The 212,633-nt window shown below is 40.3% G+C and overlaps 8 protein-coding genes and 1 long non-coding RNA gene across 25 annotated transcripts; 5 read left to right on the top strand and 4 right to left on the bottom strand.

Annotated features, from left to right (window-relative positions):
* Positions 1-363: 363 nt before the first annotated feature.
* Positions 364-65,694, top strand: LOC139770942 (uncharacterized). 3 transcript variants are annotated; one of them, XM_071703255.1, is made up of 9 exons: positions 364-567; positions 1,448-2,112; positions 10,010-10,316; positions 15,605-15,784; positions 51,966-52,142; positions 57,135-57,285; positions 58,245-58,795; positions 59,102-59,369; positions 60,002-65,694. In XM_071703255.1, exons 2-9 carry the CDS (start codon positions 2,022-2,024, stop codon positions 60,107-60,109), a joined length of 1,833 nt encoding a protein of 610 aa, XP_071559356.1. In that variant the 5' UTR covers positions 364-567; positions 1,448-2,021; the 3' UTR covers positions 60,110-65,694. The 3 variants fall into 3 exon arrangements, with proteins under 3 accessions (XP_071559356.1, XP_071559357.1, XP_071559355.1); XM_071703256.1 differs by lacking the exon at positions 364-567 and having other exon boundaries at positions 1,430-2,112; positions 58,266-58,795; XM_071703254.1 differs by lacking the exon at positions 364-567 and having other exon boundaries at positions 1,434-2,112.
* A 1,076-nt stretch (positions 65,695-66,770) lies between these two features.
* On the top strand, positions 66,771-74,013 carry LOC139770937 (hemocyte protein-glutamine gamma-glutamyltransferase). The gene is made up of 8 exons (XM_071703240.1): positions 66,771-66,930; positions 68,715-69,189; positions 69,355-69,581; positions 69,872-70,473; positions 71,595-71,692; positions 71,927-72,217; positions 72,807-72,967; positions 73,111-74,013. Exons 2-8 carry the CDS (start codon positions 68,715-68,717, stop codon positions 73,393-73,395), a joined length of 2,139 nt encoding a protein of 712 aa, XP_071559341.1. The 5' UTR covers positions 66,771-66,930; the 3' UTR covers positions 73,396-74,013.
* On the bottom strand, positions 73,802-78,701 carry LOC139770935 (uncharacterized). Of its 3 annotated transcripts, XM_071703235.1 has the most exons (5): positions 78,601-78,701; positions 78,127-78,399; positions 76,618-77,728; positions 76,166-76,282; positions 73,802-76,091 (listed from the first exon to the last, which is right to left on the bottom strand). In XM_071703235.1, the coding sequence occupies exons 3-5, from the start codon at positions 77,718-77,720 to the stop codon at positions 74,123-74,125; spliced, it is 3,189 nt and encodes a 1,062-aa protein (XP_071559336.1). In that variant the 5' UTR covers positions 77,721-77,728; positions 78,127-78,399; positions 78,601-78,701; the 3' UTR covers positions 73,802-74,122. The 3 variants fall into 3 exon arrangements, with proteins under 3 accessions (XP_071559336.1, XP_071559335.1, XP_071559334.1); XM_071703234.1 differs by lacking the exon at positions 78,127-78,399 and having other exon boundaries at positions 78,443-78,701; XM_071703233.1 differs by lacking the exon at positions 78,127-78,399 and having other exon boundaries at positions 76,618-77,724; positions 78,443-78,701.
* A 436-nt stretch (positions 78,702-79,137) lies between these two features.
* Rps6 (ribosomal protein S6) lies at positions 79,138-81,312 on the bottom strand. Its single transcript, XM_071703253.1, has 5 exons — positions 81,163-81,312; positions 80,556-80,760; positions 80,185-80,330; positions 79,577-79,777; positions 79,138-79,396 (listed from the first exon to the last, which is right to left on the bottom strand). Exons 1-5 carry the CDS (start codon positions 81,166-81,168, stop codon positions 79,190-79,192), a joined length of 765 nt encoding a protein of 254 aa, XP_071559354.1. The 5' UTR covers positions 81,169-81,312; the 3' UTR covers positions 79,138-79,189.
* An 839-nt stretch (positions 81,313-82,151) lies between these two features.
* Impbeta11 (importin beta11) lies at positions 82,152-87,915 on the top strand. 4 transcript variants are annotated; one of them, XM_071703239.1, is made up of 18 exons: positions 82,152-82,432; positions 83,018-83,149; positions 83,373-83,473; positions 83,562-83,675; positions 83,774-84,180; positions 84,271-84,543; positions 84,619-84,780; positions 84,901-84,941; positions 85,031-85,213; positions 85,357-85,468; positions 85,550-85,770; positions 85,846-86,010; positions 86,081-86,273; positions 86,363-86,600; positions 86,686-86,767; positions 86,845-87,104; positions 87,428-87,569; positions 87,645-87,915. In XM_071703239.1, exons 2-18 carry the CDS (start codon positions 83,027-83,029, stop codon positions 87,747-87,749), a joined length of 2,922 nt encoding a protein of 973 aa, XP_071559340.1. In that variant the 5' UTR covers positions 82,152-82,432; positions 83,018-83,026; the 3' UTR covers positions 87,750-87,915. The 4 variants fall into 4 exon arrangements, with proteins under 4 accessions (XP_071559340.1, XP_071559337.1, XP_071559338.1 ...); XM_071703236.1 differs by having other exon boundaries at positions 82,153-82,432; positions 86,671-86,767; XM_071703238.1 differs by lacking the exon at positions 82,152-82,432 and adding an exon at positions 82,474-82,605 and having other exon boundaries at positions 86,671-86,767.
* Positions 87,797-123,062, top strand: Endoa (SH3 domain containing GRB2 like, endophilin-A). Of its 9 annotated transcripts, none has more exons than XM_071703246.1 (13): positions 87,797-87,839; positions 100,678-100,776; positions 109,474-109,542; positions 110,489-110,705; positions 111,155-111,288; positions 111,400-111,466; positions 113,282-113,353; positions 113,863-113,963; positions 114,038-114,141; positions 114,544-114,662; positions 115,293-115,382; positions 116,362-116,480; positions 116,813-123,062. In XM_071703246.1, the coding sequence occupies exons 2-13, from the start codon at positions 100,726-100,728 to the stop codon at positions 116,930-116,932; spliced, it is 1,263 nt and encodes a 420-aa protein (XP_071559347.1). In that variant the 5' UTR covers positions 87,797-87,839; positions 100,678-100,725; the 3' UTR covers positions 116,933-123,062. The 9 variants fall into 9 exon arrangements, with proteins under 9 accessions (XP_071559347.1, XP_071559348.1, XP_071559344.1 ...); XM_071703247.1 differs by lacking the exon at positions 87,797-87,839 and adding an exon at positions 88,478-88,803 and having other exon boundaries at positions 113,878-113,963; XM_071703243.1 differs by lacking the exon at positions 87,797-87,839 and adding an exon at positions 88,479-88,803.
* A 3,667-nt stretch (positions 123,063-126,729) lies between these two features.
* Positions 126,730-155,030, bottom strand: Fuss (SKI family transcriptional corepressor fussel). 2 transcript variants are annotated; one of them, XM_071703241.1, is made up of 7 exons: positions 154,336-155,030; positions 147,180-147,276; positions 146,495-146,796; positions 145,610-146,214; positions 144,878-145,203; positions 130,879-131,008; positions 126,730-128,616 (listed from the first exon to the last, which is right to left on the bottom strand). In XM_071703241.1, exons 2-7 carry the CDS (start codon positions 147,273-147,275, stop codon positions 128,510-128,512), a joined length of 1,566 nt encoding a protein of 521 aa, XP_071559342.1. In that variant the 5' UTR covers position 147,276; positions 154,336-155,030; the 3' UTR covers positions 126,730-128,509. The 2 variants fall into 2 exon arrangements, with proteins under 2 accessions (XP_071559342.1, XP_071559343.1); XM_071703242.1 differs by lacking the exon at positions 154,336-155,030 and having other exon boundaries at positions 146,495-146,787; positions 147,180-147,275.
* Positions 155,031-170,210: 15,180 nt separating this feature from the next.
* On the bottom strand, positions 170,211-179,567 carry LOC139771125 (uncharacterized). The gene is made up of 4 exons (XR_011717873.1): positions 179,061-179,567; positions 177,002-177,051; positions 170,475-170,623; positions 170,211-170,402 (listed from the first exon to the last, which is right to left on the bottom strand). It is a non-coding gene; the product is annotated as an uncharacterized lncRNA (long non-coding RNA).
* A 151-nt stretch (positions 179,568-179,718) lies between these two features.
* Fd102c (forkhead domain 102C) lies at positions 179,719-183,693 on the top strand. The gene has a single exon (XM_071703231.1). It carries the CDS (start codon positions 180,074-180,076, stop codon positions 181,337-181,339), a length of 1,266 nt encoding a protein of 421 aa, XP_071559332.1. The 5' UTR covers positions 179,719-180,073; the 3' UTR covers positions 181,340-183,693.
* The last annotated feature ends 28,940 nt before the right edge of the window (positions 183,694-212,633 follow it).

Below are 212,633 nucleotides of genomic sequence, written 5' to 3'. Positions count from 1 at the left end.
CGCGCGATGAACACGCGGAGAAAAACTAATTTCCCGCGCGCACACATCACATTTCACGCGCTTAATTAATTCTGCTAGGTGGGTAGCGTATCGCGAAGTATCGGCATTTCGTTCTTCGGCACGACACGCGATGCGGAAATAAACCGTCGAGCCTTAACTCGGTCTTACAGTCGCGACCGAACGCTCGTTATGTGCGGCCAATCATACGCTTATCAACGGCGCGCTTATCGCCATGTTGTACCTTCGCCGAACGTCCTGTTCGATTAGACCTCGCCGCTCCGTCAACGGGACCGAATATTCGCGCCTGAATTCGCGATAGCGATTCCCGACGTAATAAAAAGAACCGGCCTGCCGGCCGATTTCTACGAGATCTCACAAATTCCTGGAAGCTGACGCGCGCGTCGACACGTAAACTCGCGAATTGCAAACAGGCAGCGGTCGGCTCTTCGGTGTATACGCGAGAAGTGATACTTCTGGCAGTATGACGTCGACCACACTTCGCGCGAGGTGTTGCTGGAGTGACTTTCCTGTCGGATCGCGATCGATCTCGTTTTACCGCACTTGAAGGTATATTTAAGCGAACGACATAGACTGACTTTTGATTACGAATGTCGTAATTGATTCAACTTTGGTGGCATATGCGCCATGTTTCGATATTGCAGGTTACACCTGCATCTGTGAATGATCAATATATTGAAGAATACAATCAAAAACGTGTATTGCTTATGATAAAGTCAAGAGTTACACCTGAAATGGTAATTATAGTCGGGAAATGTTGTAATACTTCATGGAATAAGGGAAATGTACCAATGCCTGGACATTTTTATCATTTTAGTCCTTAAATAAATTATAACGCGAATTAAAATCAAAGAATAAAAAATAAAAGTATTTTTCTCGTATTTATATTTTTATCTTTGATTTTAATTCGCGTTATACTTATTTAAGAACTGAAATGATAAAGGTGTCCAAACATAGATCTTGAGTGTCCCAGCATTGGTACTTTATTTAGCAATGTTTTTAGCAAACTTTTTCTTTAAAAGTCTCAGTTTCATCATACATTTATTCTTCAGGCGTTAATTATAAATTTTTAAATGTCACTGAATCTGTGAAGAGTATTTTGCATATAAACTCAATAAACTGAAACTCACTAAAAGTCTAGAAAATGCTATAAAGATGTCTGAAAGAATATCATCTTTCGTATGTCTTGGGCTTGCTTCAAAAGAGAAGTTTGATGAAAGTGTATCTAAACTTTTTGTCCTGAACTCCAGTTCACTTTATATGATAATGAAATAATATATTTAGACATGTTCTCTAGTAATATCAATACAATTACGAATAATAGAAATAATGTATTGATTTTAATTAAACGTAAATATTTAATTGCAGTTCTGATATAATATTTGTCAAAATTTCATCACGCTGATCATTCACTAATCATCTGTTCTAGCATTCCAAAATTCAATAAATCGTTCGGCAGTTATCGGATCGTCTCTTCGAGTGATTCAGAATCCGGGCAAGGGACCTAGCAAGTGCGGGAAAGAAGACCAGTTTCCTCGCGTGGGAAACGAATAAACGGACGGAAGGAAAGAGAGCGACGTTCTCGCGGTAGATAATTTACACGCAATGCACCCGTGAATGAATATCAAACAGTGCGACTCGCGACGATGGTGAGTGGCGACTGGCGGTACCGATCGGCGTCCGGAATGCTCGCGTTTATAAAAGAGTCACAGAGGTATACGTTGCTCGAGTTGCACTGCATTGACGGATCATCGAGGACACACTGTCGAAAGCGGTCGCACGTGACTGTCCCTATCACTACCATTGGCCGATCCGCGCGATAGGCGAATAGCCGGTCGATAGGCATCCTCGGGAATTCCTCGCTTGTCTGAGGAATAGACGCGGTTGACCAGTGTCAACTTAGTTTGACCGAGTTTTGTCGCGATACCACGTACGCGACTATTGTTTCTCTCTTCCCATCCTTCCTTTTCCTTACGACCTGGCGGGATTGATGAACGATCGGAATGCTGGAACCGAAAGTGGAAGCGGAAGTGGTCGTCAGTCTGCGAAGGGGCACGAGTTGGAGGATACCGTCAACTTCTCCTGCCGAGGAAGGTAGGATGAACAAGTAGGATTTACCGAAAAGACCTGTGAAGCTTAATTTCATCAACGGTTTTTCTAATCGACGTTAGAGGTGTCCAAGACTAGACTTATCGCATTCGTGTTGACCTAATTTTCTACCTGTGTATCATAGATAAGATCGTAATCCATAATTTCTAATTTCCTTCAGCGTGCTTATAGAAGAGACAAATTATCTTATGTTTATTTATGATACTGTGATTTTCAAAGCTAATCAGGTCTTGCATTATAATATCGCATTTTCCGTCTCTCTTGCTAAACTGCACTTACTAACTATAATAAATATGTAACGTTGAGTAAGTGTTTTCGGTGATAAATATAGATTGGCGATTGTGTGTTGAAACTGATCCGATATTTAACACGCGTTGAGAAATATCATTGCAATTGATATCGTGTATATGACCGTTATATGAGAAACGAAATATTCTCTTACTCGTAATATGCGATACAACGTTCTGTGCTTTCATCGCGATCGATATCCTTTAGGTTCCGGTACCAAAGAGCTCTCGCATGTGCATGTAGGTATATTTGCCTTTGCTATACTAAGCGTTTGAAACTCCGCTTCAAAAGTAATCATTAGAATTCCATTACAATGATACATAGACAAGACTTTGTTACGATAAAATTTCAACACAAAATTAATACACGAAATATTCTCAAGTTATCTCTTTCCGGTCGTAAATTTTTTGACGATTTCGGAATATATTTTTCTTTGTGTTACATTATTTTTATCCATTTCTGCAATTTTTTATCAGTTGAATTATTTAAATCAGCAACTTTTACTTGGCCAGATTAACGATAAGTATTTTTATTCGACCTATAACTGTGGTTACCTTTATTAATTATAATCATCACGAAGTTTCGACCATTGGTTTTGGCCTTCATAATCGTCATGACATTTCGACCATCATGGGTTTTGGTTCTTTTCCATCGATGTAACCTTGAATATCGTGACGATTATAATGACCAGAACCAATAGTCGAAACGTCGTGATGATTGTAATTAATAAAGGTAGCCACTTAGGTCGAATAAAAATCCGTATTGAAGAATTATTTCTTTGTAATATGTTATATATAAAATCGACTTCTTAGAATGCAAATTTTTTTATCAAAGGTACACTTCGAGTTTATCAAAGAATCTGTGATTGAAAAGAAAATCGAGGATATTTTATTGATTCTGTGTATTGAATAACTCATATTTTCTTTCATTTATATTTGTGTATTAGAGACATTTGCATATTTAACCCAAGTAACACATCGCAGTCAAAATGACATCATTTTGACATCATATTGACCAAAAAATGACGTAATATTGGGTAAATATGACGTTAAAATGATGTCATTTTGACTGCGATGTGTTACTTGGGAATAAGATGGAAACGTAAGGAGCCTGTGCGAAAATATAGGCAGCTAATGCAAAAATAAAAAAATATATAATGGTCTTTGCAACACAACAAAGACGATTTTTTATTACTTCTTCTTCTTCTATTAAAAATTCTTATTAATTTTGCTTGCCAGTATTTCTAACGGTACAAAGAAACGTTCTTCCAGAACAATGTATCTTTATTCACGGAACACAAATTCCGGCATTAAGTAATTAGTGCCTAATCGCCGGCCTCGTTCTGACTCATCTTCCTAGCAAAACACGAGCTCGAAAGAACGCGTCAAGTGAAACATGTGTAACGTTACGTACGTCGACATACGATCAGAGACACATGTAACGTATGACACAAGCAACACGTTACGTTTTTTCGCGTGAGCCGTTTGTTATCACGCACATCATAAGATTATTAATAGCGAGAAGTATAAGCATTCGGCGTCGGTGAGGGCGTGTATTTGTGATTCATGTGCTTATATATGTACGTCACGTGAACTCCGTGCCTTCGGAGGAAGATCAAGTTTATTCAGTCGTGATTTTATTTAAATAGATTTAAATAGATTTATTTAATCGTATACACTGTTCTATGCACTGACTGTATTCCACGGTAGAACGTTCACAAATCAACGTGCGAACGTACGTTAACAGATTATTCTGAGAAAAGTTTATGGCCAACAATTGGCAACGGTTGCTTTGGCGTAGAGACGTATACACGCGTTTGAAATTAATATTAATTAGCGCCTTTAGACGTTTTCAAAACTTACGAAACTTGAATAAAAACGTATACTTGGTCCATATCAACTTTAACTTTGTCGGCGGCCAATATTTTCACGCCCAAGTGCTCGTTACGCTCCTTTAATCTTTGGCCGGATGTCACGTATAGGTCGAAACCGCGATATGCACTTTTATCCTGAATCATTCGTCTCAAGGTCTTCCGCGGCAGGTTTCGTAAATCCACTTTTATCGGCTTTGCTCGAAGTTTCCCTGACGGAATTTACGTTTGATCGTAACGACGAAAACAATTTTCTGAAGTCCCAACGGCATTCTCTCGAAACCCGCGGGATAACGACCGCTGGCGGCTTTTTCCCCGGTGCAATCTCACACCACGCTCCGACGTTCGATATATATAGTTTTATCTTTGAACATTCCGAGTATCTGTTTACATTTGTGTGTCGCGAATTTCCGAAATTAAATCCGGCATTGCGACGCGACTTTGTCTGGCAGCCGTCTGATAACTGACGTCACGCTGACCGAATTATTGCAAACAGACCGCGGCGCTCGAAGTCACCGTAAACCTGTCGAGTTTCAACTGCGGTCAAGTGCAGTCGGCGACATTGCTCAGGTATTAAAAATAATTCGGGAAATACACGAAAGAGTAACATATTAACAATTTTAGTTTGATTTATCACTTTTGTCATATTATTTTTAAATAAATTCGCTTAGTTGAAAATAAAGTGATTTTCTTATGTAATATTTTTTTATATTAAACCTCGTCGTTAAAGAATCGTTTCTTGCTACTTAATGACGCGTTAGCTAATTGTTTATATTTCCGGAAAATTATCCGAATATACATTTTTATTACGCTGCTTGTAGTAAAATCTCAATTGTATAATATATTATATGTACGTATATGTATCTTATGTATTAAATTATTTTATAATATATCTTACAATACGTATAATATATAATTATTCATTATTTTATATGTTTTTATTTGATACTAATTGCAATCTAGTTGCGCGTTAACGCGTCATACAGTAGCGGAAAGGTGAGAATCGTGTGAAACTCGTGGAAAATTAATACGCATTAATTCTGGTTTCATTTGAATACGCAATCGGCAAATTGAGGTCGCTGAATCCTACACTGACGGCTGACGGATCGTATCTATTTGCATTGAATCGAAATTGTGTATGGCGTGCATATTGCCGATACCATCTCGCTATAAGACATTATTACCGTCGTGCAAACTTTGAACTTTATCTAAGCCTTTATCTAAACGATGTGTGATTTGCGTCATAGGAAAAACTGCATGTTTGCCTGCCTATCTTTTTGAGAAAACTGGCACCTGGAGGAAAACATGAAATTTCCCACTAAATGTTTTTTTTTGTATACATATCACACGGAACAAATAAAAACAGTTTTCACACAGTTTTGGATATTCGTGTAGATCGTTCACGGAATATTATTTCAAATATAAACAAAAAAAAAAGTAAAACAACATCATTTATTTGTTATTTTTTACACTCTTATTTATTTATTAATTTATGTTATTCTGGATAAAACATCCCAAAAATATGTGCGATATAATTATTATTTTATCAGACCTGTACATTACGTAATACAATAACGGTTTAAAAGGAAAGTTAAAAATAAATCAACTGAGATAAGATGTTAAAAGATAATGTTACTCACTGATACACACACGTAGTAGCGAGACACGCTGCATGACTGCGTTGAAACTCTCAGGTCTCTCCTCCTCTTCGCAGATTCGCTCAGTTCACTCGCAAAAATATGGTTAATTACGATCGCGCGTATTAATCATCATGATGGAATAATTGCATTTTACACGGCACTCCTGATATTAGTTGCACGCGACGCGTACTTTGTTACTTTACATTGCAGTGAATACCCATCCAAATGCGAAAACAATGCGAAAAAGAAATAAATGATTCACGTGACACCAAGTTTTTTGCATTAAATATATTTTTTAAATACATAACAGCTTATTCCATACATTTATTCCTATTTGGAGCCATTTTCTGATATAAAATTTTTGTATAGATTTTAAAATATGCGCCGTCTTTGAAGAGGCCACGTGCTATTAAACAACACCAAGGACGTTCACTAGATAATTATAACTAAATATTTAATGTTATTCGTAGAAATAACGTCGAATATTTTTATTAAGAAGGTGACAAATAATTATTGAATTTATATATGAAAAGACCATATAGAAATGCTTTTAAAAATGATTACATTTTATATTAGATATCCTTAAATTCTTTTTTATTTTTCAAAACGATATGAAGTAGTTATATTATTCTTCCACACTGTAGTTCGATGTCTATCTACTTAATGTTCATTGCAACACTCTCTGAGTGAAATAATTTCAACATATCTATGACGAAATCGCGGACAGTTATCGCTCCTCTCAAAGCAGCAGCTGCATCTAACAGCAGCAATTAAACATAATTACGCAAACGAGCCACTTTCGTTATAATATCGATGATAAATTGTTTAGTTGTTATAAACGACCATTCTTGCCTAGAACACGATCGATGTTTACCGTGGACAGATTAATTGTAATGGATAGTGTGAGATAATGGCAGAGCATTTATATCAGCATTCTGGACAAAAGGGAAAATAGATTAATAAGAGCGTCTGTAAATTTCGTGTTTGTTAGGTACAAAATATCTTTTAACTATATCTCTTTCAGAATTTTGTCTCATAATCAGAGAAAATTATGATAGATATAATACGGTTATTTAAGATTTTAAGATCAAATATATTTAAATAATAAAAGATAGCAGAATGTTTAAAGACGAATGAAAATAATGATTAGTAAATTTTGAATAGTAGAAGATTAAAATTATATTAACGCAAATCATTATCCATCGAGGTTTTATTCCAAATTATCGGTTATCAAAAATCTATATTTTTTGTAGACATTTGAATCCTCGGTATTTTTTTCATTTAGTTTCTCATAAATTTTTTTATTTAATCGAATATAATATAAATTCGATGAACATGCAGCTAAGAAAATTGATTTAAATTTCTGTCAATAAATTTCTCGTGTGCAGTAATTTCGATGGAGCGGGCTGAGTTAACGATGCAAAGAACTTTATTTTAAAAAATACAAATAGTATGGTGTATACTTATCGCGAATCGCACCGGCTGATCAGACTTGTCCGAAATCTTACGAGAGGAACTGTCCTACAACGTTCTCATACCCGCTATTATTCATTTGCGAAGTCAAGGGCTTTTCTCGTCAACATTCTAACGTCGGCAACTCGAGGGTCGCTTGTCAAAATAATCATCAGAACGAATAAAACACGCCAAGTAATGAAATGGCAATATGACTCCTGTGACCCTACAACTGTGTTGAATTTTTTTTTTGCGATGTCCATAAATCCATAAATCGTCGTTTATATATCTTATTTATATTTCGTTTATATTTCGCATTTTGTTTTTTTCGCTCTGGTGTCGTAAAGCCGAGTTCCGTGAAGCACGTCGTTCCTCTTCGACCCACGATTTCCAGAGTCTGAAAATGGAAGGGAATTCCGGGACGTTGCGGTTTTCCGGGAACCGCCTACTGCTCCACTGTCATGCCGTGCTGTGCTGCAAATAATTCGCGAATCGCCCTTCGACCCGCCCGGCGCGATTGTCGAATCTTCCGTGAGATGTGGCGTTTTTCCCGCATGACACGGGACGATGCGCGGCACTTTGCCAGAAACGTGGCGGATCCCGGTGTACACGCGCGCCTCCATCGCACTCTTGAATTTTCAGTTGTTGAACGGAAGGCTACGAAGTCGTATAACGTTCGTTAACCATTCGTGAAATACCTCTCGAGTGAGAAAAGAATAGATCTATCTGTTCCACTTTCGTTTCATTCTGTGATTCGCGTCGTCTTGAATTAGCATTGATACGGAATTAGAGATTAAAATCGGTATAATTTTGGTGACCTCGATTTTATGTATTTTTGACACCTTTATATACTTACAAAGGTAATGAAAGACTATTTTATTCGTGATGGGACAAGCTTGCATTAAATAAAAAGTAATTTTTGGACTATTTAGTGCCTATGATAATAATTAATAAATATCTAATACAATTTTTATGTTTCTACATAAAAAATATATCCTAAAATCATTCTGAACGTTTACGTCTATTTCTATCGTCAAAATTTTGAAGTTAATTAAAATAAAAGTAAAGGATGAATCATTCGTTTTTCTCACTAAATAAATAATAAATTGCATAGTCATGTTAAAATAATGTACAAAATCCGTTATTCATCTACAATTTTGACAATTCAAATAAAATTTTCATCTTTCGATTCTTACAGAAACATCAATATTCATTTCAATGATGTATCGATTCTTATAAACCCATCAAAGTTGTACCGTTTCAATTTTTACTTTGAGTTTTCTTAATTTCGAATTTCTCATAGATTGACTTCTCGTAGGCATAGCTGAAATACGTGCGCTAAAAACTCGATCTGATCGCGTTTTTCGAAAAACTCGCGATATTTAGAGGGTATACCTATAGCTCGATCGTCGGGGATGACCGGTCGACAGCGAACTGTCGATCTTCACTAACATGGCTCTGCGGGTGTTCCAGCTCCAGGGTAAGTCGGCGCGTTCGACACGAGGTTTAAGTCACTTAAGCTAAAGGCACCCTGTGTTCGTAATGCGTTCACGTAATGCAGGTAGTATATCGGAGACGCGGCGCGTCGTTAATATACAGGTTGACGTAACGCACGACCGGAGGTTTTAAACGAATTAAAGCCGTCGACGACGGGAACGACTAAGCGCGACACCGGACGGCGAGTGCGTCGCTGGCGCGTGTATCGTTTTCATCGCTCAACTCCTTTTCTAGTTCCGGTTGTCCCGCGACCGATAGATCGTAGACAATTTGTTGCGTTCGTCGAAGTAACTTCGCCCGAAGGAGTTGCACGCGAAGGAGAAAGTTGTCGCAGGAATGTTCGGTAGTTTTGCGAAGGCGGCATCGTGAAAGTTCTACGACCGAGTGAAGAACACATGAGTGAAGAACAGATTTTCGTTATCTTTGTTTCGAAGTATGATATAAAAGTATATCTGCACCTTAAAGGTAAAGAATCGTATTTCCGTTATTAGAAATTTAGAGAAAACGGGATTTAAAGTTTATTATTTCTATGAAAATTTCCAGTACGATTTTTTCTAAACATTGTATCTTAGGAACTAGTAATAATGGACCTAAAACCCTTTACCATTATACAATTTAAACTCCTGGTATATATTAGAAAAAGTATCAACTCTTTCGACAAAAACTGGAGATACGATTCTTTACCTCTAAGGTGCAGATATACTTGATGGTATAAAAATATATATGCTTTGCCTAGATAGTTATTTAAGTGTCACGATTTTTCGATTTTGATTGGAATATATTGGAAGAGTGACTTAAATTTGGAATTTAACCGCTAAGTTCCATTTAACGCTGCACATTAAAAATAAAAATCAAGAGGCAATCGCAAATAATGTTCCCGGAAAAGATATCGATGTTAAATTTATTCATCAGTTATAAAAATAAAAATTAAGGACACTAGGACACCTAGTTCTATAGTCTAAAAAGAGAGTGTGAAAGGAAGATTTTTATAACTTCAACTATAATAACTTCGACGTTCCCTAGATTTCTCAATCGTTCTTCGCGGATTGCTTTCACTTTTGTGATTGACACGATAACAGCGGCCCACGTCAATCATCGGCGCAAGTAATGACTAATCGTGAATATAAAATTTCAGAGAGCGAGCTAGGCCTGCGTCGCGGCGGTTCCCTGAGGATTCCACGAACGAGCGACGATCAGGTCGCGCGAGAACGTGCGCGTCTGACGAGCACAAGATCGTCGCCATCGTCGACGTTGTCGTTGTCGGCATCGACCTCCACGTCGTCCTCGTCGGCGTCGGACAGATGCGCGGGTGGCGGCGAAAACAGCAGATCGTCCCGGTCCGCCAGGCGATACGCACCTGAAGCTGCGAGCGACGCACCTGCGCCGGAGTACCTCGCCAGGAGCCTCCTGCAGCTTGGATGTCCTGCCGTGTCGATGCCCACGTAAGTCACACAGCCACGTTTCCGGCACTTTCCATCCTTTCTCCTCGGAGTCGGGGAGATCGCGGCCACACGAATATAATCCTCGCCGAGTTCAGCTTTCCGCGCGTGAGGTGTGCTGGGAAGAGCAGACTTCCCGCGTCTCGCGAGGTCACGTCAATCATCTCTCGTTTCCGTCGTCATGAATAAGTACAAAGGTGATCTTAATACGCGCGATGAGCACATCGGAATCTGAACTCATCGGAATTATATCGGCCCCGATCTTCTCCGAGACGTGACTCTCGTTGGCGTGATTGTTTACTCGGTCAAGGCGACGTCGTCGCGTCGCGAGGAGGAATCTTACCGACCGAACTGGGATGCTGGGCGGACCGGCTCGAGGGTTGGTCTCGATTGCGCAACCCAGGTATGACGTAACGCAAGGAGACGTGAAAAAAGTTTCCGACCACACGTCGGGGACGTTTTCCGCCCACGTTTAGTCCAGAATAAGGCGAGAAGAATAACTCGATTATCTTTCCCTCTCCCGTGACATTCTGACGCATCTGTTGGAAATAATTGTCCCTCGATAAAGTCTCGTTCACACAAGATCCGCAACGTCGAGAGGCCATTGTGTCGTAACTGACAATAAGATACGAATACCAATTTTTTTACGGGAGGGTAACGATTATAATGGCGCTTGATTGTTGTGTGAACGACACTTGGAGCTACCCCTCGCAACGAACGCTTCATATTCCCTGCCTCGGTCGACCCTCCTTTGTCGGAACGATGCATGTTGGCGGACTTCCGCGATCGCGTTTGGGAACGAACGAGCGTAGGAGAGAGCTGCGAACGCGGCCCCTTCCTCAACGAGGAAGTTATTTTCGCGTCGCGAATCTCATGAAGCAATTAAATGTAGTACGGTACGGTGTTGATGCGCTTATCGCGAAATCAAGGGACGATAAGGAGAGAGGAGGTGATTGGGGTAACAGCGACGCAAAGTTAAATTCGATGAAAATATATTGGTTTCAATTCTCTGAAATTTAGATACTGGACGCTAAGATAAAGACTGGTCTCTCAGGATGCTATGTATAGGTATATATCATACAAATATATCTGTAGGAGTTATACCGAACAAAAATATACGGACATAACATAATAAGAAAAAAACAGACGGACGTTGGAAAATATTGACGTAACAGGCGGATGAGTGTCCCGTGAAAAAGAAAAACAGCAAAGACAAAATGATGACAGGTCGACAAGAAACTAGACAGAGGGAAAAACAGAAAAGGGCTTTGCGGCCTTTCGCTGAAAGATTGATCGAGCAGCTCGTAGGGGTAAAAGGTGGAAGGTGAAGACGTTGTCGAGTTCCCGAAATCGTGCAGCTACTTTCGACACGGAATGATAAAATCTGACGGAAGGGAGGTTCACGTGGGACGCCGGATTATGAGAAAACGAGAGAAAAACGGACAAATTTGTCGATCTCGAGACAGACAAGCAGCCGCGATCAGCTGGACGGCCATCGCGGTTATCGCAGCCGCTCGATGAGAAGGCGAGAGAGCGAGAGCGAGCCTCAGGATTCACCTCGAAGCAACGCTCTCCCGCGAGCAGCCCGTCGTTCTCGTTGCTGGTGTGTGCACCATTATTCGCAGCTATAAGCTATATAGCTATCGCGATGATATTCGGTCAATAGGTGAGCCGCGCGGCGCAGACGCGGCGGTACCAGCCTGTCCGCTCCCGCCCCGTCTGTGTGCGTGTGCCCACATCAGCGGCACCGTGCCACACGTACAATCCGCGAAAGCGTTCCCGAGAACGTCGCTGCGGAGAGTAGAGCACGAGCGCGGACACGCTTCGCGCCGCATTGCCGTATTCCACCTCTCGTCGTCGGAGTACATCCGGGATATCGAGGTGATAAGCGGCGGGGCGTCGTTCTCCTCTGCCATCGTCGTCGTCCTCGTCGTCCGGATCTTCTCTCTCTTTCTCTCTCTCTCGAGGGGAGCGGCTAACATCTGCGGGAAGGTTCCCGGTTCTTCGGTGACAGTCGAAAGGACCAAGAGGGAGGAGGAGCTCGAGAGAGCCGAGGGGAACATCGGGAATCTCGAGGAAGGAGAACGTCGACGGGCGTCGATGTTCTGAGAGGGATTTTTCTCGGAGGATATTAGTGGGAGGAGAGGTGTTATCAGCTGATAAGGGAGAGTGCGTCTCGTCCGGGGCCGCGCGGGCTCAGATTCCGCCGCGGTCCTCGCAGTTCGTCGTTGGCTCGCCGTGTCGGCGAGGCGAGATGCGGAAGGAGGATGCGGGAAGATTGGCATAATTGAAGCTTGCCGCTTCGCGTGGGGCTAGGCCCGGTTCCAGCCTCAGGAAGGAGGCTTTGCATGTGTCTGCCGTTGTGAGCAGCGATAACGCGGGACAGTGGCGCCTCTCTACTGGACTGCCAGCTACGATAGCACTCACCGCAGGTGCGATCGAAGGCCGCGTGTACGCCGAAAGTGCCCAACGTAGAACGAGTTCTCGTTTTCAATGAATTGACCTAGACCGGTCGTTAAAACGCGATCGTTATATGTCGATAGAATTATGTAATTATAATTATATAATTATAGATATACTTGTATAATTATAATTTGTCGCAATTGGCCCGAATTTAGCGTAAATCGTAGCTTCAATTTGTCCTTTAATTAAATGCGCTCTGGCATCCTGAGAAAAAAAATACTGAGGAGAATACTTTGCACAACTGAAACATTCGTTGCGGAGATGCGATTTAATTGCTCTCTTGAAAATTTAAGGGAAGATCGATCTCAAAACTAGAAGCACTGAATTTAGATTAACATCCCGATGGTCTTAAAGAGGCATTTTTGTTTTTAAAGAAGCGAGCTATTGGATCGAACTCTTCAATCATCTTGAACGCTATTGTCGTCTGTTGTCATTGTGCGGCGATCATTTGCGTGTGCAGACATTGTATCACAATGCTTGGCTTTTACAATGTGTATCATATCACAATGGCTTGCTCGGTTTTCCTCGCAGCCATTTCAACATTTATTGCGTATTTATGCATGCGGCTTTTATCGCGGGCGATCAGTATATCGAGAACACCGCGAGGTTCCTTACCAGGATCGCGGGTCAGAGATCACGTCCTTGTTAGTAAGCTAGATACGTTACAAAAAAGGAGAGCCAATAAAGGCGAACGAGAACGAGCACGAGTAAATATAAATATCAAGTGTTACTCGACCGCCACGTTTGTCGGCTGACAGACGTAGATGCACAGTTGCATGGCTTCTACGTAGCGCAAATGAATTCATTCTGGATGTCATAGACTATCGCGAATAAAAAGAAGCTCGTAAATAATCCTGTTCGATGTAAATTTGTAGCACAGTTGGCGACTGCTAAATGTACTCTTCCAGCGCTTCGTGATTTATCGCGATGAAGAGAGTCCCGTGAGTAAAAAACGGTTCGAGTTTAGCGTGAACAATGCGCATCGCGCGAATGCGAACGTTCGCGAGACGTAAAATTGGAGAAATCGTTGCGTTCGCTTCTAAAACGCGGGGCGAAAGGGCCAGTTTTTTGTTCCGGACGTGACGAATGCCTCGCAATTGTGCGACAAACACATCTGCTCTGTCACGGACATTCTCGCCCGACGTGATGGCTATGAGAGAAACATGGCAGAGCAGTCGGGATTCGCGGAACGTCTTTTTCCTCTTTCGCTTATCGTTATCTCGCGTATATATTGCTATTCTGGAAATATCCTTTCGCATTAATGCGCCTGCACTGGCGAAATGCCAGCACGAGTTCAGGACGATCGATCCTCGTGCTCCGTGAGATAGGTGACGTAAGGATCCGGTAAATTAAAGTAGAAGAGAAAGGAAAATACAGGGCAGAATTGTTAAATATAGATTGGAATGAAGACGTTGCAAAAAATATCATTGGGATACCTGCCAACGTTCAATTATTCTCGAAGCTTGCCCACCATAGAATTGCTTGCAGAAATAATTTCTTTTCTAGAAAGAATTCCGTGCTAAGAAAACTTAATTTCGAGAAAAGAATTACGTTACTTTTTAATTTATAAAGTTTATTATGACTTTGTTAATGAATTAACATTTATTTTACTCGTCTCGTAAAAAATTATATCGTGAAAATCTTAAGTTTCTCTGATTAATCTTGCATTTAAATTAAAACTTGATTTTATCACGAAACTGTTACTCTATTATCGCTATTAAAATATTATTTCGACGCCACGTTTGTTCGTTTTTCAAGTTTTGCTTTCACAATTTATTCAAGATTTTCACGAATGGCGGTAAGTGTTCTGAGCGGGACTCGGATAATAAAAGAAGCCGAGCGATCTGATTTACAAGCAGCAATTGCTTTGGTAACGTGCGCAAAGAGCATGCCTCACGGGAGATAGGAATCTTTCCGCGCTGCTCTCGTTGAAGCACACAATTGTGCTCCCTGTCCGTGCGTGAGATAGAGTCGATTAACTCGCGGTTAACTCGACCAGTTAATTTCCCGATCCGCATCGTGACGAGATTCGTCACGCTTCTGGCGACAGCTGATCGTGACGTTTGCCTATCGTCACTTTTCGAGTATTTCCGATCTAATTCCAAACTTAGAAATCTATGCAGCCTATTGTGTGCCTGATAAAATTATCCATTTCTATTTTCGACATTGTTGTTATTCGTATGTTCTATATTCAGATTTCATATACGAAAAAAATTGGATCCATCAATATAGGCCTTTATTGTTTTTCGATAAAAATTATTTTGCAGCTTAATTTCTATAATAATATTTTTCAAGTTGCGTGTTAAACACGTTACAGATACGTACGAGATATATTCTAGAAAAGAAACTATTATGTAAACCGGATGTATGGATGTAAACCAGAGATGCTCTGTACCTATATAACTTTCATCTTTAACCGGATCAATACACATCTGTTGGCTGTTATATACGGCTACGTCGTATAATGCGACGGTAATTCAGCGATTTAAAGTCCACGCGTTCGCGTTACAAACGACCGCCACGAAGCTTGGAAAATCGAGTTGAAACCTCGACCTCCGTCTCGGCGAAACGCGAGAGAACGGAGTAGTTTAACCGGCCTGGCTGATATTCGTTTGGAAAGGCGCGTTTCACAGTTCGAGCGCGCGGTGTTGCGCGCGTTATATCCGCGTATACATTCTCGACGACATGGTGCAAATTTCGGGGAGCAGAAAGTCGAAGCAAGACCACGCGAGACACGTGCGACCGCGCTTCTCGGCGTGGCGTAACAAGATCTATCGCGGTTCCTCGTCCATCTGCTCGTCAATACCCGGTGGCTCGTTTTATTGCAGACCTCGTGGCGGTGTCGGGTCGGAGCAACCGCCGAGCAGCGACAGCGATGACTACACCACCGCTCACCAGCAAGGTCACGTCGCGGGCGGTTATGGACAGAACCAGGACGGTTACACCGTGCCCAAAGTCCAGGTGTCGGGCCCACCAAACGTCGATGAATCCGCTTCCATCATCAATGGGTGAGTGCCAGAAACGATATCAGCGATACAACTGATATGTAAATTATTCTCTGCTCTTCCTTCTAATCCTTTAATAAATTTAATTTATTAAAAGATTAGAAAGAGAAGAAGAGAATAATTTACATCTCGGTTGACTTTAATTAACGTTGGGAACGGTCCAGTCAGATGTAAATGACCAGAGATACTATTATTAACGTAATCGTAGTGCAAATGCATTAAGTTATTAGAATCGAGATGGTTTTGATGAGTAGATATCTGAGATTAGATCAACCAATTAGGCATTCAAAGAATATTTTGCGTATCTATTGACGATTCATTCTCTCCTGGCGAACGAATGACTTTATGAGTGAATTGCATTTAGTGCGATTGTACAATCGGATAAAGATTCTAATCAATATTGAGCGACACAGAGGTCAGTATAAGTGTCTAGCAAATCTCTTAAGTTGCTGATTCTTATGCAACATCATTCAGTTTTCCGTTGAGTAACATTTTAACAGTAATACTGTTTTTCTAAAGCGCCAAAATGAATTTAAAATAATATAAATAACATTAAAATATAAATATATAAAATATAAAATAACATAAATAACATACAAATAACATAATGATAAAAAATAATATTTAAATGCCGAGAAATATTAACAATCTTTCAGAAATATACAGTTCAGAAGTAATACAATTAAATCTAATAATTTTCGAAAGATATCACTAATTTTTACTTGGAATATAACATAAAAAAAATTATATTAGCATTCTGAGTATTTCTAAATAAATAATGCATAGTAATAAATTTATAAGACTCGATTATCAAAATATATCATATCACTGTTTACAATTTTCTCATAAAAAAAATAATGATTTACCATCTTATCCGTTTTAATAAGAATACAAAAATTTTAATCGAAACTGTAATTGCACCAAGTATTTTATTACAAGTCTACGTAATTCATAAATTCGGTTTAACGCGTTATATCCGCGTATGCACTCTCAGGATACGATATATCAAGAGTATATCACGAGACTATCTACCTGTCGTAATAAGCACACGAGACGATAACTTTTCCTTCTTGTGCGTAGCAACGTAACTCACGCGTAACGACACACAAACACTCACCCCCGTCATCCCCGTAGAGTAATGACCAGAGGTACGCGACGAGTGATAAACAAACAGTTGCGTCGCGCCTGATAAGCGCTGCGTTGGCACCTCCGCGCGGCATTGTTAACAAAATCATTCTCGTTCCTGTACTGTCGTATCGTTCGGCGTTGCCATTACGTGTTTATAATAGGATCGTGCAATGTCTTATCGCGCCGTAATGATACGCCTCCTCGATCCGGTGACTGTCGCGTTGCCAGAAATAGTATAGATCATACCTCGTCGACTCGTCGCCGGGCGAAAACGTTAAGTTAGCGAGAAGAATTCTCGCCGCGTGAATTTTCCTCGATGAGACTTCGGATCGCGGCCGAGAGAGTAAAAGCGGAAGGAAGTGTCTCCCCGCAAGATGTTTTCTACGCCGCTCGTGAATCGCATCGGTGATTGAGTGGCGCTCAAATGAAAGATGACTTCAAGGACTCGCGATACGAAGTCCGAGTCGTCGCCGTCGTTGCGAGTCCGACGACTCGGACTTCTTATTAATAGAAAGGAGAATATCTCGGCGGCATTGAGAATTTCTCGGACCTGCAAGGATTCCTTTTTGGCCAACTACGAGATCGTGTTGCATCGATTAAGAATTAAGAAATCCGTGATATGCGACGAGCGAATATCGTGTGTGTATGAAGAGGAGACGCATATGCGAGTACGCGAGAGCACGTCGACTTGGTGAGTACGTCATACGTCACGATTCGTTTCGATTTATGATGCGATGCTTACAGTCGTTAATTATGAAGGAACTATTATGTTCGCAAGTTTAACCGTGTTGCGCGAGATAAAATAGAAAACCAAAAATCTATCACATATAAACTTATAATAAGATGTATAAATATACACACACACACACACAAGAAATTCAGAATCTCATTTAAACATGTAAAATTACTTATTAAAATGTATTTAATTGATAAAATACTGTTAATTATCAGTGATATTATGTCACTACCGAAAATAATTTTGAATTTAGGAGAAATTGTTGAATTACAGATTATTTCGCTTATCAAAAAGATTGACAAATACATGAATATTATTCGAATCTTTGATCAATCGAATGATGGAATGTGTTTAATATATCTTTACGGCCTTGTAGCACTTTTATAATTATCTTATTCTCTTTCTAGATAGAATTTTTATAAGCTAGACTAGGTACGAAAATAACATAAAAAAATATATAGATTTTTAGAGACTGTTTAATATAATATTACATTCTTCAAAAATTATAATGGAAAATCTGTATTGTCTTGAACAGGTGATACAAGAAGTCAATAAAATGCGCAGTTTAGTAGATTAAAATCAATGATTAAATCTAAGTGATTTTTGCGCGTTCTTTGCGACGTCTATTTCTGCAGAAAGCTTATCAACTTAACTGTTGATGATCGACTTATTGATGTCATGGATGACAGATGTAGTCAAGTAACATCGAGATATCTTTTCGATGGACTAACCACTAAGAAAAAAGGCGATTTATGTTATCTCTCAATAAGTTCGATACTGCGTTTGTTTTTTTGTCGAGAAATTGAATAAATAAATTGAAGTATTGAATATTGACATATATTGATAATCTGACGTGAAAGATAAAAATGGAATCCGTATTTATAGCTTGATTTGAAGTGTGGGAAATAAAACTTTTACGCAAAATTAACGTCGTCGTTGCTTCAAATCGATAACCGATATTTGAATGTTATTATACAATAAAAGTTAAATTAGAGATAGATGTAATTCTATGTGACAAAAATAATATCGTTATCGAAAATTTTCAGTTATCTACTGACATTATCGGATTGTTCACACTGCATTTATCTTATTTCGTCGTTCTCGAGAATTTTTTTCAACGTTTGTCAATGCGAATTGACAATTTTTATAGACACGAAGATACGTTCGCAATTTACCATAATGACTGTACTAATCATTACGATAGGATAGCGTCGGTTGATTCGATTGAAAATACACGGCACGGTGTGTGTATTAAAAATCGCTCTGACAATCGGCTCTAATATCGCGAATTCTATGCGCTGTATAAATACAGCCTGGCGATAGGTGCGATAAGCCATTACACGCTGATCAATACGTTTCACGGCCCGTAAACAAAACTCCCGCGTTCGCCTACGTATTTTTAGAGCAACTTTTTTTTCCATCGTTCCAAGGGCGAGGTCCGAAAATAAATCGTTAAAGAATTCCTCCGTACGCGCTCTTAAGCTTATTTGCACGTCTGACAGTTCTCTTTGCACTGTTCCGGCAAATAGAATGCAGACGATGTGTGGGTTTAATAATTCTCTTCGATCCATTGACAAACTTAACAGATAACGTATCATCTCTTGATCCGTATTTATACCTGCGTTTCTGCTGAAGAATTCTTAAGAAAACAAATCGTAAAAAAAAACGAAAGGAAAGTTACTTTTTTAGCGATATAATTCTATTAATTATCGTATTTAAATATAATTTATTTAATCACTATTTTGCGCTTGATAACGCGGGATGATATGCGAATCGCCGAGTCGAGTTTGAGTTTCGATAGTGAGAAACTCCGTTACGTCGATCGTGTATTGATACAATTAATTTAAAAAGAAAGAAATGGAATTAACGCTCATAATTATTTTAATACTTTTAAATTTCCCAGAGGCGAGGCGGGTGGCGCGCGGCCTTGATGTCTGTTTTGTTTTGACCTCGTACACAAGGCCACCGCATTGTCATTCACGCAGTACTACTCGAGCGAGCAGGTAGCGGAGAGCACAACTCACTCTCCGCCTGTCTCCGTATTATCCATTGAAACTCGATTACCTTTTACGAATAATTAGTAGCTGTCGGCCCGCGCGCTTTAATTAACTTAACGAATGTAAATCTATTGGCTGTTTGTCGAATTAGTATCTCGCGTGATTCCATTCGCTTAAAACTGTAAAATGTAAAACTGTAAAATTGTTTTATTCATACGAGCGATAATTTCTTCAGAGGATAGCTCAATTCGGATGTATTTCAAATTAATTATCAATACACGATCGATATGTAACGGAGTTTCCCGCTATCGGAACTTTTGAACTCGACTCGGCGATTCGCATATCATCCCGCGTTATCAATTGCAAAATAGTGATAAAATAAATTATATTTAAATGAGATAATTAATCGAATTATATCGCTAAAAAAGTAACTTTTCTTTCGTTCCTTACGATTTGTTTTTTAAAGAATTCTTTAGCAAAAACTCATGTAACATGTCACGCTTTGAATACTTCGCCAATTTAAATGAAATCTGCTCATCACTTTTCCCGCTTGACAGCGCGGGATATACGAATAGTCGGATCGAGTGATTTAAATAATGAAAATCATGATATATCGATCAATCACATTTATTAACTCGCGTATTTTGTCTGGTTTTGGGATTTGAAATACATCGTGCGTGTGCAGCACGAAATTTGGATTTCATATTTTCGGACGATTGAAGTTCTTCGAGTAATAACACGATTCATCATCGTCCTTTTTTCGCGTGACCACGTATTTCTCCGTAAGAACGTACGATAGTAAAGTGCGTGTTGCGTGCGATTAACGGGCGTGCCGTTGTGATTATCCTGTTCTGGTGATTAGTACGCGCGATCGTTATTAGTAGTGTTTTCGTGAGTGTTGCGCTGCGAGTGCAATGAACAAATCTCGGAGAGAGGAGGACATAATCGCACTTCCGTCGCGGCGCGTCGTATTGGTGATATATTATTTTTTACCTTAACCCTTTCGTTAGGTCTGATCGAAAAGTGACGATGTGCTACGGACTACCGTAAGCAATATGCATTTATGCAATAAAACTTCAACACGTTTTTAAGTTACACGTTATCGTTACTACCCACTTTATTATTGTAATTTTTCGAATATAAAGAACAAAATGGAATTTACATAAAAAATTCATTTCCACAAATTATAACGCTTAACAATATACATGAAGAACGACTGTAGTCGGCGGTAATACCTATATCAATATCATTTCGCAGAAGGCGATTATAATCGGTAGTAGTAGCGAAAGGCTTAAGGTAAGGGATTAACGTAAAAATGTGCTATATGAGATATAATAGGTATATAAATGTATGTGTATGAAATTAAGAGCACAAGAGATAAAAAACGTCTTATAGAGATCTATTACTTTAAAATAGGTGAGTTAGAGTAGATTAACGCAAATATTTAATCTTAGGATTATAATAATTAATCTATAGAATATTTTATGTACGAATTGTCAAACAAGTGTTTTTTTTTTAGAAAAATCGTAATTGAGAATACCATGAGAAAAATGCATTAGTAATTTGCTACAAGGAAGTAATATTTTGAGATCTGTTTCGATATGCATTTCATATTTCGAGCGGTTTTATTTTAATTTTTCACGAGCCATCCACCCTTTTTATGGGTAATTCAATTTTTCACTTGAAACCAAAGATATTTAATAACGTTATTCAATAACTTCTCGTCTCATATGCGAATATTATGAAGTGTTCCATAACAGTTGTACAATACTTCAATTAAGTTTTACGAGAATTTATCGTTCGTTTCTCGCAATCAGCTGAGTACGCGGGATGTAGATTTTTAATGCAAATATGGCTATTGTACCACCTGTGTCTCGAAATATAAAACTTTATTCCGAGTATCTCACTTGATACGCTTTTCGAATTTATATAACAATCATGAATACGGATCCTGAAAAATAACTAGCATTCATTAACCCGATAATTAATGCCGGTATATAACAAGTAGTAATACGAGAATTGAATGGTAATTATGAAAGTACACTAAAATTACATCATCGCGTTATACGACATTATTATATTTATAAATATTAAAAAACGTGAAAAAGACGTGAACGTTAAAAATATTTTTTAATGCTCACTACCGACATTATTCACCAAACAATTTTATGTGCGTAAACTCGTATTTTTATCAATAATGCCGGTTATCATATCAGTAGAACAATATTTTACGACGCGAATAATTTACGACATATTATATGGATTTGCACAATTACCATAACTACATAGTGTCATAAGCGTATTCTAATAAAAATGAAAATTTTGCAATCCCTTGAGAGCTGAAATTTCTTTGTTGTTTATCGTGTCATGTAGATAACGCGTGACAGCGCGTCATAATTTATGATAGGCAGGTAGATAACGGGTGTTTTTACTTGTAATCCGCGAGACACATCAGGAATCAAATGTGAGAATTAGCTGTGCTAGCGCCAGCCGCGAGATCGTTAGAGCAACAATAGAACAACAAATGTGAATGTCGGATATATCCACCTCCTTTGTATAGAGTCGCATTACTCATACCCGGCGTGCTAATGACTTTCAACGAAATACACATCACTCGACTCGTTTTCAGCTCTTGAACATTTATAGCGTCATTACTCACTATATTCTTCCAGCAAAAGTTCCAAGTCCTGTTAAGTTCTGTTAGTTCTACAGTGTTGTCACAATATTTAAAATAACAAGGAACATAGAGATACTTGAAAAATAAAAGCGAATTAAAGTTAAAAATCAATCGTAGATAAAATTCGTTTTCCAATGTTATTAAAATTATAAATCAGTAAAACGTACTGGCATTAATATTATTGGAAAATATTGTAATATCATGCTTGTTCGTCAATATGCAATTGTGATGATTCCGTAGAAAGTGTAAAATTGAATGTCTGTCATTAGTATAACTGTAATTAAATAAAATTAGTATAACAAAAAAAATTCCCTACGTATCCGCACTCAAGGTTCAAGAAAAGAAGTCTATCAACTAATCAACTAATAACAAGTCTATCAACATTGTGCTTCCGTCATTACAGTTTTACTTTCTAAATTGCGTCTTTAAACTCGAGAAAGTCAGATACCGGGTAGCTTCGGCCTCTAAATTTGACGGGCAATAACGAAGGATGAGCTTCGCGTACAGCGATATATACACTCGATTTAGAACCGACGCATCAACGATTCGGGCGGGCCAAGGCGACGTCAACGCCTAAATGAGTTTGCATTTAAACTCATCGTACAGCCAAAGTGCATTGTCGTTGGGACGAACTCATTGCTGTTAATTTGTCGCGACGTCTTCTCTCTACAGTTCGGTCTCCGAGTCAGACTTTTAATAGAATTCGTGCTGGATATCTAACAGTGCGATCGATACAACGAATTACGCCAAGATTGGCACGGGCGAGATTTTAAGTACGACGCGATTTGACGACGGAAATATTCTCTTATTTACACATTTTATCCAGTAAAATGTAAACTTTATTACAAAATTATATCGGCGATATTAAGGCGAAGGGCTCTCGTTTTCCACGACAAGCCGTTTAAACTTTTGCGACGGTAATCTGAAATATTTAAATTGAACGCTATTTAAATATCTCGATCTACGTGAAAGATAAATGTAAGTTAAAAATGCAAACGAGAATTTTTCTCTCGCCTTCATATTTTATTACTGTCTATTATTACATCTAGAAAGATGTAAGTAGAAAAGGGATGGTGATAATAAACACCACGTGTAATCCTAAAATTTACTCATTTTTTATGCAGTTGAAACGAAATTATTAACGCGCTGTACCATCGTTCGAGACTCCTAGAAATTCAATTAATACGCCTGTGCATCAGACATCGCAGCTTCTCATACGTCTATATATAGCAACGGATAATTATAACGGCAATCAACAACACACGACTTTACATATACGAGGATAGACGAGCATCCTGCCAAGTCATATACGCAATTAAACGCACGATAGAGCCGTGTATTCCGTTTTGCGCCGCAATTGCATCCTTTTTTGTATAAAATTTTCCAACGCACTGTCGGCGAGAGGAGCTGCAGTCTTCCATCGTCGCTGGTGTATCGATTAATTGTCATTTAACGGGGCGGGCAACGCTGGAAAACGCGCACACGCGATGTGACAGATTCCCGATCACGCCAGTGTGGGCAATACGGTTTATGTTTCCTCTTCCGCGTTGCACGCCACCAATAAATTAGCGTTATTTGCGGACTGTCACAATTCCGGGCGAAAAGCACTGTCGACACGTGAATTACGCGTGCACAATGGAAAACTGTTACGCGGTGCTTTATAGCTAACGCGATGCACCGCTAGGCATGTGTGTGAAGATAAAAAGGTGCACGAACGTGGAGAAGTGCGCTCGATAATAAGAGATCCGTGCTAGTTTAATGATAATGCAGTCTTGTGCGAGGCTGGCGCGCGATCGGCCGTTACTTTCGAAACGACTCGATAGAAAGTAGATAGCTTTTTACCGGAAATTCGCTTCATCTCGAGAGAAGAGAGAGATACTGGGAATATTATTTACATATACTGGGAATATATTTTGCTCGATATCCGTAAACTTTCGAACCGAATCGGGAAGATCGAAAGGGATCGCGACGAATTAGGGCAACCGCGCAGGTTTTTGCGCGGGGATTCCCCGAGTGCGCTTCCCCCGAGTTTGTTTTCCTCTCCCACGAAATGGCATCCTAAGGTTTCGCTCGAGCCTTTGATATTAAGGTTAATCTTCTTGATCTAGTTTTCTCTCGGGTTTTGCACCAGGCATTTGGTTCTCTCACGATGGCACATTAACTGCGGTTAATGTCTCACACGCTGGAAAGTGAGCTTTCTACGTTTTTGATCGCGGAACTAACGAGCGAGCGAGCGAGCGAGCGATCTCGATAATCTGCTGTTGCGACTCGTTCCTGACGTACATAATTAAATCTGAATTTCATTTTGCATATGTAATTTTAATCATTTGTCTGCAAATTTAACTTTTACGATATTATTTAACGGATTATGATTTTGAAGCTGATTTGAACCCTTCATCTCGCGACGAAATCATTTTTTGTTTCTCTCCTCTATTCTTCGAGAAGTGATTCTTCTTCTTTGTTTCAATAAGAGCGGAATTATCGTGTTCTTTATTACGATATCTTTTTTTACTTTTAATATCGTCGGAATGCTTCGGTCATGAATCTAAGATTACGTCTGCTACGTTTTACTGTTCATCAGTATCATTACAAAAATGCATCGTCTGCGGACATTAATAATTTATTAGATAACCTCTATTTTTTCGTAAAAATAACATAATATTGTATAACACGTGTCGTTTTGATTTAATGTTATGAAATGATGATATGACTGCGCAAACGGCGTAATGGAATCTTTCTTCATCCAAGCAGTTTCGTGGGCATTTTAGCGGGACAAAATATAATGGCGTGAAACTATGATGAATGAACAGGATGCGGGATCGTCTTCTCAATTAAAGTACCTCTTCGAGCACCCGTATTATCGTCTCGATAAAAGTGACTTCCGCGTTATTTATCGAGGAACAACGTTTCTTTTTAATGTATCATAACCATAACACTACAAAACTTGCGTTTATGGAGCACACAATTTATATAATACATTCTATATAATCCCAACAAGATTTACAGTCTATTTAAACTTACATCTAACTTACGTTAACTTGTGCGTTTAAGATCTATATAAGTTTATATCTTTCAATATTTTCTCCGAGGGTAGCACACAAGCAAGTAAAGTTAATATTAATAAGCGACGTTTATTTACGCTCGCGTGTCGCACGTGTAGTTGTTGACCATAAGGTAAAAAATCGCATCATATATTTTTATATTTAACGTCGTAACGTCCTTCGAGGATTTAATTAAGGTCTTGGACACGAAGCGTTTTTGTCTCCGTTGATTTAGCTCTTTTCAACTCTCGATGCAGATACATTCGTAAACGATATCAATATTCTACGGATCGTGAAATATTTGTCTGGCGTTTATCACGTCCATTCTTTCATGCATATTTATTTAATTATATGTCCAAACTTCAAGCGGTATGTAGATAAACTTCCTCTGATATTTAATTTCTATCTAACTTCCAAAATTTATATTTATCTTAATCCTAGCTAGCTACAGCTTATTTTCGAGTCCTTAATTCGCCACACTCCGGTTCGTGAGATCGCTCGACTTTGTCGCATTGTCATTTTTATTCTAATTAATATTTTCAAGCTTTTATACTGTAGAAATTGGAAATACAGGCTTTGAATAAGATGTTTATGATAATATCAAGAACCAAGAAAATGATTTGAATTGAAACTGAATTTATTATAAGAAAACTCTAGAAAATTGTGTTACTATGTGAAAACTAGAAAACTGGAAAACGTTCAGCCATCTACTGGAGCGGAATATGGCGAACTAGGGTTAAAATTATCATTTCCAATCTTCAACAAAACTGAAGAAATATGTTATCAAATTAATATAGTGTGAACCATTCGATCATTAAATTGAAACATGCCGCCCAGTCAGTGAAATTAATTTTATAAACTGTTATTTTATTTTGAATTATTTTTTATTGTTTTAAATGAAAACTGAAATTGGAGATGAAACTAGATATAAATTCTAATTTTTACGTTTGCTTTTAATTTTAATATTTATATCTCCGGTTTGAATTATGCGCAAAAGATTGGACCGTGTCATTCGGGGGGCGTAGGTAATGACCTGTTAATTTTTATGTCAGCAATAACCGCTTACCAGGGTTGAGATCTATGGGAAGAATGTGTGATTTATCCGCGACGCCGAGCTGACGTCCGGCGGACCGGCTTTAACCAGAAACATTTTACCATAATAACCTCCGGTTTAGCCGCGCGGCATTACTTGGTGGACTCCGTAGCCCGATAATCGCCCTAGAAAGAGGACTCGTTCTTCCATCTCGCTATTAATACCGTTTCGTGCCCGTAGCCCTCTTCTATTCGCGTTCGCGTTGATCTTTACGAGACTGCTCGCGTTCGCGTTCGATTTTACGACCAGTAGAGAGACCGGCTTGAGGAAGGAACAAGCCAGTTAATGCCCCGGCTAAATATACGTCGTCGAGAAATTTTCAGGGAAGCTTCTGTGTATATGAGGACGAGTGACCGTTCGCGTTCGTGTTTCTGTTGGCATCAAATGAGAATATTTCATTACTGATAATTATGCGCAAAGAACTGCGTGTCATGATTTATTGTCGATGAAAACTAGTCCGTATAGTATCTGCAACGCTATCATTTATTTTTTTTACGTTGTATAAAACGCAATTATACAGTGGCGTATGGCAATGCGGTCAAACCGCAATGTACGACTGACTTATCGCGCTACGATAAATTCCCGATTTTTCGCAATTGCTCGATATCTTTTCGGGAATTATTATTCTCGCTATCGCGCGCGACGATAACGACGTTCTGAGGGCAAGAGATCGAGAAAAAGGCACTGTTTGTAGATTTTATTGCTGGATGCCGGAGAGGGATGGACGCGAATGACAGGAAAAAAAGAAATGCGGTGCAATGAACTGTCGTCCGTGCCACTGGCCGGCCTTGCGCGCAGCACTTATCGTGTACTATCAAAAGGCATTAACAAGCGCATACGGTTGATGGAACGAGCGAATTACAATTGCGCGCCGTTGGAGCAACGGTGCATTTTGCGGTCGAAACCGTCGATCTTAAACTGCATTGAATACAATATACCGTGTTAACGAGAGGCAAATAAAACGGGTATCTGAGCTTGGCAAGTCACGCACTCAAATGAATCTCAGTTTAGGAATAAAAAAAAATACAAAGTTGAGAGTAAGAATAAAAAATGGATAGATAAAAGTACAGAAAGCATATATTAACAAAAAGGATACGAAACTTGATTGATCAAATTATCTAAATACGTATAATCTAAATTACATACGAAATAAATTCATAATTCATAATATTATTAAATTATGAAATTCCGCAGTTAATTTCGACTAATTTACATTGATAAAAATTTAAAACTTTATTTTAGAATATGACCATCAACGTATACTGCTAAATGTTGAAGGATGAAATTTAATATGACAAACTCAATACCTTGAGTTAAATAATATTTTGTTATTTTTAACTGTGATGTGTGTCGAAATTTATTATCTTAACACAAAATAGTATTATTTTAACTTTATTGGTATAATTAAATTAACATTGTTTTAGTTAAATTTACGACATATTGAGTAGGAGCAATGGTGATTTATAGGAATGGTTAAAAATGACTCAAATTGAGTATAATTTAACACTACGAATTTAACAGTGTAAATAAGAAAATGTTTAATAATGAGTTTAACGGCAAACGATAGGTTTTTACTAGATTTTTGAGATTAGAATTAAGAGAAAGTAAAAATGAAAAATTAAACAATAATTGTAGTTGTACCTCGTACATTAAAAATATGCGTAGTAGTTGTGAGGACGAGAATTAATGATAGCGTGCGTGAGTGTTAATTGGAGGACACCGGTGAATGAAATTTTTACGAAAAAAAAAAAAATACGTAGATAATAATTCGGCAGAGAAACAACTCGGACGTGTCGTAATGTCGGTTATCGTTACCGCTTAATTCTCGCCGATTGTATAACGCGTAACGATAGGAAGTGCGAAGAATGATACGAAGCCAGTTGAATATGACGTAAATCCAGCGTCGATGTCGCGTGAGGGGTTTCATGGGGTCGCATTATCTGTCGGATTAATTAAACGTCTGATGCCGGTCCCCTTAGGTTTTAATTTCTGGCTGCGTTAGTGGATAGTACCGTTTGTACTCGGCTTGTAACGTTATTATATCACGATCTGTGGATTACAGTATATCGTGACACAACGCATAACTGTGAGCGTATATTTCCACCGTAAGCCATATCGCATACAGTATGAGAAAAACACGATGACCATCGAGATATCAAAAAACATAAACTTGGTTTCTCGAGAATCACGTGTCATTATTATTTGTCGCATAATTATCTTGATAGCGCAAGGGACAATTTCCTGATTAGTTCGAGCGAAGAAATATAATTCGGTCGAATCATTTCGAACGAAATATGTATTCTCTTTCTTAAGAAATTTTTTTATCTTTAAATCTAATTTTACATGAAGTAAGAGAAAGGAATAAAAATAATATTTTTTTTATTGAAGAAACTATTGTTACACAAATAATACATAAACATAGGACGTAATATATGAAATAATAAATTTTAATAATAAATTGTTGTTTAAATAACTTTTGTCATACTGAAGATATGGCCTAATGACAGAACAAAACGTTTGAAAATTATAATTTAATAAATTACAGCGACATTCTGTTGTGGCACTGACATTTATTAATCGTTTGAGTTTCCTGGTACTTATTTATAATAAACTTTATTATTTTCTATTAATTTCTAAAGTTATTAAATCCGAGTCTATTTTTAACTGCGACAGTTTATCAATTTTTTTCAGCCAGGTACGATAATATTTGTACGTCACAATATTTAACTGTCTGACGGTTAATCCCCTAGTAACAACATAATAATCGATCCGCGGTGGGATTTAAATTTGCACAAGTGGTTAACACGCTCGAATTAATATATCCGCGAATTAATACGCGTAATGACCGTCCATTTAAACGCACGCAGAAGTTATTTAAATCACATACAGTTCCCTATCGGCGGTCGGGGCGCGTCTTTAAAAAGGCGTCCGGGTAAATGGTCGATTGAACTTTATTGATTATAGACAGTTTTTATCGCGATATACACGTCGAACTTCGATCCACGATTCCTTTTCCCGGCGAGGCGGAAGATTATCAGACTCCGCGCGCGCAGATGTTGCAGCGCTGCAACGCCGCGAGAGGCGACGAGAGGCGACGAGAGGCGACGAGAGGCGATGACGACGGCGACGGCGACAGAGGCGTCTTTGGTATCATTGTCGTCGCCTCTCGTCGCAGATAACCCGTGCCGCAGATAACGGCTGCGACCCGGTAATTTTCCCGTACACATCGCGCTTATTCCGTCGGCAAGGGAAACAAACGCGACGCTGCGAGTCTGCGATACCAGTCGCTGCCATCAGAAGGGTCGCAGATCCCACCCCGGAATGGCGCGTTTCCGTCGTGAGTGACAGTGAATGCATCCGGATAACGTGGTAAAGAGCCGGACAAGAATTACCATCTTAGAAACAGGTAACTCGTGTGTAGACGTGAGAAATGTTGTTAGATGGGTTCGAGAGGAAGCGAAAAAGAATATTAATTCGTTATTTAATATCTCGTTATAAGTCTTCCTTCATAAATTGTAAATTATGTAACTTAATTTTCATTGTATAGTTGATAATAATTTGCTTTGTATTTTTATTTACTCTGTCTTCTGAGAGAAAAATGACGAATCAGTTAATTTTAATTAGTCCTTGTGACGAAGGTTTTAATGCTTTTAGTCTTGACGGAAACTTAAATGTCACGAGTATTGTGCGGGCAAAGACGAGAATACATGCAAGAAAAATTCTTAAAATCATATGCAAATTACATGTGCAATAAATTTCAACCTTTTATCCACTTGTCGATGTTAACAAATTAAAAAAAAAAAACAATAAGTCGATGAAAAATAATCACAATAATAAAATGCATAAAATTAATATAAAAATTCTCTAGTGTTTTTTTACTGATTACAAATAATAATGTAGAGATTATAATTCAGTGTCAATCTCATAGTTTTTCATATTGGGGCAGTGACTATATATGCTATAACTTGCTAAAGATGTATTCATGATTTCGAAACAGTTAGTCATTGCATATTTTGCTACAAGCGAAGATAATGGACTCCTAAAATGGAACGCGTATATCTAATCGCGGGTCTACTTGTTCTCGTATGTTTGTGCAAATATTATAAGACACATGGTTTAAAGTGGGTCGTCTAAGTATAATTTGCTGTTTGCCAAAGATGTTTTGCGGATATTGACGTTCGGAGTCAAGCTGCATCTGTTTCTCCGGTCTTGCTTACGTAACACGCGGATTCCCAATTTCGGTAAAAATGTTAAACATCGTTACTATGAATAAATGTGACCTCGCTAGTAATTTATTTTTCTTTTTTTTTCAATCAGCCACTTATTTTATTCAATATTAATCTTTTTCTTTCGCGTTTCACAAAAATTATCCAGTACCACGAGATATATATTGATTTTTATTTTTGCAAGAATATGAGTATGTAAATCTCCGAAGGATAAACAAGAATGTAAAATTTATTTTTATCCGTTACAATAAATTTATTAAGATTCATCTGAAATAACAAGATTCGCTTAAAATGTTATAGACGTAAACAGTTTACACCTTTACATATTTAAATGTGCTCGATGAATAAGTTGCATAGAAATGTCTTATTACTGACATTTTTAACACTGCGCGGACACCGTGGGCCTTTTAAGGCACAGTCGACTTTTCACCTTTAGGGGAGAGTTGGCAATTACCGAGCCCCTAAGAACCGAAGAGTATATCTAAGCTCAGAAATGCTTCAAAAAAACAAACTGTGCAGTTTTAGATAGGTCATTTATTTAGCTATCCATATGTAAATCTTTCACTTTAGCCTATTAAATCCGTCAAATTTATTTCTCTAATGTAAATATTATATTACTCACCTCTTATCGAAACTACCAGCAAAATTGCAACGAGCAAGCAGAGAAGCTTCCAGAGCGCACTGTGTTTACATGAACGGCCGGAACGCATTGACGGCGCATGCGGGTGGGGTATTTCGTGTTACTCTATGATATTAACATCATTGTAGGCGCGTAATACAAATAGTTATTGAGATAAACAATGGCGCGGAATTGTCAACCGCGCGGTAATTGCCAACTCTCCCCTATGACTCCCACGGGAATGGAAAAAAAATTGCAACAGTTTCGGTCTATGTAAGTATAGAAATCACTCTTTGAAATCTTAAAGATGGTACATGAATTTTTATAGATTTTTTTGTAACACAGAAACGCTTTCAAAAACCCTTTGGACTTAAAAGTCCCAGGGTGTCCGAATGACTGCTTAAAGAACACGGTGTTCGCGCAGTGTTAAAGATTAATAGTAAAGACTTTTTAATCGACCCTACTATCATTTTTTTTAATCGTCATGACAATACGACCATTGGTTTTGATCAATTAATCGTCAAAATACTGTTAATTATTCACTGGCGAAGTAAATGTTAGTTACTATTCAATCTTAAAGATATTGATCGAGTTCCGTTTTAATCCTTGATACATAAGATTACGCTGCACCTGCTACACGAGTAACAAGATCGATCGTTATATCACGCACGGCTTTTAAAGTCAGAAAATTCAATCGTATCAGAAAGTTAAGGCAAGATGGATAACTGTCAGGGAAAATTCTCGTGGAAAATCTCGCCTCATGCAATATGCAATCACTGGATAACGCACGCGGTGCATAATGGAGGGAAAAATGCCGGTAATACGGTAAACTACCGTGTTTATTGCCTCTTAACTGTGGCTCGCTTTCGAAGTTAGTTCTAAGCGCATAGAAAGTGCGACGCATACAATATTGGTTTAGCGACCAGACACACGGCACCTACTACACGTGTCGCAAGACGTTTGCCGCGGCGCTGCGAAAGTAGAAGAAAAAAAGAGTCGAGTCCATTGCGAGGCTTGCAATAATTTAGTAATCGGATCTGAGGCACTCGCATTTAAACTACTTGATGTGTCGCAATCGACTCACAAGCGGAACTTTATACTACCTGATACTACCGTTACAACAAAACCGCGGTATCGCGAATATTGCGCCAAATATCACTTGATTTAATAACGTAAAAAGACAACTTTTCCGTAAGCTTGACTTTTGCAGATTTTATCATAATATTCTGTAAAGAGACATACCTAGAAACATTTAATTCTTGTAAATAATAACGCAATTAGTTAGATTGTTTTAGACAGGAAATTACTTCTTCTATATAGACGGGGAATATTGACGGAAATTACTTCAGAGTGCCTGCTTTTCAGAAAGCAGAAACATTCGGTAGCAATTAGTATAATTGTATAAAAGCATTCCGTTTTATTGCCTTTGCTTCCCTATTGCTCGTATTAACGATAACGAACGAAGCGTTTTCAATACGTAAAATGTGTATTGATCTGAGAATTAATAATGCCACGTGCGATGTATATAAAAACAATTCAATTAGAAACAAATAATGGCTCTATTCTAATTTTTACCGGCCACATGAAGGACACAAAACCTTTTAGTATGGAAAACATTCTTTCCTACTCTAAACACATATGTATAATACCTACACTGTTAAATTCGTAGTGTCAATAAATTATACTCAATTTAAGTCGTTTTTAACTAAACCATTGAAGTTAGAATAATACTGTTTCGTGTTAAAATAATAAATTTCGATACACACATGGTAGTTAAAAATAACAAAATGTTATTTAACTCCAGGTATTGGTTTCATCCTTTAACAGTGTATAATCTTTGAAACGCAAAAATTAACGATGTGATTATTTACGATGTTATCGCACGTACAATCACCTCTCTCTGAAAAGTGCCGACTTTTTTTTTTTTATCGCGCGGTGGTGTATCGGCACCGGTTCCAACTTCTCAACCACCTGCTCCGACGGCGCGTGTAAAAAGACGGTGCGTGTATGCAGGTGCGTGTCAGGAGACAACGCGCACGTGAGGCTCGTAGAACATACATACATACAAGCATCGGCGTCGCTTCGCGAGTTAGGACGAAGACGGTATAGAGGAGACGTATCGAGCGACGGACGGCGGCGGCGGCGGTGGCGGCGGTGGCGGTGGCTGTGGAGAGAGGAACGCGCGCGCTGATCGGTGTGGCGGTTGGCGGTGGTGTTTCGCCGCCGCCGCCAGTGTCGGATGGAGATACGGCTTGTTCGTATCGTCCCGTCCCTCACGTTTAAAGTCGCGCCGCGTGTGTCAGCGATTCTTTCTCACCGGCGAGCGAAGGAGGGCCCCGCCGCTGCCTCATCTCGAGTCCGTGTGTGCCATCCGAGCGACTGCCATCGGTGCCGAGCTCTCCCTTTTCCTCTATCCGGCTTGCCGGAGAGATAACCGACCTGGGGTGCGTTAACCCCCGATAACCCCGAGGCGCAGGATACCGCCGACCCGCGCGGGATTCGATCGATCGGTGATTTTGGACCATATCTCTTCGGTCGCGATTTAAATCGCGCCTCCGATTTCGCGGATTCCTCGCGAGACGACGCCGACGCGAGTGGCATGGAGAGGTTTAAATATTTCTGATACTATGTCGCGATACGAACAGAGATAATCCTGATAACGCGAGCCGAATGCGCCTTTCGATTGGGATCGTTTATGAATGAATTTTTATAGACGGTGCAGGGTAACGAGAGTTGGACGCTTCCATTGAGAACGAAGCGATTCAGAGATCGCTATTGTTCTTGTTGTTGATCAATAAATAAATCGGGTTTGTGTACGACGGAACGTGGTGGATTATCAACGAACGGATCAACGAGAATGCGTGCCTCGATAAGAGCGGGAGGTTTTAATTACGCTCATTAGCCACACGCAGGATATGCACGCGTCATTAAATCTGTGTGAAGCTCGGCCGAGCAAATTTTGCGAACGAATATAACGCCGTGGTGAGGCTGGAGTGAGGCATTATCCGAAAACGAATGGAACAATCTCGCGTCCATCGGTGGAAATGGAAGGACTTGGACGTCCTCGAACGTTGTTCGTACAACCCGTAGAGATCAGACTTGTCGAATTTTCTTTCGCCACCACTTGTATTTTATAATAATTGTCCTCGAATGAGACTCTCTAACGGACGGATACATTTTAAGTATCCTTTAACGCTTATTTTATCAAGGGACTCCTGTGTAATTGACTGGAAAATAAAAATAGACCTACGACGAAGTATCGATGCCTCCTCTTCCTCCGCCTCCAGCATCCGCAGGTAAAATATCGAACGTATTTAAAAAAAAAAAATAAAGCACAATTGACCGCAGCAAACGAGAGATCTGCACATCTGCGATGCCATGAGAAACCTCTCGATGGACGTTCGATCGGTTTCTAATCGCTGAAAATACTCAGTCAACGACACTCTGTTGATCTTCGCCTAACGACCAGCCAGGAGAGAGTAGAGCGAGAGAAGAGGAAGAGAGAAGAGAATCAATAGAGTGCACGGGCTTCGTGCCTTCTTGTCGTTAGTACGCAGTTCGTCGAGTGCTTCGCCCTTTCCTGGTTGTTGGCCTGGCAACCGCGTGGCGATACCTTAAGGGTGCCGACATACTCGCCCCCGCAACCCCCGCGACGACGGGGTATACAGGATTGCGTTCCTCGCGTCGTTCCTCGTCTCTTAAGAGACAATCGATTCGCGGAGGACACTCGCCGAGGGAGAAGTTGCAAAATCGTCAGCTGATCGAAGCCCTTCGTTCTCGGCCGATCGATTCATAAATCGCGCGAAACCCCGGATCGCAGTCGAGTGCGCGATCTCGAAGTCATAAATTTCATCAATCTGGATCTTCGCGCCGTCACTCTGGATATTCTACGGAAACGAAAGTGCCCTGGAAGATCGGAGTCGCTGATCTTGGAAACATTGGACTCGAGGGAAAGGGACGTAATTCGCGATCTACGAAAAAGTCTGATTAGTGAGAAAAGACGGAAATCTGGGAGTTTTGAGACTCCTCGTGCGGATCTTGCAATTAGAGAGACATCGGAAGAGAGTGCACGAACGAGGGTGCATGGAAGAGGTGCAGCTCAAAGAACCCATAATGCTTTGCTTCGTTCAGGGGTTCTACACGAAGGATGACTCGAAGTCGCGACGCAACAAAAGGTAAAAATTAGCAGCGTAATCTACACGAGATAATTCCACGGAGAATCGCTGGACGTCTTTCTGACTGCGGATTCTGAAAATGTCTTCAATTCAAAATAATTAAATTCGCCGCTTAATTTTACATAACGAAATAACTTATCATTTTATTTTTCTAAATATATTTCTCGATATTTGGAAGGCACGAATAAATAATAAGTTTATATGTAAATATTTGGTACACTATATTGTAGCATATGCGGGCAGATTGCTTGTTAATTATTATTACAAATAACTATTAACTTTGCATTTAGAATTAGCGTAGCAACGGATAATCAATCAGATAGCCAATTAGTTAGGAGGATCACTAAACTGACAATTTGTACAATATGATAATACCGCTAATCGTATATAATTCGATATTATTAAATATCTCGTAATTTATATAACTGGTTGCAGTGATTGCTTCATGCAATTATTGCTGTTTACATACCTTATTTATATTCTCGGGATATTTTATATGGTAAAATATTTAAGTTCCTCTTACGTGCATCGATTTCGATGCACGCAATTCCCGATGAATGGCGTCGCGATATTAATTCCGAATTCCGTTGTTGAAAACGGAATGTCATTGCGATTTAACCGAATCCATTATTGCGCATTACAAATTAAGTGACGGACAGTTTTAATTGGGTGCAACGGTTACCAAAAATATCGGAAACACCGCGAAAGCGAGATAACGAATTTATCCTTTCTCGTGCGCGGAATAAAACGCAGAATCAGATTCTTCACATTCTTTCGATGTTTCGATATTTGCGAAAATCACGCTTCTTTTTTTCTATTACGCTAATGTTTTCATTTTTCGAATTCGCGTTACTGCAATGGACAAAGAAAGACACGGCGCCTCTCGGTATAGCTTCTTCTGGGCTAAATACGGACGCGAGAAAAGGATTACCGAAGGAGGAACGCGTTCGAGTGCACGCCTTATCGCGCTAGGGTTAATATAGATTCGAGAGAACGTGTTTTTTTTCTCTTTCTCTCTTCTTTTTCCCTAGCACCGCGTACCGTCGTCCTATTTGGGTCACTGACGTCGCAAGCGTGTAACAACTGGCACAGGTTGTGTACGAAGAAGATGAGAGGAGAGGCCAACGATGCTCAAAGTGACGAGAGACGAGAGACCGACCGCGATTCCGGCCTTACACGTCTCGCGTTTCTCTCTCTTTCGTTTTCTACGTCTCTCGACTATAAAATATATTAGAGTTTTGCGCGATGCACGACCGGAGATTATTCTCCCGACAGAGAAATTCTCTCAAGGAGAAATTATCCATCTCGCCGTCAATATATGTGCATGTGTGTGTTGTGTGTGTGTGTGTATGTGTGTGTGTGTGTGTGCGCGCTCAAGAAAATTCTAAAGATATTAAGATATCGATTGAAACACATTACTGTTGATATCAGTATGCGTATAATGTACGTAATGATGTAGCGTGGAAGCTAATATAAATTTAATGACATTACTCTGAATTAGATTGGAATCGATTTTTCTTTAATTAAAATTTTTCAATTTGCAAGTAATGGAAAATGTTTGCCTTCTCGAAAGAGATGGACTGGTATTACATAACGAACTCGTCTTGTTTGTTTATGAAGGGAGTTTTAGCCTCTCCCCCAGAGTTTTTAATTCCCGCTTGAAATATCAAGGTTTCGAGAAATGATGATCGGTCCAAAAATTTTATACAAATTGAAATTATTTCCCAAAAGATTCTGTTTTTTTTTTCTAATTTGTAAACGCCGACAAGTTTGATTTATATATCCGAATTTTTCTTAAATGTGCAATAGGATTAAATGTCATATTGGATATTTTTCATACGACGCTATTGTTAATTTCTGTATAATGGCCTCGGGAACTCGAATGACATTTATGGATGCAAATAAGACATTTAAAAATGATACGAGGATTCACGACGAAAACGAATAACGTACGTATATATGCGTGTCGACGATTGGCAAAAAATCTCGCGTGACGCATATTGCGACGTTACATGATCGTGAGTAAAAACATTCGCGAGTTTCTAAGTAATTAATCGCAGGAAACGAGGAAAAATAACAGCGTTACGGTCGGTGTTTTAGTGAAAAGCGGACTCATCGGCGTATTTTCGCTGTGCGCTAACACGAAGAAATGAACGTTTCTCATTTCGACGTGACCCCGTAAGGAAGGACAGTTGATCGCTGCTGTGTGTCGAACCATCGACATGTCGTCGAATAATGATACGACGATCTAGCGTTGCAACAATTTTCTAATCTTCTAATTGATACAATTGATCCAATCGTGAGTAGTTATAAATGTCGGTCCTTTCATCGAGCCGCGAGAAATTAATTTTACATATATATATCTTCCGTTTATCTATATAATATTTCTGTTAAACGCTGCGACAAACTAGCGATTATTGTACCGGCGCGATTTCTTTAATTCCTTCAACTTTCCATGTTAGAGATCGCTTCCGGGGTGATTAAATTTCAAGTTTAAAATTACACCCCGCTTGAAAAACAACGTGATTTTCTATTTACTACTTTTAAATCAAATACTAATTATTTCTATAATATTTAACATTAGGCCTGTTCTTTTTTGCTGAACTTCTTGCACGGTTCATCTTTCCTCTCTTTCTTTTCACGTTGGAGAGAAAAAGAGAAAAGATAAACTGTGTAAGAAGTTCAGCTAAAAAGAACAGGCCTATTACTTGTTAGATATTAAAAGTTATCGATTCTATTTTGGGCGGTTTTTACCCGACACATGTGTCCACGATATGGGAATACGGTTTTTATCTCGCTCAACTTCGGAACACGTTTTATCCCGAATTGTGCTGGATACCGTCGACGATCGGGACATTCGTTTTACGAACGATCGAATCTCGCGCCGCGCGTAACCCAAAATAGCGAATACCATGCGGCCTTATACCCGGCGTGGAACGGTTTCGTCGTGACTGGACCGTTATGATGCCGCAGTCGGCGATACCAGTTTGAGTGTGGTATCTTCATTAACGATTATCTGAAATATAATGCGACGATACTTTTATTCAACCGAATATCGTCACTACAAACTCAGGAAAATATCAGTTCTGAAATATTGATACATATATTATTGTTATAGAAGTCGATGACGATCAGAAATTGAAATTACAAACCTGTTTTTAAAGTTATTTATTACGTGCACAGAAATAAAGGAAAGGGCAATTGTTAATTAACATTTTATTTCAGAAAAGAAAATTATCTAAATAAATCCCCTTACGCAAGATATAGCCTCTGTATGTTTCTAATGTGTTAAATTAAATTATTGGTACAATTATTGAAGCCATTTACTTTTATTAGTTTTATTATATTTTGGCTTATGATCCGTCCACTTTTGCGTTGAATAATGTCGACGTCTAGCGTTTTTCTCTTTAAATGTATCTTTCTCGTAATTTAAATTCCCACGATCTTCTTTCTTTATGTTCCCCTATCTCTTTTGGGACATGGTATCAGTCTCTTTTATTCTCTCTCTTTCTTTATCTTCTTCTCCTTTTATTCTATTTCAATCTCCGGGGAGCTAGATTCACGAAGCTCGTGCCGCAATGCTCGTAATCACGAATTTTTCATCGGGGTCATCATACGCGATGCTGCGCACCCGTGGGTTTCTAGGGTCAATCAGCAGCCAACGGCGGTGGCGGCGGCGGCAGCGCGGCGGTCCCGGGGACGTACGGAAGAGAGAGGAATACCGCTAAGCTCCTCGGCTCGTAGAACGACGACCTCGCGGAACCGGCGCGGTGTCTCGGGGCTCGCTCGCTCGTTCGCGGGCGCGGTAGCAGCTGCCGTCGCCGGCTCGTTTTCACAGCGCGTTCACGTGGTCTCTCGCTCTGCTATTCAGCCGGCCATCGTGCTATATACCGCGATCGCCGTAACTTCCGCAGTCCAGATCGCTTCATTCACAACGCGCGTCGGCGGCGGCGGATCAGCGCCCGGTCCCTCGGAATTAAGAGGTCGTCGTAGGAAAAGACGTTGAGAGATTCTCTGTTAGAGATCTATTAAAATCGCGCGCTTATTTTCCTTGCGATTGTATTACTTTATTTTTTTGTATGTATGATTTAAATTAAAACTATAGACGATTTAAATATTAAATGAGTGGATTTGTATAAAGAGGCCTCCGTCAGTAGAACTTTCTTGAAGATCTGTTTTAAAATTTGATATACATATTTTGTTATTTATTGGAAAGAAGGAAGTCGTGAGATTTATACTGTAATATTATACTGTAATATTAGTAATAGTTCTATAGCTTGTTCTATAATATTAGTTATTGTTCTACAATTTGTTACATAAAATGGTATAGTACCAAGCGCGCAGACAGCTAAAGTTTCGTAGAACGCTTTGCGTCAAAGAGCAAAATTTCTTCATTAAAGAAATGTCGATATCTCTGCATTTGACATGTGGATTTAAATTTATCTCAAACTTTATCCGGGAAAGTTAATTTAAAGCAGTCTTAACTCATCTGTGATGCGAGAGGTAATTGAAAGTAAACTTTAAACTATTATCGAAGGCTTTCGCTTAACTAATTGTAAGTTGTAACAGCTCAATTCTGACACTTGTATCATTCGTGGCTTTGTCGTTAACAGATGGGAATTAAGTCTCGTAGTATGCTAAACGAACGGATAGCCGCGAAATCGTAACGACAAAATTAAATATGGCGACTCGGAGATCGATCTCTCCGCAGTAATATTACACAATAATGACGTGGCATTGAGGAACCAGATTCGGTTTGACCCAATAATATATTTCCAACAAATTCTGATCTACATTCGCGTGATCTACATTTGCGTCCATAATTTAATCATTGTTTTATCACTCATTACGACTGAACGATTATTTTAACCCGTTGATTAAAATCGCAAATTGCATTATTGAAATGCAAATGGTTGTAGCATGAAAAAGTCTCTCTCTCCTCTCCTCTCTTCTCTCTTTTATAGAAATTTGTTTAATTAAAATTAAATTTAAAAAAGTTTGCGCAGAGCGTGTGCACGCTTAAATTTCAGTAATATATTTTATACGTTTATATCTTTTTTCTTAGGCATATAATAAGGAAAAGTTGAACTATATTTATTTCTACAAAATTTATTGAAATATAGAAAAAATAATAATGTAGAATAGCAGTATCTCTTTTTATTGGTTAGACATTAAATCTTGAAAAGAAACGCATTTTTTAGAATCTTCCAAATTTCAATTGTTTATTTCTAATTTTATAGTAATAATACGTTATGTTTATTTATATCTTATAAAAATTTAATTTGCTGTTCTCTTGGTTCCATATGCTATCAAAGACAAAGACTCGCACTCGATCGTGACAAATTTAATTTGACTTTAAAACACATATCGCACATATTTTCTATATAAAATAATATTCCTTTTGATTCGAAATTAATTAGAGATCCAAAATTAATTAAATCGCATTTTATTTTATTACATATTTCATTGGGATAGTAATAATCATTAATTAAGAATTTGGAATATTTGTTTGTATTGGAATTTGAATTATATTGATTGTACTTGATTGATTTGGAAAAATTGGATTGCCATTGCATTTGGTAATATCTGTTTCTCTAAAACAGACATTTGTTATAAAAAGACACGCGACATACCGTTATGTCTAAATTGCGGGAATGACATGGCTTGCGGAAATTACGGAGTTTTAGGTAAAATTAGCATGATGTGGCTAAATGTAAATTAGTGACTGAAATAGAATTCAATTATTTGTCCGTATATAGTTTATAGATCGCAGGAAGATATAGAGATTCGAAAATGATACCGCGGAATACCGAGCAAATATACATCTTATATATGTATAATCATTTGGAAAATAATTTGTAATAAAAAGCCAAGCTATCTTGATTTTATTTTTAAAATTTTATTTAACTTAAAATTTAATAATTTGATAATAAACTAATAACTCTAATAAAAAATAGACTATGTATTCGGGAAACAAATTATCACGTGTGGCATGTAATTTCGATCGAGCTTGACAACGCACTATCATTACTACGTCATCGACATGTGCGTCTGTAATCGTCTAATGACAGATGTGATAAAAAATATTCGAGGTTGAAATAGTTCCACTCATTATAGGAGACGTAAAATAATAGAGACAAGTCTGCAGAACTTAGCACACTAATTTTTCTACTTATTTGTTAACATTATGCGAGATGTTATTTAATAACGAGTGAATTTTTATATTTAGCGAACAATGTCTTTTAAAAATTTGAACAGGATTTTTTGACATAAATTCTGTGAGGAATAAAAAAATAAAAAAAATAAAGTTGATCGTAAAAGATTTTAAAAAATTATCTTTTAAATTTATAAATACATAGTAAAATGGCGTTTAGCTATTACATTTGAAAAATCTTGGTTTGACGTATGCACCTTTTTTACAAGGCTGCCTGACGAACGTAATATTAGTCTAACTAACAATCTAATTTGCGACGACGGATTTAATAACGCGTTTTCTGCATCATCCATCGCGAAAATATTTTCTGCCTCGTGGCAACCTTGATTGTGCCATGACCTCTTTATTTAATGCACTTCTCTGTCGAACGTCACGATGTTTCGCGATCCCTTCATCTCCCGATTACCTTTCCGTTTATTTTTCCTCGTTTGACAAGTTTGCCGAGAGCTCTGCCAAGATTTTACGCACAGTCCGAGAACGATCATGATTTTATTAGCACTTCAAGGTTCTGCGAAATGAATGAGAATAACCTACAATATTAAATAATATTGTAAATTAAAAATATCATTTTATCTTTATTATTGCATCTTTTGAAAAAAAAGTAATGAAGCGATGATAAGAAATTAGCTTTCTTGAGATTACTTGTCTTAAAATAGAATGCGATAATTACTTTTATCAAATGAGACTTAATTCTAAAGATTTATAATTTGCATATAAATTTATTTACATTACTAAATTCAATAAATTTATTGAAATTAATTATTATTTAAATAAATGGTTATTTAACAAAGTTTTCCCTTAGTCCACTTCTTAATTATTGCTTATACTGTTAGAGCTTTCTGTGCAGAAAATCGTAAATATAATTAAATTAAAAAATTTTGGGGACTAAACCTGTCTTTATAATATGAGACTATTAATATCGATTGTAGTTTTTTGACAAGATGCATTCAAGAGTTGATCAAACGAGAGCTAATTGGGGTAAAAGGCGAAGAAATGAATAGTGCAAAGTAATGAAAAAAAGTGAAGACGTCGAGAGCACGTGTAAGGACACTCGTTGTTTAAAATTTCAAGTTGGAGTATCGAACGGTTTATGGAGGTCGAGTACAGACGCGCTTTACACGTGTAACTTTTATCGCCGTATGAAACAGTTTTCAATTGTTAGTGATCAATTATCGATATAATTTTATAAAATAGTAAAAATAGTATACGAAATAATAAAAATCATCTGATGATATAATAATACTCGAATGTGTTAATATATGCCATATACATATTATAAGTTTTTACATCTTTTTATTAAAATTATTATCTTTCCATTAAACAGAAAAATATTTTCTTGAGTCAGTTGTCATTTTCTATAATTATCTTAGATATTAGTTTATGTTGTTATGTAGATATTGTTTTATTAATTTCCTGTGCATTAAATATTTTATAAAATTCATTATATATATATTATATTGCACATCTATATAGACGTTAATAATTTTTGCCGAGGCGGAAATCATAGTTGCGTTCGAGAATTGACGGGAGAGGTCAATGAGGGACCTTTAGTGTACCTCTGGTTTTTATCCTTTAATGACGTGCGTAGGACTGACCTGTAAAACTAACATTTCTATTACTGTTCTTTGAGAATTTCCCGACGGCGACGTAAGGGTGGCTACCCTGCTCTCCGGAGTATTACACGCTTTATTGGAAATACCTACCGTCATGAAATCGGGAGCTACGATATATATTCCACTCCAAATATTGAATGGCAGATTATAATTTGTGTGTGACCACAAGTACGTTTCCTTTGTCATCTTTTAATTTAGCTTTTTCATTGTTCGATTTTTTTATACATTGGATTTGTTCAGGTTTATTGGTACACCGCAAGATCGAAGCAGGAGAGGAAGAGAGAAAGAGAGAGAGAGAAACTAAATTTTATATCATAATTTTTATAATTTTCAATTTTCAATATTATATAAAATATAAAAGTCGTATATTTTCGTGTGTTATAGAAAAACTGGATTACTAATTGTGAAGTTATGAAATATTTTTAAATCACTTTGTCATATATATTATCATTATTACTCCATAAATCATATCGCTATAAATTGATTGTTTTATCATTAACTTATCACGATTTTATGATCAGTGAGAGATTAGATCGAAATCTAAATTATACAAGATTATACACAATTTCAACCTCTACTTAACAAATTGCAGAGAAAATTCTTTTTGCAAGGATTCATTCGCGTGTCAACGAGATATTTGTCCGCAATAGCGATGTAGCAGTCTTTTCTAATCTATTTTTGAAGGCCAGTCGATTCTATATTACCTTCTTACATCCATTAGATAGTGCCTCGCATTTATAAGCGAGTGTATCAAATATACGTATGTAAGTACAATGTACATCTGCGATCGCACCATCCAGCGTTTCTCACACAGATAAAAACGCCCACGAGATCAGATTCGAGAGACTGGTCGAATATTCAAGAATCATCAATAGATAAATCATTCTGCGCAGACTGATTCGCCGAGCTTCCTTGAAGGTGTATCCCTCCGATCGATACACATGTACGTACTATTAATAGGGAGACTTTCGCAATATCTAGTTTATCGCGTACTTTGCGTGTATGCTGTAAACGCCGCGCTAAAGACCTGTGTTCCGCGCAAATGCGTTACGGTGGCAGTTTCTTTCTTGAGCCTGCATTAGCATTGATGCACGCGATATTATTTACGTAAATCGAAATGATACCGCAAGCAGCCACGTTAAATGGATCTTATGAATTCGTTGGCGCGGGCAACGAGTGAATATTCGCGTGTTCAATAAATGTAATGTACGTCCGAGATGGAATACGGTTGAAGTCCAATGTAATAATGTTTCAGCCATGTCATCACGAGATATACGATAAAAGGACGTTACGATAAATCGAAAGATATAATCTTTCTATAATGTTTCTTTTAACAATTTCCTAAATGGAGTTTGATCGTTGAAGTTTACATATTTTTCTCATTACTTTTCTCGAACGAAGATATGATTATATATGATTCATTAATTTATTTAAGCATTTCGATTTCAATTAAGTGGATAGTGGATGAGAAGTATGCGTTTATTTTTTCATGAATCGTGTCTGATTAAATATTTAATAAAATAAGCTATCATTAGGGCAATTGACTTTATCTCATTATTATGTTATGTTAAATTAGAATTATTAGAGTATTCAATGATGACAATAAAGTCTAGAAGTTGCACTAATATCCAAAATACTCATTAGGAACATACAAGTATCAGTAATGAGGCTTTTTTGACTATAATTTGCAATCTTTATTAATAAGGCAACACCATTGTGTTGACTTATTAATAAAGATTGCCAGTTACAGTCAAAAAAAGCCTCATTACTGTTATTTATCCACTGACGAAGAACCTCACTGTTTAACATACAAGTATGTTCAACATACATAAAAGTATATCAAAATAGTTAAATTAAGATTTTATCTCTTTATTTTTTTCCAGAATAGGTAAATTTGAGATATAATTTTAAGGAAACAAAAAAATAGCGAAACCAACGATTTAACTTTAATTCAAATTTAATTTTCATCAAACGTTTGACGATAGCGATTTGTATTCGAAAACATTTGCTAAGAAAGAGTCGGTATCAAATTTATCTATGGAAATGTTTCTTTTGTTTTTTTGCTTAGCGTATAAAATTTCTTGCGAGAATCTTATCGAGTCATGGATTCTGGATTACTTGGTAATTCCAAGCGAGGGTAAAACCTTGACTTTTTAATGCAAATTACTTGACCGGGAGAATATTCTGTGACACATCGGGAGTGTTTTTTTCGATGTGATTTTTTTTCTTCCTCTCGGGAGAAGATAATACTGCCAATGCTCGCATAATCGGCCGATCCATTGCTTCCATAATGTCTGAATGTGAACGCGACGATGAAATCTCGTTTATCCGTTGCTTACAGTTGGAACATGTATAAATGTATAAAATGAATAAAACATTCTTTGAGATTTTTAGGTACGTAATGTTTTATACTTTCTACTTTTGGAAAAGATTTAAGATTGAATTGGATTAAACTTTCAAGCGAAATTGGATGTTTAAAAATGAAATGGACCAGAACAAGGGGAGTTATTTCTTAAACTTTATACAGAATTTGTCTCTTTAATAGGATTATTTTCTTATCATTTTGTTTGACACAAGATCCTGATTTCATTTGTAGCTGAATGTAAATTATAATATAAATACTATAAATTAGAAATAGAGAATTATTGATAAGATGAAGGAATTGGAAACTTTTTTGGAAACTTTCATGCACTTAATATTTTTCATACAGGCAACGATTATATTTTATTTCAATATATGAATAATATTTTAAAACCTATGTAAAAAGTGTCATATATATAATATTTACACATTAATCTAATATAATATATTTAATAATTAAATTAATGATTTCATGGAGGCTTGAATTTCTCAATTAATGTCAGTTTCTACGAAAATGTTATAATTTTATTATTATATAGTAAGTTATTAAAACCCTAACGTGAAACTCGATATCGATCGATATCATTATCATTTTAACAAGTTCCCTGAAACAAGGAAATATGATGCTAATAAATGGGGAAACATACGATATCCCTCGATCATCAGTGACGACCGGATAATATTCTGAAGCCCTCTAGTAAGAATGCGAGCATGCGTGGTTCACTCGACGAAAGTAGAGGCCAGACATACATTTTTGCGAACTCTTGACAATGACTAATCGCCTCGCACCACGCGATCGTATTCATTACATAAATTGAGTTCTTTTTCAGATAGTTTGTATACGAAAAATTATACTTGCGCAAACGCTGCACGGAGTTTGTTATTCTAATGATTTTAAACAGAAGAAGTTTAAATTAAACTTTCCCAAGCAAAAAAATTTCAAGAAATGATCAAATTTTTAATATTGAATTTGATATTATATAGCAAACGACGAAGGCACGAATATCGGAGATTGATATCTTTTATAAATAGATTTGGAGGATATTAATATTGATATTGCAGTGTTGTACTTTTCGAAAGTTAGATACAAAAGTAAAGTCAAATACTGCGGTTAAATACTCGCTCATCTCTGGTGATATTTATTCAACTGTACGCTTGTACGATGTGCTTGTAAGAGATAAATCGATTATCGGTAACGTTTCTTTCGAGTAGGCTTGTTATTCTAATGAAGTGCAAATAGCTCGCTGACGTTCGAAATCGAGTAATTTTGGAGTAAAATTCTCTAATACACGTATTTCGATTAGATACGTGTATAAACGAGTTTTCGTTTAAGTGTCAAAAGTCTCATTACTTTAAGTCATACTTACTTCGTCAAATCAAGCTATATTTACTCATGGAAAATTTTGCAAATTTTTAGAAATTATCTGTTCAATTTGCTATATATACATTTTTTAATATGTGGAAAATCTACGAAAAATCTTTTGAATTTTTTGTTACACACAAAGATCACTTTTATAATTTTTATATATACCCATATAGATATATATATATATATATCAAATATATATGATAAATGAAAATTTTCTCACATAAGTATTTCCCAATAATATAAATTGCGCTATCGTAAATAAATTGGCGTTGCATTCGTCTCTATTAGAAAACGCGTTCTGAACGATGTGCCACGTGTGCATAATTTTCTGTACAATAGGCGTTAAAGCTCGTACCTATCTCTGAGAAATCGGCCGACAGTTCGGTGGCGTTGAAACGCATAAATATGCAAACGCATTCGTCGTCAAGGAAATGTATGCAGCAGCATCTACGTATTTGCTGCATTCCCGACAACTCGCGTGATGTCGAAATGAAGTGTCTTTCTCTGTCTCATTATCTCGACTCATCACGATCATTTATCTGACGCCGAAGATTATTTTAAAGATTATGCGAATACGAAAAAACGTTTATCAATGTTTACTCGATCTTTAATAATACGACCAAATCCAAAGTATCATCTATGTTGTTGGCAACAATCCGGTAAATTGATTGAATTATTGATGACCATTATTAATTATTTATTCCATATCATTTAAATATGATTCGAATATTTTTATCACTTATTTAAAGTAAAAATTATAGGTTTGTACGTAATTATATGGTTTCAAAGAGTTCCTCAATTTAAATGTTTATCCTTATTTACTCTGTTTCTACTAACAGTATTATTTAATTGGATATCATTATCGTGATATGTTTGCGTCCGTGTTGGATTGCTCCGTAAATCGATTTTCTAGAAACATTTCTATTTGTCGCATCGAGTTACGCAGTGTCCTGGCACAGGACGTAACTTTTGGACACTTCTTCCGGAGTCTACGGCAGAACTTTGTACAAGTGTCATGTTCGCGTGACGTCTTTTTACGGCCTTCAAGAAAGAACTTTGCGCAATCGGAGAACACCTGGCGCATCTCAATAATGCAGGACACCACGACACTAGGCGTTGTTGAGCATCGCTTTATTGATATCGCGAATCAAAGGGAGAGAGAGAGTGAGCCTCTAATCAAATTCCGTGTTATGTCCGTGACTGCGTGGTATAAGATAATAATAGTCAGAACTGCATGCACTTCCCGGAGACCGGCACGTCGTCGACATCACGCATGTATTTTATGCCATTACACTAAAGTAGCCGGCGATCAATCGCGCATCTCATCGCGACTTGAGAGATTAATAAGTCAATTAATTTCGTGGATGTTTGCGCAGTTTGCTTTCGATTGGAGTAGGTATAGGCGAGCTCCTATGTGTACAGCTGGTTTAACGCTATTATTCCTGCAGCGTAAAATTTATCTGTAATTTTAATACTAATTGCTTTAATCTGTATCTCTGTATTTTTGTATACTTTTTACATTTTTACTTTTATCTTTCTATGTTTATATACATATATATACATAAACAGTAAAGATGTAAAAATATAAATATATAAAAAAATTATAGATATGATTTTTCTATTGAAAATTATATGTATAAAAAATATATATATTTTTCAACGTGTACATTTACTTCACTGTATTCAAGTGATCATTATTATAGCACGGTTTAACGAGAGCAATGGCCTTCATCGGCTTCGCTATTGCTGGTATTCGATTTTAGACTGTAGAGACTTGAAAACGCATCAATAACGTTACGATTCTCCTTCCTCTCGCTGCCTCTTATTGATGTGCAGCACAGAGAGAAAGAGCGTTTCGACCTTTTGGGAGATTGCCAGAGAATGTCGACCTGACGACGAGAGCGCATATATTCTTTTCCAGTCCGGAGGCACCAGCGCTTAATGACGAAATATTTTGCGCTTCCTCTCGGTTCAGCGAAGTGTTGCGTTGCTCGGGAAACTCGAGCGTGTGTTTCCGCATGCATCAATTTGCCGGGATAATGATATTTATTTAAACATCCGAAGTGACGCAAACTGGTGTGAAGTTTCATCCTTTTTTTTCGCTTTACGTAATCGTGATTATAATATTTTTTTGCTACTTCCTCATTACGCATATAAAGGATAATACGTTTCATACATAGATCATTTTTCTATGTATATTGCACAACAGCGTATAATTTACATATGTACTTGCATAATTTACAAATATTGTACAGAACAGTTTTGATTTTTTTTTAAATAATTACTTCATTTCATTAACTTTGATATCGTTTAAATGCAACGTCATAAAATGCTCTCTCGATATTATATAAATTAATTTCTTCCAACATTTTATACACAATATTACTGATATAATAATGATATTTATATACACACAAATTTTTAAGGTAGCAGTGGGCTTTTAACTGTTTTATAATTGCGCATCGTCTAGCTTAACGCTATACCATTAATAATAATCGTGAGCGATTCGTCATCGTTGAATTTCGATCTATTTTAGCGTCAATTTCCGTCCTCGCGTACTCATTAACATACGCGATATTCGATCCATGCGGTGCGCCTTCGTAGACCTCGTATATAACTCAAGTACAAGTAACTCTAGAGCGCGAACTATAGATCCCGTATTACGTAGCCAGGTGTACATCGCGGATTTGTCAATTATGAAGAAGGTCGTGGGGGTCGGCCGCGACGGGTAAGAAACTACAAACGTGTCCAACCGCGATCAGTCTGATATCCCGGCTGGCCCGTGGAGTACCGGACTCGCGCTCGTTCCCCGTCAACTCCTCTGAACTCTCATCACTTCTCGTACTCGGCATCGCAATCTTTCCGTCCATCCTCATCGACTTCCCGACTCCTAAACTCTCTCCTTCACGACGAGAGAATCGGACCGCTGGATCGGTACCGATCGCTCTCGCGAGGCGCGGATACACGAGTTCTTCTCTCTCCACGAGGAAAATCGCCGCTTCGAGATGGGCATCATCTTCCTCGCGAGGCTGGCCGTGCGATCGATGGGCGCTAAGTGGCGGCATTCGAAGAGAGGGATCTTCAGGAAGTACCGATACCAACGCGGTTTCTACTGAACGGTGTCTCCGCGTGTTGCATTGCTCCCGCTCGCGGTCGTTCCGTTTCGCGGCGTGAGGGCCGGGGCCCCTCATTTTCCGCGCTCGCGCTCGGTTCGCGCTTCTCGCCTCATTGTGCATCGGCCGCGGTCACGGCGAGCCGCCGCGCTTGTTAAAGGCAACCGGGCTCGTTGAACCCGTGCGGTGACTGGTGAGGTGTGGTTATTCTCGCGGCGGCGAACTGCGAAGAGCGGACCGAAACTGGTTCGTTAGTCACCGCGCCACGTCTTTTCGCCCCGTTTGGCTTCATCCCGTCCCGGCGACTTCCCTTTTTTTCCTTTTCTCTTCGATTTTCTCGCGCCCGATCTCGTTTCTGCCCGGTGTCTTCGTCCTCTTCCCGTCTCACGTCCGTCGAACTTGGCGAGCGACCAACTCGTCTAAACTCGACTCGCGGTAATATTAGTCGCTACTGTTTCCCTTCCGTTTTCACGTATTAATCGCTACCCACCACTCGGGCTATTTCCACGCTCTGTCCATTACCCAACTCGAGCGATAAGCCAGATAAAAGCTGCAGATAAAATTGACCCACTATCACGTCGCGCGAGCAGGCCTTGTGTGATGGCGGGTTATAAGCTACCGTCCGTTCGAAGGAAATTCGCCAACCGTGTAACTAAATACATCGATGAATCATCCTATCGACGTCCGTGTGACTTTCGATAACAATTTTTACCGGGAATCACTTTGACATCTGCCGATGTCTGTCTGATAAACCACGCAGATCGATCGCAGAGCTCACGTCGATTGCCGATCGACTGGTAACCGGCGTTGAAGCTTAGGTATTTTTAAACACAAGGCGCGATAGCTTTTTGTCGGACAGGGAATCTGCCTCACAGATATTATCCCGGTGATAATATAACAATAACATTTCGTAACGATGTATTCACGATGATGGAGCTCGAAACCCGAGCGCTAATCAACCTTTGCCTCTCGTCTCGCCCACTCACCAGGGCAAGGTACGTGATTTGTGACACTGAAAGTGATAAGCTCTTGAGTAAATAATGTTATCTGTTTTATTCAAATTGAAGATGAAGATGATACGGAGACTCTTGAATTTTTTAATTTAAGAAAAGGTTACTCGAAACCGATTGCGGACGAATATTAGAAGAAACCCCATTTAGGATTAATGTAAATGTCATTGTTGACACTATATTACTGTATAGTCGTAGTAACAAAATTGATATATCTTTATCAGCGAACACGTGTGATTTTTGATTAAATAATTCCTCGATATCAGTATTGATTTATTAATCTTTCTCTGGTGGATTTGACGCACACAATACATTTTTATTTTATATTTTTAGCAAAATCAAGCTAACGAAGCTAATGAAGCTAATAAATACGTAAAAGCAATATTATTTTTTGATTTTCAGATCATCTGTATTAAATACTATATTTATTTCGGAAATAACGTTATTATAAATTGTGTAAATTATTGTATAAATTATGTAAATTATTTCGATAAAATATTAGTTGCACTTATTATTTTACAAAACTGATTCACTGAGCAACTGATATATTTCCACTCTAACTTTTCAGGAAGAAAAAAAATGAACAATTAACAATTAACTCTCCGGGAAAGTTACAATTTTGCAGTTATAATATTTTTCATATAAGTGTTATCGACATAGTGTTATTTCTGTAGATTTATGAACGATCAAGGGTAAAAAAACGAGCACAGGCAGATATAAAATAGGGAATGAAAGGTTTCACAAATTGCAGCGCAGCCCTCCCTCTTCCAAGTCTCATTTTTCTCAAATCCTATCTTTCGTCTTGTTCGCAGGTCTGCGGGGTCCATAGGCGCGCGCTCAGCACCCAGCACGCCCTCGCAAGCTGCTCCCGATGCACCGCAAGCCGGGGGCCAACAATCGATCAGCGGGTCCCAACTCACCGTGGCCGGCGCTAGCTATCCTCCGCCTCCGAGGAGCCCCAGTCACGCGGCCTTGAAATGTAACGACAGGTGAGGCTCCCCGCTCTGTCGTAAAGATCGCTCGGCACTGCTGTGCTTGCTATAACACGGATTTATGGCCGTGAACCTGATGCGAGCCGCGTTTCTTGTTCATATTGTCTTAAGATTGGCGTGTATGCGCGTTATATATAACTCGTTATAAACAAATCGGAAACTAAAAAATAGGGAGAAAGGTTAGTCAAAATTATAGATATTTATTTTAGGCGAAAAGATTGTAAATACGACATATAAATTATGTATTATAGGTTTCAATATTTAATTTATTTATAAATATTAAAATATCTCATTAAAAATTTTTTTTTCAAAAAGAGCGACAACTTACTTTGTAATTATGCCCTCGGAGGGCGGCATGCAAAAAACCGCTTTTCTTTTGCCATTGATGCTCGAGTAATATTCTGCTCGCGACACGTGATAATAATGAACGATGAATAATTTTGCATATATCTGCATGAGCATTTTATTAACGTTATTGATATCGTTATTATTTTCAACTTTGCTTCCGCAAGTCAGATGATTTCGCGCGTGAAATCGTTATCGGTTCTTGGAAATTATCAACGGGCAAAACGACGATGATAACGTCACACCTGCACAGAAATTGCAAAGAAACGCAGACGGGAGGGAGGAAGGAAGAGGGGGATTGTGATAAAAAGCAAGACTTTATACGCTTTCGTGATAAGACGATCTAATTAATTTATCTGTCTGTATGTGTTGGGAAATACGTTTCTACGAGATAGCTGACACATCATAATTATCGAACGCCGCTATTAACTACATTTATTTATGATCTCCAAATATTATTACGGTACACTTGCCATAATAATGTTGGCGAAGTCAGACTACTTTTTTGTCGGCGTAACTTAAACAGAAGACTCGTAAAGGAAGTAATTTTAGAAATACATGCAATTAATCAACGTTCTTTTTTTATTACTTGTTTATTATTTTATTATTTATTTGTTATTAAGCTTTTAAATTTCGAATGCACCCGAGCGAATTATTCTATTACAGAGTAAATAATTTATTAAAGAGTAATACACGCGAGGAAATTGACGATTGCAAAAAGTTCTTTTTTCCTCACACACGAGAAGTAATCTTCAATTAGAGTAGATTGCGTATTAATGAGACAAATCATATTTAGAAAAGAATAACAAGTTCAAGTGTGTTTTGAATCATACGTTATTTTGAGCGTTCAATTACGTAACGTATTTTGCTTTTTTACGATACATATGGACTGATAAAATATATTAATTCTAGTAGATAAGCTGAGACTTGCAAAACTAGACTTCCGTCCTTCAAGGGTTAAAAAACCGAGCGGACTTGCGAGGCAGGGCGCCGATATAGGTCGATATATTTTCATCGCATGCTTAACGCTAAATGCCGCGGAAATAGACAGCACTTGTGGCGTTAAATCACATCGAGAATAGAATTGTGTTTTGAAACAGTTCAATCGTACGGGAATGTTTTGCGGCCATTCTTACAATAGCCGCTCCATGCGTGCCGTCCGTAAACGGTTATTACGGCACAAAGCGTGACGTCGCGCGTATTATCTGGGCGAAATTGCCTTTTGTGTGACTAAACCGTCTCGATACAAGATGTAAGTATCTCGTTGTTCGATCGTCGACAACACTTTTGCAGCCCTTCCCGAAACAAAATTAAAAGAATCTTTCTTTGCGACGACAATAACAAGGTCTTCACTCGGTCTTCTTAGTGGAAAATGTTTCTTCGTAAAATCTTCCCCTCCCTCTCGCTGTCAGAAAATTGTTGTATACAAGCGTGATATTTTTTTGTACAGCCTTTACACCATTAAAAGTGATTTATACGGTTTCTTTGAGTGTTTATCAAGTCCAGCTCGACTCGAAACTTTTTAATTAAAGAGATCTGCGCATCCACTTTTTTTTCTAGAGATATCTTAACTCTGGCGAGAGGCATGGAGAGAGAGGCAGATATTACACGATAAATATGTTTACGATCCTTTTTTACGTCAAGTCCTTATTAATATTCATCTATCCAACGCACTATATATAAACCATGTTCTTATAAAAACTAAATGTATATTCTTCATGTACATATATCCTGTGGAAGTAATCGTTTCACTAATAAAAAAAAGGGATTAACAGAGGTCAGTTCTGACAGCTGCCCGATGGAGATTAGAATCGTTCTGTATACAATGACAACATATGGACTGTATCGCGAAAGATAATCCCAAGCAAAAAAGCGTACGCGTACAGTGACAAGAAGAAGACTCGTGATATACGTCACGAGCCTTATCGAACGGACGTAGATGTGCAATATCGGAAGAAAAAAATTTTTTACGTTCCTTTCCTGCCCCGCCTCGTGAACGCTTTCGCGGAATTATATACCGAATCGCGAGACTCGTGCCTGGTGCCACTGTCGATATTACGGCCTTCCATTAGGCTTTCGCGAATTTTATCGCACTCGAAATTTTTATCTGTCATTTTTATCTTGTCGCTCATTATCATCGAACCCGCTTATTGCATCCGTCAGTTATCGTCAGGCGATTTTTTTTTTCATTTCGATTCCGGCGAGCCTCTTAATCGAGCGAGATGGCACAACGGCCGCTCCAGACAGTCTCCCACGTGTTATCATCGTCGCCGGCAGCGGATTGTTAAGCCACGGATCGTACACCAGTTACGCGTTACCCCGCACGTCGGCCGGACGTCTTCACGTGCGAAAATCGCGGCGATACGCGACGCGATCGCCGAGATGAGTATCGGCGCGGTCGGTGAATCATATCGGGTCATTCGATTTTTTTCTTCAAATTTTTACAATGCGGTACTTTAACGAAATGAAATAAAAATCTGATCGATTATAACTAATTTTTATCGTAATAAAGAAAAGTTAGAGGAAGAATAATTAGTTGTTTTATATTCTCTATATCTTTAATATTATCTGAACTCGAGTGCTTGAGTTCAGGAATAATATGTGATTTTAGGCAGGTATTACGAAGGTATAAATTTTTAATTATTAACTTTATTTTGAATATTATTTTAATTATTAATTTCAAATATTTTTATTGATTAAATTGGCGGAAGGTAAATTGAGTTTTTGAATTTCAAGTCTATTTTTCACAGCAAGAAATGTAGATTTTGATGACAGTAAACAATATATTTAACATTTAGTATATTAATTAATTAATTAAATTAATATGATTTAATATTTAATATTTTATATATTTAATATTTTCTTCAACGTTTGGAAGAAACAATAATTTGAACAGAAAATAATCTTCGTTTATCTAATAAAAAGTTGTTTTTTTTTTATGGAACAGCTGTACAAAGTTTCACGTATTTATTTTATCTAAATTATTTTATCTATTTCGCTTGTGTTGGAACTCTTCAGAGGTGAAGGCTTTCGTATTTTTCTGCGATACGTGAGTTTTGTCACCGTTCAGCATGAAACTGTGATCGAGAGCGATCCGTTGTACGAACTGTAGACCGGCAAAAGCGTGCGCATGAGATTGTTTCAATTTTTGAAACGTGAAAAACGAGGAAATTCGACAAAAAATTCCACGATGGGGACTCGGGTGGAGATGTGGGGCAACGATTTGTGGAGTATCTCCGTTATGGGGAAAAGAAACAGGACGACCTCCGAAAGGACCAAATCCAACAAGTTAGCAATGTTTATTTTTTTTCCGTTTGTGTGTGTGTGTGTGTGTGTGTGTGTGTGTGTGTGTGTGTGTGTGTGTGTGTGTGTGTGTGTGTGTGTGTGTGTGTGTGCGCGCGCGCTTATTTGTTCGTAATACAGACTTCAATAAAATCAGAGATAAGACGTAGAAGTACTACAATTTTACTTCTTAAGTCTGAATAAAGTTGAGGATAAGATATAATATAAGTGACAAAAGAATTACACGAATAATCTCTTATTTCCTTGAGCGGAAATCCAAATCGAAAAACTTCCCTTCGTTTTAATTTATAATTCAGGGCGCTAAATGTCTCGACGGTTCTGAAGCGTCAAATTAAATTGGAGATAAAGTTAATTGCAGATTAATCTGAAAGCGAAGTGTCTTAAGCCTCCAAAGTTCGTCGCAATTAATTATCGCATTTAATTATCGTCGAGGAAAGACTTTTAATCTCTCAAAACGTTCTGCGTGTTACACGGCCATGCTGGCGATATACAAAAAACGAGTTATGCAACACGTTAAAATGATGCAAACAGCATCGTCGGTCCGGCTATGTTTCGATAATACATTAAAAAGATAACCCTTGCAACGTACCGTTCACACACAGGTTATCGTCTTGTCCCCTAGAAGATCAGCGACCGTTCAAACGCTTGATATCCTTTTCCGGACTTGCATCCGGAATGTCGCAGGAAATAATAATATCTAATTATCGTTTGCAACGTGCATATTAAATTCGGATACGTAAGCGAGACACCAACGCACAGTCTCCTCTTACCTGATAGTATATCTTTGAAATAGTAAGGTAATTCAACGACGTAAAACGAAATACAATAGCGTCGGCAAAAAGGGAAATGTTTCAATTGACCTTTTAAAGCCGCAGAAATTTCACGCGCGAACAAATTGTCTAATTTTATTTTATAAAAATGTATGTCAGAGAAACGTATCTGGATTATGGATATTATATTACTGTTTCTCTGCGATAATTATTATCTTTATGATTATAAATACCATCACATTTATAATGGTAATTATTATTACATATACAATTTTTATTTTTATGATTCTGCTCAGTATATTCAATTATATTATTTTTTTTACAACTAAGTAATTATCATAATATTATTATTCAATGAGGTGTTCTTGGTGCAATTTTGATCTCAACGATTATTTTGTATTTAAAAAAATGCCTCAAATGTCTTTTTAGATGGTCTCAATTTTAATTACTTAAGTATCTTAAGTGATTGGACTTTTTCCTTTACACATATAAAAATTAAATGCATTCTCGCGTAATATTTAATATGTATGAATAAAGGTCTTCTTACGTTTCTGTTTTCTTCTTTTCTCAGTCACCTTTCGAAGCCATTGAGTAGGAGTACACCATCGATGGCAGCTGGCGGCGCGCAAACTCCAGCAAAGGTTAGCAGATCTTCGTCGAGGTCATCGCCGACGTCTACCAGCAGCGCGAGGCAGAAGAAGTTCCACAGGCACTTCACTCAGGTAGAGATATGTTTAAATGGTACATCCATTTTCTCAGAGCCCACGATAATAATCGCTTACGAGAGGGTACGATAAGTAAGAGCTAAAAAAAAAAAAAAACGGCCCGCAGATGTTGCGGGGGCTGTTCTCTTCCCAACGCAGCAACGCGACTTGCTTAACCCGGATCCATTATCGTATTGCGATACTTACCTCGTCTTCATCCGGCGGACAGTTTGTTTAAACTTCTCCGGACGTAGGACATAAACGCGTAGGATATGAACGTCAATGCATGCCTCGTCTACGTGCAGTATAAAAATACTTTCCCTCATCTCGCCGATGAACTTCAGAAAGGGTTAAAAGACCTAGGGTTGATGAGGAGGAATGTATAAATTGCGAAAATATATATCAGATTCGCAGCTTCGCTAATTGATATTGATCGACGTTATTGTCGAATATATATGTTTACGTAGTAATAGTGTCGCGTCGTGAGCGGAATTATTAATATGAATGCAAGCGTGGCGCAATAATGACACCCTCTTATGTTTGATAAACAAGGTATCGCATGTCAACTTGAACAGAGTCCGTCTTCAGGGCGAAATTGTCACACGCTCAAGGTCCGTTAAGCGAGGAGTATATATATACAGTAACTCGAGTCGAGCTGTCCCGAGCGTGGCAAATAAAGCGCGTTCCTGGAATGGGATCTGGATACTAGGATACTAGGATACTTTGCGAAGAAAATGAAGCCTAGCTTCATTTTAACACACTAATCTTTACGACTATTTTGCGTTGCGTTTTCTGTTTATGAATCGATGGTTCGTCGCATTCGAGCTCGTTTTACTATCAGGCAGTATCTTACAAAGATTAGCGAGACTCACGTGAATGGACAAGGTTGAAGACGACCCCTCCCCCCCTTGAACGGAACTCCTTGAGGAAGGAGTTTCGTCGCGTCGGCGAAAGGGCAGTACCGACCTAATGCGTAGTCTTCGAAATTTCGCTATCAGGTGGCGGAGGACGAGCGCGTGCTGAATTACTACAGCTGCGCGCTGGTGGGCGACATCCTGCTTCAGGGCCACCTGTACATCACGGCCAACTACTTCGCCTTCTACAGCAACGTGTTCGGCTACGTGACGAAGCTGCTGATACCGACGGTGTCGGTGCTGAAGATCAGCAAGGAGAAGACGGCGCGGATCATACCGAACGCGGTGGCGGTGGCCACTGAGGAGGAGCGTCACGTCTTCTGCTCGCTGCTCTCGCGCGACTCCACGTACAAGCTGATGAAGCAGGTCTGGGACGCGGCGATGGAGCCGCGGGCGACGGCGGACGAGTTGCCGGCGCTCGACACCGATACCAAGCTCCTCACGCCGGAGACGCTGCTGGTCGACGACTCCGAGGAGGTGAACGCCGAGGAGGACGAGTCGAGCATGTCCGAGAGCGGTACCGATCTTACGGCGGTCACCAGATCGCCGACCGTCTGCACCGAGACCGACGGCACTTCCCCGATTATCAACAGGCCGAGTTTGCCACCCGCCAGGTGAGTCTTCCTCGAGTCCGACGTATATAGATCAAATGAGAAAAAGGAAGTTCGATTAATTGAATTAATTGCCGCAAAATTATTTTACACGAAGCTATTGAAAGCCAGCAAAAATGAGATAAAGTTATGTAACAATGAAGGATGATAAAATAAGATCTTATTTGCTTTCGTAAAATCGCAATAACGAAAAGGTCTAGATAATTTTATCAAGTCTCTGTTTTCTCTTAGTTCATAATTGCGAAATGTGATACGTTGAAGTTATTTTCGTAATTGTCGCTTATTCCGCTTATTTTTACTTTCTTCAAGGCTGGAAACAGTGATGTTAACGAAGACGCTGACACCGAGCAAATCCGACAGGCTGGGATCTCTGTTTACCAACGGGTTGAAGCCTGGCATGGTGATAGCGATACTGGTGGCTCTCTTGGCAGTTCTTTACGTATCGGCGGCTCTAATGATGATGCGTATTGACAGGCTGCACACCGCTTATTTAAACCACCCCCTCGTCTCGCCGGAACGCTTCACGCAGGATCGGCTGTTGCACTATCTTAACACGAATCTGGATCAAATAGTAAAGGTAAATTGCCCCAGGAAGTGATGGTTTGTGATCACGATGGATTTGATCACCGACACACATCGTACTATCCGAATAACGAAGTGCAAATTCGAATAACACTGTTGCAGTGAAGTCTGTTCGAACTTAATAAATAAATTGTTTTTTAAATGTAATGTCTGCAAATTAAATTAACTAAGTTTATTCAATTAAATTAAATAAGTTTTATTCCTTTAAAAAATAATTACGAACTGGAAATGACTATGTAATAATATTCGGCCTCATTAAATAGTGTTTTTAATTTATTCTTAAATTAAGTGACTTTATTGAGTTTATTGAGTTTTTATTTATTGATGGTTTAAATAAATTTTTTTTATTACTTTAAAAAGTACAAGCTGGAAACACACACACAATAACTTGTATATTTTCTCTTACATTTCTTACATCATTTTACTTTCTTCTAAAATTAAGATAGATAAATTTATGAGTAATTCTGATTGCGTAATAGGTGTCAGGTGTTTGGATTTTATCGATACTTGAAAATCAAAGATAGTCGGGAAAGACCAGGTGTGGTTGATGGCGGTGTCTAATCAAATAGTTTAAGTGACTAACTGTGTCATATTCTTTTAATACGAGAAAAATATGTTTGTTTGTAGGTGCGGCAGAGTCTGCAGACGCTATCGCAGCAGTTTGTAGCGATGAGCCAGGGTGGTGGCCAGGGGCCGGCCGGCGGCGTGGTGGAACCGGAAGATGCGCCGAGTTAGCCCTCGACGATGGAACGCGATTTAATTCAGCTAAAAAATAACACGGGGCCCCGTCGCCCCGCCGGCGCGCGTAGCATCGCCTCGTGAACGACGACCGTATTCGTCGTCGTCATCATTGTCTTCGTCGTCGCCGCGCTAGTTCGTCGGCGACCCGCGAGGGTCGATCCCACGCATAGTCATCGCGCGATCGTCCCTCCGAATAGGAGTTATTGTCGTTCTAGTACCTAGACTTCCGCGGGAGTTTAGAGAGGCAGCCGCGTCTCGTGAAACGAGAGAGATCCGCGCATCCCGAGCGCGGGAATGAATATCCCTTTTCGAGCGAACCTTGAAGCGAACCTGGAGCGGCCGCGCGAATTAGAACTGATTGTGAGCGCTTGCAGATTATAGGCTGTTCTGACAGAAACATACATATATGCATAAAAAAAGATACCTCAGTCACACATATACGAACACACATATAGAGAGAAAATCGAAGGTGAGTGCGCGGCGGGCGAAGGAATTTCTGCTTTTTTTTTCCTTTTCTTTTTTGAACTACTAGTCACGTGTGTACCTAAGTCCCGGGGTACGACAAGAGAAACAGAATGAACAAAATGGTATATGTATATATACATACATATAGTATATATAAACAGTTATATACATATAAAGTATCTATACATACAAATATAGATTAACAACGCATACTTCGCGATTACTTGTTCGTTAATTATGTATTTCGAGCTAGTCGGGCACTACTCAATCACCGCTGCTATATATATGATATATTAAAAAAGATCGACACAATGTTATATAGCATCACAAATGGGTAATCTTATCTCGATGTAGCGCGCGATACACGGCGCCGTGCGACGATACTTCACCGAGAGACGATGAAGTATCTACCGAGATATAATAGAGGAGCTCGCTTTCCTTATCCGCCATTAGCTCTTTCAGTACCTGCCTTAAACCTGCATTTAATAATGATACAAAAATTGAAGAAAAACAAACTCCACGATGTATCCCTTGGCCCCGCCACGTTCTCGTCGTCTCGCGATCTCGATGAGACTATTTCAAGTTTCTGTCACTCAACAAAATTTCGATGAAACGCTATTTGGGAGATAATTCGTGGCGTTCTATGTTAATTAAGCAACGAAACTACAACCGTAAGCGTTGAATATTATTGAAGGAAAGGGTAACGACACCTCTCTATAGTTTGAAGCTTGACGGCCAGGTTCTTAAAAAATATACCCGATTCTCTTCTGTTATCGCAAAGTAGATTCTTCAATTAACAAAGCTTTTGGTTTTTTAAAAACTTTTCTAATTGAAGAAAAGTGTGATTTTGTAGTTATTTGCTGACATCATTCAATGTGACATTATTTACGTAAATCTCAATGTTTACAGACTTTACAGACCGTAGCGTAAACTAAACTATAATACATTACAAATAGAAAAAGGGATTTTTAACAAATTCAAATGAGAGTTGAAATGGACGAAGACTCTTGCTTAAATATTAGCATTTGCATATTTGTATCCCCACGACGAGCGTAAGGGAATATTTACTTAATGACAGTTAAAGTTAAGCGAACACACTGATGAACACCGGCTGTAAAATTGCGTTGATTTAACAAGAGGAAGGTGCTAATGTCCCTATATTTAGTTCGGTACTGAAAGGGTTAAGTTGCGCAGCTCGAATGGACCCGGAGATACGAGAGAGAGAGAGAGTGAGAGTGAGAGAGAGAAAGAGAGAGAATCCGTATTTTCTCTTGCGTGACTGTTCCTATTGCATGCTCTCGATTGTTTCTGGAAGTAAAGACGACGTATATCTTCTGGATTCGATCACGCAAGTCGTTTATGTCGAAAGTGACTCTATTTCGACAAACTATTTAGACAAACTTTGAGAATCTTGAAACGTACAAGAGCATCGATTTGTTGTGTCTCACTTAATTCATTTATGCTTAACTGATCGTTAATAATTTATTTGATACAAAATATGTGACTAAATTAATTTTAATTTTATTTATTTCTTATAGTGATTTTATTTTTAATGATTATTTTTAACACACATCTAATGCTTATAAGATATTAAAGATCTGAAAAACATAACGGGATCTATGTTAAATATTTTTTATAATTTTATAATTATTTATTCGAAACCTTGAGAAGGTTTTTTTTAGGAAAATGTTAAAAATTATTTCCACTTGGGTGAATTTTTATTCTCTAAATTATATTGATAAGAAAATTACGTTTATCGAAATTTCTCGGCATATATAGATTTGATTAAATTCTGGACAGAGGAGCAATTTCGGGCATAAATGAATTAAGTTTGTCGCGTTTCAAAGCTTGCTGCCGTACTTTCGAGATGAACGACTCGCGCGCGAAAGTGCTGGCGAAATATTTCATCATTTACTCGAACAAATTCCGAAATCGTTGCACTTTCCGACGGAACGAGGAATGTTAAAAAAGAAAGAAACGTTATTATATTTGCGATTATAATATGGGAGACGAGAGGGTGGAGGTTTGACTGTGATAATAGGATCGTGAATGAGCGCTCGCAGAGGCACGACCGCGCTTAACTCTTTACCGCGCGAATCTTCGTTTCCGCAAAATAGAGAGAAGAACGTTAAGAAGAAAAAAAAGGAAAATACAGGAAATATGCGGTTTGTGTAATATATTATATACGGCGCAGTAAGGAGATCGTTTTTATGGTTTCCTTTTTGCTCGGAAACGAAGGAAGGAGGCAATTGATAAGCGCGATCGTTCTCCCTTCGAGCTCAATATGGGATCTAAGAGAAGTGCTGTTATATTAATTAACTATATTTATAAGAGTGTAAAGAGAGAGAGAGAGAGAGAGAGAGAGAAAGAGGAAAATCCCTTAAATGTTATTTTCTACGTTGGTACATTGTTTAATAATTAATTATACTGATGGGATATACAAACGGTATTGCGGTATTACTTTAAGTTTCGACCTTTTTATTGGACATTACCATTACTGTTACCAATTTTTCTGTTATCGCTTGACTACGTTAAATACGTTAATTATTACTCGCGCAGAGAGATGAAGCGAGTACAACGCGACACGATCAAACGCGACTTGACAACTTATTTATTCTCTTCCGATTTCCTCTCGAAAACATCGTGAAAACGTGGGACGGGGCAAGCAGTATTCCTTTCGCGTGTCCGGATTCGAAATGTGCGACTCGACTTCGCGCGCGATGAATATTCCGTCGGCGCGAAAACATATGCGAAAACAGTTTGGCCGTAAATAGAAGCGTATCGACCGACACGTGTCGTTGCTGACGACTCATTAAGAAGCGGAAGCGTATTCCGATACACGCGCCAGAAAACTCGAGCACACGCACGAGAAGCAGAATTGTAAATCGCTTTGCCGGAAAACCTTCAAACGAGATTTTACAAGCCCGATCTGTTGTACATTGTCACACATGATGAACCCTTGGAACTTATAAACACGATCTTTCGATCCACATCGCATACGTGGAGAGATCAGTTTTAAGACTCGTTTTGTCATCCGAGTAATAAAGTAGATTACCAATTAGCCGATGTCTCAGCAAGAACTGAACCGTAGATAAACTATCTGCAAGAAGTGGGGGATTAAAATGAGTCAACAGCAATGTATTTAGCAAAATTAAAATCTCATCTTTTCGTAAATCGAAATTAGATTTTCAACTAAGGAAAATGAATTTTTGTTGGCTGTTTTTAATTTATATTGCGGACATATTGCTGGAATGAGATTGCTCCCTTCCAAGCATAGATAATTATAATTGAATAATGCTATAAACATATATTTCAGGACATTATTTGAAACTTAGTAAAAAAATAAATATATAAGAAGATTATTATTCAAGTTTTGACAAATTTGATAGACAAATAGCACAATGTTTAACATTTGACATCCAACAAAGAATAAGAAAGATAATAAGGTTCTTATTATTCTTATTACTTTTTATTAGTTTCTTTTTATATAGTGATAAATTGAATCTGACGGAGCAATCTCATAACGGAAATCAACGACGATCGGTTATGAGAGAAATTAGGAAAGGACGTCGAGACGTTTTGCGAGGATCGTATAGCCAATAAACGCGACAGCCAAGTCCTGTGCCAAATTTGGTAAAAATTGAGTGAAATGTCTTTAACGAAGACACGATTGTTCCTGTCGATTGTCGTGCGCTCGTACAGCTTTTCCGCCACATTAGGGAGTCGATGTTAAAAAAACCTGCTACCTAGAGGAAAGTTATGTCGAATATCGAGAATCGTTTCAAATAATGGAGCGGCAGTTATTGGTCACCGATTTGTGATCATCCACAGGAAATTGAATTTTCGACGAAACAATTATCTGTTGTATAATAATTGTTTCCCGATACGGATAATTTCTAATTGAAAAGATTGTTTGCCGTATATTTCAGTATTCATAACAAACCTAGATTTTTTTAAAGAATTGTTAAATTTGAAAAATTGACAAAATTTATACAGGAAATTTACTCTGGCAAAATTATGATTCAGATTTTAACTTGAATAGGCATATAATTTTAAAAAGTTTCTTTCAACTTGTTTTTATGATCTCTTGTTTTATATAAAGAATATATATATTAAGTATTTTGTTATTGGTAATTTTGTCAGTTTTCTGTGAGTGATAGCAGATTAATGATCATCATCGTATGAATCTGCGACACGAAGGGCATTTTTCCCGCGTGAACAACGCAACCCTTAGAGACCGCGATGAAGCGTGAGAGATGATGATTGAGAGAGAAAATGCGAAGCACACAAGACGATGAAATCCCCGATCCGGAAATTACCTGAAGCGAATGTTGGGTTAGTTAATTGTATTACGTAGTCGATAGTAATCTATTCCTCGTTCTTGTTTACATATGACTGCTACTTGCCTTATCATAATGTTTTTAGACATTTTAGATGGGTGCTCAACACACACGGTCCGTTTATTTAAGGATATATACGAGTGTGTATGTGTTGCGAGATTGATGTCGAAGGAGTGCGTTTCGCGTATCGCCGAACGTGATTAAAGGTCTCTGTATATACTCGATTGGACATCTGAGATAGAAATTTTCAAATTCTGAGTAATATTCATGATGGGCAGCTAAAGCAGGGATTATTTTCTCTGTGCAATATAATATATAATTTACATCCTCAAAATTTTATATAAATTTCTATTATTGAATTTTCTTATTGCTTTTTTGTATGTTTTTAAAAATAAATTTGTTTTTTTTTTGTATAAAAATGTCAAATTACTTATTTTATGAAACAGAAAGTAAAAAAAAATCAGATAGAAAGTGTTACATTTTCCTTAAAATCTTTCGTCTGTGGAGCTTAATTGCGAAAGATATTGGGCGAGAGACCTTTAAACGCGATACTCAAAATGCACAATTGAAGGGCATATTTGTTAACGATGAAATTACACGATCGCAAAGAGGGAAAGAGATTCGTGCCCGCAATTATCGGATCTCGCAATTATTGAGCGCACGCGAGGAATCGCGTGGCGGGAGAGAATCCAAAAACAACTACAGACCAATAATTTACTACGTAATTTGTGTAGCTCGATACACAGGATGCAAATAAATTTGTGAAAACATCAAGCCGTCGTACAAACATTCACCTCACCCCCGGGTTACGTTCCGTTTCCTTCTACGCAGGCATTTCCCATTTCAGCGATTAATTTGCAGACTGACCGCAACGTCCACCACCCACGAGAGCCTGCGGTTTATCGAGTTAATTACCGCTGCATCGCAAGTCGATAAGATACGTCCGTCTAATTAGAGATTTTATTTCGAACGAATAATTTCAAATTAACTTTTTAGGATCAGAAGAACTGTATTTGTTGGCATTTTAAATGACGATTGCCATTCTACATATGTCGCACCCCTAGAAGAATACTGTCACAACTCAACAATTCACAATTCTCAGGAGAAAGAAAAAAATTTAATTCAATTTTTTTGAATTGTGAAATAACTATAATGCAATTACGATGACGTTTGTTTTGTTATAATGAAACTTGTACTGTTTCTTGAAGAGGTCTGCCATGATTCACTTCTCAATTCACTTATGACTTATGACACTTTCATCCAGGAAACCACAATATAACCGGTTTAAAAGAATAATGACGGTGTCCCGTGCAACGAATTTCGCATGTATAAACTTGTGATACTATTATAGCATATAAATAACATTTTAGACATACTTTTTATAGACTTAACTCAAAATCGAATTTGAGTTGATAGTAGGGGTGCGATGTCTTAAAATGTGAAGTAATAACTATTTTTTTTTTTCAGATTTGAATAATATGTACAGACGCCAAAAAAAGGATAGTCGAAAAATTAAATTAATCATTAAAAAAAATCTGTTTAAGTAATTTTTATAATATTCGTAAATATAATTAAAGACATGCATTAAAAACACAAAGTTAATCCTATTTTTATCTCGTAATAGAAAGATGTTCTCTGCAGTTTTGATGGAAATCGAAATATTTTCCATCTCTCGAAAGTTATATTTGATAAATCATTTCATTTTGAGTCATAAATAAATATTTAAGCGGTAAAATTTATCAATTTTTCATTTCCGTTCATAAACATAAAGTCGCGCGTTTTGAGTTCATATCGACTCGTTCACTCAGAGATCTAAATGCTACACGCGATTATTGCTGTAGTGGGGACTTTGCGGTTACTCCGTAGAGGAAGCTGTATCTCATATAAGACGTGGGACGCGTTTACGAACGTCAGTGCGTTTGCGGTGTAACTTGTAAATTGATTGTCGTTCGTGGTTGTTCTGTTTCGCGGTTTCTTCAGCCGTTGATTTGTAACATAAGTGATTTTAAGGTAAGTTCAAATTTTATGTCTTTCATATAATAAGCCGACTAAGAGAGATTGGAAGCAAGAAACGATGATATGGCTTAACGATAAAATTAATTAAACATATATAATAAAATTGATTGCTGCAACAGCATTAAAAGATGGCAAGCACATTTACGACCAATAAAATATGTACTTATTAAATCTTAATTGTATATTACAAATCGTTATATTTTATATTGAAATTAATTTGTATAAACGATGTTGTCCAATGGAATTATTACCGATCTAAATTTTTTTACATCAATTTTTTGATTCCGTTCCCTATTAGTTTTATCTATTTTATTAATTAACATAAAAAAATTAGTCACGTATTTATATAATCATATATATATACAAAGAATAATATATAAAGCAAACTATATTATTTATTATACGTTTCAAGTTAATTTCGTGCTAAACTGATTTACTTGAATTATTTAAATTTATTCACTTTCTATGGAAAAATATGAAAGATTAACCAGAGATTTAGTTTTTTTTTATCTCCATTCTCCGAATATCACTCGCATTTTAAAATCTTGTTTATCTATTCGTCCCGTTTTAATTATTTATAGCATTATTGGTGACAGTGCTGTTTATTATCAAACTGAGGTCCACTCATAAAAAGACCAAGACATCTTATTCGATTACGATATCACGAAATACAACTCGCTTTCAAAACAAGACGAAGAAACGTTGTGGCTTGCGCAACACAATTTATTCAAATAAGGGGGGGGGGGAATCGTCTCGAAATACCGGTTCCATTTCTACAACCGATATAATAATAATGTACGAGTGGTTTTCACGGTAATTCACCGGATGGTCGAGAATGTGTGAGCCACGCGCGGCATGTATACCGCGATACAGGTGGAATCCCGCATTTCACCTGCGCGGTGATCCGATCCGCGGGTGAATCAGCGATCGAGGATCGAGGTCGCTTGACGCCGCCGCTCGATCGATCGCCCCTTTACGGGACACGGATTACGCGGATTACGCACTCGGAATTTTTCCCGAACTTTTATGCAATGCCACCGGGTGAATCAACGACGGATATGGACCACTCATGCGATCCGACAATGAGGACACATCCCGGTTACAGCCTCGCTGTAGCCAATACCTGGGAATGAGGTTGCAGAATTGCGATCGATGCACCGAATCATACCTCACTTCCGTACATAATCAATATCTTTAACATGACTGTTGATTTCTAACAAGAAGATTCATATCTCTCTCAACACATATATACTATACAATCTTGCGTGGACATTTTATTAAACTTTAAAATAATTATAATATCACTGATAATTAAAAAAATTTAGGGATTAGAGTTTTCAGAGGAAGGACTAGTTCTCAAAATTTCCAAAACACATTCTGTTTTAAGAAAATAAATTTTTATAAGTTAAGGTGATCCTAAAGCCGTCTGTAATACCGGTTTTTTTCTTAACACATATCTTTATATTGGCTTTATGGATTTAAAAATCCTTCTCCAAAGTTAAAGTACGCATCAAAATCTAGGTCATGGTGGTCGAATTTATATCGAAAACGAAAAAAAAATTAATATTTTTTGGTATTAATTTTTTTTCGTTTTCGATATAAATTCGACCACCATGACCTAGATTTTGATGCGTACTTTAACTTTGGAGAAGGATTTTTAAATCCATAAAGCCAATAAAAATATATGCGTTAAGAAAAAAAACCGATATTATAGACGGCTTTAGAATCACCTTAATATAATCTCGTAAGACATTTGATAATTTATCTGATCTCTTCAGATGTCATTCGAGGAGCCGCTGATAGTTGAAGCGGTGTACTTGTACGAGAAGGAGAATGCCGAGACCCATCGCACCTTCAATTTTGAAATGGTCCACCAGGATCCCGCGATTCCCGTCCTCCGACGAGGACAGGCCTTCCACATGGCTCTGAGATTCAACCGCGAGTACGTGGACGAAACCGACATCGTCCGGCTGCTCTTCAGCTTCGGCCCGAACCCCAACGTGCTACGGGGCACCAGGGGAGTGAACACGGTCACCAGCAGGGAGACTTACCTGACCGATTTGGAGGCTTGGGGCGTTCGCATGATCGGCGCTCAAGACGGCGATCTGTCCGTCGAGGTCAGAAGTCCGATCGACAGTCCCGTCGGCGTGTGGCAATTGAACGTGGAGACCAACACCCTCGGTAGAAGACAAGCGCCGAATACTTACAGCTATGATAAAGATATCTATTTACTCTTCAATCCGTGGCTGAAAGGTACGCAAGCTCAATCAACAACAAACAGGACGTTTAAAGATATCGCGGAATTTAAATCTGATAATCTCAGCGATATATCTGATAATCTTCTAAATGATTGTTCTCATTTTTAAATAATTATGAAATATTTAAAAAATGTAATTAAATATATTAAATGTAATGTAGAGGATTTGGTGTATATGGAGGACGACCAACTGCTCGACGAGTACATTCTCAATGACGTCGGGAAGATATGGGTGGGTCCATGGGGTAGCTCCCGTGGCAGAGAATGGGTATTTGGGCAATTCGACGCGTGTGTGCTACCGGCTTGTCAGTTGTTGCTCGAGAGATCCGGTATCAAGGCGATTTCCAGGGGCGACCCGGTCAGAATGGCTCGGGCGATCTCGAGAATCGTAATATATCCTTACTTTATTTCAAACTTATTTTAGGATTGGCAATGGCATTCGAATTATTACGAATTTGCTCAGAATTACAAGTAATCTAATAATTCGGTTTTATGATTATTAATTAAATCAGGATGTATCGCATGATTAGTTATTCTTATTCCAACTGAAATAATTAGAAACGAAAATATCACGACGTTTAGTTTATTTTCAAACTCGGCTATATATAGCACTTCTTTTTTCACTTAAATTATCTTTAAATCGAAATCAAGTACAATTTCCTTTTCCACTGTTTTTAGATAAACTCTAACGACGATAAGGGTGTGATAACCGGCCGCTGGGACGGCGATTACAGCGACGGCACCGCGCCGTCCGGCTGGACCGGAAGCGTGCCCATCCTCGAGCAGTTCTGGGAGACCGGCAATGAGGTAAAATACGGTCAATGCTGGGTCTTCGCCGGGGTCGTCACCACGGTGTGTCGCGCCCTGGGGATCCCGTCGAGAGTGGTGTCCAATCTGGTATCGGCCCACGACGCCAATGCCTCGCTATCGGTGGATCGTTACTACGATCTAAATAACGAGGAACTCGAGTACGACCCGAACAACCCCATGGGCGAGGACTCCATCTGGAATTACCACGTGTGGAACGACGTGTGGATGGCGAGACCGGATCTCCCCAAGGGTTACGGAGGCTGGCAGGCCATCGATGCCACTCCTCAGGAACAATCAAGCGACTTTTATCAATGTGGGCCGGCGTCAGTGGAGGCCATCAAGGAGGGTGCCGTCGGTTACAATTACGACGTGACCTTTATGGTAGCGTCCGTGAACGCGGATCTAATGAGATGGAAGGAGGACCCGGAGAGCGACCTGGGATATTCCAAGATCGACTGCAACAAGTATCAGTAAGTACACATCAGTAGTTTTCCGTTCGTTGAAAATAACGTTGTATTCTTTGAGGAAAATCCTCTTGGGATATAATTTTATTAAAGTTGTCATTAAATTATATTCAAAATTTAATATATTCATTAATGTAAAAAAGAGAAAATTGAGGGAAATCGTGAAGCGGATAATAGATTCTTTGCCAATATTTGTTAAAATATTATACTGAAAATTTGTATTGACAAATTACTGTAAAATATACTGTATTATAGAGAAAATCACATTCATTTATCAAAATTTGATAGGATTATATTTTATCTGAATTTAAATTGCAAATTTAAATTTATGAGTTTGTCAAACTAAATTTCTCGCACCGTTGAATATTACCGTGACAAATAAGCAATTATTTAATCAGCACTCTCGCGCGGAATCGTAGAATAATTAATGCCCCTCGAGAGCCTGTCCCAAAGAACATCTCTCTACGTTTCATTCGATATTTTTTTGTGATGATTTCATTCGCTGATCATTCATGCGGTACAAGCAAATTCGTCGCGGACGGAAATAGCTATGACAGCTACATATGAAGCGTGAAATACATAAAAGCGAGTCGGACGAGTGAACGACGGGTGTACCAGCGACGAAAACGGAAAAGCGCCGAGCCTTTTGCGCTATTTGCCGATCCTGCGATTCGCAATTACATCGTCCTTCGACGCGTCATAAAGCATGAATAATTGTGTACTCGCGATTTCCATAATTTCCGCGACGCCGAGGCATATCTACGCCGGCGAACATAGATAATGCAAAGCGCAAGCATAAATATGACAGACTTGACGGTCGATTCGTTTAAGTTGCAAACGATGAACGTCTCCGCGTAATGGATTATATCTATTATTCCGTACATTATTGTTTCTCACGCCTATCTCGTCATGGGAGTTTCCAGAAACTCCACTTATATATTCTTTCTCTATGATTTTTAGTACTAATTAATAATCCATGTTATGTATTAATTATCAAGTCATTCCATATTTCTCACTTTTCTTCTCATCGTAAAAAGCAATAATTGCTGATCCTGAATAATAAAAAGGACCTCGGCACGTTTTGCGCATGCTGAAAATCAAATGCAAAAATCAAATTATCTTCGCAGCATCGGCCGAATGATTCTAACAAAGGCGCCATGGATCTTCGATCCTAATGGAGACAAGGATAGACAGGACATAACGTCGGTTTACAAAGCCAAGGAAGGTAAACGATGCAAGCAAATTGCCTTCACTCCGACGATCCATATTCTATTATAAATTTACCCCTAACACGACCAGTGAAAGTATTTGGAAATTTTCAGTAAAATTTGGATTATATTTCCATTATTTGCAATATTAATTCATAATTCATGTTACGTTAATTCGAGTCACTCCATATTTTTCGTCCTCTTCTTACACGGCTGACTGTAAGCTCGATTTATCTTTGACCGACTTTTAGGCACCGAGGTCGAGAGGTTGACCCTGTACAGGGCGGTGCGCAGCACCGAGATGGCGAAGAGATTCTACTCGCTGCCATCGCCGGGTAAAGAGGACGTCGAGTTTGATCTTATCGAGCTCGAACGCGTCAATATCGGCGAGCCGTTCGCCGTGACCGTGAACATCAAGAACAAGTCCGACGAGACGCGCACCATTCAGGCCATCCTGTCAGCCGGCAGCGTTTATTATAACGGAGTTAAGGCGAATCTGGTGAAGAGAGCGTCCGGCGATTTTGTGCTTCAACCGAACGCCGGTGAGAATTGTTTATTTTTTTTTTCTCAAACGCGCTCGCGGCAAGAGTCATTTAATGCCGCTGGAAATAAATGCTGCATTAATGTTAGAAGTAGATAGACAAAACGGTCATTTGTCAAAGCGCCGATAATTCTTGAATCGTAATTAAGTAATCGAAGCTGAAGGATTATGAGTTTAAGCAAGGCCGCAAGTAGACAAATGATTTTTTAATTATAATGTTGTAATGGGATTTTAATCTATAAGGGGACTCGACGTTTACAAATTATTTAATATTGAAAATGGACAAAGTCGGTAAATTTGGCACATAAAGCATTAAATTCGCAACGTTCAATTCGTTTTATTTCCAGAACTAATGCTAATGTTCTATCATCAACGAGAAAAGCGACTGATTAGCTTGGTTAATTTTGTCTTCGGAATTCCTAGGTGATGATATAATTTAATGGGTAATCAGCGAATAAGAAAAAATCGTGTAACTTTTTACTGCGTCGTTATCTAACTTCTTTGCTAATTGCCGCAAAAATAAACTACGCCATCTGTAATGTGTAATTTTTATGTTTAGATCATAATATTCTCAATTTAATCCATTACAGTGGAACAATTAAGGCTCAGTGTGACGGTGGACGATTACCTAGACAAGCTGGTGGAGTATTGCATTATGAAGTTATATTGTATTGCCACGGTCAAGGAAACCCGGCAAACTTGGGCAGACGAGGATGACTTTCAGGTTTTAAAGCCGAATATCGATGTCAAGGTATTGTATAAGAAAAACCAATCAAACTGGGATTTTTTCAAAATATAGACTTCACGTTATTTATCCAGTTTTTACACGTAAAAATATCTGAAGATTTTTCTCTCGCTAAAGAAACTATCTCCGAACTATTTCTGACGTTGTAGATCGAAGGTGAACCAGCAGTTGGAAAACCATCGACCATCACGTTGAGTTTTAAGAACCCTTTGAAGAGGATTCTGACCAATTGCCAGTTCAACTATGCCGGGCCCGGTCTCTCCAGGAACAAGACCTTGGCCTTCAGGGACGTCGGGCCCGAGGAGGACGTTTACGTGGAGCATCAGCTCGTGCCGCAAAAGTCCGGAGAGCAGAAGATAATCGCCACTTTCACTTCGAAAGAATTGGTCGACATCACTGGTTGCGCAACCGTTGACGTCCTTGATGCCGAATGAATGGCTACGTGATGATTCGAGTTTATTTTCAAATGTAACATATCGCTAAGAACGCCAGGTGCATCTGGTTGAATCATATCTGATCCGCGTGATAACGTAGATAAGAATTTCAGCTTTATCTGGATATTATACTACGTGAATAATGTTTAAGCAACGATTTTTACAAATTTGTCTCTCATAAACAATTTATCAATTTCGAATATTATTTGTAGTAGATATTAATCACGGTGCGGTCTCGCTTCGCGTATACTTGGCGTAAGACACTACTGTGTCTCTTGATTTCAATAATATATGTAATAATGAGACTTTATTGAAAATAGTACGTGTATGAAATTGATGAGAAGTTAGCATTTTTAACATGCAGGATATATTATCGAACTAGCGTGCCGAAATAAATAGTTCAACCTTTTTTTTCCTTCCAGTATTAACCTTTTTATTGTTACACAGACGTTTTACAGAGTTTCTTTGTTACTTTGCGGGAGAAACTTTTCGACAATGCATTTTTTTTTAAGTTTTCGTAAGTTTATACTTTTATATAACGCAAAATGTCCAATAAATGGATATATCTATAAAATAAAATAAAATGCCTACAAATACAATAAAAAAATATAACATGTACAGGGAATATATTTATTGAAACCAAAGGGAACACAACTTAAACGAATATCAACGAAATCAATATTATACTATGCAGAGTCAAAAACATATAATGTAGATTACAGAGAGATTACTTTGTTGAGTCACATCGGAACGAAAATTGTAAAAAGCAAAACACTACAGTGCAGACGATGCAATAAATAAGAGGCAACAGATTTTCACGCGATATAAGGCAAGTTTCTTTAATCGCCACAGGAAGTGCCAAAGTATTATTAGTCGCTCCTTTCGTTCCAAAATTTTCGTTACTTCTATTTCTCCTCGATTGTATTTCTGTCAATATTTGTATTAGATACTCCGTGTCTTCGGAATCAGAACTTTCGTTTAAAGTCGACCTCGCTCGTTTATTTTCTGGAAGAACGTTATTTTCTTCTTCCTGGTCTATTCCGAAATAATCCTCTTTCGATGATCTCGAAAAACTTTCGAATTCGCATATTCGATCGGAACTACTGCCGCGCGACGAGTACGTTGAGAATCCGTCGAAATCTTCACCGTTGTTCGCGAGGTGACACATCCCTTCGTATTCCAATTTTATCTTATCTTCATTTTCGCGACTTGTGAAATCTTGTGTATGTATCCCGGGACAATGCCGATCATCTCGGAACTCTGACGTTTCGTAATCTTCGACCGTTTCCTCATTTCGTTTCCCAGATTCCTTCGACGTTAAATTTCTATGATATATAATGACTGCCTCGTGAAGATTGCGCGCGCGCTCTGCCGCGAGCTCAAAAGCAGCCATTACGTCGCTTGGTATACCGTCAACTTTCAATTCCGACGTGACCGTATCTTCGTACTGGACGTCGTTTTCGGGATATTTCGTGATATCCTCGGAAGAGTGAGACACATTACAATCGTCGATCATTAGTGATGGAGATCTTGTTAAAGATAGATTATTTACTGAAGTACTACTTGCGCCGTGATTATTGGAGCATTTTGTGGATTCCTGTTTATCGTTGTCAGTGTCTGTTTTATCGTCAGAATTTTCAAGCAACTTTAAAGAAATTTGGTAAGCTTCCTCTTGTATAATCTTTTCTACTTTTCTAACAGTATTATTTGTCGTTTTTGCTGCAATTTCCATGCTCTCATAATTTTCTAATTTTACGCTCATCTGTGTATTTAATGTCTCTTTGCAGCCGCTGAGCGGAAGTTCCCTGTTTTCATTAGTATCTTCACTTTCAACATTAATTTCAATATGTTTAACAGGCGAATACTCCGTATGAATTAGACCATCTAAAGTTGATTTATCTTCAATTGTACCTGGATCAATCTCTGTTACCGAATTTGTCAAGTCTATCAGATCGCAGGAAGGCTCCGTATGAATTGGACCATCTAAAGTTGATTTATCCTCAATCGTGGCTGGATCAACTTCTGTTTTCGAATTTATAAAGTCCATCAGATCGCAGGAAACTTCCACATCATTATAAACGACATTAGAAGTATTGCATCCAATTTCAACTACATTTCTGTTACAACTTGGCGATGTTTGCGTCGCGACGATTCGAGTCAATTTCAAAATTTCCTTCAGATCTTGGTCCTCTTCAGCGTCAATTTCTTGATCAGAAGGGAGATGTAATTCCGTCTGCGTGCAGATTGATCTTCGAGAAGGTTGATCAACTTCATCCAAGTTTACATCTTTCGTAAACATATGTGGTTCGTTATTTTTCAAGGAAATGTCGTGATTTGGCGACGTTTCGATCTCATTGTCGTCTTTCTCGTGATCGAAGTTATTCACAGCGTTTTCCTCCGCGTCTTCGTCTTCTCTTGCGCTATCGTTGATGATCTTTCTCAATGTGTGGATTACTTCCAAAGTTCTTGCTCTCTTGCCACGAGTCAGGGTGGACGCAGTATGCTGCTCAACATTCGAATTCGAGGATCCTTTCAGCATAATTGGTCGCGTTTGACAATGTCGCGATTTCGATTTCGATAGAATTGGGTTTACGTCGTCGCGTTTATCTACAACTTTTGTGCCGATCTTCGTTCTCGACCATCTCTTCTTCGGCAACGTTCCTCCGCTTTGCAGCCTCTGCCGCTGTTTCGTTTCCCTATAATAAAATTACCATTTATAAACGTTGTTATCTTAATGGAATTATATATGTCGAGGATAAACATCTCTTACGCGAGATGTTCGCAGATTTTCATCATGCGATTTGCGCGAGGGTCTCTGTTCTCTTTCATTGACATCTTGGACTGATTTGCTGATGTCGAGCTGCTCGTAGACTCGCTATTAGAGGCTCTAAAATTATAAATACAGAATGCATTAAATGCATAGAATACGAAATTGTTCGGAGTAGAAGTCATTTTACATATTTGTAAATATTTTTTAACCTATGATATTATTTTAAATGTCACCTTTTAAAAAAACATTTAATAATAATTATATACATAGATGGAAACAGTAAAAACATAAAAATTTAGAAATAAAGATAAAAACTATTCAGAAATTATACAGAATGTCACTAAGAAAGTTCGCTAGCTTCAGAATAGTTTGCACATATAGGATGATAGATACTTGAAAAGCAACTTCGTAAACATGTAAGATAGAAAATAGTAAAAAAAGCTATATATTACTCGACATGTTCAGACGACGAATGTTTGTTCCTCGACGAAGCGGTGGATTTTTCGGTTGACTGAAACGACTTCTGTGATATCGGTTGTAAAGACGTGGCGCTTTCCGTAGCCCAAGTTTTCGAGATGCCGGGTGGTTTCCAGGCTCGCTGATTAGAAGGGACATTCCTTTGAAGAGCACCCCTCTTCCGGGCAATCACATTGCCGTTCATAGCTAGCTTATTATTCGCTGACGAATTATCCTGCGGATTATTAATGTGTTTCGTGCTTTTAGAATTTTGTAAATCGGTACGACGCGCGCGGTCGACATCAACGTGTTCGTTCCCGGCTCTTCTGTTCGTCCAAAATTTCCGCGTACGTTTGCGATTCGTCGCGGCGTTTGGATTTTGCAGATGTACTTGCGTCTTGATCTCGGAGCAATCCTCGTTCGGAAAGTCGTCAGGTTTTTCTCCAGATTCTGTTCTGCGATGGTGAACTTCGACTTCGCAACGCGAGTCCGCAGGCTCCTCCTCGTCGCTCAAATGTAATTGGAGCTTATACGCGACGTCTACGATTGTACGATCTTCGGAAGAGACGCTAATACTTTCCGAATTGTCTCTCCCTGTACAGGTCGTTTCACCCTGAGAAGCATGTGAATTATCTGCGTGCTTTTCGGACTCGTCAATGACTTTTGTCAGTTCGCCGCGAAGAGTTCGGTTCGCCAGTTTAGCTGGACTGCCGGCGCATTTTTTGAGATCGTGGGAGACGTCTTTGATCAAATCGCTTCGAAGAGAAATGAAAGGATTCTCCAATCGACAATTTTTGATTAGTTCACTATCAGTAAGAAAAACGGTCGCACGACGGTCCCGCTGTTGCTTGAGGATCATTATCATCATCTGCATGCTTCTGCTCTGCTTCACGATGTTATTTCGTTTCTTGTGAATTCCGCTCGATCTGTGAACGACGTTTCCTTGCGGTCTCTTCAACCCACTCACATCTTTCATCGACGACGACGAATTCTGCTTCGATTTCATCGGCGTCCGTCTTTTCATCAAGGAAGACTGTGTGTGGCTGGCGAAATGTGGTCGGGTGTGCGTTTCGCTCGTGGCTATCCCGAGTTTCGGCATCTTTCTGTCTTGAAAAAAAAAAAAAAATTAGATGTAGAACAAAGAGATTGTCAGTTTCATATTTTTTCTCCTTAGTCGCATTTTTTAACCTTTTCTGCATTTACTTAAATTAAAACAAGTTCTTAGATATTGCTTCTTGCAGTTTTGATGTATAATTTTTTGTTCTCTTTTCTCTCTCTTTTCAAATTCTAAGAACATAGAAGAAAAGTTTTTATAGATATTTTCCATATTACGTACAGACACTGATGGATACAACTTAAAAAATTTTTGAAGAAATAGATATTATTAGAAGATTAAGATATCGATAAAGAGAGAGATATAAGTTGCTTTCCATTTATACTCAAGTGATCTGAGTCACTCAGTTATGTATTTTATACTCAGGTAAGATATGTCATTTTGTATTTACCTGCTTATTTTGATGACGAAGCTATCGCATAATAATACAGGTCCATAGCCTCACTTTTAATGTAAGTTTATTAGATTCATTAAAGCACATGGTCTCGATTGTGGATAAAAACTCAGTTGAATCTCAATGCCAGCATGCAAAAAGAACGTGTATTTAACTGAGTTATGACGTCACAAGTGAGAATTATCTGAGTTTTGATGTAAATGGAAAGCAACTTGTACAACAAATATCACCAAGACAGTACAAGATACTTTTGCAGTGTACATTGACTATCTGAAAAAAAGAGAGGAAAACAAGTACAATAGGGTTTACGTACGTATTTGAGTTCACTGTTACATAGGTTTTGATCTCCTAGAACAGAAGAATTCGCGCGATCGTGTGTAGATGCTCGTGGAAAGATTTACGCACGGGAAACGAATAAATCTGCACGGACACCTTGAAAATAACGAGTCAACTCATGACTACGTTACGCACTGTGATCCGTGATCCCGTAATTTGACATAAGCAAGCGGATTTGGAGACGCCTAACCGGCCTAACGTTAGGCAGATCGAAGCAGACTGTCGTTTGTTTTGGTATTGTTATGTTGATCTTCATGGACGTTGTTTGGGATCATTCGATACGCTGAATACGTATCGTCCTTTACCGAGATTAACCAATTGGCAGAAAGCAAGATAAAAATAGAGCCGGTTTACAATAATAAAACATTTATTTAGGTATGTAAAAAAAATTATCATTTACATTTAAATTATTGTAAATGGAATCATTTATTTTAATTTTTTTTAAATTAAATTAAATTTAATTTAAAGCGAACAGTGTAATAAATTGATAAATTATTGAAAAATGTTATTTATATAAAACTTGATAAAAAAAATTTGCATTTATTATTTGTCGTTATGCAGGATAGTTTAACCCTTTAAGGACGGGTATTTTTTAAGTATACTGTGGCTCATTTGCCACGTCCGTCCTTAAAAGATTAAGGATATTGACATGATAAACGAGAAAACTACAGATAGTTGAAACCTTGTTTATTGACGTGTAAATACATTTCAGGATTCAGCCGATTTACTGAACTTGCGCACCCCCCGCTGGTGCCGTCTGGGTCGAAGATTTGGATTCGCGCAATGAGGCGCTGCGCCTTCGCTTGAGTTCCTCTTGGCGCCTGTTCTTCGCCTCCTTCTGCCTTTGCGCCAGCAGCTTGGCGTACTCTGCCGCTTGCTCCTTGCGAGCCAGACAGCGTTTCTTCTTCAACGCCAATCTATGTCTTTTTCTCTGTAAGTATTTTTTCACGTTTAAGAATATATTAGAGTCGAAAAAGAATGAATTTTAATGTAACGATTGCATAATACTTTGATTCCCCTTTACTTAACTTGACAAATAATCTAATTTAATTTTCAATTTCAATATTTTCAGGATATATTTATCGGTGTGAATTCTTCTAAGGTTACGTACCTGAAGAACAATTGGCGTGATCAAACGCTGAATCTTCGGCGCCTTAAACCGTTCCTTCTTTCCTTCTTTTTGGACCGGTCGTTTTACAACAAACTGCCGTACATCATCCTTCTTCGAGAGATTAAAGAGTTTGCGAATTTTGCTCGCTCTCTTTGGTCCCAGACGACGCGGTACATTCATGTCAGTCAATCCCGGGATTTCCTGCAATTGATTCATACATTATTGTAGAAAACTATTATAAACCAGTAAAACCAACTAAGTCTTAGAAATTAGTCTTACATTAGTTCAGAATAAATCTTAATCTATATTTAAAACTCAATTCATTTTTTACTTAAAAAAATTTAGAACCATATAACAAAATTTTGTTTCTGCTAAAAATTCAGGTTGAACTGACAATAATGAAAAAAAAAAAAAAAAAAAAAAATGTTTCGTTCGTACACTGAGAAAAAGCACAAATAACATAGCAGTTTCCCAAATCAAAAAACGAATTTTATATCCCATGCGTACGATAGTATCTCAAGAAAATTGAACATCTCGAATACACCCTGAACAGCATGGGTCTCTAGCGTTTAAACATCTCAAAAGATACATCGCGATCGATCATTCACCTGTTTGCCCTTCCTGATGATGACAAGCGCCAGCACAGACAAATTGGAGTCTACGATGCAACCGCGAACTGATTTTCGCTTGCGCTCACCATCTCGTCGTGGTCTGTAGCAAGAGTGTCCCTTGGAAAGCAACAAACGCACACGACCTACGCAAACAAATAATATTGCGTTAAAAGATAGTCTCTCGATGCATTAATCATGACGTAGATATGAAAAGTTGCAGAAGTGTTCCCGGTCTCTTTTACAGACTCAAGAGAACAGTGCCAAGATGACAATAGATCAAGAATAAACGAAAAGTTTAGTGAATTATCTCTCGGGGTAACTTTTTATACATGTTAATTGTATCGATGTAAAATGTATCAGGAACCCACCGTTTGTCAGGATACCCTGCTTCATGGGGAAACCTTGCTTGTCGTTACCCCCAGAGATGCGCACCACGTAGCCTTTCCATTCGTCTCCCAGGGCGTCAGCCTCGACCTCGGCGCCCATGCGCCTCTCGTAGAAGATTCTGAGCTTGTGCTCGTCCGAAATTTCGAACAGCTTCTGACATCCTGTCGCGGGATACGACACGTTCAGCTGCAACAACCAAATGCACATTAGTGAAGGTCGCATACGAATACGTTCGAGACTTCTGAGTTGGGCTGAAGTTAAATTAGGTTAGAGTTTCTTCTACGGAGTACAGCAGCCGGGAAAAGGAACACTTTCTCGGAACGATGTCAGTCCAGCGAGTTGTTAGTTAAAACAATGAGGAGACGCGTCGTAGTCGCGTTATACGGCAATTAACGCGGTGAAACGTCCGCACGCTTCACCCGCCGTCACCCGACGTCGACGCTTATTTACGGTCGGTGCTGCGCGCGGATAAACGCGGTCTTGACAGATATACGAACATCGCCGTGTCCGCGGTGCTTCTTCGAATCGAAGGGGATCGGTATCTCGCGCGAAGGACGCGCGATTCCTACGATTTTCGCAGATTCTTACCTTCATCGTGACGCGATTTAAACGGTGCCACGAGCCATGAACGAAGAAGAGAACGGGAGCGGGGAGCGCGCTCTGCCGCCGGTGCTGCCGCCGAGTTGACGAGCGACTCTCGCGCGTGCGCGAAGCGCGGCGCGCCACCGGATGTCCGCCGCGCACCGGTGAAACGCCACGAGGATTCGAATTGAACGGAAACGAGGTATACGCTCCGGGGAAACGAATATGCGAATTCGGCGAATCGCTGGAAACGCACTCTCTCCAACTCTCTCGACGTAAATTCGTGTCTAATCCTCTCTCCGTTTCCTCATCCCGCATTTCTGCCCGTGTCTAACGTATTTTTAACGTTGCTCGATAATATACAGCAGGGGCGATTTATAGGTCGAATAATAATAATAGTAATAGTAACAGTAATATAACAATAGCAATAGTAATAGCAATAGTAATAGTAATAGGAATACGTAAAATATAATATAGGGGAGGATCGTTAGGAACTAGGGGTCCGTTCCGTTTCACGCATATGCGCGCATTTATCTATAGCATACGCAACGTTTACTATAGAAAATGCGCGCATATGCGTGAAACGGAACGGACCCAACATACATTCGTCGATTAATCACACCGGCGCGATTGGCGAAAATTTCAGCAACGTGATTCACGTTTCCCGTTTTTTTTTCTCTCCACGTGTGAAATAATAGGGAACGACGCAACGGTCCACTAATCGCATTAACGAGCAACCGCGCGGGTGTCGGTCGCCAAGTTAATAGTCGATTAAGCTAATCGGAGTTTGATCGTTCTTTATTTCTCCGCATGACGCATGGGGACTTGGGGACATACATACATACACGCACGCGCCCGACAACTGTCACTTAATCGCGGGCGGAGAAAGGGAAAGAAAAAAGGGAGAAAAACGAGAGGAGCCGACGCGCAGCGCAAGTCGAAGAAGCGGTGCGGCGCGGCGCGGTGACCGGCGGGTTAGGTGGCGCGGGGCGGGGGCGGGGGCGGGGAGGGAAAAGGGAAACGTTGCGCGCCGCCGAAGGTGCCGACCGACCACGTAGTAGTCGTACACGTACGTACGACGTCGCGGCGCGGAGCGTGTGTGTGCGCGCGGCACTCTTCGGTGGAGTGTGGACACGAGGAGAGACAGAAGGGAGGGATCTCGCCGGAGGATTTTCGTTATGTATCGATTTACTACGTAAATACTCTCCCTCGCGCGCAAACGGAGCGGCAAATGGAGCACGCGGAATGAGAGGCTGCGGCACCGGTTGCGAGACAGGTAGACGTTTCGTTCTCCCCCTCTCCCCCTCGCCCACGCGCGCGCGGCGCCGATCGCGCGCGTCTCTCTCGTCTCTCGTCGCCCCCCCCCGGGTACCTTCGTCGGTGTTCGTCGTTCGTCCCCCGCCCGGTCCGGTGTTCCGTCGTCGCCGCCGCCGCGAACGTCCCGTATAGGTTAGAGGGCACCTCGCTCACCGGAACGACCGAGACGACGACGGTGATCGGGTGATGACGACGTTGATTCGCGAGCGAACGTGAAATGATGTAACGAGACTCGCGTGATCGCCTTATCGTTTTCCGTCGGGGTACGCGCGTCCCCCTTTTTCGTTTACGTGGACCCGCGCGACGGCTCGTCCCGCGACCACATGCTCGGCGATTCCCCCCGGAGCGCTTCTTCTCGGCAACCTGCGTCACGGACGACGGTCGACCGCAATCGGGGTCTTCGCCGTTTTTCCTGTTCGAGCCGAAACGACGGCATTGCAACGTCGCAATTGCGACGTTATAGATAATATCGCGCCGGGAAACGGGGATATTCGTCAGGGCGAGAGGACCCGGGGCATGTAATATCCGCTGATATTGTGTACAGTAAGAAGACATGGAAGCCGCGGTGATAGAAGTTCTACGACAGGCGGTCAGTCAAGATCCCAATGTTCTGAAGTCTGCGGAGGAAACGCTGAAGCAATGGGAGACTCAGCAAGGATTTTATATAGCGTTATATGTAAGTCTCCTCTGCTGGGAACGACAGCATTATTATTTTCTTTTACAGGTCTATATTTTCTATATTTCCCATGTACGTATTGGATTTATGGAACGTCACGTGGGACAATGATGTATTTATGCAGTGGATATTATTTTCTTTTAAGGAATATCTTACATATTGTTACATATTTCTTAGCGTCGATCTGAAAACTTATGACTAATCACGCAAAAATTATTTTTAGAATGTTCTTTCGAATCATTCCTTGGCTATTGAAGTTAGATGGATGGCTGTAGTGTATTTGAAGATCGGGGTTGAGAGATACTGGAGGAAAAATGCGCCAAAGTAAGAAGCAGGGAGTTGTGTTGTACGGAAATGAGATATTATTGTATTTACAGCAGTGTACGCTTAATAATGCATACTGTTATTCTAGCGCGATCGAAGAAAATGAGAAGGAATTTCTGCGACAGCATCTGCTCGTAAATTTTGAAGAACCTATGAGTCCATTAGCTATACAATTAGCAGTTCTTATTGCCAAGATAGCAAGGTAACATATATAACGTATAATATATGTAATATACGTTGAAATACTTATCTCTTTATCTCTACTGTACTAATCTCTTTATTTTGCAATTTATTTTGCAGGTTTGATTGCCCCAGAGAATGGGGTACGCTGGTACCAACATTGCTGGAAGTCATAAGGCAAGAAAATCCTTTGGCGCAGCGTCAGGCGTTATTAACGCTGCATCATGTTGTCAAGGCTCTGGCGTCCCGACGCTTAGCCGACGGGCAGAGGCTCTTCCGAGAATTGACTGCGACTATGTTCAATTTTATTCTAAACCTATGGAATACTTATACCGAGTCCTTCCTGATTATGGCGTCTAATGGGGCCGACGTCAATCAGACACAAGAAACCTTAGAAAAAGCACTTCTACTATTAAGAATACTTAGGCAACTGATCGTAAATGGTTTCTCTAAACCATCCGAATCTCAAGATGCCATGTTGTTTCTGAAAGTCGTTTTCGAGCGTGCAAAGACCTGCCTTGAGTGTCGTTAGTACTCTACTTACTGTTCGTTTAAAGTTTAAAACAAACGTCTACTCACATGTGTATTATGTCATATACTGTTTCTTTTTTTCTTAGGAAAAACTTTAGCCTCTAGAGGCGTGCAAGTGGATGTGTGCGAAAAGTTTATAATACATTTGACCAAAGTTTTATTAGGAGTCTTAGAGACTCATCCGTTTTGCTATGTGGAACTCATACCGACTTCTCTAGAGTTCTCCGTTTTTTACTGCTTCACAGAAGCTGGCCAAGCGTTAGCATTTGAAAGATTTATTATTCAGTGTCTAAATTTAGTAAAAACCATTTTATTATCGACGTATTACAGAAGACCAGCTAAAGTTATGTTATTGGAAAGTATGTGAGCTTTTTTTCTTGTTCGTTTACGTGATGCATTTCATATTAATGACCATTCTTTCTTCATCGAAACAGAGACGAAAGATAAAGATCCATTGGTTTTGAGGGCATGCCAATTAAGGCAAGAGTTTTTCACACCGGAAATGTTAACGGAGATTTGCTCCAGGCTTGTCACGCATTACTTCCTTTTAACACCTGCGGATCTTGAAATGTGGGATACCCATCCAGAAAATTTCGGTAAGCATGGAATTATATAATAATATGTATTTCAAATTGTATTCAGAATAATATCATATAAGATGAAAACGTAATTAAAATACAGAAAAAATAGGATATGAAAGGTATTGGTTGTTTCAGCTATTGACGATGGCGGAGAATCATGGAAATATAGTTTGAGGGTGAGTAATCGAAGATATTGTAAAAATTACTGAAATAAGTAAGTATTCTATAAATGTATTGTGTAATGTAAATGTATGTTATATTGTAGCCTTGCACAGAATCCTTATTTTTGGCAATCTTCCATCACTTTAGAGATGTTCTCGCTTCGGTTTTGGTTGACTTGATGCGGCAGCATCACCAACCTGTCGATCCTAACAATTTACACGCAATTCTAGTGAAAGACGCGGTCTATCGCGCAGTTGGTCTAGCCGCATTCGATTTGTATGACGAGGTAAGAGAATAGTATTTCAAGAATTTTATATAAACGTTTAATTGATCTAGGGGTACATTCCGTTTCACGCATGATGCGCATAATGCATCTTGTATCCTTGTTGTTCATCGAATGTTAATTGTTATTGTGTCTTTATGCGACAGGTAAACTTTGATCAGTGGTTTTCGACGACTTTAAAAGAGGAATTGAAGGTTCGAAATAACAATTATAGGATTATTAGAAGACGCGTGTGTTGGTTGATTGGTCAATGGACGAGTACGTTGAAAATTTCACTGAAGAATACTCAAGACAATTGATTGTTCACTATTTGTTATTTGCGAATTTTACTTCTTGCAGACATCAAATTAAGTGTGGAATTAAGGCCGGAGTTGTACAAGCTCATGATAGAAGCATTGAATCCCGAGGAGGACTTAGGGGTTCGTTTAGCAGCGAGCAACGCCTTGAAACGGGCAATCGATGATTTTCAGTTTAATCCGGAGGAGTTTACTCCTTTCTTGGAACCAGCCTTTTCTTTACTTTTCGCACTTCTTAAAGAAGTAAACGAATGCGATACAAAGGTACGCGTGAAGAGCTGGCATTTATTTTCTCTTAATATTCTTGAGTTGTTTCTTACAAGTTTTTCTATTTCTTAGATGCATGTGTTGTTTGTGCTATCGTTCATTATCGAGCGTGTTGGCAGTGGAATCAAGCCGCATGTCGGTGCACTCAGCTCGTATCTACCTGAACTTTGGCAGCAATCTGAGGTATACAATATGCTGAGGTGTGCCATAGTATCGACTCTGATACACTTGGAAAAGGTAAATGTGCGATTTATTAGACCAGTAGATGGATGCTGTCGATCTTTTTCTAATGCTGTTGTATTGACAGGCTCTAGGTTCTGAAAGCGTTATTCTGGAGCCATTGGTGGTAAGCGTCGTGGCTCTGAGTGTCGATGTTAATCAAGAGGGACACATTTATTTATTAGAGGAAGGATTGGAACTGTGGATAGCTTTATTGGAAAATACACCTACACCGACGCCAGCTATAATGGATCTCTTCAGAAATATGCCAGCGTTATTGGGTTAGTGATACGAGTTTTCGTTGTTAATAATTTGTTAACGGGTCGTAATGATTTACGACGATGTCAGCTTTCCTCTCTGTCGTTTTCAGATCAAACCACGGAGAATCTGCGTTTATGTTTGTACATAATTCAAATGTACGTATTATTGAGTCCACAAGATTTCTTTACTCAGAGGGGTTCGGTGGTCATCGAGTCGTTGAAAACGCTGCTCAGTGACTTGCGGTCGGAGGGTAGGGTGATGATGCTGAGATTATTTGAGATTTGTCTCAGAACTTCTCCTCAACAGGGTGCGGAACTGATAAAGCCCGTTTTGCTAAAAATATTCGAGTAAGTAAATGTTTCTGAAAAATATCCTTGTCACACGGATATTTAGATACGTGATGCGATATGTTAACAGGAGTGTTTACAATAGCGATGAATATCCATTGGTCATGACCATGAATCTGTCTATCGTCGCGAGAGTTTTACTAGGTTCCCGTGATATTTTTGTACAGGTAAAAAAAACATTTTATCTTGACCACGATTTTCTTATATGTACATGTTCGTCCAGTAATGAAGAATATTGTCGCAGGTAATCAGCGATCTAGCGCAGAGTATAGGAACTGAAACCAGAGAAGATGTTGTACTCGGAAAACTGGTACACAGTTGGGTTACCGCAATGCCGCTGGTGGCTCAAACCGAAAGGCGCAAGTTACTAGCCCTCGCGCTGTGTTCGCTCCTCGGGGCAAACAGTCCACCCACAGTTTTCGAATATTTCCCGCAGATAATATCGAACATTGTCGAGACGCTTAACGACATCACGAAGTTTGACGATTCGGGATATCCTGTCGAGTAAGATTCTTTTTTGTGCGCATATTAGTTGGAGCAAAGGCGCGAGTCATGACGCGAGATCTTTTCCAGTAATGCAATATAACCGCTAGTCATAATGTCTCAATCTTATAACATTAATTAACAAACTTGGATAATCGTTATTACTTAATTTTTAAAAAAATTCCATAATTGCGAATCTTTTTTATAAGGGTTTATTGAAAAATATTTCAGTATTATATTTACTTCGGTATCGTAATTACTTTAATTGATCATATAAGATTTTTATAAAGAAAGTGGAATAAGTGGACTTTAAAGTGCATACAACAGAGTGAAAATTGTTCTAGCTCCTTAATGATCGCCGATCAGACCAGCCCTTCGCAGTACGAGGATGTGGATTATGAAACCGAGCATGCTCAACGCCAGAAGAGACTCGTCTTCAATGATCCCGTACACAGTATATCTTTGAAGGATACGCTCCAAAGTCAGGTGAGGATCATGAACGTATTCTAGACTTTTTGGGACAGTCGTCCAAAGACTCAAAGTCTTTTTCGAAATTGTTAGCTGATCACGCTGCGAGGTATAGTTGGTGATCATCAGTTTGACCAATTGATGCTCACTCTCAACTCCGAGATCGACGAACAACTCAAGGACTACATATCGCTGTGAGGAAGAAACAAGATCAAAACCGCAAATGCAGGATGTTTCGACAAATGCTACATAAACGTACGAAGCTTTATGGCGCTCTTCTGTAAAACGGTACTATTTTATTGTATAATACTACCATCTGTTTCATTGTATTAATAACGATAATAAAAGTAATCTTGGCCTTGTTTGTTTCTGAAGCTTATAATCTCTTGACTCCTCGAGATAGTGACACAGTGATATAATATTTTCTCACTTAAATACACGCGATTGCAGACTCGTGAATTAAACTCAGATTTTGGCTTCACAGACAATTGTTCTACCGTCAGTGTTTATTTCTACCAACATAGAGCAACTTTAATCTCACGTTTAACTTACTTTTTATCGTCCAATTTTCAGAATTAAGAAAAGATAAAAGGTAAGTTGAACCGAGATTAAAGTTAATCTGCATTGATAAAAATGGACATTAGTTATTCATCGTCCCAAGTTTATTTTTAAACGCCTGATGACATATAATTTTATTTTTTAATTGAGAGTTGTCGAAATTAGAGGGAAAGAAAGTTACTTTTGACGAGGTATTTTCAAGATACAAGCTATAATGTTTACAGGCTCATTATTATATCGTCTCCCACGTGCTCCCCTCCCCTCTCCCACAGTGAATCAACATACAATTATTTCGTTCAATAATCTTCCGCAAAATTCAAGCGTCTTATTGCCTTATATGGCTTATATCGATCAATTGTCGCCTCGTCGATGTACATATCGATTTTCTCGCGCGTATCGATGCCCCTACTCCGGGCTCCGGGACGACGGCGGCCCCCGATCGGTTTTTAATCTCCCCCGCCCAGCGGGATGACTCATTGCCGCGCCGGACGCGACCCTCGCGCTGTCTGGCGGTCCGTGCGCGAAGTCGCGAACAGCTGTCGTCCGTGTGTGTGGCCCGTGGGCCGTGTGTCAAATCTTGGCAGGGGGTTAGCTCCGCGAGAGGTGTCGGTGGAGCGCGCGTCGTGGGCCTGCTGCGGATTGCGTTAACTGGGGCCGTTTGCTGTGCCGTCCGGCGAAGGCTGTCCCCTCGGCGGTGAGTGAAACCGACGTACGACACGTCACTTATATCCGCATACGTTCCTCGTCATCTCTCCGCCCCGGAGCGGCCGGGGCGTGTAACGCGCGCGTGTAACGAACCGCCGCGTATACCAGGCAGCCTTGCTCCCGATTACGCGTGCACGAACGCTCGGCGCGCGCTCGATCGATTCGCGCACGACGACGCCGAAGTCGCCGAACGCGTGCTTTCACGAGCCGAGAGAGAGAGAGAGAGAGAGAGAGCCGTCTTGGTCGCGCGCGCCGGCGACGACGACGACGACGACGACGACGTCGTCGTCGTTTCGATCGAGCCGGCCCTGCCGACCGACCGGCTGACATTTCGCGTCCGCCGCCGGGGCGGCCCGGCGGATTTTTGAATGATCGTGAATGAGCGTGGGCGTATCACGTGACGCGATCGTAGCGTACTTGTAGTCCGCCCTCGCGCGCATCCCGGGGGTACGGACCATTGATGATTGCGGTCCGTGTGGCGTCCGCAGCTGCGAGCCTGTAACCGGAGTCGAGAGATCCGGCGTTCTCCGCGGTATTTGCTTCTCGTCCCCCTCCTAGATTGTAGCCCTATCTACGAAAACCGACGCTACGATAGGCGAACACGCTCGATTGTGGTAACGTCGATTGGTCTCTTTAACGCTTGAACCCTGTAACACCGTCCGAATTAATTTTCGAAACTTTTAATCTTCTACCTAACGCGTTTATGTGCACTTTTTGGTGTTTTTGATTACCACGTGTGTCGAAATTTATTATTTTAACTTCATTGGTTTGGTTAAATTAACGACGTATTGAGTAGGAGCAGTGACGACCTATGATGACTAAAAAATGACTCAGTACTTGAGTATAAATTGACACCTACACGAATTTGACCTACGAATTTAACAGTGTATTATTACTGCAAAGACTTGATAAAAAAAAGTGAAACTTCCGCATGATTTTTCAATACTGAAATTAATTAGCGAAATTTTAATATTCCGGCATCGAGAAGCATTAATAAATTCTGCTTTTTCTCTCGGATTATGATACATTAAACCGTGGCAGAGGCGACGCGTAATCGACGATCACAATCAACCGATATCGATAGAATTAACTCTGGATAACAAGCAATTAGCGATTAACTCTAATTGGTATCGGAGTATCTTTATTTAACAAGTCCGCCGATTTTCGTCTCGCGTTTCTTTCTTTTTCTGCGCGCCGTGGAAAATCGATACGGCTCGCTCGTGCCGCTTAATATGGGCTTAATGACAAATAATTTAATATTCGTCGCAGGTCGTTCTAATAGTTCAGACGGCGAGTGCCGAAGGGGTATCGATGCCGCCGGGCGCGGCCGGCAGAAAAAGGAAAAAACCGCCTCTCGCACATTCGCGATCCTCCGCTTTCAATTCCTTTTTATTACATCCAGCAGCGCCATCCGCTTTGACCTCCGACTTTTAACCGCGTGTCGCGTGTCGCAGCTGCCCGGCTAGCGCATATCGCGAAAATTCATGGCAGGGGATGAGACTTGACCCCCGTCAAGCGTCTTTTCGCCGCGTGGAATAAAGAAGGCGTCCTTTTTCTTGGATTCGAAACCCCCGACGAATAAATTACTCCCCCGAGCACCTCCCGAGTAACGCGAGAGACTCGAAATTCAGCCTTGTATGCAAATTCGAGCGAGTTTGTGAATAATAAGGAGTTGAATTAAGAGAAATGGAGAAGAATTGATAGAGATTTGCTCGCCGCTTATAGGCTGCGACTTTTCCGGGGAGAATATAGGCGAGTTAAAGGAGATTAATGCGTATTGCGTCAGCGAAGTTATGGGTGGCTAATCTTGCAGTTCGCGATAGGAAACTTTTTAGCTTCCTACATTTTCTTTTTATTTAATTTTTTAGGTAAATATTATGACCAGCTGTCGATGAGTAGCCGTTGATGAGTTTTATTACCGCGCTTAGCGATATATGCGAGATAAGATAATGATAATTCAGAAAGAAAGAAAATAATTTTATACGGTAAAAATTCGAGGAAAAATAAATAAATATATACACTAAATATGGAGGGTACACATTAAATTTTCGAAAGAGTGAAGCTCGAAGGCGTTAAAGAAAAATTCATGTAGATAGATATTTATTTCGTGCCTTTCGGCTTTGAAAGGGTTTACATATCCGGCAGTACAATATAACATTATTTACCGATAACGTATCATAAGTTTAGCAAAAGAAATAACAATATCATTTTAAATTGTATAATTTTAATTAGCATATTTTTTTACATTTTCTATTACTACGCTTATCTCATACCGTTACTCTATTGTTATTATTTATATCCTAAAGCTAAAGAGATCTTTTATTAAGCAAAAATTTACGAAAATCCAAATTTTATTTCTATGCAGATAAAAGTTGAGAATACTTTACTGTAATACGCAGCTGCAGAATGAGCCATTGGAACGAGATATGATTGTGGATTATAATGTCTACATCAGTATGTACGCAATGCAACGTAATGAAATGTCGTTGTTAATTAATATTTCGATGCGCCAGATTCTATGTAACGAGTGGGCAGAATTTAACGTAACCCGATTTTCCTACACCTCGCCAATAATTTGTGGTATATATTTCCACGCGCGCGTCCCGCTCCGCATCCTGAATTTTCATTGACAGTATTCCTTATTTATATTTTAATGCGTCCGTTTTAAAGTCTCCATGGTGATTGCGGGTGCGTGTGCGTCAGAAGCGATAATCTACAAATATCGTAAATAATGTACAGCGGATAAAACTGCACGAAATGCACGTGTAGTTTATAACGAGTTCAGATACGGCGTCCGTGTAAAATTATATAATTGCGTCACGAGTGTCGAATGGTTTCTCCGAAAATACGGTACAGCGATCGCGCAGGAAAATCTCGCCGCTGAACGCGCGATGATTCCGGTATCATTGGGTTATCGATTACCGCCGATATTGTAAGAAACGATTTCACCGTAATCGCGTTGCGCGACGGATTAGGATCGCAAATGAAAATAAACCATATGCCACCGAATGCAAATTACGAAGTTTCCGACGTTTTACATGCTAATTTAATGCATGCACGTTCTAAATGGCGCTGTCAAGTCTATACCGTACGATTGACAGCGTTATTTAAAACGTCACGGCGAATTGAATTAGCATGCGATATCGTTACGAGAATTATATCGCGACAATTTGTCCGAATTAGTTGCAGATAATGCACGGGTGTTGGTGATTTATTTACTTTCAGCAAAAGAGACAAACGTATAATTGTGAGCACGGCAGAGATATCGGCGTGACAAGTAACGTTAATTCTTTCGCACTATCGTCGTAATTAATCTTGGCGTAAAATCGATACCAGGATGTATTAATCGACTCTTATCGATATGAGAGAGAGAGAGAGAGAGAGAGAGCGCGGAATGAGCTGGCACATATTTATTGCTAACATTTGCGAAAATACGAAGTTATCCTCCGTACTATAAATAGCGAATATCGCAGATGTATTATTATAATTCGATAAATGACCCCGCGTGAATCCATTTTTCACTCGTTATTAGCTACGCTTCGATTACTCTCTTATTAATTAAGTTCTTAATTTTTAACATAGCAATCAATTCACCTTAATGATGCATCGCGCGTCGACCGCGCCGATGCCCAGCGTAATCAGTTATTTAATTGAGATAGGTATATCTTTTTTTTTCCGCGCGTTCTCAACGGATATAGATTCCTCGGGAAATGACTGCGGCGCCTTATTACCGGTATTAGCGCATCAGACGCCGATTTCCACTTCGCGACTCTAACGAATAACGATTTAGCTATACTGCTGAAGATTCGTTATAGCGAATGCTCGCGGAATCGTTGCAATTGTTCGTGGTGAATCCTGGGGCTCGATTCTTGAATTTATTCGCAAAAAGAAACGTATGCGCAAATTTTGCTCTTACAGAAAAGTTACAAGTCGATTGGCTATCGCATGGCTTTTAACCAATGCAACGTTTCTGTAAGAACAAAATTTGCGAGTACGTTTCTCTTGCGAATAAATTCAAGAATCGAGCCCCTGTCGCGATGCTCGCAATACGCGTAACGCGCGAAATTTTCGCGATCGATAGGATTCAGTTTTTGATGGAGATTTGAGACTTGAGATGAAGACAGTATACATTTCTACAATATACAAAGAATATAATAATCAAATGAATTATATGTATGAATATATAAGTCGTCGCACGTATATTTTATAATTATTGAGCGGGTCCGTTCCATAAACTCATTTTTATGTTTATATTGCATTTGAAACAGCCAACAAGTTTGATATCAATATGTATAGAGAATTTCATTATTTATTCTCATTAGAATCATCTTATGCAGTTGCCCGAGATAAATTATTCAAATTCCATGTTTGTGAATCTCTTTGAGATAATTTGAGAGATTCTTTTCTTTAAAGTGTCCACATAAATAATTTAGTAATTTATAACATCAATTATAAATGAACCAATTAATGAGATTGTTGTAATATCCACTTTTTTTTTAAATGAAAAGGACAAACGATAATTTTTTCATAATAATGAAGGAATTTTGTTATATAGAAACTTGTAAATAGGCGTTGGATGGAAATTTATTGCGAAACAAATAAAATACGTGAGTCTGAAGTATTGAGGTATTGAGCGTATCAAAGTGTACACTGTTAAATATCAAAGGGTGAAATTTAAACCAATACCCTGAGTCAAATAACATTTTGTTATTTTAAATAAAAATAAACACAACTACCACGTGTGTCGGCATTTTTTATTTAAACAAAACAGTATTATTTCAACTCGACTGGTTTGGTTAAAGTCTAACATTGTTATCAACAATATGTTGAGTGGGAGCAGTGGCGATCTATAAGAATGGTTAAAAATGACTGAAACTCTCTGAATATAATTTGACCCTACGAATTTAACGGTGTATAAAGCAAGTTGATTTAGCTGATAAAAAATTTTGTATGAGACTACATTAACTGGAATTGTAACGGAGAGATGAAAAATTTAGACGTAACGGGCACGTTCAAAGTTTATTTTTTCAGGATCCACATATGAAAGACAATGGGAATCTGTTGTTGCTACAAGTTTCACGAAATGTCGGGTATTACTGTTATCAATTTTCGTATATCTCAAACAGCCGAAGCTACGCGCGCCCGGCTGATTAAACGAGAAAGAGCATATACATGCGACGATAAGGCTCGTAACGCGACAAAAAGGATGCGAGTCGCGAGGCATTGCAATCGCCGCCGGCCGTCTCCTGCTGCGTACGATGCGTATTTTTAGAAATATTTCGCCGGCGGGGGTGGTTCGCATGACGGATACAGCGAACTTCGATACTATGACGACGGGGAGGGGAAGGATTTTATCGAGTGATACCGGCACCATGACCCAGTCGTACGTGCTCGTCGGGATGAAGGTTTCTTAGCAACGGCCCCGTCGCGTCAAGTTTCGCCAATTCGCAGAAAGTTTTCGCGTCCCGAACAAATCAGCGCTCGACTCCGCGGAGAAAATTCCATTCCATTTCACTGATCTATACGAGATACGGAAACTAAAGGGAACTGTTCTTTACCGGTCTGATGAGCTTAAAGTAGTTGAGGATGGGGGACACGTATTTCTCTCCGCGAGCATAGAAAAAGAATTATCTGCTATAAAATTGGTAAAAATAAAGGTATATGTCACGTATTTTTAAAAAAGCATAAAGTATAAAAGAATTTTTAACACAGTTCGTTAGTTATATGTGGAAGATAATTAAATAATGCAATTACGTCACATGTAATAAAATTGCACAAAATTACACATACATCAATATAGTGTTTATTTTCTGTGCAATATAACTATAACTAATGAATTATATTTAATCTTTTACGTGTGGAAATGTTAAATTATACGTTACTGTTTACGTTATCTTATTATATAATTTAGAAAATATAAATATAGGTAATATATCTGCATAATATAAATATAGATAATGCGTCTGTATATATATAATATATTTAAAACACCTACACATCAAAACTGGGAATTAGTGGTTGCTCGTAGGGTTGATTGCGCGTTTTAATGAGAGGATATATTTAGTTGACGGAATAATTTAATCATTGAATATATGCATTCGTTATCCGTAGTAGGACTTAATAGTTTTGATCATTTCTGGGAATAACATGATACTGAGAATAACGTGATCTGAAAAATGTTAAATTATTACAGCGTATTAAATCTTGAACGTGGATGGAAAAGCAGCTTTTACACCCGTGGCCGTGTTGTGTTGACGATGTTCACATGTACCGTGTACCAAACATTTAAATGTCCAAAAATCATTTTTCTCCCAATTCATCGTGTGTCAACGTCGATAAACTTTCGCCAAAGAGAAAACATTTCCGTCATATTTTTTTTTATTTTATAATTCGAGTCCAATCGAGTTGAAGCAATATTATATAGTTAATATAGTTCAGCGATTCATTGGGCAAACAGAAATTCACCTGCCTTTAAATTATATTAATTACACAATTTTATATCATTTTATATACTTAATTGTATTGCACATTTTTAATCGCTATATCACGTTGATTACAAAACCATAAGTGAGTGAAACTTCCTGTAACACGCAAATCGCTTATAATGTATGCGATTTATTGACGGTGTATTTTGCGATTATAATTGCGATTATAATTGCTATTATAATTGCTATTATAATTGCGATAAATAGATAGCAATATGCTCATTAAAAGATTGTACATTAATTAAAGTCAGAATTAATCATCCATGATCTTTGCAAAAGTTAAAATGTAAGAGGAATCAAACTTTTCTCTTTAGACCGCGGCGTCATTGACAATTGATTTCCAAGAAACTGCCGCGGGTATTTTGCAGAGGACGCGATTAAAAAGTATGTTCTGATCTAACGGTTCATCCCTTTCTGACGCTAATTAAGCGTCTTCTGGGAAATTAAATGCGATAGTGCAGTGGAGGCGACGGTTCGCGAGTCCGCGTCTTAAATTAAAAAGAGTTACTCCGCGAGGAGATACATGCATTTAACTGAGCCGGAGTGCAGAAGGGTCGAGGTGAGTAACTGGCGCAAAAGGAAAAAAAGGAGCGGGAAAGATGGGAGGAGGGAGAGCTTGTCAACTCAAGAGATCGCAAATTGTATTACGGATAACGATTACGAGAGAGGCACTGATTATATTCATAATTGATACGTCGTTGAGACTATTGTCACGCGTACACAGTGCGCAAGAGGAGAGTAGGAAAGGCTCTCTTAAAACAGGACGATATTAATGAATTGTAAAATCAATTCGCCTTATACCGCTCGTTCGTTCATTCGCTTTTATTATCAATCTCGTTTCTTCGAGGGGGCTTATTTATTCTTGTAATTTTATCCGATTACAAAGAGAGCTCTTCCTTGGAGAAAGACAATATACGCGGATGGTCAACGACCCAGAAGAATATTCGAGAAATATCATGGAACTATTATGCTATTTGTAGATTATATTGCAGGGGTGTTATTATAGACAGACAATTCTCTGACAGATGTCTCATGAAAGAATTTCTGCAGTTGTAACAACGAAACGATGTAGTAAGCGAGAATTTAAATGTTTAAGTGTAGACTTTAAGAAGTAAATCTTATATCTCTGTATGGGGATATGAAATATATAACAGCAGTAGGCTCTCGCTCTACAAATAAACTAGAAGATCTTGCGTCAAAAAAATATTTTGACATGTAACTGATAGAATCACAATTCTTTCTAATTTAAAGTTAAATAGAAAAAACACAGGAAAAAATAATATATCAATTTTTCAAAGGATTAAAATGTGATATAAATATTTAATTTTTAATGCATAATTTTTTTTATTCGTAACTGTTAGTTCATAGATCCATTTTTCCACTTTCTTTTTGCGTTACAGGTAAAAAGTTTTTTTATTTGCTACGGGAGTGGTTTAGCGATAAAACGTCTCCTTTCCCCTTCACGTTTTACACAGTAGCGAAATAATTCATAAAAATTTCATTTATATTCATTTCTGTCTCCATCACCTTGTACTAATATTCTGCTTAGCGGATCAACCGTGTTAAATTGGATTTCGTTCATAAGAATGGGGATTTACATGTTGTCTCGTCCCAGGAAATGACAAACATTGTTCACCCTATTCATCCCTATTGCGCGCGCGCTAATTCCAGAAGTGAGCATACACCGCAATGACTCCTCGCTCCGTTAGCAGACACCCGGTATAAGTATAAAGGGAGCAAAGGCGCGCGCGAATAAAGTCGAGGGTTGCGGCGCACGTGGAAGGAGGAGAGAGAGGACGATATAGGGAAAGGGCAGAACAGAGGTGGATCTTGAAAATACTTACAGAAGGAAATTGTGTTGGAAGTAAAAGAATCACATTCTCCGACCGAGAAGAAGCTAATGACGATTATTATTACAATTCTTGATTGCGAGATGATATTTCGAGCCTTCGGGAGAACGTCTTACAGAAATTAAACACACGAAGAAATTAACTCAACCTCCGTGCGGTTTCCTCCCTGTATCCGTCCCTGACGGAAGAGGTGGCTATCGCGAGAGGAAAGGGTAGGGAATGGTATCGAAACGCGAGGCGGGTGAGAGACGGGGAGAGGGGACCAGCGAGAGAGCGAGAGGAGGGAACCGGAGAGGGGAGGAGAGCGAGCGAGCGAGCGAGAGAGAGAGACCGAGAAACCGAGCCGTGGCCGCGTATCGATCGGCCAGCAGAAAACTACCCCCTAGCAGGGGACTTGGCGGTGTGCGAGAGACCGATCACGTACGAGAGTAGTCAGTGGGGTGCTCTCTCGCGGTGCTCGTGGGCCCACGCGGATCCCTCCTGTTTCCTCCACGCACGTAGAGGCACGCATCCGCTCGCGTCCCGTTTCCATTGCCGACGCGAGTCCAACGTCGAGAGTCCAACGTCGTCGGCCCGTGTCCACCAGGGCGTGCGTTTGGGGGTGCGCATCCGGTTCGCGGCCGGAGGGGCCGAGAGCGCTCAGAGAGAGAGAGGTGAGACACGCTCCTTGTCTTGCGCTTGTATTTTGCATCGCGAGGCCCCCGTCGTCCACCGCGCTACCGCGCGTTGCATTTTGCAGCGTTATCGCGTCCCAGCGGGTCGTTCCTCCCGTTTCCCGGCGCGCGAGGACCGTCGCGGCTCTTTGCAATTCGGTATCGTGTGCAGTGCGACGCATACAGGGTTTTCCGGAGCGAACGCGTCGTCCCTATGGATGGCACGAGACGACGTTGCCGCTGGGTATAGCGAGCTCGGGTGATGAGTTAGAATTCTTGATCGCCGCCGGGGGGGTTGTACTCTGAACCTACTAACGTGGCTGTCTTCATCTACCTGCGCGTTTGATCGGTCGGTCCCTTTCTATAGTCCATTTTTACCTGACCTAGCACTACACTATAGTTACCTATATGGTGAGGCGTACGTATAGCTCTCTATATTCCCGTGCTATACCACCAGGTGCTACCTACTGTAGTATCTTTATCCTTTTCGATATCGTGTATCCACTCGCAGCCTACGTTATAGTCTTTTACACGTCTAACTATATTCCGGCTGAATATTATATAGTTTCCTGCAGTTTTTACCGCAGTTTTTTTTTACTGCAGCTTTATCTAATCTTATCATTTCTCTTCTTGCATAAACTTTCTACTTAAATTTCATCAGATATAGGATTATTGCGCCACGTATTATCTTTATGACTCTATATTTCACTATTCAGTACTGCCATCTATTCTTTTAATATTATGTTCCACTATACCGTCCGTTTATTTATTAGCAGGATAAATTTTAGCTGTTAAGGCACGCGAATTTAACTTAAGAGTGCAAATACTCGGCGCTTAACGGCGCAGCACATTGGTGGGTCCAATTGTTGTGTCGCAACGAAGTCGGGACGGACATTAACCGTTGTTGTCGGGACTGTGTCAGTAATCCTCCATCTTCTCATCCAATCGCCCACTTGCCGAACCTTGTCCCCTTGCCTCCGATTTACCTCGGGGATCTTTCGGAGCCGCGATACCGATCGGGTCGATCGAACCGTCGTGCGTTTAATAAAGCTCTCGCGATTATTACAGGGTTACAATTAGTCTTTCCAGGCTTATTAATGAAGATGTTGCATTCATTTATACGCTCATTGCTATAAGTAAGAGGATTTCGACGTTATATCGCGGTGCCATCAATGCGTGCCATTCTGGAATATATATAGACAGCGGTTCTTCTCGTTAACGGGGCGTTTATTCACTTCGGCGAATTCCGCTGCCGGCATGCACGTTAGCGGAAACCTCGATTCCTGCGATCGACACGGATCGCTCGGAAAGAGTTTTCGTCGGTCGATGATTTTTCACGACGACTCTGCGAGAGCGCAAAGTGAGCGTGAAGAGTTTGAGTCCGGCTTACCTTCGGCTTACCTTCGGCTATAGTGCTATGAGATTAATTAATCGCGTAAGGTTCCGACGACCTCTGTGCTCGTCGGAATCGCCGACCGCTCGGGTCAATTATGGACTTTGCGCCTGCTTGTAGAGCTTCTCCGGCTCGATACGCGTACTTTCTTGAAATTCGCGCTCTAAGAGTCCTATTCAGAGTTTATAAGAGACTTATGTTGCTGTATTCGTGGGAATACGTCGATATTATCGTCATTCCTGTTCGATTGTTGCAGATTTAGCGTTTAAAATTTAAATATTTCGCGATCATTTAAGATTTAAGATTCTCTTGTTACGTAAAACTTTTAACCTAGTAAGCCTCGTGGATATTGCGTCAGGAATCGATTGATACCCGGCGCTTGCTCTTATTGAAATCTGCCATGGATTTATGCATATCTCGTTGCTGGAACCTCTCTGCTATATTACATATCTATTTCGATGTGCAGAATTTACACCAAGAGAGCCATCAACGAGAAATATGTCACTTACTATTAATCGAGCAAATTCCCTTTAATTCATCATTATAGGTTTTGCGAATAAAATTTCTGTATTGTACCAAACATATATATAAATTTATCGACTCGCAGTATATTGCCTTTTATTAAGACGCGACGTACGGTAACTCGTTATTGTTAAGTCATCCCGTAAACTTGTCATTCATAAATTTTTTCAAATGTATACGCTTCCTCTATTTTTATTGCGACATTTCTGCATGCCAACCTTTATGAAAAATCGATATACGCAGTTGCATTAATAAATGCACGCATAACTTGCTGTAACACAACAATCCCAATATAGATACAGGCTGATCGATCGGATTATAGAATATGACAGAGAAGTTCTGTGACTCGCGGTCAACAGATTTGAATAAACCATGGATTAAATGGATTTACAGCGTATCGCTTGCCTTTATTAAAGGGTTGTAAATTTATGATTTGTACGCACAAAATTTGCTGACGGTTCTTTTTACTTCCCGCCGCGCCAAAGCTGCAGTAGCCGCTTTGGAAGTCGCGCGTGAGGGAACTATCGATACGTGCCGTCCGTTAATAAGAGCAAGCATTACTTACTCTCATTAGAGCCTGTTAAGAGGTCGGGTCGGCGGTACGTTGCGACGTACGGCTTCACGCGTGTGAGATCATCCTCGAGGGCCCCATCGCCGTCGCCTCCGTCTCGTCACCTGCACGCGAGGCGAGGCGAGGCGACCGGCTAGTTACATCAGCGACGAGAGAGTCATGATGCTGGAAAACATACGGCCGATCGATAACATTGAAAATCATCCCGTTCGCCTTGGCGAGCGGCCAACAGCCGTCGCGGCCGTAAATTCGAAACTTTCGTTCTATTTTTCCCGACGCTCGCAACTTTCATTCTTTTCTCTCTCTATATACGAGGCTCTCCGTCGCGTCGTATAGAGATTCACACGTGCAACCTGTCTGACAGTTCCCCGTTTCCGTCTCTGTTACAGTTACGGGGTACGATTTACGCGTGATCCGGGAAGCAACGACACGACCGCATGACCATGGCGTTCGCCGGGCTCAAGAAGCAGATCAACAAAGCGAATCAGGTGAGCATTCGTCGTGGAAGCGTCTTATTCCTTCGGCGACTTGACAATGGATCTTTCCACCATGCACGGAATCGATAATATCTTTTCCATAAGAATAACAAGTCCGCAAACGGAGGTTGAGCTTCGAAAGCAATGTACGCTAAATAACTTTCGAAATATCTTTTGAAATTATTTGAAATATATTGAGATATATATCTCTTCTGACTGAATAATAATAAATCAATACGCAGCGCTGACAGAAGGCATTATTTATCCTCCGAGTATTCGCCTCGCATGGATTATTTCTTTTATCAATTTGTCGATTTCTTTTAACGGTATCTAAATTGGTACCGCGGTTCGCGTAATTGAAATTCGATTTTTCCTTGGCGAAATTTTATTTTAAACTCTAGTTTATTTCAATTTAACTAACTATTCTCATTGGATTAAACGACAAAACGCTTTACGATTATTACGCTATTGATTTAGTGCTTAGGAGCACTAAGTAGGCATCGCGCTAACGATCCGCTGCGGCGCGCACGATTCGCCGATACGACGTATTCATTATGTGGAACACCGTTGAAAGTTTAATCGTCCACATTAACGACGACTCTCGGGCTACATTACTCCAATTACCGGCGATGCATTGCTACTTAGGCGTCGCGAACTTTCGACTGCCAACGCCGTCCGTCCCCCGTGAAACGCGCGGTGTCTTAATGCGATTACGCGTCGTCGGGAAATTCGTGATATTCGCGTAACGCAGCCAGATTTACCCGGCGTCACCGCGACGCTCCCCGCAATAGCTAAGTAATGTAATCGAGAAAACAAGCAAACGAGCTCTCCGAAACTCCGAGATCTGCGAAACGCAGATTAATTGTTATCACGTGAAATATTATTACATGAATTGTCCTTGCGTCGGTGAAATCGATATCCCCCGGCATTCCTCTAGAATTTTCGATGTACATATGGGAATTTTATTACTGGAGAATCTCTCTCGCGGAGGATCTCAGAATCCGAGGATAAAAATCTATGAGTCTGGAATGCGTGAAACACGAGAGGGGGAATCTCAGAATTACGGGCAATATTCTAGTGTAGTATACGTATTTTACATCAACAGGAAAATATTCTTCCCATTAGCAGATAATGCGATTGTTTTTTCGCGTTCAAGTGCGGAAAATAATGCATGTTTTACACAATTCATTTATTGGAATGTTACTGAGAATGCTAAGTTTGACAACTGGTTGTTGCGAGTTATCATTTGGTCCAGCATGCTGTGTGCGGAGAATTTTCGTATCAACTGCAGCCGCGGCATTATCACGCTGTCACGTTTAATCTTGAAATGACGAGTAGAGAAGAACTGGTTGCTGCTGCTTGCTCTCAATACTAAAGTCGCAGCGAGACCGTGACGAATTTACGGCTAATTGTTAATTGAAAGAGACATGCTTAACAAATCAATAATGATCCTTTAATGAAACGAGGTCGTATACAGATTTTCAAAATTAAAAGTACAAAGAATTTCACATCAAAATAGAAACAACATCCGCTGAGACATAACAAACTCAGAGATATAACAAAATGATAAATTATTATATATTTGTTAAATTGGAAGCGCAAAACATCAGACACTATCTAATTTGTTTTTACTTGAATAAATATGTATAAAAACGGCATAACACTAATACTAATAATAAGCGTAAATTTGTCAAACGAATGAGAATTAATATACCATTTATTTTGATAATCTTGCTTTTGATTCGAAGTAGCTTGTTAGAATCTATTATTTCGAATAATATCTCGTAATTATACAAGATTAAGCGTAATTGTATCACAATGTGCTTGCGTGGGCGTGGTTGACCCGCATGGTCTTTGCGAGGTATATTAAGCTATCTAAGGCAAATTATCAGAAAAATTTTTATATAGAATTAATTTGCTAATTATTTGCTATTATTTGCTTTCAAGAGTAATTTTTTTGCTCCAGCTATTAAAAATTTGCAAAGGGCTGGATAGTTTAAGATTAAGCTGCCACGCCATTTTAAAAAACAGCATATACATAAGTCAAAGCAATAAATTATTCCTATAACTAATAGGAATATAGAAAAAATAAAAAAACGAGATATTTTATACACCAGACATCACAGACATGCGCTACGCGCGCGCATGCGCTATTTATCTATTACATTACTATTACATTACAATATTAACCTTTTGATACACAAAACTGTCAAAATATGCGACATGACAGATGCTCGTGAAGTAAGCGTAGTGAGAGAATCAATCGGCATCGCGAAGTATTGACAACAATACTTCGATAGATTCAAGTATCGATGACATGCCTTTTTTAGAAAGGGAAACAGACTTACATAATGAGTAAAATATAAATTTTTTCAAATTATTTTGCGAGCAAAAAATTCGAGACTTGGATATCTTGAGAGCAAATAATTCAGGGAACATTCTGATGCTATAATAATGCGAGAAATTATTTTTTTTAATGTGCTTTACTCTTAAGCGCCGCATTTTGATCTTGATGTCTTCTTAAAAGCTGGAGCAAAAAAATTACTTTTGCAACCAAAAAATAGCAAAAAAGTAGCAAATAATTTTGGTATTATTAACTTTTTGCTTTGACTTATGTATATGTTTTTTTTACAATGGCTGGATAGCTTAATCTTAACTTCGTAATTTTTTAATAGCTGGAGAAAAAAATTACTTTTAAAATCAAAAATAGAAAATAGCAAATTAATTCCATACAAAATTTTTTGTGTTCTAATAATTTGGCTTAGACAGCTTAATATACCTGTCTTTGCGTTAGTACCTTTCAGTTAATTTTGCAATTATTTGCCCTTGACGGCGAAAATCTCTACGATGGAAATATCTCGTTGGACATGCGTCATGCGTAACTTACGCTCTAAATACCGTGGAAAACTTGATTATGAAATTCTTAACATTAAAGACGCGAGGCTCTCTGCGCTTCGCGTTAAACGAGGCGCGATGCACGCGCTTATGTGTCGTGCGAAATTCTGCCTATATGGCATTTCTACCGTGTGCATTGTCGAGACGTAATAATGAAAATTGCTGCAATTATTCCCATGCGCCGCTCGCAGTTGCAGGTACACGGTAAAGTACTATTTGCGATTATGCAAATGCGTCAGTTTGTTTTCCGAGGGGAAATATCGATAAAAGTTACCAATACAGTTACTGCGCTTTCCGCAATTAATATTATGATTTACGAAACTCCACAGAGAATCCGCACAGAAGAATTAAATTAGTTATTATTTCATTATCTATTTTATACCTTTTTATATTTGATTTTATTATCTTTATATTTAATTTACTTCTGTATTTCTTTCTTAATAATACAGAAAGTATAGAAGTAAATTAAATATAAGGACGATAAAATTAAATACAAGACACAGGGAATAAATAATAAAATAATAACTAATTTAATTCTTTGTAGCTGTTCCATTACGTTTACTTTTCATTATGTACAGACTTGGTACGGTGGATTTTGCCATGTATCTTGATTTATGCCGCGAGAATTGAGCGTAAGGAAGACTCTCCTAAGTTTTAATACAGTTTCCAAGGGGATGTCGCGTCTCGCGTTGGCGGGATGTTATCCCGGCCTTAATTACCGCATTGCGGGCCGTCGCAAATGTCAAATGAAAATCCATGTCGTCGAAGACGGCGGCGAGGCGCAAGCGGCGAGCGAAAAGTATGCGAAACAATGCGAATTATTGCCTGTCTGAGGCACGATTGTGTAACGAGCAGCTTTAAACTGTCGACCAGGTAACTTCTCGGGAACAGCACGATCCGCGGCTACCGAAATTCTCGGTGATGCACGATGATGGCAGCCGCAGCTTCTGACCTTTGCACCCTTAATTGTGCACACCACCTTCGAATATATTTATAATAAACGAGAAGCACCGATCGATGCGTCGCGGCGTCGGCGAGATATCTGCATCCAAACTACTTTTAACGCGCCAACGCGTTATGACAAATGCCATGTTATTTTAAGATGTATCCAGTAAAAAATTTTGTTCAATTAAATAAAAGCAATAAAAATAAAAATTAATAAATATTAATTAAATGAGCTTTTATTATTTCGTTCTAGAACAGGTGGATTCCTCGATTTTATCTCATTCTATTTATTACGTTATATTTATGGTTTAACGCTTATATTTAATATAGAAATTTTTTAGAAGCTCGGCTTGGTTTCTCCATGTAGTAATTAAAATATTCATTAACATATTCATTGTACTTTGATATAACATAATAAATTTTATAATAAATGAATAATTCAACTTTAATAAATGTATTTATTAAAGCAAAATCATAAGAGTTTAAAAAGAAGGAGAGAGAGAGGAAGATAAATTCATGCTTATATTAGCGATTATATTTAATTATTTATAATTTGATATGAATACTGGCATTTTATTCGCAAGCACTGGCTAGCTACTACGATTTATTGAAGACGCTTCCGACTATCGTTGTATACATACATCTATTTTCGCATATAAAGCGATAGTTCGACAGCGTTACTGCGCATCGTAAATAACGCGTGCTCACCATATTGTGCCTCGACGAAAATTGCATGTTTATCTCGTAGCGCGAAAAACCCTGGAATCGGACGCACGCACGCACGCGTATATATACACGCCCGCATGGCACGTGCCTACCTCACTTTATGTGCCCTAATTGCATTCGCCACGATATATGTGCGCGGCTGGTGCGGCGAATGTGGGGGCTTTAAGTGCATCGTCGCACCGTTGTGTGATGTGTCGCGTTGTTATGCCGCCGCCTGATCGAACCCCGCAATATCGCCGGATGTCCTGTTCGTCGTTATCGATGTTAGGACGATGGCGAACGGATATTTTTACGGCGCGATGTCGTGAACTCGCCGATGATGTTACGAGCCGATCGACCGTGCGAGCTTTCGAGAATGTGTGCTTCGCTTTTCCGCATGTTCTCGTGTTTGCCTGAAATTTGATTCGATCCCGTGTGCGCGCACATACGAGAGATTTAAAGGTACACACATCGTCCTCGGTAACAATAACGCTTACACGTGCGTTCGACGTCAATCAAATGGTTATATATAATTTAATAAAACAATGAATCACTATTTATATAAATTATTTGGAAAAATATTTCCATAAATAATCTTTTTAAATTGTTGTTCTCACATGAATAATATTATTTGTAGTCGAAACCACAAATGCTATCGTAACATTAATGGTAAATATACGTTTGCAGCGAGATACAAACATTGAATATTGTAAAATAACAGGTACAATATGACAGGAAAAATTTATGAATTAATTGATGTGAACGAGTCGATTGCTTTCAATACGTTTTAATCAATATTATATCAAAAATAATATGAAATTAATACGGAGAGGATAATTTCATTGCATAGGTTTTTAAATTATATTTGGCACTTGACATTTAGTGAAATTAAATGTAATTAATAATATTCCGATTAACAATATTTAAATACTGAAATGTCCTGTCGTCTCTTTTTAAAGGACAGATTCTCTGACTCGTTTCTCTTTTTATCTCGGGGATACGGTTCGTGGATGTGTAATTCTAATCTCGACTCGGTATCGCCCAAGAGCGAACACGTCTGTGAAATTCGATGCTCGTACCGGTCAATCTGGTTGCGAGTGCAAAGGTCTCGTTCAGGCACGAATGTGCCAGTTGATTGGCGCGATTAATCCTTATTTAGATTGACACCCTTATCGAATCCGTGACACGGGTACCTTACTTTAAAGGCGCTTTAAAGCCGAAAGAGCGACGCGAGTCAGCGCCGAATGTGTGTTAAGAGTTTTGCGATACAAACCGCGACTGCACCGGCGCAGGCGGCGCAATTTAGATCTTATTCAAGCCGATCGAGTTTTAAGTTTCCGCTCGTTGCAAGAGTTATGAATCGGTTATAAATATATCGCTCCTTCGGGGTTTCAATCTCGCCGATGACGCTTTTCCAATTATATTTTTACGTCATCCACGTTATCGAAGTCGTTAGAGAAACGGTTACAAATAGAACCGGTCTTAACACAAATCTAGAATGTATATAATTTGTAATTCATGAAATCTTAATAGAGATCCTGTAGTTTTATTTCTCTTCTTTCCTGGAATAAAGAAAAGAATTACGTGATTGCTCATGAGGCCCATTTTCTATTTATCATTTACGTTATTTTACAATATTATTAATACAATTACGGGCTATTATAAATTTAATTGCAATAGAAACACGGATATTTGTACATAATTTAATCTAAGTGTAATAAAGCAATTTTTTGCAACAAATAACAGACATTTTGCCACGTTACGATATCTGCTTTACAGTACAAATTCAGTGTAACAGTTTTTCTGGGGGGGAAAAAAAACCCTAAACTTTTTTCCTTACCACAGAAAATTTTCAAATTTTATGATTCCCGTATCGGGATGATCCCGTTTATGGAGACGTCCATCATAATATTTCATAGGCGCGATTCTAAATCGCCGGAAACTGGATGCTCGTCGGTATAAAGCGCGCGACATTGCGAGAGACGCGATGTGGGTCAAATTTACTCCAGGATGGCGTTTACGGGGATACGAGTGACGGCATCCCTGTGCACATCTCTGGAAGTGGGTCGTCGTTAAATGGGTCAGGGTCTTTCTCATTCTCTCTCTCTCTTTCTGTCTCTTTTTCTGTCCCTTCTTCTCCTGCGAGTAATCCCACTTGCAAAGCTCGCCGCTCAGCACGATTAAACGTACGATACCATTTCCGTGTCCTTTACTCTCTTTCTTTTTGCATACAATTGATTTCACAGGAAAAAAACAAATCGCACGGCATTATACGTCGACATACACAAGGAAGTTGATTTTTTTTTTAAATTGAATGTGAGATCGCGAATTGATCGGATATTCTTGCGATTATCGAGAATTCTAGTTGCTCCTTACCGGGGTAAATATTTGAATTTGCGTGAACAAAATTGAGTTATGCGCGCAAAATGCACTTAGAAGAGGACTTTAAAAGAGCTTAGAGAAGAATACCGATAGCTAACTTTGATGTAACTTTTTTTCCATTGTTTGTATACTACAGAAATTTTTAAGTAGAAAAGAGAAAGCAAAGAGAAAGAGAGAGAGAGAGAGAAAAAAAGCAGAGAAGGGGGAAGGAAGAAAGGCAAAGAGATCGTTAACCCCGTTAGTTAATCTTGATCCTGTTGGTGCAATTTGACTTTTAATTTTGCAGTGTTGCCATTATCAAATTATTATACTTTAGCAAACTTTTTTATACATCATGTATGATACATTATATAGTGTTAATATCACAATTTTTTAGATAACACAGAACTCAAGTTTCGTAAGAAAAATTTGATCTTGCGCAGATAATTAGCAAATTTCAATAATGATTGTATGAAATTTGATTTATCGGTAAAATATCGAAAAAATTTTGCATGATATTCATGTTTTAAATCCGTTAAATCCGGTAATGTACGTAACTTTGACACGCGTGAGTAGTTAATTCAATAAAATATAATTGATGGAGCTCATCGAAGTTTTGGAGTAATCTCGAAGCGAACACTCTTGAAATTTCGTTTAGCAGAAATTGTACAGTCGTTCGTGTTGCGTATGCGCTCGCATGCCAATTTATCTGACCTATTTTCCAGAGCCTTGGCAGGATGCGTGTCCTTTTTTCACCATTGCCATTGGCAAAGACAGGGGGCGATATATTTCGTAGGTCTTGGCAGATCGACGGACATTATTGTTGCGGGTATTATTGATCGAGGAAAGAACCGTTCCCCTCCCTTGTCGATGATATTTTTTCTGCCATTAACATCTCCCCTCTGTGTACGCTTTCCGTGATACTTCTCAAAAAGTCTTAGCTCCTGACTTCTCTCTCCGGAGATATCCCCTTGTCGGAAGTCGGAAGTATCCCGAGGAAATCTCCTGCCGCTTTTCAGGACGATCCCGATTTACGACTAGCTGACCTCGTCCAACCGACGTGGTCCGTGGAAATATTATATTCTCGCATTCGTATAGCGCGGTTTACGTAATCTAAGAAGACATTTTCGGAAACGATCTCGTTCGTGGGGTAGTAATCATACAAGCGTGAAATGATCGACCGAGATATTAAGATTGACGGAAGTTTTTAAAAGTAAAATACGTACATATCAGTCTTTTGCCTCTTTTAAACCTGATGGTTTTTAAAAATTCGCCGTTTTTTAATGATTTTTAAAATTTTTTATTCTTGAATATTCAAATTTTCGGAGTCTTAAATTATCGTCAATCTCTGTATGTTTACGCTTACGTTTATTTTCGATTTATATCTTTTTTTCAAGAGTTCTAATATATCCAGATCTCTAAAGTTTCTAAAGTCTCTAAAGTTTTATTGAGAACAAAAATTCTACGCTTATAATTAAAGCAATTCAGGCAATAAACGAGTAAATTTTAAACCTATTATTATTACTTAACATAAATTATTCAACATAAATTATTCAACGAAACGCTCGTTGAAATAGAAGATAAAATGTCGATGACTTTCATGATGTACCTATCTCACTTAAGTGCTTGAGAGTAAATAAGTCTCGAGAAATTTTGTCAAATCAAATCGACCCAAGTTTTGACAAGCACATCTTTCACGCGATCTTATCAGGTCGGATTAAGAGATTTGTAAAATGGGTAAAGTGCGTTATTCATTCAGCAGCTATAGATTTTAAGCTAAGGTTAAACGGATCTCTCTTGCAGTACATGACGGAGAAGATGGGCGGAGCGGAGGGAACGAAGCTCGACGTCGATTTCGTGGATATGGAGAGGGTGAGTAGTGTATTTTCGTATCCATCTCTCTCTTTCTCCCTCTCCTGTCTCTCTCAAGATGTATGTGCGTGTGAGATGAGGCGTCACATTTTCGCACGGTTCCTTTGTGAGGACGTCAGGAACGAGATGACTAGCATGTTCTATTTACTGGCATTATGACTGAATTTCAAAGATTTTGCCTGGCTTTTTTTGGCTCCGCTGAGGATCTTATCTATCTTTCAAAACGTTTTCTTGACGTTTTCCTGTTATATGAAGCCAGAAGCCAGAAGTTGCGAGATTGACTGTGTTGTAAAACGAAGTTCTGGAAAAACTTCTTACCGCCGGCTTCTTTCTAGAATACTTCGCTTTTTAACTTCGCCATAACATAGATAACGCGATATAATTTATGTCGAGAACCGTTTGTAAATTCCATCTTTGTAATCGCTTTTAATTTTCTGATTACGATTTTCTGTGTGCATTCTCATATTATTAAAACTGTTTTTAGAATTCGATAACAGTTTTAATTTTGAGATAAGACTGTATAACCCAAATCTTATACAAGAGTTATTTAATAAAATAAAACCTTTTGAATGTAAAGATTTGCCGAAAATGAATTGGATCTTCTCGATTCTTAAATGTGAAGAATGCTCTAAATAAGTAAATAAATTTAATGTAATTAGAGAATAAAGAATTGTATAATAAATAAAAGGATAATTAAAAAAAAAGAGGATAATATTTTTGGAATTTATGCCCCGAATTTATGCATTATTAGATTTTGCGGAAGTATTATTCCGAGAAGAGCAATAGTCTCACAAATGAGTTGTCTTATTACTATACTCTTGAATCGATAATCCATTTCGTGCGTATCGCGAATATAATTTCAAAGTTTCATAAAGAATTCCTTGACGTTCTCGACGAAGTGAATTGACAAGAGACGAGAGGCTTCACATAAACACGTCATGTATAGAAAACAGACGTCACGGTCGAGCTCGTGGAGGAGCTGCAGATGAAGACGAAGGAGTTCCTTCAACCAAACCCAACGGCGAGGGCGAAGATGGCTGCAGTCAAGGGTATCAGCAAACTCAGCGGTCAGGCGAAGGCGTCCACTTATCCTCAGCCGGAAGGTGTACTTGGCGATTGCATGCTCACTTATGGCAAGAAAATGGGCGAGGACAGCGTTTTCGGTACATGCAGTTTTAACTCGACGATTGCGCGATTTTTCACGGTTTCTCGAGGAGAAATTCAATCCGCACTTTCTTGTCTAAAATGTTCTCGTTCGCGAGGAATCACCTCTTAACATTATTTTCAATAAGACGACTTATTGTTATTATTTTTGCAAAACTGAGATTTTTATTCGTTTATATCGTTTAAAGATTTTATTTTCTTCTTTCCTTTTCTACAAAAATATATCATTCTTTTTTTGTACGCGACAATTTTTTGGCAGGAGATAAGAATCATCTGATAATAATTTCAGATAATGAAAAAAAAATGTCTTTACACGAGTTAGATGTTTTCACAGCGGGGTTTAGTGACATTTTAATCTTAAAGAAAGGAAGACATATCGAGGATCGATAGGTCGTATTGTCTAAGCGTCTCACCTCATCTTCCGCTCCACTTTTATCAATCCTTACAGCCCAGGCTCTCATTGAAATGGGCGAAGCCATGAAGCAGATGGCGGACGTCAAGTATTCGTTGGACGATAACATCAAGCAGAACTTCCTCGAGCCGCTGCACCATCTGCAGACCAAGGATCTCAAAGAAGTGATGGTACGGTTATTGGAAAAGTTGATGTGTATATAGTCGCGCTCGGCTAGGCGCCGCTTCTCTTCACGCTCCTCGCACGCGTACGATCACCTTCGATTTTGTTGTTGATTTCAGCACCATCGGAAGAAACTGCAGGGCCGTAGGCTGGACTTCGATTGCAAGCGAAGACGCCAGGCGAAAGGTACGTTGAGGTTTCCCCCTTGCGTGTTACCCTCGCTTCTCGTCCTCTCTCGCGTTTCCGCGCTCCTATTGATTTATTCAGGCGCGCGCGAGCAGGCCGCCGCGGCCGCGCGTGTCCTTGCACGAGCACGTCGTCGTCGCTCGCGACGCCCGCGGACTACGTGTGATGAGTTGAAGTAAAAACCGTGACGGAATTGTAACACGGAGTAATGACGCCGGGCGGACGCGCCCTTCGACGCGTGGGAGAGGAGCTGTGGCCGCGCGCGCTCGTGATTTTCGAGATGACGGTGTCATAAAAGAAAACGCGAAAGACGGTATTGCCGGGACTGCTATAACGGCGAAAGCTCACAAACTGCGAAATCGTCGTTGTCGAAGAGATAAAAGTGTCGTGACCGAAGCGGAGATTATTTTCCTCCGACGGAGAGAAACTCGCAGTTAAGTACGAGCAATTGTCGAAAGAGAGACGTGATGAATAAAGAGAATGATCGCGTTACTCTTTGTGAAAAAAAAAAGAACCGCAGAGATGTCGTTTTTGAACAACGACGCTTTTTTTTATTCATTTATTTTATTATACATTTTTGTAAATGTACTTAAAAAAAGAAGACATGCATAAAAATAAAAGTTTCGAACTCTTTTTTTTCATCTTCGTGGGTTATATCTTTTGCTATGACATAATTTTAATTGCTCGATACTTTTTTCCTTTTGTTATACAATTTCAGCATTATTTAATATTATGCTGACGAACGATGCGTTTTGACGATTATATCGATCGTTATGCTTGCACTTTCGAGACTTTCAGGCAATTTCCATTTCGATTCTTCACTTATACTTTTCCAGCGTAACGTCGGTGGGTTTTTAAGCTCTTCATGAAGACAGCTTCGTCTCCCATTGTCGGCATGCGTGTGGGAAAATAGAATTATGTTTCGTACATGATTCGCCTCTGTAGATTAGGATTGTCACGATAAAATCGTTGCATGAGTAGATGCCGGTGGTGCAACTCTTTTTTTTTTTGCGATAGAAAGGCGATCCCTTGCTCGCATGCTGCGTTGCATGAGCACGATCAAATAGAATTACAAATCAGCGTTATAATATGGACTTGAAAGTAGAACGCGAAAAGAATACTTTTCTTTTATGTCCGTTTTATACAGAGAAAATTATTTTTGATATGATTAGCTCGCTTACTGCAGCGCTAAAAATACAGAAAAAAATGTATGCAGTGGCTTAACAGATTATTTATCCGTGTATTTGCAGTTTATATAAATATTAAACGTAATATCTTTAAATCATGTAACTCAATAAATTTTTTTTACAAATGATACGATATATTACTTTATATTACATATATAATATTTTATAAGAATAACATATTGGGTGTAATAATTGTTAGATCCAAGTCCGTTAAAATTAAACGAATTTCGGCATAACAGCTAAAGTATACTTGGTATTTTTAATTTGTTCAGCATAATAGATACCTAATTGGATTTAATTAACACTTTTATAAGTAAATACTGCTGATGTGTGTATGGCGCAAAATAAATTAGTATTGACACTCTCGATCGTTGGGCGGGATGATAATTTTATCAGAGTGCTCAATGACACTTAATTAAACACGGTTTTTTTATAGCGTTAAATACACCTAATAACAATTCTTGTAAGTTTTATATATTTCGCTTTTATGCTATTTGAACTATTAATTTGAATTTATTGATACGTTTTCCGCGGTCGCGATTCTTTTGTGTTATTTGCTCCGAATGAGTTTGCGCTTTCTGCTGATGATCGATGTGATATCTGTTTTTGGCAATCGCTTAATTATTAGCGACCGGAAAGAGATCCGTCAGTCCGCATTTTGGAAGTCCAGCGCGATCGGGCACTTCGTCGCCATATGCGGGTATGACTTCCATTACGTGCCATTTTGAGCTTACATCCCGTATTTTTGGAAATTTATTACATATTATCGATCAGTATGCTTCTACCGTAAATTTCCTGTAAAATTTTCAAAAAAAAAAAAAAAAAATTTAGAGGATAAACCTGCATAAAATAAAAATGTAGGATCTTTTGGGTTTTTCAAAAAGATGTTTTCGAAAGATATTTTTAAATATTCCTAAAATACGCTTCTTAATTATATATTTCTAAATTAAATAAAAAATTTTAACTGTTGTGCCGCACAGTCTTTATGCATTGTTGCTAGTTTTAGAAATGATAATTTTATCAAAGCGCTCAACGGCACTTAATTAAACACGATTTTTTATAGCGTTAAATACATTTGCGCGCTCGTAGAGCTAATTACGCTTCTTTATTGTATCCCGCTATACTGTAAGTGTTTAGATTTAGAATACGAAGCAATCCCAGTAGTGCAACCTTTTTAATGCCGTTGGCGGGGCGACCGTTTGCGAACAGGTTCTCACGTTTCAGACGACGAGATTCGTCAGGCCGAGGAGAAGTTCGCGGAGAGCCTCCATCTGGCGCAGATGGGCATGTTCAATCTGCTGGAGAACGACGTGAGTCGTTGTTGCTAATCCGAGATGTTGCGCGTTGCGCCACAGATCGTGATTCTTACGTCGTTCTTTTGCAGGTCGAACAAGTGGCACAATTGGCAACTTTCAGCGAAGCTCTTCTCGAATATCATCAACAGTGCACTGAGGTCCTCAAAGGGTTGACGGAAATACTCTTCGAAAAGTACGTCTGATCATATGGCGCGATTAAAAATCGTTATAAAAATGAGAATGTGTCAAATACGAAACTGATTTCCATAATTTTCTCGAATGCGCGTTAAAAATGAGTATTTAAATTAAAAAAGTTATACGCATACTCAATTATTTCGTTTTACTTTACGAATATTTTTTCGTAATATAAAGCGTAATATAAAGTATTAATACAAAGTATTAATATAAAATATTAATATAAAATATTAATATAAAGCGCGTTATATTAAACATATTTCTTTTCACAGCTAAATAAATAAGCAAAATCTCTTGCGTAAAAGAAGATCGGGTTATCCGTTTTTGTATCTATGCATGTGAATGGTGGCAATCATTTCTTGGAATAATATTGCTCACGGATAAATGTCTTACTCTTCAGGAAAGAAGAGGCCGCAAATCGACCGAAGTTGGAATTCGTGCCGAAGACACTGGCGGATCTGCATGTGGACAGTGGATTGACGCTGGACCATATGAACGGTGGGAACTTCTCTCTTCACGGTAAAATGCATTTCACAAAATACTCCACTACACCACGCGACGACACTCGGGTGGTCTGGCTGTTAACTGTTTCTCATTCCTTATTCTCTTTCTGTCATGCCCGAGGGGGAGAGGGAGGGTGGCGTTTACGTACTACCTTACGTACTACATTGACCAATATATTGCATTCTCCTGTCTCTTTTACCCTGTGTGGAACGTCTAACGCCTCTCGCAAAATATTCGGCGAGATGTGTCTAATATTCTCTGTTTCATTTTATTTTCCGCACGTACAAACTCTACTGCGAACTTGTCAAAACTGAACGGGATATACGAGTCGTTTAATTTAAACACGGATTCAAGTATTGCAATATAAATCAAGCTTGCTTGAAAAGTTAATTGGAACGTTCGATGTTCGATTAAGATGTCGCAAGAGATAAATCGCGGATCCGCTAAACAGACATTCATTGTACTATCAATTACGGGCATCGGATGTTAATCTCTCAAGGATCGACCTCTGAGATTACGCGCGAAATACACACATACGTACACACGCACACTCTCGCCACACTGTCATACCGTCACCCTATTATTCCTCCGATTGTGCTGTGTGTATAATGTAGCATACCTGTCTGTCCTTTTGACACACTGTAGGGTCAAGTCGGGCCGGCTCTCCGCTCGCGGACGGGAAGCGCTCGCAGCTCGAGCTATTTCCGGCCGGAAACCCGCCACAATCTACCAATGGTAAACTTTGCATGGGGGTTTCCTCGTCTCTCTGTCCGGCGAACAAACAAATTCCTTTTCGAGTCGCGCGAGAGGGCGGTTGCACCAATTGTTGCGCTGTTAAGGGCGCTTAACGTCCACCGTAATTGCCTAAAGTTTCTCGCTCTATCTAGTAATGATCCAGAAACAGGATGTCGAGTCCAAAATCAGGATTAATAATCGAGGCTGTTGGTGCGACCGATCCGACTGCGCATATTTCTTCTTTCTCTTTTTCTTTCGATGAGATTCTCCACCGCTTTCTATAACGACGCTGATGACTGATCACTACACACGTTTATTAGAGAGTGTCGTGCCACCCTGTAGAAGAGGGTTGCGCTGAATAGTTTTTAGATCGAGTGAATCGAATGAAATCCAAGTTGAGCAAGAAGGAACATAGTGATTTATACAAATTTTACTAAAAATTTTACTTAAAATTTTTACTAAATTACAAGTATTATAATTGGATTTATATTTAAGTATTTATTTCAATTTTGTAAAATGATAACATATGAGAACATAATCTTTCCTATATTTTAACTTGACAATTTTTTTAGTTTTAGAAGTGATAAATTTTTTGAAAAATCTCATATTTTTCTTTAAGATATTTTAGACAAATAATGTAGAAATTGGAAGAATTGTCTCCTTCTGCCGCAAAGATTTCAATTAGCTCACGCAGCTTCTATTGATGATTAAGCATTGATTTCACTCGAGGGGTTTAATTGTATCCTCGAGCGTTTTGGGCCACGTTTTATTTTCGCATTTAGAAAGAAATCGACATTACACACCGCTGCTTTGTGCAACACGGTTTTTCCGCGTGAGATGGTTCACAACCACCAAGGCAGATTGTTAAGTGTGTAGTTTGAACGTACCTGATGCGATACGCACACTGCGACGTGTTTTTTTTTACGTTAGATTAGCGCGGCTTCTAGTAGTTTAGCACACTCGTGCTGACTATTTTCAGCTTCACCCTTGCCCTCGCCGAGCAAATCGCCAGCGAGAACGCCGTTGACACAGAGAACGCCGTGCTGCACAGCCCTGTACGACTTCGAGCCTGAGAATCCCGGTGAACTTGGATTTAAGGTAAGCTCATGCGATATTATTCGCCGAAAGCCTGAGCCGTTGTTTAAAAAAGTCTAAAGAACATTTAAAAAATGTTTAATATTCTTCAGACAATTACATAAAGATATTCTATCTTTTCAAACAATTTTAAAAAAATCGATTTCACGATTTTATACTTAAAGCAGATCTTGTTTATTAGGAATTTGATTCGTTTTTGTTCCAATCCCTTCGATTAACCGGAACCTTTATTACTTTTCTCTAAACGTCTTTCTTAAACTTGATTTTCGGATTCTTGATCTCTTTAGAAGCGAATGATTGCCGAGGTTTGTATCTTAACTTCATCTGCTTTGCAGGAGAACGACACGATCACCTTGACCCAGAAGATCGACGACAATTGGTTCGAGGGCAGCCTGGACGGCCGCACCGGTTACTTCCCCGTGACCTACGTGCAGGTCGTAATGCCATTACCCTAAGAGGACGCCGCGCATTTTGAAGCCAAAGACCCTGCGTATTCGTTCACTAGCGTCTACCATTACAGGATTATTCTGCTCTCCAGCTAGCCTAAAACCTAGACGACTTTTCGACGACCTATCTTACCTATCTATTGTCACTTACGTTGCGATTTCAAGCTTACGTCCAAGACACAATCCCGAGTTTCTCTAGACCTTTCTCCCCGCCCTCTATACGGAGACCTCCTTCCCCATAGACCCCCCTCCCCCCGAGAATAGACCTGTTACGCATATTAATGTATATATATAATGTTATAGTGTATTTTATTGACGTAAGGACCGCGCGCGCAGAAATACACATGCACACGAATGCATAGATACATATAGACGTATTATACAGACACAGAACACGCAGAAACCTGTATTAATACACACACACATACATATATATATTATATATATATATATATACACATACGCATACAAACACTCAGACACATCAAAGTACCTACGATAGCAGTTCACTGTCAAGGGCGGCTCTCTCCTCATCTACTTTTCTACATTATCTTCCGTCTCGTTGAGATGCTTTCGAGATATTTTCAATACAGTTCGAGTGCACAAAAGAAGAAAATCGAGCCTAGCGTGAAACGATTTATGGCGGAGCGCGCGAATTTTCCGATAGTTCCCTTTGGCATTTAATTAGTTTTACCGCCGAAAGTGTCGTATCGTTTCGGTAACGAGCCGATAACTCGGCGCTCTGTTTGTTCTGTTGCAAACTACACTTTCGTCCGGATATTATGTATCGCTTGTGGATTTCGGACGGGGTGAGATTACTCCAGCCGTTATTAAATTCTTCGTTAAGATAAGTGGAGGCTTCTAGCTTTAGCATTACTTCATTGTGTCGGAATTGGCGTCAATTCTGATTATATCTTCGCTTAATACTTATATTATTAATATTAATATTAATAATATAATTATTAATATCAAAGAGAGAATAATTCGAATTTGCTAATCAGTACTAGATAATTCAATAAAGTAATGTCATATTAATCTAGAAAAGAAGTCATTAAGCTTCCAATATAAAAGACACTATTAAGTGATCTTGAGATTCTTCTTTAACTGTTGCATTTTTAATTGTTACATACATAATTGTTACGTGAGAGTGAATTTTAATACGGCTGGAGCAGTCTTATTCCGCTCTACTTACTCGCCCTCCATTCGCAAAGAATTCTTGGCCACTAAGTCGCGTATAAGTTTCTTCATAACTCTCATTTATCATCTTAATTAATTAAGCGTACGGCTTTCCTCGCGAGAGTTCGATCATTCAACCGCGGCACATGTTTTGCGTTGGTCCGCGCGGCGCAGCAAACTCGTTACTCGTGTAATGTACTCGTATAATAATAATGTTACCGCAATTCGTATTTCCATTCCTCAGTCGAAACGACCGTTCTTTCGGCTGCTTACCGTTCGTTCTTCGTTTTCACAGTTTTTCCTTTTTTTATTCATTGCTAGACGATACTAGCTAGAAGTTAGGATTTACTTTAAGCGAACCTCGAAATGGCGGCAAATCTCTTCCACGAAATCATTATCTGTGATTGTTATAGATGTTATAGTTGCTGGCATTGATTGTTTTTGACAGTGACGATCCAATTCGGTTGTCAGAAAACTTCCGGGTCGATGTTGATGATAAAACAAAACTTGGAGAAAATGGAAAATCAATTTATTGGAAATGTTGTTCAATCAACTGTCTTTTGTATTCGCGTGACTATACTACTATTTCACATTTATTTTTAATTGCAGAAAAATACTCGATGATTATTGAAATATTTAGCTGTGACAGTTTCGGAATAAATATAATGAAAGATTGTTTCTGTAGCAGAAATATTAATACTCTTTTAAAACTATGTGAAATTGTGAAAAATAATACATTTTTTAATTTTTTATATTAATATTTATAATTTTTTAAATTTCGTTTTTTTATTGAATTTTCAACACGCCCGAAACTTTTCCGACATTCTTTACGATATTTTTTACATAATTTGCATCGCCTTAAAGAAATTTTTAATTAATTATTTAGAATGTAAATATCGTTTTTCGTATATGTTTGAAAAATGGCCAGACGCAATAGTTTTAATTAATTATTAACTTTCGAACACAGCGCAAGAGTAAAACAAGAATGAGGAGTAAGAAACTTCCCGTTTAACCCAGAACGTTTATACATCAAGTATGTTTTACATGAGCGCCCGGCAACAATTATACTTTCGCAGCGTCCTGACGTCAGATTTCCTTTCCCCCCCTTTTTCTGACTTTGTATGAGAGTTCAACCGCCAGAACAATGAAAGTAATTAAGGAACTTGGTTATTTGTTGCCACGTGGATTTTAGGTAAATCTTCGAGCAAGATATCAGCTAAGCATAATGTAATGACACTAGAGTATATTACTTACACGTATACATATTGTCGATAGAGGCGACGGCGAAATCCGACCGCGTTATCTGTTCATTATCATTGTTCATATATTTTATTGTCATTATTATATCATTGTAATCGCCGCACTGGCAAAACGTTCTTGATTATACATATACATTGAATTCAGAACGAGATTCTATTAAATCGAAGGATTTCAGACTCGGGACATTTTCCGAATTGAGTGTGCCGTTAATAGGATATAAGACACAGATACGCAGGGGACGTAGGATAATCTGATTTCGTAGCGTTTCAGCTTTTCCAAATAATTTGTGCCGTTCATTAAATTACTTTTCGAACGGTAACGTAAGATTCTCTAAGTAGATTGTAGAGCTAAAGAATTTTAAAGAAAATTATAGAATTTTCGTACGTAGTGTAGCGCGATATGAAGAAAGACGGATGGCTTAAATTAGTGATATAATCTCTTACATTCCGTTGGAATTAGAATACCTATAATACGAGTATTAAAGTGACGTAGTTGTAGTAGAAAGGCAGTCAAATCGGAGAATGTTCTTTGTCCCGCAGAGCGATACGCCGATAACGAAGGGCACGTTCGTTCACGTTTAACATAATTAAAGTTTATGATCGCTATATCGATTAACATACTACCGACGTTATCACTTGCTGCTATCACCGTCGCCAGTTAAGTCCTTCCTTGAGATTGACAAGTAATAAACGGAGGACAAGTCGTGGAACGTGGAAAAAAAGAGGTCCGCATACAAGTTTCACCTACACTATAATCGCTGTGAGATAAAACGAAATCCCTTTCGGAACTCGAGGTGTTATCGATGTTGTGCAATATTAAGAGTTTAACATCATCGGTGTTTAGCCGGTGGGGGCCATCGCTGGATCAGTGTTTCTCAAAAACATCGCGAAGATTTACGGGGGCACAGAGGGAGGGGCGAAAAACTGAAGGGCGATTGTATCGAATATGACTGATAACCACTTCTGTTAATTAATGGGCATGAAGGGTGTAATCTGCTAGAAGTTTATATTAATTTTTCTCTTGTGTAAAGGCGATTCGAACTATGTCGTAGCCTACGAATCACTTTCGTTCCAGCGATCTTGTCCGATGCGAAGCGATAAATCCGCATCGAACGGACGTGAACATCGGAAATGACGATTTTTACTCTCGGTTATTCGCATGGTGTAGTTTGTGCGTCACCGTATGATGGAATTACTTTCTGGAAGCTCCTTAAATTTGCGCGAAATAGAATCTAAATTAGATATGAATAAACATGCACGGTACGGTTCGAAATTATCGTCCAGCACTCTTCGATGGGCAGAAATTAATTACCGAGCTGCAATATTAATAATACAATAACACAAAACAGATAACGATAGTTGAAATTAAGAAGATTTAATTTCAACCTTTATCTTGCAAATAGATGATATTAACGTGTTTAATTTTTAATCAGCCTTGCATTATATACAATAACAGAAATCTAATTTAGAGAAGGTAAAAAATTGGTCATTAAATTTCTGATGCGAATAACCGGAGATTAGAAGAAACAACTTCGACCCCTCACAGCTCGATCATAGTGGGATCATGATTTTTGTTCGTATAATGAGAGACTGGTGAAGCTTTGTCAATTAGAACGATAGCAATAAAACGCTGATTATCTCGCGTAGAGAATTAAGGGCGGATGATGATTGTTCAGGGTCCGGAGCTAATAATTTCAAGGTCCCCAGTGAACAATGGAAATTAAAAAAAATTAAATTTTTGTTATTCTACGGCATTTTACGCAATTAATAAGATATTTCCAGTATTGAGATATATGGATACTTAGACAACATGTTGGTAGTTTTCGAAAACCTAGCAAAACCTAATAATTTTCACGAATTAATATTTAATACAATTTTAATAAATTTTAGTAAATCATGAGGTATATTTTAAATAAAATAATTAGATATGTATAGCTTAAAATCTTAATTTAAAGTCAATCTTTTAAAACAGCATCCTAATTAGACAATTGCACATTTAAAATAGAAGGAAGTGGCGGTATCTTTGTGGTACTATGTACAGTCACGTTAACATTTCAGGAATGGAATTATGGGGATTGCTTGATTTATAGTTGCAGGACCCGAGCTTAAATATTCTCAATTACTCTTACAAATCCGCTCCTGATCGATAATTCTCGCTGATCGGCAATGGGAAGAAATAAATTTGAGAAACACTGTGCTGGGGGAAGAAGAGAGAGAAATATACATATATATGCTATTACTACTTGTGCGGGAAGAAATTTATATTGCTGCGTGATAACTATGTTAATTTATATATATCGCGTCGGTCCGCGCTTTGCGTTCGATTGTTCGTGGACCGGTTCGCGCAATCTGGCATGGCGGATGAAGAAGAAGAAGAAGAAACACGAAAAAGAGAGGCGGCGAGATTGGCGCGATCGCGAGAGAGAATGAACTTAACGATAAATACTAAAATCGGTATCTTATTCTATAAATGTTGGCTATTGTTAAATGTTGAATATTGTTCAGCGACGAGTTCGCGCGTCTTCGCACGAGAAACACGCGTTTTTAGTTCACTTAATATAATTTTTATATTAATACTTGTAGCTCTCCGTGATCGAAGATAATTTCGAAAGAAGATTTAAATCGCTTATTAAACTGCTCGGACTTTTGTGTATAGTCAATTTTTATTGTATATTGTTTTTAAATATTTCGTAGATATTTATTTATATTTTATAAAGTGTACTGAAAAAATTGTAACATTGATATAATAATTCTGTTGAAATTCACTCACTATCTTGGAAACAATGGATAATACTTTACTTAACTTCGTTTGAATCTACACGATTCACTGCATTTTATTTGTTGTATTCGAATATGTATTTAAAAGAGAGGTGAAAACAAATGGACAATTATATATTGAAATATTTTAAAGATTTTAATATAAACGCGTGCTTCTCGGGCGAGCATGACGAGCTCTCCGCGTTCTAATTGTAATCTAATCTATTTGGGGATCGAGCGGACGCGCCGGATCTATCGATCCCCGCAGAAAAAAAAATCACTGAGCATCCTTGGTCACGGAGATAGGAGCTTCTGGTGTTTTCCCTCTTTCCCACTTTCCCTACCTTTTTCTTGCTCTCTCTCTCTCTCTCTCTCTCTCTCTCTCTCTCTCTCTCTCTCTCTCTCTCTCTCTCTCTCTCTCTCTCTCTCTCTCTCTCTCTCTCTCTCTCTCTCTCTCTCTCTCTCTCTTCTATTCTTCCTTTCTCGCATTCTTTTCTGTACGTAAATGTCTCTCCGACTTCCTGCACGTATGCGTGTGGGATCGGCACGAATCTCGTGTTTCTCGAAGTGTCCCGGGTCCACTTATATTTTGTAAGCGCCAGAAAATCTGGGATCTGCGGGAGACACGAGGCGCGTTATTAGAAAAAAAAAAAATCGGTGCCCTCTCGACAATATCCTGCCCTCCCCGGACGCACCCCCCGCCCCGAGCCGTTTCCCGTTGATCCCCGTTTTGACGAAGTGCGAAGGGGGCGACCAGTGGATGCAACACAGTGATACTTTCAGACAATACATTACGATTAATTACACTTGTATTGGTAATAAATTAATCTACTACGATTATATTGAACTCGATTAAAGAAAAATATACGATATATATATATTCGATTTCGGTCAATGCTAAATGATTATTATAATACTAATTGAGAAATAAAGTGTGCTCTATGTCACGACGTCGATTTTATTCCGCACTTCGAATATTCTGTTTCCGTACTTATCTTTATATACAATTAAACGTTAATTGTGTGTTGATACACCGTTAAATTATTCTTCTATTCTTTTTGTTTCTTTTGTACTGATTAATGATTCGATTATTTGAAATATCTGCTTCAAGTAATGCAAAGATTTTAATAATGATTATCTATAATTTTAGTTGATGTGATTCTAAAATTTGATTCCGAAATTTGAGAGATTTAATTATCGCGTCGCTTTATTCTCTAATTATATTCATAATACAATATTTTATTATTATCGTGACGTAGAACCTTCTTATTTTTTAATCGTACTCGGTTATCTAAATAATCTTACGCCCATTATACATCTTAACAAATTTCTTTTTCTTTTTTTTTTATGTATTTCAGTTGTTATACAGAAATGTAATCGCGAGAGCAAAAAAGAAATTGGAATAAGAGAGAAGAGAAAAGATTGGGTGGCCGACGAGGCGCGCAACGCTTCAGATCATTTGCAGAGTTAACCAACCCTGTGACATGATTTACCGGGGCGGGGGGGGGGGGGGGAAGGAAGGTAACGTACAGCGGGGGTACGGGCATACCGCATCCATAATGCATGTGTGTCTTCCCTTCTGTGGACATAATTGTATGCGATATTACCCGGGGGAGCGCGACTTCTCTTCTCGGCGCGGCCGCGGTAACAAGGCATACTATCATCATTCTGTTCGGGGGGGGTAGAACCGACCCTATCGTAAAAGGCCATCCCCTCGCGGTTCGGCGGCCACGTGGTATCGCGGGGATCCACGAGAGCGAGCCCGGGTCGCCGCGGCTGGATCTTCCTCTTCTTCCATCGGGAGGATGGTCCGTCGGCGAACGCGCGAAATATCGCCTTTTGATGCCCAATTACAGAGGCGCCGCTTCTTTTATACGTTCCTCCTTTACAGCCGTGGCCGGACGCTTACCACAGAGAGCTTAAATCGACTTCCCTCGGGACGGCCAGCGCGATTTTATACAGACGTGCATGGCTGTATTATAAAAACGATCGTGCTGGAAAATGTGATGGACTTTCAGCTGAAAAAAGAGGGACGCTAAAGCAACGATTAATATAATTTTTTTTCCTCGCAATAGAAAAAACTTGAATAGAGAAACTCGCAATTCTCTGTAAATCGAAAATCTTGCGGTATCTGATTTAATATTTGGTAGAGAGAGATCTATAAAGTCTCGCCAAGCGAGAACTACATGTTATATATCTTTTAGTTACGAAAGGAGCCGTTTAATCCGGAATTACGATTTCTAATCGAGCCGCTTCTCTTCCTAAGCGAGGGTGGCGCCGGGCGAATAATTTTTGGCCGAGCGTAAACGAGAGGAGGTCGAATTACTTTCCACGGGGTCACGCAACGCGAGCCGCTTTCTTGAAATAGGCGGGTGGGGCTGTTTTTATTAACGTACACGAGAGGAGGGGACACGTAAGCGGCTTACGTCCTGCAATTAAAATATTTCTTTAAATACCCACCGCCCCGACCTCCCCATTGTGGACGATTGAAGGCGCGTATTTAAATCGCGGCTCGTTATACGCGACCTTTTGCGCGAGAGACGGAGAGGCGCACGTAAGTGGCGCGAAACGAATCGATTCGCGATACCGTCGTCGATTTCTCTCTCTCGAATCCTAATTTACGTTCTTCTTCCCCGGGGAATTCTTTCCTTCCGACAAAAACACAGCGCAAGATTTCCATTTTTCAGTGTAACTTACGGCGAGGTACATTTGAATAAATTGGAAAATAATTTATAAGCTGTACAACAAAATTACGAGAGACTTTACGTATAGTTTTTTAACGTTTTATTATAGCAACTATCTCTCTCGATATATCTTTTACTTCAACCTCTGAACGCCAACTAGTTTGACTCACCACAATCTTTTTTTTCCTCGGCTGTATATATCTCCTTTCTTTCCGGACAATTTTACGCAGCCACGAGAGCGTTTACGTGCGCGATTGTGAAGAGAGAGAATCTTCGTGTCTCTCGCTTCCTTATAAATTCTCCCAGTTATGGGGTTGGCTGGCTTCGCGAAACGGAGCCGATTTCGGCGCACGAGGCGCGCGCGGACGGATATATCCCCCGGTATCGTCGAGACGTGACGTACTTACGGGAAAAAAATCGGCGCAACGAGAAGAATCTTCCGCTCGTACTTGCAGATTCCTCCTGGGAGACGACTCGCGAGGCTACATTCGCGAAGCCAATTTGCCGGAACATTAGACGCAGACGATGTCTTTCCGGACGTTCATTATTGACACTCTGCGTTGCCATGATCCACTATTCAGTACTGATATTATATAGAATCTGCATTGAAGCTTTAAATGTAATTTTTCCTCTTTTTTCTCTTAGGAAAGAAATTTCTTTTGCTTCTCTAAAATTAGAGGTAAATATCGAAAGAGAGAGAAGAGAAATAAATTATTTAAATATAATATTATAGTTCAAAAAAATCTAGCTATTGTCTTTTAAATCCTTGACCAACACGCGCGCCGAATTTTTCATTTTCTTTAAAATTTATAAATAATGATAAATAACGTTAATGTTAAATTAAACTCTTTCAATATTTATATAACGACTTGAAGAAAATACGGACTGAAACAATTCCCTTTTATGATAACCGAAAAAAAAAATGGTTTCTTAATATATTTAACATCATAAAAAGATTACATCTGCCGACTGGACACGTTATAATTCTGTCAACCGTGCATTTCGGAGCGACCTTTTTGCCCGCGACGGCGCGGGCGATACACTTTCGAGAGCGTCGCGTAAGTACCATGTGTGGTCCAGATCCGGAATTCTGCTGACGACCGTCCGGGGACCGCAGCAGGGCTGCATCAGTTAAGGGTTTTTGCTCACTGAAGCGTCCTTACGTACCACGAAGCGCGGGAGGGATCCCCAAGGATTTTACACGGGCTGGGATATAAGCGACGGCCAAGATTACACCGTACGTCCTGCAACGCGGCTGTTCCTCTCGCAATTGAAAAAGATCTGTTTCCTGTGGAGAAACGGCCGGAGCGTTGCTCTCCCGATAAACGTATCGGAATGGTTTTAATACAGTAAACGTGCGTCGCGAAAATGGATGAGGAGTAAAGAAACTTTGCTAAAGAAACTTCGATGAAAAACCGTCGCTTTGAAAGAAACCACGTTTGTAGAGTGATTCACGAAACTGATCAAATCGTACCATTGTTAGGAATTTTTTTTGAAAATTCCTGAACAAAGATGTCTGTAGAAGAAGATATCTTAGACATTTATTTGTTTATATGTTATATTTGATACTGAAAGTTATCGTTTTCGTCGATTGTCTTCTTTGAATCAGTTAATCACAGATGATTATTGTGTAATACATTTCATTAGTTTCGTCACTGTATAAGTTATACGGCGATATTTTAGCTGCAACACGAATGGATTGTTTAGATTCCTTTTTGCAAGAAGCTATTGTCGTCATTATCGATTTTTGTGCTCAACGGAAGTATTATTGAGGGAACTGGTTTTTAATCGAAGAAAAATCTGGTAAAATAAAATACCATACAGCAGAATTATGTCACCAGGAGTTACGCAACAATAGATGACACAGATTCCCATGTCGTTTACTGGCGGAAGTGGGAGTGATTGCGTCACGGGTTTTCCAGCGATCATGATCTTTTATTAGAACCTTGGATTACACTCGTGGATTTGTTCACACACGCTGTCATCTACAATATGTTCAATGATGCAACTTACGTATGTTAATCTACTAGAGTGGCGCGGTACTTACAGCTGCGGCCTACGGCGTAAAGCGCGGGGGAGGGGGGATTCTTTTTCTCTTCTCTAATTCGACTCGTATCCATCCGGTTCACCTCGATCGGCCTAAATCGATTACGCAACCGAAGTATAATTGCACTGTGTATATCGTCCTCGTGGTAAACGTCTATCGATTAATAAGCTACGCTGCTCGAGGATGCGCCGGGAGCGATTTAGCGTCGCGATGGAATTCTCGACGACATCGACGATTACTGTGAATTGATGTAACCGAGTTCTCTGGGACCCACTAATTAGTGTGCCATATTTGGAGTGCATGACTCAAAGGGATTAAATCAGTTCTCATATTTAAATAACAAATTTTCCGATTAATAATATTATTCTTAGGAAGAAAATTTGATATAATAAGTTAATAAAATTCATTACAAATAGACGTCATCCAATAATCAGTTTTTATTATCAGTTCCTGATAATAAAAATAACAATTAGCTGTTTTTAATAAATACATCTTCTATTATTGGGAAGTTAATATGGTGCCTAGTTTTATCACAACGCTTAAAATAAAAGACACGGGTACGTATGATAATCTATAAAGGAATTAGATAGATACGCGAGGAACATGACGCATATATATCTTCCAGCTTTATTTGGAAAAAAGTGCTAAAGGTATCTCATCCAAATTTATCGACCTTTTTCTTGTCTGCACCGAAGAAAATAAACACAGAATTAATTCTGGAATGTAAATCACGCGCATGTTGTATCAAAGTCACACGGCTGTCTTCATTTATCTGCATCCTCTATACGTGCGTGTTACACTGAGCTTCTCGCGAATTTTACTAGAAAATTATGGCGATCGGAGTAATACGAGACTAGATTAACGAATCCGCTTGGAAATCGTCGAATTCGTAAGTGTCAACGTGACTTCCGCCTTCGCTCTGTCGAAGACGATAGCGTCTCCGGCGGACATTATTCTAAGCGTCGCTCTATATTCACAACGAATACCTCGCGAGTTTCCTGCCAAGCTTCTCGATTCGATCGATCTGTCCGCCCGCTTACGACGCCGTAAAAGGACGAAACGCGCAAACATCCTGTTAAAACGAATCGCAGTATCCTACCAGTAAAGATCCATTACCGGACGCGACGAGGAGCTGCCACTTGACGACGCGATAAAATCGACGTCTGTTTCTAGCCGGTATCACAAATACGTAAGACGAAATATTTGCTAACGTTTGCTAGTGAACGGGTTTCACATTTTGCGCGCGGAGGGGCCTTACGACGGCGAAACTGGGCTCGATTTCAGCGAATGCCGCGAACGTGAAGCGAATTATAAATTGAAGGGTCTGACGCAACACCGTTTTAACGCGTTTTCCCAAAAGATCGAGTACATTAGTTTACATTAGATTTAAATAGTATTCGTTAAAAATTCGATTTAAATTTAATATACTACGTTCAATTTGTCAACTTTTCAAGATTAATTTCCTCAAGTCCTTGAAAAGGCATTATAGACCACTGTTGCGCCTCAACCCTTAAGTTCGACGATTATAGAGATCGACCAGAGTGTGCTTTAAGGCAACGGATGTGTCGCAAGCTTACGGAACGGTTCGGGTTAAATGTGTCCTCCTCTTCGTACGCTGCTGCTCCTGATGGATGTCGCGATTAATTCAGCCAGCCCAGCTCGATTAATTGGTCGGCGTGGACGGACTGTGGACTTGGCCGTAAAACATACCGCGTGGAGGACGGCAAGCCGAGCAATCGGAGCCCGCCCTTTCCGCGGCCGGCTCGTTCCCTGCAATAATTATCATCCGGTAATTAGCGGAGCCCGATGAACATCGACGGATGCGCTATATAAAATCAACCCTTCGCGGTCATGCCACTGTTTCCCGGTTGGTGTAGCAAGATCTTTATCGGGGACACGTAAATAAATCAGTAGTAGAAGCCTTAACTAGTCCGACGAGGACTTATCAAACATATCTAACATGACAAAGTTATACAGGAATTAAAAAAGTTAAACTTAAAATATACGAGCATATTAGGTATATGTTTCTGGACATCTAAATGTTATTGTCGAAAGTGCACCTTACTTTCGAAAGTAATTAATTTGGTCTTAGAGTTTAAGAATTAATCAGAAATTTGAAATTATAAATGCCCACTGCAGAAATGTGATTCAAGCAAATTGAGTGGCAGATAGTAATCCTTATATAAATTCCGTGAGGAATTATTTTTATTCTCATATAAATACGTCGATAAAATTAGTTAAAGGGAAATACTTAGAATTCACGAGAGATTCATTCGTAGACCGATTAGTCTCATTCGGCTAATTTGCGCAAACGACGGTTCAGTCAGACGAGAGGGTGGATTTGTTTTCGCATGACGAGCTTAAAAGGCGGGCTCTGAAAAGATCGTGCGGTCGCGCAGGGAAGGAAAAGAAGAAGATCGGAAAGTGCGGGCTTTTTCCGACGGCTGTACGTTAGTCAAAGTGCCTGGCGTTCACCGCCAATGATCCTGTATTCGTATTCATCGCGTCGATGCGGCACCTATCTCGTTATTTTCGGCTTACGCCCGCGCTGAATGGGTCCATCGGTATACCACGAGCGATGTATGTGTATACACACGACGTGTGCTACGTATATAAAAGTGATGTATATACCGTCTCGTCTGAAACGCGCGTCGTATTTGCAAACATGCTCTCTGTGCTTACATATTATATCATCGCATCGCGCGCTCGTCGAGTATCGTCGAGAATATTTCCACGAAGTAAAAGAGCGATACTGACGTTGATTTTAAGAAAAAAATATTAAAATTTTAAATTTAACTTTTTAACTCGGTTATCTATAAATTAAATTTCAATTTTCGAACTCTTTAATTACGCTTCACTTTCATACAATGTTTATTAACTCGCGAGTTTGAAAACTTGTGAGAATTATGCAAAGTCAATTATCTCCTAAAAGAACGTTTCTTTTTGATAATATAATTTTTTTGTGGCACATCTTGTAATTAATATCAATTATAATTTGTCTGTTTGAATTCTGATCTCGTCTTGCCTGCATCCGTCCGTCAACTGGTAATAGTTGTCCGCTACGATCCTAGTTAATCCGAAGGAAACGTATATCACCGTGCGATATTGTGATGCATCTCGTCGTCGTTGGGCTCGGAATCGCGGGCGTCGCGATGCCGACGGAACTCGTCGACGTCGGCAACGGCCACACCGTAGGGTACGCGCAAGCGTCGACGCAAATCACGCCCCTTGGCCGGCCGAAGGGCCACCCGCACCCCATTTCCGCGTTATTACAGCCTGGAAGATCCACCCCCGCGTCTGAATATCAAGGCAACCCTCCGCGCGCGTTTCCACTTAACACTCCGGTCGCGACTAATTACTCTAATTAATTGGAACTCCGATCTTCTCGCCGGGCCGCTTGATCCATGGTAGTTACTAATTAATTACTAATATCAATGGGGGCAGCCCGTTCTACGTAGAACGGCGCGCTTTGAATCCGGCGAGCTCTCGGCTATTCATGCGGAAATAACGTGTAAACGTAGCATACGGGGGAGGCCGTTCCGCGAAAATGCGCGAGAGACGATTTTCCGCGACATCGACTGAGGGCCCGGCGCGGATCCTGAATTATATCGCGGAAAAGCGCATTTCGAGCGACGTTAATTGGAAATGCCATCTCTCGTGGAAATTCCAGGAATTATCCTGTCCGTAGATTCTGAATCCGTGTTTTCAATTTATCATGGTAATTTATAACGTGATGATACTCGATATTATAAAATCCTGTATATATTTTTACTGCTTTCACATATATTGAAATATTTTCCAGATCTATGTATCCCTGCCCAATTAATTATCGGTGCGCCTCTCGGTACGACACGCGACCTTAAAGTTTGTAAGTTTTAGATATCCTTTAATTAGCTTACCAGACAGTTAATTTAGTAAATGTTTTATTATAAATGAAGAAGAGGTCTGAGTAACGTTCTCAGGATTTCGACTAATCGAAAGGGTTTCTCTCAAGCTCCAAAAGCTAATTTGCACGGCGAATCTCTTGCTCACCCTTCAGAACATTGAGATGCCGATAGTAGGCACTGCCGTGCCAGGTCTCGGGACTTCTCGCCGGCGGCAATTCCGTCTTCACGTCGCGCAGAGCCGCGGCTTCCTCGGCGATCTTCTCAGCCTCCCGTTCCTGGCGATAAAATTTTGATATAATTAATTTCTGTAAGTGGGATATATATTAACCCTAAAACACATAGCATCCCGAAAAGATATGGGTCTAAGAGACCCATGTAACTTTGATTCAAATTAATATTTTTGGACTTGCTTTTTTTATTTTGAATCGCTGAGATTTAGGAATATGCTTGAACAGGTAATACCAAAAAGTTTTATTTCGTGAAATTATGAAGTTAAAATTGAATATCGAAAATAGAAAACTCCGACCAAGTGAAGTTTCTGAATCTGGGAAACTTATGCTGTGTATTCTAGAGTTAAGAAATATACACTTGCATCTTTATACAAAATTCAAAATGAGCGGTAGTCGATACTTTAAAAAACAGAGAACCAAAATAGGGATGGTTTCTACATCCAATTACCTCTCATGTATTTCTTCATTGTTCAGCGAGAGAGAAGAAGAAGAAATATATCTTAGTACATTTTCCATTAAAACATAATAATAACGAGTAGTACAATAACGGTGGTGTAATAATTTGCAAGTTTATTTTTCCGCCATTTGTTTACTTTGACGAGGACTCTAATGTCCGTAACGTCACAATCCGTGACGTCTCGCGATGTAAACCTTTATCGGCCGGCGAGCATTTTTCATTTTACATTAAGGAACTCGCGTCGACGTTTGGTCAGCCGGCGAGCTCGCAGTAATAATATCGTCGCGGAAGTGCGCGTCTGAAAACAGGAATCGTCATTTTCGTGGCGACAGGTGAGCAGCGCCGGACGCGTGCGGGAGGGAGGGGAAACGAAAACGGGTCGGCAAACAGTCGCGCGATATGTCGCGGAACTCCTTGACGTAATGACAGCCGTGGAAATGGATGACGACCCACTCATCTTGATCAACCACTCAGGTATGCAACGATGACTTGCGGGGGCAACAAGGACGGCGCGGCGGCGCGAGGGACCCCCGCGCGTCCGCGGCGATCTACAATCTAAACGCGCGGCTCGCTCCCAAAGCGGGACACACGGTGCTTTATTTAATGCTTCCGTCGATAGCGATCGTCGAATTACTTAAATTAATTCCGCCGCCGCGCGCGCCGTCGCTACGGATCGATCGAGGTGAATTATTCACTCGGCTCGGCCAGGGACGAAACGAGCAGTTACTCCACCGCGCCGCACCGCGCGTCCTGCCGCTGTGCCTCGCCGATTAAAAAGTCACGGAAACGCGCATTTACCGTAATGTCCGTGGAAGGGAGTTTACCGGCCCCCCGGGAGCCTCTCGGAAACGACTTCACCCCTGGTACGCGCGATATTTCGCGTCACGGCGAATGCTTCGGGATTTCCGATGGTAACTGTTAAAATTCCAAGATTTCTCCTTCAGAAATATATCTCGCGTGCGAAAACGCCGAGCTGAAAGATTATTTGGGAGGATTATTTCGCGGAATTATTGTTTCATAAATAGCAGTACTATCCATCATACACACGACTAATTTTATAAATGCGCGCTTTGGAGCACCCCGTTACGCTTCTAATAACATTTATACATTTATGAGAGAAAGCTAAATTATTATGTATAATTAAGAATACGTAGATATCTTAATCATTCGATGAACGTATATCACAAATTCTTTCTGAGACATTTAACTTGATTTTTTTTTTATAAATGATCATACCTGAGGTGATTTTTACACCCCAATTAAAAGTCGGTGCTATTAATTACATATTGCGTATTTTTATTGTTCTATAATTTATTAGTATTTTAGGATAATACGTATAGATTTACTCAACATTTTCTGAAAATGTAAGGAGAAACAAAAGAAATATTTAAAAAACAAAAGAAGCACATTAAAATTATTGTGACGTGAGCTTCAGTTAACATAAAACATAGTTCGTATAAATTCGCAACATTAATTGCGCTAATTACTTCATCAGTCTTGGGAAGTCGAGTCCCACTGTAATTATATAAAAAATTCTAATACTAGTATGTACAGTCAAAAATAAGAGATAAAAAAAATAAAAATTAATTATGGATACATACATATCAAAGTTAACCCATTGCGGCTCTATGCTCCTTACTTTCTTGATTTATTAATCGTCTGAGCCTTTAATTTATAAATTCCTTATACCTACATCTAATATACCAGTATTACTAGAACCTTCATAGCTGCCGAAAAGGCATGCTGATAAAATTCGCCTTGCATTCCCAATGACTCATTAACCGCATAACATTAACAAGGGTTTTTATACCCTTATAGCTTAAGCGAGTCGTTTGTAGCGATTCGCTGTGGGCGGTCTATTGCAGGGATGTTATTTAAAAATTGGCATATGTCGCGGCTTATCGATTTCGTGCGCTTCACGGTGTTCGTGGTGAAAAGAGGAACGAAAACTGCGCGCAGTAGCAAACGGCGAAGACCCACGACGGGAAGGAGCGTCACGCGAGGATGCATTTTTAACGACGACGCCCGTGCTTTCTGCACAACTCGCTCGAGTTCTCGTTAGCTTAAACGCGTTACGAAATAGAAGCAACTACGTCGCGCGAAGTGCCGAGCGTGAACTTCATATAAGTTATACGGCTCACACGAGTTACTCCCGGGAAAATAGAGCGGCTTGTAATCACTTTACGTCCTTCTCGAGCGCCAAGTATAGCAGAAGTTAATTGCATAAGCGAGTAAGTTCTATGAGGTTCTTAAAGATGAAGTCGATTAAATGAGCATGACGGCCGTAAAACTCCAAGCATCGTGAAAACATGAAAGATTTCGAATCTGATTCATAAATATTTTGAGTATAGCTCAAAATATTATAATTCGTAATTCAATAATCAAGCCGTTAGGTAATCTGAAAACAATAAAATCACTAATAACGTGTACAAATAATTTAATTGCCAATTATCCTCTATATAGTTGTCGTTAATGAAGCGATATGACAAACGTCCCCGGATCGAACGCGAAATAATTATTAACGTCGCGTGGTTATAATTAGCGTGTAACTTTAGCAGGTATAATTACAACGAGAGGCGGGAGAAATTCCTTTAGATTTTTCGTCGTAACCAGCCCCTCGATTTGCGCAGCAACGCTAACACGAACGTTGTTAACTGATGGTAACGCGAACGATTGTCCCCTTTCTTCTCCCTTGCAAAAGTAAATGTAATCATCGTCGTCCACGCGCGCGGTTACGTGTGACGTTGTAATCGTCACGGTGGTATAAATATTTCATGTCGCGCACGGACGTTACGCGGTACAATCGACTTTAACTGCCGTTTCGAGGCCTGCTATCGCGACTCGTGCATCTCGGCGATTATCTCGATGTACGGCCGCGATGTACGGTCGCACGTGTGCGCGACGCCCCGGAGCTGCGTGCTTCGCGATTAAGGTATATTCGCGCACTCAAATAGCAGTGTTTAGCGCAAGAGTCTGCAATTTGTCTATTATCTATTTTCATCTCGCCGCTAATTTTTAATTTAGCAAGAGACTACCGCCTCTGAAATCCTTGTTAGATAAGCTCTCGAGAAATGGAGCTCGAATTTCCGTATCATGGGATAACTCTCACTCTTTATTACTTTTATGTATCAAAATTATGCAAGTTTTTGCACAAAGATCAGAAAAGTTCAAGATATTTAGGTTTATTTATAAAAGGATAATAGAGACGATAGGTTTGCAATTATCGTTCGATGGAATCACGTCGCGCGGCAGAAATTATCCTTCCAGATTTTTTCCATATCGTCCAGCCCTCCGTCATGCAAGGATAATCATGGGTCGATGCTCTAATGGACTACGTCAATTAAAGCGCCGATAAAATTTTCATGCTGTTTGGGATTTCGAATAATTATGTTTTGTGTACAGAAAGAGAGAGAGAGAGAGACTTGCTCGCGAAGGGGGAAAGAATTGGACTCGAAAGGGGTCGTGCTGTATCCATTGTGAGGTAATTCGACGAGGTAAAAAAGTTACGGAGGGTGACTTTTGTTCGACAGGCGCGATGCCGAAAAATACACACACTCTCTTCCCCACGATATTATTTTTCTCGACCGACGATTTTAGTCCTTATCTAAAAAAATCTGTAAAAGCTAGGTCCAAAAAGACTCTTAAAAAAAAAAACAACTTCTTGTCTATAGTCTGGTATATTACAATTGACTCTTAATATAATTACATGCCGAAGATAATAAAATGAATTTAGTGAAGCATTAACAAATATATTCTTCAATATGTGCGTCTATTAATCTCTCTTCTTTTCTTCCTCGATATAACATATTATCAATTGTTATTTAAAGATGCTCTCCATTTAGTTGAATAAGGTAATTAATCTGCGTAAAAATTTTACTGAATTGTATCAATTGGATACATCAATTAAAGCAGAAACAAATGGTTGGAACATTATCGCACAGCACGATTACGCCGCGAGGAAATGTTCGCTATGGAGCAGGTGGCCCCGCACGATGTATATCCTATGAAGTCGATGCGCCATTACATATCTTTAGGGTCGTCGGCACATATGTTCCTCGTGATATCCATGCAACCTCCGTGTGTACATACACGGAGGGCTCTCGTTGCTTAGTGGCGAATCTGTTCTCGTAAAAGATCAATTCGCCACGCGATGAACTGTGATCTCGAGCCCGTATGCTTCAGAACGGATTAAAAGCGATGAAACGCGAGGAGCCGCGCGTCACGGAAGATTTACAGGCTCCTCTTCATGTCCCCCTCGTGATTGTAAAGAATTAAGCGCGAGTAACGAGCGTGTCGCATTTAAAACAGAAAAATTGTAGAAGTTGTGATTTTTTTTGTATTTAGAATGCGCTGAAATGCAGAAATGTGGACATTCGCTATAATAGGTAATTCAATTTGTTATTAGTTGAAAGATAAATTATTTTAAAGGAAATTAATTGTGGAAAAGTACTCGGCAATTTATCAGAATTGTGATTAACTTTATTGCAATAGCAATTGTAAAAGACTGTAGGTGCTATTTATGACTTGCGATGTACAAAACAAAAGAATGCTTTTGCTAAACTTTTTCGCAGTAAATAGATATTCGTTAGAAACAATTCATCCTAAGATTTTTAGCTCAGCACTTGCAGTACTTATTTTCGAGTTAATTTGCGTAACATTATGTTTCTCACACCTGAAGCTGCTTAAATATCACATTGAAAACGACGTGGAACGTGCGGAATAGATGTAACTGCTCCTGTGTAGGCGGTATTCCCAGAAGCATCCTTCGAGAGACGGATTACCGAAGATAAAGGAGAGGCTGGTGAAGAATTTATGAAGAGAGAAAGAGAGAGAGAGAGAGTAGGACACGAAACGATTGCCGCAAATCGCAGGGAGTCGGACCGGCGTAAATTCGAGGCATGTAAGTCTCGTTATGTTATCCACCTCGTTATTATATCGCCGGCACGTGACGTGTACGAATGCTAGCGTGGTGAAAATATCCCGCGGATGTATGTGTACGTGTGGTAGGAACATTGAATCAACGGCAGATGACCGGCTGCGAAGTTTTGCGAAACTTCGTAAGGGTCGAGTGAGATAGAACAAAATTTATCGCCCGTTTAAAGATAACAGATTTTCTCGGAAGTTTAATATAATATACATTTAGAAGCTACTAATTATAAAATTTGTATCGCATTATCGCATCTATGTCAGTCCATAAATACTGTTATTAAAGAAAATGAAGATAAATAGAGCGAAAGAGAAAAGGAAGAAGATATTCCGAAGACATACAAATCAAGAGAAGAAGACAATGGGAGAGAGATCGAGTAGGTTAACGAGAAAGGAGGAAAAGTGCAAGAGAGATACAGCGGAGACATCGCGTACACGCCGCCGCGCGAGAGAAAGAGAAACAGAAACGGAGGGAAGGAGCGGACCCGGAGAGTTTCCCGCTTGCGGATGAGTTCCGCGTTCTCCCATTTGTAACTCCGTTCACCCGGCAAAGTAGGTAGAAATCCTGCGTCCCGTCCCCCCCATCATCGGGTGCCACCCCCGCTTATCTAGCGCGTCCTCCGGCGCACCCCCCCGGCCCGGCGGAGACCGAACCGACGCGGCTGCCGCCACCGCGCCGCGCCGCATCCGGCGGACCGAAAAACCCCGTCCGCGTCCCCCGCCCGGCCGACACGGCCGTCTGCCCATCCTCGCGTTATGGCGCGCTCGATTGTTTCCAGCCCCGTTGATCCAATAAAGGATTACGGCGAAACAATCGTAGCGTGCAACGCGCGGACGGCACCCTCTCCTCTCCCGTCCCCGTCCGTCGTCCCCGGCCTCGGGGGTTCACCGGTGTGTCCCCGGCATACGGGATGGCTTTTACGTTAACGGCGAAACTTTCGAGCCGGCCGCGCCATCGAGACTTGACGACTGAATGCGATATATGTACTGCAGCTCGGGGTACAGCTGCCTTCTTTATTTTAGCAGGATTAGAAATTCTGAGTCTCGCGTGTCATCCGCGCTGTGGATTCCGTGGGCGCGGTGACCACCGAGTGGATCGATGGAAAATTTGCAAAGCTGATTGTAATCTTCAGTGTAATATATATTTTTTTCGGAGAATAGGTGAATAATACTGGAGCCATAAATAGATAATAGTTGAAGACAATTACAAGAGAATTATAAAAATCCATAATTGCTTGCTTTCCTATACAACTTGCATCGAAGAATCTGACATTTCTTAGTGGTTTAATTATACATTATACAAAGCAGGAGTTTATTACGGGAGATCTTTAGACAGAATTCCTTAATTAAACCAAGTTTGAGCAAAGAACAAGTGGAAGAGTGCGTAAATGTGATCCCGGGGGAAGTGGGCAAGAGAGTGGACGAAACGTTTGCGAACGCGATTGTGAAGTCGAATGGATTGGGATGCACGTGATGCGCGGAGTTAATACGCAATCGCGTTAGTCGAAATCGCTTCCGGTCGGACGGCCTCGCTCGAGCTTGCGGGCCGCCCTGGTATTATGTCGGCAAATTGATTATACTCTTCTCGATAATGCCGGATTTGTGCCCCGGAAGAGCGTTACGTGTCCGATGGCGCGCGCGCGGCCCAAGAGTTACTCTCTCGCTCCCAATTCTCCGGGTATTATCGACGGTTTTTCCTTTTTTATCGCCGATACCGCCGATACCGTCGATGCTGTCGAAATCGATGCGATTTCATGGCGGACTGATTACGACCTTCCATCCTAATCCATTTGTTTGTATTCGCAATTGAACCGCTGGTTGTAAGCTTTACTTGTAATCTTTTATAGAAATGTTTATAATTTTATTTGTAGAACTACATACGTGAAAATCTTTAATGTGTGTCCAATATTGAATTTATTTAATCCTCTTCTATTGTATAATTTAAATTCTTATTTCAAATTAATACCAACTCAAATATAAAAATTCTATTAGCTGTGAAGATGTAATTAAAGAATTGTTAACAAGAACAACTTTTTCAAAAAATTTTATTCTATAAATGGATTTAATTAAATTGTGTGAGATACTCAAAAAACAAATATTTTAGTAAGAATCAGAAAGCCTTCTATTTCGTGAAACTATAATTAAGACGGTTTATGAGGAAAGTGCATTTTTAATTTAAGCATACAGAAAAATGGTAGCAATTCTTTTGTGAAGACGTCTCATTCTTCAAATTTTCGAGGAAGAAATCTATTTCGACTCTAATGTAGAAATTTGTGGCGGGGCTGCGCGAAATACTGAACAGAGAAATATTGGCGTTCACTGCGGCGAAACATTATTTGTAGCTTCTCAATTTCGCGTGCGAGGTATAAAACAATTTTCGCGTAAGCTCTTCCATTCAGGTGGCCATACTGTGAACACCGTAACGGCGCTAACGAGTTTCAATCCAGCGGGAAGGGGGCCGCAGGGGTTGCATCAAAACTTTGATGCTTTTGATCTCCACACACGACAATTGCCATAGAAATTATTTTTTCAACCATTTGGCGAGTTTTGCTAGATCGTATTGATTTTTGCTCTCTCGCTGCTGATAAAAAGCGGAACGTTTATATTGCTCTAATATCGAATCAGCGGAAAATATCGCGATAAAATCACTTAATGCCTAAAAATGTAACATGTCATTGTCCTGGAATTGCAAAAATATATCAGCGTTAACTAAAAACGAATTAGTAAATATATAATAAAAGAAGAATGCAATGTAACTTCTGATTTAGTTTGATTCAGCCCGCTGTATCAGGCATTTAACAAAAATTCGGGAAGAAATAAGAATATACCTATATCTTTCAGAATACGTTCTTGTTCTTTACATTATATTCTTATTTCAACATATTTTATTTTATTTTTTTTACACACTTTTACAATAGATTTTTTTAAAGAATGCATTTTGTCATCTCAATCATGAGTCAAGCGAAGCTGATCTCAAAAGTTGGAGCAGCACGGAAATTCAGGCGGAAGAGAGGCGAGAGAAAGAGCGACCGGTGATGCGGGGGATGATAGCAGACGGCGGGAGTTGTATTGGATTTGAGGGTCCCGGGGCGGAGCTGGTCCGGACTAATGATTATAATTAAATCAACAGTCGCCGCCCTCGACTTCCATGGAGTGAGCCTCCATTTCGGCCCGTGATGCGCTGTATTTCTCACCGGCGCGATGCGGCGCGGTACGGACGACATCCGGGTGCAAATAGAATTGAGTAAGAGGTAGCTGGGGTTGAATTAAACGAAGGGAAGAATGAGGTGACGTCGCAGTACGTTTCGGTCGTCTACGGCGACAAATTTTGATATTCGACTTTGAATCGTCCGAAGCATTTTAACGTATGAACCGAACGTCGTCTAATAAAGGAAATGTTCTACTTATTTTAACCCTTTGTAACTCATGTTATCAAAAATAAAAAATATGACAACTATTTTAAATTGATTTACAACAGATAAATTCATGATTTAGAATGTTGATGGACACTTTGCCGGTTTGTAACAGTATTGTTACCAGGAGTTACAAAGGGTTAAGACGAGATTGTTTAAAATGTGGGATGAATAGAATATTAATTACAAATTGAGGTTTAGTGATTTACAGTAAAATTGACTGGTGTCAGATATCGTCATGTATCATGTCAATATTCCGTTAATTTGTCGATGACGTCGTGTTTAGGAACGCCATGATCGTTTCGGTAAATCAGTGACAGTATATTTGCTCGGTAAAATAATTTTGCTGAACGAAATGTTACCAGGTTAATTTGTTTTGGACGTAGAAGATAGACGTAGATACATATCATAATGTGTATACGACAATCGATTTAATCACAGTGTCCCGGAGGGCCGGGGATATAAGGTCAGAACTTGGCATTTCCATGCAGCGGGAGTAACTTTAGCTGTGTTCACTGGCTCTTAAAAATGCCAGCTGGGGTTCCTTAATTAATGCAGACGACGTAAAAGCTTAAATGTCAGTTGCTCGTTGACGTAAATTAGGTCACCGTTATAAAAGTTCTTAATGAAATATACAACTACTGATGAGAACGAGAATATAATACTTTAAAAGTTGAAACTGAAAAAAATGCGACTAATATTATTTAGCATATGAATGAATAACTAAAAAATAAAATTAAGTAAAAGTAAAGTTTGATAAGTAAAAAAATTTCTCTCGAATTCTTGAAATTTATTTAATTCACGATTAAAACATTTTACTCGTGTAAGCTTTTGAGAAAGATTTCAGCGATTAAGGATATGTTTTATTATATGTTTGCGATTCTTTCGGGAAAGAGAGCCGCGCACAAAAGATGCGAAAGAGGAAAAATTGTCACGTGCTGAGGAAGAGAAAAGAAGTAACATATCTCTTCCGGAATTTAATGGCCCTCCAGACGGTCGAGGCGCAATTAAAAGTTGCGGTCGAAACTAACTAAACCAGCCGTAGTTTGATTTAAACGTTTCCGACCCCCGTTCCGCTCCTACGTGACGTTGCTTAATTGCATTTAAATGGATGGCGGAGGAGATTCCGCGAGGTTCCATCTTCGTTGCTTTCGAAACCCAGAAAGCTCGACCGAAGGGAGTTCAGCGGCGCGATTCGGACTTTCAGTAATCACGATTGAGCAAAACATCTTAATTGATCGGCGACGATTTACTCTTGCCTCCAAAGCGGGGCTCTAGTTAAAATTGCAGCAGAAACAAGTATCACTACACTATAATAAACATGGATATAATATATCAACCGTTGACTAAAAAAAATGTCGTTTTAAAAGTATACTTAATTATTACGCGGCTATCAAACGAAAATCGAATACTCTTTCGAATTCAATTTTAGAAACATGTAACCCTTCAATTAACTCCAAACTAATCTTAACTAAAAACCAAGTTCGGTGTATAACGATCAATATACTGTACCTAACTGGATTTATCTTATCAAAGATTTAATTTAATTGTTGAAGTTAAAGATCCTTGTGTTACGATTGACAGTTTTACATGAAGTTTTCATTACAAAGACATCAAATTAAAATTTATTTAGAATATACAAATGCATATTATTATATACAAATTACAAAAATTCGGAGACGGAGTATAAAGCTGTTCTCAAGCTTTGAAGCTTGGTATTTTTGTAATTAACGATAGCTCGGATATCCCATTGTGTCTCGGTAACAAGGCCCCGAGTTTACAGTTCTGAAAGAAGAAGGGACAGCTTTGCGAAACTCGCACACATATACACCAGTGAGAGATTCACAGATGTTGCGAAAATGAAAATATCGTTCTCCCCGTCTCTCGCGAGCTCTCTCTATCTCTCTCTCAGTCTAGCCAGCGAAGCGAGAAATAACTGCAAATAACGTTCGGGGATTACTCAGTTACCGCGATACACTTGTACTCTGGTACTCTGGATCCTTCCATCGTGGCCCATGGTGCAGTAACTAGGTTTCCACTTCCTATCTGATGTACAGAGAGAGAGAGAGAGAGAGAGAGAGAGAGAGAGAGAGAGAGAGAGAGAGAGAGAGAGAGAGAGAGAGAGAGAGAGAGAGAGAGAGAGAGAGAGTCGCTTGCACCTTTGTGACAAATATCTCTCGTGTATGTACACGCTTCTCAGCCATGGCAAGGGAGAAAGAGAGAGAGTAGCATAGAGAAGAGGAGAGGGAAAGAGAGAGAAAGAGAGAGAGATTCCGGACAAAATACGTCCCACTCGACACGTTCACTGACAAGGGGAATTGAAAAGCTGTCTGGCAATCCGGACGGCTTATCCCGGTCCATCCCCGTCGTCTCTTCTGCTCTTTCTCTCTCTCTTTCTCTCTCTTTCCCGCGAGCTCTGCTCTGCTTCTCTCAGCACTCGTTCAAGGGAGAACGACCCTTTTGCTGGTTTCGTCTCGGTCTCTCTTTTGTGCATACACGGCGGCCGATTAACGTCTTCGAGTGCCGATAAACTACACTAGGGCCACTTCGCTAGTTATATATTTTTTAAACGGATGGAAAATACGTTAATCGGTTATCTCGCTTGAGAGTAGATCGGCATTAACTTTTTAATGCTAGCAGTTTCGAGCGAAAAGTGCGAGGGGGCTTTTAATTGAGGGGTCTGTACGTAAGAAGAACAAACAACTCATCCTGATGAAAAAAAACGAGCTGGAAGATACATTTTCTAGCTTTTCCACGTATTTTTAATATTCAAGGTTTGCGTCATCTTTGTAATTTTTTAATTGAAAGTAATTTAAAATCATAGGTGAAAGAAACCTTGAGATAAATTCTCCATCGACTCGTTGGACTCGAGCCGCGGAGAGAACAGAGGGACTAATGTAGCGATTAACAGGGACAGCAAATAACGAGGAATTTCGATTGGCTTAAATTAATGTCTCCATTAGAAAGGAATTAATCCGTAACTTGCAATTATTTCCACATTTTCCATTTTCCTTTCGATATAATATCACGCGTATAATCATTACGCGCATATTTATTGCCGGGGCAAAGCAGCGACACGGCAATTAACATCGAGGTCGCCGGTGGAATTTTCGACGGTGCTCGGGTTAATTATTCCGCGGCAATTTAGCCGGTAACGAGCCAGCGCGGAAGCGGTGGCGGCGGCGGCGGCAATTGGGTGCCTGGTAAAATTATTGTAGCAACGTGGCCTCCGCCCCGACCATTTACATCGTAGCAGCAACGTAATACTACTCGACTCCGTCCCTAGAATTTGCTCTGCGGTCTGACTGCTCGTGCGCCGGCAGTGTTGGGTGACCCCCTCGTCATCATCAATCGCGATAATTATTGTGTCGGTAAATACCCCCGCACGCGTACAAACGAAAACGCGCGCGGAACAGGTCGAGCGCACTTACGGAACCGGCGTGCGACACGATTAAACGCTTCCGACATATGCGGACATTGCACACACAGCGTCACGGTTTCCAGTGAACGCTGCCAACGCGGTAATGATGATGCCGCCGCCGCGCGCCGGTCGCCGCGACATCAAAGACGGATTAAGGAAGCGAATCCGTGGTCGTCACGAAGGCTTATTTAGATCGGGCGGCATCCGATGCGACATCGATCAGATATACGGGACGGATGTACCGTACCGCAAAGGTTTGCTTTGATATTAAACTCTTCGGTGAGCGTGATATTGATTTTTTTTTCCTTGGAAAAAGCTTGATGAGAAGATACCGTTTCTATCACGACTATTTAATACTTAATACGTTATGTGATGATAAAAAAAACTCACATGCAACTAAAGTTTGCTTTGGTTTAAGGAAGAATAAAGTTCTGTTAAGTTAATTATTAGGTCGTTGCACTTTGTTTAATAATTACCTCTGTATATAAGAAGATAAGCATCGTTTAATTCGCTTTTGGCTGTTTAAATTCCAGCTAGAAGAAGAAATTCCCGATTCCAGAACTGTCGAGCGAAAAAAATCAGCTGGTCCCTGGCCGGCTGTGGCCTAAATGCTTCATTTCGTGTGTGCGGCAAGCGATTTCTCAAGGGGTGAACTCGATTAAACGAGCGAGCGTCGGATACGACGCTTAATTCGATTAACTTTGCGGCGGCAGTCTGTTTGCCGTTGGGTGTCGTATTGCGGGAAAATATTTCGCTGGCCGTTTACAGGGGAGACCGTCGCACGGTCACGCATTACGCGGGGGTGCGGAGCTACTTTCCTTACAATGCAAACATACTCCGTTATTAAACCGCGCGCGGACGTGTACCTTTATTCACTTACCAGCGAGTGAATAAGAGTCACGACGTAATAAATTGCTTTTCGGGATAAGAATCGACGGTTTGTGCTATGCAGACTGCTAACGATAACGTGACTCCTCCAAAAAGGAAAACAAAATTTACATATTGTTACTTGCATAAATAAGTAGACGATAATTTTGTCTTTTAAATATATTACATGTCTTCAAACGTGTAAAAGAAATCAATCAATTAATTCTTTAATTTCTTTCCTAGATAATCAATTTAGACTTTTGTCCTAAGATTTCTTAAGAGCTCTCGCTTGTGTGTGTGTAAAGATTTCCTAAAAGACCTCTCACGAGACGTGATCGCGTTGTGACCACGTGCTGGCCACGTGCGATCGTAGCGGCGCGACTATTATCAGTCTACCGATCGCAAACACTCGACGATAAGCGGCAATACCGCTACCGCTGGAAATATGTTCGTCGCCTCATGGCGAATCCTCCCCGTTGTCGTACGAGGACATAATCGCGCGCGTCCGACAAACACAATCACGCCGCTATAACGCTAGCGTGCCCATACGCTAGCCGCGCACGCGATCGACCGTTGCACGCGACGGTGACGGTTGCACCCGGCTTTCTCGAGAGGCAATCGTGACGAGAAGTACGTCACGCTCCTCTTTGCAATTGTCGCACAGGTAGAACACGAGGACCTCTCCCCGATCTTTATCCAGTTTGTTTGACTAATACATTCCTTTTGCTTTACTTTCGCGAAGTCTAAGTGTCTTTGTACCCCTACAAATCTGTCGACAGTCGTAAACCACTCGATAAATCTTCCGATAAACCTTCTAGGTCAGAACTCACCGTTTCTCGGGGAGGACTCCAGCACTGCGGCGACGTACTTCGTCCGCTGTGGCTGCTCATCGCGGAATTCGAGGCCGAGTGAAGATTCTGAAGGCTCGCGTTGAGCGGCGTCACCGGATCGTCCTCCGTCGTCTCGATGTCGACCTCGTCGTCGGAGTTGTCCTCCTTCTGGCTCGCGTCCGCCGGTCGCTCCGGGATGACCGCCGGCTCGACGATGGGCGGCCCGCGAATCACCGGACGGAACGCGGATTGATGCAAGGGTGGATTGACGGTCGGAATCAGCGGTTCCGTGGGGCTGGAGCCGCTTATGGGCGGCGGTAGCGGTCCTGAAAACCGTCAGAGTGCGATTGGCATCTAATTGAGATCGAGTCGATGGGGATCGATTGCAGAGAAATAGATAGCGTCGTAGATAGAGGATACTTTATGATTAGTTCTTTACGACTTCAGTTTTACATCAATAGCTTTATATTCCGGACGTAAAGCATAGAAAATATGATTAACAATCTTGATCTGATGATCATTCATTTGTCAATTTAACGAATAAATACACTTGATTAACATTGTACATGATATAACAAAAATTATCACAAGTGCTTGAACGAATCAAGCAATAATCTAAGCCAGGAAGACACAGATTATCTTTAACGCTGAATTTGACAAATTCTTGAAAATAGATTTAGATTTATACGCTATTCTTCAATTATTTAGAGATTATTTTTTATCTCGCCTTACCGGGGAACAGGACGGGACTCCGCTTAGCCAACCAGGGCAGGGCGTAGGACGGAAATGCGAACGGGCTGGGTGTCTTGGCCGCGGCGACCGCCGCCGCTTGCTGATGCTGATGCCACACGTAGTCCATGACGAGACTGCGGGACAGCGGCAGGGGTAGTTCCGGGAACGGCGGTACACGGGGATGCGCCGGGGTCGGCACCAGGGTGGGCATCTGCGCGGCGCTGGTCGGCGACGATCTCGGCTGCTTCGCCGGACTCGGCGATCCCCGGGAGCCGTTCGAGTTGCCCAACAGGCGTTTCCTGGTGCCGCCGTTGAACATCGCTTTGACGTCCTCCCAGGCGTGCGTCACCTCGTCCGGCGGGGTGCCGGACAGTTTCATGTGCCGGCGCCATGAGTTGAAATTCGCCGCGTCCGGCTGCACGTACTTGTCCGACGGACCGATACGATGCGAATGGAAGATGAACTTGTTAGGCGAGAAGAATAGACCGCAGTACGAGCACTTGATGCACTTTGCGCGCGAGCTGTTGTAACGAGCTGGCAGGAAGGCACCGCGGCAGCCCCAGGCGCATTCGTGGTGAACGGAGAACGCGAAATCTTCGGGCAATCTGCAAGGCGTATCATGCGAATATTTATACCAATTGTGTATCGAAAAGCGAAAATCAATAATGTTCAAAAATTTTAAGCTTAACAAATGCCTAAGAAAACATATATACAATCTAAATATTCAAATAAGTCTCGTCTATGAAGTTAATTGTCAGACCACATATTGTTATAAATCAGAACGAAAATTATTCGACACTTTTGATTTCTTGTCCGATAGGAGTAGCAAGGTCTTTTGCGAAAATCTTGCAATTTTAGGAGAATCGTGGGTTGCCTTGTACCGACCTGGGCGGTGCGTTGTCACCGAGGAAGGACTTGCAGAGACGTTCCGCCTCCCTGCGTGTGATCATGCCGCATCTACGCGAGGACACCGGCATCGCGCCGGCACGACGAAGTATCTCCAGTTGCACTGGCGTACACTGCACGCAGGTGATGCCCAACGCTACCCGACGATTGTGGATCTCGTTGTAACTGAACTGCTTCAGCAGGGTGTTGCTGATCTGTGCCAGGCACAGTCGCTCTTGGCCCTCGATCACCAACGACACGATATGGATCCCGTAAAGCGACACGGTACCCACCTGCAACTCCTATCGGTTTAGATGTACTACGATGCCCTCAGATTCGGGCGCATCGCGAGATGTTCGCTCCCCGAACGACTCTGGCAATTCATGAAATTATTCTACTAGTTACAAGTTCGATGCCAAATCGATATCGCGTAATGTTAGATTTCTGCCTGTCGTGAGAAGAATAAGAAAATAAAAAATCCAAGACACGTTACATAGTAATAGTATAAAAAAAGCTCTGAATTAGTATGTAATTTTATAGAAAAGTTTTGTTTTAATTTTTCTTTTACTCCTCTCTCTCTCGCGCGGGAGTAATCATTTTATGTTGGCCTAGATTTGTATAATTTCTAACATTTTAATTTGTTCCATTTAATTTCAAGACTTACATTCCCGTGTCTCTGCGTTACCTGATTCTGCTTCGGATGCGATTGTGGTTGCGGTGATTGCGCCGATTTTTGCGAAGAAGTCAGCGGCGGCATCGACAGCACCGCCGGCCCATCCATCCTGATAAAGAGATTATTACCGGATTACAGTATCAGAACCTATCTAATTGCAATCTCGTTTGTAATAATCTTCAGTCATATCAGGTCGAAGTACAAATTAATGTTAGACGAAGTTCGCATACTGGCAACGCAATATTGATAGACTATAACAATGAACACTAACATTACGCTGAGCGTAAAAATTATGTATTTTAATTATCGAAAAATTGTCTGAAAATCATGCATTTTAATTATCAAAATATATAATGCATTTGCGAAAATATGATGTTAAATTAAAATTAAATTAAAATTAAATTAAAATTACATTGAAATAAAATTAAAATTTTTGCAAACGGAAAACCGTCTCAGTTTCTGACGATACCGCCCAAGATGTGCATATATCTTGCAAGTTCCTATACTGTTTCGTTTAAAAGCGGTAGCTTTTATTGACTTTTCCTATAATTGCTCGAAAAATTGTGATTGTTTTAACAACGTTTTGAGAATTGCTTGTAATTTTGCGCGGGCTATATTGCGTTATCCGGTGCCCGGGCCTATTCGACCTAATGGAAAATGCAACGCCGATGCGACGCGACAATAATTTGCCTCTCAGCGCGGTTTTTATCATCATCGGCGAGATTGATTATAATCTCTGATGTTTTACGGTCGCGCTCGTGCGCCCGTGTCCGATAATAAATTCCGCGTTTTCCACTCGCGTAGGGGGAATAAAAAAAATGCATCCTCCTCCGCTCTCCCACCTCCTCCACCCTCGTTGTAATTATATTTATTACACTTTATCGATTAGCGCTTTTTCTCCCTCTCGACGTGCCGTCGCGTCCGGTGGTGCATTCAGCTCAATTAAATCGGGCCCTCCTCGTTTTTGCTCTGTCCCGATCCACTGCCGCGCGATCGCCGGCCAATTAAATCGCGAGCAGTAACGCGACTTTTCATAACGTAAGCGGCAACGCGCGCTGCTCTCAGACCACCATTTATATTCGATCTTTTTTTTTTTTTACAAAAGGATGGAGGCTAAAGCTTTCCGATAATAATTTCATAAAAGCGAATATGAAAACTGAAGGTTGGATTATAAACGACATTCGCAGACTAGGACTAGCTTCGCAAAATCATCATTTCGCTTATTTTATACAGAATTATTGTTCCAGTCTTTGTATAAATCCTGATTTGAAAAATGTAGACGAGTCATTAAATAATTTCGTCAATTGAAACTGGCGAGTAACAAATCTAACAGTTGATTATTTTAATTACGGAATTTTATGTATCTTTTCAGACGTTGCATTTCTATTATCTTTATACTTGACTCTGCCCGCTCTTTGGATCCTACATTGAAGATGGATTAATCGGCGGCAAAAGCACGATCGCGTTTATCCGAGATTCGGAAAACACGTGTGCCGATTAAAAGGTGTGATTAAGTTGTTCTCGTCGCCGTCGTCATCGTTGTCGTTGTCGCTCGAAGGGCCCTCCTTAATTATCGGGCGGTGTGATTAAGCGAATCCAAAGATCCGCTGAAATTAAACTCGCGCGGTCAAAGCCGCTGGTCGTCGTATTCTCTCCTCCTCTCTCGCGCTCTCTTTTTCTCTTTCTGTTTCTCGAAAATTTACGGAACAGAATTAAGGATGATTAAATCCAGTTTCTCTCGTTTAACCTTCTTTCCGGCTTCTTTCCGTAATCGGTAATTGGTCGATTCCGTTAATTGCGCCGAGGACAATGGTGTCCCTGCTGATCTCTTGATTCAATCTTTTGAAAAAATCAGTCGAAGTATCAAGACAATTTCTCTTTTTTAATTACAAAGATTTAATTTTAAGGACAAAAGCTTTAAGCATTAGTGGAATGTACATTTAACTGGAATCGCATCGAAGATGCATTGTGTATTTAAAACGTAACGCGATTCAGTGATTATCTTTAACGTCAGAGTGGAATTCTACTTTCTATGCATCGTTAAAAAGTTTGTAGCGTCAGAGAGTTCGTGTTCTTGTCGTGTTTTTATATTTTCTAATTTAAAAGCGCGTCTAAATCTTTTTAATCAACGATGAATACGACATATTCACGACAGGTATACGGGGATTCGCGAGGAAATAACTTCGGAGTGGCGAACTGTCAATCGGCATGCCCTTGTAATTTTTCCACAAGTCAAAGCAACAAGGAATTGCGGAGAATTCGCGCAGATAGGAATATAAGCGAGAAGTCTTTCTCAAAGAGAACGATTCGCTGGTTTTCACCAAGGAGACTTCCTTTGCAAGAGCCGTCGGATAAGGAGGAAGAAAAAAACGGATGCTGAAGGCGAAAATGAGAGTCGGCTCCGCGAATCGAGTTCTTTATCCTCTTAACGGGAGGCGGCGAGGAAGAGGCCGAAAAATTTCAAGTGCCTGTAATAAGTGACTGGAGATTTCCCCGCCGTTAGTTTAACGCACGACAAAGTTTTTCGAGAGTGTGTTTTTGAAAAAGTAAATTTTTAAGAGAGAAAGACGACGGAGGAGAAAATCTTTCATCTTTTTAATGACAGTTTTGTGATGAGCTTACCCTCGAATAAATAGAAAAGCATTTCAATATGTACCAGGCAATAGATATAAACATAGATGAGCGATATATGAAAATCATTCATTTCATACAGTATTAATTAAACGCTTTTGAATAAACTCTTCGAAAACAACTTATGACGTAAAAATTTTTGGATAGCGTGTGCCCGTTGAATGTGTGGCTTATGCTAAATTACTACAAAAATAATTTCCGGCACGAGAGGATTTTTTATGAAAAAATCGACACGATAGAAGTGAATACGGACCCATGATAAATGAATCATTGCAACGGTCTTGATATACCGAATAACGTAATACGAAATTCGGGCATTTTATCATGCGGTTATATGCGGTTATACATAATATCATTATACATGACTGAATTAATAACGCAATGCACATAAGACAACAGAGAGACGCGTCGCGGAGAGGAAGAGATGGTCGGAAAGAGCCGAGAAGGTGGCTCGGGGGATGAGGGATGCATCGCGGAACAGGTACGCCGATTAGGAGGAGAGATCAAAACGGTCCGTGTCGACGAGGAGAGGAGCAGAGCGGGGCACGGGGTCGGGGCCAACCCCTGGTGTTGATTTTAATTGAAAACGCCTCCGCGGAGGAGGTAGCGCGCGCGCGTACGTATATATATAACGTGTACGTGCGTCGCTGTGCACGTACGAACACAAATACCGATGCAACCCCCGACAACCGGAGGCAGCGCGAGAGCGCCAGCGCCCCGGCAAACGTCCCCGGGGAGCCGTGGTACGAGGGGGTAATTCAATTTGACACCCCCACCCACGCTTAAACAAGGCAGCACCCATCCGAGCGTCCCCTCCCTCTCCCTCCCTCTCTTTCTCACCGTGTCTCGCTCTTTCTCCGTGCGCCTCTCCTCTTTTGCGCCCCCGTCTCTCTCGCTCTCTCATTTTCCTCTTTCTCCTTCTCCTCCACCTCCTTTTCCTCGTCCTCCTCCGTCGTTTCCTCTCTTCGTACCGTGCAAATTAAATTCTCATCCACCGTGAAACAATGTCGGTACCCGACCCGGAACAGCCCACCGACCGTCGCGAGTTTCCCGTTTCCGTCCCTCGTTCCCTTTGCCGCCCCGCGCTTCGGCGAGTCTCGCGGATTCCGTTGGTTAGCGGTCGGATGGATCGGACTCGAATCGACCGCATTAATTACTCGCTACTTACAATTATAGTGCAGGCTGAACGAACGGCCGGTCAGTCGATCGTCGCGACGATCGCGAGATATCTCGTCTTAACATCAGAGAGCTAAACATCATCCAAATTAGAAGAGATATTCCGAGAGCAGGTCAGTTATATCTAATTTATGATGATTACGTATATAGCTTTACGTTCAATAATGACTTCTTTAGTTTACGTTAATAAAACACATTCTACTATTCCAATAAAAAGTATAATTAGTCTATTTAATTTCGTATAGGTAAAATGTTTCGGTAAAGAAAAAAATAAATAAAACAGACGTTCGAGATGCAGATGACAATTAAAATCGCTTCAACTACACTTTAATTCCACATAATTTAATTAAATTTAATAATTAAGCTTTCTCAGTTGTCAAAATATCGCAATCCCGGCGATATCGTTATCCAGACACTCAGAAGTTTCGCTGTAATTGTTTCTCGATTAATCTCAGCTGTAACTCAACGGGAGAACTTAACTGAATTAAATTTAATAATTAAATTAATTGTCACGACACCGCAATTATTGAAACGCGATCGTTCTGAAATGTCGCCGCGAAGGACTTAGAAGAGACGTCGGGGATTGCACGCGCGAGATAGATAGACGGGGGATGAGAAGTCGCGACGGCGCGCTCTCTGGATTACGTACCCGCGGGCTCGCGGATTATTTAAATGCAAACACAATGTTGTACCGGGGCGCATTGTTCCCCTCTCGGTTATTTTACAATTCAATCTGCGATCCCGGGGCTCCGCCGACGCGGCGCGGCGCGGCGCGGCGCGGCGCGGCGCGGCGCGGCCGGGGAGGCGACGGGAGCGCTCGCTCGGTCGTTCGTTCATTGTAACATTGTTAAATCTCCGTCCTTCCATCATGACTATCTTCCGTCCTTCTTCAGGCACTATCTCTTTCTCTCTCTCTCTCTCTCTCCCTCAACCTTCGGAATCCTCCCCCTCGTGCATTCTTCTTTCGACTCGACTTCTCCATCTTGCGTTGGACAGAACACGATATCAGTTTTCTCTCTCTCCCTCTCTCGGTAATTGTACGCGTCTTTCGGACTCTTCGCATAATTTATGCGCGGCTTCCTCTTCCCGTCCCTATCGAAGCACGACGGAGATGTAAATCGGGACAGCGAGTGCGTAATTTTGCGCGGATAACGAAGCGCAAACGCGCGCGGTGTAAATCGCTATTAATACATCGACGTCATCGCGTCGCCCGGTCGACAGTGATTGCGCTTAACATCCCGCAATTAATCCGTCGATCTGGTTGTCGGGTTTAATTTTGGCTCTCGATTAGATCACGCCGAAAATCTCGCCGAGCTCTCCCCCGGATCCCCCGGTAATTCGACGAACTTGAACAAATATCTTCGTTTATTATCAAAATAGATCATAATTACCATTACATTGCGCCATTATTATATTGCAATTAGTTTACCAATAAACCCTCTAATATTTACAATATATAATATCGTGCAGAAGATAATTTTAAATGATAACGCCAGGTGGAATTCTCTATTTGCGCTCACTTCACTTTCATATATTAATTTATATCGTAATATCGTTAATTCTTAATGCTTCTCGCGGCGAAGTATTTCGGCCTTGTCAATAGCACGTTAATCCTTTGGCCTTTGTATCTGTATACGCGTTAAAATGTTATCATCTAGAGTGGCATCAGAGGCAAACACAATGCCGCGGGCTGCTATCGGAGTCCGTCAAGAGGATCAGGAGATTAAGTGCCACTCGGATAATAATTTTAATAACCGGAATGCACTCTCTCTCTGATCGTCATAAGTACTTAGCTCCATCCGGGGAGAACGGATCTTTTACCTTCTGAACCCGGTGTGTTTTTACAATACCGAGTCGCGCTCAGTTATTCCCGGGGGCCGCATTTATATTTCACGACTCAAAAATTACACAAATGCTAAGCCGATATGATTCATCGTGCGTTACATGTAACTTTACAAGTCTGCCGTTTGAAGGAGTGATTATGAAAAAAATATTAAAATATGAAAAAGTAAAATTGGCGAAACAAAGGGAACATCATTAGGGGCGTTAATCATTCTGCATAAACAAAAGATGTATTTTGTTAAAGATTTCTTAAACTAGGACAACACATTTTTTAATAACACAGTGGAATATCAAACAGATAAAAATAAATAATATTAAATAGATAAATTAATAATAATGGAATAATCTCTACATTATTCATATACATATATGTATATTCACAATTATAACGATGAATATTTAAATAATAATAAGTGTTTGTTTAATGTTTCTGTTCTCTTCAAAGAAGTAGAAAGTCACGCATGAAAATGGGACAGTAAAAGAAATTCGATTATTGAAATAACATTAATAGTAAATTCCGAACATTTCTGAAGATTATAGTTAATGCGCTATTGAATCACTTATAGCCTAAATATGTTTATTTTCCAACTTTCCAAAGATTTCGCTTAAAAGAGGCTTTAAGCGTGTCCAGCGACACTATAAATCGCGCGCGCGTAGCCAACCGAAAAATTAGGCGAGACACTTTCCAAACACATCCGGAAAGTTTTCGTAACTTGGGATAACGCACCTGGGACCGTAATCTTCGCTTATTATGTCAGCTTAAGCGGAAGAAAGATTTTTGTGCTTTTATTGTGCACCATTAGTTACTCCAAGCTTTTCTTATATTTCTGTTTTTTTAGGCTCTACCACTGAATAGTTTCATAAAATCCTTCGATGACAAGAAGATTAAACTAAGACTTATAATCCAACGATTTAAAATACCGGTCGTATAATACCTGTCATTTAATCTGACCGCTTCATTCTTCCAGTTTTCTATTCAAAGTGCCTATCTGCACACAGGTTGTCACCTCGAATATTTCTCGCAAGAGGCAAACCCAAGCAACGGCTAATCCCAAACACAAACAGTTTACGGTGTTTGTTAGCCTGGCACCCCTACGGGCGCAACGACCCCGCGTATCCCCGCGGGACCAGTTTGCTCAGGACCCGCGCGAATCGACTATCAATTTATTTAGCAGCGTCCGAGGGAGAGATCTCTTTACGACACTGATTCCATCCCGAATTTCGCGAGAGTCATTAGAATTATTTTCACATCTCAATATAGCGCATTGCTTTAAGAGTAGCGATTAAAATCTTAAGTGAGAAAATAATGACGTATACAAACCTGTTTTCTCTACACTTTTCTGCATTTAAAATAAAAAATAAGCATATATCTAAGATTAAAGTGGAAAAAAAGGAAGGAAGTTTGTTATAAGAGAATGTAGAAACTGTATTTAGAAGAATCTGAGAGTTGGATAGAAAGTTTCTGATATATAAAAGATATGTATTCAAAAATTTTGATAGAATGCAAGCCGATTCGTACCTGAAGGTGCAAGTTCAGTCGCCAAACAGTGCCGACTGTTGGTGGGAAGTGACGTCTATTTCACAATTTAAGTCACGATCACCGGATGTCGATCCAAGTAGCCAATATTCTTTTACAGAATCAATTGCAACGAAGAGTCTTCTCTTTGAATATGAATCTCGAACGGACACTCGTCTCTATAACGGAAATTCGTTCGTTTAGCTACATCGAAAACTAGTTTCTTCAGCTAAGAGACTCTCTCTTAATCGGATTCTTCAATAACGACGACGATTCGTTGCTTCACTTCCGGCAAAAGTTTATTTCTTCGATGAAGACTCGTTTCTTCAGCACCAATGACGAACGCTTCGATTTCTCCCGCGTTACTCCTCCAGCGCTGTGACGTTGGAACTACCCTAATTACGACGATTAAAACCTCCGCGCCCCGACAAGGATGATACTTGTCTCGTACTGTCGCGGCCGACTACGGAACGTGCTCGAGGGCGGTTTACTCGCGAGCGGGCTCGATTCTCCACCGCGCACCGGGGTGCGTGTCGGGCTGTACTTCGCGCGCCTCTTTCGCGTCACCCTCTTTCTCTCCGGTCGGCACCCCACGGTGAGCGAGAGCGCTAAATCGAGACTCGGGTAGCAAAGAACCGCCCCCGAGTGTCCCACCCCCGTGACAACCAACCCCATGCCGACGAAGGCGGGGCCTCCTGGCTCTCTTGCCTCTCCGGGGGTGGCTCACCTCAGGGGTAACTACAAACACGTACTTACACGTACTTACCGTTATTATTATACCCGCATCCGACTCGCGTGCGCGCGAGCGCATACAAACGGGGATGAGTGAGAGAGGAGGAGGAGGAGAAGGGAGGGAAGAGGAGAGAAACAAGGAAGGAGAGAGGGTGACAGTATATGCGCGTGCGAGCGCACTTGCATTTACACGGACTTTTACATGGTATTCCAGACCTAGCAAAGTCCAAATCGAGAAGATTTTATCGTTGTTTCAAAGTCGCAGTATTAATAAACATATTTTCAATATTATTTATGTACATATATATTTATGTTATTACTTATAATAAAAAAATTGTAAATCTTAGTTATTGCAAAAAGTTTGTTAAGAAAATATTGAGTTTAACTTCTGTGAAGAATTTGCTGGGTTAATATATATATATATATATATATATATATATATATATATTTTCCACAAAAAACTCAAAATTTAACTAAATCAGATTCCAAAAACATAAAAATACAAAAAATCTTATTCTTTGAAATTCAAGAGTGTTACGTCTTGCTAGAAATTGTTTTGACTGCTTAATATATTGTCTAATTGCTAAGATACATTAAACGTTGGGAGATGTCTATTAATTTCTGAATTTATCGCCGACGGACCGCGCTGTGTGTCCAGGATACTCTGTAGGGATTGCAAGGGATAGTTTTCGCGGAAAATAACTTTCGAGATCGTCTTTTTCGTGTGCACACAGTGGTAGGACTTTCTCCAACGTCGCTAAGGAGTGCGCCTACGTCAACGGCGATATTCAAGACGATTAAGGGCGCGCGCGAGCGTCTCTGCTCGCTCGTGACGCAAATTAAATCCGCTTAACACGGATCTACAAGGGGGATAGGAACGATCTGCCGAGATGCTTTTGACCGAGCGGAGAATAATCGTCCTAGCAACAGCGACAAACAAACGACATTACGTCCTATAGAAGGGGATGCGCTCACAATCGGACATAGCTCGTCTCGAGACGATTACTAAGAAAAAAAAGAATACCTTCTCATAAATGTAAATTCTCTTCCGTTAAAAGTAATATCTATATTTTTAATTGAAATTAATTGTAATCTTTTTTACATTTTCTCGAAGAAAGATCACGATCGATTCACGTATGTTATTTTTCGGCACCCTTCGGCGAAGGTTTCGTTTAACGAACCGCAAAGAGGCCGGTGCAGTTTATACCCCAGTTGGCCATTACGATCTTTCTTTTTGCCGCCCCCTTGGATCCGTAATAAATATTACGTCGGGGACCCCTGCCAATTATGCCTGACTACCAGCGTATCTCTCTCTTTCTCTCTGTCTCGACGAAAAGTCACAATGCGCGAACATAAGGTCCGATCGGAGTTTCATCGTCACCCCCCTCGGAGCTGCCCCATCGCGTCTCCTCCTACCTTTCGCACCCTCTACGCAGTCGAGTGTTCGGAAATCCGTGACTGCGTTATTTTATTAATGCCCACCGTGATCGTCGACATCGCCGCTAACATACCGTCCGATGACGCTGATAGATAGCGGATTAAATTCGCGTAATGCGAAATTAAGCGACGCTTTTTTAAGTAAAATTGAAACACGAGCGAGAGAGTCTCCTCCAATGACGTAATCCAAATCGCAACTAGAAGCAAGTAATCGCAGAATTAATATTTTGTATAATTTTTAACATTAAAAGATTACGCATATTACATATATGCATAACATATTTTGATTTAATCTTTATTAAACTGGGAGATTATACTATAATTAAAGTGCTGCTTAATTCTCTCTTATATAATATTACATTACTAGATGCAAAATTTAGCGTGAATGCTATATTTAAGTGTGAAGGAAAATGACTCGGTGTGGAAATATTTACATGCAACTCCATAATATATTCATAACTATTAAGTTTTCGTTCAAATATAACATTATAATATAATAATATAATAAAGAAAACTACGCGCGTTTGTCTGCTTGAGTTACTGCGCAACGTATCTGATGCTCGTGAAAATCAGACGGGGACCGAATGTATCCTCGTTAGCGGCCAATTACCCGTAGCGGGCACGTTCGATTTCCGTAGTGATAAAATTAAACGGGCTTTATTACCGGCGGCTGGCCGCCGCGGAATAACGACGCGCCGCGCCGCGCCGCGCCGAAACGATCGAGGTAACGAGCTGCGTGATACCGCGGCGACGGGCTCCGCTCCGATCCGCTCCGAGCCGCCGAGCCGCGCCGAAGACCGAAAGAAGATGAAGTGGTTAAGCGCGCGGATCTCAATGGACTGCCAATGCCGGGGATCGCTTTGATGAGGGCGCGTGTCGGGTATTAAAGCTACCTTCGCCGACCAGTCCGACCGCACGCGGTCGATTTGCACGAGAATCGACTCTCTCGATCTCTCATCTCCCTCCTTCTCTCTAGCTCTCTCCTTCTCTTGCCCGCCGGGGGTTGCGTTGGCAAGTCCGATACCGATCAGATTCGAAAGCGAGGGGAGGAACGGCTCCCACGTGGGCCGCAATAATCGAGACTAAGTACCACCGAAGCTCCTTTCGACAATCGCAACATTTGCAAGATCGGTGATTGACATGTGTTCAAAGCGATATATCTCTGTTCCGTTGCCTCTGTTCAGGGTGCGGGGTATCCTGTGGTTACCGTATCTCTATAGGGACGTTTCTTGACAAATGCGGAATGAATTTCTTTTTAGCGTGTATTTTATCAATATAAATCTTTACTGCTTTTAATATCTCTTAAATTCAGGTTGATCTTCGATATTTCTATGGACTTCATATAATTAAGAAACATATCGTTCCATTACAGATAAATTTATATTAATATACATATAATGCATTCATTTTTAGTAGATAATGTTGTACTTAAAGAAAAATATAGAAAAAGAACTGTTTTGATAGAAATCTAATATATTTGCATATTTAAACTGGCGATCGTGGCGCAGAAAAATATGCGCATATTATTTAAGAATAAAACAGTTCTTATAAGATTGAGTCGTTTATGTTTAATTCCTACTTTTTCACACCAACTACAGTCTATACACTCGCACGCGCGTTCTAATTTTTCTTAGCTGGTTACCGCGTTGTTTTATGATTCAGTTTGAAACCAAGAACTTCGGTGGACCGAATCATCCAACATTATCCAACGTTACCGATGCGATACGAGGGCGATGTTACACTTGGTTAGGCCCAGTCAGTAAAGACACTAAAATTCGAAAATTTAACTTTAATTACAAAAGTTTTCAAATTTTGATGGAATATTGGGTGAGTTGAAATAACAAGTGGAAAATATTACAATATAGACATTGCTTTAAGTTTGCAGGACTTCTTCAACTTTTTTCGCAAAGTTATAATAAATTAATGTTTTTTGCAATGTTCAGCATGTTCCGGACCTCGGAGATGGTTGCAAAATGAGATTGATTGTTATTTCAACTCACCCAATATTCCATCAAAATTTGAAAACTTTTGTAATTAAAGTGAATTGATTGTCTTTAATGATTGGCCTATGGTAGCGGGTGTGCGGGACCATGTTTGCTATTTGCATAACGAGCTTTGGTCTCGGGGCGCGACATCGGCCCGTTCGGGGGCGACGATGCGTGCGAAATTTCGCGCGAGGGTCGTAATCGACGCGCCGAGGTTTCCGTTTGCAACACGCATGCAACCGAGACTACCGAGAGCAGGAGAAAGAGAGAACGATATGTCCGTACAAGTCAACGCCGATTCCCAAACGTAACGCTGCGGCCGCCGGCATACTGCGCAGTCAATTAGTTTAATAGGCCGACAGTTGTGTTGTCCACAGCCGAAAGGAAGGGTGGCCCTGCGTCACGATTGCCAGACTGGGACCGCGGCTACTCGACAACATGAGTGGCGAGTGCTGAAACTGCTGAAGACCTCGACATTGAGATGAAAAAATAACTCACCGGACGAGAGAGAGAGAGAGATGCACACCAGCGAAGTTGTTGTAACCCCGCGTTGATCTGTAACACAGAAATATTTTTACATTAGCAATTTTACAAAGCAGCATTTAAGATAATCGATACTTGAAGTAAATAATTATCGCGCCCAAAATTAAATTTTTAAAACGTTATGATTTTAAAATGCAAGAGACTAATGTAAGAAACAATCGCGGCTGCATATTTCCGATTAATTCGTTCGCATAATTAATCCGCGGTACTTAAATCATGCAAGTAATATTACGACCGTGCGAATAAGAGGGAGACGCAACACGCAACGTTCGCGACGTAATATCTCTTCTCGCATATGTCAGAGATCGAATTCCGAAATTGCGAAGTTGCGCCGGAGTTTAACCTCAAAAGTGGCAGAATCCGTCACCAGGACAGCAGAATAATAAATGAATAAGAATTATTCACCTCACGGTTGCTCCGCCGTCGCCCGATGCCTCCCAGGCCTTCTCCTCCTCCTGCGGCTCCTCCTCTCCTCGATCCTCCAGATCCTCCTCCGTTGGTGGCGTTGGTCCGTCGTCGCATCTCCATCGGTGCACTCACTCACGACGCAACGACGTTCACGAGCGAAAATCGACGATGTCGTCGCTTATGGTCGCGCGACACTTTGCACGGCACTCCCGGTATTAATCTCGCGACGCGGCGGCGGCGCGTTCTCGGCGTTCTTATTTACACGGCGACGAAAGAATTACGTCGGCGAAACTACGACTTACTAAGAACGAAACTATACGATCCGCTCGACGTCCGTCGTGTTTCGCGTCGACCCGTGATGTCCCGCACCCGCAGGTAAAATGTAAATACGAAGGGCCAAAGCACGTAACATGACGTAGCGATACACGACGGCCGTAGTCTCCGATCTGACAGATCAGGATACGCCAAAGCTTGTGCGTTAACATGGCGGAGAGAATTTCGTAAATCGCGCGGTCAACTTCACTCTTCGGCAGGAGCAACCGTCGCGAGGACGATTAATGCCCGTATCACACTAGCGATTGGCGATTGCGTTTACGTTTGCGTTGCGACCAATCGGAAAGTGGCTGCTGGTGATTGCGATTTCCGTTCTGATTGGTCAAAAGACGTAGACGCAATCGCCAATCGCTAGTGCGATACGGGCAATACACTTGCTGCTTGTCAGGCGATTTTGGTTAACTGCACAATTAAATTATCGACTTATGAACACTGTGTCTATCACTCACGGTCGCCAGATATCGAAACACCATTAAATACGATAGAGACTGTGATCTGTGATCGGTAATTAAACACGTCGTCGCGGCGTCACTCGATTTACGGCCGTCGTTTTCGAAACACGGATAAAGGATACGAGCGGACCCTAAACCCTAAATCGAGTGACGCCGCGACGTGATTAATTAGCGATCACAGATCACACAGTCTCTATATTAAAGTCGTACATTTATAACTTCGTATTTAATCGTGTTTCGATATATTTGGCGATCGTGGAATGATAGACACAGTGTGTTCATAAATCGATTTAATTACAGTTAACTAAAATTGCCTGACGAGCAGCAAGTGCAGCGTTCTCGCGACGGTCGCTTCTGGCGAGTGAAGTTGGCCGCGCGATTTACGAAATTCTCTCCGCCACGTTAGCATCTACCTGCGGGACATCACGGGCCGATGGGCGTCGAGCGGATCGTACAGTTTCGTTCGTAGCTTCTCCGACGTAATTCTTCCGTCGCCGTGTAATTAAGTACGCGCCGCGTCGCGAGATTAATACCGGGAGTGCCGTGCAAAGCGTCGAAAGTGTCGCGCGATCATAAGCGACGATATCGTCTATTTTCGCTCATGAACGTCGCCGTCCGCGTCGCCGCGTCGTGAGTAAGTGCGCCGACGAAGATGCGACAACGGACCAACGGAGGAGGATCGAGGAGAGGAGGAGGAGGCCTGGGAGGCATCGGGCGACGGCGGAGCGACCGTGAGGTAAGTAATTGTTACTCGTTTATTATTTTGCTGCCCTGTGACAGATTCCGCCGCTTGAACTCCTTTTGAGGTTTAACTCCGGCGCAATTTCGCAATTTCGGAGTTCGATCTCCGCATTTGCGACAAGAGATATTATGTCGCGAACGTCGCGTCTCTCTCTTATTCGCACGGTCGCGATATTACTTGCATGATTTCGTTGCTTTAATGTAAAAATATTTCTGTGTTACAGATCAACGCAGGGTTACAACTTACAACTCCGCTGTTGCGCATCGGCCGGTGAGTAGGCTCGAAAATGGACTCTAGAGCCTAGAAAGTAAGTTTTTTTAATTTATGTAAATAAAAGTGAGGGTGGGCACGGTGTGCTTGGTGTGCCTAGTCAGCAGTCAGCCTACCCCTAATGTCACGCCCTTGCGAGGTATCGTTACCGCCGCGGGGATGGTCACTTTTTAGGGAAGCATCGATAAACACTTTTGTCTATTTAACTTAAGCGGTGTCGATCCTATCGGTCGTATATTAATTACGTAAATAAAAGTATACATATCTGTTACAATCTTTAATTAATATATATTTTCTTGCATATATAAATTAATGTTTCAGTTACACAACGGCAATGTCTTTCCCAGGTTTGTTGATATTAATGTCTAATATTAAAAGAATATGTCACATTTAATTAAAAAGTATTCTATTGTTTAAATAAATGCATAGATAATCTTCTAATTTATACAATAATAATTTTTTAATTTATTAAAAGTTTGTTGAGTAATATCTTATGAATATTAATTGCTAAGAAGTCTTGAGCTATAAAAATTTATTCCAGTTTAATTAATAATGGTCTTTTTATTTGCGATTCGATTTCCCTAACACTTCTCCCGATTGAACGCAATCCTCGCGCAATGGCACAATTTTTTGAAGAGACTTCCGCTACCTTAGATCAGTTAAAGTTCGTTTAAAGGGGAGATTGCCGGGCCCGCTGGTCGAAGGTACACACGGGAAGCGTCATGCATAATGTTATTCCTCGTATCTGTTGTAATAACTGTAATCCGTGCACCCTCGATCCTCTCGACACTAATAGTCGAGGGATAATACAGATTACAACCCCCCTCGCGTGCATCTCCCTCCCTTCGCTACCGTATATCCTCCGCCGACGAATCCGCCCCCATTCGTGTTCCACTGCCGTTATTCCGTGCCGAACGTGTTTGCCACTCGAATAGCAATCTGAAACAATCCCTGAAGCAATCGACGACGGGTTTCTTCGTGGTCAGCACTCTCTCCAGCGGGAAATCGATTCCCGATTATTTTCTTCCGTTGGCAATCGCGCCGAAAAACGAGACGCGGATCTCGCTTCCGCGGCGGTACCCCGGCGCAGAACTGACGGAAAACGATCATGCGAAAATCACACGATCCGAAACATCGATCGAATACGTGGGTCATAATTTTTGGACCCTGCTTATCACTGCAGAACAATTTAAATTGTTATTACATTGAGAAATATTGAGCAAAGAGATATAGATCCAAAAATTGGAAATGCAGTGAATATTTAGCGCGTGATTATAATTTTTATGTAAACTAAAATTGAATTGAATTAAATTTCAAGATGTTTTTTCAATTTTCATATGTGTTATTCTGAATCTCGCACTCACGCTTCTCCGTCAGTAAAAATATCGATGCGTACAAGTCGATAATTTTGAGGCTATACGCGACATTATTTTAACGCGACGAGTCAATCTGTAAAACAAGCTGCCATTCAACGAAATCCGGTCAATAAAGTTTATTAACCTTTTGCGGCTAAAATTATTTTCGTCGTTTGGTAACGACCGGTCCGCATCAATTTGGCAACTTTTTGTGGTCGAACGCTTCCTCGTTTCCAGATTACCGTCACTATTTGACCGGACAGACGTGTCCTAATACTCGTGACATTGCCATAGAATAACGGAATTTAGATTTATGCCACTTGGTCATAAAAATAGCGTTTTGACTCTTCTGCATACGATTACAATCTGCAGTTATTCGCCGGCCCGTCTTCGAAGACAGTCGTTTAAATCAATCACGAATCTTTATTTTGTCATTCACGCTTTCCATCCCATTCTTGGCAAATTACGTACGAGAGGGTTGAGCAGATCGAGTCTCAAACAAAACCACCCCCTGACAAGTGTTAACTGTAGCAACAAAACCCGTTTCGTCCCCCAACCCCTTGTATCGCGGCTGACCCTTTTCACCCTAAGGTACTCCGACTCGAGAGCATCGAGTGCTTCAAAGGTCGTAAACAAGCGGGGCATCGTATTTTAAAGATTTGCTTCCCGTTGACACGTGCATCGCAAGCTCGATTGTCTATACGCGCACGCTTGCAATTAACGACGGTATTGTGAGAATTGAATCGGTAAGTAGAAGAAGGGCTTATCTACGCTACCTGCGCAAAGTCCCTTTTATGCCGCTTGAGCAGCTGCTTTATCATTATTCGTGTATACAATATATATAAAAAATATTCTTAAAAAATTAGAAAATATATCACAATATCTGCTCGCGCGAAGAATTGTTTTCCGAAAAATTTTAAGAATTAAGTACAAATTCTTTTCATTTATTTCTTTAATTATCCATTTATCAAGTATTGAATAAAATAAATTGCACGAATATAAATCCAATTAAATTAAATTACATTTAATTAAGTGCCGCGTAAAAAATTTTGGTAAACTTTTTCGAGTTTTCAATTTCGCGAGAAACATCGCGGCTTGTTTTTTCCGTTCCCGCGGCGATGGCTACGTTCGTCGTTGATTAATTCGCGTGGCGTGACGCGAGATCGATTAGGGGATTACGCGATACAAATCGTTCCGCGGACGCGGCGACAAAGTAACGCGGAAATATCTCGGGAAAATAGTTGTCAGAGTGGCGAGAGCGCGCGCCGGGATAGGTATTATATTTACCATTTCGACGTTTTGTTCGAGGCTCGCACGTACTGGCTATAATGGGCTCGGCCCACAATGGAATATAACCATCAATGGTGAATTATGTCGGGCACGTGCCCCGGCATAACTATAAAGAAAGAGAGAGAAAGAGAGAAAGAGAGATCGGCCGGCGCTTTTGTTCGCGGCGATTGCGACGATACCTCGACTCACGTGGCTGGTAGGCAATGGGATGTTAAATATCTTAATAATGGTTTTATTATGCGGTCATCTGCGAGACACGTCCATAGGGGCGCGAATGATTGCGATATCCTTGCCATAAGTTACGAAAACGCGAAAAACGCATGAGTTTTTTTTGGAATTATAAGAAATCACTGTTGTTTTAATCTGTACTTGTGTGACTAATAACATTTTTAACGTATAACTTTGCAGTTGAGTGTAAAGCTAATTACATTAAAATTAAATGTAAAATTTAAGGCAAGGTATTATGTATTTCTGATCCTTCTTCCAAAAGAATTTCCTCCTAGATATCTTATCTTCATGGAATGCATATATTTTACGCTTAATTTTATGTAAATTACTAACTAATTAATGCTTAATTGATCATCTGATTATTAAGTTATACTTAAAACATGCAAATTATTGCAAGAATGTAAGGTAGGCTACAATTTTATGTAGTATTAAAATTATGTCTGAGAAATTTATGTGACATTATACTTATATATATTTTTAAAAAATGTTTTCTCTTTTTTTCTTGTTTGTATTTCTTGTTGTAACAGATTAAATATTCGTGTCCTTACGAACGTCAGTACAACTAAAGATAAAAAAGAGAAAACATTTTTTAAAAACATAAGTATAATGTCACATAAATTTTTCAGAGATAATTTTAATAATTCTTAATCAATATATATAGCTAACTTGTCGATAGTGTTATCTGTGGACATATCTTCGCACGAAATTGCAGATTTCTTCAATAGGGTGGCAGAATAACTATTATACTGATAGATGGGAAGTAGAAATACGCAAATAATCTCGCAGAGAGGTCATTATCCACTGATGATCGAAGAGGGCACCAGAAGTATTCATTATCACTCGTTTATTCCACTCATCCATTTTCTTCACACATTGCCGGAAGTTGGTAACACATCTGTATGACGGACGAAAGCTAAGAAGCGAGAACTTGAAGCACTCCGATGTTTACAGAATTATTTCATAGTAAAACCACCATGACTACCTCGTAGTAAAACACCATGGTAGATGGCGTAGCAGAAAGATCGATGCGAATGTTACAAGGGGATGAAGCACTTAGGGTAAGGTAGAAATTTTCCCCTGGCGTTTCGTAACTCGATATTACATCCCTGGATGTACCCTTAGTAGAAAATACTTTTAAACTGCAATTTTCTTAAAGTTAATGCATTTTGGCAAAAATTTTTAACTTATAAATTGTTATTCTCTGAAATCCTGCATTGAATTTAAAGTGCTTTGAGAGAGAGAAATTCAAAACGATTAAAATATTCAATATTATTTCGATAAATAAAATTGACTTTTAAGTTAAAAAATTAAATACTTAATTCTCCAACCATTTAAATTTTAAATAATTATTGAGATAATTAACAAGACAGTAATAATAAAACACGTATTTAATGCGCTCAATCGTTATATTAGCGACGCAGGATCACTTACGATTATTTTCTACGATGACAACAATCGCTCTTTTTTATTATCCCTCCATTATCACGGTGGGATTAAATTATTTTATTTCCGGCAACCAATAATTTTCAAAGGAGTAGATCAAATTTTCTTCGTAATATTACTCCGTTCCCCCATAAAGTTATTCACGTCATTCTCGCGGCAAATTTTATTTACGCTCGTTTACGTAATCGTGCGAAATGCACGCCGGATCGTCCAAGCGTGCCGTTTTAAGAAGAGAACCATCAGGTCCCGTAGATTCCCAGATATAGCTTAGGATAATCCAATTGCGAATTCTCCATGCCGTCGGCGTGGCTCGTGCAGCACTCTTCGCTCTCATCACAATCATCGTGTCGAGACGATCGTACAATGACGACCGTCAGTGTGTATTGTCGATCCTCAATAGACGCCCCTAACTAAATACCTATCGAGCAGTCACGCCTCCGAAGGCACCCCTGTGCGTTCCCCGTTGTACCCGTGAAATTGTCGAAAGGACCGTGAAATCGCGAGGACACGAGAACAGAATGCGAGTCTGTGAAGTGGAAGAACCTTGCTAGGATCAAACTAGAAGTCCCATCGATTAAGTGGACTCGGACAGAAATAGAAGTTTTCTTTCAAAAGTAGGAAAGAGAAAGAGGTGTATGGGAGATAAGAATAAATAAGAAATAAAATAAACATTGTTTAACACAATAAAATAACTGACATAACACAATAATAATAAAATAATAGCAGAGTAATAAAATTATTAACAAATGTAAATTTAAGTGTTAAAAATAAATAGTAACCGCAACAGCTAGTGCAAAAAATAAATAAGCACAAGTAACAAACAAATATTAGATTATGTGTTATGTTAGTTTTACGTGGTATATCAATAAGGAAGATGAACTCTTTAAAACTGAGGATGACCTGCAGTTTTCTGAAAAGCCTCACTTGTTTTTTTTTTTAAAGAGTATAAATACATTATTTCTAAATCTTAGAATCTTGAACCAGAAAATGTCTACTTGAGTAATCCGTGGATTGTCCATGGGAGATGAGTGTTCCGTAAATTTGTCCGTCGACGAAAAAGGGATGATGCGATCGGGCGTTGTCAAAACAGTCATTAACCACAATACAATAAATTCTGCGATCACCCTTCCTCCCTATCTTTGAAATCTAGGATCGACGACGGGCTCGAACTCGGTCCGGTAACAATGGTTTCGCACGAATTATCTGCTGGTCACCCTTCAGCATGACATGGTACGTGGCGCGACACGTGCGCGTGTTTCGCAAACGTTCCCGTAGACTGGTCGACTCGCAGATTCTTACAAGATACAAATGTCGAAATGTCCAGATGTTTTCACTGGTATCTCAAAAGGAATTAATCTTTCCTTCATCACCCGCTTGACCGGACCTTTCAACATGCATTATTCTGTTCCGTTATAGACGATTGAGGTGAATTTCTCATTCTTCCATAGAATGGAAGCAATAGAAAATATAAATAAAAGGAGATAACACACACACACACACACACACACACACACACACACACACTCACTCAAGGATTAAGCAGAAATTAATAAATACAATTAATCTTTAATCTCCCAATGCGAATCTCGCCATTATACTTAGCACTCGTTACTTATCTAGGCAGAGGGAATTAAAATGGATGGAATATTGCCTATTAATATTGTAATATATATCGCGATCGAAAAATGATCGACCGATATCTTGGGGAATTATTCATATCGATGAAATCCCGAGAGGCAGGCATTTTACGCTAATGAAAAAGAGGTATAGTTACGGAAGATTTCGTGAAAATGCGGACTCATCGTGATGACCACGCGTGTTTTCCATTTATGTAATAAAATAAGTAATTCGTTTTTTTTCTTTTTAGACTAAAAAGAGTCCTTTCAAATTTTTTGCCGTTATTGCGTTAATCGATACGCGTTGTAACATTCTCGTTACAATCAGCGGTTACGGCAAGGTTTATCTGACACTTTCATCCACCATTTATCCGCGTCGCGTTCAAGGGGTAAGCCGATCTCGGATCGAGCTCTGCGGGGAACAAGTAGAACGTGAGCATTCTAAGTGAATAATAAACATCGCAGTGGGGTTAGATACATGGGGTTTTATATGGATGGATTCTCTCCCTCTCTTTCTCTCCCTCCCTCTAGACGCGAGGGCACGTTTAAGGTGCCCATATTGGTCCCTTAGCCTGCGGGCAGTCTGCCTCGTTCTTGCGGGGCTACTTCTCGATTCCCTCCCTCCTTCTCTCCCTTTCTCTATCTCTCTCTCTCTTGCTTTCCGCCGGCGAAATTATTATTCGGCTATTACACGATGATTACCCAACAGTATGTGGGTGTAATACGAGAAATAAGCGTGCAGTTTCATGGTGCGGTGGATCCGATGACAAACTGAATAAATCCGCCGCGCATTTAGCGCCTCTCGGCGAGACACATGTTCGTACATCTGTCTTCGGAAACGAGCCTGTGTTTAGTAAATCATCACCTACGACTCATATACGCGTGTTTACGTTCTTTGTCAAAGGCGTATTTTAAAACGTAAGAAATCTAAAGTAAAGAAACATGCAAAACGTTTATTTTAAAAGCAGCTTTCAATGTTAAAAGGAATTTGTAGAAAGTATGATTATGCAATAGTCCGATCTTATTTTTAAGATTGTCTTATGTTAAATCAGAGCATGGGCAGTTTTAAGACTTTATTCAATGAATTAAATGACCGTATAAGGCATCTCGCGACTGCGAATATAAAGTTGGACTTACTGGCTTATGACTCAGATTTATAGAGTTTGTGACAAATTTATCTCTTAAAGATATTATAATATATAAATGTTAAAATGTAAATGTTATATACCAGATATTTTATTAACTTTACTTGTAATATACCTGACAGATTTTAAACTATCGTCTTTATAAAATCGCACGACGAAAATCTTGAAGTTTTCTTAAAAGCAATAAATTGCATACAGAGAGAGAGAGAGAGAGTTTGTCTAATCTATAATGAAAATATCTGCATATAAAAAAACGTCAAAAAGCGATTTATGTTACTTACATCAAGGAAACCTCTATGCGTATAGCATGCTCCTCCTGTTAAATTGAATCTCGAGGACCGACGTGGTTTATGATATGCAAATTGGGTCAGCCCACCCCTTCAGCCTTTCCTCCAAATCCTAATCCAATCCTCTATGTACAGCCTACCTGCCCCCATTGTGAGAAAGCACGAGCCATAAGATACAAGCATCTTCATACGAATCTTTTAAACAGCTCTCGTGAATCCGAAGCAACATCTTTTATTGCGCGTTTGACTAAAATAAATATATTGAATTAGGTAAAATAATATATTACGTATATAACATACTAAAATTAAATTATATTACAACATAAATCTCGTATTTATTGTGAGCTATTATAGTATAGATTTCATAATTCATGTTATTAATGAGTATGTACAGGTTCTGTTTCCATCCTATTTTGAGGGAAGCCCTTGAATTTCAGGCCTCGATCGAATATAACGCGCGTACGCAGCATGCATTAACGCTGATTAATTCAGCGGTTTTGTAAATTCGCTGTCGGTTCGGCTTGTCATGCCTTCGAGAGGCCGACAGCGGGGAAAACTCGGCGCGGGTATCTCCCCGTGTCGTTCGACATTCGTTTAATTAGCAGACGAATTGTGAGTCTCACAATTCTCGACGAAGAAATATCTATAACGTAGACGTACGTGCCCCATTGTTGGTTTGGACTTGCGTTGACCAAAAAATTGTCTTTTTTATTTTACGAAATAATTGCGATTACATTTTTTTAGTTTAAAACATGTGTAAATAAAATATGTATGAATTTCACAAGACTATTATATAATTTTTTACGATTCACATTTACTTTTAATTATTTGTTTTTCGTAGATTAGGATATTTATGTGTTTCTTACAGTACGTAAAACACTCATCCTGTGGAAGTATCTGAATTCCCAATTGTTCATAATTCTCTTTTTATTCACGTTATGACTCGTGTGGAGAACCCCTTTCCATGGCGATCGAGGAAGCGGGGGTCCGGGGGGTCCCCTTTGTCGTCGACTGCGACAAGTATTGTTGCGGATAGTCGCGCCACGCGACAGCTGCCCGATGGTATCGATGTCGCCGGTAAGGCCTATCATGCTATCGAGATGTTCGCGATATAATCGGTTATATCGTTGATAAATTCCCTTTCTTTTATTCTTCCTCATATTTTTGTATGGTTTTTTATGTAGGCAAAATTTTTTACATAAATTTTGATACATGGTTCTTTGTGAATTCATTTTAGAACTGAAATATTCAATTTTACTATAAATAGCTACGAACTGTACCTATAGATAATTCAGTAATTATATGAAACATAAATAAATGTAAAATTTAAAGATAAAAGATAAAAGATAAAAGAATATGTTATTAATCATATTTTTTAGAAATGGTACCTACTATCGCATATTTGAATTATGTTTTATACATCAAGGCAGAATTTCCTGATCCTTTTTGTTGCTATTTGCTTAACAAATTATATTAATTACATTAATAATATATATTAATTATTAATTGATAATATATATTACTAATATATGTGTATATGTATTATTAATTATATTAATAATTTGCACAACATTCATAATGAGGATATTACCTACAAAATAACAGACCATCATATTATCGAATTTCTATTTCCTTTTAGAGATTATGCGGGAATTTATTATTCACGATTGAATTTCGCAAAGTTATTGTAACACATATTTTCACGGTTATTAAGGTCTCAAGGCGAGAGGCATCATGGCGCTCTTGAGGCAAACGTATGTTGTTATTAGAGACTGTCTCGAGCGGACAATGGTTTTCGAGCAATCTGAAACAGAGATACGGTTATGGGCGGCTGTCGCAATAAGTATTCGAGTGTTTTGGTAGGTCTGCCGAATACCGAGTATAATGGAGCCTCGAACGCGTAGCGAAGCGGTCTCGGTGTTATAGGCATCCACGTGTATCTCTCTCGTTGGAAAATAACAATTTCGTGCCGCAGCGCGAGCTTTACAGTTGCCCTCCTTGTCCGACGACGTATCCCCGGCAGCGCTACAAAACGATTACCATAATTATAACGATAATTACGATTCGCTGCGTACGCCGCAAACAACACGCGATTGACGTCGCGCGGAGTCTGCAAACGCGCACGTGTTATTTGGCGCTTTATCAGATTTTACGCTCAGAGAGCCACGCCGGTGCCCCAATTCGGAAACTGAATAATGAGACTGTTAAGTATCGCTTGTGATTTAAATTGTGCGAAAACGATATTTCGCGAAAAACAAATACGCAAAAATTGCAAATTTGAATTGGAGAAGAAATTATTAATTTCGGTAATAATTTAGAAACCAGAAAACATTAAAAACGCTTCAAAAACATTTTTCTCTCGCTTTTTTTATTTGATATTTTAATGGTACAACGATTTATATTATTTTTTTTTAATATGACGGTATATTTGGGTTTATATTTTTATTTAAAAAGAGTGTTTGTGTGGAACGGGCTAAGTAAGAGCCCGAACTTTTATTTAAATTACAAGAAAGGAAGTAAAAAATACATATGACTACCAGATAATAATTTGATTTTTGGGGTCCAATAAGGGGTCAAACGCCATCGGACATCGTCGATGACGATCAATCGCCGATGAAGCTCCGATGAAGCTCCGATGCGAGACAAGAAGCGCATTACGCGCGCAGACGCGCGTGTACGCGTGCATGCGAGCCGTGCTGCGCCCCGTGATCGGGCTTAACCAACCGCTTAAGCACTTCGCACGAGCGACAAAAGGGTTTCATCCCCGAGAGTCCCGAACGCGCTAATAGATTGCGCAAATGCTCTTTGCGGGAACGACATCCGAACGCTACCCGACAGGCGGCAATGGCGGCCGGGGGCCTGAAATATTCATTCGAAGCTACCGCGACATTTGGACGGTATAACCTTGGCGATGCCGTGGGCTTTGATCTCGTATTCTCGATCGCCGATAGCCGCGCGTATCAAAGGGCTCGATAAGCCTTTCCGCGCCGCCCCCCGCCCTCCTCACATTAATCCACCCACGAGGAGCGCGTGGATTTATCTCGGGAGTAGAAAACAAATCGTTCCTCCCGCAAAGCATAGTTAAACGAGTTAGCTGTTGCGGGATAGAGATATTATATAGTGATTGATCAGTTATCAATAAATTATTACTGGATCTACGTTTATCCCGTGATGTATAAAAAAATATAATGTAATCATATACAGTATACACAATATCTTAAAAAGTATACACTTAAACTAAATATAATCATATGCCTTAATTTTTTTATTTATTTGCGGTAAAGTAAACAACATATCGCTGGAATATAAAAAAAATACTTGCGTTTTACGAATAAGAAGAAATTACGGAAGAAATCTGAGTAGGTATTTCAGAGTTAATCCTACTAATTCGTCAGTAAATTGTATGAACACCAAACGCCCTGACAAAGATTTTTGTGGTCCCCGTAAAAAGAGCCAACCGGTCAGTTCATTATCTCGAGAGCGGCGGTCAATCGGCGAAAAGAAACCCTTTTATGCGAGATCGAAGTAGCGATGGGCCGTGCGAAGGAAGGGCCGAGAGAAAAGTGACCGGTTTCTTTCTCTCTTTCGATGGAGGAGGCCCCCCTCCTCATCCACGCCCATTCCGGGGCCCCAACAATGGCCATCACGTCGTGACAAAAGCTAAACACCCAAAATATTGGCGAAAATCCCGGCATTCTGTCGCGGTCGATAAGTGCTGGGACGAGATGCGGGGGTACTCTGGGCCGGGCCCTATTAAATATCTCTCTCGGATCTAATCTATCCTGCTTGGTTCGTATAATCTTGTTACACGGCCAAACGGTCACATTTCTCGCTCTCAGTCCCCCGATTGTAAAATCGTTGGTTGTAATCGAGAGAGAAGGCGCTTCTCTTCTCTCTCTTCCTCGAGATCTCAAGCGCTTCCGCTCCAATTGCCCTTTTATTCCGCTCTCTCGGAATTACGCGTCTCTCTCTCTCCGTTCCGGAGAGGGACAACGAAAGCGCCAACGCCTCTCGATAGCGACGGCTCGTGCGGTTCACCCCGAAGAGCGGAGTCCGGTGCGCCTCGTTAGGTGTGAAGGGCCCGCGCGGCTGTAAACACAAATGGCACCCCGCCGCGCGTCGTCGTCGCTACTTCCGCTACCCTCTCGAGTGGCAGTTCGTCGTTCAGCGCACCGTCGAGAGCACTCTGCGAAGGCACCACTCGTCAATCCGGCACCTCGAACAGTCATCGATGGTAAATCGCGTTGCTGAACAACATTTTGAGAAGCGGGGTTTGTGAAGTATATCATTGCGCATTTAGCGATAGATAATTTATTAATTGGCATATTTAAAATCTTATATTTAATTGAAAGTTAGCATGTAAAATAAGGTTTATATTTTGAAGTTAATACTTTTCAAATAATAAAAAAAAATTCTGTGAAAAGAATATATTTTAGGCAATTTTGTAATATTTTTTAGACGTCTAAGTTGTCTGATTGATTCTTAATTTATCTAATAAAAATATAACATGTAAATATTGAAATAATGAAACTATTCGATTGATGCAAAAGAAAGCTTCTTTTAAATAATTTGTATCTATTAAAATAATTATTATTAGTTTCAAAATACATTTTTTTATATTAAAAAAAATCTGTTTTAAAAAAAAACTCCAAACTACTGACTTTGAATGGAAACTTGATAAAGACATTTTTTCTATGTGATTCTCGAATTATATTTAATAAATATTTGAAACAGATTAGAGATCCGTCGAATATTTAAATATGATAAAAATTCGTAGTCCCAATTTTACTTTGAAATTGTAAGTGCAGTTCGATGTCGGCCGTTGGCCGGAAAACAACGGCGTGTTATTTATCACGGCTCCGTTGCGCTTGAAAAAAGCGAGAGAGCCCCGGAAATCTTGCTGTGAGAAACAGGCCGGAGCTCAATGGGAGAGCTGCACTCTCTTAGAGAGTTTATAAATTATGAATATTTAAGAGCACACACGTACAAGAGAGCGCGTCCTAGTGTCCTACGCGGTGCGTCCCTCAGCCCCGTCCATTGTCGTCGTCGTCATCGTCGTCGTCGTCGTCGGGCATCAGGTTATTTTCCCGGTCTCCGGTGCAATAACGTCGCGCAACGTGAAAGGGGTGCTTAGGAAACAGGCCGGTACACGACGTTAAAACGGCAGCATCCCTTTGAGACGAGCGTCAAAGCTAATGGACCCCACTCTCTTTGCCACGGCACGCTCTCTTCCCGTCTCTCTATAGTTCGCTATCTACCGGTTACTCCACCTATACAATCGCGCCACCAACACACCAACACTGACAGCACTTCCCGCACCTTCGGCCACCCTCCCCCCCGTGCCCTTTCCCTCGCGTTCATCCCCCGCCCTCGTTCTCCTATCTTCTACTCTTTCCTTTGCCTTGTGTTACAAAAGCCGGTCGCGAGGGGGTGATGGAAGCCCCGGCAATGTTTAGTACCAGTTGATTGCAAGCTCGTTAGAATATGCATAAAGCATCGTTGTTAAATGCCCTTTCTCTTGCGCCGCGGCGGAGAATTTAATGGATACACGCGCGACTCCGTAATGGCTGGCAGCCCCGGAAGTGTTTGCCAAGTTTGCGCTATTTGCTAAACGGCTCGCTCGTAGGAATAGTTAACTATCGTACGAATCGTACATATCCAATGAGCGGTATACATATATTCCACCCTCGCATTTCAATATTTCTATAGTTTATTAAGACAGGCGAGTTTTGCTAATTTTCTTGTTGCCCGATATCAGTCATGTATAAAGTTTCAAAATATTCAAGTACATCTTTGTCACGCGTGGAAATTTTTTTCAGAAAAAAATAGATTACATATAAAATTAAAGTTGAAATATATACAGGATATCTGATAATTAATAGGTGTAACACCTGCTGCATGGATAGATAAAGCGGGTTAAACCGAATAGAAAAGTCTTATATTATTTTGTGATTATGGCAATAAATAACTCTGATTCACGAATCTTTATTAATTAATTTCTCATTATTTATTGCCATAATCGCAAAACGGTAAAGAATTTCTCTATTCAGTTCAACCCTTTACCTATCCATGGAAAGTGTTACATTTATTATCAGACACCCTGTATATGATTATTAGTAAGCATTATTAGTACTTAAGAATATATTTTATTTACCTATTTAAAATATATATTAAACAAATATTCTTAAAAATAAACAATTTCGTAACTTGCCAGTGATGATTAACGAATATATTTCAATTGTATCGACTTAACTGGCCACAATTCAGTACAAAATCACGACGTTTCAGCCCTTGGTTTGGGTCCTTTTCAAATGTAAACTAAATCATGTGTAAGAATCGTCGTTGAAATCACAAGACATCCGTAATGTATGAAAATAATTTCAGAAAGATTATAAAAGATGTCTTGTGTGTCCAATAATAAAATGTACATGGTCACTTATAAAAATAGCCGAGAGTGACATGTTGTTCGTACGAAAGCGATCGACCGACTGTAAATATTCTTAAATAGTAACAATACTTATTTAATAATTTAATAATAATATAAGAAAATGCCACATTAAAAATTTGTGTAATTGAGAAATTGATACGAATATATTTATCTATTTAAAATTTAACAATAAGTTGGATCGAACTCCGGAGAGATATCGGGATCTGATTTGTTCAATCAGCCGTAGCAAGCATAAATATATACACAGGGAGAAGTTTGGAAACCGATTAGCAGTGTATTCCGAAGCATCAAAACCGTCGGATACCTCGTGCTGTGCTTCGACGCGGAACTCCGAGCAGGCTTCGAACTTGCCGGTCGCTCCACCGCGACATTTATTAACTTTACCAACGGGGAAACTGCCGCGAGTTTCTGCCGGATTACACGGCGAATTAGGCAAGCCGGGATTAGCGTTACCTAATTTTCGCGTAGTTTCCATTCCTCTGATATATAAAGCGAAAAATACCTAGACTGCTTCGAGAGGATCATCAATAGTGTGTCTCTTTTGAACAGAATAGAATAAAACTGAGTGAAACGAATTATAAGAGAGGGTCAAATTTAAATATTAGATGTGTTTAAAACACATATATACTTACACAAATCTCGATTTATTTCATATTATCTAAAGCAGTATTCTTTTGTGCTCTCATTGTTGTGTTTAAAGGGGAATAGCTAATTATATGAGATGTGAAGAATTATTTATTAGATATTTATGTTAATTTTACGGGAGATTAAATTGTGTATACAAAATAAAAAATTAGATTCTTATTTATTACACTATGTTATCTTTTTTCTTCTTATTTATTTGTAATATCATATTCATATTGGATTTTTTCATTGCTTAGATTATTATTTTCGAAGTCTAACTCGGCCTGTCACGGGAATTCGCTATATTTCGAAACGAGGGACGTAACGCGCAACGATAGCGCGATAGAGGCTCGCTAGCTCCAATTCTCGACAGGACGTGAAGAGAGAGGATCGAGGAGGATGTGTGTCCTCGGATGAGAGGACGCGGAGGGAAATCGGAGAAGCTGTCAACGGAGCGCCATGCATCTGCCACTTACTCGCGCCACCGCCCTCGATCGGCGGGCCTCGGGGTGTTCCTTTTTTCCCACAATGACGCACCACTTCGTCACAATTATCGCCATTATTCGCGGCGCGCGGAGAGAAAGAGAGATGGAGAACGCGGGCGCGTTTTAACGCGCAAGCCGCACGCACAATGGCCCGATATATCTGTACACGGTATCGACTGCATCTTCACACAGACACCATCCACCTATGGACGTGACCCGGGGCCGGGGGTCGTTGCGGCCACCCCGCTCGAAATCGATCGATTCTTCCCTCGATCGCTCGTTTTATTGTGTTTTGACAGCGGCGGCGAGCTCTGGTTTCGCGCAACCACCACCGATCGGCTTTTAACATCTCGCGCAGTCGTGGCCATCGTTCGCCGAGAGATTGATCTTATCTCTCGACACTCGAGTTTGTGCCCCGCGCGAATTCGAGAGCATCTTACTCGCCATCCCCCTTCCCCTTCCTCGTAGTCGACGTCGTCACTCATTGCCCTCCCTTTTGGCTTCTTCGGTTTCCTTTTGCCAGCACAACGATCGTATCTGATCGGACCGGATATAGAGTTACGTGTTCGGAGTTCCTCCGGGTCCTGTTTCGGCGCGCAAGCACAAATACGGTCCCTGGTTATTTCGAGGAGGAGCCTTCTTTGAAAGGCAACGTTTTATCGTGCCTATCTACGCGCGATTTTCGCTGTTGCCGATAATGCAATGTCCCGGCTACGTAGATCCGGGTGGTCCATCGTGGCGCGAAAAAGCGCGCAAAGTGGATTATACCGGGAAATTGCATCTTTTTACACGACGCGATATTCGCGCAAATTTGCCGTTAAATGCGGCTCTAAGAGCCGTACTTACGTTCAAAAACGTTCTCCGTCGGATTTATTTATTTACACGTACGCCATTGCCTGGAAACAAATAAATATAATTAGTATAATTTTTGATAAATGAAATTATACGCGATATACAAATATGTGATATGTACAAGATATTCTTTCCCGATTAAAACTTTAAATATTATATATTATATTAAATCTTATATTAAATTTCGCGGTACTCTAATAAACTACGTTAGCACATTTTTAATATAAACGAGATGAGCTAAGCTATATTTTTCTTACAATAAATATTAATATTTTTGTTATTAATAATAGTATTTATTAATATAATAATAAATCCAAGTCGCGAGGAGATATCTTTTGATATAAAAATTGAAAGGGCGTGCTATTTTTTAACGTCAGTTTTTTACGATCTTCTTCCTCCCAACAATTTGACTATACAGAAGATAATTTGCAGAAATGTTATAATTATGATTTAAAGAACATTTTTAAGTGTCCATTGTTGTACACGTTGTGACTGCTAACGAAATACAATTGTCTGTCAGGTTTCCGACGATAAAACCGCAATAATATGCGTTATTTCCCAACGCGAGAGCCATACAATGTGTCCGCGCTTGAGGGCTCGACCGTGCGCATTCGCCGAGGCAGACAACGCGATATCGTTATCTGCAGCCGTTGCACGTACGGGATCTACCGGGTGGCATGTAACTCCGCCAATGGAACGTTTACACACCGCGTCGATACGCAACATTGTATTTCCGTTGCTAGCAAGCGAGGCTCGGGCACATAACAGAGTCGCGAATAGCTGGCGATGGGGAGCAGGAGGTGGGGTGGGAAGCAGCAGATACAGGCTGCAAATCCGAAGGGGAAGGAGGAGGGAGCGGCGAACTGTTATTTGCAACGAGTCGCAACAATTGCAATCCGAGCCGATCGCGCGCACGTCGCGCGTCCCCCCCGCGTACCCTCTCGGTTAGGGTAAACGCCATATTGCTGCACGTCGGCCCTCCCCACCTCCCCTCCGCTTCCTGCGCGATTGAAAATAATGTTTTTGTGCAAGCCGAAACGGCAGATATGAAACCAGCATGGCGGATGCTTACAAATAGTTGCGGGGCGGTGACTACGTATAACGGGGCAACCCGGGCGCCTTTATCGCGCCTTTGTCCGCGAATCGCGCCACGCGGGCCGAAAGGATTCTCTGACGGGCGAGAGCGAGTGAGGGTCGCGGGTCTAAAAACGGAGGAGCGCCGACGGAAGTCTCCGATCCACCCGTTCTTTCTCCCCTTTCGAGCCCTCCGCGCGACGTCTTTGAAGCGAGAGAATGTCGATTCGACGGGTACAAGAGAGAGATCGGTTGTAGAAAGATCTAATTACAATTCGAAAACTGGTTGTTTGGAGGCTGGTGTAAACCAACGAGCAAACTTGCACGGTTACGTCACGACATTAATTTATTTAATGAGCTAGTTTACGAATTAGGTATTCGTTAGTTTAACATTCGTCCAGATATCTAATTCCAAAAGGATCTAAGATAGATTTAAGATGGACGCAAAAGTCAGCCATCTTAAATGTCACGACGGCTTCTTAAACAATGTAACTTGTTAATTTATCATTAGCACGAGTTAGATATTGAAAATGTTTATCTGATTAAAAACAAATGAACTATTCTATAATGATATTAATTTCCTTAATAGCGACATATAGATTCCGACTTTTGCTAGAACATTTCAGTTAGAATGTTAAAAATTAGATTTAAAATAATTTCGAGAAATGTAATAATAATTGAGATTTTTTTGTTATATTAAAAGGATTATATATGCATTTTTTGTAGCAATCGGAAAATGTACATGCATAAGATATCAAATACATTTTTTAAAACTATTTTTTAAATTTAAAATAAAGCGGACATACATAAAAATTTTTTAATGAAGAAGAAGAAAGAAGAAAAATCAGAAACTATAAATAATATGATTATTAATTATAATAAGCTAAATTTGTTAAAGATACATAGCAACCGTATGACTCAAATATCTTATAAGTACCCATTTCATCACACTAGACTAGATATTATTTGAAATTTTTACCTTAAATCAAAATCGCAATCCGCACAAGCATCCGAATCATAGATAAGGCCACTCAATCTCGAAAGACTGTCTCGATCTCCGTCGTCGGGCTCCATGACGACGGAGCAACACGCACAAGGTAAGAGGGAGAGAAGCGATGGATAGACCGAGAAAGCAGATGCCATTTCCGAAACTCACGGTGCAGCACACGCTCTGAAAACGGGAAACACGCATCGATCGTCTCTCAACTCCCCGGTCCAGAATCGGCTATGATATCGAGCTATGTTAGGCCACGTAGAGATAAGAGAGCGGCGACGTGGTGCGGCGACGACGGCCGCACCATCATCAAGGCCGTCACCATCTCCACTACCACCACCGGTGACCAGATTACACCGGCCAGGATCAATATCGCAACGTCGTAGGCGTGACGACCGGTGGTGGGCTCCATTTTCGTCCGACCCTCCGCTCTTCCATTGGACGACGCTCCGACATTCGGGTTCCCTCTGCCGCACCGGGCCCCGCGCACGATCCCGTCGACCAGACACGCTCGCTAGCCCCCTCTCCGCGTTGAACACCCGTGTGTTCCCCTCGCGCGATGGGCGGTCTCCATTCGCGCGGCCGCGCACTGAGTGGGACGAAAAACCCCGTCAGCGAGGCAGTCGCACTCGGCCGAGGATCGTAAATCATGAACAGTCCGCTGTTCGATGCGCATCGCGACAAACAGGGTGAAAACTGTCGGAAAACAGGGACTGCCGCGATTGTCGGCGGCGCGACGTCGCCACCCCCGGAGAGCGATAATTTACGACTCCGACATTGAGAGTCCGGCGCGTATCGGGGTGGCGAGTTCGGTGCTCGGGAAAGTGCTCGGGTCTCAATTATCTCCGATGTTCTCCAATCTGACAATTCCATGACCACGTAGTCCAGCGCGAAAAACCGTCGCTGATCGCGATCGCGACGAGCGTTCCTCCTTCGTGGAGAGAACGATCGGTGGTGTCGGCCAGGATCAAGGATCGGTGTTGAGTCGGCTGATCGTCATGTGCAGCAACGAGAGTCCGCCGCCGGCAAAGGAGCCGCTGGCCGTTGGTCTGGGTAACCCGATGGCCGGGTTTCTACCGGGTCTGGAACATTATCGGCTGCACCTGTACCATTACGCGATGGCGGAACGGTTGCGGCTGGCGCAGCAGATGCAGCATCCCGGCGTGGCTCATTCGCCCTCGGGGGCACCGACGGCTCACCTGGGCATGGGCCCGGGATTCCCGGCGCCGCTGCCGCTGTACCCGGCGGCCGCCGCGGCGGCCGGCTATCCTGGCCGACTGGCGCTATCCATGGCGCTGTTACATCCGCATCACCAACGGATACCCGAGGAACCTAAACCTCAACATAGTTACATCGGCCTGATCGCCATGGCGATACTGTCGTCGCCGGAGAAGAAGCTCGTGCTGTCCGACATTTATCAGCACATCCTGGAGCACTACCCGTACTTCCGCTCCCGCGGGCCTGGCTGGCGCAATTCCATCCGACACAATCTCTCGCTGAACGACTGCTTCGTCAAGTCCGGCAGGAGCGCCAACGGCAAGGGCCACTACTGGGCGATCCATCCGGCGAACCTGGAGGACTTCCGGCGCGGCGATTTTCGTCGGCGCAAGGCCCAGCGAAAAGTGCGTCGACACATGGGTTTGGCGGTGGACGAGGAACCGGATAGTCCTAGCCCGCCGCCCTTACCCGCCACCCCGCCGCCCCCGACGGCGCTCAATCCTTCGGTGGCCTCGCAACCGATATCCGCGATATGGGCGCCGCATCATCACCATCAACAACAGCAGCAGCAACAGCAACAGCAACAGAATCCCTTCCAGAGCCAATCCCTTCGACAATCGTCCTTCCAGCCGAGGAAGCGACAGTTCGACGTGGCGTCTCTCTTGGCGCCGGACGACCAGCAGCATCAGATCGAGGCGGACGTTCTAGGACCGACCAAGTCGCGCAGGTTCAGCTGCAGCGAGGACGAGCTGCACGATCTGCCGGAGGCCGATCAGGACGACGAGGATGTCGATGTCGACGTGGTCGCCGACGCGAACGCCTTACCGTCGCCGAGCACGCCGCCGTCGGTCAGTCCGGATATGCCCAAGGTCGTGTCTCCGGCCGCTCATTGGAACCATCAAAGTGTACAAAGCGGCGGTCAACAGCAGCAGCAGCAGCAGCAACAACAGCAACAGCAGCAACTATCGGCTGTACACCTTCACAATCACCTGCATGTCAGGAATTACTACATCCCGGCTAACTCCGCCGGCGGGTCCAGCGTCTAATGAAGGGCTCGGAAGAAGTCGGTCGGTTCGCGCGACAGGTAGCTGCTCATGTCTGTCGGGTGTGTCTACGATCTCTCTCTCTCTCTCTTTTTACTCCGTGGCTTCGAAAACTTCTTGGATGTTTTGATTTGTCACGACATATCCCACTCGTATCGCGTTGTTTTCTAAAAACAGAATTATTTGGCAGAGACGATTTTCTTTTAACAAAAATCTCATTAAACCTATCGGATGAACAAATATCGAGAGATTTTTTTAATGAGAAACAAGATGAGTCTCAGAGGAAAATGCGATAAGTGATAACGTCATATTTTCAAGTTAATTCTAACTAAGCTTTAATAGAATTATAACTGAAACTTAGTTTCAAAGATATGCAATATTGAAAATGAAGAGTCGGTTTCCTCAGCTTTAAATTAAATAAGAGTTCATTGCAAAATAATGCTATAAAAGTGAGATACTCTGTACGCGAAGATCTGAGAATGATAGAGACTTAAACAATAATGATTGAATTGTAGAAGAAAAGCCATTTAGACAGTTGTAATGGAGAACTGTATGTTACACTTTGTATTATTTTTATATTATTATATAAGTTGTTGTATGTATATATTTATGTAATTATATTTATATACCATTTATATATATATTAATTATCGAAGTCGCGCGCGTGTTTAGGTCCGTATCATTCTCAGCGCTCCATGTTTTCAGACACACTAAAACAAGGAAAAAGGTCTGAAAGATATTCGTTAGACGATATTTATTATCTTTTGGAGATTTATATTGTCCAGGTATGAATGTGGCACGCGTAAATCATGCGCGTAAGGTGACCTCCGAAACGGACAAGGCGGAAAATTACTGGGTGTTGTGTGTTAAGGATTATCACGCAAAAAACAGATCAATCCATTGTCGATTATATTTCTATTAACGTCACACGGGGGTCACATTCTCGCGTGTTGTTCGTGCTGTGCGTCTTGATTGTTTTACGTTATTAGTGAAAGCTCTGCGCGACGACGTAAGTCCTGATTTATTTGTCGTTTTGTCGGATCTTCAACGAGAAGAAACGGAGTAAAAAGTGAGGGGAGAATCGTGTCTTTGCCAAATTTCAAAATAATAACCAAAATTTCAAATTAATGACTGAAAAATTGATGTTGGACTCCCACGTCCGGCGCTTGAATCAAAATATCCAGACAATATGAATGTTCAAGAAGGTCATGAAAGTCTTGCGAAGGTGTCTCAGGAATGTTTTAATTTTTCAGACGTGCTTTAAATTGCGAATTGTGGTCGTTCAAATACGAAGCTCAAATATCTCATTTTCCTCCTGATCGATAAACGGAGATTCTCGTGTGATAGAGGCTACCTTCTTTTGTCGACGGACAACCGACCTTTTCAATCGAGCATGAAGAATAATTCGAGTTCGGCAATTCGAACGAAGCAAGCTCTGGCTATGCTCGGAGAACTTATACGTGTATTATATAGATAGATGTCTAAGAAAAGAATTATGTATAGACTGGAGTTCGACGGTGGAATCTATAAAAGCATACGAGAGGATCAGCGATCATCGTACGATCGCGAATCATCGTTCCAACGTGATTCGTTTATCTTAAAAATGACACGCAAACCGTATCGTAAATAATACTTAAAGGTAATACGCTTATCTAATATAAAGTATCTATTTATAATATATCTATTGCAGCACCTTTATATACTACAGTAGAAAATCAGTTTGTAAATGGAAAAATCAGAAACGGATCTGTTCAACGTCCGAAAGACGTCTCCCGAAATATAATTTGTCCCATTTTTTCGCGATGAACGGCTCACGTTAACGCTGAGAGATTCTACCGGCGAATTTAGGATTTTTTGTAAATACGAGAATATACGGCCCGGTTGCCGGATGAGGCAGCACGAGAAACTGATGTACGCGGGGCATTACGTCAGACTGATTGCGATCTCCGCTTGTTTATAGTGTAATATAAAAGTCGTTTTAGGGTCTAACATAGCGCATCCTCATTGTATAATCCACGTTGGTAGAGACGAAGTTGGTGAAACGAAGATATATATATATATATATATATATTCTGTACAAACCCGAGTACCCCTTCCCCTCTCCGGTCCACTCTCCCCCTGTATGTATATGTATATGTATCGATGTATACGTACCTGTGCGTATAGAATTCAGATACGCGGATCCATGTGCGATCGACAATTAACGATCGCGTTACCGATGTCGCGCACCGACGAGAAACGCAAGACCATTTTTTCACAGTTACCTCGTAAGCATACGCCCCGCCACCCGGCGGCCTCTCTCTCTCTGTTACTGTCTCGATGCAACTGAACTTTAATAAAGTTTCTGTTCCCACGAATATCTACCCGGTCTCTCTCTGCTAATTGACCCGACTCCTTTGAAAGAGAATGAAAATAATAATCGCATGACGTGCGCTTTTTATCGAGATAAGGAGCACCGCGCGTTATTACCGGTGTAAATAAGTAAATTGGCTTCGTCTACTTCGCCGCACAAGCTCAAATTAATTGCTTTCGCATTAATGAAAGGCCGTAAACATGTTTTTTTTGTAATTGTTTCGATTTGTTGTTTTAGCACTCTAGCGTCGAGCTAATTCCTTCCTTGGAATTTCCTGGCTCTCAATTTTCCAAGATTTTTTTTCTATATGACTTATAATTCTCATCTTTTTATAAATATATTTTTGCATTTATACAGTTCTTTAATTTTATATCTTTATTTTTATATACTTATCTTTCCATCTCTGTTTTTTTCATCCCGGGAAGGCCTTCCGCTGGTCTTTCCTCGAGCTTGATCAACGATTATCATTTCGATACAGACAAATCGTCTGTGTGATCTGCGGGATTTGTGCGTCCGTTTTAACAAATAATATCCAAGTTGACAGAAACATTCTGCGTATCTACGCGCCGTTAAGCGACGCTTAGAGACTACTTGTCTTTTTATAAATATACTTTTGCATTCACAGTTTTTTATTTTTTATTTTTATTTTTATTTTACTTATCTTTTCATTTCTGTTTTTTTTTTCATCCCGGAAAGGCCTTCCGTCGGCCTTTCCTAGTGCTTGATCGATGATTATCACTTCGATACGGACGAGTCGTCTGCGTGATCTGCGGTATTTGTGCGTCCGTTTTAAAAAATGATATCCAAGTTGACAGAAACATTCCGCGCGTGTCTGCGCGCCGTTAGGCGACGCGTAGAGAGTACCTGAGAAATCTATTTGTCGTGATGACAAACAGTCAGACTTGGCCATTAGTTAATGTACACAAGCCACGAGATGAACCTTTGTTGCATGCTCGGGCTGACCGCTCGCGAAAAAAAAAGAATTATGTTCATTCCCGTGAAAAGACGAGTGCATTCCTCGCATCTATTACCGTGATTGCGCGCGCCATTAACACGTCGCGACTAACCAGGAAGGAAATCAATTTACCAGAGTGACGATAATTAAGAGGCTCGGAAAAAGATAATAAAGCATAACACGCGTGTAATATCACTGATCATCAGTAATATCAATGATCACTGGCAGAAGTTTTCCTGATATTGACATTAATGCACATAATGCGCATGCGCAGCAATGCGTTCTGTTATATAAGATTTTCTTCAAATAATTGCACAATTTTAGTCAGATATCTACTATTGATATCGCCGCAGACTTTCCATTTAGAAACATACGCTTAAGAGGAAAGTACATAGAATGTTCCTCGAATAATTGCGCCTTTATCGAGTGCCTTTTGTGTTGCTGCAAAAAAATATCGCTGTCAGCCAAATATAAAGATCGAAACAATCGTGCGAGGGGTGAATATTGTGCATCGAGAGTCAAGTTGATTGACAAGCGCCGATATACATTTGCCGATAACCTTTCGTGTTTTCTGTAAAATCATTTCCACTCGCGATTGTGCCGGACGATCGCGCCGCGTGGCCTGTCCGCGGATAGATATGTACTGTTGTCAGCTGCCCGTTCGAGTGCATGAGGATAAGGACTGCTATGCAAAACATTAGCATACAAAGATGACAGGCGAATAGCAATATTTCAAATATGGTTCCTCCTGACGACGGCGACGCGACGGCGCGTTTAACTAATACCGAAGCTAACAATCGCTGGCAACGCGCAAAAGTATCTGGGGAACGATAACGGCCGGTAACGCGATATCAAATGACTTACTTATGACATGAGGAATAACCTTGATCTAAAACAAGTAGAACATATTTAGAGCGATACTAAAGCCGTTAACGATAATAATCGGTGGAAAATATTGTTGTGATGACAAAGTTCTTGTGACAAAAGAATCACGAAACTTTTATTCAATCTGATATTTTTTAAGAATATTTTATTTTTTAACGCTTTTTTAGGATGTACTCTTTATAAAGCAGAAGTTAATTACGATTATATAACTCTTAAGAATATTAAATTGCACGCATTTTATAAACGACAAAAATACAAATCTACAATTCTATTCTCACAAAAAGGCAACGTCAAGTTTGAAACATCTATGAAGTGCATTTTTCTTCAATACGACAGAGGATTTCTCTGCTGAACTAATTGGATCATTATTTGGCGACAGACTGACAGGTCTGTTGTGAAAGGATCTATTGGAATGTTTATTCATAACATAGGATTATTCTAAATCTTCAAAAAAGATTTTGTATATTTTTGTTCAGTTACAATTATATAAAAAAGAAACAGGTATGTCAGATAATAAGTAGTAATAATAAAGTGTAAAAACACTTTTAAAGATAGTTCATCCATTCACTAATGGACACATCTATTGCCAGATTAAATCTGAGGCTTGAATTCCTAAAGCCTTTAAATCTGAAGATCCAAATCTGAAAGACAAACTGAAACAGCAAAAACCTCTTTTTTCTTTCAGACGTTTCTAAAGTACAACATTTTGTATAAAATTAGATCGTATACGAATTGTTACGTCAATATAAAAATTCCGGTGTTGCATATTTATAGAAAATTAAATACAGTCATAAAATGCTTTTAAAAATTAATAAAATTATACACACATGGATATCGATTGTACATAGTACATTTTTAATATGAAATCAGCAATATTCAAAAATTAAAATGTTGATAGATACATAAATAATACTTTCATTTATTTTTAATTCCACGTAGCTTTCACATTTATAATGACGCGCGAAATTTTCATTAACGGGTATCGAAATTGGTATTGTATTATATCTGATATCGCGAATCCACAGTGAAATGTCGGGTACAGGATTTAGCTGTGCAATCCTGTCGGCGTGTATTTATCGACGAGCATTTCGTAGCGTCCCATTGTCTCTCGGTTCATCAAATGAAGCCTCGCCAGGCAATCGTTGAGCGAGCAACTATAAATCCTCGGCGGGGTACGCGCCCAATGACGACGACGACGATGAGAGAAACCCGACAAAGGGGAACGAAAGCAATTTGTTAAATATTGCTTGTAGCAAAGTAAACGACACAAACACCGGAACCATAGCAGTGCCCGATTTAAGGTGGCTACCTGTCGACGAACACCAACATATCACTATCTATTCACATAGATTCGAGTCCTAGAAAAATAATCATTGAAAAATATCTTCAAATTGAAATTGAATACATCAAATAATTGAGTACATTTGACGATGAATAGTATGACGTAATATAACATAAAAAAGTTATTCTTATGCTATCATTATGCTTGCATTATGCAACTGCTGTACATTTTTCACATCTGGAAGAAACTTTAATTTATGAAGTGTTGTTTATACATATATAGAAATAGATCTGAGGGTTGTTTTATTAATGTAGACTCAAACAACCTTTCTAACTCTACATTTTTTTTTTTTTAGATGAAACCGTCCGTTGAATGGAGTAAGATTGTAAGAGCTGTGTTTGTGTTTGCCGGTAGGTCTAGCGAGTTTTCGCGTTCAAATCTTTACGTTCACGGATACTTGTTTAGACGTGCCTTCGTAGACGCGCGATCAGCTTTCCCGTGGTGCGGCGAGGGTGTTAGGAAAACAGACGAAAACGTTTAGCCGCTCGTGCAGTCTATCTATGCAAACTCCATTCTGGTTTGTTATTTCAAACTGGGCAGCCGAGCTCAGAGTTTTATTTAACAAATGATGACGAAGCATCCCGATGAAAAACGCCGGTGGAATGAGATTGACTTCGAGGGGATACATCGTGTGTCTTGAAGTAAAATATCTTCTCGTTAGAACCAACCGAACTCAACCGCGTTGAGTATATTTCTGAAGTCTCAGAAAGGATTCCATGCAGCACGCACAAAAGATGAAAACTCTTAATATTTTAGATGCATATTTATAATTTCAACTCTGACAATATTATTTTAACTTTTCCCTGCTTTACAAAAATAAACTCAACATTTAAAATTGAATGAATACAGAATCTTTACTATTGAAATTGTATGAATAACTGAAATGAAACTGTTTGATGAGAGACTGTTATTTGTAATAATAAATTATAATGTACACATTACACCGATGATTAGTTACAATATATTAATCCGATTACGCGCGCGTGTAATACTATATGCTACTATGTTCTACTGCAGCTAATCGAATTTCTTTCTCTGAGAAAGAGTGATGTTGAAAAATCGCAGATGTTTTTACGTAGCGATGCTATACGCCATACGCCATACGAGAATGAAAAATACTAGGCTTCCCGAATATTCAAAACAGGAAGCGATCTGCCAGCCTCGTGCCATTTTCACGTCGCTCACTGAAGCTATTCCCGACCGCGAGATCTCGTTCGCGATACGATACGTTCTCAGTTAGAGCCTTTACGACATTACAGCGTGATCCCGCATCACGATGGGCATTGTGCCGGACGTATTTAGAGCAGATTGCCGGATCGGACACGGCGCGGAGCCGGTGTGTTTGCGACTGCGTTGCAACACGCCGTGCATATATAATCGGGTTATGCACTCATGCAACGTGTGTGTGTATGTGTGTGTGTGTGTGTGTGTGTGTGTGTGTGTGTGTTTTGGCGTGTATGTGTGCGTGTACATGCATTACGCATAAGTCACAGCGAGACGAAGCGACACGTACACCGGATGCATGCCTCCTCCATGGTGGCGCGACCCATGCTAGGTAGGTAATGCCTAGTATGGGGGGACAGAATGGTGGAGGAGAATCAAACGGTGATCTCGTTAACCCTCATGGTTGTTGCACGCCAAATGGATTTGCGGCTGCGCGCGTATTAGGATCTGCTTCTCGCAGACACGTCTCGATTCCTGCCGATTGGCGGAAGTTCGATCTGGCAGCTCCTCGAAGCTTGACGTTCGCACCAAAGCGAACACATCAAGAGGAAGAGATATGGGAAACACTGCAATCAAAGATTATAAATTAAATTAAATTTACAACTTGATTTATTTATAATATGTTTTTATTTCATAATACCTAATTATGAATTTAATATACCAAGAAATATATCACACAATAAGATTTTATTTAAAGTTATTATAAATTATAGTTTAACAGAAAAAAACATGAAAAATAATGATATACAGGAAACATTTGAATGTAACGTGACTCGTATATATATGGATGCTTGACAATATTACTCACACTGGCTGAATGCAAGTCCGCTCTTCCGCAACTTTCCTCTGATATGTTAATAATAGAAATTGTGACGCGAAAGGCCGGCGCGCGAATGGTTAACCGGAATGGAAGAGAAATTATTTGACAAAGAAACGAACGTATTGTAACTATTTGCAATGAATATCGGAAACGCGCAAACGCATAACGTTACAAATAAATTGTGACAAATGTGCAAAGAAAACAAAGCAATTTTGAGCTAATTACAAACACATTTTACATAAAAATAATGATATTTGATATATATATTAATATTGTACAGTATACACTATTAAACACATTAAAGCATTTAAACCAATACTTTGAGTTAAATAACGTTTTGTTATTTTTAACTATTAGATATGTGTGTCGAAATTTTATTTATTTATTTATTTTAACACAAAACAAGTTATTTTAACTTCATTAGTTTAGTTAAATTAATGACCTATAGGAATGGTTTTAAAAATGACTCAAATTGAATATAATTTGACACTTCAACAGTGTAGAACAATATGCACTGTTTACGATATATGTATAGTACCATCTAATATATACATTCTTATATTTTAATAATATCTCTTTTTTTCCTAATGTAATAATAACGTTTATTAAAGCAGTCCCACGTCAACACGATAATGGTAACAATAGTACCAGGTTTATTTAGACCCGCGAGTATCAAAAGAAGGTCTGAAGAAGGCAAGGAGGATTCTACGGGCAGGAATCTATGCGCGGATTACCACTCGATGAAGAATACTCGGCCGTGCCACATTTTCGTAACTTTCCTGAAGGCCGGTGGTAGCACTCGAGAGAAGGCGGCTAGGTGCGATCATTGCGCAAATATCTCGTGTATACGGGACTTCCGACGTCGGGATTCCGCGACGACGGGAGCTTCGGTCAACACTTTTGTGTGTGGCACCGCAGGTAAAATATTAGCCGGACGGTCTTTCTCTCGAGTGCGTTCTCCGGGGCCACGGGACGCGTCAAATGGGAATCGCCCTCAACCGTCCGATGACGAAGGTCCCGCGGGACCGATGCTCTCTCGCAAGGATGAGCTCTCTCTCTCTCTCTCTCTCTTTCTCTCGTTCTTTCTCTCTCTCTCTCTCTCCCCACGTCGTTCGATCGACTCAGGTGTGACAATTCTAATGCCTAATAATCCATTTACGACACCTATTGTCGCGGTGTGGCGCGATGTCGACCTACCGATGTATTTTTATAGGATCTCCGTGCCCTCGACGATTAAGATCGACAAATAGATCCCATGCCGTTGTACGTTATTTTATGCGTGATTCCCGCTCAGAGATCGAAATTAGGCCGATCTCCAAAAGACCGATAGGTTCCATTTTACCTATACATGAGGACTTCCGTTTCTCTAATATGCACTTGTGAAAGTAAACCTGGAAATATTGTAAGTTTCTTTAGTTTGGCATCAGCAACAATTTAAATGAAAATTTTAGCTGCAACGTTTTCGCGTTATATCTCAAACTTTACGTGTTTAATTATATATTGCACCCGTCATTATATGTTAAATTTTACACATATTCAAATAATGAATAAATATAATAAATAAATCTGAGAGCTTTACATTTCTTTAAAAGAAGACAGATAAATAAATCATCCTTTAATGAATTCTCAAATTCCTCCTGTATTACTATAATTGTTATTATTTTTCTGCAAGGTTTTTACATACGATCGTTATTTCAATCCTCCTTAATCCCTGACAAGTATAACTGTAAAGACTCCTTTGGGAAAAAACTCTGAAGCCATTCTTGATGCGCGGCGATGCGTTCGCTCAAGCGCAGCGGCCAAATATTAAGTCACAATATTGTTAATTGAATGCACTCGTTTGCGCAACTCACGCGTGTTCGCTCGCAACACTCGCAATTCGCTAGGCGCAATTATTTTTCCTCGAGAGTGAGTTTCGCTGATGCTCGAGCACCTCCGGACAATCGAGATTTCCGACGAGAGAATCAAACCAGGGAACGTAACGACGAAGTCGGACCCCGCGGCGCGTGCAGCTGCCGGTGGGCCCTTCTTAAATTTCTATTCGCCGCGCGAAACGCAAATACGCCGTCAAACGCCCGGCACAATGGCATCCGAAAACACGTCGTAGGCGAGACCTAACGATGACGACTGTTACGAAACCACTTTATTAACCCCCCTCAAAACGGTGTCGCGACGGTGTATAAAGCGACCCAGTTATGCCGCGCCGTCATGATTAGATCCGCGACACTTTTCTCTCACAACCATTTCTTTCACTAAACTGCACTCCTTGTACTTTTACACATTTCAATACTTTTTATTTACGATATCTCAAAAGATGCAGATATAAGAAACTGAAGAAAGATGAAATTAGAAAGTGAAGATTATTTATATAGAGTCATTAATATACCCGCAAATCGTTAGTGAATGAAAGTTCATTAGGAGCTCACAAAAAAAAAACGCATATAGACGGTGTAAGTGATTCCAGCTATTCTAGGCTGGATAGCTACACTTCTCCTGAATAAGGAAATTTTTAGTTTTTGCAATTCACGTACCTAAAACAGCTAGAATCATTTACAGTTACACCGTCCTAATGCGGCTTTTTTTGCGAGCTCCTAGTGACCAGGATATAAAACATAACAGGATATAACATAAAAAAGGGCGTTTTTGTGTTTCTTAGAAAATAAAAATATATTCTTAAAATAAGCTTCTTAAAATTCCCTATAAAAAATTCCTCAAAAATACCTTTTTCGACCTTTCAAACCAGAACATCCCCTTAAAGTTAAGTTTCGGGAGTATAATAAATCTTTGGTCTTACATTACTTTCAAGCGGTTTTTATATCAATGGTATATTTAGTTTGAGAGTCAATTTTCAGGAAACTTTTCAGACGTTTGAATGCATATTACGCTTATCAGCGCGCGTGGGATATTGTGTTAGATTTATGTTAGTTTACGCGTCGACGTACTCGAACGCGATTTTCCGCGGTGGAAAACACCGATCGATGCGGTGGACGCCCGGCCGATGGACGAAAAGTAACGTCCGCGTGTGTAAACATCGTGTATCGTGCAAATTTATCGCGCCGATATTTTCATAATCCATCATTACGCCGCGGCAGACCATAATTTTATGGTAATGGTGCCGCATTAAATTTTCCCTGTGCAGAATCGACCGTGCGGCGTCGCGACCGCACGCAGTAGTGCAGCGGTGTGAGTTATTTCACGGTTGCCTGCTCCACATTGCGTAACGTAACACACATATTCTTGTAATTATACACTTGTTCGAGGAAGAAAAACATTCTGGAAATAACAGGAATATGAAAGATTGAGTCATCGGTTTAAGAAATGTAACGCGATACCAACGAATTTTATAGTCTCCGTTTTCGCGAAATCGTTTCTGCGAAAACGCTCATCGAATTTTCCGCGAATTTTAGATAAATTCGAAACTTCTTAGCGCAGTGGCCTGATTTTTTAATATCGCGGCATATCACAGCCCTAATACGAATAAATAAATCAGCGCTATATTGCGCGGGACCGGAGGCTGGTCGCGATGTATTACGTGATTGATGTGAGTCTAACACACAGAGTGTAACATACAGGGTGTGTATGAGGCAAATCTTCCTTTAGTCATACGTACTTCGACGCACTTCAAAGTCGATTATCTCTTAAGGAATGAGATTTTGCCGCTCTGCCAATTTCCAGCATTTCAATATCTTGATATATAATTAAGCGCGACATTAAAATCCTATAAAAGAAATTGCATCTCTGAAATGAAATAAAGAATAGAGAACATCGCGTGACTTATATATACTAAAGCTTGATTAGTCGATCTTTTAATTTCAGAACGCCAATTGGTAACAAATTGAACGTCGACAAAGAATCTACGGACACCCCGTATAGGTACACAATGTATCGCGGCAACTCGAAATTCGGGAATTATCCTGTTACGTCGCGTGCATTAGCGTGGAGCCGATAATGGCCGTAGCAAAAGCCCACCCCCGCGAATTTGTAAAACTTTCCGCGCATCCGTCGCAGCCGCACGCGCCGCTATGAAAATTTCAGCCTCGCGTGTGAGCGTATCCGCGCGCGAGTACGCGCGCACGCATATTGCAAATTGCACGCGTGCGATCATTGATTGACTCCGACCGATGGACGCGGTGCGATTCGCCGCCGATCATCTGCAAATAAATAACGCGTTCGCGTTCGCTTCTCTCTCGCTCGCCAGCGAGTGGGCTTTGTTTGCCGCTCGTGTACGGACGGCATTTGCCGGAAAATAGCGGAACGCCTATCGAAAACGCGCACCGCGTTTCATAATGCGAATGTCACCGGAAAATATTTGATAACAGTCCCTACATGCCGAGTGGCCGGCTCGAACCGAAAACCTGAATTCATTGAAATTTTCACAAATTGAAAATACATGACAATTCTGCCATAAGGCCGTTTCAATTTTATTTTGCGAACTTGCTCGATCCATCGAGATTACAGCGATTTAAATCGACTTGATGGGTGGAAAAAAAACCTCGAAAACGTTAATCCTTGAAAAAATTGAAGTTGCTTCATGTTCTGAACATTTGGTTTGTTCTCTTAAGCCTTTTTTATCTTTTGACGAGAGAGAAGAGTAGACTATCAAAATAAATATTTTAAATAATAATAGAGATTATAAATTACAAACAGTATTACAATCTAGCTTACCGCACAATTTTTTCACACTTATTTCAAGTGGTACACTTTTTTTCAACATTATGCCAGATAATTTTTCCTAAATAAGTCTTCAAACAATTTCTGTTTTTACCATAAACGAGCTATCGATATCCGAATATCATCGAGGCACAACGATAATGTTCTCAAATAAATCCACATTTTCCCGATTGCCTGCCGCCGCGAAGTATATACTCGCGGGCCGTTCAAGGGCACTTCGTTCGGGCACGGGTACTTGAGGGTGAAACCGAGCGCGTGATCGAATGCGGTCGCGTCCGTGCCCTCGACGACACGCTGCGGCCTGGCTGGAGAACACTCCTGCGGCGGCGGGCTCGAATACAAATCGGAAACAAATTCGGAGTCGAGTGGCCGCCGCCGCAGTGGTACGCGTAATGACATTCGGCCGTGCGTAAAGCATCGTCGGATTCAAAGTGTCTCCCCCTCCCCCCCCCTCTCTCTCTCTTTCTCCGGGAAGGTCCGTCTCGAGAGGGCGAGTCTCCAAGCCTCGGGCGTGCAGCCTGAATGTCGAATTTCCGCAAACACCCCAGTGTATTAAGACGTTTACGTGCCCGGGCAAGCCATCGCGCATGGACCTCCGAAGGTGAACGATGGTAGATGATGACATGGTAAAACGATTTGACAAGAAATACGGGTGATTCGAATTTTTAAAGGAAAAATTTCAATCGATATTTAAACTTTAAATTTGCAGCTTCACCTGAAAAATACTCGCTAATATAATGATATAGGATACAATTGTCTGAATTATCTGTTAGTATCTGAAATAGATATACTTAGAGATAATCATAATCTAGGGATAATCATATTTTGCTCACAATCAGAGGTGTTAATTTCTGAAAATTCAGTCTCGCAATTTTTGCGAGACTGAACTTCTCGCGACTACCCTCGAAAACGGGTTCCCGGTGGCTTTCTCGGAAGTAATTAAAAAGAATTTGTGACGCGCGCGACGCAACGTGACGCGACGCGACGCTGTAACCAACCGGCGCGGCGGGATCGGTCGCGGCCCGGCCGGCCGCGGCGTGCCGTCCTCTTCTCTCCTCGAGACGTTTCGAAAAGCGAGCAAAAGGGACCAGCGAACGCTACTTATACAATATGTACGGCCGCGGCCTCTGTGTACGCCTCTACCTCGGCCGTTGTTTGCCGTGCGGCTCCCGGTAGCCGCGCGATCGAGGTGTCTTCGACGGTATTTCTTTACACACGCAACCGCGCACACGCTCTCCTCCTACCGGCGTGTACTTTTCCACGCGCGCGAGCGTAACCGCGTGCCCGGCTAATGGACGCGCACTCGAGACCACTTTGGCCGCGGCAAACATCGACGACGTTTCTGAAAACCCATCCGCGCGACCATCCGTCCGGCTACCTTGCACCGAAAACATTTTACGCTCCCCGAGAGACACCGAGCGAGCCGAGAGATCCCGCGCGGCTCGCTGTTACGAGATGAGCAATGTAGAGTAGACGCGCTCAGGTATAGAGCACTCACCTGAATAATTTCCTGCGAACTCCTCTGTCATCTTCGAAGAGGAAGTAGACTGGTAGAGAATTGGTTTGATTTAAGGTACATTTTAATTAAATAATAAATTGTTACATAGATATAATGTGCAATATTAGAGAAAAGTCAGATAATAATTAAATTCCACTTCTCAAATATAATAAACTGCTCGTTTATTATATTCGACGCTATTCTGGCTTCTTAACTTTTACAACTAAATATGTGTGGTTTAATGCTCGTTTATTTTGTATCGAGTAAACTAAACATTATGATATTATTCATTTATAATAATTATTATTATTTAATAATTTAGTCACAAATTAAAGCGCTGACGATCATCGATGCTTTGATCGTTTTTCTTATTATTAACTCTAAATAGCGTCAGTCTTGGCGTTTCTTAGTGTTTCCCTCGTGCATGGCGAAATCACCCGCGATCGCGAAAAAAACCCGTCGGTTCTTCATTGGCCGGAGGTTACGAGATTAGTAATGGGAGCTTGAGGGGTATGTTATAGTTGTTGCCAGACTCGGCTACAACGAAACTCGATCGCTCGACTCGGGATCGAGGTGCCGGCCGCGTCCCCCGGGAAGATGGTCGCCGAGCTCCCGGCAAAATTCTACCCTCCGCGCACCCTCGGGGCACCCCGTGGCAACGAGCGTTTAGCCTACTAATACGTGCATTACCTCGCGATTCATGCCACTCCGTTGTTATAGACTTTCGTCCGGCTTCTTACGTCACGCGATGCATCGCGATTGTACTTGTCGCAGTCTTGTAATTATTAAGTTTTTCCGTTTATATGTCATATTTTTTAACAACAATATTTATAACAACTAACATATAAATATTTTACTAATGTTTATAGAGATTTATATAATATATAATTTTCGTGCGTATTGTGTGTCAATTGCAATTTATAATTTGAGAGAACAAAATGAAGAGAATTCATTGATCTTCTCTCCCTCACGTTGAACAATCGTGTATTTTATAATTACCTAAGTTTATATATTTATGTAAACTGACGTGACATACTCATTTTGATTAGCCCCATTGATTAATAATCGTTAGTTTTGTACAGTGCGACAAATAGGTGCCGTGTTTGATGACTGTTGTTCTTCATTTTTTCCCTTTCTCTTTTTTCAAGGGCGAAAGATGATTAACATCGTTTTAACGTCTTTACTGAATTTGTCAGCGTCACTACGGGTCGAAGCTCGCTGCACCTGCCGCAGATGCGACGGGCTACGTTCTTTTTTTTTTTTTTTTTATGAACGGTGACACTCGTCGCAGCCTCGTCGTCAATTTTTTCCTCACGCGCGCGTTGACGATAATTAATACAAACGTATTCGGGGTGTATCCGCGCGACTCGTACCCTCTCGTCGCATCGCGCCGTTTCCGTCTGGGCACATGCGAAACGAGAAAAATCTAATGACTTTATTCAACGTCACTGGGCCTGTAATTACCCGCAGGCTGGTACGCGGGAGGAAACGGCAACCCCCTGGCGATTAGCAGCCCCTCGGTGATTACCAAGTTAGCCTAAATAGGGTATAGTGTTTAGGGAGAGCCTACGTGGATCCAATGCTAATCGACGGTACTTACATATGGACGTAATCGACGGCACGTGGAGCGGTATATCTTGAGGTAAATTTTTGCGAAAAGAAATTTAAGACACACGCGTAAGAGTTACGATAACTCGCTAGTTAAAGCATAGAGTTTCTCAAACTCCTTTTTACATCTTCGGGGATGTGTCATTTCTTGCGATTTAAAATAATATAAAATTAGACAGTAATAAAGAAACTTTTCTTTTAAATCCGCATGTCGCAGAGATATATAACATATTCATTTTAAGTAATCAAGAAAAGAAATAACCAGATATGTTCAATGCAGCTTGAAAAATATTGAATTGAAAGTTACGATACTTTAATCGTTTTCAACGCTTAATTTAGTTAAAAGAATTGTACCTTTTTTTAATTAGAATCTTAAACATAAATTTGGAATAATTTTTTTACAATTTTCAAGTCACCTGGCCATTTAAGTAAGTCGGATTTCCACAAATTTCAGCTCATCAAAATCCGAAGGCCAGTTATCAAACAATTTGTCAACGCGCCGAGATGCGCCGAGGTTGACGTAGCGGGAATCGAGAAAGAGGAGACGTGGAAGCTGGGCGGGCTGGCAGGGGAGAGACAGAGAGCGTTCTCTCTGGCCGTTTGATATCCGTTCAGAAATTCCGCTCACGTGCAAGATGGCGGCTGCAGTTTGCCCTCGACATCTCCCGTTTCACTCTTTCACCTTGTCTCCGTCGCACCACCTCGCCCCAACCGCCTTCTCGCTTTCGTCTCGCCCTTGCCCTTTAACGGTGGGATAACTGCGACGGCGACGACGACGACGACGTCGCCCGAGGGTTGCGTCGGCGACGGTCGGCGTCGGTTAGGCGTCCCAACAGTTTGACGACATGCCCATTACATCGCTGCACCCCGCTGCCACCAGTTCGGCACGACGACGTCGTCGGAAGAGCGCCCTGACAAAGTGGCGCGCACGTGAGGGCACGAGGCCTCTTTCCTCTCTGTCACCCTCCTCGCCATGCGCTCTTCCCTCAGAAATCCTTCTCCTCCCTGAACGACGGGGGGGGGGGGTGGAACGACGGCGGAGCTCTATTTGCCCGTCTTTGTAAAATAAACGCTCGCGGATACGCCCCTGAATACTAATTTCGCGCCGCAGACGCTGCAACCCTCCCCCTTCGACGACCATCCCCCCGACCCCGCTGCTCTTCGGCCGATCACCGCTGAGTTACCGCGAACACTCGATTTTCACGGAGGAAACTTCTACCCGCCCGGCGCGGCGCTCTCCTTCTGCCGACAGAGGGAAACAAAAGGGATCGAAGAGATAGAGATCAAGAACGGCGAATCAGCAGGTGTACGTTGAAGTTTGAGACGTTGGTGATTTGAAGAGTGATTTAGTTCCTTTATACTTATATATCTTTCTCCTCAAGTTGTGTAGATTGTTTCGAATTTGCTTGCGATATTAATAAAGAAAACGTGCTTGAGATACAATATTCTATATTATATTTTTATAATATAGAATATGTATGCTGAATACAAACGTGCAATTAAAAAAAAACAAAGTTTAAATGTGAATTATTTTTACCGCTGTTTATTCCTCCAGATTAAAAAAAATATATAAATTTTTATATTTAAGAGACAGAATATATAACGGGAGAATATACAAAAGCGTATTTCTGAAAATGGAAGATTAGTGTCGATTACATAATCTTATAAAAACTACACCTGTAATTTTCATAAAAATTATAGAGATACAATTCGATTAATTTCGAATTATTGCGTAATTATAAATTGGTTCGTGATTTCGTCTCCATTTTGCCGATAACTCTGTTGTACAGAAAATAGCAGAGTTCAATTAGGCTGTCGTCTTACTGGATGGATCACTTTATCGAGGACGCGAGGAGCGGCTAAACGAAGATCTCGCGGCGGTTGTCGTCGAGGCGGGTGTCGTGTTTACTCAAAACTTTAGGTCATCGCTTTGCCGGAGAGACCGATATATACGTATTCTAAGAGCCCGACAAATAGTACTCGAGTGAGCCACGAAAGGAGGCTGCTGGCTCTCTCGATACGAGAGATCGCGGCCGCCGTCTCGAGAGGACACCAAAAAACGTACGCGCAAACTTCTCTCCCTCCCCTTCTGTCGCCCCTCTCTCTCTCTCTCTTACTCTCTCAATTTCTTCTCTCTTTCCCCATTCTACGACGAAGGCTGATCTCGTTCGCTCGCTCGTTCGCCTCCCCTTTTCTTGAAACGAGTTCGTGAAAAGCCGAGATTAAACGAAGGCGCCTCCCGCGTGTTCACGGTAAGAAGGATCAACGTTGACGGAACTAACCAGACGAAAGAATTTCTAAAAGGACCTCGCGCGGGCCCTCAAAACTAATCCCAGCCGAAAAGAACACATATAAAGCGAGATAAAGATGTCGAAATCCTGCCGTGCTGCAAATTGTATAAACTGTTTCGTTGATTTTCGAATCGTTAAGAAGCGAGAACATTTTCACGCGTCTTAACGTCTAAAGGCCCATTCAGAGATTTTATAGAGTACCTATATGAATGGTGATGAGCTTATTAACACCGGAAGAGAGTGTTACGAAGAAACATTACATGTTTTTAGAAAAACTAATTCCTCCTCTTGTGTAAATAAAAAGAAGAATGCGCATGTAACACACAATTAAATATCATGAAAATTTTAAACTAATAGGTTCGAAATTACAATAAAATCTTTACACGTAACTTATTGTTAGCATCAATTCCTTATCAAACATATTTCGTAACAAAGATTGATCTGATTAATTTATAGATTTTCGATATCTGTGATAATCTTGTAAATTCGAATTAGATAGTAGTCAGTATCCATAAGGCGTATCCATATCCATTGTGCGTGCCACAACGAATCGTTCGTGGATGCTGCGAATGATCGAAACAAGATTCGCTGCCACCTCGTCGTCATTCACGCGCGGCGCAGCGCCGACGGCGATCTCTCCGACGCGATAATGATCGCACGATGATGCCACACAGTGAACAGGTATGCGTGTCGTGCTTTGTTAGTTAAATAAACACCGAATGCCGGATGGCTCTCGGGGCCCACAGTGGGACCTTTGTTACAACTCTGTAGGCACGACCAGCCCTATACTCCCCATGGCCGCAAAGCGCCACAAAACAGCTTAGCGCCTATCGATGATTGTTCTTGCTCCGCACGGCGCAGAGATTTGTAGATAAAGATTGGAGATACGTCTCAATCGATCGATCCGGACGGCTTACGGGTTGAAAGGGACTAAGACCCATTTTACGCAGGTTTATCCGCATAACTCGAGTAAAAGATAATAATACAGTTTGTCTCTTGAAAAATTTTTTATCAAAAATTTTTTTAGGAAATTATAATTAACGATGATTTTAAAGTCTATCATAATTTGATATTATAAAAAAAATACAAAATAATAAACTACAGAGTTGTAACAAACAGCAGTGATATTCTGAAGTTTCATCTAAAAACAAAGTGCTTAGCATCTTCGTAATAAGTTTGTTTAAATAATAAGAATTCTACTCATATATATTTTTTTTATTTGTATGCCTTTTTCATCGTAGTATTTCTTTTGTAAACGCGCTCAGCTCAATTTTGTATCGATGTCAGATCGGAATCGCTACAATGGGACGAGAAGAAAATTCCAACTAATTCGAATGAGATAGAACCCACTCGACCGGGTAATTTTGCGCGATGAGTCGGGAGATTTTATTTCGATTTCGGAACGGTATCTCGTCCTTCTCCATTTGTTTCTTCGAGTTTCTTCCTGACCGTACCAAAACTCTCTAAACGCCATAAACACTACTCGAGATGCTTTTCCATGGACCCTCTCGAACATGACTCCACTCGAGACACTTAGCCAACACGAATTAACTAGTAAATCTGTATCATTCTCTGCAAAAATCTATTTATAGAAATATCAATAATTATGCAGTTACGTTATATGTATAGTATTTAAGTCGCGGAAAATAGTAATGTCCATGTTTCTATTAGAAATTACAATTTAATTGAAAATGTCAATAAAAAGAAAACATTTTTGGGGAAGAAATCAAAGTAAGCAATATAAAAAATAAAAATAATCCAACTTAGCAAAATAAAAAGCTAGTTTTTTATCCTAAAAAATTAATTTTATTTATCAGCAATACGATATTTATTGAATTTTTTAAATATACCTCAAGATTTTTAGTAAATTTTAATAACCGTCTTTCTCCAGCTGTATCTATCAATTTTTAATAACGCATAGGAATGCTTCGTGCTATTTTTGCGATTATTAGAAATATTATTTGCAACTTAGGCACGTACTGATATATATCCAGAAATATTATGAAAGCTGCAAAATTCTTGTCATCGTAATATCACAATGTAACTACATGATAAAGAAATAACATGATGAACATACATGCTTAGGTCATCCGAGAAGTATGATGAGACGTCAGTTTTGCAGACAGGTAAGCTCTACTACAACGCGGGCACAATATGAGCTCACAGACCAGGGGCATCTCATTGTCCATTGTGGCGGCTAAGCTGTCTTAGCCACAATAGCACGCGGTAATTCAATTAGTGGCTTTAGTCCGGCTGGTATTTTTCCCAAAGGATTTATCGCTAATCTCGTCGCCGCTATCGCGCATGATGGGACACGGAGATATAAAAATTCTCCCCTCTCTTCTCCCCAAAAAAATGTATAGCTCCGCCAAAACGTTCTTCCGTTCGCGTAATATTCACGCGGTTATTCGTTTATTTTCCGAGATAATTATCTACGATTTCTCACATCTATTTTTGACTCTCTGCAATCTTGTCGCTGTTCAGCTTTTGACTATTTACCTTCGTGAAGCACCAGAAGTGCAAATATCTCGTCTCGACACTCGATTCCGGCAATACGCTTTCCTGAAACAATGTCCCGTTTTTACATTCATCTCCACTTTACAGTACATTTTAATCGACGATATCTATCCCGCTCGAAACGATACTCCAATATTCATCCCTGACTATCTAACTTCTCGGAGCAATATACCGTTTGGACATTTGTCCTTAACGATCCATTTCCTCGAAGTGATATTTTGCTTCGATATTCATCCCTGGCCATCTGGTTGCTCAAGGTGATGTCCCGCTTCATCGATATTCATCCTCGACTATGCACTTCGACTTCAACAACGTTAGAGTTCCGGCTAACGGCGTATTCGGCATAGCTGGATTACGGTAAATATTGTTCAAGACTTGCGATGTTCGTCGAAACTGTCGAAAGCGCAGCAATTGAAACGACGACGATGTCGCTCGCCATCGAGAGATTTTTCATAAAAATGTTATCGGAACCAGATTCGCGGCGCGGCGCGGCGTCGCCGAGGATGGTGCGGGTGCAGTACCGCCGATAATTCCCATTCACTCGATAACGGAGGCGGTTAAGACCAGCACGGAGCACGTGCACATTAAATTATTAGCCTTTATGCATGAGGAATGACGCGCGTTCGATTATAATGGCGACTGCACTCTCAGGTATTTGCCATTCCGTTTCTTCCGCGCGCGTCGAAATAAATAAAAAACCCGCGGTTCGTGATTCCGCATATAACGGATGTCCGATATATGTATATTAAAAAAGAGATATATAGTATTATATCTATATATACGTTAGGGAGATATTATACGCATATACATGTGTTGTGATATATCGAGGAGAACGAGCGCCACCCGTAAATCCACTGTTCGTTGAATGCAGCCATACGTCGTCGCGGTTTTAATCAACGCCGTTGCAAATCCCCTCAGCGTCGGCTCTTTCATTCTCTCTCTCTCTCTCTCTCTCTCTCTCTCTCTCTCTCTCTCTCTCTCTCTCTCTCTCTCTCTCTCTCTCTCTCTCTCTCTCTCTCTCTCGCTCTCTCATTATTTTGTTCGCCGTCCATCGAGACCTTCCCTCTCTCTCTTTTTTTAAATTTCATTAGCGAACAGCAGACAGATTATACGGACCAGGTAGAATCTCTCTTTGGGATTACGAAAGCTCGGAAAAACTGCAGAAAATGCGAGAAATAGCGTCGCGACGCGACGGCCTAAAATGCGTCCGGCCGACGACATGGCGCCATTTTTATTTGATATCAGCAAACAAGTCAAGAAATATGACAAATCATCTAGCGGGTAAAGGAAAGCAAACTTTGGTGTCGCCAAGGAGATTATATAAGATCATTTTGTTAATTACTTGGAGATGGGGAAAGAAGAAGTATTTACTTCAGGTTGAACGTTATTTATCATTAACACTAAATCTAATATTGATAATATAAATCGGATTTAAATTCAAATAACGATTAAAAGAAAATTAAAAAATAATAAATTAAATAAAATCCAAACAGTTATTTTGAGAAAATCTTTTCTGACGGCAGAATTACAGGATAGAACAAGTTTCGTCATGATAGATAGCTTATTAACAAATTCTCTGTAATTTCGAATTCTGAAAATTTTTTTATCTCTGTCAACATTAATTAACTTTTATTATTCTGTGCAAATAAAGTTCGGACTACCGCAATTTAACAATTAATACTTGAAAAAATACCTCGGCTACGCGGTATTTTTTTAAGTATTTAATGTTTAAAGAAATATACGTAGGTGCCATTTAAATAAAAAGAAGACGGAGAACGGGGTTTTGTAGAAGCTTCCGCTAGCAATGGGCACTTTTTGCGAGAGCGACGTAGCGCCTCGCAGCTTGTAGAATTACAGTGATTACACTCGCTGTAAAGAAGCAAGAAGAGAAAGGCATACAGCAAACTCATTCTGAAAATTAGCACGTTTTCCCAAGTATGCTGCTCTAAATAACAGCGCGCTCGCCATTAGTCGCAAATAGAAGACATAGCTTTAATAGCGCTCGCGTGCTAACCTCCCGTCTTCGTGAAAGCTCACGCTCGAACTCGAGCTTAAGTGAACTATGTTAAAAATAGAAATCAGAAAGCAAATCGACAATACTTGTGTATGATTTCGATTTGAATTTTATTTATATATTTTATATATAATTGTAGTCTAAGCGAGAAATAGTGTTCACGTAAATGCATCGCAAAGAGAGAGAAATTGAGATCAATATAATTACTGAAACCTCACTCTCTCTGCCGTGCTTTTCTTAAAGTCTTAAACTATTGCGTGATTTGCAATTAATTTGAACTAATTGTCATTGATTACAGTTGTGTCAGTTCTATTCCGAAATTGTACCGATTATACTAATTTCCTAGGCACAGAAATCACATAGATAGCATCATGCAACTTCAATGTTTGATAGATCACGTATCCGCCGGATGTATCTACCGTTTTCGCGATCGCGATCGACCATCTCGTTTGGCACGTTGACCGTATCAGACGTATTCAGGAAAGGGGGAGGACGACCGGTGGACCTCACGATTTCCCGGACTTTTTTCCACTTCCCAGTCGACAGAGAGACGTAAATATGGCGGGCGAGGTTTCATCCCTCGGTGCGCGCCGGTGGCGGTGGCAGCGGCGGCGGCAGCTGCCCCGCCCAGCCTGCTATTCCACCCCCTCGGCAAAAATAAAGGAACAAACGCCGCGGCACACAATCGTCGAAACATTTTTGACGCTCGCTCTCGCGCGCGCGAGAGATCGACAGGATGGTTGGGGGATAAAAGGGAGAGAAGCGGGTGTGGATGCTGCGGAACGGAGGAGTGAAGCGCGAGAGGATCGCGAAGGTGAGGAGGGACGGAGGGGAAGGGAGAGAAAGTGAGGAAAAGAGGAGAGATGGGGAGGAAAGAGAAAGAGAGTGGTCGCGAGAAGAAGAGACGAAGAGAAAACTGGGGCCGGGAGGAAGTGAGAAAGATGCGAGCTTTTGGATCGGAGGAAGTCGACGAGCAGGCGACTATGCGGGGTCGGAGGAGGGAGGGGAGGAAGGGGCAGGGTAAGAGGGAGGGAAGGAGGGAGTTGGATGTTCGAACGAACGCAATTTGCATGATTTTGCATGTTTTAGCGCGCCCCGGCGCTGCGCCCATCGGGTTTCAGCTGTCTGCCTACGTTTTCTGCTTGCTTTTCTGCAGCTATACGGCATGGCCGGCACGCGGGTGGTAGGATTGGAAGGGCGGCGGGAGGGCGAGGACGACGCGGAGGAGTGAAACGGAGACAGAGGTTGTCGAGGGAGATAACGCGGCGTCGACGCGACGCGAAAGAAAATTATTTTGCTTGGTTTTTCTCGACGTGAAGATGTTCCTTGACGGAGAGAGAGAGAGAGAGAGAGAGAGAGAGAGAGAGAGAGAGAGAGAGCGAAAGAAATGAAGAGAGAGAATGAGAAAGAAAGAGAGAGAGAGCTGTCAGATTATTAACAAGTTGGTATACTCTGAGCGTTTTCTCTCTGTTGCGCGCGATACAAAATAAAATAAAATAAAATATTTAGCTCGTTAAATAAAAATATCAAAAAGCTGTACACGCGTTGTATGTATTTTTCATGTTAATATACCTCGTCGCAGCGTAATCAACGGGAATCAATACCGCAATCAATACTGGCCACGCGCTTTGTATTGTAACGCAGCTGCGTCTTTACGCGCACATAACAACGCCGATCCTCGATATGAATGACACTTCGGCCGCGCCTTTTATCAGTCAACGAGAGTTGCGAGAGCCCGGTGCGAAACGGAAAGAGTCGGAATACGTACATACATACGGTGCAGTGTCCCGACGCTGCCGGTGCCGGCGGCACCGGTCGAAAAAGGACGAGTCACCCATCGACGCGGTGTTACGACCTGGTATCACTCCTCGCCGCATTCGGTAAGGCCCGTTCCGGCTCTCTCTCACCGGCAACAATGAGCCAATAGCGAGCCGATAATGAGCGACCATTGTCACGTCCCTGAACCCCGCACATGCGGATCGCGCACGACCGCGATCGGGATGGGTGCGCGAAAAGGGGGTGAACGTGGTGGGTAGCGTGGCAGGACGTCATTACAGGTAATCGCGCAAATCACGCGCGATCCGTCCTATCCGCGATCCAGAAAATCGACCCTCGGTCCTTCCCGGCCCCGGTCCTTCCTGCCGACCTCTTTCCGGTCTCTCTTCTCTCGTTCTCATTCTCTCTGTTTCCTCTTCTAAAGAATCGGCTAATTCCGAGCGATGCCGACAAGCCGTATTCCGATTAACGATTCGCCCAAACGCGTTTACAGATCACAGACCTCGTTGATAATAATGAGTGTCATCTTTGAAAAGATACGATATTTAGAATCTCTGCACCCTAGACATCATTTAATTGCTGAATGTCGTATAATGTAAAAACGAATTTGGAAAAATAAAATAATTCTCTTAAAAATTTTATCGAAGATTTACTCTCTTTTCGCAGTTTTTAGAATTACTAAAATTACTTTAAATTATTTGGTTAAAAAATTAGGAGACCATTAGCAATGGCTACATTCAGCAGAGAAAACTGCTTTGCAACTGTTGTAAAATTTGTGAATCTGATTGGTGTAATGCTTTTAATTTTCGTCGAAACTAAGAGTACTATTCCTTTTCTTGTAATTAAATATACTTAACTCTAGCTAGCCACACTTATTTTCGAGTCCTTATTTCGTCACCCTTCAAGTCTGTGAGACCGCTCGACTTTGTCGCACTGTCATTTTCATTCTAATTATTATTTTTAAGCTTGTAATGTGTAGGAATTGGAAATATATACAGAGTTTGAATAAGATGTTTATGATAATATTAGGTCAAGAAAATGATTTGAGTTTAAACTGAACTTATAAGGAAACTAGAAAATTATGTTATTACGTGAAAACCAGAAAACTGAAAAACGTTCAGCGGTTTGTCTACTGGATTTTCAGTCGGAATGTGGCGAGCTAGGGTTAACATTCCGACTGAAAATCCGCACTAAAAGTCCGAAAACGTCTATAAAAGTATGCTTTAAGGTTTAAGTAGAAAACAAGTTTTCTATTCCGCTATTCTCGTTTTCGACAATGGTTTGATTTCTAAATCCGGCTTTTCTCACAGCCAGACATAGTTCTCTCTTTTCTATTTTCAAATTGTCATGTTCTAAAGCCGATTAGAAAATACAAGGTCAAAAACATTTTTTTAATTAGTACATAGTAAACATGAGGCTGTCACATGTCAGGTATTCATACATGTCATAATAATCTTCAATATTTATTTAGAACAAAAACCGGCTAAACAAATATGGAACAAATTTATGTAGCTAGAAAATGTCAACGTTTTTGAGAAGCAAATTAGAGCATTCCTCAAACTATTATTGCTTCGTCTTTACTTAATTGTTCTACTTTCTGTAGAAAATTTTAACACTTGAAGTATTGAATACTTTTGGCAAATAAAATGTGTATTATTTATTAAGATTATATATACAAGAGATTACATATACACAAGATATATTTGGAGGGGTTAAAGCCATAGTGGTGTAAGTCAATTTTTTTGACCACTTTTTTTTCTTCTTTTTTCAACATATCTGCATGTGTAGACTGCATCTATGAACTTAACTCCGATAGGTTAAAAAAAGTGACTTACACCACTATGGCTTTAACCCCTCCATTTATACAAAATAAAGCCTATCTCTATTCTGAGAAATAACTGTCCTTCTTGATAATGTAAAAAAAGTAAATGTAGAAACAATATATAACAACTTGATAATGTAAAAACAATATAAAAATATTAATTTTTATATGTTTATATTAAGCAATCTGCAATTTAAAAATAAATACATATTAAAATATTGATAAATACATATTAAGAGAGTTTCTCGATATTATTCCTGTGTGAAAACTCAGTCGAATTGAACTGAGAAGCTCGACTAGGAAATGTAAGAGTTTGTTTCTTGTCTTTTCCACGAGAAGAATTACTTATTTCGGATTAAATTACTTTGTCAGTTTCTTTTAGATTTTAAATGCCTGATATTTTCACTATTAAAAAGATGTTTATGTACATTTAGGTTCCAAAAATTACTCACCTTTGTTTCTTCTTTTTTAACGTTTAAAATGGCATGTGTACATGTTGAGATTTTTCGCACGCGACATTTCGATCGGTTTCGGTAATAAGATCGGCGTTGACTTTTCGAGCGAATCGCTTCCACGACGCTTTAATTTCAAATAGAAAGCGGATCTTCCGGGTTACACCGTGGATCATTAGTGAAATCGCTCTCGCACGATCACGATTGAGGTGTATTCATCGTTCGTGATTAGTCGGCGTGTTGTTAGACAGCAAATAACGAGCGGCCAATCATTAGATCTCTCGTATCGTGCTGGAGGCGATCTAACGAACATTCGTTCCAAAAAGGTCATTGAAAATCGAGCGACTGTAAGCAAATACCGTAAGCAAAATCGCTGATCCGAAAAGTAGATACGCGAAAAAAAGAAGAAATGGAAAAGAAAAAATATTAACGTCGAAAATCTTTCACATCTTCTATGTTAACGAGCGTAAAATAAATGACATGTAAATATAATAAATCGAAATCGAAATTATAATGCATATAGTATATTGTATGTGAATGTAAATTGCATAAAAAATTCTTAATACATAATTATTTATATAAAATCGTATATTATAACACATAACTATTTATATAAAATCTAAAACCGTGGCGTTTCGAATACGTTACGAAAGCACATAAGTTGTCTTCACATTCGCACTTACAAGGGAACTTCGCAAACCCGCCGAAAATTTTGATTTTGATGAAACTTTACACCTTTACACACATGTAAAGGGGGGGGGGGCAAGGGGTGATAGATGAATTAAAAAAATTTTTAATTGCGGTCCAAAAATGATTCTAAAGGGTGAAACCACCAATCATATGTAAAGCAATTTTTGCTTTTCTAGATATATCTCGACAAGTATTTCAGATATCGAAAAATGTTTTATATAAAAATTCTATGGTATAAGAACTCCTCTATTTAACTATATTAATAATATTTTTAAAAAATAATTTTTGAAACAATTTTTTAAATTTTTTAATGCACCGAATATTGTCCTTTATATTACTAATTGTTAGAAAAGTTACATTACACATTAACCGCATTATAGAACATGTACTCGGACAAAATCTCGAATATACAAGACGTTTAAATCCTTATAAAAAGGCTACTCTCGCGCTTTCGTCCCCTAATTTGGCGATCTCGCGCGGTCATTACCGCGAACGTATCGTCCGGGGAAAGGGTTAATGACGAGCGTTGGGCGCGAGCGCGAGGAAGGTGGCCGTGATCCTTTACCCGCGCGGCACTCCCTTGCCTCCCTTTTTACTCGCCTCCTCGCCTCGCCTTTCCGTGTATCTCGGCGTTCAGAAACGGAGGATGACTTGCGTCCGTGAGGAGCGGCGAAATAGAGGTGTCTGAGATGAGAGGGCGGCGCGTTGCGTTTATTTATCCTGCCCGTTCTCTCTCCGAGAGCCCGCGCTCCTGCCCCCCTCCGTCCATCTTCCTCGGCGTTCTTCTCCCTCCTTTCCCCCCTTTCCTCTTTTCGTCCTCGTCATCTTTTCTTTCCTTTTGCCACTCTCGTGACAGTCCTCTCCGAGCTCGCCCGATACAACTTCTCTCTCCGTCTCTCCTTCTCCCTCTTTCGCTCTTTCTCTATTCTGCCTTTCTCTCGCCACTCTCTCATCTTTTCTCGATGTCTCCTCGTCTAACAGAAAACTCCTAGAGTATAAATCCTTTGCTTTTCCAGCGCGATGACAGCAAATATACACTCACTCCTCTCGCGTTCCCCGGTCACCCTCTCGTTCATATCATGGACGCGCGCGGCCATCTTTCACCCTTTCGACTTTCACGAGCGTTCATTCCCTCCTTATCTGCCCGTTCTCTCGTTCCCTCTCGTTTTCTCTCTGTTTCTCGCCGCTGTTTCGATACGTCCCCCTCGTCCTGCCGCCTTCCATGTCGACGGTGAATTTCTTTCTTTTTTCCTGCGGCAGGCTTTTGATCGCGGCCGCCATCCGGCGTGTGTGAGCGCGCACCGTCCGTGAGTGGTGCGGATGCTTCATTGCTGCGCGCTCACGAGCTTCTTTTCTTCTCACCTCTCGATCGGCCGGCCGAGCTTTCGACCTTGCGACTCGCCTGTCGAGCCGCGGCCTATAATCACCGACCGATGCCGCCGTCACCGTAAAACCCATAGGCGCGGCTTCCGACTGGCCACCATCGCCAGCACCAACGGCGCTGATGGATGCTGATGGCACTGACATTCCCGCACGAGGTATCCATCAACAGCCAGAACCGCGCATTCGTTGTCGGGATGATAAAATACGAATTGACTATTACCCTCTCGAGACTATTCACACGTAGACGTAGGAAGAGTGCGTTCGTCTTCGAAGAACTTTGATAACTAACAAGCCGCGGTAATTGAAGCAAATGAACGCGTTAGGCTTTTTGTAAGTTTTACGATAATGTTGACAATTCCGTGACAGACGCCAATAGCTTTCAATTAAATATCTGTTGCGAGTCTGCTTCGGAACTGCAAGTAATTATCGAGGGCCATCACTGCGCGAACGTGAATGGCCGAACGTGCTGGTATCTTTGCCGCGAGATGTATGTGCTTCGGCTGGAAAGACGTACGATACTTGATATTCTCGACAACCGGCCGGTGAAAAATCAAGACGCGAGGGAGTTCCGAGGGGAGACTCAAGTCTTCGTGTTTCAACATGATAGAGATATACCTAGCCGCCCCAGGCATAAGTTAACTTTGAGAGTATCCATCTGAGATCCGTACTAAAAATTTTAAACCAAAAGCTTCGGAGGAACGCGTTATTGTTTTTAACAAATAAAATTTTTAGAGGTAAAGCAATTTTTCTTCTCTCGTCACCTACAAGTCTCTCATAAAATTAAAGTTATATTTTCCATTAAGGTAGTATCTCGCTCAATTGCAAAGCCAATAAATAAAAATTTGTCGAGAACAAAAATCGAAGAAAATTGTGTCCATGCACTTCGATCAATGCCACGAGGGATAGCTGTAATTTAACTTTCGATTCGCAGTTCGCACCGCAGCGTGTTCGATAAGTAGGTCGAGAAGGAGACTGCTGTTACGACGATTTCGTCCCTCCTGTTCTCTCTTTCGCGGTGAAACGAAAAATACGATGCGCCAACTGTGATCTCCGGTCGCTTTTAATTAAAACATTCCCCGGATGCGCATCGCGAACGTGGCTACGGGGAAAATGAGCGAAAAGTGTAGGGAGGGTGGGGACGGTTTAGGGGAAAAAGCGGGGAGGAGATCGCCGACCAATTATCTGCTCCGATACGATCTTCCGCGTCTTTACTCCCGCTCGAGTCGAATGGGCGACGACCGGTTAAGCTCCCGCGGGGGCCCCCGGGGGAAATAAAAGCTCGCCCGGGTTTCCTCTCGTTATTATACACACGCGCCCGCCGCGGAACCGCGGCTATCTCTGCGATCTTCGGTCCTTTGAGGACCGCAAGCCCGCCCCCTCGCGTAATATGCCTAAGGAACCAGCGCGGCTTTGCTAAATTAATTCCACGAGCTTGGCGGCGCGCGCTCTCTTCGGACTCTCGGGAGATGCTTGCAATCGCGAGCTACAAGTAAATACGTCCCGCGAGCTGTAAGGGAGAAAAGGATTGTTCTCATGGTTAAAAATGACATGACTTATCTTAAAATGACTTTTACAAAGAAGATAGTCTTAAAATGGTTCATAAGTTAAAAGAAAAAAATTAGTTAAACAAATAAATAAATATATATGTAGTGTATAAAATAAATTGGTGTAACCAAATAAAATTATCACAGTGTCGGAACTTTACTTAGGAACCTAATGTAATGTTTATAAAAACCTTAATATTTATATAACCTTATATTAAAAATTCCAGATTCTTTTCATACCTGCAATATTTCCTTTGCAATATGTTTTAGATAAATAACTTGTTAATTTTTACTAATGATGTAAAATAAATGTTTTTAAAACCGATGCATTGTATTTAATGTAAGAAATAGAAAATTGTGATTCTTTTCGGCCAATTAAATTGGATAATCCATCAACGCGAAATTTTCCCAAGATATAATTAGCTCTTGATATACCAACGATCGATGTAGAATCGTGCGAATTTACGGCCCGCGATCTTCGAAATGGTAATTTCGTTCTTTCGAAGCGGTCGTCGTCAATCGCGCGCGTTTATATATCGGGCGGTGGCGGGGTCAGGGACAGCGAGACGCGCTTGTGCGTGGTTACACCCAGAAACGCGCCTGCCTATCGGCAGGGCAGCGTAAAGACTCGTGAAAGCTTCCGGAGAGACAAATTGGCGTGAAAACGCATTTCGGGGGTAGAAACGTTGGCACGGGGTTTACGGGGGGGGGGGATTGTGGGCGAGGAGGGGTATCTACCACCTCGCCACCGCCGTCACCGCCGCCCCCGTCGTGCTGTTCGGTAATGTCAAACATTTAGGTCGGGCTCCGGGGGCGTTCGGCTAAATACATTCACTCGTCGCGGTCCTATCATTCCGTGCGACCGCTCGCGAAGAATAGCGTGATAATGAGAGGGACATAATATATTTTATAGGGCACCTATACAGCCGCGCTCGATCCACGACGCCTCGCGAACTACTTCGATCTTTCACGCTGTCGCTTTTCTTCTCACTTTTTCTTCGGTTACGAAATAGACCGTTGGCTATCGAGTTATATACAGGAACGTAATTCTCGAAGTTATGATAGTTTTGCGAGAAAGTAATATCTGTCAGTTCTTAAAACCTTGGAGTTCTATCTTGGGAAATGTTGTAACTGTAAATGTGTGTAGTATTAAGAATTTTTGTGTTAATTTTGCGTTTTGCTTAATTTTTAAAATCCCCTTGTTCTATTATATATATTTGGTTAAATCTTATTCTTTACTTTTATATATACATATAGTATATATAATATCAAGATAGGATTTATACTTTTGCAATCTCTATCTTCTAAGGAAAGAATCTCAAGAAAGCATTTCTCGACGCAAGAGATTGCCCTTCATAATTTCCTCAATAATACCGCAAGTCTGTATCGATTCGCGCAATTTCTATATCTAATTTGCATTCGAAGCTGCCAAATTTGCATCACGGCATGATT

This window comes from Temnothorax nylanderi, unplaced genomic scaffold (assembly GCF_030848795.1).
Source record: "Temnothorax nylanderi isolate EJ_2023f unplaced genomic scaffold, tnyl_v1.0 TNYL_tig0035_pilon, whole genome shotgun sequence".
Taxonomy (NCBI): Eukaryota; Metazoa; Arthropoda; class Insecta; order Hymenoptera; family Formicidae; genus Temnothorax; species Temnothorax nylanderi.
This window is presented reverse-complemented; position numbering and strand designations above follow the sequence as displayed.

What these genes read in the sequence shown, in the direction of transcription:
- Rps6 (XM_071703253.1), bottom strand. An exon ending in GCAGGGTATCCTGACAAACG is followed by an intron (nt 80,331 to 80,555) that starts GTGGGTTCCTGA and finishes TTGTTTGCGTAG; the next exon opens with GTCGTGTGCGTTTGTTGCTT. An exon ending in TCACGCCAATTGTTCTTCAG is followed by an intron (nt 79,397 to 79,576) that starts GTACGTAACCTT and finishes AAATACTTACAG; the next exon opens with AGAAAAAGACATAGATTGGC.
- LOC139770942 (XM_071703255.1), top strand. Translation starts at nt 2,022, where the DNA reads ATGCTGGAACCGAAAGTGGAAGCGGAAGTGGTCGTCAGTCTGCGAAGG. An exon ending in CCTGCCGTGTCGATGCCCAC is followed by an intron (nt 10,317 to 15,604) that starts GTAAGTCACACA and finishes GTTTTATTGCAG; the next exon opens with ACCTCGTGGCGGTGTCGGGT. An exon ending in TCCGCTTCCATCATCAATGG is followed by an intron (nt 15,785 to 51,965) that starts GTGAGTGCCAGA and finishes TCTTGTTCGCAG; the next exon opens with GTCTGCGGGGTCCATAGGCG.
- Endoa (XM_071703246.1), top strand. Translation starts at nt 100,726, where the DNA reads ATGACCATGGCGTTCGCCGGGCTCAAGAAGCAGATCAACAAAGCGAAT. An exon ending in AGGATCTCAAAGAAGTGATG is followed by an intron (nt 111,289 to 111,399) that starts GTACGGTTATTG and finishes TGTTGATTTCAG; the next exon opens with CACCATCGGAAGAAACTGCA. An exon ending in TGGGAACTTCTCTCTTCACG is followed by an intron (nt 114,663 to 115,292) that starts GTAAAATGCATT and finishes GACACACTGTAG; the next exon opens with GGTCAAGTCGGGCCGGCTCT.
- Fd102c (XM_071703231.1), top strand. Translation starts at nt 180,074, where the DNA reads ATGTGCAGCAACGAGAGTCCGCCGCCGGCAAAGGAGCCGCTGGCCGTT.
- Fuss (XM_071703241.1), bottom strand. Translation starts at nt 147,275, where the DNA reads ATGGATGGGCCGGCGGTGCTGTCGATGCCGCCGCTGACTTCTTCGCAA. An exon ending in GGTGACAACGCACCGCCCAG is followed by an intron (nt 146,215 to 146,494) that starts GTCGGTACAAGG and finishes TACGCCTTGCAG; the next exon opens with ATTGCCCGAAGATTTCGCGT. An exon ending in GAGTCCCGTCCTGTTCCCCG is followed by an intron (nt 145,204 to 145,609) that starts GTAAGGCGAGAT and finishes GACGGTTTTCAG; the next exon opens with GACCGCTACCGCCGCCCATA.
- LOC139770935 (XM_071703234.1), bottom strand. Translation starts at nt 77,720, where the DNA reads ATGCCGAAACTCGGGATAGCCACGAGCGAAACGCACACCCGACCACAT. An exon ending in TCGTCGTCTGAACATGTCGA is followed by an intron (nt 76,283 to 76,617) that starts GTAATATATAGC and finishes TTATAATTTTAG; the next exon opens with AGCCTCTAATAGCGAGTCTA. An exon ending in AAAATCTGCGAACATCTCGC is followed by an intron (nt 76,092 to 76,165) that starts GTAAGAGATGTT and finishes ATTTTATTATAG; the next exon opens with GGAAACGAAACAGCGGCAGA.
- Impbeta11 (XM_071703236.1), top strand. Translation starts at nt 83,027, where the DNA reads ATGGAAGCCGCGGTGATAGAAGTTCTACGACAGGCGGTCAGTCAAGAT. An exon ending in GATTTTATATAGCGTTATAT is followed by an intron (nt 83,150 to 83,372) that starts GTAAGTCTCCTC and finishes AATTATTTTTAG; the next exon opens with AATGTTCTTTCGAATCATTC. An exon ending in CATGGAAATATAGTTTGAGG is followed by an intron (nt 84,942 to 85,030) that starts GTGAGTAATCGA and finishes GTTATATTGTAG; the next exon opens with CCTTGCACAGAATCCTTATT.
- LOC139770937 (XM_071703240.1), top strand. Translation starts at nt 68,715, where the DNA reads ATGTCATTCGAGGAGCCGCTGATAGTTGAAGCGGTGTACTTGTACGAG. An exon ending in ATCGACTGCAACAAGTATCA is followed by an intron (nt 70,474 to 71,594) that starts GTAAGTACACAT and finishes TTATCTTCGCAG; the next exon opens with CATCGGCCGAATGATTCTAA. An exon ending in TGTGCTTCAACCGAACGCCG is followed by an intron (nt 72,218 to 72,806) that starts GTGAGAATTGTT and finishes AATCCATTACAG; the next exon opens with TGGAACAATTAAGGCTCAGT.